The sequence below is a fragment of the Podarcis erhardii genome (assembly GCF_964252035.2).
Source record: "Podarcis erhardii genome assembly, chromosome: 12".
Taxonomy (NCBI): domain Eukaryota; kingdom Metazoa; phylum Chordata; class Lepidosauria; order Squamata; family Lacertidae; genus Podarcis; species Podarcis erhardii.
Window position 1 is genome coordinate 46883098 of NC_138513.1, and position 288358 is coordinate 47171455.

A 288358-nucleotide genomic window follows, 5' to 3' on the forward strand; every position below is an offset into this window, starting at 1 on the left:
GGCCTGGGAGAATGGGAATGATTTTGCATGGCCCCTAAATATATTTAATGAGGGTGCTAGACAAGCCTCCTTGGGAAGACCATTCCACAAGCAGGGGGCCACCACAGAAAAGGCCCTTTCTCATGTTGCCACCCTCTGGACTTCTTTGTGGAGGAGGAGGCACACAAAGAAGGCCCCCAGATTATGGTTGCAGGGTCTGGTTCAGTTCATCTGGGGAAAGGCTGTCCTGGAGGTATCTTGGTCCTGAGCCGTTTAAGGCGTTATAGGTCAAAACCAGCATTTAAACAGAGCCTGGAAAGTGCAGTTGGGGCACAATCAGTGTAATATGTTCAAACTGAGCAACCTGGTTGCTTCATTCAGCACCAGCTGAAGTTTCGAACCGTCTTCAGAAGCAGCTCCATGTATAAGAGTGGCTGGGGAAACCCAGCCAGATGGGCGGGGTACAAATAATAATTGTTGTTGTTGTTGTTGTTGTTGTAACGCGTTGCAGTAATCCAGCCTAGAGATTAATAGAGTACAGACCACAGAAATTGGGCAATCCCTAAGGGGCAGGTAGAGTCTGGGAATCCAAAGGGTATATAATTATAACTTGCTCTGTTTTTACTTTGTTCTGCTATCTGTATGGAAATTGGGAAAGTCGTGGAAGGGAAATTTTGGTCGACTTTAGGAAAAATGTTTAAGAATGAGTAATGATGTATAAGTATTGATGTTTAAGTTTGGATAAGTTAAAACTGGTTTTCAAAATGGTCTAAATTAAGTGAAAATAAGGTCTGCAAAAATAAATTGAGGAAATGGAAGAAGAGGAAAAGTAAAATAACAACATGTTAAAATAAATTATTAAGTTAAAGTTGAGAAATAAGTAATAAGGATTTCCTGAGTTAATAATTTAAATTGGAATACAAGAAGGGGAGGTGTGAGGAGGTCTGAGAAACAAGTTAAATGAAAATAAGTAACTGAAATTTTATGTGTTTTTAATTGTTTTTTAAGTTTTGTATTTTTGTATTTCTGTTATTTTTTGTCTATTTTTGTTTTTGTGTGGTTTTTGAAAATGCCAATAAATATTCATTAAAAAAAAAAAGAAGAAGTTGGGCAATCCCTGCCCAGATAGAAGCTACACTGGTAGCTCTAGCCATGCAGCACAAAAACAAAAAGAGGTGAGTCTTCTACTTTGGAAGCCGCGGGATTTGCGCCTTTGCCGCGCGCATTCCCAGCGCATGCCTTCGGGGTGATGCGCCCCAGTCACGCCGTGCGTAAAAATCGGGGAGGTGGCCCGAGGGGAGAGGATGAGGCGCTCCTTCCTGGCTTGGGGAACAAGTGGAAGGCAGAGGCTGGCTTCTCCCTCCCGCAGCTGGGCGTGAGGCGACTCTCCGCCCCCGAAGGTAGCAGCCCCAGCGGCTCCGGCTCCGCCTTGCCGAGAGGGCGGGCCGTGCGCCCGGTCCTTGGCCGCGGCGCTTTGCTGATCCCCGGCTCATAACCAGCCGGGCGCGCCGGCGGAGGGAGCAGCGCGCGGCTGGAGGATCGCAGCGGGGACCCCCATCTCGTAGGAGCCGGAGCGGAATAGGGCACTCCCGGGGGGAGTGGTGGGCCGAGCGGTACAAGCCCTCCGGAGGAGGACGGCGCTTCCCTTCCCAGCGCCCCATCTCTCCTCCTCCTTCCTGGCTTGGCCAAAAAGCAAGGCGGTGGGGAAATCGGCGGGCAGAGAGGAAGGAAAGGGAGCCGCACGTGAGGAGGGGACGCCGCGCAAGGCAAGGAAGCGCGCACGGCTTGCCGAGCCTCGGCTGCAGCCCGGCGCGATGCTCTGCTAAGCGCAGCTTCTTTTCTTGGCAAAGGGACGCCGGGATTGCGCGCCCCCTCCGCGCTGCAGCCGCCGATCCGGGGCAGAAACCGGAGCAAGAAGCGCGTTCTCCCAAATTTGCAGCCAATTTTGACCATCAGCTTTTGCGGCTGCCCTTCTCGGTTGCAGGCACGCACGCCTGCGCCTGTGTGTATTTGGAATATTTTTAACTTTGCCCTGCGCTTGGAGTGCCGTCCAGCAGCCCGCGAATATCCCAGCCGCTTGCCAAGTTTGATTTTGGAGCCCGGTGTTTACAGCCCGCCTCCGTCCCTCCCTCCCTCCCTCCCTCCCAGGAGGAATATTTTGTTGCCAGTTTCTTGAATGAGACGCTTAAGGTCCTCTGCCTCTGGTGTTGCCTGCCTGCTAAGGAGGGAATCCTGGACGGTGCAGAGTGCCACGCTACTGCTGTGCAGGCCAGCTGTCTCCTTAAGAGCCACCAAGCGCCTCCAGAGCGACCGTGGATTATTGCACCGCTGCTAAAGCAAGCCAGCCAGCATGGGGGGCAACCTTGGCTGCCACCGCTCCATCCCCAGAGACCCCTCGGACCTGTGCCACAGCCGCAAATTTAGCGCGGCGTGCAACTTCAGCAACATCCTCGTGAACCAGGAGAGGCTGAATATCAACACGGCCACCGAGGAGGAGCTCATGACTCTGCCCGGGGTCACCAGGACGGTTGCGCAGAGCATTGTGGAATACCGGGAGTATATTGGGGGCTTCAAGAAGGTGGAGGACTTGGCCCTGGTGAGCGGGGTTGGAGCTGCCAAGCTGGAGCAGGTGAAGTTTGAGATCTGCGTGAGCAGCAAAGGGAACTCGGCCCAGCACTCGCCCAGCTCCTTGCGGAAGGACCAGAACCTCGACCACCTTTCAGCTGCGAAGATCAATATCAACACGGCCACCCCTGCCCAGCTCATGAGCATCCGTGGCGTCACGGAAAAAATAGCCAATGGCATTGTCGAGTACCGCCGAGAGCACGGGCCCTTCAAGAACATTGAGGACATGGTCAAGATGGACTGCATCAACTCTTCGTTCTTGGACAAAATCCGGCACCAGATATTTGCCGAGCGCTCAAGGCCTCCTTCGACGAATACCAATGGCGGCCTCAACTTCATGGTCAAGCCTCACCCGAGCCCCACCTCGCTGAGCCTCCAGAGTGAGGACTTGGATTTCCCTCCTGGAGGACCCACGCAGATTATCTCCACGCGGCCCACCGTGGAGATGTTTGGTGGGGTGCGGGATGGGAAGCCTGTGCTGAGGCTGGCCACCTGGAATCTGCAGAGCTGCTCCGTCGAAAAAGCCAACAATCCTGGTGTGCGAGAGGTCGTGTGCATGACGCTGCTGGAGAACAGGTATGGGACCTCTTGTGCAGTACCTGCGGGGAGTTATCCTTCGCCTTTTTGTTTCATGCTTCCCTTGGCTTTGTGATGACCTCCTGGTTCAAGCCAGGAATGGGGGACCTTTTGGCCCTCGTGATGTTGCCAGACTGCAGCTCCCATCATTCCTGACAGTTAGCCATGCTGGCCTGGCCTGATGGGAGCTGGAGTCCAGCAATGTTGGGAGAGCCACAGGTTCCCCACCGCTGCTTTCAAACAAAATATGATGGGACAAACTGAACTCAACTGCTCCCTGTTTATCTGTAAGCCCATAGCTTATCCTGTTAACCTTTGCCTATAGGCCCAAAATAATGCCCATTGGATATATTCAGAGATGCTATGTATGCTTCATCCTGATGCCACAGCCTACCATTTGAACCTTTTTGGGTAACTAATGCTGTTGAGATATGTGGTATTTAGTTCGGAAACTGACTCATCTGGGCCAGTGTCCCATGAATGGCAACCGAGAACAGTATACATAAGTAGGAATATTTCCACGCTCCCCATTCTGTTACTTATCTCTTAGCAGATTTGTGCATTTAAGCCTGAATCTGCTGCAATTCCTTAACAATTTTTTAAAAGCAAAAGGTGGGTGGATGGAGCCAAAATCAGAGGGGGGCATAATTCTCATTCTCCTGTCCGCAATTTCCTCCTTGCTGTCTTGTCTCCTTGCTGTCTCTTTTCTGAAAGTGAGCTTGGTTGTGCGGCAAAAACACTTGAGGTGTGTAGGTTTTTTCTTCCCCTTCACCCGATTTCCCCCCTTTACTCTCATCTGGATCCCCTGCTGTCTGTTTTCTGTGTGGTTTGGGTAGATCCGGGATTAAACATGCAGATCTGCAGCCAGCTTCTCATGAAGTTTGAACCTGAGATTTTGGAGGAGGTCTTGGGCATATCTCATGGACTTGGGAGCCCCAAAATATGAGAGCTACCATGCAGAGGCCACTGAAAAGCATTTGCTCATGTAGGTGTTCACAAAGTGTGGATAACATCTTGCGTGCTGGCTCATCCATTTCACCTGTTAACATGCCAGCATTCTGCAGCCAGGTAGTGTCCACACTGATCTCAAATTGAATTTGTTTTCGTCGTTGTGTGTACAACACAGGTAAGTGCCCTCTCAGGACCTTTGCATGGAAACATTCGTGTTTAAAACAGTCTTAAGGCTAATGAATGAGGGAGGTGGGCCTCCGGAGAATGAGAATTTCCTGTCAAATTTAAATTGTCCTGGCAGTCTACTAGTCCATGTGTTTCAATCAAGGCAATCTCCAGGGCAAGGATTTGCTTGTCTGGTCAAGAGTTTTGAATGGTCATTAGGAACAAGAAGTGAGTACTTTATTGCTGCAACTTCTTGTGCTTAGCAGTTTCTTTAGAAAGAGGCACCGTGAGCAAGAATTTGTGTATATATGCGTTGCCATGGCAAGCATTGCTTGAAAACCGTGCTGTGTTCATCGGAGGTTCAGCGAGAAGTGACCTCATTATTTTGAAACTGAAGTAATGCTGCGTGTCAAACCCCATTTTCTCTTTCTGTTCTTTCGTGGAAAAATAGCCCCCCTCTCTCTTCAGAAAAGCTTGATTTGATAAAGTTGCCTTGGTTCCTAGATGGAGAAAGCACATATCAAAGACTTAAAGGGGTATTTTTCGTAGGAGTGATTTCAGACCTGTGATTTACTGTATTTTTTGCCAAAGAACTTTTTTCCATCCTGCACTGCAATCTGAACTTGAGTAACGGCCATTGTTCACATGTCCGCAGTGCAGAGATGAAACTCTGCATTTGGTATATACCATATTGCGGTACGTTTTGTTTTCCCACAAGCAGAAGCATGCTGGAGCGCTGAGAGGCTTCTGTGGGTTGGACCAAAAGGAAGGAATGAGCAATTCGTGTTTACAGTGGTGAAGCTTGTGCTGCAATCTTCCTCCCTTGCAACACAGGGCCGTGAGTGATCAAAAACATACACATAGCAGTCCTTGCCTGGATAACTTTCAGGGAAGCAGAGGAACACACCCCTTTTCAAAAGTTCCTGGTCTGGGTCGCAAGCAGGTTCGGACAGTCTCATGCACAGGATTCAGAAGTTTCAATTACATATCATCAACCAATAACAAAGGGATTTGCAGCTGCAAGAACATATTTTGTGATCTTCATGTTGCAATCAGGTGGCCCTGGGAGAGTGTCCCGGGGCCTATAATAGAAACATTATAGAAACATTAGATGCTACTTTAAAATGAGTTAGGCCATTGTTCCATATAGATCAGCATTGTCCACGTTAACTGTCAACAACTCTAGGATTTCAGATGGAAGTCCTGGCAAATTGTGTTTTGTTTTTTAAGCCACAAAACAGACAGAGGAGTGCAAGCACCTTTGACAGCCCTGCTGGGATTTGGATAAGCAGTTTCAACTGCTTGTGGGTTTTCTACACCTTAGGACAGCAGCCTAAATGGAGGGAAAGTTTAGACCAACTACCCTTGAATTTATGGTGCTCAAATAGCCTCATTGTCGGTTACAAATATGACTAGCCTTCTGCTGTTTGCCAGGTAGCAGAGTTCATACACTTTTTTTGGAAGTAGGTCCCACTGGGTTTAATGGAGTTGACTCCCAAGTAAATGTGCCTAGAACAGAAGTGTTGATCATGTTGCTCAACCGTCATGTTGTGCAGCCCTTCCCATACTGTACTGTGTCAAGTGAAAGGAAATTGCCCCACCCCATGAAAACCATCCAAATCTAGCATGTCAGGGAACAAGACAAGCCAGAACTGTTCTCCCTGACATGCTGGCTTTCTGTGAGCGGGGAAACATGACATGAGGGAAGCATCTGAAACATGCCCTTTCGCTTTTAGATGGAAGGGTCTGGGCACAACGGGGCACCTTGATCCATTTAATTAAGGACATCAACTTTCATGGGGGGAGAGAACCTGGCCTATAAGAAGTTTCAGCCTAGCCTCTGATCATTGTTACTGGCAGAGCCAGCCCACCTATGAGGCAAGGTGAAGCAAAATACCTCAGGCAGAAGGATCCACAGGGGCAGCAGATATTTATAATGTAGATATTTACTCCTCCCTTGTTCATTAGGTAGGTCTTCCCTCACCCCTTCTTTCCTGGCAAGGAGGGAGGTGCCATTTTGTGGATTACCTCAGATGCCAAAATGTCTTGGTTACTTGGGTTACAATTGTTCTTCACTCCGGTCTTGAGCGTTGAGAATCTCTTTACTCCCCCCCCCCCTTACTGGACCTGCTCCTTCGCCACCCACAACATCCTGATGTGCAGAAATTTCAGTAGGTGCAGCTTTTCTGGCCCTGAAGGAACACAAACACAAGGGATCTTTGATCCCCTCGGCCCAAACACACTTGCCTTTCCTGCAAACCCCAACGAAAGTGATGGTAATATTTAACCCACGGTTCTGCCTCGACGTCTCTCTTTATCGTTTTCTTGCAACAGCTGGCGCTTATTGCTAATGCATATTTGATACAGTTATTCTTAGGTTCAGGAAGCAAGATGCCCCTCAAGGCATTTGCTCTGTTTTACAATATGCTACCTTTAGATGAGTTTGCTTGAATCCTGCATCTCCCTGGGCTGGTTTGGTGCCTTGCTCCTGAGCAGGGAAAACAAAACATGCACCACCATTTACTCTCCTAGGGCTAAAAGGAATCATTCGCTTTTCTGAACAGCCCGCAGAAGGGTTTGGTGGTCTTCCCGTGATGCAGAGCAGCCTTCCCCAAGCCGGTGCCCTCCAAAGGCTTTGGACTGCAACTCCCATCAGCCAGCACAGCCGTTGCAATCCCAAACATCTGGAGGCGACCGGCTTGGCGAAGGCCGATAAATTGTTTAATCCTCTTACGCTCAATGTTCTCCGCCACATCAATTGTGTTAATCCTTCTCAAAAGCTTCTTCTATCCTATGAATGAATATGCCAGCTTCTCACAGACAGCACGGTCTTTTCCTCCCCTGTTTTTGGAAATGAATTATTTCCCTCTGTTTTAAATGGTGGGTTCCTAACTTTCCTCATCCTCCCTTTCATTTTTTGGTAGCTGCAGCATTTAACACTTAGTCCGTGGTGGGGTTATTGAGGCGGCAGTTGGCAAGGTTGTCACCTGTGCTATTGACCTCCAGTAAACCTTTGAATCTCTCTTCCTGAGCTTTCTGATTTTTCCGTTCAGAAGATGAGCGTGGCATTCGTCTTTGACTGTGAACAGCATCTTCTTTCTTCAAAAAAAGATTGTGGTGGATGTCTTTTGCATTTGTGGTTTGTTTGTTTGTTTGTTTGTTTGTTTGTTTGTTTGTTTGTTTGTTTGTTTTTTAAAAAGGAAAGCGCTTCAACCCTTCCCTTCTACCCCTACTTCTCTCATATTGGATTTGGAATGGAGACTGGCTTGTCGAAAAGTGATGGTGAGCCATTTGACTAGTGGCTCAGAAGCGTTCCCATAACTATGCGGTCGATTATTCTACAAGTGATATTCCTAAAGGCATATTTCAACACATATATAAAACTGCTTGGATGATTTTTGGCTTCCTCTAAAGAACAACAAGCACTGGCAGTTTTGTGCAAGGACCAAAAAGTCTTTGGCTACATACACACGCCTTACAGTTAAAGCACACAACTTCCCCCAAATAACCTTGGGAACTGTAGTTTTTAAAGGGGTGCTGGGAATTATAGCTCTGTAGTGGGAAGACTACAGGTCCCAAGGTTCTTTGGGGGAGATCACGTGCTTTATATGTATGGTGTGTATGCCGCCAGAGATTCAAGCCTGTTTATAAAACCACACACCCCAGTCCCGTGTTCCAAGCCATGACAACAAGGCAAATTTCAAACTGGTTTTAAAATGTGTATTGTAGGCATTGCCTTAAGCTGTGATAGGAAAAAGCTGCACCCTTTGTCCCTCCTTGGGGTTTAGTATTGACCCCCTCTCCCTTTTCAAAAAGGGCTCCCTCATTTGTGCAAATAAATGTATGTGTGGTTGGTAATGAGACTTTCGCTTTTTGCTTTTATTTTATTTTATTACTGGTGTTCCTTGTGTTGGGCATACAGTGGTACCTCGGGTTACAGACGCTTCAGGTGACAGACGCTTCAGGTTACAGACTCCGCTAACCCAGAAATAGTGCTTCAGGTTAAGAACTTTGCTTCAGGATGAGAACAGAAATCATTCTCCTGCGGCGCAGCAGCAGCAGGAGGCCCCATTAGCTAAAGTGGTGCTTCACGTTAAGAACAGTTTCAGGTTAAGTACAGACCTCTGGAACAAATTAAGTACGTAACCCGAGGTACCACTGTATTTCTAATGTGTGCTGTCTTCCCCTTGCTTATATCTTTTGGGCTTCAAAATGACACACCCAGTGGGTAGCATCTCATCGCGACACCAGATTGCAGTAGATTTCCTGGGGGAGATAAATGAACAAGTTGCTCCCTGCAAGGATTCCTGCCACAAAACGCACAGGGTGAGATCTAGGCAGGGCTGTGGGCAGCCTGAGATTAGGGAAAAAATGATGAAAACTAAAGAATAATTAAAACGCTGTTCCCAGAAAAGCTGAATTATGCAAAACTTTACGCTTTGTGAGTGGTAGTCATCTTACTCAGAAGGCCTGGGACTGCTAGTTTTATTTGAAGCTGAGAGGAAGCTGCGTACATAGTCTGCCCACACATCCCAAATTTCCCTTTGCAAATATCATGCCTAGAAACTTGTCTAGCCTCCAAGTCTTGGGCTAATGAACATTCTCAGCCAATCGAGAGCTGCTTTCAGAGCACCTCTTTTCTCCTGGCCCCGTATTGGAGTGATGTTCATGCATTAGGACCGATACCATTCTGCTGCTAATCCAACAATATATATGTTTGAAAGCACCAACAAAGACTGTGTGCTTCTGTTAGTTTATTTTTGTATGCTCAGCTCTTGGTGGCTTGGCAGAGTGGTAAGGTGTGTCTGTTTTGTTCCTTATCTCTTCCTTTATCTCCTTGTATATTTTCCTGTACCCATTCTAATAATACGCTGGAGTACATCCAAGACAAATTCTGCTGTAATAAAAGAGCAGGAAAAAGCACAGCCCTAATAACATGAGCACACACAGAAATCATTAGCTCCAAAAGCATGCAATAAAAAATAATAATACTCTTGTTTTAGCATTTTTCAAGTCTAAGCTCTGAAAATCTAAAATAATAATAATGTCATTATTTGTACCCCACACATCTGATTGGGTTGTCCCAGCCACTCTGGGAGGCTGACTGTGTTTAAACAACTTGAAGAGAGGAAATCTGAGGCCTGTATGCACTTAGAAGCTGCGTTGCAGGTGGGAACCCTGATAATCTGGAAACACAAACACTTAGAATAACCCTTCAGATTCCCCTGTGTCGAAACACAGAATCATGCTGTACTCGGAATACATTCTGCAAATGTAAGCTTGGAAGAGGAGAAGAACTGCCTGCAACCTTAGACTTGCTTTCCACAATCTTTAAGAATTCAGCTTGTCAAAGAATCCGAAAACTTTGGACAAGGAGTGTCAGAGGGCAAATAATTGTTGTTGTTTGTAGTGGCAAAGTAGTCATGGGAGCATAGGAGCCAACTCCTAGGGTCTGTGGGGGCTTTAGCCAACACAATAAAATATTTGAGGGGGCCAGGGCCCCCCAAGTTGATGGGCATTGCCATTCAAATGGTGTGTGTGCACCGTGTCATGTGATCGATTATGCTGGGCGGGGCTTACCTGGGGCCCCATAATATTTCGTTATAGTTGGCATCCCTGAATGGGAGACTGTGGGGGGGTGGATCTGTGCTGGGAAATATAAAACTTGGGTAACTAACCAGTGGAATATGCCTTGCAATTTAATAAAAGGTTCTCCACATTTCCAATTTTTTCTCTCACCCTTAGCACTAATGACTTGGTGTTTTAGCACAGAGTGTCTGAGATTCTTGGGATGCTGTATTGAAGAGGTCCATGCAGCTTGGAAAGCATAGAGTATGGCTTATTGTGACTGAGCAAGCAGAGAAGAGCCTGTAGCTTCTCTGTTCCTTCCTCTGGGCTTTTTTGCTCAGTGCAGGGCAACTTACGTCTTCGAAACTCAGGCTTGTGGTTAAGATCTCTCTGCTTTAACCATGAACTGGAACCAGGACAAACGATCCTAGGTTTGTCCCTCTACCCTGTGCAAAAAGGACCAGGGAGGAGGAATGCTGCTGCCATCTCCTCTGGAGCCAGCAGGGTTTGCCCTGTCGTGGTGGGAAAAGGCAGCCAGTTCCGTGCCAGATGCCGGCACCTAAGCTTGCATAGCAGAGCTTCTGTTCAACGTACTCTTGGGGCAAGGGCTGTGGCTCAGTGGTAGTGAAATATACTCGGAGTCGAGTGTGGATTTCATGCTCTTTATTCAGCTCATATTAGTGAGAAGGAATGGAAGTTCCCCCGAAATGTCTGCTTTATATACATTATTTACACAATGGGCCCCATGTGATTGGCAAATTCCGGGATTCTCCTGTAGGCCAATCAGGTTGCGGATTCACTTCCACCTGGAGTTGGAGTGGGTGGCTCCTGTGGACCAATCAGACTGCTGCATTCTGGATCCTATTGTTCTAGGACCAGTCAGACTGCTGCATTCTGAATCCTATTGTTCTAGGACCAATCAGACTGCTGCTTTCTGAATCCTATTGTTCTAGGACCAGTCAGACTGCTGCATTCTGAATCCTATTGTTCTAGGACCAATCAGACTGCTGCTTTCTGAATCCTATTGTTCTAGGACCAATCAGCTGCAATCTGGATCCAATTCAACTCAGTACATAACAGGTAGAATACCTGCTTGGCATGCAGAAGGCTCAACCCTTAACATCTTCCAGGAGGACTGGGAATGACCCCTGTGTCTCAAAACTCTGGAAGGCCACTACTAGTCAGGGTGTAAACAACGCAGATGGATCAGTGGTCTGACTTAATTGTAAGGCAACTTCCCATGTTCTTGTGGATTATTCAGGATACAGCACTAAACACCGTGATCTGGCACTAACTTTGGTTGAGCTCAGTTACATAAGAGTAGACATGAGCAGGATTGTGCTTCATGTGTTGTAGAAACTGGCGTTGTCAATCAGCATTACAGGGTTGCTTTCCCTTTTCCTAAGGCTTGTGGTTTGCTTTGCAAAAATTCAAGCATTTCTTTCTCCCCCCTTTCTCTTCTGCATTGCAGTCTTGGCATCTCCTGTTCATTGGGAGACTTTAAGAACAAAGCATCTTGTTGTCAAGCTGGTCTTGCTTTCTGCTAGGCTACTTCTCTGTGTTTAGAGGAATAATCTCTTTAGGAACACGGACGACAGGGGGAATTTAGCTCAGACATTGTGCTATGGGGAAATGCTTTGCAACATCAACCTGTTCCAGAGAATAGTCGTCTGACTCAGAACTAGCATGTCTTTAACAAAGGCTGCATGCATACGAACACATCTGTAGCACAAAAAGGAAAGAACGTCAAGGAGATAATGGCTTTTCGTCCCTTATTTTGTTCTGAGTCCTGGGAAGGAGCTCTGGTCCTGAGAGGAAAGGATGAAAAATCAACAAAATAAAGCAAACCAGTTTGAAGTGAGTTAACCAGTTTCAAAACGCTCCTTGTCGTTCTGAACCCATCAGAAGATCGGGTTGGGCACGGTCCACTGTGGGAACGGTCTGGCTTCTCAATGCCAGGGGTTTGGCTGCTGATAACTGACTATGGCTACACTGAAAGGAGCAGAAGATGCTCAGAAGCACACATTGCGTCCTCTAAGGCAGGGGTCAGCAACCTAAGGCCCATGGGCCACAAGCGCCCCATGGGGGTCGTTTAACCAGCCCACGAGCTGCCCCCAAACCGAGCCGCCCACTTGGCGATTCCCACGCACTGTGCTAAACCGGCACAGTGCAAGGACTCACTTCCGCAGCACCGGAAATCGTGTCTGCGCATGCGCTGATGCCGAAAATCACGTCTGTGCAGAAGCCGACGCCGGAAATCACAGGCGCACACACAGTCTGCTCCACGGAGGGATGAACTGGCCCAGGCGAGGTAAACCTTGCCGCCCCCTGCTCTAAGGCAGTGGTGTCTGTGGCTGGCAAATGGACAGCTCTTTTTCAAGACATGTGCAGTCCACATTAAACCAGTTGTCCGCAAAGTGCCTTTTTGCAGGTTGACAAAGGCACAACAGGAGGGACGCGGGTGGCGCTGTGGGTAAAACCTCAGTGCCTAGGACTTGCCGATCGTATGGTTGGCGGTTCAAATCCCCGCGGCGGGGTGAGCTCCCGTTGTTCGGTCCCAGCTCCTGCCCACCTAGCAGTTCGAAAGCACTCTCAAGTGCAAGTAGATCAATAGGGACCGCTTTATAGCGGGAAGGTAAACGGCGTTTCCATGTGCTGCGCTGGTGCTGGCTCATCAGCTGCAGCTTTGTCACACTGACCCGGAAGTGTCTTCGGACGGCGCCGGCTCATGGCCTCTAGAGCGAGATGAGCACGCAGCCCTTGAGTCAGACATGACTGGCCCATACGGGCAGGGGTACCTTTACCTTTTAAAGGCACAACAATCCACAGAGAATCTTCCATCGGCGGGAGAACCGCTGGTGCAAGGCTCGAAAGCATCATTTGTCACAGTTGAAGATGAAGACTGGGCTCAAAACGTAACCTTTTTTCTGTGAAGGATTTGAAGGAAGAGAGAGATGCTGCTGCCCTGGTGGCTTGGGAGGGAGAAATGACGAGAGAGAATGGGTGGAAACACTGACAAGAGCGGGACGCTTTGGTGTGGCAGGCCTGGAACACCTGGAAACAAGAGCAGAAGAGAAGACGTAACGATACAGAGCACTTTAGAAGTAAGGAATAGTCCCAAAGTGCAGGTTGTATCATCTAAACTTCAGTTGTTACACAGATCTGATTTCCCCCTGCTCTTTACTCACTTTTCTCTGTTCTGCAATGGGTAGTCACAGCACGCTTGCAGAACACCATGTAAGGATGTGAGGACAGCTTGAGGAGACTTTTAACAGAATGACCGTTGCTGGAAATGAAACACAGTTGTAGAGAAAAATAGATTTCTCACGCTTCGTGTTTCCCTAATGACTGTTTCTGTAAAATACAGTGTTTATTTTGCCTTAAAGCAGTCTGCCCTTTTGCAAGTATTCCGATTACTGTAAGAAGATTGCACATAGAGGTTTCTTAAAAATACTCTCTCTCCCTGCCCTTGGTTCTCCTTCTGACCTCTTCCTGTTTGATCTTAATAAAGCATTTAATTTGTGGTTCTCCTTCACTTGTATGAAGTGCAACTCCTCATGTGTTGTTTCATATGGCGGCACAATTTTTTAATTTTTTTTAAAAGAAACTGGGTAATTCTATTTGTAAGGTCACATAGATGAAGGATCTTCCTTTTCTCTTGGGCTCTGCTCTTCTCCTTCAAGATGCAGGACGTATTCTTTGTTGCCTTGAGGATAGAATTACCTGCTCTCTTAAGATCCAATGACTTTAGTGAAGGCAAACATCTCTGAATAGTTCCTTTGTAAAAGGAGAAGCTTGTAGGAAGCACCCTGTTCTCTGTTTACTATTAACAGGACTTAGGCATTCAAGTGTTCATTGTATCGCAGCCTGACAGCAGAATTGAGTGCAAGGTTTCTTCAGAGGTCTGTCCCAACTGAGGCTCCCTCCCAGGAACGGGTACCTAGGATTGCAGTTTACAGTGTAAAGTCAGTGCAGAAGTCAGTTCCATGGGGCCTTATTCACAGATCAATGTGAATAGGATTGCAGCCTTATACACTTTTTTTAAGAGAGCAAGAAGAATCCTGCTGGATCAGGCCTAAGTTTCCGGCCCTCATAGGAGCTAGCCAGATGCCCTCAAGCAAAACCAGAGAATAGCAGCGCTGAGTTGTTATCGATAGTATTTCTTAGCACAGGGGTCAGCAAACTTTTTCAGCAGGGGGCCGGTCCACTGTCCCTCAGACCTTGTGGGGGGCCGGACTATACTTTGAAGGGATAACGCAGAGATGCATTTTAAATCAAAGCACACATTCTACTCATGTAAAAACTCGCTGATTCCCAGACCGTCCATGGGCCAGATTTAGAAGGCGATTGGGCCGGATCCAGCCCCTGGGCCTTAGTTTGCCTACTCACAGTGGCGTAGCATGGGGGTGCAGGGGGGGCCGGCCGCACCGGGCACAACATCTGGGGGTTAGGGTTAGGGGGCGCAAATCCACGGGTTAGGGGGCGCAAATTACTTGCCTTGCCCCGGGTGCTGACAACCCACACTACGCCACTGCCTACCCATGATTTACTGGGAAGAAACTCCAATGAAAATCCCCATTACATATTTTACATGGCTGCTTATCTGTATATATTTTAAATTATATATATATGGGTGTTTTATGGTGGCCTATATTTGTAATGGTGGTGCTGTGGTCTAAACCACTGAGCCTAGGACTTGCCGATCAGAAGGTCAGCGGTTCGAATCCCCGCGATGGGGTAAGCTCCTGTTGTTCAGTCCCAGCTCCTGCCAACCTAGCAGTTTGAAAGCACGTCAAAGTGCAAGTAGATAAATAGGTACCACTCCGGCAGGAAGGTAAATGGTGTTTCCGTGCGCTGCTCTGGTTTCGCCAGAAGCGGCTCAGTCATGCTGGCCACATGACCCGGAGGCTGTACGCCGGCTCCCTCGGCCAATAAAGCGAGATGAGCACCGCAACCCCAGAGTCGTTTGTGACTGGACTTAACGGTCAGCGGTCCTTTACCTTTACTTATACAGTGGAACTTCGGGTTACAGCGGGGATCCGTTCCGGAGGCCCCGCCGCAACCCGAAAATGACACACAACAAAGCGTCATGTCTGCACATGCGCGAAGCGCAGTTTAGCTCTTCTGTGCATGCGCGAATGGCAAACCCAGAAATAACCCATTCCAGTACTTCCGGGTTTGCTGCTAACATTCACCCAAGCAGACGCAAGTGGACGCGGACGCAGAACGAGGTTTGACTGTATTTGTAATGCCTAATACAGTGGTACCTCAGGTTACATACGCTTCAGGTTACAGACTCCACTAACCCAGAAATAGTACCTCAGGTTAAGAACTTTGCTTCAGGATGAGAACAGAAATCGTGCTCCGGCGGCGCAGCGGCAGCAGGAGGCCCCATTAGCTAAAGTGGTGCTTCAGGTTAAGAACAATTTCAGGTTAAGAAAGGACCTCCGGAACGAATTAAGTACTTAACCTGAGGTACCACTGTAAAGGTTTGGCAAAGTAAGTAGCCGCCCTCGCAGCATTTACGATTCTCAGCTTCCAGAATACAGAGGCACAGTGCCTCCAACACTGTGCGGTAGAGCCTAGCTGCTGTGCCTTAGCTTGATAGCCTTCGTCTCCATGAATTTGTCTCCTTTAAAAGTTGGCAGCCTTTGCTATATCTAATTAGAGGGAGTTCCATCCTTTACCTATGTGCTGTGTGAGTGAGTCCTTTTCTTTTGCCTGTCCCGAATCTTCCAATGTCCATGTGTTGAGATTCCTGTGTTGCAGGGGATTGGACTAGAAGGCCTTTGGGGTCCCTTCCAGCTCTACAATTCTATGATCCTGTGATTCATTTGATGGTCTTGATTCTAATGTTGTGAAAGGGAGAATGTACCATATCCACCCTCTCCACACTATGCATATTTTATCCACCTCCAGCATTCTCCCTTTTTTTCTGCGCTAAAAAATCTCAAATGCAGTAACCTTCCCTCATACAGGAGTTGTTCCAGCTGCTTGGTCCTGTTGGTTGCCCTTTTCTGACCCTTTTCTAGCTTTTCAGTATCTCTTTTGAGGCGAGGCGACCAAAACGGTACAGTATTCCAAGTGCTGTCTGAGTCTCCCCATTTGCATAATGGCATTATGATATCGGCAGCTTTCTTTTCATTAAAGATCACGTTTAGTTTTACTGAGTGCAATTGATAAATAAAGTAAATGTATAAAATAAAATAAAAAAGTGTTTCCCTATTGCAGAATAATTCCAAGGCATCTCATCTGTTGATTCTTGAAAAGAGTTAAATGGATTGCTTGTGAACTGCCGCTGGCTAAAAATGATGATTTTGCTACAAAATGGTGTTCCAGGTGCTTCTGTGAGCTGCACTTTATATGTAAATGGAATTGGAAGCTTATAATGATTCACTCGTTGAAGAAGAAAAAACGAGTCTATTAAATCTGCAGCTGAGTAGATTGCTCTGAAATATTGTTGTAGTAAGGCTTCTTTCTCCCTTTTCATCACATGCCTGTGATTGCCAAATACACACTCGGTTTTGCGCTCTCCTCTCGCCTGGTTGGGTCTGTTCCAGGATTTCCCACAGTCATTCCTGGTCATTGACCTCGCCAGGGCTGGCTTAGTGTGCTCATTCTGAACTTGAAGAGGCTTGTCATCATACATGCAGCAATTGCTGATGTGGAAAAACTTCTATATCACGGGACTTTTTTTTTTTTTTTTACAGGAACAAACCCATCCCTGTTGTGATGGTGACTACTGTTCCTTTGCAACAGAGAAATCTGCCCCATCTTTAATGTGAAATAATTGTTGCATTAGACAGAAGCTATTGTTCCCTTCTGATCAAGGGAAGTAACAGTGCCACTCTATTCTGCCTTGTTCAGACCACACCTGGAATCCCGTGCCCAGTTCTGGGCGCCACAATTTAAGAAGGTTGTTGACAACCTGGTATGTGTGCAGAGGACGCCAACCAAGATGATCAAGGGTCTGGAAACCAGGTCCTTGTGAGGAATGATTGAGGGAGTTGGGTACGTTTAGCCTGGTAAAGAAGTGGCTGAGGGGAGATAGGATTGTTGTTGTTTAGTCATGTCCGACTCTTCGTGACACCACGGACCAGAGCACGCCAGGCACTCCTGTCTTCTACTGCCTCCCGCAGTTTGGTAAAACTCATGTTTGTAGCTTCGAGAACACTGTCCAGCCATCTTGTCCTCTGTCATCCCCTTCTCCTTGTGTCCTCCATCTTTCCCAGCATCAGGGTCTTTTCCAGGGAGTCTTCTCTTCTCATGAGGTGGCCAAAGTACTGGAGCTTGGGCTTCAGGATCTGTCCTTCCAGGGAGCACTCAGGGCTGATTTCCTAAAGAATGGATACGTTTGATCTTCTTGCAGTCCATGGGACTCTCAAGAGTCTCCTCCAGCACCATAATTCAAAAGCATCAATTCTTCGGCGATCAGCCTTCTTTATGGAGATAGGATAGTCATCTTCAAATATCTAAAGAGCTGTCACATGCAACACGGAGCAAGCTTGTTTTCTCCTGCTCTGGAGAGCAGGATTTGAAACAATGGCTTCAAGTTACAAGAAAGGAGATTTTGACTAAGCATCAGGAGGAACCTTCTGTTTGACAGGGGAACAGTCTCCCTCAGGTGTTTCGGGACTCACCCTCATTGGAGGTTTTTATGCAGAGGTTGGATGGCCTCTGTCATGTGTGCTTTAGTTTAGGGTTACCAGACGTCCCCGGTTCCTGGGGACAGTCCCTGGATTTGCAAATCTGCCCCCGGACAAATTCCGTCCCCGAAATGTTCCCAGATTTGTAAATCTGTCACCAGTAAACATGGCAGCGGCAGCTTCAGCAGCCCAGAGCCAGCCTGGTAGCACAGTTGGCTCTGGCTGGCTTCAGAAGCTGCTCACTGCCGCTGCCACTGCCACTGCCGAAGGTGACAGATTGGGGGAGGCTTGGGAGTTGCGGGCGGGCGGCCGTTGCCCGGGAGGGGCGCAAGGCATGTGGTTTCTCGGACGGGCAAGATGCAAAGCCCTTCTTTGCGCCCTGTGAAAAATAAATGTGCAGAGTTTTTTTTAAAAAAAGGGCAACGGCCGGCTGCCCGCAACTCCCGAGCCTCCCCCAATCTGTCAGAACAAAGGGGGAAGGGGGCAGGAGTTTGGGGGGTGCTCTGGAGTCATGGGCAGGTGGCACACAGTTGTCCAGTTTTTAAAAACTCTGCATATTTATGTTTCACAGGGCGCAAAGAAGGGCTTTGCACCTTTATACAATATGCATGTGTGCTTGGGCCCAAGGTCTTTTGCCTCACCATTCCCACTACTGACTCCCTGTTGCTACTCAGCTTCAAAAAAAAGGGGGGGTTCCCGGATTCATTGGAAAAACTCTGGTAACCATACTTTAGTTGAAATTCTCGCATTGCAGGGGGTTGGACTAGATGACCCCTGGGGGACCCTTCCAACACTATGATAATCTGTTTTGAACATTGGAAGAGCCTGTTCAGCTTCAATACTGTACTTTAAAAAATATTTTAGCCTCTTATGCTGAAACCCAAACATCTCACTGCTGTAATTTATCAGTAGTGACTATAACCACAAGCTGGAAAAAATGATCAACCCTTGGCAAGGCAACTGCATGAATTCTAAACAGGGAAGCGGCAGCAGTTGCATTCCACCTGGGCAGTTGTGGTGTCATCAGCCTGTAATGCAGGTGTGAAAATGTATGCTGGCTACATGCAGCAGGAGGATGCATTGAGAGATGACGAAGCATTATTTTCATAAGCAGCCTGTGGGTTGCTATGGAATAGACCTGCCAACCTTAGCAGTGAAAAGTAATGTTTAACATACTTAAGGTCTTGCGGTTCAAATGAGTGCAAGGCACCTAACCTGTTTCTCCAGATTCATCGACATGCCATTGCTATGATGAAGCCAGTCTAGCATGCTGTTGTCAACAACGATGTATTTTCCCTCTTTTTCTGCCCCACCCTTGTTGCTTGACTCTATTCTCTTATTTTCTGGTTCCAGGGCTGGCATCAACACATGGTGTACTTGGGCAGTGGTCAGGAGCCCAGCGGCCTTGCACGACCCACCGTCAGTGCCTGCCTTGGGGCCTCTGAAATTGCTCTGCCCAGCCACCAAAATTCTTTCTGGACTCAGCTGTTCCGGCAGCTGAAAGAGGAGTATTTGCGCCAGTCCAAAGTCAATACTGTTGTATAATGTAAGAAGAAACGACTGCAGATATGTAGTGACTTAATGGCATAGGATCTGCTGACAGTTAAGGAATGCATGTCATTGTCAAATCTGTCATTCAAACATATTTTGAGTGCTGTACTCATTTATTTTAAGATTTGTATCCCGCCTTTCTAATCCACAGCAAAGTGTTGAAGGTGGCTAATATAATAATATAATAAGATGTCCCCATTTCCTGGGAGAAATCAGTCCCCTGACAAAATCCATCTATTTAGTAGGAAGTTGAAAAGTGTCCCCGGATTCACTGAAAAAAATCTGGTAACCTTATAATGAACCTCTGGAGTGGGGAAAACCAACCAATACATCACGAAACAATACAGACAATTTGTGGGTTTCCTCCTCTAAAAAACCCCATTTGACTCAGGGCTCTGAGCTTCTCCTGGGTTTAGCTACTGTTTTGATTTCCCATGATGGCCTCGGATGATGCTCTGTACAGGGCATTGTGGGAAATTAAATTGTTGGCTAGCTCCAGCCACTCAGAGTTAGTCGTGGAATATGGCCAATGCCCTTGAGCTCAGAGGCAGAGCCCATACTCTGTGTGCATATAATTCAGCTCCTATAATCTCCAGTTAATCTTGGGTACCAGGCCTGGGGAGAGCTCTACCTGAAACCTTGCAATGTCCCTGCCAGGCAGAGGAGTTAGAGCTAAGCTAGCGTGACCAATGGTCTTGGTATGAGCCAACTCCATGCGCTCACGGGATGAGGGAAGCGCAAAGAACGGACTGTGATTTGGTTGAGTTCCTGCTCCGTAGTGTGCTTAGCCTAATGGACACTTCAGCTTTTAAAATTGGTCCATTTTCAGCATTTACAAATCAATTCTGTTTTTGAAAGCCGACTCTCCCTCTTCTACATTGAAACGCCTCCCTGGCTTGCAGGCAGCGTGGAATATTTCAGTTTTGGCTGCAAATAACCCGCATAGCACTGAAATATTTACTTAGCAACAAGCCGAAATAGTTCAGAGATTACAGTTTTGAACCTTTGGATCCATCAGCACAATCCTCACTGTGTTTAGAGACTTCTGTTTTTTTGCAGTATAGAAATGGGAGTGTAAATCCTTAAGAAAACACTTGTTCATATATGGATATTGCAACAGTTAAGCTTTGCTTATTTTCCTTGGGAACCAAGCCATAAGGAGATCCAAAACAGATTCTTGTCTGTTTGCAAATGGATGTTTCTCCCCCAGGTTCCATGAAGAGTGCTTTTCTGATTAACCCAAAGCCAGTTTCATGACTCATTACAAGGGCAGCAATTAATATGCATTTGAATTGTATCAAAACTTGTGGCCTTCTAGATTATGTTATTCAGAACATCACCAAGATAATTAAAAGCAAGCTGATGCCTTAAAGTCATGAAACATGGCTCCAGGTAAATGGATAAAAGGAAGTAAGTTCACAGATGATGTTCACGATTGAGAAGGCTTCTGTTGCTGGTAGCCAACCATCTTTCTTGAGAAGATGGATGTACTGATGGATCTCTGGTGATGATCTTAATAACTGGGGCATTTGCCAGATAGTTCTTCAGACAACCTAGTCCTAGACTGTTTTTAAAGCAAGGATGGGAAATCTATGGTCCTCCAGGTGTTGTTGGGTTGCAGTTCACATCATCCCTGACTATTGGGCATTCTGGCTGGGACTGATGGGATTTGGAGTCCAACAATGTCTGGTGGAGGTGGCCACAGTTTCTCCCCCACTGATCTAGGCTTTCAAGCTTTAAGCCAGTGTGAACCCAGGGCCTTGTTTCACTGTAGTCCGGCTATCTTCTCTGAAGGACACACACAGATCCTTCATCATTGTGATCTGTCAGTGAGCAAGATACTTTTCTCTCTTTATTTTACTTCTTCATCTTCAAAAATGGTATCAATACAGAAAGGTTTTTTGAATCAGCAATGCGTGAATGAGAACAAAGCGGAAGGACTTCTTGCTGTTTCTCCTCTTGCAAATCCATGCACCATGGAGTGAAATTTGATTGGTATTGACCGATGCTTTTGGAGAGATGATAGCATTTTTGTATTTATTTTGAACGAGTTTCCTTGGCCTAGAATAGTGTATAAACAAAATCACGAGCACTCTCCGTACAAATGAAAACACTTTTATCATTGTGACAATCCTGACGGCTTTCCAGCTTGGAAAAGGCCATGTAATTTCATACTTCCTCCAGGTATACATGCAAATTATGTATGCCAACAGAAGTATTCTGTTATGTAGTGAAGTTTCACCCCCAAGGAATGTCCCAGGAAACCAGGTCTTTGCCCGGAACTATGTGGGGAACATTCCTTGGGTGCCAGCCACAGTAGTGGGAGTCACGGGACCTCGCTCGTACCAGGTGGCACTCGAAGACGGACGCTTGTGGCGACGGCACATAGACCAGCTTAGGCGCAGGGTTGGGGACTTGGACACTACCGAGGTGCCCCCAACTGCGCTTGCGGCTCCAGAAGAGACACGTACAGATGGCGAGGCCCCACCTACACCTCCCTCGCAAACTGCCAGCGTGGAGCCGAACCAAGCCGCTTCAGAGGGTCTGCCAGACTTACCACAGACTCAGACCACTCCACTTGCGGAGGCTCCACCCACAGCAGCGGATCCAGGGGATTTGGTTCCAACGCCACCTAGGGTCGCACCACAGCCTCAGCAAGAACTGTGTGGCCCTCCGGACTTGGGTACCAGTCCCCGGCGGTCTGGCAGAGTTCCCAAGCGCCCAACTTATTTAAAGGACTATGTTGTTGGACATGTATCACTGTTGGTCTAAGTATGGGAAATGTAACCAATATGCTTTTGTGCCTAATTGAACCATTACGCGTAGTGCTGTATATAAGGAAACCATTACGATTGTAACTAACGCCTTATCTCGGTGGGGAGGGGTGTTATGTAGTGAAGTTTCACCCTGGGCCAGCAGGGGGATACTGTATATAGTTTTCACTCAGGTCTGTAGATAGTTTTCCCTCAGGTCCGCGTCAGTTATTTTAGGCGGGAACTCTGGGCTGTTGTTGTTACAATGTTGACAGCCGGCTGCCTATAAAAGCAGGCCGGCTGAGCTGTTTGCAGTCAGTTCTATTCCAGCTTACGAAATAAAGAGCTAGTTGGAGAAATCGCTGTGTCGTCGGCTATGTCAACCCACAACTTAACATATTCCTTATAATTGCTTTAAGCCTTCTCAATTATTGGGAAACAAGACTTAGCATCTCCTTAGGCCAAAGGAAATATACCTTTAATAACTTACTCAAGATTGTCTCGATGGCAGAGTCTACTCCAAGGTAAATTGATTTTAAGGACTGGCTTTTAAATTGTTTTCAGAACGCTTTCCTTTCTGCGGTTTCCCCCAAAGAATTGTGGGAGCTGTAATACTAAGAGATGTGTTTGTGGCGCTTGGGGTGGGCTGCCTTACAATATTGTTATTTTCCTTAGCAGACACTCTTGGCTTGAGCGGCATTTTTGTGCGCAGGACAGGGAAGTTATTTTCCACAGAAGCGGTCCCCTAATTCTCTTATTCTCAGCTGTTGGTTCCACCTCAGCCTTGATTATTTTCTTCCAACCTGGGGTCTGTTTCACAAGTATCGTCAAGGGACCTCAGTGGAACTTGTACATTGAGGCCTTTTACCAGTTCCACAAACGCATAAATATTGATCGCGTTCTAAAAGCTTGCTCCAGCGCCGTCCTTTTTGTCGAAACCTTCGCCCTGAACAGACACAACCCCCCCCCTCTTTTTCTAATAGCCCATAGTTATGCTGATAAAACTTTCATGAACATTGCTTCTTAAGCATTCTCTGAATCTCTTTCTTGGAGCAATGATTACCCACCCGCCTACATCTTCATGATATCCTAGAAGAGCAGCAAAAAGAGGCCAGAATTCAAGCATAATGGAATTTCTCCTCTTGAGGAGAATGCAGGAGCATTCATGCAAATAATGAAACACAGTAGAGGTCTGCTGTTGTAGCTGCTGACTGTCAATGTATGACTTGGGAGGAGAAAAATGTTAGCAGTGAGAAAGGGGAAAGGGGAGACAGCGGGGACTGCTGCTGCTGCTATTGTTGTTCGGTCAGTGATGGAGAATGGTGGGATGTACAGCAGACTTGCAAATAAATATTCAGATGCCCCTCAGAAACACAAGAGCCTGCCTTCTCCTCATCTCACCCTCCTATTTTGCTCATATGTGGCGCATGAATATCCCCTAAGGAAGAAACCTGCCAACTGTTTTCCATTCTGCAAAAAATTCCTGGCCTGATAAACTGCAACGAATTCTTACAATCCGCTGCAGCCAAATCAATAGATCTTTCCTGCACAGCAAAAAAAAGTTACCTTACAATGCGCTGGATATTTTAAAAAATCCAGATCTGCAGTACTTTACAGTCCACCAACATCAAAGACACGTGAGTAATAAATGTCACCTCCATACAATAGTCCCCGCCTCCCACAATCAAAGCAAATAAATGTATTGAATCCTGGTTGCAGCCACTGTGAGTGGCTTTAGGGATCACTGCCTTATTAAAGATAAAGGTAAAGGGACCCTTGACCATTAGGTCCAGTCGTGACCGACTCTGGGGTTGCAGCATTCATCTCGCTTTATTGGCCGAGGGAGCCGGCGTACAGCTTCCAGGTCATGTGGCCAGCATGACTAAGCTGCTTCTGGCGAACCAGCGCGGCGCACGGAAACGCCGTTTACCTTCCCGCCGGAGCGGTACCTATTTATCTACTTGCACTTTGACGTGCTTTTGAACTGCTAGGTTGGCAGGAGCAGGGACTGAGCAATGGGAGCTCACCCCGTCATGGGGATTCAAACTGCCGACCTTCTGATCGGCAAGTCCTAGGCTCTGTGGTTTAACCCACAGCGCCACCCGCATCCCTTTCACTGCCTTATTAGGTCCAACTAAAATGTCGTAAAATAGTGAGCAAGCCTTCCAGTTCTTATTCAGACTGGATGTTCAACAAAACAGTGAGATGAAGACGAAAGAAGACCCTGGGCATGATGCTCAAGTTCCTAAGTCTGCCGTTCATTCCTGCCTTACGATGGAGCGCTCATTGCATTGGACTCTGCTAGATGCAAAACAGATTTCAGGGTTGAACAGCGTTGCTTGGGTGAGGAAAAACTACAGCTTCTCCATATAAAATCTGGCAGTGAATGATCACTCAGCTGAACAGCTGGGTCTCTTGTGAGGCAGACAGCAGAAGTAGAAAGAAATGTGATCGTTTTCATACTGCCAAAGTTGGGGGTTAATTTTAGATGGTGTCCTGGGCCTATAGAAGATAAGTTGGGTGGTGGCTGGAGACTTGTGATCTTGACAGTTAAATCACATCTTTTGAGTGCTAGGAAATCATCTTCGTTCAATTTTTAAGATTCCTGCCCTTCGACAGCTGAGTTCGCTATTCTGCAAAGAAAAAATAAATTGTAGGTAGCCAGAGAATGCAACAATATTTCTCTGGTTTGCAGAGTTTCCAATAAGGTTGACAGGACATAGCCTCCTTTCCAGCCATGGCTTGTGAACATACTTGTGCTACAGGCTTTTCAGTCAGACTCTGTTTCCCTTGCTTGGGTGTTGAAACAAGGGGCGAGCACCCATGGCTACAGTCCTCAAAGATTTTGTGGCAGAAGGAGTGTTTCTCTTATAAAAGCTATGCTGTAATTTTATTCTGTATGAACATTCCCCCCTCCCAGTGCCATTTCCCTAAAATAGGAAATCCTGGTTTAAATGCCACAGGATATTTTAATCATTGTAGAAAAGGCCTTCCCTTTCTTTTGTTCTGTTTTAAAAAAACAATGCTTTTTTAATTTGCCTTCCCTGTTGCTTGATATCTAAAAACAGCTCTTCCTGCTGAGATTTTAACACCAACAGGCTGTGAGTTCACCCATCACCACCAAGCCCACGCATGTAAACATCTTATGTTATGGGCTGCAGCAAGCACCAGTTTTCCTGCCGCATTAAGTATCTGTAACATAACTTTTCTTTGTTTAATACTTTTACAAGTAGGAAGAAGGGGAAATTATTTCTATATCACGTCTCTGTTTAATAGCAGAGTAAAGACAATGGAGGACTTTGCTCTGCTTTGTTTCAAACAGTTTGCCTCAGTGCAGTTGAAATTGAAAAAACGTTTGAGGAAACACATTTCTCTTGTGTCGCAATTTTGACATGAATTGTGGGGTGGTCTGATTAGTGGCAGGCCTGAGCAGAAAGGGAACCAGTGTTCACACATGCACACACACACTATTTCCTAACTTTGCCAGGTCAATTTGGAAGTGGTTGGGGAGTGTGTCTGAGGTTGCCAACTTTTTTGGGCCCAGGGGCATATTTGCAAACTGGAAAAACTGTTGTGGGCACACACACGCACAACCACAACCAAACACACACCACAACTTCATTCTATTGCTGATTTATTTATTTCATAATGTTTCTAGACTGCTTGGTTGTACAAAAGAAACCTCAAAGCGGTTTACAGAATTGGCTGCAGCAATACTTTGAGCCTAATCTGGTCAGGATGAGGAGACCCTGTGGACATCAAGCGAGGTCTCTGGGCTGTGTGTGTGCTGGTATATGTGGTCTAGCTGGCTGCATTGTGAGGTCAAGCACTGCAAAAGAGCCATGTGTAACTATGGAAACTCTTGCTCCAAATAAAACAGAACCATTTTCTTGCTGCCCAAGGCAACAGAGGTGGTGTTTCCCCACCACAGTGAAAGAAGAACTGCTGGCCTGGTTGCTGAGGTGTTAGGCAGATGTTCTCAAAGCACCACCAGGCAGTTGTTGTTCTTTTGCTGAGGTGCTGAGCCCTTAATGGGGTAGGAGCAGTTGGTGGTCTCCCAGATCCCACTGTGTGATTGACTTCCAATGGGAATCCTTGTTTGCTTCACGTAGTTATATGCTGCATATTCCTAGAATAGTCACTTAAGTCGGAGGTACCCAATGTGGTGCCCTCCATATGTTGCCCCACCATCCACTGCCGGCATGGCCGCTGGTTCGGGGATGATAGGAATTGTAGTCTAACAAGATCTGGAGGTACCACACTGGCTTTGCATGCTGTAAGTGGTTTACACATCAGATAACAAATATTATACTTGTATCTCTCTTTCTATACAGAGCAATGGAACTAAATACCATTTTGTAGAATTAAATTCTAGAAAACAACATAGCAAGAGTCAGGGAAGGTTTGTTGGAACAGATGGACTTTCTGTTCCGATATGGGCAAATCCCTCAGTCTAAGGGCATCCAAAGAACTTTCTAGCTGGGCTTTGAACCTGTATTCCCTACATCCAGACTTAATATGCTGCTTAGAAGACTCTTAAATTCAATTTTTCAACGTCTTCCTTTAAGGGATTTGAGGGCGGTGCTAATAACATACTAGAGTTCTGGATTTGAGCATGTTGGCAGCATAGCAATGAACAGTATGGACCATCTTTCTGGGTAGGAAATAGGACTTTGTAGCCTAATGAAATGGACTGGCAGACTCGGGGGGTTATTTGATGTCAAAAAAAAAAAGGTTCATGCTTTTCCCCCTTTGGCTAAAAAACTTGGGGGAACATCCTGGCTCTATGGAGAAATCGTCCCTTTAGCGTTGTTCAGGTTATTAAAATAACTGAAGACTCTTGATTTATTTTTTGAAGACACTGTCTTATGCATGGCACAGACACAGAACTTCTCTTCTCAGAAATTATTGTTCTTTGTAGATTAAAAACAAAACAATCACGTTCCTCTTCTTCCACAAGGAATCCTAGTAACCTCTGAGACGTCTGTCTGGATTTCTGCCCATCTTAGAGTTACTTGAGTTCAACAAACTCACTCTTAGCAAAGTTCATACAGGCCTGAAAAGTGTCCTCAGGCAGTTTTTACAGTTCTGCCTGGTAAAGTAACAGCCGGGCAAAGGCAGAGAGAGAAAAACCACACAATTGCCACATTGCACCATTTTTTGTTTCCTTCGCGAGAAATTCGTAGTACTTCCTCCGACATAAAAAGAAATCATTAACAGGAAACCTCAGGTTAAAACTTAGGAATTTATAATGAATTCTCTGTTTGCAATAAATGGGTGGGTTGTGGTTTGACGACAGTGTCCTTGTCGTCTTGCTGAAAAAATGGTTGATGGGTTAACAAGTAGGTAAAATGATGTGGTGATTTAATTTGACTTATTTGGCTAGCCCTTCTGGCAAAACGTCAGTGTCATCAGGAAGTTCGGCTCTCTAAAGTTCCCAGCTGGTTCAAACCTCAAATAAGTGTTGTCACCCATCTTTGGGACATTTTAAGCAAGTAAATTGTGTTAAAAGGTAAGAGCCCTTAGGGTACATGGGAACCTTTCTAAAAACCTCCAGTTATAGTATTTGTGTGGGCATGTTTATATGTGGTTCATATATGTTGCATGAACTTTCAGTGGAGGTTCTAGAAAGGCAGGTATGCCTTCTTAAATTTAAAAAGTTCATCTCAAATGTTTTGTCCTAAAATGAGAGAGAAAAGAGAGAGAATTTTGTTTACATTCTGTCTTCTGAGCCTTTGATTACTATATTGCTTTCCAGGACTTGAAATTTAGGCCTGCTCTCTCACTCAGTGGGAGTTCCCTTGCTGTGTGTACAGATGTTTTTATTTTACATAACCTGTACAACAAGACAGACATAATATTCCTCTCATCCAGAGTATCTCCACTATTGCTGAAAAAGTGCTACCTCCTTTTTCAGGAATGTCTGGAAACAAACATCTGCCTGGCTGAAAACAGAGGAGCCAGATAACCCCAAAAGGAAAGCCTGAGATTTAGCTGCTGGGATTGAGCGCCATTATACCATAACTTGGGGAAATGAAAAATGATTCCAGGGTTGGGGGCACTGGCTGTTTTGTTTCCCAGAGTTTGAAGGCAGTGAAATTAGGTCCCATTCCCCCCAAATTAGTCATGATCAATGACATTGCGTAAGCACCATAAATATACCTGCAGTTGGCTAATTGATTTGAGCCATGCGGGTAGTCATTGCCACATGCCACCACATGATTTGTGTGGCATGCAAGTAATAAAAGGATGTGCAGAGAGCAGGAAATCTGTCACATCTGCATCTGACAGATGACAAGGATTCCCACTTGCATGAGTAAGCGCTACACAAGTGCAGCAGTTTGCCAATCTGCTCATGGGGCTGTGTGACATCGGCAAAATCAAGTGATAAGGCCCACATCGATTCCACCACTTCTCAAAAATAAATAAAATCTTGTAAATAGAGGAATTGCACACTAGACTTGGGGTTTGTGCTATTTCCCTATGTAAGTAAAGTGAGTAAAGTAAAGTAAAGCCGGTGTACAGCTTCTGGGTCATGTGGCCAGCATGACTAAGCCGCTTCTGGCGAACCAGAGCAGCGCACGGAAACACCATTTACCTTCCCGCCGGAGTGGTACCTATTTATCTACTTGCACTTTGACATGCTTTCGAACTGCTAGGTTGGCAGGAGATGGGACTGAGCAACGGGAGCTCACCCCATCACGGGGATTCAAACCACCGACCTTCTGATCGGCAAGTCCTAGGCTCTGTGGTTTAACCCACAGCGCCACCCACGTCCCCCTATGTATCTATACTGTAGACCTAAAACAGGGTACCTACCTACCTTCCTCCCTCCCTCCCTCCCTCCCTCCCTTCCTTCCTTCCTTCCTTCCTCTCTTTCTTTCTTTCTTTCTAGAGAATACTAGAAACAGTAGTTCAGTGAAATCGGATTGTGGTATAGGGTTCTTCCTTTGCACAGAAATTCCTTAGCATTGCCAATAAACTACAAATCCCACTATTCTTAGGAGGGAGCTCTGAAAGGTGATATGATATAAAACCAATATAAGTTTGTAGTGTAAACCTTTCTAGGGAAAGTCCGTCCACTGACCTATGCTCTCCATGTTGTCTTTCATGATTCATTCACCTCGCCCTTCGTTCAACTGCTGCATTTATCTCTGTAATAAAGAGATTGAGTCCCCTGTGGTGAGAGTCTCCCAACTGCCCAATCTGATAACCTATCAAAGTGGGAAAGGAATGACACACGCATATTGATGCTGGAGTATCACTACATGAACATAGCAATGATACTGTAAAAAGTTATAAAGGGAACTTTATTCAGCAAGGGCGAAAGCGTTTCAAGCCAAAGTGCCAGATCTTTGCTCCCACAGCTCAGCAAGATTCAGTTTTGCGCGGACAGGCGGAGACCCCCGACACCCACGTGGAATAATGCCTCAAGACAATGTGTTATGGGATTAAAATTTGGCCACAACTTTATTAAAAATTTCAGGTGTAGGGAGACCTTGGCTTAGGCATTGGGCATTTATCCCTCCCAGTCCCCAGCCGGGGATCTGGGGAACATAAGGATATGTGGGGATTGGGCTGGCTCTGGAGAACGTCTGCTCAAGCAGAGAGAGCCCGCCCGCCATTTTGCTACCGTCACAGGGGAGAGCAATGACAACCTAACGGCGTATGGCCAATGCCTCCCCTCAAAACAACCCCTTTAATGGGGGACCCTGGGATCGCTGCCGCAGGTGGGGGCGTGGGTCACCGCTTAAACCCCCCCCCCATTTAGGGAATATAGACTAAAGAATTCTGCCCAAGACCTGAAACTGCCAAAGTTGTGACGTTTTGCTACGGGGAAGGCAAAACCTGCCAATGCAGGAAAATTCCTTTCCGGCCCTTCAACAGCGACCATAACGTAGCAGCGTCCGCGTACCTGTGGAGAAGAGGTTAACCTGCAAAAGAAGGCTTAGCTAAGGGAGGGCAGGGAAGCCAGCCTAGCAACCCAAAGCAATCACTTTTGGACCGGCGTGGTCTGAGAGGCCCAGGGAGTTTCCCATGGCAGGCTTAGCACAAGACGTCTAACCACCAGTTTCTGAAGTGTATTCCTCTTTTATATATGCCTATCAGCAAAACATGAAGTATTCTCCTGGATTTTATGTTGCAGAGAGGGAAAGCATATTCAAATGTCTTCCCGCACCCCAAGAAAGATAGCCTCTCTGTACACAGGGAAATAGGGACACGGGTGGCGCTTCAAATCCCTGCGAAGGTCAGCGGTTCAAATCCCTGCGACGGGGTGAGCTCCGCTTGAATGGTCCCTGCTCCTGCCAACCTAGCAGTTCAAAAGCATGTCAAAGTGCAAGTAGATAAATAGGTACCGCTCCGGCGGGAAGGTAAATGGCGTTTCCGTGCGCTGCTCTGGTTCGCCAGAAGCGGCTTAGTCATGCTGGCCACATGACCTGGAAGCTGTACGCCGGCTCCCTCGGCCAGTAAAGCGAGATGAGCGCCGCAACCCCAGAGTCGGCTACAACTGGACCTAATGGTCAGGGGTCCCTTTACCTTTTTATAGCCATTTTGAACATTCCCAATTGCTAGTGGTTGTTCCCAAACTATTTTTGCAGAACCTCTGGCTTTCAAACGTAGCTATGTAACAAAAGATGTATTTATTCTGAATGTGGTTATCCATGGTGTACCTCAGAGAGAAACTCCCCATTCTTCAGAGTTTTCTTTGCATAGGAGAACTCTGCTGATCGCTGTTCTTTCCCTCTTCTTGCAACCTAAGTTGGAGCCACTGTGTTGTACATTAAAATTGGCAGGACCTGCTTTGTGTAACTCCACAAAGAAAAGGGATATCATTTGGCTAAGGCCATGTCGATTCAACCTATTTTCCTCCTTGCAGACCTGGGAGAAAATTATATGTTACTGTGGATTAGAATTACAGAGAAAGCCGAGAGACAGTCCTTGATGTTTAAATCAGAAGCACTTGACATTTGGTATTTAAAGCCGTGGCAATATTGGCCAGTAGTACACAGAGCAATGCCTGTGTGGGGCTCTGGCTGCTAACAGACCTGCAGCTTGAAGTTTCATATGGCACCATCTAGCTTCTCCTTGTGGGGAGGGGGACACCTGCCTCCTAATGGAGAAGTCCTATTGCTTATTTTGTGGTTTTTAAAAATTAGAATAGACCACTAAGTATAGGCCACAAGCTTCATTTTCTCTATTGCGGGTTTAACAGTCATGCAGCTTCCCACATGAAACTCGGGAGACATTTGCAAAATTGGAAAGTTCTAGCTAAAAGAGTTCATGGTCTCATTAAAAAGAAAAAGGCATATGCCATCGCAAATTGCGGCTTTGAAAGTGCCTGCAGTTACAAATTACAATGGAGAAATGGACTGGTGATAGAGTTAAATACATAATACACTGAAAACGTATATTTTGGGAAGTCGTCTGTTTGTTCTCTCTGCATTTGGACACCTCTCCAGATATTGTAACCAAATTTTTCCTGGTAGTTCCTGAGATCAGGGAACAGGTTTGGGCCCTTGGCTGGATCTATACTGATAAAAAAAACCACTATAGGGAAAAACACTATATAGAAACTCTCAATGCAAAATCCCATTGGCGATGGATCACTGCTCTGCAGCGCCATCTGGTGTCACATGTTCATAAGCTGAGTCTGGATACAGTTGGGTGCCATTTTGAATCAAGGTTGTAGACCAGGGGTCAGCAAGCTTTTTAAGCAGGGGGCCGGTCCACTGTCCCTCAGACTTTGTGGGGGGCTGGACTATTTTTTTGGGGGGGGGAATGAATGAATTCCTATGCCCCACAAATAACCCAGAGATGCATTTTAAATAAGAGGACACATTCTATGCATGTAAAAACATGCTGGTTCCCGACCCGTCTGCGAGCCGGGTTTTGAAGGCGATTGGGCCGGATCCGGCCCCTGGGCCTTAGTTTGCCTACCCATGTTGTAGACTGAGCCTTTCAAAACTATACCGGTTATTTTTGTTTGTTTGTTTCTTAGCTTTCCCAGCCAGTGCTAGGTATGAAACTACTAGTAACCAATAAAGCTGTAGTTGATTTTTATATTGTTTTGTTATCCACATGAAAATATGTGTGGAAGCACTGATTGATGGCGGCTCCACAGTGTGTATGGAAAACGTCACACTTGACATTGCATGAGATGAGCAGCAGTTTCGTGCCCTGTCCCTTTCAAGGCATGGTCCCCAGCACTCATGTCACAGAAAAGAAAATATAGTTGAAAGTCTGTAATGTGCAAGTGGGTCAAAAATATATCCTAAGGAGCGTAAAACTGTTGAAAATTAACAGAAGATGAAAGTTTTCTCACTGAAAGACTCCATAGGAATTAGGATTTAGCTGAGGCGCTCTGTAAAAGCAGGGAATTAGACAACCTTAAATTACATTTGATTGCTTCCCGGGTTTAAAGCCGTTTGGCAAGCACACAAAACTAAGCTCCTCAAATGGTAAATTCCTAAGAGAAACAATCCCTGCTATTCCTGAGTTCCTCATACAGCCCTTTAATTTTATTTTTAGCTTTGTTTTATATCAAGGAACGATGAGACGTCACTGGCCATGTTTCAAAATTTGCACATCCTCTAAAAATAATAAATCACACAATTTAATAAAGGGCTCTCCAGTCCTTCCATTGGGGCAGTGAGGGAGAATCGGAGGGAGGAAAAGATATTTCAGAAGCATCAAAGTGTAACCCGCAAGGGAAATTCAGAAGCCAAACAGAAAAGCTTATTTATTTGCAAAATAATCATGCTCAGTCTTCTGGAGGTTGTAAGCCAACTATTGTTTTCATGGCCTTCAGATCTTTGTTTTGAATGCTGGCCTTACCTCTTCTAGTAGAGAGGATTTTTTTTTATTTTAATCAGTTAAATGACACTTCCAAACCCAATGTAAATGCCTCTGTAAAAAGACACACAAAGACTCTTATCCCCCAATCTGTCTGGCAAAAATGGACAAACCCTGCTTTTAAAAAAACGATAGAGCGGTTATTTCATAATTGCAAGTAGACTATTTTAGAGCACAGTAAGATGGGATTAATCCCCCCCCCCCGTTCACGTAATAGCAAACAAATACGGGTTAGATTAGAAAGGAATTTAGAATTTTGTTTTTATGAAAGGATCCTCTATTGACAGATCAAGGCCCAGTTCCAATGTGATGCCGTCTGTCTGGAAACTATGGTTTGCAAATCAGGAGGCAGTCTTAGGAATGCCTGCCTGCACATCTACTAAACCGTAGCTGAGACCATCCGTGGAGGGGAAGGGGAGTTCATGCCGCTGAGCAGAGGACTGAAGGAGTCAAAACATGTCTCCCCAAGACTCTTCCCTGTTTTACTTGCCAGCATTGTATCTTCTCCGGTCTCACGGCTAGAATCCTAAGCTCACTCACAAGGTGGGGAGTCAGCTACGTTGAACTCGGGAAAAGCTGAAAGTGATTACTGTAGATGCGTCGTTTCAAAAGGACTTTAACAATATCATGTGTTTTTAAATGCCAGTTCTTTTCATCAGACTGCATGCTGGAAATAAGATTTAGAACAGGGGTAGGCAACCTAAATACGGCACACGGGTGGTGCTGTGGGTTAAACCACTGAGCCTAGGACTTGCCGATCAGAAGGTCAGCGGTTCGAATCCCCACGATGGGGTGAGCTCCCATTGCTCGATCCTTGCTCCTGCCAAACTAGCAGTTTGAAAGCACGTCAAAGTGCAAGTAGATAAATAGGTACCGCTCCGGCGGGAAGGTAAATGGCGTTTCTGTGCACTGCTCTGGTTCGCCAGAAGTGGCTTAGTCACGCTGGCCACATGACCCGGAAGCTGTACGCCGGCTCCCTCGGCCAGTAAACAAGATGAGCACCGCAACCCCAGAGTCAGCCACGACTGGACCTAATGGTCAGGGGTCCCTTTACCTTTACCGTTAGGCAACCTAAGGCCCATGGGCTGGATCCGACCCAATCGCCTTCTAAATCCAGCCCGCGGATGGTTTGGGAATCAGCGTGTTTTACATGAGTAGAATGTGTGCTTTTATTTAAAATGCACCTCTGGGTTATTTGTGGGGCCTGCCTGGTGTTTTTACATGAGTAGAATGTGTCCTTTTATTTTATAATGCATCTCTGGATTATTTGTGGGGCATAGGAATTTGTTCATTTTCCCCCGCCCCCAGAATATAGTCCGGCCCCCAACAAGGTCTGAGGGACAGTGGACCGGCCCACGGCTGAAAAAGGTTGCTGACCCCTGATTTAGAAGGTGTATACAACACGTGTAACTCCCGTAACAAGCAGCACATGCAGGAAATTAGTTTATTGTGCTCTTCTGGCACTCCTAATTAGCTTTTATGATCCCTCTTTTTCTTCTTTATTACTTGGGTGCTTCCACTTAAGAGCGCACCATTTCTTGCCCTGGGCACTGTGGTTCCCTGCATGTTGAGGTTGTGGCGGAGACACTGCCTTTGCTTTCGAGGAGGCGTAACGGCCATCTCTCAAGTTGGCCAGCGGTCTAGTTGCACCCAGTGGCAAGTCTGCTTATCTGCACTAAGGCTTACTGAAGCTGCTGCAGACTTTGTCCTATCCTGTAGAGTTTGGCATACCCAACCAAAGTAATGCCTGCAGCTAGTGTTTATAGCACAGGGGCTGCTGGAATGGTGCCTGTGGGTGCAAGGGTACCCGTGAGCTCTTCTCCTGGCACCCATGAAGTCTCTGGCGCACCTCTTCCATCACTGCCCCTTGGGCCATGAGGAGCCTCGGGTGGCTACCGTTTTCTCCCTTTAAAAGTACATAGAGCTACTAAGTTGGAAGAGGGATGCTTTCCCACTGCCTCTTTCCCATTGAGGTGCTTTTCAAGGTTCATATTAATTCTGGTGTGTTTGCTCATTCTTATTTTACCTTTGGAAGTGGGAGCTGGACCATAAAGAAGGCTGATCACCGAAGAATTTATGCTTTTGAATTATGGTGCTAGAGGAGACTCTTGAGAGTCCCATGGACTGCAAGAAGATCAAACCTCTCCATTCTGAAGGAGATCAGCCCTGAGTGCTCACTGGAAGGACAGATCCTGAAGCTGAGGCTTCAATACTTTGGCTACCTCATGAGAAGAGAAGACTCCCTGGAAAAGACCCTGATGCTGGGAAATATGGAGGGCACAAGGAGAAGGGGACGACAGAGGACGAGATGGTGGGACAGTGTTCTCGAAGCTACCAGCATGAGTTTGACCAAACTGCGGGAGGCAGTGGAAGACAGGAGTGCCTGGTGTGCTCAGGGCCATGGGGTCACGAAGAGTCAGACATGACTAAACGACAACATTTTACCTTTGGAAAAATGAAGTTTGTGTGCACATTCATTCAGTGTGTGTGTGGCATGCTGATGGGGCAAAGGGGTGGCACCCATGGCACTTGCTCAAAAATCAGAAAAACAAAATGTTCCCATGGGCCAATAATGGTTGGTGATCTTTGGTTTAGCTGCTTGGAAGAAGAGGAGGAAGGAGTCGTTTCTGTTTTCTGTATCCTTCAAGAGGGTTCGAGTTAGGGTAGCCGGTAGTTAGGTATAGTTACCAAATTTGGGTGCCACCCCCACTCTCTGCTGAGTGGTAGCAAGATTCCAGCGGGTTCTGGGCACTCACCAGGGGCTGTGCTCCTTTGGAGAATTGAAGGTGTGGCGGAGACTGTCGTAGCTTCAAGAAATGTGCTTTATTCGCTTATTTACACCTGAGTTTAGATGCAGAGAGTCCAGATCTTACAGCATGGTCATCTCAAGAGGGGCTTCTTCCGCATGGCAGTGCAGCACTGGAGTCAAAGGCATCTTTCCCAGCCAGCCTTCAGCCAGCCTGCCCAAGATGGATCTCTCCCTTTGTCCTCTCCCTCTTCTTCCCAGCATTCCTTTCTGTAAAGGCTTTCTTTTCCTGTCCCCTCAAACACACACCCCACCATCATGGCACCCTCTGTCTGCCCAGGCCCAAGACTCCTCTTAGATGGGCCATCAACACATTTTGTCACGTTCATGCCACTATCACAGGTGAGGCCCTTGGAAGGAAGCTTAGTGTGTACTTTTCCACTTGGCCTCCAACCTTCCATTCAGTGCGCCAATAATCAAAACCCTACCACTTATTAATTTCTAGGGTTTGAGCCCCGCCGCCAAAAAAACTATAACAGTATGAACATCAGAATAGTTGGTTTCTTATGTGCTGCTTTCCCTGTGGCAAAGTTAAATAAGGCACTGTTGTAATTCCAGAAGGAAGAGATTCTTGGGGGCTTTCTGGTATTGTTTAAGTACAAATGGCAACCATTTTAGGTGTGTCCAAATGGCATGCAATAGCCAATACGTGGGTCCTTTTGGACCTGGAAAAAGGCAAAACGAGGGCGTGGGGCAACGTAATGGGGGGGATCATGCTTATCCATGTTCTGCTGACACGCACTGGGGGCGGGAATGGAGCCCCTGTGCGAAATGGGCAGCGCCTGTATAATATGGGGAAAATACCTCGTTAGCTGACAGAGAAGCACATCACTATCAGCCCTAGGCAAAATGTGTTGGAAGAACTCAAGGACTGGTAATATTCATCTGCTGCAGACAGCCTTACAAAAAGCCACCCCATTTCATTTGAATTTCAGTGTATCCCCCCCAAAAAACTCCAACAACTTTCTTTTTCTCTTTATTATGTTAACTGCTTGAGTCATAGTTAACTCCTTTGCCTGTTTTTGCTATGAAGAAATTTATTAGTACTGGATTAAAAAGTCATACTTTCAGTTCTTTAACTGATGCAATCTGCATTACCGGGTGTGTGTAGGAGACAGTAGGTTTTTTAAACCTGCATTTCCATGGAAACAAAGATCCAAGAAGAATAAAAATGATGGGAATTGTGTGGCAGGGAGTGTAACTGCTTCTAGACTGTTGCTACTTTTTGAGAGGCTTAATTGCATCCAGGGAAAGTCATGTTGTTCAGTTAAAGATTCGGTGATTCTAAGTGGATTTGCTGTTGTTGCACAACAAACCTGCTTGCAACCCCCGCTTTTTGCGGGAAGGAAAGTGATGAGGAAATGTCCTTGAAAGTGTGGGATAAGAATTGTTTGATGTGACCTCATATAACCTCAGGCTCAATCGCCAGTTGAACAAGTTAGGGATGGGTGAAAAAAAACCCCAAATCCCACTTCATACATTATCAGGCTTAAGAACCCTCCTATCATTGTGACAAATGTGTGAGTAATTTTATGCTGCCATGTTGAAACATGACACAGACAATATATTATCTTTGTCAGAAAGCCTTTGTTTGTTTTCCCAGTGTCAAATGAGTGAGTTACTGTGTTGACCATTGTGAATTTCTTAGGCGCCTTCGCTAAACTTCCCACCATATTCAAAATATATTTCCAACCGATGGCTTTATTTCTATTCTTCCCTTACCCGTTGATGCAAAGCTCAGTGACATGATTTATCTCTTTCTCATCCATCACTCCTGCAACGTTTTCAGCTATGAATGGTTGCCCTTTCGTTGATGGGCAGATACAGTGGCTTCTTGTAAGAACAGCTTCTGTTCTGGACGATGGTGTGCCATTGGTACCACCAGATACGGGGCTACGAAATCTTACAAGCCTGGTCCCTGAAAGCTACAGAAGACAATAGGCTTGTGTTAGCCGATTGCAGTTATCCAGTAAGGAAGCCCAGTTGTTGCTTTTAAGTCTACACCTACTTTTTATGAATGAGTTTAAGATCTCTTCTGCGGTCGGTACAACATTGGCAGGTGGCTATGCCTGCCTCGCCCATTAGCTGGTTGGTAGTGGATGAAGGCAAATGACCATGTGCCACTGATGATATGAAGTATTTGCAGACTGGGAGATAATGTTTGCACCTGCCAGGTGTGTGAAGGCTGCTTGCCTTCACACATTGGGAAAAACACTGTTCTTCCCAGTTCAATGGGGATTCTTCTCTCCCTTGGCCCTTATTGACTCCTTCCCCTTGAACGCATTTGTACCAGGCCAGGACACAAGTATCTTCATTTTGTACCCAGAGAGAGCTGCTTTGATTTCCTTAATTTAGGGGTTCTCATTGTGTCAAAATTTCGGAACTGTCCGTCTGACCAGGATGAAACAAACAAGTGTATTGTGCCGAGAATGACTTTGGGTCTCTGTGGATTCTCTGGTACATTCCAGGTACACCTTGTTCCTTGGTGGGTTGAAGCCAGCTGGCCAAGTGTGAATGAACTTGTCTTTCTGCAACTTGGCAGACTGGGCTTACGGTTGAGTTTAGGAGGTGAGGCCAAGGCAATCTGAGGCAGCAGTGAGAGCTAGCTGCTCTGATTAGTGAGCAGCGTGGAGCAATCCTGACCCAGAAGCCTTTATAGGGGCCAAAAGGTTACCCACCTGATCTGTTCTGGCTTACTAGAATAAATATTAGGCTTCCTTGTTGGTGCAACTGGTCTCCCTGCATTTCTCACCATTTCACCCCAGTTGACTGGTGGCACACAGGTGGAATTTCTGATCCTCCTTAAGTTGCCAGTTGGAAACTCACTGTGGATTTGAGTTCTGGACTCTACACTGTGCCTGTTCTGTGGATGATTATTCTCTAAGGCTGTCGATATAATTGCAGAATTATTATTTTTTTAAAGTCAACCTTTGTAGCCCTTGGAGGAGTGTAATCTATTGGACAGCCAGCAATAACTGCCTCCTATTTTTAGATCAGTTGCACTGCATGTCCTGTAAAAACCACAGAGGATATCCAATCAGTTCTGCTTTCTACACCAGCCATGGATGGCAGGTTGCCTTGCGCCGTTTAGATAAACGATCTCTCCTTCCCTATGCAGTGCTATAAATCCTCGCTTGGTGCCTTGTGTTTTCATGAGTCAGCACAGGGGTTGGGCTAAAGTCAATGGCAAACTCTCATTTCTGTCTCTCTGCTTCTCTTTCTACAGCATTTTGGGGCATGTGGCTCTATCTGCGTGCACCCATTATAAGAAAAGATTGCCAGAATCAATCTGGTTTTTATTAGGCAACTTTGTAGACGGATTTAATTATACAGAGCAGCCTATTCGAGTAATGACAAATGGATGCAATAACAGCTGTTGTTGTCATTAATAATATTTTATAAATTCAGGAATCACCTTTCACGTGAGTCTTAGGGTGATTTACAAACCTAGCATAAAAACGACTAAAAATAGTTTTCTAAAACAGGAGAAAAACAACCAAAGTTGGGTTTACAAATTATACAAAAGGAACATCTATGGCAGAAACCTTTTCGCCCAACTGGAAAGGCTAATTGAATAAAAAAAAGTCTTTGGCTGTTTCCGGAAAGTACAGATTGTGAGCACCTGTCTTATCTAAGCAGAGATGCTGTTCCACGAAACGGGGGAAGCCCTTCTCCAAATTACTGCGGTGCGAGCTTTTGGTATGTTAGGAACTTGAAGGAGTAACTTCCTTTGCAGGTTGTCGTGCCCTTCTGAGTATTTAAGGCATAAGGCAGTCTCTCAAGCTACTCGATTCTGTAGCACCTCATATGCTAGCACCAAAATCTTGAACTGCAGATGGGGAGCCCATGCAGATCCCACAAACAAGGTGTTGTATGCTGGTGTCGGTCTGTCTCCATAAGCAGCCTAGGTGCTGTTCTGCCAGTGCACCTGTAGCCTCTGGACTAACCTCAAGAGTAGCCACATAAAGAGCCCATTGCAGTAATCCAGTGTTGAGGCTACCAGTAGTGCATGGACACCTGTGGTCAAACTATCAAGATCCAGGAATAGCCTAGCTGTCTTACCAGCCCAAGCTGGTAAAAAATACCCCAGCTGCTGAGGACACCTCTGTGTCTGTGGTGATGGATCTAGAAGCAGCCTCAGACTAAGTACCTTCTCCTCCAGGGTGTCCCGAGTCTATTGCAAATGTCATGGAAAGGAAGGAAAGTGAGAGGCTATCAGGAAGCTGGAAGTGGACGACCACAGGGAAGGTCACAGTAGGCTGGGGAATGAGAAGATGGGATCCCAAGAAAAATTCAGCCCAGAGAAGGGCCCCAGCAGGCTGAGAGGAGGCCCAGATCCCAGGGACATGCCTTGAGGGCTGCCACAAGAGTATTCAGCCCCACAATGCTGAATACTCCAAGCCCAGTGTCACCCACCAAGGAGCCGCCTCTGCTGCCCTGCTGCCCTCCCCTTAGCCAAGGGGGCTCCCCTCCTAGGGAGGCATCTGGGGCAAAGCTGGTCCAACTTCATCCCCCATCTCCAAATGTGTCTGGGTTCACCACCACTGTGCCAGAGATGGCCTTCAGCAGCATCCCCAGTCTGTCTCTTATTCCCAACACCAGGTCCAGGCCCTCAATACCAAGCCAGGTGGAGAGGTTTCCTGGTATGTAAGAGAAGATTTATGGACTCCAGTGGCTGTGCCTTGACCGCCATATCTATGATTTTGTGGACCATATGATGTGCTTTTGTGAACCATTATCCCTAGAAGTGGTGCTTAACAGTAGCCGGAGTGACTCTTCAAAAGACAAGGATCTTTTGCGAATACTTGGAATTAGCAAATTTGACTGATTTGATAAGACAAAAACCAAAAAAATATAATCCAGAAACAATGGAAATGTCTAAATGATTCTTTATGTAGACAAGGATTAAATGTAAGGTATTGGTTGTGTTTAGAATAGATTTATGAAAGATTTAGAAAATTTATTGATTAGAATATTTGTGTGAGATAGTATGGGGAAAATATGGAATAACAGATACAATCTTGCTTAAAATGTATATAGGAAGTGCAGTGTAAGCGATGGAAGTCAGTCAATGAAATTTTATTATTATTTTCATATCATGATATTTGTAGAATAAATTTGGAAGAAATTCTTCCAATTTTTCTTCTTCTTCCAATTTTTCTTCTTATTTTTTCTTTTTTCTTTTCTTTCTTTTTTCTTTTTTGTTCTTTTTTCATGTATATGTGCTTGTTTGAAGTGTATATGTGTGTACGTATTTGCAGTGTTTTGCTTATATTTTGTAACAATTATGTTAATTTTTTTAAAAAAAAAACAAATTGAAAAAAATTGAAAGACAAGGATCAGGCAAATTTGTAGGGGGTGAATATATTTTGATTAACCGTGAGAGCAAAACGCAGCTTCTAGGTTCAAAACGGTAGACCTATTAATACCTGAATTTCAGGATAAATCACAGGGCTTGTTTTGCCCTCTGCACGTCTTGCTTGTGAACTTCCCAGAAGCACCTGGTTAGCCAAGGTTGACAAAGAAACGCTTCACCACTTTGCTCCTCTGGCTGATCTAGCAAGGCAGCTCTTCAAACAAACATAGCAGTCAAGGAGCTGCCTTTCAGATGTAAACAGAGCAACTCCCACCTAATGCTGTTGGTTCTTGCATGCAGCATTCTGGTATGATAGCTGGGTTCTCAGCCAAGAACCTGCTTGCGCACACTGTATCAGAGCACTCAAAGTCAGCTGTGTCCAGGGAAGTAGCATAAGCTCTTGCAGATCATTCTTTTGCAAGATAGATGGGGATTTAATGACTGCGTGGGACTGCACCGTTGTAAATGGCTGACTAGCATGCCATATAAGGGTTTTCAGACTTTCAGGAGCTACTTTTACTTAGTTTTAAAATGACTTCTTTTGCTGTTTTTTTCTCTTCCAGCATCAAGCTTTTGGCTGTGCAAGAGCTGGTTGACAGAGATGCACTGGAAAAGGTATTTTCACCTGTTTGTGGAGCTTGCACACATCTTTTCAAGCACAACTCTTCTTTTAGCTATAGGATATAGCTGTTTACTGCGATTCATATAGTATGGATTCAGTTCACTTCATACTACATATTGCACCAGATATAATGCTAGTAAGGATGGACTGTAGCGATCTTTGGGCTCTTCTCTTTTGTGCAAGCGTGAGAAGGAGTTTGGTCATTTTCATTTCTGTTTTAGATTTGCAGCAACTTGCGACGTTGTCTGAACCTGAACAAACTGGTTCGTCTTAACTGTGGTTAGTGGAAACCGGCCAACTATGGTTTATGAAGCTGGCTTGTTTCAACAGACCATGGTTAAGATTAGCCACAGTTTAAGCTTCAGATAACATGTTACATTCATAGTATTGTAGAGTTGGAAGGGACCACAAGGGTTATCTAGTCCCACCCCCTCTAATACAGGAATCTTTTGCCCAACGTGGGGCTTGAATCCATGACCCTGAAATTAACAGTCTCAAGCTCTACCAGCTGAGCTACCCCAGCTGTTAAACTGTAGTTAATCTAAATTTCTAATCTCCTTCTGATAGCTGTGCCAGATGGGAGGAGACAGTGCACAACCTCAAGGCTTGTTGAGACTTATTGTTGTAGTGCTAAACCATAGTTTAGCATGACACCTGAAAGCAGTCAGTGCCAGAGGAAATTTGGTTCATTCTTATGCCCCATCCCAGTATACCTGAAGGAGCATCTCCGCCCCCATCGTTCTACCCAGACACTGAGGTCCAGCTCCTAGGGCCTTCTGGCGGTTCCCTCGTTGCGAGAAGCCAAGTTACAGGGAACCAGGCAGAGGGCCTTCTCGGTAGTGGCACCCGCCCTGTGGAACGCACTCCCACCAGACGTCAAAGAGAAAAACAACTACCAGACTTTTAGAAGACATATGAAGGCAGCCCTGTTTAGGGAAGCTTTTAATGTGTGATAGACTATTGTATTTTAATATTCTGTTGGAAGCCGCCCAGAGTGGCTGGGGAAACCCAGCCAGATGGGCTGGGTAAAGGTAAAGGTAAAGGGACCCCTGACCATTAGGTCCAGTCACAGAGGACTCTGGGGTTGCGGCGCTCCTCTCGCTTTATTGGCCGAGGGAGCCGGTGTATAATATAAATGTATATTTGTTTACATACGAACTGGGGTGTGCGCGCGCGTCTTTTGCAAAGTTTCGAAAACTTATTTTGTATCGTTTGGCTGGCTTTCTGTCCTTCGCCTAACAAAATATAGACATGTGAAAACAAGTTTAGGATGGATGGATTTTGCAGCTTCCACGCTCTGAGAGAACATTTCTTTCTCCCATGTCTGGCATGGAATATAACAGATTTGACAGATGCGCTCTCAGTGGCTTTCTTGTCCCCTCGGCACATCAACTTCCATACATTTCAGCCAGATCAGTGTTTCATCGTGATTAAACCCATTGTTATCTTTGTTAGTCCTAAATCACTTTCACAGCAAAGCAGACTGTTCATGCGATGACTGTTAAGCAGAAGAGAGAGCTATACCCTGCCCAAATAACACTCCTCCTTTCTACGGACTCAAAAAAGCCCTGGCAGTTCTTTGAGAGAACATGTAACTTTTTCTGCACACGCAGCATGCTTGTGTGTAACGTATATATTCATGCACAGATAAATAACTTTGGGAAAGGGAACTGGTGCATAGCAAGGCTTTATTGCGGCTTTTCTTTAAAACTTAAATGCACTGTATTTTTCTGTGTATAAGACGTCCCCCCATGAAATTTCAGAAAATGGGGGAGATGGCACAAAGTTGTTGAGCTTCTTTTGGGAAGGATTGCCCAGAGTTTTTGAGCTTTGGGGGGGGGGGTGCCCAAAATTTCTCACCTGCACGTGTCGACCAATCAACATCAACCATTGACGCAGCAACCAATGACACGCACAATAGCCACTGACAGCCGCAGCAGCAACCAATCAAACGTCCACCTTATGCACTACCCATGTATAAGACGATCCCCACTTTTTAGCATGATTTTAAAAGATAATAACATAGTTTTATACACAGAAAACTATGGTAGGTATGAGTTAGCATCTCCTAGCCACAGAAGCCTTTTCCATTCAACCCCACCTCTGCTTTTAAGTGCTTCCCCCCACCCCCCAAGTGATCACTGTCTTCTCTTTGGTCTTCCAACAACTCCTTTTTCTAAGAGTTCATCAAGGCTAAATGGAATCAGAGCCAGCTGGAGCTATCGACTCACATAATAGCCAAATCTGGACTTGGACTGCACACACTCCATACTTTTAAAGCAGACTCTTTCCCTCAAAGAATTCTGGGCACTGTAGTTTTCCCTTCACAGAGTTACAATGAACCAGCAACCCTCTGTAAAGTACAGTGCCCATAATTCGTTAAGGGAAGCAATGTGCTTCCAGTGTTATTTAAAGGTATAATGCATACACAGCCTTGGAAAGTATGTCCTCTCAGTTCATCGCCCCTGAGGTCAGTGGCTGGAACTGACAACGACATTTGCCGAAGCAAACAGGCAGAAGAAGCCAATAGTTGTAACTGCTTTGGAGAGCCGTTGCCTGTCTGTCAGCCAGTTGTCCCAGCAGCACCTTTTACAGGAGCCTGACAATTTTCCTCCTTTATTGTGGGTGTTTCTGACCAAGCGGGTTTCACCGAGTGAGGCTGAATCATGTGTCTCAGGCTTAAGAAACCGTTGAATGCCAAATACAAAAAAGCAAGAAAGATATGAAGCGGAATCACAGTTGGCCGGAGAGCTCAAGTTGACTCGTTGCGTTAGGTTTCACTCACCTCACTGTGAGGGAAATTATACTGAAACTTTCATTTGTCGGAAGCAATTCTCAGTGATACTTCCAGTCTAGGATTTTCCTTTTTCCAGCCTTGTTTTGTGACCATCTTTTACTCAGGAAGAACAAAATGACCGATTAGGCAGCTTCTCAGTCTTCTTCCTATATATATTATATTTATAATGCAGACAGGGTATGTCGTGAAGAGAGAGCTTAAGGACAAGCCCAGGTTTGGACCATATGCTAAGCAAAAGTGTGGCTTAGCTTGGTGCAGGGTGGAAGTAAAAAGGACCCAGGAAGAGCAAAGAGGAGCCTATACAGTTTCACCCTTCTGGTAAACAATGGTTTGGCTTACTGTGTCATGCCAACCAGAGGAGAAGTACTTTTTGCACGTAATCTTGCAGCGTTGTGTTGCATTGAATGACCTTAAGTTATAGTCTTATTGTTGCAAACAATAAAAACCTGCCCTTTCCCCCTTATTGGGTATCCAAGAGCCCGTATAGAGTCCTTACGTGGGTTCCCTATTGGTAGGAGAAAATAACTGAGGCCAACCAGGGAATACTGAGAAACAAAGCAGCTAGTAAGCCTGATCTTTACTGATCTGTTGCAACAGGGTGCTCCCCTCACATGCAGGAAAGGAGGAGGACCTCGAACCATGGCACACAAGGCCTTATATAGACATTTTAAATTCCCTGCCCTGGAGCTGAAGACCACCCCTCCATACATCATACATATATCACAGAAGGGGTGTAACCCAAGACCACCCCCCAGAAACATCATACCTACATCACAGAAAGGGTGGTCTACAACAGAAATCTGAGTGCATTGTTTATCTCCTGTCTGGCAGGTTATCTGATAGTGCCTTATCTGATTGCCTTTCCTGGTAGTCTTTTCCTGGTAGTCTGTTATCCTTTGAAATGGTGATTACTAAATTCCTGTAATAAGGAAGGTGTTTTTTTTACCTCCTCCCTCCTTGCAGAGAAACATTTGGTCAGCTTGGGAGTCAAAATGGTTTCAGGACTGTCTTCCTGTGCTGCTTCAGACATGTGGTTTATATATTTATGTACGTGTTTGCTTGGTACATTTGTGAACATTTAATATATATCTAAGACTTTAAAGTTCTTATTACATTATGAAGAAGGGAGAAAATTTTCTTTCCATCCACTTTCCCCATAACATGGAGGGGAAAATTGCACTTCTACAATTTCCTGACTTACTCACCGTTTTTCTAAACTAAAAGGCTCCCAGTATAGTAACCACACAACATAGCTTGTCCCTAGTTCAGCTGAGATCTTAAAGAGTTGGACTTCCGACTTGTTCTTCAGCAGATGACTGGCATTAGCTCTGGAATCCTTCCTCTTGTACCTATCTGAGAAAGAGAGTGAGTTTTCCTGCAGAAATTACAGAACAAATTTTTAAAAATTGCAGTACATGAGAAAAACTTCAAAGTTTGCAAACATTGCAAATGCTCTCATCAGCCTTGTGTAATTCACTTAGCTTGCATGTTCCATCTAGCCAAGATTAATTGTTTAGTCATCCAGCCAAAACTAACCGAATGAGTACACATTGTCTTTGATTTCTGCAATTTGCTGGTTTATCAAAGTTGAAGCGAATTGAAATTAATTAAACCCAGTTGACCCGAGGAAATTGCATCGTTGTAAATGCCTCCATAAATCTCTCACTTTTAATTTAAGGCTTAAACCTCAAGACGTGTACAAGCAAATAAAGAGTAAAGTCAGGTCATACTGACCTTCACTGCACCGGGCATGACAAATGCGAGGATATTATAAGAGGAGTGCCATTGTGTGATATCAAGAGAAAACATAGCCATCTCTAGGCTCTTGTGTATCTAGCAGTGAAAGATCTTTCTTTAATGACTTTCGATGGTTGATGGCTATAAAATAGCAAAGGCGTTGGGTAAGAACTGGCGAAGAACACTTTGGCATTTGGAATATAGCCAGCCAAGAAAACAAAAGTCTGTGCTTTCCAGCTGACTAGGAAAAAGCCATCTAGGGGTGGAGAAAGGACCGTCAGCTTTTTCTTTTCTGAGAACTGCTTTAATAGTCTAGATAGGACCAATCAATATTTTACTCTCCGGATCCAATGGGCTCCATCTCAGACTCAGGTAGCCTGGCTAATAATCAGGGAGGGTGAGATTTGCCATCCAACCAGGGAACCACTTTGGCTGCGTCTGGTCTAAGTGGTCAAAGTCTTGTCCATCTAGCCCCTTATTGTCTACCCTGCCTGGCAGTGACCTTCCAGGGTCTCGGGCAGAAAGGTGTTTGGCATCACCTGCAACCCAATTCTTTCAGCTGGAGTTGGCAGGAGTTGAACACGAGGCCTTTGGCATGCCAGCCAACCACACAGCTAAGGTTCCTTTTGTCGCGCTTTCTCTGTCCTGGCCTCTGACAATAAGAACATCCTATTAAAAATTTCCCTAACAGGGTATTTGAAAAGGAGTTTTCTTTGCTGCTAAGAAACAGCTATCAAAGTCTCTTTTGATATTGTCTGACAGAAATAGATGTTCTTTTCTGGATCCGTCGATTCATCTTTCGTTCTCCATGCAGTGTGAGCAAACCGGTCTCCTTTTTTTTTCCAAAATTGCCAGCCTGTTGTTCAGACCAGTGTCTTTGGATGTTTAGCCCATCAGTGCGCTTCATAGTAGTGACAGATGGTGAGAGAGAGAGAGAGAGAGAGAAACCAGTCAAATGTCTCTTGGTTTGTATTCTGGGTTGCTTTTTCAGGCACCTGCACCATAAAGATAAGGACATTCCCTTTTCCCGTTTACAATGGAGCTGCCTTATCTCAAATATGTTTCTTTTATTCTGTGCGCCATAAAACCATTTAATATTAGAGGAGTGACGAGTGGCATCCCTGGTGAATGCGTGTTACCTTGAGTGTGTGGCTGAAGGAGTTTGGGGGCGACAGAATCAAAGACTTGCTCTTAACTTTCAATCTTCTACCTCCTTGTCTCCTGGCATTCCACACTATTGAGTTCTTATGGGGCTCATCCGCAGCAAGAATACTAATTGCAAAAAAACTGGAAAAGTGAAAGAGTGCCAACGAAAAAAGAGTGGCAAGAAAGATTATTTGATTACCTTCAGTTGGCAAAAATGACGGATGCAGTTAGGGGAAAGTCTAAACAAAAAATTCAAAAACAGTGCGGAACATACAGAGATTATTTAAAGAAAACCAGTGCCCTCAAATTAAAACCTGGACTTGCTTTGAGTTATTTTTGCAAAACAAATTACGGTTTACAAATACAACATGCAGAGAAGGGTAGAAAAGACGAAATGTGAAAGAAACAGTTTATCGAGTTTAAAATCAGACCCGCGTTGAGGAGGGAGGAAGTCTTATTAGAATAGAATAAGAATTAAAGATTGGATAACGTAAGTCTGTGTGCAGATACTTGTGGATTTATGGATATATGTTTATCATTTGTTTTGTGTTTTCTTTTGTAGTTTGTTTTCTAAGTGTCGTGTGTGTGTATGTGCTGTAATAATAAGCTGTTAAAAAGCATAAATGAATGAATGAATGAGTTCTTATGGAGCTGTTTTTATTCCCTGCTCCCCGCAGCTTCCTTTGCCATGTTTTTTTGGGGGGGGGGGGCTATTTCTACAAACTTTGAGCTTCCCCTGAATCTGCCAATGCTTCTTGGGCAGGATTTCACTCTGTAACCGGCGACAGTCTCTCCTGAAGTTCAGAAATGTGTCAGCGATGCTGATCTAAACTGCTGCTGAGTGTAACTCCCAAGGATGGCTAGCATTGCCTCACAGCGTTCAGGATGTGCCAGTATGTGTGTCCCTGTATCAATTTTCCAAGATGTTTTATTTTATTTTATTTTTGGAGCCATCAACATTAGCACTGCACGTCAATTATGGGATAGGACAGAACAGACAACGCATCTTTGGGGCAGGAAAGCGTTTTCTCCTTCATGGAGAGCACGTGTTGCGGTGGGGGCCGCCAGGACACTCCAAAGTTGGGGGCGGGCTAACTGATCGTTGGCCACTGATGCGATTGGGGCTTCCCTTGTTGTTGGGAAGAAGTTAATGTTGCCATTTATTGATTGACAGCCAGAAATAGTAAAACTCCTTGCACGAGGCTAGGGCTTCCTCTTTTCGCCCATGCATCGGATTGCCCGTCCCCCCCCCCCCAGAATAGGGTTGTTCCCTTTTACCTTGCTATGCCTGTCATGGGGTCGTCTGCTTTGGAGCGGGGGCCTGGTAGGAATTTTGTCCATCTGGCTGATTGGCTGGGGCCATTTGGTTTTTGCCTACTGCGTAGCAAATCGTCACAACTTGTAAGGTTCGCGGTTAGGCATTGGTTTATGGTTTGGTTGGTTGAGGGGCATGGATTGGCTGTGCCTGCCCCTCTAATGCTGCTGCTGCTGCGAGGGATTCCGTTAAAGGAATTGGGGGCTAACTATTGCTTGTCCACTCTGTCAAGGGGGCTCGGGCCATAGCAATGAGCTCCTGGTTGCATTTGGGGTGAGGGCAGGTTCCCTGCTCCGCATAACCCCCAAGTGTATTCCCCTTTTCTGACTTTCGCATCATGCAGAATGTCAGTCTGTCCCCCATGGGGGGGGGGGGCAGATAGTCGCAACCAATGCCTACGCAACCACTCACAAATTTGTATTTTAATAAAGTTGTGGCCAAAATTATGCCAAAAATCTTAAACAAAAATTTCTGTGTGATGTGTGAGTTATTGGGGTGGACCTGGGGACCTCGACACGCAACATGTTTTCCTTTGTTGTGTCGTTGTGTGTAAAGCACACCGTACATTAATGACAATATTCCAGTAATCCTCACCTTGGCTTGCATCCTTGCTTTCCTCCCACCAACAAAACACAGTTCATGAAACTGCACTTTTCAGCCTTCCTTTCTCTTTGCTCTGTGGTCTCCTTGAAAATCGGCTTCTGAAAGTTGGGGGGCCCTTGGGAATGGGGTAGAATATGCTGTGGGAGGGGCTCCAGGTGAAGGCAGGAGTTGGTGGAAATCCCCCCCCCCCCCTTTACGTGAATAAAGGAGCAATTTAGGATCCAGGTCTATATTTTTTATTGGTAGCTTTTGGTTCAGCGTAAACCTGGTCCTGGTTATCAGACTTAAGAAGAGAGGTGACTTTGGTTTATGTTGCCAGAAATGGGTGCTAGAAATATAGCGGCTAACATTTAGCACTGACTCCTCCTGACTTAACTGAGAATCCCATTTTTGAGCCCAGTCAGCAATACGCAATATGCTAGCAGCAAAGAAGAATAGCTGAATAAATTATGTGAATACTTGGAATTAGCAAAGCTGACTGATTTGATAAGACAAAAACCAAAAAATATAACCCAGAAACAATACGGGGGGAAATACAGAATAACAGATACATATTTGCTTAAAATGTATATAGGAAGTGCAGTGTAAGCGATGGAAGTCAATCAGTGAAATTTTATTATTGAGATTTGTAGAATAAATTTGGAAGAAATTCTTCCAATTTTTCTTCTTATTTTTTCTTTTTCTTTTCTTTCTTTTTTCTTTCTTGTTCTTTTTTATATGTGTGTGCTTATCTGAAAAATATATGTATGTATGTATTTGTATGTATTTTGCTTGTATTTTGTAATAATTATGTTAAATAAAATTTAATTTAAAAAGAGAGAGCCTGGACTGAAACACTAGGGAGACTAGCCGGCTCCCCTTCCTATGGAGAGGGCATTCATTTTCATTTTCATTTTTATTTTAAATAACAGACGCTTTATTCTTCGGCTTGTTCTGACTGTGGAGGTCGCCTCACAATCCTCAGTCTGGCATTCTACCTGGCATAAAGCAGCGCCGCTTCACTGAAAAACTGTAGAGTTGCCTTTGCTGCTTTCTTCTTCTCCCCAGTGTTTTGAATTTTGTTGAATCGGGGGTTTTTTATTTTAAAAAAAACCCCGACGTTGATGCTCTTGCTGTGAAGCCTTTCTTCCTTCCCCGCTCCCCTGTAGCTTTTGTTACACCTATTTATTTTCCTTAAACGGTGTGGCCTCCTGTTAATTTGCAAATTGAGGCAATTTTAAAGGCTTTCCGTTTGCTTTCAACATGAAGGTCTGCAATGCCGAACGTAAGATAGCAATGCTGAAAAAAATGCGCACGGAGAAAAGGGATGTGAGCCAGCTAAAAAATTAAGCTTTTTGGAATATTCTTCACCAGGTAGCCTGGGCTAATCCTCTCCTCTCTCACAAGATAGGTATCCCCATATGTAATGGCTGTTATTTGTTTGCTTGGTCCCTTTATAGTTTTGCATGGAGTTGAACCAGCCAACCCTGCCAAACATCCGGAAATGGAAGGGCCCTCGAGGATGCTGGAAGACAGCAGTTTCTGAGAAGCCCTCAGGCCAGCCTCACAAGGTACCGTATTTTTCGCTCCATAAGGCACACCGGACCATAAGGCGAACATAGCTTTTAGAGGGGGAAATCAAGAAAAAAATTATTGCGCAGCCTGTCCACTTCTCCCAGAGCTTCTCGGGGCTGCCGGGGGAATCCTGGGTCCCCCCCCCCAGCCCCAAAGAGCAAAGAAACCAAGACAGCCAGCAGGATCCATCCCGCTGGCTGTCTTGACTTGTGTCTTGGTGGCTATCCCTGAAGCCTTCGGAGCGCAGCGTGAGTTCCCGCTGAGCTCTGCAGGCTTCGGGTTCCTTTCGCTGAAGCCGAGAGAGCAAGACTCTCCTGCCTTCAGCAAAAGGAACCCAAAGCCTGCGGAGCGCAGTGGGAACTCACGCTGCGCTCCGAAGGCTTAAGGCGGCTATCCCTGAAGCCTGGAGAACGAGCGGGGTAGGTGCGCACTGACCCCTCTCGCTCTCCAGGCTTCAGCGAAAGCAACGCTAAGCCTCCAGAGCACGGAGGGAGCGCTCTCTCTGCGCTTTGGAGTCTTCACGTTGCTATCGCTGAAGCCAAGGAGCCTGCATTCGCTCCATAGGACGCACACACATTTCCCCTTAATTTTTGGAGGGGAAAAAGTGCATCCTATAGGACGAAAAATACGGTACTCTAGTCTGCATGCCGTGACCTTTCCACAACATTGTGTTTTTGTTCAGCTGAGGACATAGCTACCCCTTGTTTTGAGCAAAAAGCTTCTATGGTTTTTGTTTTTGCCAAGGACTGCATTTCAGTTCTGCTTTGAGCTGACTACTCATAACTGGCTTTTCTCCTGGACCTTGTTATTGATTTTGGAAATGCTTATTTCTGTCCTACTGCAGCAAGTTTTGTGCCAGGAAAGCAAAGAGTTTTATTGTCAATGCATTTTAAATATAGAATGTATTTGTGCGTATAATGTCCCTGCTAGCCACAAACCCAGACAGTATATTTATTTGTTTATGGGTTTCGAAACGACTAATCTAGTGGCTCACTGACAATGTGAAAACAACTATTAAAAAGTACCTGCGCATAAGAGGATATCCTGTTGAATTGTAAATATAACGTTATAAATATGTGGTGTCCTTCTGGAGATGGTAATAAAAGCATACATTTACACACACAAAAACCCCCAACACCCTGATCACAGTTGTAAGCACTCTCCTACTCAGAGTTGACCCATTGAGGTTAATAGATCCAGCTAATGTAAGTCCATAAATTTAAATGGGTCTACTAAGAGTAGATGGGACGCGGGTGGCGCTGTGGGTTAAACCACAGAGCCTAGGACTTGCCAATCAGAAGGTCAGCAGTTCGAATCCCTGCAATGGGGTGAGCTCCCGTTGCTTGGTCCCAGCTCCTGCCAACCTAGCAGTTCGAAAGCACATCAAAGTACAAGTAGATAAATAGGTACCGCTCTGGCGGGAAGGTAAACGGCGTTTCTGTGCACTGCTCTGGTTTGCCAGAAGCAGCTTAGTCATGCTGACCACATGACCCGGAAGCTGTACGTCGGCTCCCTCGGCCAATAAAGTGAGATGAGCACCGCAACCCCAGAGTCGGTCACGACTGGACCTAATGGTCTGGGGTAACTTTACCTTTACCTTTACCTTACTAAGAGTAGATACCACCCACACTCATACAAATTCAGTACATGGATTCAGCTATGGATGCCCAACTAATCCTTGCTGTCAATTCAGTTCATTTTTGGAAACTCATTGTTAAGCGGGCTGAGGGGAAAGGAAAGGATCAGAGTGTGAGTGGATCTATATATTTTTGAATATCAGATTGTCTTTCTTTTGCCTCTCAGTGCGTAGAATATTCTGGCTTCCTGTGGGACACAACAGCAGGGGTAGAGTTGAAGGATGCCATCTCCCATGAGAACCCCCCCACCAATGGCAATGGGAGGCAGACGTATCCTCACCCTTACGTTGCACATTTCAAGGTAACGGTGCGCAAAAGTTCTTGAGTGAAAGAAATCGAGAGCATGGGCATATTCTCAGTTGTATTACATCCTTGAGGGAGGAATTCAAGCGCCATGCTTGGTCAAAGGTCTGTCAACGCAAGCCAAGGGCGGCACATCCTGTTTCACTGCTTGAGGCAAACCCATACCTGGGTTGCGCCATGGCGGCAGGTTCCATTGAGATCTCATGTGACTTCTGTGAGATCTCACAAGATCTCACCAGAAATCGGTGCCAATGCTGGAGAATGGAGATTGTTATTAGTATACAGTGGTACCTCGGTTTAAAAACAGTCCTGATTAAGAAAGATTTGGTTTACAAATTCTGCAAAACCGGAATTTTGAGAACTTTACCTCGGTCTAAGAACGGAATCCGAATGGTGGAAGGGCACCAGTGGCGGGAGGCCTCAGTAGGGAAAGTGCACCTCGGTTTAAGAACGGTTTCGGTTTAAGAATGGACTTCCGGAACGGATTAAGTTCATAAACCAAGGTACCACTGTATATCATTTCCATATATGTACAAACAGAACAACCATTTACTTTTGATTGCTTAATAATACACTTGTCTCTTTGTACATATGGGATGGTCATTTTGATAGTAACTGCTGATGGGTGAATGTGAATAAGGGAATGTTTTTTAAAGGTGCTGTGTTTGAAGTTTGGCATCGATGTCTGAGGGCGTCTTTCTTAAGGGAGCAAATCTGGGTTATTCAAATGTGTGTGCATGTCATAACTGGGCACAAAAAGCAGTTTTCTTGAAACTTAGATGACAGAGTTTTGTGGCTGCCGACACTCTTGCCGCATTTCCTTCAAGACATTTTATGCAGTAAGCAACAAATAAATGTAATTAATACTAACGCATTGTTTGCACCTGTCCAGGTCGGACTGAATGACCTAACTCTGGTTAACCTCCATCTGACTCCTTTACCCTCAGTGGGAGAAAATGCTGTGAAAAACCACGATAGTCATAAATTAGCAGCCTTTGCACAGACGCTGCAGGAAACACTGAAAGGTAAGGCCGTGTTTTTCTTCAGCGTCAACCAGTTTGCTTAAAAACAATAAAAACTAACAGATGGAACTCTTCATCTACTTAAGCTGCAATCTGCACACACTTACCTGTTAAGTGGGATTTATTTTTGAGTAGATATGCACAGAATTGCACTGTTTATTTTCAAAAGCTGTGTCAATTCTCAGCAGTTTCATATGCCACAATAGTTCCTTGGCAAGGGGTGCTTCTTTGACACAAGGCCCTTTAGAAGTTGCCCATTTGCAGGCTGGATCCAAACAGCCCCTACAATCAGCCATTTTACCTTTTGCAGGCTGGATTTGTAGGGAATACCTAAAGGTAAAGGTAAAGGGACCCCTGACAGTTAAGTCCAGTTGTGGACGACTCTGGGGTTGCGGCACTCATCTCGCTTTACTGGCCGAGGGAGCCGGCGTTTGTCCGCTTTCACAGACAGTTTTTCTGGGTCAGGTGGGCAGCATGGCTAAGCCGCTCCTGGTGAAACCAGAGCAGTGCATGGAGACACCATTTACCTTCCCACCAGAGTGGTACCTATTTATCTACTTGCACTTTGATGTGCTTTCGAACTGCTAGGTTGGCAGGAGCTGGAACTGAACAATGGGAGCTCACCCCTTCATGGGGACTTGAACCGCCGACCTTCCGATCAGCTAGCCCAAGCGGCACAGTGGTTTAAACCACAGCGCCACCCGCGTCCCTGGGAATACCTGGGAGATGACATTTTGGCATCATCAGAAGACCTACATCAAGTAGACTGGTATCTAGTTTAAAAAGCCAGTCAATGAATCACATACATTGCAGTCAGTTCATTGATTAAATGTGCATAAAATTTGAATATGTGAAGGAACAGTTGTTCAAAAAAAAAAGTTGTATTCCTTTTTAGATGGCAAACCCATGTGTCTTAGGAGGCATCATTTTAAAAATAGCATCCCCCCGGTGTTAGGGAAAAGATAGAATGGTATTTCAAAATGGTGCTTGTCAATGACACTTTTGATAAGCAATTGCATTTAAACTATTCCTTTTTTTTTTTACCTTAAATCTGCTAAGTTAGATGCATATAGATTCTGGAAAGCCATCCTGATTTCACCGTAGTTAATGTAGTCCTTGGGCCTCTGTTGGGGGACAGGAGTGACCAGCACTTTTGTTTACTGTTTAACAAAGGCCAAAAATGTTGGATGACTTAGCTCAATTTTCCAAGGTCAGCAGCTTAAAATATTCTGAATCAACACCCATCTCCAGTTTCAGAAGAGGTGTGTGAAGAGTACAGCTAACAAATACTCAACTTGTCATTTTTGTTTTTAATTACGAGGCATCAGTTGTGTTTTGCTGGATTTGATTACCCTGTTGTGAGATTTTTTTAGCGGGAAGTATAGAAAGTTCTGCAGATCTGATTTGGACTCAGCAATACTTTGAAAGACTGAAGCTGCTGGAGCTGAAGTCAAGTACGCTGTGTCACAATTTAATCAGTGCCTACCTCCTTTGGTGTTGTGTTTTGTTTTTTTTTTAACATTTATTTTAAAGTTGGAACACAGCTTCCAGAATTGTTTTTCTCTTCTCCATTAGGCAAATATTGATTTCTTTCTGGTTCAAATGGAGTTGAAAATAGTAATGTCCTTTCTGTTAAATGGAAGCACTCTCAGCAACATTCTGAGGTTTGTGAGGTTTTCAACGCTTTCCAAAGTGTATTTACTCAGAAGAAAGTTGCACTGACTTCAGTGGCGCTTAGTGCGATGGTGGTTGCAAAGTTGCATTTTCAAGTCGTCATCCCCCACCCCAGAGCCGGAGTCAAATTTATTTGTATTCCACAGACCTTCAGTTTCCAAAAGCAAAATGTTTGATTCCATACAGTGAGGGCAATTTATAAAAAGTGCACTGTAACACGCCTGGTACAATTTCTAACTCTTCACTATAACACGGACATACACGTTTCAGATCTGGAATGCGGTTAAATCTTGAAATTAAATAAAATTATTTAAATAGCTGAGGGGAGAACACTGAAACGAGTTAGCTTAAATGCTTTGCTGTTTTCACATTTCCGGGGCAGGGTGGTTGCTCCCAATTTCATGGCTGCTCCCCACCATGGACGTAGCCAGGATTTGGGGGGGGGGGCAAAGATGTTCAGCATTTTTTAGGCAATCAAAGTTGTTGAGCTTTTCTTGGGAAATCACAGGTAAAAGTACACCGTCAATAGGACATTGTGGGGAGCAGACTACTGCTGGGGGTGGTGAACCAGAACCTCTGATAATTTAGCACTTTCAATGCTTTTCAATAATATTTGTGGATCGGGGGAAGCTACCCCCTGCACCCCCCTTGGGCCCTTGCCCCCAACCCCCTGCTATTCTGGCTAATGTCTAAATATTCCACCCATCTGACTGGGTCACATAATATGTTTATGCACCACAAAACCACCTCTCCTTCTGTCAGCCAGGTGTATCAATTTGGCCACACTGGCTGTTACTAAGAGCCAGCCCAGATCTGATCAAATATGATGGAGCTGATCCCAATCAGTGACCAGAGAAGAGGAACCACATCTTTTTTTCTAATCTGATTAGTCTCCTACAATGTCGAAGAACTCTGTATTTCACCCACCTCCAATTCCAAGGAAGGCAAGCCTTACCTTGAGACCCCATTTGTAGGGGAGCATCAAGAACTTCAACGGTCTAATCCAGGCATAGGCAAACTCTGCCCTCCAGATGTTTTGGGACTACAATTCCCATCATCCCTGACCACTGGTCCTGTTAGGTAGGGATGATGGGAGTTGTAGTCCCCAAACATCTGGAGGCCCGAGTTTGCCTATGCCTGGTCTAATCTGACAGCCCAGAGAGATGGGATCTCTTTTTGGGGGGCCCAAGGATGACGTGGTACCTTGGAAAACAAATACTTTATGTTGCTTGATTATTTCCACACAGGTTACATGCCTCATGTTGGATGTGGAGTTGCTATTGTCAAATGGTGTGCATGGTTAGAGTTAGGAGGAGCAGAACTTTTAAAGGGGGTGGTAGTTAAGGGACGTGGGTGGCGCTGTGGGTTAAACCACAGAGCCTAGGACTTGCTGATCAGAAGGTTGGCGGTTCGAATCCCCGTGACGGGGTGAGCTCCCATTGCTTGGTCCCTGCTCCTGCCAACCTAGCAGTTCGAAAGCACGTCAAAGTGCAAGTAGATAAATAGGTACCGCTCCGGCAGGAAGGTAAACGGCGTTTCCGTGCGCTGCTCTGGTTTGCCAGAAGCGGCTTAGTCATGCTGGCCACATGACCTGGAAGCTGTACGCCTGCTCCCTCGGCCAATAAAGCGAGATGAGCGCCGCAACCCCATGGGACCTAATGGTCAGGGGTCCCTTTACCTTTACTTATGGCTACAATGTACCAGCAGCTCTCCCCCCCCCAAAAAAAAATGTTTAAAGTGTGACACTTACTGTAACAAATTAATGCTGAGTCCCAGCATTTTTTCCCCTTTAAAACAATTTTTAAAAAATGACTGAGGAGGAGCCAACCTAAGATGAAATGATGGGTGCCCTATAGACTGTGAGGGTGAAAAGGCAATGGGTGCCTTCGCTTTTCATTTAACATCTTTGTGATATTTACAAGACTCTGTGTTGTGACAATAGGATATTTACCAGACCATGTGATATTGACAAAACTCTTACCTGCTGGTCCTTAGTCAAATACTGATTTCTTTTTTCTTAGTTCCCCCCCTCCGCCCCCTGGCTTCCCCATTGGTCTTACTTTGTAGTAGAATAATTTTGGATGGATATTTACGTTGGAAGACTAGACTACAGAAGCCCAACCGTATTGGAAAGCACAGTTAAATCCCATGTGGCAATTGCATACCTGTCAGAAATAAAACGAGCGGCGTCATAATGCCTTTTGTAGCAAGTATAGCGTGAGCACACTTGGAATACAGTGGATGGTTCCAGCCACTGTGTCTCAGAAATGATATTTAGAGCTGGAAAAGGTCCAGGGAAGGATAACCAAAAGGAGTGCAGTGTAAGGCTATCCGTGGTTTGTAGTTATGACTGTGTACTCTCTGCACGAACAGAGGTGGGATGCAGAGAGGGGAGTTGTCCTACAGTTTCTGGACTTCTCATGGACATTTCATTGGTCGCTGTGAGCAGAGGGATGCAAGTCTGGGGCATAGCTGTCAACCGTCCCTTATTTGATGGGAAACTCCCTTATCCCAGCGACATGTCCCACTGCTGTCCCTTATTGATGATGTCCCTTACATTTCCCGGGTTTCATGATCGCCCGGCTCAGGAGGGAAGCAGCGGCTCGGGGTCCGCCACCGCGAGAGAGAGTGCGCGCACGAGCTGCCGCATCTCCGTCTCTCCCTTTTCCCCCTCAGGGGCACGTCATGAGGAGGAGACGGGTGGCGGCGGGTGGGCAGGCAGGCAGCCCCTCTCTTGCAAGACTTCCGCCGCGCTGCCAGGGGAAGCCGGAGACGGAAGCGGCGGCTGAGGAGGCGGCCTGAGGGAGGAAGAAGAGGACGGGATGGGGAGGGAGACAGAAGGGCAGTGCTTCAGCGGCCGCCGCGGTGCCACAACCGCCTCATACTGGGCTCGCGGGCGGCGTGGGTGAGAGTCTCTCTAACTCCCTCCCTCTCTCTCAGGCGGGGAAGGGCTGATGGAACTCCTCGCGCCAGGACCACGGCAGCGCTGACGTGCTGCTTAGCATACCCTCCAACCAGTGGAGCATCTTAATGTAGTGATTTCCCCCTCTGCATCCCTTTCATAACTCTATTTTTATAAATTATTTATCCATCCATAGTTCAAATTTTTACTACAGTGGTACCTCGCAAGACGAAAAATGCGCAAGACGAAAGAGTTTTCCGTTTTTTGAGTCGTTCCGCAAGACGAATTTCCCTATGGGCTTGCTTCTTGCGAGTTTGTTTCCTTTTTCTTAAAGCGGTTAAGCTGTTAATAACCGCTAAGCCGTTAATAGCCGCTAAGCCGCTAATAGCCGCTAAGCTGCTAATAGCTGTGCTTCGCAAGACGAAAAAACCGCAAGACAAGGAGACTCGCGGAACGGATTAATTTCGTCTTGCGAGGCACCACTGTACAGGTTTTCTGTCAATCCTACCAATGTATGTAACTCTTTACAATAGCTTTTCAACTAAATTATAACCTTTCCCCATTCTTTATTAAAGAGGTCCTCTTCCTGGTTTCTAATTCTGCCTGTAAGCTTTGCCATCTCGACGTCGTTCATCAGTTTTGTCTGCGCCTCTTCTTTGGTGGGAGTTGTAGACCCTTAGGATCATCTAGTCCAACCCCCTGCAAAACACAGTTAGTGGCAGCCAAAGCAGCATGGCTCCATCAGTGCCGGATTTCTGTATAAGGCAAGCAAAATCCCTTATTTTGGCTGCTGGTCCCTTATTTTCAAATCTGTAAGTTGACAGCTATGGCCTGGGTTTAGTTTTGGTTGCATTCAGCAGGGATTTTTGAACATTCTTCTTATTTCGCAGCGTGCACCCCATGCACACACAGAGGTGTGTTTTGCCACCTGTAGAAATCTGAATAGGGTTTGCATGCTTCCCGCCTGCACAGAAATGCAATCGGCGTAGGAAGTTTTTGCATTTGAAGCAGCTCTGCTAGGTTTGCGATGGCAAGGCTGTGCTCTTGGAATACTAGATAGTGCTGTTGAGTAGGAGCACCCTCTGCTGGCTGAAGGCCTGCATAGCAGCCGAAACGTAGGAAGCAGCCTTGAACTGAGCTCAGTACTGGCTTCTCTGACTGTACTGGCTTCTCTGACTGGCAGCAGGTGGCTGCAGAAACAGGCTGGCAGCCGTCTTTCCCCTGCCCTATGGGGAGATGCTAGAGCTTGAACCAGGCACCTTCTGTGTGCAAAGCAGCTGTCCTCAGCGCTGAGCTACAGCCCTTCATCCTAACTCCCCCTGTAGCCTTATGAATCAACAGGAGATATTCTAAAAATATATCCTGCTCAAAAAGCAATAAATTTCCTCTGAAATTTATAGTCTTTGCCACCTGGTATCATGTGAGCAGAAGTCAGTATTTGCATTGCGTGGATGCATTTCACAATGCACAGTATTACGGATTCTTAGCATGTTAATTACGGACGTTCATCGAATTTTGAGGCTCTGGTTTTTGTCAGCTCGGCATCCTTATTGAGCTTGTCGTTTGGAGTTGTCTGGGAGCTGAGCATGAGGCTCCGTCTTGCCAGGCAGAAGGCCAGCGCTGTCAACTCCCAGAACAAATGAAGAAACTCGGAGGGGGAAAAGATGGTTGGCAACAGATTATACGGAAAGATCAAGTTTAAACAAAGCAGGCTCACTTAGAATTCAGCCGCAGTGTTGCAGTTGGAGGAACGGAGTTATACACAGAAATTTAGCAAAGATATATCCTGTCGAAATCTAAAGGCAAAATAAGTATAAAATGATATACAGCGGTGCCCCGCAAGACCAACGCCTCGCAAGACGGAAAACCCGCTAGATGAAAGGGTTTTCCGTTTTGGAGGCGCTTCGCAAAACGAATTTCCCTATGGGCTTGCTTCGCAAGATGAAATGTCTTGCGAGTTCCTGCGGGTTTTTCCCCCCGTTCCCCCCCCCTTTTCCTAAGCCGCTAAGCCGCTTATCAGCTGATCCGTTGATAAGCCGCTTAACAGCTGATCGCTGAAAGCCGCTAAACCGCTAATAGCGCTAATCCGCTAAGCTGTCAATGGGCTTGCTTCGCAAGACGAAAAAACTGCTATACGAAGAGCCTCACGGAACGGATTAATTTCGTCTTGCGAGGCACCACTGTATATCAAAGGTATTTAGTTATAGGAAGCTTACAAATATTTATGACAACGTTGTTTTAAGCATTGAAGAAGTAGCTACTAGAAAGTTGACTCTTAAACGTCTTCAATGTGTGGTGCTCCTTTGGAGGGAATTTTTAAAAATATGTATTCTCTATATGGTCACATGGGACACCATAAATAGAAACAGGAGAGTTGAGCCACACAGGTTGCAATCCAATACCCACCTTCCAGGGAGGAAGCCCCATAAAGCTTAATGGGACTACTTTTGAGTAGATTGCACTGTTAGGATGACGTGTGTGTGTGTGTGTGTGTGTGTGTGTGTGTGTCTGGGCTTGTTGGGCAATTGATCAACTGATATATAGTATTTCAGCAGATCTTTGTCAAGAGCTATTTGGATACATGGCTTCAGCTGACTATGGTGTGTATACACCGTACATCCCAAAGAATCATGGGAGCTATAGTGCTGGGGATTGTAGCCCCATAAGGCAAACTGCAGTTCCCATGCTTTGGGGGGCTGGTCATGTATGGTGTGTCTGTGGCCTGTGTAACTTGGAACAAGAATGGAAGTCCCGCAGCTTTTCAATTCTTAGAGGTTTGGTTCTTAGACGTGTACAAAGCACACTTTAGTGATGAGACTTGTCAAACCAATCTAAAAGTTGGGAAAGGGAAGCTTATTGTTCTTTTATAGCATTGTAGATGATCAAAGGTCTACATAAAATTGGTTCTTGATCAAGTCTTGGAGCAACCACATACCCTCCCAACATTTTTCTGATGAAAATATTGATGTCCTATTCAATAATAATAATAATAATAATAATAATAATAATAATAATAATAATAATATTTATACCCCACCCAACAGACTAGATTGCCTCAGCCACACTGGGGTGCTTCCAACACATATAAAGACATAATAACACATTAAACTTTTTTTAAAAGCTTCCCTGTACCCTTTAGGTGGATCGGGGTCAGATAACTCCATACCCTCCATCATTTCTCCAATGAAAATAGGGACGTCCTAAGGAAAAGTGGGACATTCCAGGATCAAATCAGAAACCAGGACAGCTTCTGTAAATTTGGGACTGTCCCTGGAAAATAGGGACACTTGGGAGGTCTGCAACCACTGTAGATGTGAACGCCCCACCGAAGCGTAGCTGCCCCTGTTCTGTGGAGCAGAATTGCTGTCAGGTTGTGATAGGTGCCCAATATCTGTATTTTCCAGAAAGGACATTTTTGCTCCCACAGGCTTTCCCAGATGGACAAATAGGCCTCTGCCATAAGTGTCCACAGTGTCTTCGTTTTTAAATCCACCTTCTGTTACTTCTTGCACTCTCATTAACGGCTTCTTGGCTGTTTTTCATTATATTTGGTACATTGCCTTCAGACCTATGTGGAATATGATTAATACGTTACAACAGCAGGCTAGAAGCTGGAGGTCTTGCTGGGGGAAAGGTGGATTTTGTGGAGAGATCTGATGGATGAGTTGGTGGCCTCACACCCACAGTCCCAGAAGAAGTTTCATGCTCAGGGGAGCAACACGAAAAAATGGGCCGAGTTGGAGAGACCTTTGAGCAGTTGAGGGTAGAAGAATCAGAGAATGGGAGGGTATTTTGTGGGCCAGGCATGGGAAATCTGTCGGACTCCAGCAAACCCAACCAGCATTGCCCAGTGGTCAGGGTTGGTGGAAGTTGCAATGTAGCAGCACCCAGAAGGCCACAACCTCTCCACTCCTGTTGTAGGCCTAGTCTAACCCGCTTCTTGAGGAACCCAGAAGATCGAGCAACCCTTAAACAGAGTCTGAGGAATAAAGGTCCTGGACCAAGGATACAGCTGCTTTCTTGACATGCTCCACAATCCTATTACTTAACTCTTCCTGTATTTATTTTTGCTCTCCGCACTCCTAGGAGAAAAAGACATGATCATTTTAGGCGACTTCAGTCAAGCCCCCGACAGTAGCGACCACGACCTCTTGAGGAAGGAGAAGTTCCATCCCCTGGTCACCGCCAGCACATTTACAAACATCAGCACAAAGAACCCTCAGGGCTCCAAGTCCGTGGATAACATCTGGATCAGCCGTAGCTTGAAAAAGGTTTTCACTGGTAAGGTTTCATTTTGGGAGGAAGTTTCAAATATCAAGCTTTGATTATTATTTTTTAATACCTTAGTGTGTATGACAATGGTTGGATTGATAGCCAAAAAGGTTGTATGTGGCTTGTTAAGTGGCAAATTTCATGTCGACTTCTCCTAGCCTATTTTGCACTTTACAAGCGACATATACAATGTTCATTATTGGTGTATGTTTGCAGAGTTTGATCTGTTTTTGTTGGACTAAACATATGAAGCAGAGATTTGTCTCTTTATAAAAATAGCGTGCACACAACTGGGATCTGAAACTCATCCCAGCTCCTCTGGGTCTGTTTCTACATATTTGCCCATGTTTGCAGATCCCCATCTCTCCTTAATTTACACGTTTACCTATGTCAAGACTTCCTTCAGGGCCACAAAGATTAGAAACTTCGCTTTTAAGAGTGCCTAGAAATGTACTATTTCCTCTTGATTTTTAAAGAAATGCATTAGTTGCCTTTAGGAGATGCCTTTATAGGCAGAAGAAACAGTGATACACTCATTTTTTGGGGTTGGTTTTTTATTTTCTATCACTTTATGATCTTCTTCTGAATGCATGAGCAGTTTTCATGAGTCTCCTCGTGGTCCTCCGAGGAACTACAGTGGTGCCCCGCAAGACGAATGCCTCGCAAGACGGAAAACCCGCTAGACGAGTTTTGGAGGCGCTTCGCTAAACAAATTTCTCTATGGGGTTGCTTCGCAAGACGAAAAAATCTAGCGAGTTCCCGCGGGGTTTTCCCCCCCCCCTTTCCTAAGCCGCTTATCAGCTGTTCCGCTGATAAGCCGCTTAACAGCTGATCGCTAAAAGCCGCTAGACCGCTAATAGCGCTAATCCGCTAAGCTGTCAATGGGCTTGCTTCGCAAGACGAAAAAACCGCTAGACGAAGAGAATCGCGGAACGGATTCTTTTCGTCTTGCGAGGCACCACTGTAGTTAGGTGCAAAGCCATTAGATGCTCCTAAAAGATATTCACTGAAAGGTCAACATTCATATTCCAGACCCTTTGCTTTGTGCCATTGGTGGTTTCCCCCAAGTATTCACTCCTATCTTTCTCCTCTCTAAACTATTCTTTACACAGGTCATTGGGCAGTTGTGAGAGAAGGCCTTACAAACCCCTGGATCCCTGATAACTGGTCGTGGGGTGGAGTTGCTTCAAGCCACTGCCCTGTGTTAGCTGAATTTTACACCGAGAGGGACTGGAACAGAAAGGAGACAACACGGAACGGAAATGGCGTGATAGTGGAATGCAGCGACTCAAATGCGAAACATGAGCGATGATGAAAGAACAAGCAAACCACGCCCTTCCCTAGAAGGGATGGTCAGAAGATCCCTTTGCTCAAGGCCTGACAGTGAACCGGAACTGCCTTTTTTCTCATTTAAAAAGAATCAGCTTCTGCTTTTAACATCTCCCTTTTCCATTCCCACCTCTGTGTCCCTTAATGGATGTTTTAGGGTATCCCATCTTTTGTGTTTTGTGACTTTTTACGGGGACTTGGTGGACACGGATGGGCTTGGATACCTGACAACTCCAAATAAAATGCACTTTTTAATACTGTACAGTCATGATCTCCCTCTCTGATTTCTAATGAAATGTCACACAATAACAGACAAAGAGAAGCCCGTGAAAGGGCAGATTAATTTATAGCATATGTATAGCATATGTAGTATATTTCAGTGATAAACAGACTAGTGAATGCTGTCTGTTTGCTATCCTATCACTTACAGTAGGAATTGTGGCAGAATACTGAACATGTGGTGGGAGTATTCACAAAATAGGAAACACACAGGTCTGCAGCTTGGCTTAAGCGATTGCTCTAAAAACTTGTTCCATCTACATGCGAAACTGAAACCTGAATAACTATTATCTATCCAGTCAAGCCCTCTAGAACAGGCACCTCCAAACTCAGCCCTCCAGATGTTTTGGGACTACAATTCCCATCATCCCTGACCACTGGTCCTGTTAGCTAGGGATGATGGGAGTTGTAGTCCCAAAACATCTGGAGGGCCGAGTCTGGGAATGCCTGCTCCAGAGCGTGTATGGCATTGTAAGGAAAAGGATAAACTTTCACCAATGAACTTAGGCTTTCATAAGAGCTACCTCATATATTCCAATTCTCATCTGCAAGCTGTTATTTTATATAGCTGAAACCTTAATATTTGAAAAATACCTGCATGTTTCAAAAGTATTGATCTCTGTGTAAATATACTAGTCCAGAATTATTCCTGTAGTCTTCTTTGGTGATCACTCGTAGCCGAGTAAGATTGTCTTCCATAAAGACAGTTTATAAACACAAGATTAAAATGGTCTGAATGGAAAGGGCCCATTTGGAGGAAGCTTCACTTATTTGAACTCCGGAGTTTTCCTAAGTTTCACATTGGAAACTTTGGTCCTTGATTCTTCTACAGCATGTTTTACTGATCGGAAAAAAATGGTCCTGAGTGTTCTCTAGCATGATCTCAGCCCTCTGAAGTTTCTTTCCTAATCAAGCTCACCAGAGCCGTTCCTGATCTGTTTATTATAGGAAGCAAGTGAAGACTTGTTTGAAAATAAGTATTTGCCCTATGCTTTTTACTGTGTGTTACTGAAATATTCTTCTGACTTCATATTTCACTTCACGGAATATCACTGTTCTTCTAGAAACATAGCTGATAAATTTTAAAAGCAAAGTAGCAAAATATATTTTGGATACGCATGCACTTCAGATGTCCATCAGTGGCAGGTATGCAAAAATGGTCTGTAAGGAGTAGCTGTTAAAACTGTAATTTGAAGAAGTTTAAACCCTGAGCCTGCTGAGCAGAATACAGCCTTGTGTTTAGATCTGCAGATTAATAACTCCCTGTTAAACCTGTACACCAAAATAAGATTTTTCCATTTTGGTAAAACGGCTTTTCTAGCAAAGTAACTTGGAGACATATGAGAGACTTTCCTTCCTAAATTACTAAGGTAAAGGTAAAGGACCCCTTAGATGGTTAAGTCCAGTCAAAGGCGACTATGGGGTGCGGTGCTCATTTCGCTATTGTCCTTTGTTTTTTCTCTTTGCTGTCTGATGCTAGAGAGAGAGGGAGCCATGCTGCAGTGCTGTGTGTGTGTAAATAAAGTCGATTAGCAAAAATGCTAAGTTGCTGAGGTCCGTCAGGCAAGTTGCGAAGACTCTGTGGATCCCTAAGTGTGCCGATGTCTGTTGGCATTGGTCGCTGTGATGTTTGGGCTGAAGAAAGCTTTTGAAGCTCCCGAACGATCGACTAGGAGGGAGAGAACATGCCAGCTGGGCATGTGTCTCTGCCAGGGTCCTACTCGAGTGTAGGACAAGCTCCTGACAGTCTGGTGTGGTTGTCCCTCTGGTTTGGACGCATGTCAGGGGACCTGGAAGGCTATGAATCCTTCAGATCCACACCTTCCCCGTTCTTGCTCCCTCATACCGCCACACCTCCCTTGGCAAGGCTCCCACCAGCCTCTAGAGTTCTGAAAACTGCAGATATTTTCACAGTAACATGGAGGAGTGCTGTGTTGTCAGACCTCTGTGTCTGCCCCCAGAGGGGAAGATTTAAAACATCCTACAGCCCCTAGGACCAGCCACCTAGGAATCATAGGCTTGTGGGACTAGCTCCTGTCATTTCATTTGTATTCAACTGTCTTTCTAATCCATCCCATTTTTCATTTTTGAGCAACTACAACCAACTTTCTGTCGTAGGTGGTTTGAAAAATCGAATATGCTTTCTGATACACACCGGATGAGAATATTCATAGAAAAGGATTCATGTCTTGAAATGAAGCGAAAGCATGACAGATTAGCAGGCCAAAGGCTTTAGATAACCGGCAAGAGAATCCATTTCAGATTTCAGAGTGGGGCAGGATGTGAGGCTAAATTGTTTTGTTTTAAAGCATTTCAAACGCAGATATTATTTTTCCTCTTGAAATATTCTGTTAAAAGGCTTTAGAAACATGAAGCAACATCCTCTGTGAAGTAAGGGACTTGCGAATTTGGCATACATGGAGTTATAACCTAAATTATTCTGCAAGAAACTCAGGCCACGCTTCTCTCAAGCTAGGATATTTCAGCCCATGAGGTTTTACAGCCTCTGAATTTGCCGCGGCTGGAGTCTGAAATAAGGCTTTTTCCCAAAGTGCTACCAAGTGACAGCTCATCCCTTTTGGAATCGGAATTGGGCCACCATCCCACCCAAAACTTTATACTCTTTAAAGCAGGCCGGGGGAACCTCTGGTCCTCCACAGATGCTGTTGAACTACAACACCCATCAGGGATATAAAGACTCCGACTGTGTTGGATCAGCCTCAATCTTCATCAGCAACATCTCCAAATTCCACAGAGCCAACACCTGAACCTATTTCTTTTAGCTGAAACTTGTACTATTTTCTACTACTGCGTAACTTCTGCTGAAGATCAGTCTTAACCAGATCTGGTTTAGCATGTTTTGGGATGAGGGCTCATCCAGACGAGGGCATATAACTGGTACTTAAGACTCATTTAATTTTTTATCAATCAATAGTCACCCAGGGGACCGAAGCACTAAGCTGGCCTGAAATAAACTTGCTGCTGAGACATATTTGTATGTTTGAATGAAGCAGAGATGACAGGGCAGCTGTTGTTGGCAAAGAGTATGGAGAGTGGCTGGGGAAACCCAGACAGATGGGCAGGGTATAAATAATAAAATTATTATTATTATTATTATTATTATTATTATTATTATTATTATTATTATTATTAGAGACACTTGTCATTGAGTTAGCAGTATAAGGTTTCTCCACCAATAAAACGCAGGTATAACTGCTCTCTTTATTGAAACTCTGAAGTTTCCCCCCCATTAAATTTTAGAGGAGCTACAGATCTAATAGCAAAGATGTCTTGTCAGTTATAAATAAACAGCATCAGACTTTCTGGTGAGACCCGTACACATACAATACAACCCTTATTTATTTTGGAACTTAACAACAGGTTGTCACAATTTTTAAAAATCCCAAAAGGTTTACAAAAGCACTGTTACAAATCTACAACACTTTATATAACAACATTGGTGCTGGAAAAATCGCCTGAGGTGGGGGTTTTTTTGCTGGGCAAGTGATTTGCTGACTTCAAGAATTGTGACTTGCACTGAACTAATTGTAACACGTTAGGAATAATGTGACGTGAATAGTTAAGCATTTAAATGGCACTAGCAATTTTTGGTAAGGCTCGCTGTCGACTGCAAATAAGATGGCCGCATTGACAGAACACAGGGTTTGCACCTTTATGTACTATAGTTATTCTGTTTGTCTTATGGGGATGATTTCTGCCTGTGCCATAAACAGCAACACATTGCCACATGTGCAATTAATTGTTGTAAACAGCTCTTGATTTTTTAAAATGAGGGGCAGTATACAATTGTTTAGAAGTTAACAGCAACTATGCTACGGAAAAGACCAAAGATCAGGTACAGCACATGAATGTGTGAATCCACCTCGTGTAGCTAAGGTTTAGGTAGGTATAAATAGTATACAGGAACCATTGTGCTGGTTGAAATACAGATAATTACTGTTGCGGCTATTTACAGTATTCAGCAATCTTCTTGAGACAAGGGCTTTTGTATTAAAATTATACATCAACATATTTGGTAAATATCCAAGGAGGCAGGAGTGTACAAACCGCTAATGCGCTAAACATGTTATCATTCAAGTTGTTACCCCGGCATACTATGAAGTTACTAATGCTCTGCGCTGTAGTAACTTCTGGTACAATATCCTGCAACCTATTGCCCACATGGCTATAAAAACCCAGTAAATACTGATGTGGAGGCTCTGTTCCTTTGATTAATACATGTATAAGGCTGCTGATGTGTTAACTTGTGTTAATCGTATAGCCATGTGGCATCCACTAAGTTATGGAGCTGATTTACACAGACATGAAAGCTAACATCTGTGGGGAATAGGAATCTGTTCAAAACAGAACCGTCTGTATGAGAGTTAGATGCACTTACAGCAACAGGAATCTCTTGAATTCAATGAATGAAAGACAGAAACTGTATTAAGAATGGAAAATTGAGGCTGCCGAATGTGTTCTAGGCCCATGTTTTGTAAAATATTTTGGTTAAAAATTGTACTTCATCACCCCATTGCAGAATACTACGTCCAGGCATCTAGCTCAATGTATATTATTAAATCGGAAAATATTCATTTTTTTCCATTGCCCATGATAAATGAGATTTTCATGACAGGCTATAAGATTATAAGCCAATTTTTATAACTTTAAAACAGGAGTGGTCTTCACAGTGCTTGAATTCATGGTGGGTGGTTATGCCATTATTGCATCAATGAGTTCCAGTCTTTTTAAAAAATATATATATGCAAGCAACTCTGTAGAAGAATGGAAGGATTTGGAGATTCTACCCTACTGTATTCCTCTGAGGTTCCTCATATATTGAAAACCTTTTTTTTAGAAACCAAAACGGCATTGTGATACTTGAGCGATCTGGACATGCAGAAGAGAAATGTGTTCTGCCTTTATGGTGCTCGTAGATGGGTCCTGAGCACCAAAATGCTTTTGATGGATCCTGAGCACTTCTGTTGCTTCCCACCCCCGCCCCAGGCCACTCTACCTGTTGGTCCTGCATGAGGATATGCCTTCAATCAGCATCAGCAACATGAACAGAAGCTTCACAGAGGCAGATCTTACTAAAGGGCAATATAATGGTCAGGAAACAATGGAAAGGAGCCAGTTATTATTTTTTTTAAGGGTGAGGGACTGCTGGTGTAAAGGCAGAACAGGTGGAGTTGGAGGCTACACCTAGGAAGTGCTAAACTGATGAAACCAGCAGTTGTACCTGGCAGGTAGAAAACTAGTTGCTAAGGAAGGTTGTGCCACTGCCGATGAAGTTATATCTGTATTGAGAAAAGCATTATACATATAAGGGCCAGGAATTACATATCTTTATATATCTGCACGTTTCCTGTATGGATTAATGGCCAATGAAGCATTTTCACAATACAGTGGTGCCCCGCAAGACGAACGCCTCGCAAGACGGAAAACCCGTTAGACGAAAGGGTTTTCCGTTTTGGAGGCGCTTTGCAAAACGAATTTCCCTATGGGCTTGCTTTGCAAGACGAAAATGTCTTGCGAGTTCCTGCAGGGTTTTTCCCCTTTCCCCCCCCCTTTTCCTAAGCCCTAAGCCGCTTATCAGCTGATCCGCTGATAAGCCGCTTATCAGCTGATCCGCTAAAAGCCACTAAACCGCTAAACACACTAATCCACTAAGCTGTCAATGGGCTTGCTTCGCAAGACGAAAAAACCGCTATACAAAGAGCCTCACGGAACGAATTAATTTCATCTTGCGAGGCACCACTGTAGAGAAAATGGATATTTTGCTCCGCAGAATTGTAATGATCTGTGATACCTGCATCTTACTGTAAGAAAATCCAATTTCAAACACTCTCCTTCCCTATTTCCTCTTGATGCACGCTCAAAAAATGTGTTGAAATATGTGAGAAATCCTCTTACGGAGCTCTCTAATGGAGTATTATGAACAATGGGAGAAAGCACCTTTTACCATTTCACATATACTCCACCGTTATTGAAATGCATATGGGGGGAAAATCATTGACGTCAACAGGACCATACTATTGCAACTGTCCTGTGAACTTTCACACAACCTAATCTTTGCACCACCTACTATTGGAACGTTCCAACGGATCCCAACCAGACCTTTGAAGGGTATACATGAAGAATAAAGATTATAAACTATGGCCAGAGTTGCATCACATGGAGCCAGGCTGCCTGCAGTCTCCTGGTTTTCCAAGGCAGTCTTCCAATTGCCACAGCTAAGAAGCACAGATTTCCTTGAGCCTTGAAAGTCAGATCACATTGTAGATAGCCGGTCCTCAGAAACAACAACACACTGGGAGTCATGATGTGTCAGTTTTGACACAGAATCAGGGTGGAAAGAGGTCGACCCCACTACTAAAAGCCCCTTTATTAGGGGATCATTCATGAAGAATCTTAGCTAACACATGAATGGAGCCTAACTGGGAAATGTAATCAACTTTTCTCTATTAGAACTGAGAAATGCACACTGCACGTGTATTTCTCCAGAAGAAGATGCCGGAAACATGGAAGATGAGTTCAAAGAACAGTTGGCATAGTAAAGTGTATATGCAAATTACTTAACCCTTAGAAAACCACTTAGCTATAATATTGCGCGACCCGGAAAGCAACCAACAACTGAATGGGGTCAACAAATTAGAAAATGCTACATTCTAAAACATTTAAGTATTATGTTGCAAATAGCAATATGCTAGAAAGGAAATCATTCAAAAGCCTGTAGAATCGGCAAATGCCACAGTGAAAGAATCTACACAACGAATTCCATAAAGGATGTTTCCAACTATAATTTAATCCGCGAGTTCCAGCTATAATTTAATCTCAAAAATTTACAAAATCTTTCATATATCTTGAGAATGGGGTGGAAAGGAGCATTTTCTCCCCTGAAAACAACCTCTGGACTGCACCTGTGCATTTTACCCCTGAAAAAAACCTACCACCACCAGAGAAGCAGATTTAAAGAATATAGATTTTTGCCAGGCATCAAAAATAAGGTTAGTTATTCCACTTCTGTGAGTCAGGACTCACTGTGTTCCAGTCTGGTATAAATGACGCAGACGGCAAGCAAAAAAAAGAGTGGCGGTTTAGGGCAGAAGAAGCCTAAGCTCCATGTCAGACAGCTCGTTGACTTCCATGATCTTCTCCAGATGTTCCATGTACCTCGTGTGGTCTTGCAAGAAGTGTGGCACCCTCATGTTCTCAATCATTCCTAAATCCTTCAGGCGATCCACATCCTCATAGGAGACCTGGATATTAGAAAAAGAGGGTTCAATGCAGCGCAAGCATCTAGTTCTCCAAACATGGACTCAGTGCCACCTAGTTCGGCACATGCCCTAGTTCGGCACTTTAGCACTAAACCAAAAGCACAGGAAGAAAACCTTGGAAAGGCAGATACCATGCAAAGTGAGAGAACTTTAGGCCAACTTAGGTATGGCCGGGCCTACTATCATCCTGAGAGACCAAGATGCAGTGCTAGAAGCAGAGTCAGAATCCAACCCACTTCTTTCCAATGGACGTAAATCCGCCCCAGGTTTCTAAGCCGGCTTATACATCTCCCACTTGCACTTCCATGTTCTCAAATCTTCAAGAGTACACTGTTGGCAGGAAAATCTGTGATTCATGATTGATCTGTTATAGATCAGTGTTCCACCCAGCAATTTTACCCACCTTTCCGAGAGCAGTCAGCAAGCAGAAGTCGATGGTATGTCGGTATCTCAGAATCCGGAGGATCCCATCCAAGTAGACCTGATCTTTACTGAAGCAACCTAAAATAATTGGATTTATCGGTGGCGAGCCCAATTTTAGGAAAAGGCAAAAGATTTAGCAATGCACCAATGACAATTATCCTTGCATATTTACACAACAACACGCACATACATATATCAGGAACAACTCAGCAGGCTTTGCTTCTGACAAAGCACACACAAGCGTGTAAGACTGCAATCCTAAACATATTAAGTCTCACTGAACTTGATGGGAATCACTTCTGAGTAAATATGCTTAAGTTAGGCTGAGGAAATTAATAGATCAACCCATGACTCAGCTACGTAAAATGTTTAAGACAGAGTTTTCCGAACTGTGTGTCGCGACACGTGAAGTGTGTCGGCTTCAGTGTGTTGGTGTGTCACACAAACACTCCCCGCACTCCTCCCGGGGCTAGAAAGGGAGCGAGGAGCCTGCCGGTTTGCTAGTAAAACTGAATTACTGTGTCGCGAAATGATGCGTGTCTAAAAAGTGTGTCACCAACATGAGAAATTTGGAAAGCTCCGGTTTAAGATATAACCCACCTTAATCCTACTGAAGGAAATAAGGGGAGCATGCCAGATCTAAAATTTGCTGCTCCTCCTAGTATAAACATTTAAGATCACTAGCTATGACATGATGCAGGTATACACCTAGGCAGAAGTCTAATCCTCTTTATTTCATCATAAATGGTTCAAAGAGTGAGCCACCTCCTTCTGTGACCCGTGAGGCAGCAATTTGTGCATGACTATTGTGCATGGTCTTGAAGCTCAAACATCTCGACAGAATCATCTTCATACTGTACTTAACAAAGCTTTATTTTGAATATTTTGTATCGTTTTTGTACCTATATCTCATTCCCAACAGAGATTCCTTCTACTTTTACCTTTTTATGATTCCCATTTTTAAAGACTTGTAAGAACAATTTCTGCCCTCGCCTGAACTTTTGTTTCTTGAGCTTTCAGGGAGCCTTTTTAAAGAATCACAGCTTCAAAGAAAACATTCAAACCGAAGGGGAGGGGGGAAAAGGCTTACCTGGAAGAGAAGTATCGGTCCAGCCTCTCTTGGCTCGAACACAATAGTCCCACCTAGTATTGGGATCTGTGACAAACTTCCCAATGTCCTGAAAGAGCTCTTGGAAGGACATTTGACTCGCTTGGTAGACCGTGTAATACAGAAGTGCCGCCCTCCACAGGAAGGGATCTTTCCGAAAGAGAACACTGTGGATACTTGCCAGGCCTTCCTCTGTGGGGTTGATGGGTCTGAGGCCATGTTTCCTTCGCCCATTCCAGGTGCTCCACAGCTGGCTGTTGTTATTAATGCCTCTCAGATAATGAGTTCCTGTAAAGCATACAGACAACCGCGCAATCATGCAGGCATTGCCAGAATGTTAGCCACAAATGTGCAAACTGCTACCGTGGCAAAAAAACAACAACACCCCCAAAACCCAAGCATAACCAAATTTAGCCTCAAGTTCAGAACTTCTCAAGACAGTGACCCACTCTGGAAGATTGGCAGATGAAGATGATCGATTATATGGGACTGGCAGAAATGACCGGCAGAATCCGAGACCAGGGAAAAGAGGCGGCGGAAGAAGATTGGAAGAAGTTTAAAGACTATTTGCAGAAATATTGTAAAATTAAGGAATGTTAGAATGATATTGGATAGAAATTAAGCGGTTTTCAGCTGTAATGTATAAGAGATATGGAAAATAAGGTTTTGAAATAATTAAAAGAATTAGTGGTGAGGATTTGCTAAACAAACAAATTGAATTGGAATATAAGAAAGGGAGGTATGAGGAGGTCTGGAAAATTAGTTAAAAGAAAATAAGTAAATGGAAACTCTATGTGTTTTTAAATTGCTTTTATTTTTGCATTTTTGTATTTTTGTTTTTTTCTTTTCTTTTTGTTTTACAATGTATTATTTTTGAAAACTTTAATAAATATCTTATAAAAAAAAAAGAACTTCTCAAGACAGTGAGAGATGACAAATGCAAGTTATTTTGACTGTGGGCAAGCATTCTGCCTCTGGAACTCAAGTTCATTTCAGTAAGAATTGAGCTAGGTCATGGGTAGGCAAACTAAGGCCCAGGGGCCAGATCCAGCCCAATCGCCTTCTAAATCCAGCCTGCGGACAGTCCGGGTGTTTTTACATAAGTGGAATGTGCGCTTTTATTTAAAATGCATCTCTGGGTTATTTGTGGGGCATAGGAATTCGTCATTTCCCCCCACAAAAAAAAAATATAGCCCAGCCCCCCACAAGGTCTGAGGGACAGTGGACCGGCCCCCTGCTGAAAAAGTTTGCTGAACCCTGTGCTAGAGTTTCTCTTGGTGGGTTGCATGTATTGCTTAAGGACACATTTACATTGCCTTGGCAAACGGAGGATTCCAGCCCTATATTTACTGAGGTAATCCAAATATAGCTGAAGGAGAACCCATGTGGCCTTGTGTATATGTGTTTATGTCTTCCTGTGTCTAAAGACTTCCCCCTGCAAATCGTCCCAATATTTCTTTTAGGTCACTGATACTTTTAGGTCACTAACACTTACATCCCTCCTGGCTGAGGGAAGGGAGGTTAAAAAATTGACAGGGGGTGGGCAAAGGGTTAAGCGCTCTCTTCCTGTCCAATCACATCCTCAGTAAATGCTCTGTCGCCCAATGAGCTTTACAGAACAAGAATACCATTAGTAACAAGGAAAGAGAGACATCATTTAATGCGAAGCACTTTCCTGAAATCTTTTTTTCTCACCACCACTGGTAACAGTTGGATGGAGGCCAGGTGATTTTTTATATACTGTATTTTTCGCTCTATAACATGCACCCGACCATAACACGCACGTAGTTTTTAGAGGGGGAAAACAAGAAAAAAAATATTCTAAACGAAACAGTGGATGTATGATTTTTGTGGTTCATGCTGTGGCCACAGACATGTGATCTGACAGTGAGTTTGGAGTAGCCCAATGCAAAAATCCTGAGGATCCATGTGGATCCATGCTTTGTAACCATGTTTTTGCACCACTGCGGCCCCAGGCAACAGTGGGTGCGTGATTTTTTTGGTGCAAGATGTAGCCATGGACATGCTATGTGATCTGATGGTGAATTTGGGGTGACCCAGTGCAAAAATCCTGAGGATCCATGTGGATCCGTGCTTTGTAACCACGTTTTAAGTGGGGAGGGAAGGAAAAGCACTCAAGGGACAAGGAGCACATGTGGGGTGGGTGGAGAAGGATGCTGCTAATAATGCAGAAGAGGGGTTTAAGGGGAGAAGGAACATGCGTGGGGTGGGTGGAGAAGGATGCTGCTAATAATGGAGAAGAGGGGTATAAGGGGAGAAGGCTCCTCTCCTCTCCCACTTTGCTCCTTTAAAGCAAGCAGGCTCTGCTTTTCTCCCTCCTCCCCGCTCATCCCTGGCTTAGCGAGCTGAAAAACTTTGCTGCTATTTAGCGAGCTGAGTGGGGAGGAGAGAGGGACAGAGAGCCTGCTTGCATTAAAGGAACCAACCGGACAGGAGCCACTTACACTCGGGCAAGCGGCTCCTCTCCTCTCCCGCTTTGCTCCTATTAAAGAAGCAGGCTCTCTGTCCCTCTCTCCTCCCCACTCAGCGGCTCTTCTCCCACTTTGCTGTTTCAAAGCGAGCCACGGAAGAGGGAAGGAAGGGGAACCATGGATCCTCTGCTCACGACTGCAGCAGATCCCCCCCTCCCCGCCACCCATAGGCATTCCCTCCATAACACGCACAGACATTTCCCCTTACTTTCTAGGAGGAAAAAAGTGAATGTTATGGTGCAAAAAATACGGTATATACCATCTTCACCCAGACCCTTAAGAAACTTAATCTGCTGATCAGAAGATCCCTCAGTACTGATTGGCTCCTGGTCTAGTCTTATGATGGACTTCAAGTCCTTAGTCGGCAAGCTACTTCTCTGTTGACCTGACCTGCTTTCCACCATCCCTTTTCAGATCCTCATCTGCAGATGGAACGGCCTCCTTGGATGGCAACCACGGCTTCCAGTTTTCCAAACCAGAAGACCTCCCTCATCCTTTGTCAGGTGACTGGGATCTTAACCACTCAGCCATTCCTTCTTGGTGAAGAAAGGCCTTAGCTATCAGCACCCTTCTCAACAACATCCGGCTTAGCAAGTCGCATAACAAATGCCTAGAGATGGGCATACTTGCACAATGGCGTCCCTTATTTGCTTACCTATTTCGTGCCTCAGCATTCCTTCCAGCCAATGCTCACGTGCTGTGGCAATATTGATGGTAAGAGTTGGGCGGCCGTTCACCACCGTCATCGAGGCTCGAGAAAGCAAGTCTTCGGAGAGATGGACCACAATCTGAATAAAAAAAGAAGAGAACTGAGATATTAAACCTTTAAACAATCAAAGGTTTTGCATTCCTAGCTCCAGCAACACATTTCCAATTCTGTATAGAGTCATTGCGGGGGGTTTTAATTTATGATTTTCAATTTTATATATTTCAATTAATTTTACAATCATTTTAACATTTCAAAACTTGACTTCCTTCCCCCTCTTTCTGCGGTTCCTTAAATTTATTTTTAATATTTTATGCAAATTAACTTAATTTGCTCATTTATTCATCTACTTTAAATATATATTCTTATAAAACTGCAGGTTATTACAATAATCCTGCCCATATTCTTATCTGTTTACAGTTTGTTTGTAAATATTCAATAAACCTTTTCCATTCTTTAAAAAAAAATGTTATCTTGATTTCTTATTTTTCCGGCACGTTTCGCCATTTCTGCATATTCCATAAGTTTTTGCATCCATACTTCTTTTGCTGGGACTTCTTCTTCTTTCCATTTTTGGACAGGTAACATTCTTGCCACTGTAGTCGCATACATGAATAAATTTCTATACTGTTTTGGTAGTTCTGTCCTTATAATTCCCAAAAGGAAAGCTTCTGGGTTTTTTTACAAACATTATTTTAAACATCTTTTTCAATTCATTATATATCATTTCCCAGTGAGCTTTAACCTCACTACAAGACCACCATGTATATAGAGTCATTGTGAACCAAAAGTTCAAGATGTCGATTCACCCAATGCAATGCCAATGGACTGCAGATACAACAGGAAGTGACTGTTGCAAAGGGTGAGTGAAGATTCACTAGTCCAGCACCCAGTCACATCCGTGTCTAATACAGACTGCACAATGTAGGCCCCAGACAGAGCAATCCTGTGCTGGACTCATCCTGGGCTGTTTGGGCACCCGGCCTCTGAGAATCCAGCGAGAAATAACCAAGAATACAGAAAACACAGTGACAGAGGTGCTATTTCTGTTGGGAACAATGAATACTGGTGAATTCTTATGGATTATATTGTTTTTCCTGCTGGGTTTAGCCAAAGTAAAACAGTATGAATGAAAGCCTAGAAAGCCAATTTAGTTACTGGAAGGGTGAGATTTCTCTCCCTGCTGACATGACCTTTGCCACTGGGATGTCCAGGCGAAATGTGTCGTGACCTGGCCCTAGCGTTAGGCAAAGCGAGGCAGATGCCTCAGGTGACAGATGCTGCAGTGGAAGCTCCTCTCCTTAATTCTAAAAGTTCCCCAGATATCTTAACCTGATATCTTAAGTCTGGGGCATGCATGGGAGAGCCCTGACTCTATTGTGTTAGCAGTGGCGTAGCGTGGGTTGTCAGCACCCGGGGCAAGGCAAGTCATTTGCGCCCCCTAACCCGTGGATTTTAGCACTGATTTTAGCACTGCAAGTGCGAGCGAGCGCCCCCCAGATGTTGCGCCCAGTGCGGCTGGCCCCCCCTGCACCCCCACGCTACGCCACCGGGTGTTAGATTGATCAATAAATCGACAGATCGATCAATAGATAAATGCTGTTACAAGTGATCCAACCTCGCCTAGGCAGCCTTCTTTCATCATGTATTTCCTGACATGGTTCCAGATACGACTTCTGGGCAGGAGGCTGCCTCCAGTGGCTTGCTCAAAATTTTCGTAGCTTCCATATTTTTGCAAAGTCAGTTCCATGATTTTGATGGCCTGCACAAGAGACAAAAACAGAGCAAAAGCTGTTAATCTGGGGCTTAGTGAGCAGGTAGAGCTGGTGAGAGGGAGCAGTTCAGACTCCAAGGCTGAAGCAGAGGCAGGGGCTCAAGAGACTGCGGAAGAGTCCAGAGAATTTCCCTCTCCTGCTGTGATAAGCTACCCTCCCCCTCGGTCTCCAATAAGGTGCAGAATAATGAGGAGGACAAATAATAATAATAATAATTTATTATTTATACCCCGCCCATCTGGCTGAGCCTCCCCAGCCACTCTGGGCAGCGTCCATAAAAACCAAAAATACAGTAAAATATCACACGTTAAAAACTTCCCTAAACAGGGCTGCCTTAAGATGTCTTCTGAATGTCAGGTAGCTGTTTATTGCTTTGACATCTGCTGGAAGGGCGTTGCACAGGGCGGGCGCCACTACCGAGAAGGCCCTCTGCCTGGTTCCCTGTAGCTTTGCTTCTCGCAATGAGGGAACCGCCAGAAGGCCCTCGCCGCTGGACCTCAGCATCCGGGCAGAATGATGGGGGTGGAGACGCTCCTTCAGGTATACTGGACCGAGGCCATTTAGGGCTTTAAAGGTCAGCACCAACACTTTGAATTGTGCTCGGAAACGTACTGGGAGCCAATGTAGGTTTTTCAAGACCGGTGTTATGTGGTCTCGGCGGCCGCCCCCAGCCCCTCAAGATGGTCCAGAAGGATGTTATGGTCGATGGTATCAAACACCACTGAGAGATCCAGCAGAACTAGGAAACAACTCTCACCTTTGTCCCTAGCCCGCCGGAGATCATCAACCAGTGCGACCAAGGCAGTTTCAGTCCCATGATGAGGCCTGAATCCCGACTGGAAGGGATCCAAAACAAAACAAAAACCAGAGGTGTACAGATGCAGTTTGAGACTGCTTGGGATACATTTGGAAGAGGACAAGTCAGAGAGGGAAGAAGGCAAGGACCTTCTGCTCCACAGGGGCGAGACCTGCTGGGAAGTGTTGCTGAGTTGTATGCTATTTCCAAGAGTTAACTTCACTGGCAACGGAGCCCTGTGTCCGACTCCAGCCCTGACAACGGGTATTCCCTAAAACAGATCATCTTGAGGCCCTAGGCAGCTTCATAGAGCTGGGCAGAATCCCACTGGCCCTTCATGCCATGAGACTCCTGCTCAGCTGGCAGTTGCAGTGCCACCCTTGGCCACCTGCACTGAAGCAATACCAAAGCTCCCTTGCACTTCCTGTGCTGGACACTGATACACAGGCAATGTGCACAATATCAGAAGTTTGTATAGATATTTCACAACAAATACAAAAACGATAGAGTCTCCCATTATCCTAAAAACATCTCTGCCCCAAGTAGAGCCACCTGTGCACTCCAGAATGCACATGGAGGCTTTGCACATGGAGACTTTGCACAATTCACTTCGAAAGAATAGGCGGTCTGGCAATTGCAAAAGGACTTGCACAAAATACTGTCTCCTCCCACTGAGGGGAATAGGGCTTCCTTTACAGGCAGAGGAACACCAAACACACACCCAAACCTCCCATGCTTACATGCTAAATTTCTGGACATGAGCACAAGTAGATGTATACTATTTTGATTTCCATTTCATGAGTTTCCCACCCGTTTTCAGATTCCGACATGTATGTCTGTGATCTACCAGAGACTTACAGGAAAGTTTGTGCTCTGTTGTGACGCAGGAGGGCAGTGTACTTTGCAATGTGTCACCTAAATAATTCAGAGTGATGGTTCTCCAGTTTCCCTAACAAAGTCCTAGAACTTTGACAGACATTTGGAACACCCATCGCTCATTACACAGATCCAGTTTCTGTTGGGGAGAAAAATTAATTGCTTCATTTAAATAGACGGTTCCCTTTAATATTTCATCTTCCGGCACAATCCTTTTCTTCCTTGCATTGTCAAGCAGGGAGAAAAGGAAGGCCTATGGAAAAAGCGAAGATATAATCCCCTCACGCCCACACCCCACCTGTTGCTAAAAAAGACCTCTCCTCGCTCTGTTGTAAGTCACCCTTAGGTTTAGTTTGGCATAAGCAAAACTCTTAGAGCCAATGCGAATTTGAACCAGTAAACCACTGAGGGAACAGCATCAGGTTATGCAAACATCTGCCGAAACAGATATCTTCAATGGGTGGGCTCTTTTCCTTCTTGCTAAAATACTGAATTGCAGAGCAATCCTACCAATGTTTAATCAAAAGTAAATCCCTTTGGGCTCAATGGGATTTACTTGCAGGGAAGTGAATATAGGATTGCAGCCTTAACATACTGGAAGAATTAATCGGCAACCAACTCTGTTTTCAGTCAACTGGAAAATCCCTCTCTGTGGTGAAACTGAGATTTTCATAAGAACTGGGCTTCCTTTATGCAGCATGCAAGAAGTAGAAAGGAAAAGAAATACCATCATCCACTGTATTCTGTTGAAAACAAACAAGGAAGCAGCGAATCCAATATTCCTAAAGTAAAACTTTTAGGAAAGGTTTGCATGATTTAACTTTGGCTTGCTGAGCACTTAAGCTAACTGAGGAATCCAGGCTATGGAAGACTTGTTGAAGGGGGGATAGGAAAGGAAATTGGTCAGTGGGAACATGTGTTTGCTCCTGCAAAATCAGCTTAGTTGGATCGTTTATTTATTGCTGTCTATCATCCATTTGCCAACTTAACATGGCTTTTTGCATGCAACGCTAAACCATAGATTAATGCTACTCGGATGAGCCTCAACAGGTCTCCAGCAAAGCAGCAGATTCGTGCCCTGCCTCTCCCCCTTCGCCCCATTTAACACCAAGCTGAAAACTGGAAGCAAATTTGGGAGATGTCCTCCTCTCAGCTGCATGGGATGAGAAAGGCACTGTTCATGCCTGACATTGCTGAGATTTCTCCTCCTAACACTAAACCATGGCTTACCTTTACATGTGAACCACCCATTCAGTCAATCCTAACTTTTTTTCACATGCGAAAATGAAAACATCCATCGTTTTAACTTGATGCCTGTAGATGATGAGACATCAATATCAGCCTTAACTCTATGCACCTAGAGCCTTTGGTACTGGTGGGCTATGGGAAGCCAGATGTGCACTTAGAATAGGAGTGGGGAGTCTGTGGCCCTGCAGATCTTGTTGGACTCCAACTCCCATCTACCCCACCTGGCATGGCCAATGGTCAGGGATGATGGGAACTGGAGTCCAGCAACATTTCATTTCTTCATTGCATTTACATCCCATCCTTTTATCCTCCAAGGACCTCGAGGTGGTGTACATGGTTCTCCCCTTCCTCATTTAATTCCCACAATTACCTATTGAGGTTGGTTAGGATGAGGGACCGTGACTGGTCCAAGGTGACTCAGTGAGATTCGAACCTTGGTCCCCCAGGTCCCAGTCCCACACACTTAACCAATACGCCTTGCTGGCATTCTGGAGGGACACTGGTTCTCCAGCCCTTAGAAGACGTCTTGCAAGGTCTTCCTCACCCACCTCAGTGCAGAAGGCAGCTTGAAACCTGTGTCTCTGTGGCGCTATCCCCGCCACTGAAATGAGGAAGCCCACCTGTAATGGTTCTAGGGGTTGCTTGTTCGTAAATCGGCGCCACACCTGGCTGGGTTGCCTGAGTGAATCCTTTCTGTCCGGACAGCCACTCACTCGTGGCTGTCTCAATCGCTGGCAGAATCCGTCAGTGGGCGTTTCTTGAACTTCTTCCAGCAAAGAAGCTCTTTGACGCCTAGTCTCTGCCTACTCTCCCTGCGCGGAAGCCTTCTGCGCAGAGAGGGTGTGGGCAGCGGAGGACCCATGCTCTCCCCACTGGTCTCCGGCGAGGAGTCATGGAGCCCCCTCGCCGATTCCCCCATCTGCCCCCCTTCTCCACTGGTGCTATGCTGATTTCCTTCCCCAGAAGATGGGTTGCTTCTCTCCTTCCCGGGACGCTCTCCGGAATCCCTCTGGAGCCCTCCCTCTCCCTCTGGCTCTGATGGCAGTTCCCTGACATCACCTTTGCAGGAACAAGGTTCTTGTATGAAGGCTGCAATCCTAAGCCCAGCTGCTTCTAAGGAGATGTGGATGTCTTTGAGGGGATGCATCACAATGGAAATGAGGGGGAAACAGGGCTTATCGTCTGAAATGTTCTGGCTACACAATAACTGATCTGCACAGACCCAACCTTATTTACTAACCAGTCCCTGCCACATTTCAGCCAAAGTCAAGGGCAAGGAAGACTCTGTGCTGCCTAAATCAACAAAATGCATTATGTAAAACTCTCCAAAGTTAATTAAACAACAACAAAATCAATGCATGCTAACCCACTAACTCTGACTGCAGGCAGTCAGTCATCAACATACAATTTCCTTCTCTGATTTCTTGCATCATCACTATATTATTATTATTATTATTATTATTATTATTACAAAAAAAACCTGTTATGAAACTGCCTGTTTTTTCCTCTTTTTCTCCCCTCTAACCAATAACGTGAATAAATAAAATAAGATGCAATATAGGAATCAACCATTGCCCTCTCGGCCTGGGAGGTAAAAGAGGCCAAAACCTGGATTTGCTCCCTTTCCTCGTTTGGGAGGAAAGACAACCGCAGGGAACTGTTTCCTGAAAGCCAACTCAACATTTGAAGAACGAGTCACTTTCTTCTTGCCGTTTGGGTCATGGCATAGAGCAGCTTAGCACTCCAACTCCCCTCAGCTCCAGCCAGCATGGCCAGTGGGTAGGGATGATGGAAACTGGAAGGTGGTAATATTCTTTAGGTGATAAAGGTAAAGGTAAAGGGACCCCAGACCATTAGGTCCAGTCGTGACCGACTCTGGGGTTGCGGCGCTCATCTCGCTTTATTGGCCGAGGGAGCCGGCGTACAGCTTCTGGGTTATGCGGCCAGCATGACTAAGCCGCTTCTGGCGAACCAGAGCAGCGCACGGAAACGCCGTTTACCTTCCCGCCGGAGCGGTACCTATTTATCTACTTGCACTTTGATGTGCTTTCGAACTGCTAGGTTGGCAGGAGCGGGGACCGAGCAACGGGAGCTCACCCCGTCGCGGGGATTTGAACCACCGACCTTCTGATCGGCAAGTCCTAGGCTCTGTGGTTTAACCCGCAGCGCCACCTGTGTCCCATCTTTAGTTGGTGGTGGAGGGCAAAAGGCAGAGTGACTTTAAGAGTGCAAAGCAAGTTAAACGTTTAAGAAGCAGGAGACCTAAACCCAAGGGAAAAGCGGAGAAGCAGTATGGCACTGGGCGCTGTGCACCATTACCTGCTTGAGAAACGTGCTGGACGCCTGGCTATGCTTTGCTATCACGCTGGACAACGCAGAGCTTGCATATTCAAACTGCGGGTTGTAGCTGAAGTCCGACTTGAAGAACTTCATCTTTTCCTTCTCGACGTTGGAAGGCTTGATGGCAGTGAGGATACAGAACTTCCTCCCAGCGGCGTCTCCCTCTTTTAAATAGCTCTTGGATCTCTGCAGCGGCTTTGGCTTCGCGAGGCTGGAGAAGGAATGCCTTTTCGCCTTGGTCTTGGGCAAGCCAATGCTGCTCCCTGTTACGGAAATACTGCGTGCCAACTTGATGCCGCTGGGTATAGGGCTAGTGATGAAGAGGGAGGGCTGCCGGCTGAGGCCGCACCACCCGCTCCTGGGCAAAGGCGGCGGGACCTTGATCTTCTGGCGCTCGCTGCCCCGCGAAGCATTAGGGGGCTTGGCCGGCTTCCGGTGCCTCTTGTGGTGGGCCAAGGGGTGCTTTTGGAGAAGGTGCTTTTTTTCCTCTTTGCTCTGCAGAAGGACGTTGTAGCTGCTGGTCCCTGTGGTGAATGTGTCCTTGAGGATTCCTGACTGGGACAGGCGCCGAATGCTGCTGCTTTCATTCTTAGGAAAGAAACTGTACTCGTCCGGACTCAAGACTGTCTTTTTTGAGAGCTCTTGCTCTGGCCAGTGAAGCTTTTCTGCAGTAAATTAAGAAGAAAGAAAAAGAAAATCAATCCCATCCCTGAGACCTACTCCTCAATGAGAAAGGAAAGGAATTAAGAAAGAGATCAACAAGAGATAAGGTAAAGTGCAAGTACAAACAAGAAGAAGATCTGCAGAAGGGACATGGAAAAGACTTAAGAGCCTCGGACATAAGATTACCAGGTTGATGGACTAGATGGAACGGACAGTAAGGACTGACATAACCCGAGACCAGGAAGAAGAGACGCTGGAGGAACATTGGAAGATTTTTTTAAAAAAAACAAAACTTATTTTGGGAATTAGTGTAAAATTAATGAGCACAAGGAAAATGTTGGAATGAAAATATTTGGCTTTAGTAGAAATGATATAAGGAATTATGTACAAATAAATATTAGGTTTTAAGCTTTAAGGTATTTTATAGAAAGATAAGGTTAAAATAAAATGACAGAATATAGTGAAAGATGGAAAGGATTTGCTGAGTTAACTAATAGGTTAGACTCTTAAGACAAATTACTCAATAAATATTGAGAAAGATGGAAAGAATTTGCTGGAACAAATAACTAAACTAGAATACAAAAAGGGAGGTGTGAGGAGGTCGATGAAACAAGTAAATGAAGGATGGAGATATGGAATATTGGATGTGTGTGTTTTTTTATTGTTATTGGTGTATTGGTTTTTATGTGTTTTTTTCTTTTTTGATGTACTGTTATGTATGTATTGTTAATTTTTCGTTGTTCTCTCTTTTGCTTTTTTCTGTAATTTTTGAAACTTCTAATAAATATGATTTAAAAAAGAAAAAGAAAATCAATCCAATCCAACATGATGTTTTCAGATTCTGTGCAACTAGGAACATGCAGGCATAGAAACACACAAAGGCAACCTTTATATATACAGTGGTACCTCGGATTAAGTACTTAATTCGTCCCATAGGTCTGTTTTTAACCTGAAACTGTTCTTAACCTGAAGCACCACTTTAGCTAATGGGGCCTCCCGCTGCTGCCGTGCCGCCGCTGCACAATTTCTGTTCTCATCCTGAAGAAAAGTTTTTAACCCGAGGTCATATTTCTGGGTTAGCGGACTTTGTAACCTGAAGCATATGTAACCCGAGGTACCACTGTATACTTACTGATACAAACATATTTCCAAGAGCTTGGATTGTGGCACCTCAATGCACAATAAATAAGAATGCATTGCATACAAACAAAAGGCTGAATTCACCTGTTTTAAAACCCGTATTTTGAGACTGAATACAGTTCTTAAATATATCTATCTATCTATGTAACACCTTCAAGCTGGGAAATGTTTCCCTATTACATGGGGTGTCCTGAAAGTGCCACAAATATCTCTGCACAGCCGTATGTGAGAGAGATGGGGGATAAGAGAGAAAGCAAAGGAAAACTGTTCTACCCACTTTATTGGAACAGTCATAAAACTGTCACCTTATTTGCCTCTTGGTTCTACACAGAAAGAATGCTACGCGCTAAACATTTCCTCCCAGTGGGGACGAGAGAAGGACTTCCACCCCCGCCCTTTCTGGCACAAGTGTCATTTGGCAGTTTCTGCTTCTCCAAAGCTATTGTGCACAAGTAATTTCCCCTCTTGTGTTTGCTGGATAAAATAAACAGTGGAGCAAATTGTGGCTATTCTTGAAACTTCAAAAATAGAGCTGGCATCTCCCTCCTCCTGCTCAAAAATGGGAAAGACATTGCTTAACACTGTGGTTGTGTATGAGAGAAGCCCACAGCTCCCAAATTGGATCCAGGTAGTGGATTCTGGGAACAACTGGCCCACTCCAGTCCTAAAATTAGTGGATGAGAACTCCTGACCTGCTTATCTCTTAACCACAGGAAGAGCTCAGCTCCACAGGGAAATTCCATGCTTACAAGCCACAGAATCCAGCCCTAAAGGTAAAGGTAAAGGAACCCCTGACTATTAGGTCCAGTCGTGACCGAATCTGGGGTTGCGGCGCTCATCTTGCTTTATTGGCCGAGGGAGCTGGTGTACAGCTTCCGGGTCACATGGCCAGCATGACTAAGCCGCTTCTGGCGAACCAGAGCAGCACACGGAAACACCGTTTACCTTCCCGCCGGAGCGGTACCTATTTATCTACTTGCACTCTGACGTGCTTTCAAACTGCTAGGTGGGCAGGAGCAGGGACTGAGCAACGGGAGCTCACCTTGTCACGGGGATTCGAACCGCCGACCTTCTGATCAGCAAGTCCTAGGCTCTGTGGTTTAACCCACAGTGCCACCTGCGTCCCTAGCTCAGCCCTAGCTCAGCACTAAACTGTTATCCTTATTCACAATACTTCAGCTCCACATTAAAAATAATAATTAAACACATGAATACATTTATCCATCTGCTCGCCCATTACTAGATTTTTCAAAGGCAACTGCTCCAGATATTGGAGAGGAAAAGGAATTGGAGTGGGAAGCTAATCTGTGCTGTGAACAACTGTTTCTTGCTTTAAAACTTCCAGAACCATTTATTTGCCCTAAGCTGGACCCTGTAGAAGAAACCATGCTTGGGTTGATCAGATGGAGGGAACTTCTACAGCTGTGTATAATAGAACCACTGCCTCAATCCTCTTTTGGCGTGTGTGGCTGAAACGTAGGGTGTATCCAAAGAAGGGAGGAAGAGTTCAAAAAGACTGCGAAATGCTTCTTTAGATTAGGCCCACATTTAGTTATAGAAGAGGTCTAGTGAAAGTGGCTATTTTGTTCTCAGTGAACGAAATTATGGAATGCATTGCCCAAAAGCAAAACCCTCACAGAATGGGATAATGAAATTTCTGGTAGTAGATTCTGTTTTTCCAGCAAACACAAAACACTGTGAAAGCTTTCAATCCTGTGACTTCAGTGTAATTACTTTACCCTCATAAATTCTTGCATTTAAGCGCTGTCAAAGCTGCCAACACAAAGAGTATAAGATCAGTATACCAAGCTGTTGTATGCAATGCATAATATATAAAATACCTCAGAAGAGTCGGGGGCAGCAATATTTTACTTTCGTGTTTCCCGTAAACACTGCAAAGGTGGAGTAAGAAGTGCTAAATTCAATCATGTGCAAGATGACGTGTGATGTTAGTTTGGCTTGAAGGGTAATTTGAGAAACATTCCCTTTTATGCTTAGCAAAGCACCACAGGGCATAACAGTTCAAGTCTGATTTGGTCATTTTAGCCAGCGTCAGCCCAAAAGTGCTTACCCAGGGTGTTTTGCTTTGGCATGTACCAGAGGACTTGACAAACTGCCATTCTAGCAATCATCAGGAAAAATCTCCTGACAACCATGCAGTCAAAATACCCTTTGGGGAACTAATAGCACAATCCTGTGCACACTTACCTGAAAACAAGAATGTCCAATGGACTTACTTCTGAGTAAACATGCGTGGGATTGCACTGTAAGAGCCACTTCTCAACCTCCACTGGGGAAGATCTTGCATGAATGGAACTCTAAGCCATAAGTTAATGTGATGAGAACAAGTCACAGCTCGCATGCTGTCCCCTCATCCATCAAAGCCGAGATGTGTTTCAAAGTGTCTGCTTCCATTTGCCATTAACCACAGTTTAGCATTTCATCCAAGCCCTAAAACATGGTTAATATTGACTCTGTTTTTCTAAAACAAGCCAGCTTCATAACCCACATTCAAAGTTGTCTTGTTGAATAGTTAACAGTAGCCAGACTTTGTCAGGTCAAATGACTCAATGAACGGTGCTTAAACCGAAATGAAAGCTTCCCAAATCCTCCTGGTGCCTGTGCCTGAGTCAAAAAGAGGGAGACTAGGAGACAGAGCTTCATGGTGGCTCACCGACGTCACACTAAACTATGGCTATGCATGCTGTCCGAACTCTCCCACTGAGTCCTGCTATTCAAGGAACACCATGAGACATAAAATAAGTGGAAAGATATGTTCAAATGGAAATGTATGCTACAGAGCCATTTTAAACTATAATAGAAGGAAGTTAACACTGATGGGGAAAGACTGATGGCTCAAAATATAACTTAAATGAGGCCTACATTGGCTTTCTCCACAATCCTACAGCATGCAGAACATGTCTACTCAACTTGAAAGCCCCTCTCCCTAATGGTAAGGTAAAGGTAAAGGGACCCCTGACCATTAGGTCCAGTCATGGCCGGCTCTGGGGTTGTGGCGCTCATCTCGCTTTACTGGCCAAGGGAGCCGGTGTACAGCTTCCGAGTCATGTGGCCAGCATGACTGAGCCGCTTCTGGTGAACCAGAGCAGTGCACGGAAACACCGTTTACCTTCCCGCCGGAGCAGTACCTATTTATCTACTTGCACTTTGACGTGCTTTCGAACTGCTAGGTTGGCAGGAGCAGGGACCGAGCAACGGGAGCTCACCCCGTTGCGGGGATTCGAACCGCCGACCTTCCGATCGGCAAGTCCTAGGCTCTGTGGTTTAACCCACAGTGCCACCTGAGTCCCTAATACCTCCCTAATGGTAGGTATGTGATTATGGACTGTTGAGTAAAGTGTACTTTGCACATGCTAAAGGGCATTCTTGCCTCTCTCAATCCTCCTCATTATTATCCTTGCGTCTCTTGCTGTTGAAATTTAGAATGTGTCATGTCCTTGGGGCTAGAATCTACTTTGCTTAGCACTGCGCACTGATGGGACTGCATAAATGATTCTTAACAATGGTTTCACAAATACCTTCCCATCCCACAACAACCAGTTTAGCATTATGAAGACAAGCTGCAGTGAATCTGAAGTGTGTGGTCCCCTCTCCTCTCGTGTGGCTGCAAGGACTGCAAAGCACTTTTGCTTCTTTTTTAGGTCAACTGCAGCTTGCCATGCCGCTCAAACCCAGACAAACTATGCTAGCTCTTAACCATGTTTAGTGGAAACAAAGCAACCTCAAACCGGTTCATAAAGCTGGCTTGTTTCATTAACCATAGATAAGATTAATGAAAGCAGAAGGAAGCCGTCTCCTTAATGCATGGTTTCAATGTGGCACGTTTAAACAAACCATAAAAAAGTTAAAGCTAAAGGACCCCTGACCATTAAGTCCAGTCACGAACGACTCTGGGCTTGCAGCGCGCATCTCGCTTTACTGGCCGAGGGAGCTGACATTTGTCCGCAGACAGTTTTTCCAGGTCATGTGGCCAGCATGACTAAGCCACTTCTGGCAAAACCAGAGCAGCGCACGGAAATGCTGTTTACCTTCCCACCGGAGTGGTACCTATTTATCTACTTTGATGTGTTTTTTAACTGCTAGGTTGGCAGGAGCTGGGACTGAGCAATGGGAGCTCACCCCGTTGCAGGGATTCGAACCGCCGACCTTCAGATCAGCAAGCCCTAGGCTCAGTGGTTTAGACCCCAGCGCCACCCGTGTCGCTTAAAACAAACCATAGTTAAGATTAACCACAGTTTGTTGGCACAGGTGACACAACATGCTGTGGTTCAGCAAAAACAGAAGAAAAAAAGGGAGGGGGGAGAACACACGTCCCCCTCAAATAATTCTGGGTACTGTAGTTTACCACTCGCAGGGGTACAGTTCCCGCCAACCCTTAAACTGCAGTGCCCAAAATTATTTTAGGCAGCAAATGTGCTTCAAATGCACTTTAAAGGTTTAGCGTGTATGTTGCCTGTCAAGGAAGCTTGAATACTATGTTCAAACTAAATTATGTAAAAGTCAGTAAGGTTACAGTAAGGTTATTTTAATACACATTCTATTTGAATGTCTTACCTGAACTACATAATTGAATCTATTTCTTTCCACAAGAAGCGTTTATTGCGACAGGAGATAAGGTAAGCTAGGTTCAGGTACAGTTCCCCACACAGGGGAAGAGGGATGGAAGGCGTAAGGCCCCTTGAAAACTGGATTTTAAAATAAAAAATATCTCAAAGCTGTCAAAATTATGAGGGCTAGAAATCTGAGGGCTGCAGCAGATTAGGCTAAAATAAGTAATTATTTGTGACACAGACAAAATTAATTTTGAATTAAATATAGTCTAGAGTTATCTGTCACTTTGAATCTCTGGTATTTATCAGCCCCCTTTAAGTTCCCTGGCATCTCCAACACAGTAAGAGCTGTCTGACAGTGGAATTTGCTGCCAAGGAGTGTGGTGGAGTCTCCTTCTTTGGAGGTCTTTAAGCAGAGGCTTGACAACCATATGTCAGGAGTGCTCTGATGGTGTTTCCTGCTTGGCAGGGGGTTGGACTCGATGGCCCTTGTGGTCTCTTCCAACTCTAGGATTCTATGATTCTATGAACACTGTTATGCTTTTGTAACACTACCAACCCAAAGCCCTCCTGTTCATGTAATCACTTCAGGAATTATTGAAATTATCATAATGACATCCTGTCAAAGTGGGCTATTAACTTATTACATCTGTCCCTGTTCGAGCAGGCTTTTCCAACATGGCTTTGGGAAGCTATCTATCTATCTATCTATCTATCTATCTATCTATCTATCTAAGCAACAACACTAGAAGTGTATAATTTACATGTTATCATAAATAAATACAAATTATTGTAGCTATATTATTAGCTTGTAGTTTCTATGCCGCTGTGGTTTATACAATTACTGCTCTATAATAATTACTCTAGCAACCATCTTTTCTGTAGAAGAGCATTACGGCTTGCATTTTTAAAAATTAACTAGCAGTCTCTGTCTGTGCTGTGTTTTTTCATCCTTTACATTTTGAGTAGTCTCCTGATAATCAGTGGTGAAGACAAAAGCATGATTCTGAGGCAAAATATCTGCAATATTACTGAACTTTTCATTTCATTTATCAATTTTCCTTTCAGTATTGCAAATGAGGGACAGACATAGCATGCCAAAGTGAATGGTAAGGACCATCAGCATTCAAGAAACTCCATAAAATGTAGTTTCGCCCACCACAGAGTTCTGTATGATTCTATGAGAGTACTACTATTGATTTTAATGGTCAGAAAATAAAGTCATTTTACACTTCATTTGATACTTACACACATACACACACAAAACTTACTTTGGGAGACCCAAGCTAGAAAAATGGTGAAATGAATGTACATAAATATTTATAGGAAAACTGAAATCCTTATTGCAGTCTTGAAAAACATGAGTAGCAATTTTTCATCATGGCATGTCCTTCCAGAAGGGCAGGCCATGCTCAAAACCGAAAGATCAGTTGCCCAAAAAGTCATCTTACTCCATAGCCTGTGTATTTGGTTCTTTGTTCAAGGGGGGGGGGGCGGTATATTTATTCTGTTCTAAACAGAAACTCTATTTTAACCACGGCCAAGTGTGCCTGCTACATCACATTAAAGCGACAATCCTCACGTTCTAAGTACTCTCGTGCAGAATGCTATCTCTGATTGGATGCAAGTCCCATTTTCCGTGGCTGCAAATCCTGAGCGCGCACAGACCCTGCCTTGCTGCGGTGGAAGAATGTCAGCAGCTGCAAGGGCTGGATGGGTTAAAGGAGCAGGGAAAGAAATGAGCGTGATTACTCACCAGTGACACGGATGGATTCGAGCATCCTTCGCCTCGAGCACGTCGGGTCTCCCCAGCCACCCAAAACGAGCCCCTTTGCACCCAAAAGTCCTTCCTGCCTCTTCCTGCATGCACAGCCAGACACACACGAGCCCTGCTGCTTAGCTGCACTGGCTTAATGCAAATCCTGAAGCCGCGGGATAAAGCGCAAACCGAAAAAAGGGTGCCCGCGCCTTTTGCGCACCGTGCGTCCCCGCTGCCTTCACCATGGCGCACCACCAGCACCGACCGCCATCCGGCTCCCTCTTGCCCCTGCTGCTTTATAACGAGACTTTGCAGACTCCAGCTGGAGAGAGGCACTGTCTGTTGCTAGGACACCCGCTCCCATTTCCGCCTAAACATATAGCGCACAACCTTATAAAGCGGGGGGAAGAAGCGACGGGAGTTTGCAGATGCGCAATGGATGCGCAGTGCAGGCATCTCCACGGAGACGGCACTTCCCAAAGATGCAACGCGCCGAGGCGCGCCTGGGAGCATCTTGGGGCTTGTAGTCTGGGAAGGTGGGAGCCTGTAGGAGCGAGCCTAGGCTGTGCAAAAGATGGGGAAGCAAAAGGGAGTTTGATCTGGCTTGTATCCCGCTTCTCCAACGACAAAGTTCAAAGCGGCTCACAATAATCACGATTGCCATAAAATATAAAAAACACCAGTGCCTTGCGAACACAGTAGCATATAAATAAAGCAGACAGCAGCAAGGAAATAATCAAGATTGCTACAATTCAATAACTGGAATTCCAGGGGTGTGGCGCAGTATCTGTAGTTGTCTCAAAATCCAAAATGCTCCTTTTCCAGTCTTTATTATTATTATTATTCCTGCACTGTGCTGATCTAAGTCAATGCCTGGCTTAGCATGTCATCTGAAGCCAAACTTGTGGTTCAGCTCCCTCCTCACTAACCATGAGCTGTTGGCAAGGTATGTCCTCTAGTTCGAAAAAGACTGGGGAGCACCAAGCAACTGGGAGCTCTTTTCCGGGAGCCAGAAGTTTGGCATGGTCTCAGTATGCCAAAGTTTAGCTTACCATTCTGCAAAAATCACGATTCAAAATGACTCAAGGCATCCTCTCCCTAGACGCTATATCTGTATACCCAGTGCAATACAGTGGTACTTCAGGTTAAGTACTTAATTTGTTATGGAGGTCTGTTCTTAACCTGAAACTGTTCTTATCCTGAAGCACCACTTTAGCTAATGGGGCCTCCTGCTGCTGCGCCACCGCCGGAGCACGATTTCTGTTTGCATCCTGAAGCAAAGTTCTTAACCTGAAGCACTATTTCTGGGTTAGCCAAGTCTGTAACCCAAGGTACCACTGTAAAATTAGATGCCGAAACTCACCATGAAGTTGTTGCAGTAAGTCGCCGGGTGACTTGGGGCAGCCCTGAACAGATGGTGCTGCCCCCTGGTTCTGGTGCAGGTCAAATAAATGTGCCCCTGCCTCCCTTGTTCTCTTAGATTCAGGGCAGCTTGGAAGGGCCCTCGTGCAAACACACACGTGCAAAGGTAGAGGCCTGCCTGGAAAGCTTAAAGCCTGCCGCTGCTACATGGAAAATGGATTGAATAAAAGGAAATATGAAATGGCCCTGCCCCATAGCTTGACCTATTGTGGCTAGGAGCTAGGTGCAATCATAGATCTAAAAAATATAGACACACACATGGGCGTAGCCAGGATTTATGGGGGGGCAAGCATTATGTTAGGGGGGACAGAACCAAGTTATCTGTGGCACAATTGGTCAGTTAGTTAAGCTTTTTTTTTAATTTGCTTGATTTAGCACCCACCTGGCTATGCCTATGCTCGTACATGCTAAGCAGCTTCCGTTTTTCAACACTGAACTCAAAGTTGAAATGGATCGTAGCCTTCAGAGTAGCATTTCTTTACACTGGAAGAAACCTTCTCCATGCATGTCTGGTAAATATGTATGTAAACCTAATGTCAGTTGCGAGATTAGCAGCTCTTCGGAGCGCTACCAATATGCATCTTATCTTGGTTTCCTTAAGGTGAAAAATAAAGTTTGAATTTTCATTTTGGGCTTCTCCAAAGTACGTACGTAAAGGCAAGAAGCGGATGGGGGGAGCACCAGCCCTCAAAGGCACCCATCTGAAAGGTGCCAGAACAGCACTCTGGCTGGGGGGAAAAGCACTGTGTATACCTGACCCTATTTTAAGTGAGATCCATGAGTCTTCTGAACCAATTGTTTTAAATATATACTGGCAGACTCGTTCCACGTAATGATGGTCTTATGAACATTATATTCCTTTGCAATCCTGGTCCTAGATGAAGCAAGTGTGCTATGTCATCACTCTATGGTAGGTACCTTGTTTCTTTCTAGAAGTAGCTTTGCACTTTGGAAATCTCCAAGACATGGATAAAGCACCTAAACAGAATGAGAAGACCAGGTGTCATTTGGCTGTGTTTGGAAAATGGTTCAGGTTGCAATTCTATACACATGTTCCAAGGGGAAGTCTCACTGAACTCAGCAAGATATTTCCCCCTCTGAGTAGACAGACATGCATAGGGTTGTGCTATTGGTGTAATATGAGAACCCATAGATGATTAATTAGCACATGCTTTATTTATCACCTCTGGTTTCATGTGTACTTCTAAAAGAATTTCTGTTATCTCTTCAGGCAATCATAAGAACAAAAAGAAGCAATACAACCTGTGGCCTTGTTCAGATGTTGAGAGCTGAGCCAGAATGTTACAATGGATGCAATTAATGGCCTAAGAAAGGAACAGAGCCCTTCATTTTTAGAAGCGGGAGACGTATGTTGATGTGTCCAGCTGTATCACAAAATTTGCTCTCATTGTACGTAGTTAAAATAGTTCAGCCACTTGTTAACAAATGTTTCATCAAATAAATATATAAAATTCATTTCACTGTGAAGCTGCCTCCCAGTAGTCTACCCTCGCAACCCCTTGTTATTACTGGGTGAGATCCAGTAGTGTTTATTTGGCTCATGTAAGTTTCTGGAGGGTGTCTTGATCTTAAAATAGTTTGAAAATTTATCACCTCTATTCGGCAGTTAGCTTTGCTGCTACAAACCTTATAAGGAAATGTTCATTTGTGCTAAATTTCATTCTGATAAATATGAGGAAACCTGCATCCTTTCTCTACCCAAATGTACATTTTAAATAGTCTTGTAATAGTTATTGTTAACATCTAAATAAAATAGCATTCCTGATTTTCTGAGCCTAAAGCTAGCTTTCCATTCCTCCTAATAATTATTGTTCCTAATTTTCATTTTCCTTTCTTTTGATGGCATTGCATGTCCTCCCTTTGCTTTAGCAATCTGTTAAGAGAGTAAGCCCCATTGAATTCAGTGGAGCTTACTTCTTGGTAGACAAACATAGAAATGCAGTGATAAAACCTCATCCCCATCTTACAACTGAGTCTTTGTCTCTAGGAACAATATTTGCTACAGATGCCTATGACGAAATTTTACTTACCTGAGCACAATAAGGCTAGTTCACCAAATTAATACAACACTCTTGCAGGAGTAGTATTTTCTGGAATACATGAAGTCCAGAATTGCAGAGATGCATTCTATTCCTCTCTGCTTTTTTACCTGTTAAATTAGCAAACCTTGTATTTAAAACTATTATTTTGAATACAAGTTCTTTTTCTTCTTCTCGAGTTCCTCCTTTGTGTTTATTTTGCATTTACTGAAATATTAAACCAGACCTAGGATAGCCATATTTGGGAACAGGCTCAAAGTCCTCATTATTTCTCTACCGGTTGACTTGAAGGTCTTCTAAACTGTGACCGGCTGGCTAGTTTCTGACCATGTATCTTAACTGACACTCTCTCTACCTGCCTTTCTAGAACACTGCATTGAAGCTTCTATGATGTCATATTGTGACTTCATCCTACCACATCCTATCACTTGAGTCACAATAATTCTCCTTTTTTAAAAAAACTGCCAAATAGCCTTACTAAACCAACACTACTGAAAACACTGGAATGTGTTTGGCAAATAGATTCTAAGAGAAACAAACTAACACAGAAGAAATTAACCAAGCATGTCTTTGAATTCTCTCCCGTCTTCGTGAATTCTAAAACTGGCCAACGAAAACCCAGGCTATATTTAAAGTTTGAGATGTGAACCACTGTATTTAAAAAGGCCGTTGAAGAATGTAAGTAAAGAGAAGGATTGCAATATCTTTTCTCCCCTGCCTTTTGCAGCAACACACAAGACAAACTTCTGATATAATTGCCACTTTCCCTACTCTCTTACAGGGGCTCAGTAACTTTTGTAGAAGAAGAACATGCAAAAGTTGAAAAGGATAGCTTTCGCCACCATATATTAATGGGCAAAGCTATGCCAACTTAAGTTTTCATACAACTGTTATGTTATCATTAGTGCATAATTAGTACAGTGCTTGTTTACAGATTTCTTTATGTATATGTGTACAAATATGAAAATTTCAGAAACAGGTGAAACAAAGATGGAGTTTACCTTCCATGTTCATAAAGAATATTTATATCTGAATTGAATGGAGGAAGAAACAAAGGTGGGCAGAACTATGAATGTAAATACTGCATTACCTTTGTATAGCAGGGTAGTTTATACATACACTCACAAATTCTCAGACCTTTCTTTTTGAAAGCTGGATACACTTTGAAAGCTAGGATTTTCTAAATGCCAGAGAGACTGTGTCATGCGACTTATAATATATCATGACCTGCATTTTACTCACCCTGGTTGCTGGGAGAATAGAGCCACGTCACGGGGCTTTTATGTAAACCTAGACTGCGTGCAGCTGATCGCTTTCCTCAGACTTGAAAGCGACATTGTAGAGCTTTCCTTGCCAATTGTACATACATTAATTATTTCTGTCCTGATGGTCTCTTCGATCAGAATGCCTTTGCAAGCTTTCGTAGAGCTTCAAGCAGAACCCTGCAAACTAAGTATGACCATCACTTCCAAAAGAGACATGTGCATACTGCATATATACACTGAGGTGATTGTCTTTCCATCTGCGGAGGCACTCCCACAATGATCAACACTTCCCCATGCCTTTGCTAGTTTATGGAACTTTATGTAAGCATTAAAATAATAGCACACCTGTTTTTTAGTGGGAGCGAATGGCTCATGTTTACATAGCAATATGAGTGTTCACACAGCCCATTAAAAAGTGTGTAAAGAATTAATTTTGTTGTTGTTTAGTCATTTAGTCGTGTCCGACTCTTCGTGACCCCATGGACCAGAGCACGCCAGGCACTCCTGTCTTCCACTGCCTCCCGCAGCTTGGTCAAACTCATGCTGGTAGCTTCGAGAACACTGTCCATCCATCTCGTCCTCTGTCGTCCCCTTCTCCTTGTGCCCTCCAACTTTCCTAACATCAGGGTCTTTTCCAGGGAGTCTTCTCTTCTCATGATGTGGCCAAAGTATTGGAGTCTCAGCTTCAGGATCTGTCCTTCCAGTGAGCACTCAGGGCTGATTTCCTTAAGAATGGATAGGTTTGATCTTCTTGCAGTCCATGGGACTCTCAAGAGTCTCTATTTGGAATCTTTTGCTAGACATTTTGAGAACCTCTTGGGGTCATAAAATAGCACACAGGCATTCTAAATAAGTAATAAATCGGTTTATCCCTCTCCAAAAAGTGCTGCATTCAAGAACACTTTTAAAAAATCTCTTTCCCACTTTCTATATGCATGTGTGAGTCTGCGCACGAAACTGACAGCTTGAAATCCAGCCTTGCTGATTTTTTTCCTCTACTCTGACTTGAATGGGATGTGAGGAAATGTCCGTCATGAAGCAGACAATCAAGTGCACACTGCTCTCCCCCGGCTCTTGTTCTGTTATTTTATTTGCAGGGAGATGCCCCAGTAGTGGGAAGAGGGGGGACCTTGCTCCTGTCGCTTCACAGAAACAATTGTCCGCATTGTTTGCACATAGCTGCTCTTCTTATGTTTCTTCCATGTTAATATGCACAACATGAAACATGACCTCTTCCAAAATGTATGCACTCCGGATCAAGTGATTGCATTGATGCCTCCCACCTCCACCATCCCCAAGATTATATAAAGAATGCTTTCTGGCAACTTCATATCCCTGAATGACTCCACTGCATTGGAAAGCCAAGGTCAAGTGGAGCCATTCAGACACTGAACTGATTGTGAGAGTAGACCGTTATAGAACTGAAAGGCCCATTCCCATGATTAATCTGTGTGACCTACGCTGCCAAAGCTCTATGAATGCATATTTAAATATATAAATCATCATAATTTGATTAAAGGGGAGGAAAACAGATGTGCAATGCTGTCTTAGAAATGGCACTATATTGTTTCTGGTTGAAGCATGAATGCAAGTCAGCAAAATACATTTTGTTGAATGACAAAGAATGGAAAGCAAAACTGTATACCTCAGCAAGTAGTTTTTTGTTTCCCGCTGCACTAGCCTTTTATCTAATGAATGGTAAATCAGTAGAGAGTCAATACAGTCGTAGCTTGGTTTTCGAACAGCCTAGTTCTCGAATGTTTTGGCTCCCGAACGATCGAAACCCGGAAGTGACTGTTCCAGTTTTCGAAAGTTATTTTGGAAGCCGAATGTCTGACAGGGCTTTTGCAGCTTCCGATTGGCTACAGCAGCTTCCTGCAGCCAATCTGAAGCTACAATTTGGTTTTTGAACATTTTGGAAGTCGAAAGGACTTCTGGAACGGATTCTGTTTGACTTCCAAGGTACGGCTGTACAGAGATCTTTGTAAAATGGCTATGGATCTTTGTAAAATGGCTATGGAGTCCAGCAGAAGTAAGCCTCTTTCAGACCTCTTTAAAAGGACCGCAGTGACCCCACGAGTTAGGGCACCGAGGGCTCATTTTATCACCTACTGTGAAAGTCAGGGTTTCTACGGCCAAACGTTGCAGGGAGCAATTTGCTGGTGTTTGACGTCGATGTCGGGTTTTGGGCAAAACATTATTTCCAAGGGAAACAGCTGAGTAACATTGAACATAATACCTGGTCCCGCAGCTAGCTATTCCTAGCAGAATACATTCCTTTTCTTGTGCTTGTGTTATATTTTTGTACCTGAAGAAAAAACAGAAAATGATGGACATTGTTCATTTTTAAAAAATAATGCAAGAGATGGGAGGCAGGAATCTTTACCGCTTACCTTAGGAATCTGTGATAAGCAACTGTTTAATGTATTTTCATAAGGTTGATTGAGCCTGGCATTTTTCTCTCCTTTCTTTTTTCTTTTTTGTTCTTTGTCCTATATTCAGATTTCTCTAATGGCTTCAAGAACAGGGTTGCACTGTCAGAGAAACCATGGAGGTTTCTGCAGTTACAATCTGTCTTGAAGGCCATAATTTGGACTGTGGTTTCAGGATCCTGGGAACTGCAGTTTGTTAAGGGTGCTGAGAGTCGTTAGGTGGCGACTATTTCCCCTCCCAGCGCTAGAGTTCCCAACAGGCAAAAATGGCCCTCTTTTAAACAGGCCTTTCACTGACTGACATGCAATGCCCTTTTAAAATGTGTCAGGGGGAATTATGGGGTTGTTCGTTTTATTTTGATGACATATCTTGTGTTTTTATATTGTGATTTTATGTTGTGGGTTTTTAAAAAAAAAAATATTAAAGATTTATTAGTTTACAAAAACACGTGCCCTGTCTCTTTCCAAGCTATGTTTTCTACAGATCAGTTTCATTTGTTGTGAGACATCAGTGTGGCATATGATTTTATGTTGTGAACCGTCGTGAGGCCTGTAGGTGCAGGGCGGTAGACAAATTTAAATAATGTGGGATTTAGTCCCAGGTAATCTGTCTCCTGAGAAACCTCTATGTGGGAGAAGAAGCTACAGTTAGAACTGGATATGGAACAACTGACTGGTTCAAAATTGGGAAAGGAGTACGGCAAGGCTGTATATTGTCCCCCTGCTTATTTAACTTATATGCAGAATTCATCATGCGAAAGGCTGGGCTGGATGAATCCCAAGCCGGAATTAAGATCACCGGAAGAAATATCAACAACCTCAGATATGCAGATGATACAGCCTTGATGGCAGAAAGTGAGGAGGAATTAAAGAACCTTTTAATGAGGGTGAAAGAGAAGAGCGCAAAATATGGTCTGAAGCTCAACATCAAAAAAACGAAGATCATGGCCACTGGGCCCATCACCTCCTGGCAAATAGAAGGGGAAGAAATGGAGGCAGTGAGAGATTTTACTTTCTTGGGCTCCATGATCACTGCAGATGGTGACAGCAGTCACGAAATTAAAAGACACCTGCTCCTTGGGAGAAAGGCGATGGCAAACCTAGACACCATCTTAAAAAGCAGAGACATCACCTTGCCAACAAAGGTCCGTATTGTTAAAGCCATGGTTTTCCCAGTAGGGATGTATGGAAGTGAGAGCTGGACCATAAAGAAGGCTGATCGCCGAAGAATTGATGCTTTTGAATTATGGTGCTGGAGGAGACTCTTGAGAGCTGGACCATAAAGAAGGCTGATCGCCGAAGAATTGATGCTTTTGAATTATGGTGCTGGAGGAGACTCTTGAGAGTCCCATGGATTGCAAGAAGATCAAACCGATCCATTCTGAAGGAAATCAGCCCTGAGTGCTCACTGGAAGGACAGATCGTGAAGCTGAGTCTCCAATACTTTAGCCACCTCATGAGAAGAGAAGACTCCCTGGAAAAGACCCTGATGTTGGGAAAGATGGAGGACACAAGGAGAAGGGGACGACAGAGGATGAGATGGTTGGACAGTATTCTCGAAGCTACCAGCATGAGTTTGACCAAACTGCGGGAGGCAGCGGAAGACAGGAGTGCCTGGCGTGCTCTGGTCCAGGGGGTCGGACACGACTAAACGACTAAACAACAACAACAACAACAACAACAACAACAACAAGCAGGTTTATTTTTATTTTTTTTATAAATATTTTATTAAGTTTCAGAAAAAACAACAAACATAAGGAACAAAACCAAGAACAGATACACAAAAATACAAAATACATCAGAAAAAAGAAAAAAATAGTTTCAAAAATGAAAAGAAAAAACACATTTTAAGAAAAAAGAAGAAAAAACACAAAAATCCCTCTTTTACTTCTCATCTTTGATTCACTTATTTTCTTGACTTCCTCACACATCTCCCTTTTTTGTATCCCTGTTGAAAGTTAATTCAGCAAATTCATATCCAATTAATTTGTCTAATTATCCATCCAATCTTATTTTTAACCTCGTTGCTAGTACCCCTTCAGTTCATTTCAATGCCATTAACTTTCAAAAATTTTACAATATTTCTGTAAATAAGTTTTAAATTTCTTCCAATCTTCTTCCACCGAAACAACAAGCAGGTTTAGGCTTGGACTGTGCCGCTGGCTCTTGGAAGGAAACGCGCTTCGTTAGAAAAACAACAACCTTAAAAAGGTCAGTTTCTAAACGTAGACTGGGGGGGGGGGACACTATGTAGCTTTCAAGGTCTTTTGAACTACGGCTCCCATCACGCCTGACCATTGGCCACGCTCACTGGGGCTGATGGGAGTTGGAGTCCAACAGCGCCAGGCCTGCAAAGCCGTCGTAAAAACAGCTTCGCCTGAATGGCTAACGCTCCCGTCCGTCATCCTCTTCACCCACCCACCCGCTCCCTTCAGGCGGCGCGAGCTGTTTTATTCGGAATTAGCGGGGAGGCGGAAATGCGCATGCGTTCTCGGGGAAGTGCCCGCCCCCCCCCGTCCCTCGAGAGTTTTAAGCTTTGGCGTATTCCGGGCAGGGAGGAGCTTGGGCGGAGCCGGGCGCATGCGCGGCGCGCGCCCCTCCCCCTTGGCTGTGGCAGGCGCTGAAATTCAAACTTGGACGGCGGTTTGCCGCCGCGGAGGCTCAAAAGGGAGAGGCTGTTTCGGGAGCCGGACGCGGCGAGGGAGCTCACTGGTGGCGGAGATGGACCCCTTCACTGAGGTGAGCGGCGCCCGCGGAGCGGGAGGGAAGCGGGGCGCCGAGGGGTCTTTTAACTCCCTTGGAGAAGAGGGCAGGAGGCGGGCAAGGCCTTCCTCTCCCTCCCGCTTGGCTTTAAGCAGTGGCGTAGCCTGGGTTGTCAGCACCCGGGGCAAGGCAAGTAATTTGCGCCCCCTAACCCCTGGATTTGCGCCCCCCAACCTGTGGATTTGCGCCCCCCAACCTGTGGATTTGCGCCCCCTAACCCGTGGACTTGCGCCCCCTAACCCCTGGATTTGCGCCCCCTAACCCGTGGATTTGCGCCCCCCAACCCCTGGATTTGCGCCCCCTAACCCGTGGATTTGCGCCCCCTAACCCCTGGATTTGCGCCCCCCTAACCCGTGGATTTGCGCCCCCCAACCCCTGGATTTGCGCCCCCTAACCCATGGATTTGCGCCCCCCAACCCCTGGATTTGCGCCCCCTAACCCGTGGATTTGCGCCCCCAACCCCTGGATTTGCACCCCCAACCCCTGGATTTGCACCCCCTAACCCCTGGATTTGCGCCCCCTAACCCGTGGATTTGCGCCCCCCTAACCCGTGGATTTGCGCCCCCCAACCCGTGGATTTGCGCCCCCTAACCCCTGGATTTGCGCCCCCTAACCCCTGGATTTGCACCCCCTAACCCGTGGATTTGCGCCCCCTAACCCCTGGATTTGCGCCCCCTAACCCCTGGATTTGCACCCCCTAACCCGTGGATTTGCGCCCCCAACCCCTGGATTTGCGCCCCCCTAACCCGTGGATTTGAGCCCCCTAACCCGTGGATTTGAGCCCCCTAACCCGTGGATTTGCGCCCCCTAACCCCTGGATTTGCGCCCCCTAACCCCTGGATTTGAGCCCCCTAACCCGTGGATTTGCGCCCCCAACCCCTGGATGTGCGCCCCCTAACCCCTGGATTTGCGCCCCCTAACCCCTGGATTTGCGCCCCCTAACCCCTGGATTTGCGCCCCCTAACCCCTGGATTTGCGCCCCCTAACCCCTGGATTTGCGCCCCCCAACCCGTGGATTTGCGCCCCCCAACCCGTGGATTTGCGCCCCCCAACCCGTGGATTTGCGCCCCCCAACCCGTGGATTTGCGCCCCCCAACCCCTGGATTTGCGCCCCCTAACCCCTGGATTTGCGCCCCCTAACCCCTGGATTTGCGCCCCCTAACCCATGGATTTGCGCCCCCTAACCCATGGATTTGCGCCCCCCAACCCCTGGATTTGCGCCCCCTAACCCGTGGATTTGCGCCCCCAACCCGTGGATTTGCACCCCCCAACCCGTGGATTTGCGCCCCCCAACCCGTGGATTTGCGCCCCCTAACCCCTGGATTTGCGCCCCCAACCCCTGGATTTGTGCCCCCAACCCCTGGATTTGCGCCCCCCTAACCCGTGGATTTGCGCCCCCTAACCCGTGGATTTGCGCCCCCTAACCCGTGGATTTGCGCCCCCTAACCCTAACCCCCAGATGTTGCGGCTGGCCCCCCTGCACCCCCCCACGCTACGCCACTGGCTTTAATTGGGCCCAGGTGGGGGTCCTTTTTGGGGGGGAGGTTGCCTTTAAGTCGCTTCGGGTTGCCCTGCGATCCTCGGGTGGAGGGCGGAATAGAAAGTCCCTCATCATCATCATCATCATCAGGTGATTAACAGATTTAATAAACCAAATTAAACGTTGGAAAGCGGATTTGATCCTGAGAGGTGGTATAGAAATTATAATAACATATTGTTGGGTTGAAATAAACGACAGGCGAATGACAAGTGTCATATGTTCCCATCAACATATAATATATACAGCGAACTAAGTTAGTTCTAGGTATGAGCTTTCGTGTGCATGCACACTTCTTCAGATACACGTGTATCTGAAGAAGTGTGCATGCACACGAAAGCTCATACCAAGAACTGACTTAGTTGGTCTTGCTACTGGAAGGAATTTTTTGTTTTGACTATGGCAGACCAACACGGCTACCTATCTGTAACTATATACAGCGAGTAACGAATGTAGTAAATAATAATGAATTTAAGTGGACTTCGTCCTGGCGGCCCTTCCTCGGGCTGCGATGCGTCCCTACTCGAGAGTAATAGCATTGGAATAAACCTAGCCAACGAGGCTGCCTTTCTGGGCTTGCAAGCTCCCTTGCGCTCAGTTGGGTTTCTCTCTCCGCCCCCGGAATGTTTTATTTGTTTTAATGCCAAATCTGTGTGCCTTTTAGCGCTCTCTGCCTGGCTTTGGGCGCGGGGGGGGGGGCGTTTGGGGTCTCCCTCGGTTAAAGACAAAGTAATGCTTTTGAAACGAATCCCAGTTGGAAAGCTGAAAGTCGACCCGCAGAAAGTGGCGCTTAGTCAGGGATCGCCCTTGCGGCTTAGAGGGTTTGAGGATCTGGTTACTCCTGGGGACCTGGAGCTCTTGGTTTGTTTTAATGCTTTGCTCCGGGTCCTAATACAAAAGCTAGCAAAGGAAAAGGGCAAAGCAACGTAATTCAAATAGCTAACTCCAAGCACGTTGATTTTCCACTTTCCTTCTTTCCAAGCTGCCTCTTTTCTCTTGCCGTGACTCAGAGGAGGGAAATGAGACTAATGGGTGTGGCATTTCCAAATAGCTGTTCTTTTGCGCTGGTCAGAATGACTGCAGGAATACAGAAGCAAACGATGTCACTCTCACTTTTTCCTGAATTATTCCAAGAATTATTCCTGAATTATTCCAAGAGGTCACTTAAATGCTTCTAAAAGTAACTTAAACATTAGGGAAGCCGATGAGATTCTGGAACTATATAATAAAGCACAGCACTGCCTATTTTTTTAATGCTTATTTTTTAAAAACAGTAATCTACTAGGTGTCATGTAAAAATACATTTCTGTATTTTTATGGTGGTATATATATATAAAAAACACCTGTTGACCTTTAAACGTGTCACATTCAAATGTGGAATGAAATATTAGTGTCTGCATGCAGAGCATGAAAATTACTATTTACCACTTAAAAATGCCCAAAGTATATGAAGTGCTGAACAAATGCTTAAAGATAAGACTGTCTCTGTCCACATGCTCTTAAACAGAAAGGAAGGTACTGATGCATTATGTTGTCTTTAATTTGAAACGGATCTTTACAATGCAATAGTGTGTTTACTCTAAAATATGTCCCATGGAGCTTTGTGGGATTTACTTCAAGGAAGTTGTGCATAGGATTGACAGATCTCTAAAATGTCAAAACCTCTGAAATAAAATCTGTTATTGTAAGAAAACCACTTAAGAAATTTGAAACTTGCACAAATTCCTTGTGTTCTTTACTACTTCAAAGCTGCAGTCATTCTGAAAGTAAGGCCAACAGAACACAGCACAACTTAACTCTGAGTAAATATGTGGAGCGCTCTCAAGGTGCCCTCGGCAGCTCGGTGCTAACTCAATTTAAATTATATTTAAGCGGTCTTTCAGCTTACACAATGAGGGGTGTGTCAGAATCGACGGTTATCTTCTTGCTTCTGATGCTGCATTCAAACATTCAGTTTTTCTCCTTAATTGGAAGTGAATGACTTGATGAGACTAGTTCTGAAGAGATCCCGTTTTCAAGTTCTGTTTATTAAACAACTTCAGGGTGCTATGTGCTGGAAATCTTCCAGCTGATCCACACCCTTCTTAGAGATGCAGTTGTACTTCTTTTTGAGTTCAGAGCAATCAAACCTGATTTGAATTGTTGATTTAAAATCGTTTGCAGTATTGAATGCTGTGCTAATCTTTAAAGCATCTGGAACTTGAAAAGGATATTTCACTAGTTTTACAACTTCATCTTTTTTTTTTTTTAATAACCATGCCAGTCTTCTGCCAAAAGTCCTCCTTCCAGTACAATGGAAAAGGCAGATTGCTTTGACAGGCAAGCTTTTATTAAAACTTATTGCCTCAAGGAAACCTTATGCTTTTCCCTGTGGAGCTCTCTGATGTGAAGGAAAACAACTCCAAACACATGGAAAAAGTATATTGATTTCTGCATGCACCATGTCTTTCTTTACACTTTTTTATTAATGTAGAGAAGTAAAGCGGAACACTTTATACATTTGTAAGCGCTACATTCTTGAACACATTTTGGAATAAGAACTAAATATTGTTTTTAATTAGCAAGAAACTATTAAAGTCAAATTCAAGAACATGCTTATGGAGATGGGACTACTGCATTAGAAGATAGAAAAGTGCATTTTTAATTTATAATAGTTGGGTTTCATATTCTTCTTGCTTCCTTTGTCTTGGGCACCATCATAATCTACACTGAAGTCCAGTATTGCTTCTATCTACTTGGACCTGAATTCTCATTGCTTGGTTTGCATATTGTATTTAACTCTTAATATTGCAGTGTCAGCAGTTTTCAAATGAAAGCTTTTGAGCTTAAAAATTTTCAAGCTCTGCTTCGAATGCCCAGTAACTCATAACATATGTTCCTCCTTGAAATATGGCAATGCAGTGGTATCTCGGGTTACATACGCTTCAGGTTAAGTGGTGCTTCAGGTTAAGAACGGACCTCCAGAACGAATTAAGTACTTAACCCGAGGTACCACTGTAATGGCCTTTTTTTATATGGATTTGGTAAGGCTTGTAAACAGTCTGCACACTGTGACTTTAATTCATGCTAGAATATCTAGTACAGTTGATGCATTCCACTTGTTTATAGGTCTCAATTAGTTTGTTAATAATGCACATTTGTGGATAGTTCCCATGATGGCTATTCTCCACAGCTGGAGGCAGCAATGCTTCAGAATACGAGCTGCAGGAAACTACAGGAGGGGAGAACGTTCTTATATTTGAATCCTGCTTGCAAGTTTCACACAGGCGTCTCGCACTGTGAGAACAGGATGCTGGGCAAGATGGGCCGTTGGCCTGATCCAGCAGGCTCCTATGTTCTTGTATATCCCTACAGTTCTCCAGATTAGCTGAGAATCGGTATGGGTACGTGCAAAGATATACCCTCTATGCCGCTTCTCTTCTGCCCTGTGTCCCAATTCAGCAGCAGGATGAGTTTGTTCAGGGGTGGAGGTGCTGGTGATAGAAAAGAGTTGGAGAAAGCTGTGCCCTTGCACGTATCACCATGGACAAACTTTGAAAGGAAGGGAAGCAAAAAGGGAGAATTTCTGCATCATATTCTGTCTTCAGTTCTACGCAGTGGCGAAGCTGCATGCTCTGGCACCGGGGACGGAGAGCAGACGGGGGCGTGGCACGCTGCTTGCGGGGCATGGCGCCCGGTGCGGTGGGGGGCATGGCACGTGTCTGGAGGGTAGCTGCAATGGTACCCCCCTCCCCGATGGTGCCAGGGGTGTGGCGCTCCCCCCAGCCTCCTGTTCCTCTGCCAGTGGTTCTACGCTCAACATGTTGGCCTACTTCTACATGAAGTGTAGAAGTGACTACATGGCTAGTCACTTAGACCAAATAATGCCACTGCTTCTAGGGTTCTAGCCTGCTGATTTTAGATATTCAGATCCCAGCAGTTTGGGCTCCACAAGCCACAGAGACCTGTGTTTTGTTATGATCATTAGTCAGCCAGGGGCACATATTAATGCACCCAGTATACCCCAAATAGGAAAATGGGGGCTCTTTGAATAACTGCACCTAGCTTCTGGGACTTCTGAGGAAATAAATGAGCATTTTTGAGATGCAGTGCTACTTTTATTTATGTAGGTTTCAAGTGATTCTGATTGATAATTGAATTGTATTGACAACTTTCCCGAGGATAGGGTTGCTGAAGGTCTAGAAAGCTGCAATTTTGTTCTAAAGATTTATACCACGTATTTCAATCAAATCATCTTCAAAACAGCTTACAAGCAACAGCTTACATTAATACAAGCCCTCCCCCTCCCCCAAAATGCATACTGTAGCAGCCCTTAGCTGATGGATAGGTCCAGATCATGCTTCCCTGCAGCTCTGCAGTCCCAGGGGAACCAGCAGTTGGAACTGAGTGTCTTTTCTTGCAAGAAAGCAGATGCTTCTTAATTGGTTGGTGTGTGGGCCAGGTTGGTTTTCTCCTTGCTGTGATGTTCTTCCTGGGACACTAGTCCCCTAGTTGGTGGCAGAGGCCAGAGTGTCCCTTTGCTTCAGCTCTGCAGTTCCGGGCCAGTTTTATAGAGCTGAAAATTCCTAATAAATGACATTTGATGTGTAATGACTAAAATACTTGGAAGTAATAGGCTGATGGAACCAAATGGAATGTGACTGGCAGGCTTCCCAGCTTTAAATTGCTATTGTTTAGCTATTGCATTGCTACATATTTGCTATTTAATCTCACATCTGGATAGTCTTGAACATGCAAGTAGAGCAGCATTAAATAGTTAGAGCCACTATTTTTACATTCCTAGTAATTTGAGAAAAAACCCTTGCCTACAAGCAAGGGTTTTTTGTCTTGCTTTCCTGAACTAGAAAATTCCTTCATTTTGCAAATACTTCCCCCTGCTGGTTGTACTTGTTCTGTATTTAAATCTTTCTGATCCAATCTTCTACCAAATTTTGGATAACGTGCAGGACACGCTCATTAAAAACAATAATACAGTAATAGCTCGGGATAAAAATGCTTCAGGATAAGTATTTTCGGGTTGCGCTCCGCTGCAACCCGGAAGTAACGGAGCACGTTATTTCCGGGTTTCGCCACTCGTGCATGTCCAGACTGTCAAAATGACGTCACACGCATGCGTGGAAGCAGCAACTCGCGCAGTCACATCCTACGTTCTATTCAGGATGTGAACGGGGCTCCGGAACAGATCCCGTTCGCATCCCAAGGTACCACTGTATTCTAAAATTATATACAACATAAAATAATAAGCTGGGTTTAAGAGCATGTGATTTGCCTTCGTCCATTCATCCACACAGATTTTTGTGTGAATAAGAGCCACCTGCAACAATGTCACTCAAAAAACTAGGTGTCACAGTTCCAGCTAGTTGCACTCCTTAAGACTTGCAATTCAAGTACAGACAAACATTTTTATATCTCTTGTGTAGTTTGAGCATTTGTGGCAAGCACTAGACATTACTTTATTGCAGTTCTCCAAAACGTTCTGTAGTCTCTGTCCTGCTAGTGAACACAACTATGACATTGCAGTTGATTTATGCACTGAGACTGCCTATCTCCTACTTGGACAAAAAACATAGCTTTTGTTGGTAGGAAGCTGCAGAAATTAAAATGCTACTTGTTGACATCCCACTTTCATCAAGGAACTGCTTGTATTAACAACCTGAAAGCAGTGCAGTCCCATTATCAACTTACCCATAATAATCTTTGTGTAATATTTAGAAACTTCTAGAGCGAACCCGTGCAAGGAGGGAAAATTTGCAGAAGAAGATGGCTGGGCGGCCCACAGCAGGAGTGCGGCCTACAACACAAACAAAAAGGAGCAGAGAACCTTTATCAGAAGCTGGTAACCAACCGCTTCAGCCTAGCGAAGAAGGTATTTTTCACTTGCATGAGATCGTGTGTGATTATACTCAGGCGTACAGGGTTTTGTGTGGGCAAACTTGTAAAGTTACTTAGTTGTCTTGCTTCTCACTTAGTAGCTAAATGACATTGATATTTAGTAATGATAAACATTATGAAGTAATATCAAAGTGCATTTTAGTTAATTATGGGGCTGCATTCTGGAACTAAAGTGTAACAAATACCATGTAAATAAAAATACTATGTAGATTAATGCTGAACTATATCAGGCATTTTATAAACAAAACTGTCACATGTTTATTTCATTTGTATCATAGTATTTATATATTACTTAATACAGTATTCAGAATTTCTAAGCAGTGTTCAGACAGTTTCACTCATTAAATCATTTTTAAAGCAAGGTAAAGGAGGAGGACACAGTAATAACTGGAAATTGTCTAAGGAGGGGAATCAAAGGAGGGTGAACTTTTGTTCTTGTCTGATAGTTTAAAATTTATTCTTAACTGACTGTTGTATTTACTGCCATTGTAGCTTTAGCCTAAAAGCCAACCCAACTGATCCGCTTTCTCCCCCACAACAGCTACAGCAAAGGCGAGTACAAAGCCATCACCATCCAAAAGACGTTGTTCGGACAATGTGGATGTTCCACTTTCTAATTCAGAGAATAGGTATCCAATTAACTCTTCTTCAATGGACCATGCTGCTTCTGAAGTGGCTCCAACCTCTCAGATTATTGCCCCGTCCATTGAGATTGAAGAACAGGATGCGAAATCTGAGCAAACTCCTGTTGCTTCAGTTAAAACACGCATGCAAAAGCTGGCTGAACAACGACGCTGCTGGGACAACGGTATGTCTGTATTGTGCATGATATGTAAAGCTTAAAAAAAATCTGCAAAGACGTAAGCAAGGGAAAGTTCAGTATGTCTTCATGCCATTATGGTGTTTAAAAAGAGATACCTGATTGCAGGCATCCATACATCTAAATTTCATATGTGTAAAATGTTTTCCTTGGGTGGAGGAAGAAGTTGTTTTCTGGTTCAAGCTAGTTTGGCTTACCTGCCCATAAGTAGCTATACTAGTCACATACCATGAATCAGTGACTTGAAAGGAAAAGGAGCTGTCATTCCCAACTCATAAAAAAAAAATTCTGATCGCCTCAAGGCGATTCTTACTTGATGCAGACAACTGTGAAAGTTTATCCCATACTTTTAGCACCGGTTAATCCTTGGTCGTTACACAAACTTGCACTATGTCTATTGTATTCAGTTTCATGGGATCCTCTGGTACATAGGTCAACTATGAAGTGTGAGTTTTCTCATGGTTCAACATTTTTGTCTTCCTTTTTGGGAGGGCAAGAAAAACAAAGTAGCCTTTCTCCCCTGTGGGTTCTTGTAATATTCCACAAGTGATGGCTATAGATATGTTTAGAAGTAGTTGGGCAAGCTGGCTTGCTTCAGAACATTTTTTATCTCATTTGGTATTTTTTTTAGTAAGAATTGCTTTAATAGTCGTGTGTCATATAGTTCCATAACTCTGCTTTTCTGTATTCTTAATTTTCAGATGTGTCTGAAAGTTCTTGTATTTCTCCTATTGAATCAAACAAATGCGTCATTTCCCCACCCAAACAACTTCCCCTTACAACTGATACCCCAATAGGTCGAAGAGGCCGTTTAGCTAACCTTGCTGCTACAATTGGCTCCTGGGAAAATGACCTAAGTCATCCATCTGCAAGGCAAAACAATACACAAGAACAGCCTGGTACGGCTTGTTTATCCAAATTGTCCACTACTAGTGGAGCATCTGCTAGAATCAATAGCGACAGTGTGAAGCAGGATGCTGCATCCTGTTTGCAAAGGGCTGTTGAGCCATCTGTGAATAAGTCGGCAAACTCTGAGATATTGGTAAGTGATCATATTTAATCTGATGTTTATTTCTATCAGACAGTGGAGAGGCTGACAATATGAAGATGTAGCCTTGCAACCCTTCCTAGAGAACTGGCCCCATTGAAAGCAGTTTACTTTAGGAGTTGGCATATTTAAGATGGTGCTATAGAAGTGGCAGTTTCAGGAAAGGAAATACGAGTTTGTAGAGTGCAATCCTTAACAGACATCAAAATGTAGCAAAATCCTAATCTGAGTCAGGCTTTGGGGAATTTGCGAACAATTGTAACATGTTTAAAAGATAAACTAGGCTGAAAAGTCTAGTGTCAATTATAAAATCATATCTAAGCATACTTCACCAGGTAGTTACTTATTGAGATCCTCTTGTAAATGGCAAGTATTAAGGAATGCACATAAAGATAGTACAGAGACGATGTAAAGTTCTGATCCCTGTTGCAAATGGCTGTTTTAGCTGTGACAGTGAAAACAGCAGTGGAGGAGATGGAAGCATTTGTTTAGCTATCCTAGTAGAATAATTCAGAGCAGCTACTCCACAATTGCTAGTGCTGCATCTGGGAAATCCATTGGCAACATTAAAAAATTAGGTGGATAATAATCTTTGCTGTCTTTCTGAGCTGAGAGTGACAACTAACTGTTCTCTCTAATCCCCTTTCAGGGAACTAATAATTCCATAGCAAAATCTTCAGGAACAACTAGCAACCATTCTAAGGAGACTGAGGTACCAAAACAACTGCTGCAGGAAAAGGCCAACCTTAAACCATCATTGAAATCTGCATTATCTCAGCCACTTTCTGCCAAAGAGGAGCGACTCAAGGGAACACATGTACAATTTGATTCTAAGGATAAACCAGCCACACCAGGTGAAGGGTTGCACCATTATTTAAAGCAACATATGCTGTAGAGATTTTAACCAGAATTTTGTATAGAAAATGATTTCTGCAATTAGCTGACGTAAGTGATATGGCCATGTCGGAGTGAAATTTGAATGGTTTAAGCATAGCTGGAATATACTGTGTGCAAAGTTTTAGCTAAGTCATGAGAAAAAATATATCTTAAGGTTTTTTGTAATTTCATGCTTAAAATGTTTATAAGTTGTATTAAGGAACTGCAAAAATGAGCTTTAAATAAACAGATTCTCTGTCTGCATATATGGTATTTGGTAGTGAGTAACGTTTCGTGTAGTTCTACACATGAATTGATGTCAACTTAAGAGATGACTTGTTGAAATCCACTCAAATGTATTGGTACCATGTAGCCTCCATGCTACTGTGTCAGACCCCTTAATTTTTCTCCCTCCACCTATTCTGATCTAGTGCATGTTTATTTAGAAGCAATTCCTGGTGTGTTGATTTGAACATACTTTGGGGTAATGCCTTTTGATTTGGGATTGCTTAAATTCTTTTATTTTACTGTGATGGAAGACCTCTTTTTCATAAGAATTAAGACTTATTTAAAAGGTTCCATTTTTTTATTGGAGACAAAGAATAATCTGAGCATTATTCAAAACTAGTTTCACACAGTTACATCAGCCTGTGCAATTAGGTTTCTGCCAAGATAAAAGAGTGTCTAGATTCTGCATGGTGGTATTTGATATTGGGCTGCAGCTTTTAAGAAAATTTTGTGCATTTCCAGATGATAAAAGTTTTTAAAATGTTAAGCAGCTTAGTATTTTCTACAATAAATCTGCTTTCTCACTTGGCCTTCTGATCTAAATTGGATGAAACTAACTCTTGTTGAACCATGGGTGACAGCTTGAAAGCACTTCTGTTAACGTTTTGGAAAGCTCATCTGTTAGGGATTCAAGAGACCTAGATTGAGAAGTTGTGTACCTTACCTCAGTTGCAAAATTAGGGTCTTTTGTATTAAAAGTTTTCGGAATGGATAGAAAGGGCTGTAGACAACCCTAGTCCCACTCAGAGTAGACCCATTAAAAATAATGGACATGATTAACTTCAGACCATTAATTTCAGTGGGGTTATGAGTGCAACTTAGTTGGATACCTCTGCAGAATGATGCTTATATGAATAATTATAGCTTTTTGAGAAGTACTAATGCTTAACTGCCCCAATTCTCATCAGAACATGTTCAGATGCGGAATCTAGTATAGTTGTATAACTATGTGTATGAAGAAGAAAAGAATAATGCACTTCAGTGTTACTTCTAAATAATGAAGAACCTAACTTGTTGATGAAAAAAAAATCCATTGTTCTTCTAGGAGGATCAGGGATTAAGCCTTTTCTGGAACGTTTTGGAGAGCATTGCCAGGAGCGTAGTACACAAAGTCCTGTTATCACTGGAGGACACAGGACTCCCATTATCACTCCAAATACAAAGACAATCCAAGAAAGACTCTTCAGACAGAATGAAGTATCCTCTACGGCTAGTTTAGCACAGCAGCTCAAACAGGTATGAATTTCTACTTGTCTGTAAGAACATGGAATGATTAGACTTGAATATTAGACATCTGTCGGAGATATAGTGCATAAGCTGAGACTGCATCCACTTTTGTCTTGAATGTTTTCAGGAACGTGAAAAAGAACTTGCATGCATCAGAGGCCGCTTTGACAGGGGCAACTTGTGGAGCGCTGAAAGAAAAGAGAACTCCAAGAAAAAACCCCTAGAAACAAAATCGGTAACATATTGAAATTTGTTGTATGGGAACCTGTAAGAATGCTTTAGGTTATTTATTATTAAATTTCTTTCTAAATCACTATTCATCGAAAGATCAAAAATATACAGTAAAAATCCCCCGAAATATTGAACATAATAACGGGTAATATTGAATACAACTAAACTAACTGGACACCAGTTGAATATACCCTGATGACTTGACTTAAAGGCCTGAATTATCTTACTTTTCTAGGAGAGTTTGGTTCAGGTTAACTCAAAGCACCTTCCCAGTTCTGATGACAACTCACAGTTAGCCGAAGAAAAGGCTGTAGAGATAGCCGTAGAAGGCATAACTTCTGGTAAGAATGCTCCATGATAAAACTACTCCATGGTAAAATTATCTAAACGTGAAAGAATAAGTCTAAAAAATGACTAGTAAATTGTTTGATAGAAGACTAATTTATGTTTCAAGGTGCCAATAACTTCCCTTATGGCGGGTGGGAGCGTATGGCACGCCATATGTTGTTGGACTCCATTTGCCTCTGTCAGATTACAGGAGTCATTGTTCAGCATTACCTGGACAGCTGCAACTTTTCCACTACTTCTGTAAATGCCATGTGAGTCGTACATTTGCCCCCATCCATCCTCTCCCCGGGTAGAAAATAACGCCTGGCCTGGGTGATTGGATAATTGTGATTTCAATCCCTCGGACTTGGCACTTTCCAAATTAAGTATGAAAATGACATATGGGCAGGTTGGGAAGGGCGTGTGTGTTCACTATATTGTCTATTATCTCCAATATTTATATGAATTACTAAGAATCGTAAGGCGTGCCACTTAGAACTTTAGATAGAAATGTCAGATTAATAGGACTACTACATATTGCTGCCTGAGAAGCGAGATTTCTCATCAGCAAGTAGATGCTGGGTGTCTCAAAGTCTAGCCTAGTACAAGTCCATTGTAAAATGGCCTAACATAGATTAGTTATGAACTTTATTTAATAAGTGCTTGCTCTACTTAAGTAACTTATTCCTTGGAACTTACAGGCGCTTCAGAACATGAAAAGACAAAAGAGCTCAGTCCCTTGAAAATCTTTTCACCACAGACTCCTGTAAAAACACTTTCCAACTCAAACCTTGAGCAACTTCCGGAGGAACAGAAAGGTTTGTATTTCCTAATTCTTTCTACTAAATTGGTCTAGTTATCTAGGCTTTGTGCCTCAAAGGTTGTCTGGCTTAGCCCTAAACCACTGGTGGTCTTTAACATGCAGCTTGGCTCCTTGATAGTGATTGGAAAATATTACATGGTGACAATGCATGTCTGGAAAACTGCCTTGGTCAGACCACACCTGGAGTTCTGCATCCAGTTCTGGGTACTGCAATTTAAGAATGAGTTTGAGCTGGAAGGTGTGCAGAGAAGGGACAAGGATGATCAAGGGTCTGGAAACCAAGCCTTATGAGGAGCAGTTGAGGGAGTTATGTGTAGCCTGGAAAAGAGACTGAGAGGAGATATAAGGGCTTTAAGGGCTGTCTTATGCAACAGAGCAAGCTTGTTTTTTCCTTCCCTGAAGGGTAGACTCAAACCAATGGATTCAAGTTATAAGAAAGGAGATTCTGACTAAACATCAGCAATAAACTTCTGACAGTAAGCACTGTTTGACAGTGGAACAGACTCCCAGGAGAGGTGGTGGACCTTCCTTTTTAGGCAGAGGATGGATGATCATCTGTTCTGAATTCTTGAGCTGCAGTTCCTGCATTGCAGAGGCTTGGACTAGATGACCCTTGGGGTCCCTAATATCTCTACAATTCTATAAGTTTATATCATACCCTTCTTGAGTCACTAGACCTGTTTTTAGTATTTGTATGAAGAAAGGCACTAACACCTTATCAAAGAAGGAAAGTTGGGGGAAAGACTGTTGGCATTCAGCGTCAGTAGAGGTCCTCCATAATTTTGGAGTGCATTGTCAACAATATGCTGATGACACACACCTCTGCTCCTTTACAAGCCAATAAACTGAAACTTAATCCAGACAAGACAGAGACACAGTTAATGGGTTGTTCTCTTGAACAAACAGATGGGATTTGGCCTGGTCTGAATGGAGTTACAGTTCGTCTTTGGCTATAACTGTTGCTTGAGGGTCAAGTTGCCTCGGTGGCATGGAGTACTGTCCATCAGCTTAGAGTTAGAGGACCAGCTGTGCCTTTTATCTGGACGGGTACAGCCTAACTTCTGTTGTATATACACTGGCAAACTCTAGATTTGATTACTGCAATATGTTACATGTGGGACAATCTCTAAAGATGCTATGGAAAGTTCCTCTGGTGCAGAATTTGACAGTCAAATTGTTGACCTGTGCAGCATGGTCTGAATATATAATGCCAATTCTGGAACAACTGCACTGGTTGCTATTTGAGGCTCAATTCAAAATGCCTGTTTGACGTATAAAGGCTTGTGTAGCTTAGGTATTCCCCAAGGACTCTCTCTCCCCACATGAACACTGACCTGGACCCCGCAGTTGTCATCTGAGGCCCTTCTTTGGTCTGGAGGATGGTGATACAAGAACAATGGTGCCTCGCCATCCTGCTCATGCAATGCTCTCCCCCAGGGAGGCATGCCTGGTGCCACATTTATTTGTAGGAACCTGGCTGAACCTTTCCTCTTTACCCAGGCTTTTGGCCCTTAAGTTGACTTTGTGTGTTTTACTTTCCAGACAAAGAGCTCGAGCCTGAAGCGAATGACGAAATGAATAGTTCACAGGTGATAAGTGACATCTTTGATGAAGTTCTTCAAGAGGATGGGCCTGACATAGAGAAACTTAAAAAAGAGATGAGTATGACCTTGGAAGCTGATTGTGAGGATGAACAGGAGCCGCTGAATATTTCCTCAATGTCCCTCCTAACACCTTTAACAGAGTCTGTTGCTGTTGCAAGTCCAGAGGTAAGAACAGATGCTTAATTTAATGCTGCTATTTGTGTATGTCCAGGTTGTCATAGACTCAAATTCTAGAAAATGAGGAAAACACGCCTTCAAACTTGTAATTCTCAGTTTGCTATTAAAATCCAATTCTCAGCATTATAACGTTGTATTTCTTTGAATTTTAATTACACATAGAATGATCAAAGATCTATGTCTCTTCCAGGTTTTTGCATCCCCGTGTAAATTGGTTGATGAGGCGAGCAATGCAAGTGATGATAGTCCAAAGTCCAACAAGTTTCAAAGAACATCTGTCTGCAGAACTGAATCTGGAAGCAGCATTGGGTCCTTGTCAGAGGAGCGTAATCTGTATAGGTAACCACTTGGCTAAGCATTCTATTCGGCCTCTTAAATTTTAGTACAATGCAGAGAGAGGACTAAAACAGCTAAGCCAAGTGTGGGGAACCTTTTTCAGCCTGAGGGCTACATACGCTTCTGGGAAACCTTATGCAGAGGGCTGGATTCAGATGTCAGTGGTGGGAGATGAAAGAGCCAGCAATTGTACTTGTGGCTTATGGAGAGTCTTGGGAACCGGATAGAGAAGCCCCTGGGCCTGATATTCCCCACGCTTGATTTAAGGCTAATCTAGATTTCTTTCTGGAAAATGGCCTCATGGGAAAAGTAGAAGGGGCAGCACTTTTGCACTTCCTGAAACATTGACTTAGCCATCATTGTGTCTTTGAATAAATCCACATTGCTATAATCTTCCTAAGGGTGGTCCTAAAAGCTGGTTGTGCCTCTATCTCAATTTGGTCAAGATGAGTCAATCTCTGTTGTAAACCCTTTCTTGCCTCTGCACTTTCTTAACTTTATTTGGTCAAATACTTTGCTCTGTATCTTTCTAAAACTGAACTTTTCTTTTGAAGTATTGATGCCTATCGATCACAGCGATTTAAAGAAATAGATCGTCCTTCAATAAAGCAAGTGATCGTTCGTAAAGAAGATGTTTCTTCCAGGCTTGAGGAGAAAAGGAATGGAACGTCTGATCAAATCAACATCAAACGCAAATTACAGGTGCTTAGAATGCTGCCTTCCAATCCTAGAAAACTGATTATTCATTCTATCCATTTAATTTTTCCTACAAGGATTATAAACTGCCAACATACACATTTTAGGAGTAAAAATGAAGTTACCTGGGGCCACTAGCAGTTTCGATTTCAGCATTGTTTTTGAATGCCAGGTTAGAATTAACTATGGCTAATAGTCCATGGTTGAGAGAATTTACTCATAAGGAGGAGCTGTATAATCCTGCAGTCCAATCCTGTAACTGGATAACATGAGCAGAGCTATGTCTGCACCAGCCTAAATTGCTGATGAGAAACTTCAGGGTGGATGTATTTCCAAAGAAACTGAAGGAAGTGTGACAAAATAATGGTTTGAGGTTTTACTAAGTCTACTTATCTGACTACATGTTTAGGAGCTGAATAATGAAATCAATCTGCAACAAACAGTAATACATCAAGCCAGCCAAGCTCTAAACTGTTGTATTGATGAGGAACATGGGAAGGGATCACAAGAAGAAGCAGAAGCTGAGAGACTACTTCTCATTGCAAGTATGGTGGTTGTTTAAAGATGGCTTTCTATGTAAATAACATAACAGGCTTTATTGCCCAAAAGATCACACTAGAGTGTATTAAGCATACTGTATTCTTTTTTTACTCAAAGTGATTCTTCAGCAATAAGCTACCTCATCTAAATTTTCCATAAATAAAAGATTTGAAGAAAGTGTTAAAGCAGTGTCCAATTGAGCTATGAAATTTTCTGCCATCCTGTGGTGATGGCTTTAAGAACATCCTAAAACTTTATGAAGGCTGGTTCTGTGAATGAATGTTGGCTTGCCAAAGCCTCCTTTTACCTCTGAATGGCATCTGCTAAAAGCAAACCCTTAAGGCCATCATTTTTCTTATATCTAGCTGACTTCTGTTCGAAATGAGTTCATTAGGTGGAGGTTGGTTTTGATCCAACATTGGGATTCAGTTTTAAACATTTTGTGGGATGTGCCTGTGACTTGAAAACAACCTGTAATTGTTTATGAAACATATACATAACTACTTTATTTTTTTTGTTTGTACAGCTGAAAAAAGAACAGCATTATTGGAAGAGCTAAACAAACTAAAAAATGAAGGATCTCAAAGCAAGAAGATTAAAGCTGATTCAATGCCTAGTGGAGTTTCTCCATCCAGGGGCTCTGTCACTCTGTCAGAAATGCGCCTACCTCTAAAAGCAGACTTTGTATGCAGCACTGTCCAGAAATCAGGTAATTCCATTTGCTGTGCTTGTGTGGTTGGAATTATGGTTTAGTGTAGCAGCTGATACAGAGACTGACCTATAAGTCAGGAAGTCTCTGGCTTGCAGGTCACATCTTCCATGAGTTCACTAATTGCTCTTGGGAAAGTCTCTCAAGTCCATCTTAATTTGAACTGGAATTTTAGAGCAGAGTTACCTTTCCTTACAGCATTCTGTGTTTGCAGTACTCCTTTTTCTTAAGGTGTAGCAACATTTCTTTCATCCACCCCAAATCTCCTAGCTGAATGTTCTCCAAATTAATTCTGTTGCATTCCATTCTCCGGTGATCGGCAGTTTACGTCCCAATAATCAACTTCATACCTCCTCTTTTTCCGCCACCATTTTCCTCTTGCTTTCCTTCTCCTTCCATATTTAGATCGCTTTCCCCACATTCCTGAAGCCATCGTACACTTTAACCACTGTCTTTAAGCAACTTAAGCTACTGTTTTTAATGCTCAAGATACCAGCTACTACTGTGGCCTTATATCTGATGCCTTCATCCTTTGCTGCTGCTGCTGCTGCTGCTGCTAGATTGGTCATGTGAAGGCAGTTGAAGGCAGCAGCAGCAGCAATAGTAGTGAAGACAGGCAGTAGCAGAAGAAGCCAATTGTTGCTGCAGAAGTGCTTTAATGAGTTAGAAGTACTAATAATTGAAACAACAGTTTTTGAAGAAGAAGAAGAGTTTGGATTTGATATCCCACTTTATCACTACCCTAAGGAGTCTCAAAGCGGCTCACATTCTCCTTTCCCTTCCTCCCCCACAACAAACACTCTGTGAGGTGAGTAGGGCTGAGAGACTTCAAAGAAGTGTGACTGGCCCAAGGTCACCCAGCAGCTGCATGTGGAGGAGCGGGGAATCGAACCCGGTTCACCAGATTGCAAGACTACCACTCTTAACCACTACACCACGCTGGTTGACTACTTCCCAACACTGTGAATATAGTGAAATTAAGGAGCACCTGGAAAATGCTAGGAAAATAATAATGGTTTTAAAAACAAAAAAACCTACCACTTTGTATATTTGAGTTGGTGTAGGCTGACATACAGTGCAGTCATATATATGTCTCCTTAGAGGTCAGTCCCATTGTGTTCCGTGGACTTACTATGAGTTAATTGGTATAGGATAATTGCAACTTTTGTGATTTTGCCTTGTGTGCAGTTTTGACTAAAATACTTCCAGCTTCTCCCTGAGTTCCATCATTTCACTTGAATAACACACTACATTCCATTTGGAAAATTTGTACAAAATCTTTAAATCACTGTGAAACTTGATCCTCCCATCTTAAATCAACTGTCTTACAAACCATAAAAAATAAACATAGGTGCATTAAACTGTGCAATAAGTTGATTGGAGGCAAAAATGCTGAACCACTTTGTTCTTTAATCCTTTGTGTTAGCTGCTTTTGTAAAACAGATTAAGAGAGACTGCTTAAACTATTCACAGAAACAGCAAACTACTACTACGTAATAATGTTAAAAGCAGGAGCAGAAAACATGGTTGCTACACCGTTAGCAAGTACTGCAAGTTCCCTGAATGGTGGAGATGCTCTTACTTTCACTACTACTTTTACGCTGTAAGTACTTGTTTAGCTACTTAATTTTATTCTTCTTTATAACAATGTTATATGCTAACCATTTGTGCCCTCCAAAGCTGTTGACAATCACAACGAAGCGTTAAGAACAAAGCTTAGGTTAAAAACACACCAGCAGCTTCAAAAAATAAAGTTCTGGAGATCCAAAAGCACATTTAAGGAAAACTTTATTTCTCCAAAAAGAATGGATGTTGCTCTCTCTCACTCCCACCTCAACCCAGTCTTCCTCTTTTCAGATACTGGGAAAAGGTAGATTAGTTGCAGTCATTTTAATTAGGATGGCACATAAGAAAATAGTGAGTGCTTGCCTGTCTTTCCCACACCTCAACCTGCAGGACTGCTGTCTCTGGTGCCCTTGCACTCCAAAATACACTGCTTTGTTCTAGCTGGAGAAAAATAGCTCGATATTTGTGCACCTGCTTACTTGTCTGCTATACAGCTGTCTTTGATATCTGGCTGCTAGTTTGGGAGTGGTTCCTACTTGCCTAAAGTAAAATGGCAGGGGTCTCAAGCCCACTTTTGACAAACACTATTGATTTTGAACACTTATTAAGTTTTCCGCAGGAGTTTGAGAGAAAAGAATTAATCCCATATGCTTCAGAAGTCTGAAGTTAACCTTGGTTGGGGAATGCTTGAGAGCAAGAGAGCAGCAGAGCTGTGAATACAGCAGTAAAAGCTACCCTAAGATGGCCTTCCAAAATCTTACAGGCTTACACAAGGTCCTGATGTTCCATAAGACAATCAGGAAAAGACATACTTGTCAAGCTGTTTGCCTGGGAGCCCTGGACTGCCACAGGTTGCCCTCTGCTTTTTGCAGCCCTTAGACAGGCATAGATACAGTAGGAGCTACCACAGCTTCTGTTGCGATTTATTTGATTTGTAAAACGTGACTTGGAAAACTGTATTAGACTTAGGAATTGAATTTAACCCTTTCTTCCATTTTTTTTAAAGGCAAGATGTGGCCAGTGACTTTGAGATAAAGGTTGAAGTTTATAGCTTGGTATGTATCTCTCACCTTTTGATGGGCATCTATTTTGAGAGAACACTTGGGGGTGCAATAGACTCTTAACATCTCTCTTTCATTTATTAGGTACAGAAGAAAGAATCCACAGGTGTTGATAAAAGGAAAAAATCAGCTAAGTCAAAGGTAAAGGGAATAATTGAATAAATTGGTGATGCTAATCTGTGCTAAAGTACTTTAATACAGAGGGAAGAACACTTTCCCAAATCAATATGACACAATATCCTTTTAAAACAAAAATGTTGTTCTTTAAGCATATTAAGATTATAGTCAAATTTACTACTCTCTGCCTTTGTGAACTGATGGCAGAATAAATCTTGAAGTGCTTCAGCTGAATAACTTAAGTTCAGTCATCTTGCACTGCATAATGTCGGTTCTAAAATTTTACTGCCTGTGAATATTTTCCATAATTGCATCTAGTACATGGTTTTTTCCTCTCTTTTTTTTGCTTCTTTGATGCCCTGTTGTCACTTGTCTGGGGAAGTCATTCAGATTGTAATTCAGTGCCGTATACTGCAGCCATGTTGGCTGGTGACAGGGTTGTTTAAAAATGGAAAGAATGTGGCCTGTTCATAATCATGTGACAGGAACACGACAAATTTTGTGAATGATTGAAGTAGTATAGAGTGCTTTAAGCAAATTGGAACATCTTTCTTGTTCCTTTTGTGGAGTTGCTCTCAGAATCCTTATGATAGCAACTCCACCCCGCAGTTGGTAGTAGAAAGACCCTGTGGTGGGAGGGACAATCCAGCAGACTCTGAGGTGGTTTTCGCCTGCCCGCCTCTCCTGTAATCTTTCCCGCGTAACAGAATGGTAGTTCACTCTGTTGGAGTGGGGAAGAAAAGTTCACCCAGAGCTGGACCTGATTTCTTCAATATGCGCTGCTTGCACTTCTAAAAATGTATTCCCTGAGAAATTAATAACCTGAAGGTTCCAAACAAATGCCGGCCCCAGTTGTGATGTGTATGCAGATGGACTCTATGAAGTATGTATTTCTATACAGCACTGTCGTGTGTGTGTTTGGAAATACATCTGTTTTGGATGCTAACTGCTGACAAACCTAGCTAATTTGTTAATTTGTTAACCTCACTTTAAAACCTAGATGCTCTGCTGTTGTGAGGTCTTTAACAGCCCTGTACAGAATATAACATTTAGAGTGCATTTGTCTCTTCTCTAATCTCTTAGGCTATTACTCCAAAGAGATTACTGACATCTATTACTGCCGTAAGTATTAATATTTGAATGATTTAAAACTCACACACAAACATACTTACCTGTGACCAAGGCTTTAATTTCTAGCAAGATAATATCATGCTAAAGATCATAGTTACTTGCTTTTACCATACCTGTTCCATAAACGATCAGTAACTTTCAGCCTTTCAGGTGCAACCCCCCATCAAGTGCACTGTCTAAAATGTTCTTTTAACAACCTGTTTCCATGTGTTTCTTTCTCTTTTTTGACAGAAGAGCAACCTTACGCCAGGTAAAATTCATTGTTTTTATTGCTTTATTGTCCCATTTGCCGTGAATTGTTTTATGTACACTACTAAAAGCAAACAATTAAGCAAGTGTATATAAATGTACTAAATAAGTAAAAGTAAGCAAAATATATTTATAATAAGTAAATAAAAGTTTTGTCTGTAGATGGCGCTTTTGTATGTTGCCACAGATGCCAACTTAAAGGCTGCTGCTCCTGTTAGAGAGGAGAGGAAATACCTCTTCTAAGAGGGTGCTGGCCATCTACAGCTTTTATTGCTTACAAATATTTGGCAACATTTAAAAAATAAAATATAAGGGATTCCTTCTTAGTTGAGAGAGAGGTTTTTAATTGGTTAGAATCTTTCTTTTCTTTACAGGTATGTTTAAATTTGGGACGCGGGTGGCGCTGTGGGTAAAACCTCAGCGCCTAGGACTTGCCGATCGCATGGTCGGCGGTTCGAATCCCCGCGGCGGGGTGCGCTCCCATTGCTCAGTCCCAGCGCCTGCCAACCTAGCAGTTTGAAAGCACCCCCGGGTGCAAGTAGATAAATAGGTACCGCTGTATAGCGGGAAGGTAAACGGCGTTTCCGTGTGCTGCTCTGGTGCCGGTTCGCCGGAGCAGCTTCGTCACGCTGGCCACGTGTCTGCGGACAGCGCTGGCTCCCGGCCTCTAGAGTGAGATGAGTGCACAACCCTAGAGTCTGTCAAGACTGGCCCGTACGGTCAGGGGTACCTTTACCTTTTTTATGTTTAAATTTAAGGTATACTTATTTTTTTCTTTACAGTCATGGCAAGTCCAGGTGGACCCAATGCTGTGCGCACAAGTAACTTTGTTCTTGTTGGTTCACACACAATTTCCCTATCTTCAGTTGGGAGTACCAGATTCTTGCTGGACAAGGTAATCAACATTGATTCGTTTCTTCAATATATTTTAGTATGTAGGTTTAGCTTAGTGCCTCCCTGCTTTGCCACCCGACTTTCTTGCCCTTGTAGGCAACTGACTGTAAATCTCTATGCTTGTATCCATGCATGAAAATACTCAACATGTACATGATTGCTTTATTACTTAAATGGCTGTGCTGTAAAGTAAGTAATAGTCTTTGCTGGGACCTAAAATGGCTCCAAAATAGTTGTCCATTTAGGAGACAGTATCCTGAGGATGGGAGGGGTGGAATTCTTTATCATTGATTCCTAATGGTATTTAAAACAGAGGCTTCTGGAAAAGGCAAGTCAATGCTTATATAGTTGCCATTCCTCTGCCTGAGGAGATTAAAATGTTAATAGCTTAAGAATGTTGATCTATTGCTGCTTTTCTTAAAATTGGAGGGGGGGGCGGTCTTGAAGCCTAATGCAGGGATTACTGGGCTTTCTAAAGATTAACTGTAGGTCTTAGAAATTATTTAAGATTTCTTGGCCATTCCTGAGCAGTTTGTTTTTGTAATAATGGAGGTGCTTAGTAGTTGGAAATGCAAATGCACAACTTAACCACACTAGCTGTCCTGATGGTTCTCATTCACACTAATATTAGTACAGGGGTACCTCAGTTTACGAACTTAATCTGTTCCGGAAGTCCGTTCTGAAACCGAAACCGTTCTTAAACCGAGGTGCGCTTTTCCTAATGAGGCCTCCCGCCGCCGGTGCCCTTCCACCGTTCAGCCTCTGTTCTTAGACCGAGGTAAAGTTCGCAAACCGGGACAGTACTTCCGGTTTTGTGGAGTTCATAAACCGAATAATTTGTAAAAAGGGCTGTTCTTAAACCGATGTACCACTGTACTAGGAGCTTGAACTGGGAAACTAAATTTCACATTTGATATATATGCTATGAAGGAGGAGCTTCACTTGTAAGCATGTGTGTGTTTCAGCTCTTCCTTGGCTGTCCAGTACATTGAACCATTTCTGCAACTTGCTTTATTTCTTTTAGTAGGAAACTGACCAGCAGTTTAGGTTGGGTATGTCACTCTGAAGTTCAGCTTAAAAACTGAAACAGAATCTTGCAAAGCACATAAATGGTGTTATGCTGCTGTTTTTATCTTTTCCATTTTGTTTTGCTTTTAGTTGCATTCAGCGTTGCTCATTTCCTTTTTCCTAGATAAATTATGGAATTAAAGAAAAAGAGCTGTTGGGTTCTTTGTTCCAGGATAAGGTTGCTATGTTTTCTTCCAAAACAGTTCCCAGTGCATGCTGCTTATGTCATCACTAAACTTTGCTCATTTCTATACTGACACGCTGCTTTAAGGACCACGTTAAGATTCTCAGAACTGGAGATTTGGTGAATGAAAGTTACTTTTAGGAAGAATGTCAGGTGGGGTTTTGTGTGTCAAGCAAATCTCTGGGACCCTGACTTTTGAACACACTATCCTGTGTGTATAAATTTCCTTGGCTATGTAAATAGCGGCCAGTTTCATGAAAAACTTGTTTTGCTGAGAGATGTTCTCATTTTTCAGCATTGTATGTATCCCTTCTGGCTTGAAGCTCTGGTTTGGCTTTCCCTCTCCCTTAATCAGAAGCTAAAAACGGGACACTGTAAAATTTGCGAAATTTAGCTTACTCGTCTTGTTAACTCACCTTTCTGAAATTTGGGCAGTACAATGCTAACCTTTCTAGTTTCTACTAAGGTAAGAGTAAATTGCAGTATTACCAGGTTCTGTTCATTTTACTTTAAAGAGCTGGTGTTAGAAGTATGGCTGGTAGCTTGGGAGGCATTAAAAATATATCTAAGTTGTCAAAACGAGAATGTCCTAGATAGCAGGTGCAGAATCTCCCAATAAATTACTTTTGTATGTATCACTTTGGCACAAGCTTTTTTGGCTTTTGCTACAAATGATGGCTGCAGTCCATTATTACCTTCAGTGCACTTGTGCAGGTACTACTTGTTCATTGTCCTTGTACCAAGGGGATCTTATATATATGCACTCTAACTCATCATGGAAAAGCAAGGAAAACCTGTGTGATACAGGGTTTGAGACGGCATGCTCAGCTGTAGCATTATATTCCAGTTAATTTCTTAATGATAACTGTTGAAATTCTGTGTAGTTCTTATTTTACCAAGATTTATTGGCTGAATTCTGCACTTCGTTTTGGGGAAAATGTAAGTGTAAAAAAAAAAAATCTACTCATGTTAAACTACTGAAGCTGAAATAAAAGGAAAATATTGATATGCAAGCCTGTAAGGATTTGGCCCACCCTTTATACAGTGGTACTCTGGATGTGAATGGGATCCATTCTGGAGCCCCGTTCGCATCCTGAAGCGAACGCAATCCACATCTGCGTGATACGCTGCTTCCACGCATGCGTGTGACATCATTTTGAGCGTCTGCTCATGCACGAGTGGCGAAACCCAGAAGCAACGTGCTCTGTTGCTTCCGGGTTGCCGCGGAGGGCAACCCGAAAAAGCTCAACCTGAAGCTACTTCAACCCGAGGTATGACTGTACTAGAAGAACTTTCTTTGTTGGTGTTGGTGACATCACAATTAAAAAGAGGAACATTTAAGTAGGTGTGCAAACCATATTGCATTTTAGTTGCGTATAGAACAATTTGTCACTTACTTGCTTTCTGAAGCGATTAGCCTCTTGACCACTCTGCGACAATCATTTACCTTTGGTTATATCTACATTTCCTGTTACTACTGCAGAATAATATAGACTGAGGTTACCTACCAGTGGTGGGACGTGGGTGGCGCTGTGGGTTAAACCACAGAGCCTAGGACTTGCCAATCAGAAGGTTGGTGGTTCGAATCCCCGCGACGGGGTGAGCTCCTGTTGCTCGGTCCCTGCTCCTGCCAACCTAGCATGTCAAAGTGGGAAGGTAAACAGTGGGAAGGTAAACGGCGTTTCCGTGCGCTGCTCTGGTTCGCCAGAAGCAGCTTAGTCATGCTGACCACATGACCCAGAAGCTGTACGCCGGCTCCCTCGGCCAGTAAAGCGAGATGAGCGCTGCAAGCCCAGAGTCGGCCACGACTGGACCTAATGGTCAGGGGTCCCTTTACCTTTACCTTTACCTTTACCTTACCTACCAGTACCTACGAAAGTCTGCCAGCTTTTGTTATAAGCAGAAATGAAATTGACATCCGATGCAAATTCCACTGGATATAAACCATCAGTGACTTGTATGATATATAGACTGTGTAAAACATGCCTGGCATGTTATTACAGACTGAAAAAGAGATTCTTCAGTGCTTCATATAAAAGGAAAGAAAAGATGGGGGAAACGGCGTAAATTATTCTGTGCATGAATGCAGATTATTCTAAATGTGTGCTTAAAAGCACACCCATTGGTGTCTTGAATGGCCTGTGCAATAGATTTGGGACTGAAGTAAATTCACTACTGTATTTGTAAAATGTATATAGGAATGCCATATCTGCATCTGGAATTGTAGTGTTCCGAGTACACAGCTACCAAATTGAAGCTCTTGGATCAATTTTAAACCTGGAACTTGTCTTGCTTATCTTTGCTTATACCATACAGTATTTACAGAAGAGTTAAAGTATACTATTAAATTCACTTCTGAAAATGTGCTGATTTATGAGAGCTGAATTTGGAGTTGTCATGTTGCTTCATAAAAGCAACTAACGGGTGCATTGTACTGTTTTGCTATTCATTTGGTTTTTGAATATGTACAAAGTACAGTGGTACCTCTGGATGCGAATGGGATCCGTTCCGGAGCCCTGTTCGCATCCAGAAGCGAACGCACCCCGCCTCCATGCATCTGCGCGGGTCGCGATTCGCCGCTACTGCGCATGCGCGTGACGTCATTTTGACCATCTGCGCATGCACGAGGGGTGAAACCCGGAGGTAACGCGCGCCGTTACTTCTGGGTCGCCACAGCGCACAACCCAAAAATACTTATCCCAAAGCTACTTCAACCAGAGGTATGACTGTATCTACCGAAATTGGCTGTAGTGACATGACCAAACTTTGGAAAGCCTGTTTGGGTCCTTCAAGTGTGCCGTCAGTATTCCTGGGAGAAGTGGACTTCCTGCTTTGTGCTGTCTTTTAAGTCTTGCTGGAGGTGATGGCCTCTGCTTTTGGATGTTACTCGGCTGTACTGGCTATCCAATAATAAGAATACAAAATACCACAACTAACATGAGTGAGGAGGTTTTCTTAAAATAAAAAACAAAAACCCACAGTATGAGTGGGTTTTGTGTTTGGAAAAAACCAGGCTGTAAGCCTTCAAGCTCGCTGGTTGAAGGTCTTTTGCATCTGTGATAAATCATGTATCTATCTTACTTAGAGGCTGGGGAAGAATCCTATATCTGGTGGTACTAGCGTACCTCTGATGAAGCAATGGGCTTCCTGATGTAAGGACCTGGTCTTGGTGAATATTGGGTTATTTCGTCTCAATTTTCTTCCCCTCCCCAATGGCTCTTAGGTGGGATGCCTTAATCCTAACCAGAGTGCATATTGTAGCACACTTTGGATGATCCCAGGAGCATAACTGAATGCAATGTTGCTAAGTCAATCATGCATGTATAAATGGTACAATTGCCTCTGCTGAGGACTACGGTGAAAAATCATGTGTGTGAAATATTCTGCTTACTTTAAAGAAAGCCAAAAACAGTACTGCTAAACTTGGTAGAATAAATCAACATTCTACTTACTGAACCATGTGTATTTTAACAACCATGTCAAGCCTTGTGCTGGCAATGTTTTCCCATCTTACCCCCTGACTTTCTCTAGCTTGGTGGCAATTCTAGGGAGCCTTGCTTCTGGTTTTCTTCAGCCTCTGACCATTACCAGTAAATGGCCAGAGACAACTTCCTCTTCTCAAAAGCTTCTGGAATCTAAGCATTCAAACTTTCAGCTGAAATATTTGTGAAGAAGGTTGTGCTATATCTGAGATTAATGATGCTCACAAGTGAATGTGTTTTTTGTCTTCATGTAGATATGGCTTGTTAAAGAGAAATACAATTCTGAGAATCTTCCATCTATTTATTTTCCAGGTTCCTTTTTTGTCTCCCCTGGAAGGTCATATTCATCTGAAAATTAAATGTCAAATAGATTCTTGTGTGGAAGAGAGAGGTTTTTTGGTAAGTTATCAGTGAATGCAAGTATAGATCTATATCACATGCACACACTGTTGGTGGCAAGATGAAAAAAATAGGTATATAAAATGAGAATTCCTGCATGCCAAGGTTAAGGTTTGGGGCAAGTACTCTTTGGCGAGAGAACCCCAGCAGAGATAGAAAATTATAAAATATGCAGCAAAGAAAGGGTGGAAATATAGGTTGTTAGACCTGTAAAATATATACCCTTGTGAATTCCAAAACTTCCCTCTTCACCCAGCATAGAAAAAGACCACGTTTGGTTTACTTACAAACTCTTTAAAGGTCAGGTTCATGAGCTCTTTCCCCATACATCAGTCAGAAAAGCTGCACAGGCAGTAAAACATGACTTACTTGCAAAGTGGTGAACGTTCCTAAACTATTGGTATAGAAACTCGAGAGGCTTGTGAGAGCTATTCACATGCTAAATCCATCAGGTAAACTGAAGGGGAATAAAAGCTTGATTACCTAGTCTATCCCAAGGTGAGCTAAACATGGCAGGATAACTTACTGTATGTAGACTTAAGCATGCTGGTTAGATGAGGCTCATTATCCCAGACACACACAAACTCTTGTCAAGCTGATCCTTATCTGGAGTGAAATTCTAGAATTGTCCTTAGAAGTTTATCCTGATATACAGGGTTTATCAAAGCTTATGTACATGGCAAACCATTCTGTAAGCCTTGTGTGGCTCTTTAGGTTCTGGCTTAACACAGCAGGGCTAGACTTATTTCAAAGGTCCTTTAAAAGCAGTTATTAATATGATCATGACTGTTAATCCACAATTATTAGTTTAGCTGACCTGTTATTGCTGGATCCAGCAGATGGCACCATGAGCTATATAAAACCACTGACGATCCCAAGATAGGAATATCTGTGTATGTTAGAATTGTGCTGCATTGATTACATCTTAAGAAAGACACTATCTGAAGGATGCAGTAAAGTCTTTAGACGTGCCACAGGAAAATAACATAAATTTTAGAAGTGTGTATTGTGATTTTATGGTACCTTTTATCAGTTTATGGGACGCGGATAGCGCTGTGGGTTAAACCACAGAGCCTAGGACTTGCTGATCAGAAGGTTGGCGGTTTGAATCCTTGTGACGGGGTGAGCTCCCGTTGCTTGGTCCCTGCTCCTGCCAACCTAGCAGTTCGAAAGCATGTCCAAGTGCAAGTAGATAAATAGGTACCGCTCCAGCGGGAAGGTAAACGGTGTTTCCGTGCACTGCTCTGGTTCGCCAGAAGCGGCTTAGTCCTGCTGGGCACATGACCAGGAAGCTGTACGCCGGCTCCCTCGGCCATTAAAGCGAGATGAGCGCTGCAACCCCAGAGTCGGCCACGACTGGACCTAATGGTCAGGGGTCCCTTTACCTTTACCTTTTTATCAGTTTATTTAAAAAAGCAGGATGGAGACTCCAGATATTCGCAGGCGTGGAGTGCTGGCTGCTTCAAGGCCCATTTATGAGAGTTGGGAGAGTGGGAGTGGGCATACTTGCTGAGATATATATGGGTGAGCAGAGAAAACTGGCAACAGGAGCTGCAGTGTTTTCAGTTGCTAAAAATTCAAGGAAACCTGTTGGACTTGTGAAGAAATGTGTCAGAATAGCCTTGGTGTTCAAGGATCTTTCTCTCTCCAGACTATGTTCGAAGATGTTAGTGGTTTTGGAGCCTGGCATCGGCGCTGGTGCGCTCTTTCTGGAAACTGCATCTCCTACTGGACTTACCCGGATGACGAAAAACGAAAGGTAATTATTGTGCTAAAAAGTACTTAAGCTAGAGGCTGTCTAGATTTTGTTCTAGCCTGAAGTTCTGCAACACTGAGACCTTTTTGTCAGGCTTTACTTCAGCTGCTGTAATTCAGGGTGCATCTATGTGTTGCTGTAGCAGTATTGCTTTGTGGCTAGACCTACTGCTCTATAACATTTGTTAAAAAGACTAAGTGGTGTGAATGACATCACATCTTCCTGTGCAGCTTTCGGAGGCAGCTATGGGCACCCTGTCAGGAATTAAATCCTCCACATTGAGGCGGAGACTGAAATGCTATATTTAAATTCCTTATTTCTCTGTGTTGTGAACACTTGGGTTTTGTTTTTTTCTTTTCCTTTCAGCATCCAATGGGTTCAATAAACCTGGCGAACTGCACTAATCGTCAGATCGAACCAGCTAACAGAGAGTTCTGTGCTCGGCCGAACACTTTTGAGCTCATTACGGTTAGGCCTCAGAGAGAGGATGACAAGGAAACACTAGTCAGTCAATGCAAAGACACGCTCTGTGTTACCAAGTAAGTTATGTTGCTTGATTTTAATCTTTTCTGGATGGGTAGTAATGTTAGTCAGTTGGTGCAAATCCAAGTCTTGAAACACCTTGAATATTAAACCAATTTATTTTAGTGCAACCATATCCCATAACATGAGTGTCTTGGTCTTGCAGAAGATGTTGGGCCCCTGCTACTATGCTTTGTGCAGCACTGATTCTGGCAGGCTAACGATCAACAATGCCTTAGGGCAGCCTTCCCAAACCCAGTGCCGCCCTGCCATCCTTGACCATTGGGCCATGCTTCCTAGGGCCGATGGGCATTGGAAGGCACCAGCTTAGCGGAGGCTGGCCTAAGTTTACTATTTTCCTAAGATCAGGGCGTATTACTTCTTCATTTCCAATTAAATTTGGATTCCTTTACTTGGACAGCAGGTATAATATCTGCATTCTTCATCCAGTCATGAGGCTGATTTGGGAATTCTGCTATTACAGTGGTACCTCGGGTTACATATGCTTCAGGTTACATACTTTTCAGGTTACAGACTCCGCTAACCCAGAAATATTACCTCGGCTTAAGAACTTTGCTTCAGGATGAGAACAGAAATTGTGCAGTGGCAGCAGGAGGCCCCATTAGCTAAAGTGGTGCTTCAGGTTAAGAACAGTTTCAGGTTAAGGACAGACATCAGGAACAAATTAAGTTCTTAACCCGAGGTACCACTGTACTATTGGTTTGGATCTTATTGCAGGGTTATAAGGTACTTCTAGAGAATAATGTATATAGTAATGAAACTGTCCCACTTTATCCTTGTATGAGAAAGGCCTATAGGTCAATATTAATGCTTACTATTTCATTTCATTTTTTTAAAGGAACTGGTTATCGGCTGATACTAAAGAAGAACGTAATCTGTGGATGCAAAAACTCAACCAAGTTCTTGTTGACCTTCGCATGTGGCAGCCTGATGCTTGCTATGTGCCTATTGGGAAACCTTGAGCTGCAGGGAAGATTTCTCATGGGAGCTTGCTTCAAGCCACATGCTGTGCTCTTAATGTAGACTTTTTTTATGAGGTCCCTTGGGATTATTCATTACACTTCATGCTTTAAAATCTGGAAGGAGAGGTGGTGTTATATTAGGCTCCTTGCTGCACTCAGAGTTCTAACTCTTCTAGGATTGGAGTATGGTAGTAGCTATGTTTTTAAGCTCTATTTGGCTGTGCTAAATACTTTTTATATATAATATTTCTTGAAATATGTAGTGCAGTACACAATTAAAGTACCAGTTTATTTTAATTGATCAGAGCTCAGTTTATTTCAAGAACTGAAAAAAATCAGCACAGGAGGAAAAAAACTTTGAGCTTTATCAGTGTGCATGTTTCTCCTAAGAAGGATGCCTCAAAAGTTGTTTAGCTTTAGTGGGAAGCTGAAGCAGGAACTTCAATGATTTATTTATAAAGGTGTTTTTCACCTAATTAGGAAGTTAAAAAGTAAAACACCCCGTTGTGTTTAATGTTCTGAATACTTGGCACTTGCAAAAAGTGTCTGTCTCAAGAACACCATAGAATAGTCATAGAACCCAATAGAAATAATGAGGTTAAAAAGAAAAAAATGGTGTATGGTTTACAGCTATGATCAATTATGAAGTACATTGCACATTTTCTTATAAAACATGTATGTAGTTTTCTTGAAGCTGCTTTAAAAAACAAACCTTTATTTACTCTTATATATCTAGCCATTTTCATGCATTTCCTAGTTTGAATGAATTAAAAACTTTCACTGATCTGAGCACTAGGAGAGTAAGATGAATTTCATTTAGCTGCTGTAGAGTTGCAATATGCAAAGTAATATTTCTGAGAATCCAACTTCAGCTGATGAGCACAATGTTAAGGCTGCTCACTTAAACAGCAAATGCGCAGGGGTCACAAATGCTTTCCACTGGGTGTCACAATGCTATATTACTGCTGCATGCATTTTTAGATAGCAGCAATGGGGTACTTCCTCTAAATTGCTATGGCTTTAAGTTGAACACTAACATTTCCCCCCCTACAGCATATTTTGTATTATCACTTTAAATACCTACTTTTTCTGATGTTTTTGAACTCTTCCCCATAAAAACCCCTTAAATGTATCCAAAGGGAGTGCCTGTCAATGAGGGTTGTCTTACAATGCTGAAAAAATGTGGGTTTGGTTCCAGAGCATGGAAAATCTAGACTAATAAGCCTTTCCCAAAATGATGCCCAATATGATTCTATTCTGGCTGCAGTGTTGCACTCAGATGGGTTTTGTGAATGCACTTCATAGGAACCCAGTGCTGATTTATGCTGGTGAAACTTGTAGAACAAGTTAGTAAGCAATTTGTTTATGTAAGGAAGAACAGTTATAGATTTGTGAGAGTACACGAAAAAGTAGAGTAAGTAGAATGTGTTGCAAATAAACTGTGTGAAAGAAGAAACGGAAGTAAATAGCTACAAGAGTAAAATAAAAAATATATCAGCAAGGAAGTGGTGTTTGCTAACTGAGATCTGCTTAGTTTACAGCATGGTCATAGGTATATGTGACACATTTGCAGCAAGCCTCACCTCACTAAATATACTGACCTGACCTTGGGAAGAAGAGGGGGCCAAATATTCTGAAGATGAGAGCTGGGTCCTCCCCAATAATGTTGCAGCCTTGGAAAAGCAGCAAGACTAGTCAAGAACATTATTGGAAAACAGGATGATGAAGTGGCAAATCACTTCCTGGTCAATTCAGAAGAAAGCAAATTAATTCAGCAAACAATTCCAGCTATAATAAATAGCAGAGCATTCATTTTTTTAAAAACAAAAACCAGCCAGCTGCATGTGAGGCAAATAGCATTTGATTAAGACCTCTAACACGACAATAATGGAACTTGCGTCCTACTGATTTAACTTTATATATGTATACAAGCTCAGACAGATGCTGATGAGCCTTAGAAGCAATTCAAAGGGGAAAGTGACAACATGTTTGATTAACTCCAATTTGAATATGCACAAAATCCTGAGTATGATGGATTTACTTTTTAAAAATTGACTGTTATTTCAATAAGGAATTGATTAGGAAATTTATCCACAAGTCTTTCATAAATAATCCCTATTCCAAAACTTCATAAAATAGCACTAAACTGTAAAACCTTTGCAGGCATGTGCTGTGCCATATAATATACGTGATAATCTTTATCCCCATGAATTTTAAGGATATTTTGTTAGTTATGCATTTATACTTTATTTCTAAAATAAAGCTAACTGCTCATTATTCCTTCTGCCTGTTATTCAATGTATTTCTACTTACATACTTTACTTAATCTGTTGTACTAATCTTATGAACAAAGTTTAAGGTCTCATGGATTCACACAAAAAGGAAAGGAAGAAATTAAGTTTCCCAGTTGGATGGACATAACCCAGCATATTGGGAGTTTTTAATCAGCCCTGCATAAAAGAAACACGTAATAGACTTTTCACCAGCCCTGTGGCCCATGGCTTATCCAGTTCTTTCCCTGTCTCACCCAAGACAGCTTTTTGTTCCTAGTAACTCCTTTGGGCATTTTATATAAGATTAGATTTTTCTTGCTTGTAAATTAAAAAGATAAGGCTAAAGCAGGCGTCCTTATCTGCTACTTTTCTAAATGAAATTCAGGGGATACTTTTCATTCACTAAAAAATGCATAGTTGAATTATATATTAACTAGATCAAATCTATACATTTACCTCCAAACCCAAATCTCTATAAAACATGAAGGAAGTAAAACCATTCCATTTTGTTAAAAGCTTTCCAAATCTATATAAATAATGGTTGAAACCAGCCTTTTCCGATTTACATAATCTTTAGCATTTACCATTCTCCAAATATTACACACTGTTCTTTTAAGAAATCCTTATTTAACCATATTTGCACCACATGATCAAAGCTTAAACCTAATATGATTACAAAAAACATAGTTGCAGTTCAGTAATGATACAGGAACATAAAATATGAGTAAATATAGCTCTTTGCCTGGTTCTGGAAGTATTAATATTGTTGCTTCATTCTGTGACTGGGATTTTACCTTCAGTTAATGTACAATTAATTAAGGATGAAGTTGAAGATCAGGATGGGAAATTAGAGGGGTAGCTGGAGAATACAGACCAGAAATTGGATATGAAACTTAATAGTATACTTTAGGATCTCTTAAATGAAAATTAGGGGAATATGGAAATCACATATATTCACTGTGAATATGGAAAGACTGTAAATTAAACAGTAAGCAAAGGAAGGAGTTTATACAAAGAAGCAGTTCAGCAAGCAAATAAAGATAAAACTAAAAGTACCCAAAGCAATTACAAATTCAGAGGTATTCTCAAATGGAGGGGAAAAAAGCCAGCAAATTATCTTAAAATATTATGTGAACTTTGACAATGGTTCAGCAGTAGTATTAAAAAAACAACCCAAACAGTTGACATCAAAGGAAATTTAGCCAAATAAACTCAAATGAGCACAGCTTTACATTGAGGGTCCTTTAAGAAGCAGTTCTATGTGATATGAGCTTGTAGAAAATAAAAGAAGGGCAAATATTCATTTTAGTGACCCATCCAGATGCTTTATTCAAATGAAGAAGAAAAAATATCTAGCAGAATTTTTGAATATAAAATACACTATAAACAGAGAACTCCAATTAGATTTAATGTGTATCGGAAACAAATTGACCTGAAGAGGCTTGGTAGATTGATGGGACAAACGGGTGAAAAACCTTGCCTAAAAGCAAGCAGTCTCCAATGAGATTCCACATCTATACATAAGTAAAATTTTACCACTGGTGCATTCAGCTGCCAGATAGTTGATAAAGAACTATTTGCACCCATCAGCCTTTTATGTTCCAATTCCCCAAAGGTTAGCTTGCATTGTTGGGAAAGGTGTTCTTCATTCTGAATGGTGAAAAGCCACTGTATTTAGCATGCTGAAATCAGTGCCCTCCTTGATCTTTGAACACTGCTACAATCTCATCGTTGGATGGATTTTCTTTTCCAAGAACATGAGGCCATTCATGAAGTATCTTCTTCCAGATGATTCTTGCTCCAAGGGCAGAAACAACCTGGAAGCAGTCAAAACAAAGGGGCAAGTTAGTACATCACTTTTGTCCCTTGCAAGGAAGAGCTTCATGTGCTATATTTGGGCACATTTACTGTATTTTTCGCTCTATAGTACGCACTTTTCCCCCTCCAAAAATTAAGGGGAAATGTGTGAGCATCCTATGGAGCGAAAGCAAGCTCCTTGGCTTCAGCGATAGCAACGCAAAGCCTCCGAAGTGCAGAGGGAGCACTTCCTCCGCGCTCCGGAGGCTTCACATTGCGCACCGACCCCTCTCGCTCTCCAGGCTTCAGGGATAGCCCCCTGAAGCCTTCGGAGCGCAGCATGAGTTCCCGCTGCGTTCTGGAGCCTTCAGGTTCCTTTTGCTGAAGCCGGGAGAGTCTTGCTCTCCCGGCTTCAGCAAAAGGAAACCTGAAGCCTGAGGCAGGGAGAGGTTGTGCGTAGCTAAAGAGGAAGCCAAAACAGCGAGCGGGATCCATCCCGCTTGCTGTCTTGGCTTGTGCCATAGCCGCGCGCAACCCCGCCGGCAGGGAGAGGTTGAGCCTAGCCTGTACGCTGCTCTTTGGGGCTGGGGGGGGAAATAAGATTTTTTTTCTTGATTTCCCCCTCTAAAAACTAGGTGCACCCTATGGAGCGAAAAAGACGGTAAGCAGCTAGTTGCGGCACAAAAATGTGGCCAGTAAAAACAAAACATGGCACCACTAACATGGCCATGAAATTTAATACTTAACAGTCCCTGGTTCATGGAGATTTCTGTAACTATAACATTATGGGCTGCACATTGCTCAGTGAATCTTATGTTTACCAAATGCCTGTTTCCTTAGATTTGTTTGGCTAATACAGGAACAACGCAAACCAAGTTTTTAGTGCATTCGGAGTGCAAAATTGGTTTGAAAGGAAAATTAGTCCCTGCCTAGCATGCCTTTTACAACAGACTCTCCTATCTAGCTAATATATGTTTTTACCTGATGTGTTTGACCCACAATTTTAACCTTTCATTTTTGCTATATTAAGGTTGATCTACTTTCATCTCAGAATTTCGCTGGGATTTCAATGGCTATGTGACTAAAATTAATAAGAAAGCCAGCCTACATCAATGATACACAGAACCTGTACAATGCACCTTTAACACATAGTTTTTAGTGATCCTAAACAGTTTTCATGTCTTAAACCCCTGGAGATTTTTGTGGCAGGAGGCAAAAACCAACACATGTGCACCTTTTCTTTATGAGGAGTGCTAATTTTGTTGCAGGTGCATTTCTTTGGGAACTATAAGTAACCACTAAACAGGTATAATTCTAGCAAAATCAATTATTGTGTAATAGGAAAATATAATTTTCTCTCACGGATGCATTGTCCCCTGTGTAGGTGGAAAAGTCACATTAAATGGACTACATGGTATTTCAATCTCTTTTCCACCATTGGTAAATAAACATCTCCCTTTCCTGTACTTGAAAAATATACATCACAGCTATTTTTGCCTTAACAGGTTTAGCCTCACCTCTTAAGACTGCAATTACAAACATGTTTACCTGAGAGTAAGTCCAAAGGAACTTACCTATTAGTAAACACATATAGGATTCTACTCTATGAATAGGGAAAGAGACCAATTCCCGTTAATTTGGTTAATCTTGGCTTCCAGCTACTCAACAAATGTAGCAATTTGGGTGGCTCAAAGTATAAAGAAGATGCTTTCATGAAGGTGATTTCCCTCAAGCAACCTCCCATCAGATGTCAAAGAGATAAACAATTACCTGACATTCAGAAGACATCTTAAAGCAGCCCTGTTCAGGGAAGTTTTTAATATGTAACGCTGTACTGTTTTTAACACTTGATTGGGAGCCGCCCAGAGTGGCTGGGGAAACTCAGACGGGCAGGGTATAAATAATAAATTATTATTATTATTATTATTATTATTATTATTATTATTATTAACCAGGGGTCAGCAAACTTTCAGCAGGGGGCTGGTCCACTGTCCCTCAGACCTTGTGGGAGGCTGGACTATATTTTTTTTTGGGGGGGGGATGAACGAATTCCTATGCCCCACAAATAGCCCAGAGATGCATTTTAAATAAAAGGACACATTCTATTTGTGTAAAAACACGCTGATTCCTGGACCGTCCGCGGGCCAGATTTAGAAGGCAATTGGGCCGGATCCGGCCCCCGGGCCTTAGGTTGCCTACCCATGGTATAAACTCTGGTGTGGCAACCTGAGGTGCTCAGTTAACAAACAGTTAACAACAAAAGGACCACTGAAATTCACAGCACAATTTTCTTCAAAAATGTGCTAACATGTCAACAGAAACTTCACCCTCTACTTTCCCTTACTTACTCTTACTTTCCCTTACTTACTCTTACTTTCCCTTCCCAAATTAAACTGAAATGCTGCTAGCTCCATTTCCGCCCTACCATAGAGCTGCCTATATGACTAATTAAATGCTTTTCCAGGTTCACAGAGTTAGATAAGTGCTTCTTTTCAGCTCAGTCTTTTAAAATATGTAAATCACCGCATGAATTTTTCCAGCGTCGGGGTTTTCTGACAAATACATTTTGTCATTTGGAAGGAAAGGGTCCAGCAGCCCTCCAGCTGTGTTCTCCTATCCTTATAAAGTGATTATAATTCTCAGAATAAACTCAGACTGGTCCGCTTGAGCCGGGTATATTGCCTTAGAGCTTTCTGAAGCATTTTGCTTTATTCGGTTGCGCTGAAATGCATGGCTATGTCAGCAATCAAGCCCTCAAAGCCAGCACTGCCCTTGAAGCTGCTCAGTTACTCAGCCTCCCCGCAGCTTACATTTGAGGGTTAAGGAAGAAAAGGATGAGGCTATTAAAAAAAGGAAATATTTATTTTGTAAAAAAAACAACCCCTCCAACCCAACAGGTGGGCTGGGGGGAGAAGGCTGTACAATCTTTCAAATAAGTCCCATATCTAAAAGCAATCCATCAAAGGACAGTATTAAGAATGGGATTTCTAGGCATAATTTACTGAACAGTAGGTTTATTTTGTCCTAGATGCCATGTGGTTCTGAAAATTTCACTCAACTTTAAATGGCATCAATGCACTGGCCATTTATTTATTCTGACGCAGACGACCCTTTCACACTTACTGTGAGCCGAGATGGAGCTCCTTGTACAAAGTGGAATCTCATGTCAGGTATCGGAATACAGGAACCACTTATGCAGGCCCAGATTTGTGAGTCTTGCTTTCTCCCTCCCAATAGCAATAATAACCAATCATAAAAAGGTAAAGGGACCCCTGACCATTAGGTCCAGTCGTGGCCGACTCTGGGGTTGCGGCGCTCATCTCGCTTTATTGGCTGAGGGAGCTGGTGTACAGCTTCTGGGTCATGTGGCCAGCATGACTAAGCTGCTTCTGGCAAACCGGAGCAGCGCACGGAAACGCCGTTTACCTTCCCGCCGGAGTGGTACCTATTTATCTACTTGCACTTTGATGTGCTTTCGAACTGCTAGGTTGGCAGGAGCAGGGACCGAGCAACGGGAGCTCACCCCGTTGCGGGGATTCAAACTGCCAACCTTCTAATCGGCAAGTCCTAGGCTCTGTGGTTTAACCCACAGCACCACCTGTGTCCCATCTGATAACCAATCGTACATTGTTCGAATTGCATATACATTGTGTGCAGGTGCTAATTTCATGGGGGTTACATTCTGGGCCCCTGCATGCACATGTGAAATCGCGTAAAGCGGGGAGCACTCTCTATTTTTTTTTTTAATATATATTGAGGTTTTTAAACATAGATTCAAAGATAAAGAACAATGTAACATCTATCATAACATACTTTCTTAACTTCATAGGACTCCCTCACATCTCCCGCTCCCATTTGCATCATTGTCAATTCTTGCCCACAATTTATCATCATTTGCAATCTTGTATCACACTCCTTTAACTATAGTCTATTAATTCTCCAATAGGTTTATAATTTATCCTCAGCTTACTTATCATCTTAGTTCCATCTAACTTAGTGGTGCACAATTATTTATGATCTAGCATCCTTTCTTAACATTCAACCAAATTACAATGTTTATTTAAATAAATCTTAAATTTTTTCCAGTCTTCTTCAACCCTCTCCTCTCCCAGGTCTCGGATTCTGCCAGTCATCTTGGCCAGTTCCATATAGTCCATCAGTTGCATCTGCCACTCTTCCAGGGTGGGTAGATCTTGAGTTTTCCAGTTCTTGGCGATTAATATCCTTGCTGCCGTTGTTGCATATAAAAAAAATGTTCTGTCCTTCTTTAACACCTTCTGGCCGACAATACCCAGAAGGAAGGCCTCTGGTTTCTTAGTAAAGGTATACTTAAATACCTTTTTCAGTTCATTATATATCATTTCCCAGAAGGCCTTCACCTTAGGGCAGGTCCGCGGGGAGCACTCTCTAAACGCCCTCTCTGCCACTCTCCCTTCAATCCATACCAAAAATACAGCATCCAAAAATATCCACAACTAGAACTGAAGCACTGGAGGAACATGCTGCTGCTGCGCCACCCCACACATTAGCTGTTAGAAGAGGAGGCTGAGCAGCGTAAACAAAGCCCCGCTGCATCTCCGACCATTTTGGGGGCTTTCTCCCCCCTCACTGATGTCCTCTTTGGGCTCCAGGGAGGGTCTCTTCACAAGCCATGAGGATTCTCCAGCTCTCTCCTGCCACTGGCAGGTTTGAATCGAATTACTTATTTCCTAGGGCCATCGATTGGGCATAACTGGGGTGTGTATAGTCATACGCAAAATGAAATAATGGGTTCCTTCATACCAAAGGAAAAGCAGAGATGGAAAAGGAGAGAGACAGAGAAATGGTTGCAGCCAAGATAAAGGAGATAGATGACTGAATATTTTGCTGATATTTACTTATTCTTTATCCAACTGTTGGTTGGCGAAGAACACAGGCCTCAATTAAGTGGCTAAGGAACTCCATCTGCACGGTGTTCTTGAATTTGAACACTTGTGGGAAGATCTCACAGGGAAATGGCTGCCACACCACTAGGTAAATATGGGAGAAATGCTGGAAGAAAGTTTGTTTCCAAATTGTAGCCCAAGTCTTTCCACATAACTTTTAAAATATAATCTTATTAAAGGAATTGGATGACTACTTAATTGCCTGAATCCCCAGCAGAGCACGCTTGTAACAGGCTTACGATATATATTTATTAAACGGACTTCTATTAGTTTAATAGTTATTACTAAGAATTTTTTTTTTTAAAAAAATTCAGCATTCTTTCAGTATTCTTTTGAGGGGCATGACAATTAAAGTGGTATTAACTGTCTATATTGAATAGGAACACATATGCAAATGAGACAAAACCCACCAAGGAAAGGTATCTGTGTTCAGTGTATTTACAAGTATGCTGAGGCTTCAATAGGGACTGAGGACTAACGTGCCAAATGTTAGGGGGTTTTGAGGAGGGGTTTGAACAATGTGAAGGTGTTCTAGGAGAGAGCACCAGGTTTAAGCAGCAGCAAGAGAGAAAAGGGTGGAAGTGACTGAGGGAGCAGGAAAACTTAGGTATGAACTTGCAGAGCTTTCAGTCAGCGGAATGAAAATAGAGATCACCCATTTCCCATACTATTCCAGAAGCCTGCTAACCTTCTGGAGCAGATTTTGGTGGGGTGAAGGAGAAAAGAATATCCTCAAATATTGCCTTGATTTCTGTCCCTCTATTGTTAAGATTCCACTGGATAAAAGAGAAAAGGGACACTGCGAGAAGCCAAGTTACAGGGAACCAGGCAGAGGGCCTTCTCGGTAGTGGCACCCGCCCTGTGGAATGCCCTCCCACCAGCTGTCAAAGAGAAAAACAACTACCAGACTTTTAGAAGACATTTGAAGGCAGCCCTGTTTAGGGAAGCTTTTACTGTTTAATAGGTTATTGTATTTTAATATGGATACTTATTTTAATTGGAAACTGCCCAGAGTGGCTGGAGAAACCCAGCCAGATGGGCGGGGTATAAATAATAAATTAAATTATTATTATCATTACTACTACTACTACTACTAACTGGATATAATCCCTCCAGATCACTGGGGGTGGCAGAGCTAGAGGAGCAACAGTCTTGGGCAAGGATCTACTGGAGTACAAGAACAGAGAAATGAATGAGGGCAAGGTCAGGGAGGGCTTAGCAGGTAACAATGCAGGTTTTGTGCTGAATCTGGCAGAGGCAAGGAGCCAATGCAGGAAGTTAAGGAAGAGTGCGGCGTAGTCAGAGCAAATGACTTTGGCAGCAAAGTTCCGGGGAGAGATGAGGGGGCTGGGATGCAGCAAAGGAAGGCCAGAGAGGAGAAGTCATTAAGGCAGGCGGTGGTCAGAACGTTGACTAAAATTTTGCGTCAAGAGAGGGAGGGTTATGTCTTTGCAATCCTGGAAGAGGGGAAGAAACCTGACTTGGGAACAGATTGAATATAGGAAGCAAATGAGAAAGGGGGTCAAATATAAAGCCAAGGTTGTGCGCTTGTTTAATATGATGAATGGCGATGTTATAAATGAATATCGAAGAGCCTTGCTGGGAAAGAGAAGAGCACCAGCCTTGGAAACAGTGAGCTTGAGGCAGTGTGAAACATCTAAGCAGAAATATCAGACAGGAAATTTAAAATGCAAAAATGGATGTGGGGAAGATTATGGGGCACAGAAGTGTCAGGGCTAGTTCAGATGCAGGTCAGCACTCTAATGCAGAGGCGATCAGGAAATTTAATTCTTTATTCAAGAAAACAGCAAACAGTGCAGAGAAACCTCAAGGCCGGACCAGCTTCCATATGACCACCTGCCAGGAAGTTCCTGCTTCCCACTTTCTGCTCAGTCCTCCAGAGGTTGCCCACATAGGCATCAACTATGGTGGGAGGGGAGCCCTTGCTCATTGTTCTGCCACATGCATGGTTCTTCGTGTCCTTGGAGATAAGGGAGGGCGGGAGCCTAACAGTAGAACAGGCAAGTTGTGCGGAGTCTAAACTGCTTTCTGCTCTTGGCTTTTCCCTTTTACTCACACCTGTTGCTTTTTCATCAGACAACCATCCTATGCCATATAGGAACCCCCCAAAGTTGATGAGCGTTGCCATTCAAATGTTGTCCATGTGCCATGTCATGTGATCATGCAGGGCGGGGCTTACCTGCCTCCCCAATATTTTATTCAAGTTGGCACCCCTGCTCTGTCTCCAGTGTCCACCCCCCAGGCTCTTAACCCTCCTCATCTGAGGCTTCCCGAGGAGGTACACCGGCTGGTGCTCTCCCCGCCTCCAGTCATCCAGCCAGTCCCTGACAAGAGGTTACCGTATTTTTTGCCCCATAAGACACACCTGACCATAAGACGCACCTAGTTTTTAGAGGAGGATAGCCCTGTTTTGGGGGAATCTGCTCGCAGTTGTGCAGCTTCTTTTGCAAAGGGGGAAAGCCCTGTTTTTTGGAGGATCAGCTCAATGTTGTTGAGCTTACTTTGCAAAGGGAGAAAATCCTGTTTTTATGGGGTTCAACTCACAGTTCTGCAGCTTCTTTAGGAAAGGAAAGGGAGCCGTTTCTACAGTTTCCAGACAGATAATCTAACCAGCCAGTCACATGTTGCTGGGGAAATAAACAGCCTCCGTCTGCAGAACATTCAACAATGGAGGCCTGGGCAAGGGGCCGGGGCCAGAAAGGGAGCCAGCAATTGACCACACATTCACTCCATAAGGCGGACAGACATTTCCCCTTACTTTTTAGGAGGAAAAAAGTGTGTCTTATGCAGAGAAAAAAACGTATGTTATTGTCATCATAATCACCTAGGATTCTCACCCATCCATAAGGTCTGGGCAGGGTTATGACAATTAAAAAAATACAGTATAAAAATTGTCAGGGACTGGGCAGAGGAGGAGGAGTAGAGACCGCCTCCAGTGTGGTGCAGTGGTTAAGAGCAATGGACTCGTAATCTGGTGAACTGGGTTCGCTTCCCCGCTCCTCCACATGGAGCTGCTGGGTGACCTTGGGCCAGTCACACTTCTCTGAAGTCTCTCAGCCCCACTCACCTCACAGAGTGTTTGTTGTGGGGGAGGAAGGGAAAGGAGATTGTTAGCCGCTTTGAGACTCCTGAAGGGGAGTGAAAGGCGGGATATCAAATCCAAACTCTTCTTCTTCTTCTTCATCCTGACCCTTCCAGGGAGGAGAAAGAGGAAGAGGAAGACAGTATGGATGTACAACAGGGGTTTGATGGAGGTCACAGCTCAGAGGCAGATGAGGGGGAAAGTTGGGAAATCATGGGAAAGCCAGATCAGCTGACTGACACATCATTAGAAAGCATTCCAGACCCTCCATCTCCCAGAACCCGGTGAGCCTTAAAAGTAGGAGACCAAAGAGCTCAAAGACAGAGGACACTTAGTGGCACCCATAGAGGAGGTGATGATGATGACGAATGTGGAAGTGGGAGAGACACAGGGAGGTGCTGAAGATTCACTCGGGACAAAGCCATTATCCAAGAGGCTGGGTTCTATAGCCTCTCTCTGTAAAAATTGAAATAAAATAGGACTGTAAGAAACTTTTCCTTGTCTTTATACTTTCCTGGGCAACCAACTGGGAGCCGCTGACAGCATCCTGACAGAAATCCATCTAAAAAATAGTCAAATGGGTTCTAATGTAGAATGTCAAATGCTGGGGTAGAGAGGCGTTATCTTCAATGTAAAGGTGATGTTCAAAGATGGGCTAGATGAAGACAACCCAGGAATTCGGGACAGAATGTGGGAGAAGCAAAATAAGAGTTCCTTCATCTGAAGACAGAAAGAGGTTGTGGTACATCCAGACTGCCCTTGGGGACCCCCCTATTCCCTTGAGAACCCACATTTCTCATTATTGTGCCTTTTGCCTCCTATTCCTACCCACTGCCCTTCTCGGCTACTTACCTGGTTAGGATGAAATCCATCCACAGGTTCTATTAGCTGCCAGGCCTCTCCTCCAAACTTCTGCCACATCTCAGCAACTGTAAATGAGATAATCACAGCAGATTATGCACGGCACGTATAAGCGCCACATCCACTTCACCCAGCATCACAGGCAGTATTTTTAGCAGATGAGTTGTGCACATGAAGATTATGATGATTTATGAAACATTGTCAGAGCCAATACTGAATCCAAACCCCTTTCCTTCCAGGCGGCATTTAAGCCTTTCCAAGATATTTATGCAAGGTAAACTCTTGGAGCATAAATGCTGGCAGAAGAAGACACATTCAGTTCCAAGTAAGAATGAGGCCCACATGAGGCAAAGGTACAAAATACGTAAACTAAATTCTGATTGAACACATTCCGTCTCCTATTCTTCACTCACCTCTTCCACAAAATCAAAATTCAAGGTCATTGCTTTCTGGAAACAAAATGGACAGTCGTGGTTATATATGCACTTGGATCTGAACCGTTTTCATTACTGCATACGACTGGTCCAAATGGTCAGATGTTGCTATGAGGTTCAGATATGTCAAGCCTCGTGCCAAAGGTCCCAAACTCTTCTTGGGACATCATGCCTTACCCCGGGTAACCTTCCAAATCCCCCGTCTCTGTTCACACTTCAGAGCAGGGGGGAAGGCCAGTTTTCTTGCATTGCCAATGTCCCTATAATGTTTCTTCCTGGCCATAGCAGGTTGTTTTGCATGGGCTAGCCCAGGAATTCCTCTGCAGCCTGTATAAAAGGTAAAGGTAAAGGACCCCTGACAATTAAGTCCACTCGCAAACGACTGGGGTTGCGGCGCTCATCTCGCTTTACTGGCCGAGGGAGCCAACGTTTGTCCGAAGACAGTTTTTCCGGGTCATGTGGTCAGCATGACTAAGCTGCTTCTGGAGAACCAGAGGAGCGCACGGAAACACCGTTTACCTTCCTGCCGGAGTGGTACCTATTTATCTACTTGCATTTGGACGTGCTTTCAAACTGCTAGGTTGGCAGGAGCAGGGACCGAGCAAAAGGAGCTCACCCCGTCATGGGGATTCGAACCGCCAAGCTTCTGATCAGCAAGCCCTAGGCTCTGTGGTTTAGAGCACAGTGCCACCCGCGTCCCTTCAAATCCCAAATAATGAAAACCCTACCATTTATTAATTTCCAGGGGATTTTTTTTTTGGGGGGGGGGAGACCTATAGCAATACTAATCTCTCACAAACTGACAGCTACCATCATTTTCAGTCTATTATGCCCCTACCTGAATACATCAGATTTCTTGCATGTGAACAAACACGTATGACACCCAGCTCTGTGATCTAGATTTAAAAAAACCACTTTAAATGTTGGGAGTTTAAGAGGGTTAAAGGAACTATGACAGAAGCTCACTGTGTGCTCACACATTCTATTTTCCTCACTTTCCACTTTTTCAGGTTTTTAAGTGCTACAAGAATCTGTGAGCAGCAATGTTAAGAGGAAGGAATTTCCATAGCAGGAATGAGCTTCATGGGGGACTTAAGAAACAGTCTAAAATTCTGGGTGAGGCCTAATCCACAATGAAACCAGTGCCAGGGCTCTCAAACTCCAAAAATTAGGACGTCACCCAAAGCCAGAGGGGTGGAGGGAGAGATTGCAATAGCTGCTGAATATTTAATAATACTTTGAGATTCCAAAAAGGGGGTTGCACTAACTTTAGCAAAAAGAAAATGAAAAATAGGTCAGTGAAGAGAGCAGAGGCAGGTGAGAAGGGGAACTGACAAGTGATGCTTCTACTAAGCCGAAGCCTTTAATTGTAAACACGATTATGGGCCTGTGACAAACATTCCCTAAGGTTGTGTTGCATTTTCTTTTGTTTGCCAACGTGAAAAGGTAAACCCCATTGATTCCCCCACCCAACCCAGACTCAATATATTTAGCACTTCGAAGTAATTTGGCTCATCAGCAATCAGATAATGACTCTCATGAAACATTAAGAGGGTATTCAGAATGGTTTTGATTTAAGCGACGGATCCCTTAATAATTTATTGTAAGCGAAGAATAAATGATTGCATAGCTAAGTAAAAGGAATGTTTAGGAAGCAAAGTCTGTAAGCCTCTTATGCCTGGATCCTGCAAGAAAAGAAACTACTGCTTAAACGTACTGTTTCCTTGCTGGGTTGGCACCCACATGAGTCGAGTGAGAGCCAGATGCACATTCATGTAGCCAGTGGTCTACAGATTTTGGCTGGACTAGCCGACCATCCAAAATCTGTATTCTCCACCAACACTGTCCCTTCCTCAATGGAGGGATAGATTCTTGTTTTGGGCATCACAATGAGCTCAGGGCCAGCCCACTCATGAGACAAGGTGCGGTGACTGCTTCAGGTGGCAGGATCCACAGGGGCAGCAGATGTCAGTCTTTCTCTCCTCCCCCCTTCTTCCCTGGTGGGGAGGGGGGTGCCAAAATATCTTGGGCTGGCCCTGGGAGAACACAAGGTCAGATCAGAATTCAGCCTCTGGACCAGCGGGGCTTCTGCTAGCAGAAAAAGTCACCCAGGTCCCCTCAATGGTTCTAGTGGAAGCCTTCTCACCATTACTGCTGCTGATGGGGGTGACTGCTGGAACTAGCAAGGGGAGAGGGGGAGTAAGTTGTATGGAAGAACCTTCTAACCTCTGGATCCAGCAAATGTTAAAATATAAGCCAGGCTATCTTCCTGTGTTGAGGAGATAGCCTGGGTTATGTGCCATTAAGGGAAACAAAGGAAAGAGGAGGTGGCAAATGGGTGGGTGGGTTAGAAGGATGAAGCCAAAAAGTTGAAAGTTGCAGTGATGTGAGCTAGTAGCAAAGCAACAAGCTCGAGAGTGATTGATTTCTGTGGCTGTGGAAGAAGCATGATCCTCCTGGGGTGTGGATGCCGCGATGCCCTCCATCGCAGGCTCAGGTTCTCTATATATGTAAATAAAGACACCACCATCTCTGCTGTCCCTCATTCCCGAAGGAAACACAAACCCGGGGTAAGCGCCTGGAATCCCTGGAATCTCGCACCGCTCTGAGATTGGGGTGGTGTGTTGTTGCTGGGTCCACCCCACAACTGTCACCTCCTAGAGCCCTGTGGCCCTGGTTGCCTCCCTTTTCTGTCACTGCTTGCACATCGGTGCTCTCTGAGCTTGCAGGAGAGAGGAGGCAGGGCCACATCCTCCAGCTACCTTGTTTCTGGGAAACCCAGCAGGTGGGTGGGGTACAAATATTTTATTTTATTTTATTTTATTTTATTTTATTTTATTTTATTTTATTTTATTTTATTTTATTATTATATTATATTATATTATATTATATTATATTATATTATATTATATTATATTATATTATATTATATTATATTATATTTTAATTATTGGTAGTTATCAATCCTGGGCAAGTGAATGGAGTGCAGCAACAGCAGGTTGCCCCATTCAGGGATTGGGGGCCCACTGACTGCACCTTTCCCAACCCCCCCCCCGTACCCAAACCCAGGGGCATCCTTAGGGAAATAAACAATTGGAATTTGTCTTTTGGACTGGTAGGCATCACTCCTCCCATCTAGTGATATGTATCAAGTGGGTTTTTATTCAGCTCCTCTATAAAAGCTTACCTTCCTTCAGTGGGTAATCCATGTAGAAAAGGTCAAAATTGGCATATTTCTCGGATTTTGCCAGCTCCTTCAGGACACTGGAAAGCTGTAAGGCTCTCTGTGGGGTGTCGGGAATCCACAAGAAATATATGTGTGAATTGTTTTATTGTTATGAGAACTCTTGCCCATCTCTGCCTGCCAGGAGTCCAGAGCACCTTACAGTAATATGCACAATAAAACAACATGCAAGCTTTGTGTGGCCACACTGCTTTCAGTTTCTGCGCACAAAAACAAGTGTGAAATTAAATCTGCCATTTAACGTCCAAGTCACAGAGCTGCCCGCCCCCCTTTGCTTGGACAAACAGCTGACTTTGCTTACAACCTTGACCAATACAGTATTAAGATATTGGCACAGTTTATAGAGCAACATTTCCCTGCAAGGTTCAGAGCTTCACAACCAAGGTATGCATTCAATGCCAGCCTAAGCCATTTCCAGTCGGTAGAAAGACAATTCCCTCCTGGATCTGCTGTAGGCAAAACTGCTTGAGCGAAAGGTCCCTCAAGTGCCACTATTTGTCAAATTCATTTATAACTGATTCAGATGTCCAAGACAGGACGAACTACAGTTCTTCCTTGTGACTGAGCTGCTTTAGACATCATGAAGAGGGGGAGTGCCTGCTTGCAAGCCCCTCCACGCCAAGACCCCCTTGCATGTAGAAAGCTAGCACAACAGGGAAAATATTACGCTAGAAGCACTTGATACCTATGCAGGCTGCTTTCAAAAATGTTCATTCTTAGGCAAGGCAGTCCCATAAAAGGTCTATTAGCTTGTGCCCAACCTTGAAGATTTAAGTGAGATATTACTCTGGGGAAGAACAAGAACTGGCAGGCTATTTTGCTGGCATTTGAACCCCATGTACATTAAGCAGATTGTTTAAATATATAAGAAACTGAATCCGATCTGAGCATCTTGAACTGAAGCAGAACAATACAAGCCCTTGGTGATATTAGGAGTCTTCACTAAAACAGTGATATAAAATATCCTGTCCTTTTAAACCTTATTTCCTTCTTACAGTAGAAGTCCAAATACCGTCTTTAAAAATAGAATATCTGAATATATTTTAAAATTACTTTTATATTAAACATACCTCTGAGGTCAGGTTCCTAAGAGTGGCATTTGCAGACATCCAGCCAACGCATGGAGAAGACTGTGTGAATGCAGAAAGATTTAAATATTTGTGTGTGTAAAATATAATAATAATAATAATAATAATAATAATAATAATAATAATATGTCTATTCACCTTTCCTCTGAAGATGACAAGGTGGTTTATTATTATTATTATTATTACTACACACACACACACACACACACACACACACACACACACACAAAATACATAGTAACAAACAAAAAGAATAGCCCCACACAAACAGTTTAAAAGACCATAGTTTAATTAGCCAAAGGGAGAAGAGGAATGTTTTTGCCTCACACCTAAAGATATGTAATGAAGGCACCAGGAGACAGAGAAAAACCTCCATTAACTGGAAGGCTGGAGATGTTATCAAAAACATTGCATGTATTTTTTAAAACAAAGTGTTACCGTTTCAGACCTAGGCAGGAAACATAGAGTGAAGGAGATAATTCAGATTAACAACTGAAATTCAGAAAACAGATGTTCTTAATAGATGCGGACTCAATCGTCTGTAATCTCTGCTGTGTTTAAGAACTTTACATCTGTTTGGAGCACTAAAACTCAGGGGTGGCCTATAAGAACTTAGGTGCCCTAAACAAAATATTGAAATGAGATCCCCCTTCTTCTCCCCCCAGTTAAGTTTGGATCCTGTCATCACTCCAGGATTTCACCTATTCAATTTGTCCTTGGGGCTTTTTGATCTCAACAGACTTGCTTTTGCCCCGGGCAACACTTTGGTACGAAAAAGCAAGGTATGGGGACTAGCAGGGGAATCCAACACTCATCTCCTTCCATTTGCTTCTTCTTCAAAGTTCCACCTTGTGATAAGACCAGCCCTGTCTAAAAGCCAAGAGATTAGCTCATAGTCTATACTTGCTACATACAGTTACATGCCTAATTATTTTACGCCAGGGGTCAGGAACCATTTTCAGCTGTGGGCCGGTCCACCATCCCTCAGACCATGTGGTGGACCGGACTATGTTTTGGAAAAAAATAATGAACAAATTCCTATGCCCCACAAATAACCCAGAGATGCATTTTAAATAAAAGCATACATTCTACTCATGTAAAAACACCAGGCAGGCCCCACAAATAACCCAGAGATGCATTTTAAATAAAAGCACACATTCTACTCATGTAAAATCACACTGATTCCCGGACCATCCATAGGCTGGATTGAGAAGGCAACTGGGCCACATCCGGCCCCCGGTCCTTAGGTTGCCTACCCCTGCTTTACGCTCTTCCTAAAGGAAGGTTTGTTTACGAACCTCATGAACTTACACCACAACTAGATGTCAAACCAACAGAATGCATCACCTCTCACACTCAGCTTTTTTCAGCCCAAGATGTAATTTCATTGGACATTCAGGCAACTTACCTGTAGACAGGTGAGAAACGAGAAAAAATGTTTGTATGTGACATCTTTGTTCAACTGGCCTGGAAAACAGAAATATTTTCAAAACTGACCACGTGAAAACATATCACGTCCCTTGCTGGAAACACATTAGAAATCTGCCTGGCGAGAGCATTTGAGTGAACGTGTTTGGGCTTAACTCCGGGAAAGGAAGCTCACTTCTGACCTTCACATGCTGAGCGTGAAAATCTCAAGAGATTCTCATTGTGTTCAGTGCTTAGAAGCATCTCTACAGTTGGGAGACTTCCATTATCAACCCACAAAGGTCAGAAGTGGAGCTGTGGGAGAAGAGGACATTGTGGGTTGGTATGCAACCCGAGTCTACATGCAACCACCTAAAAGCAGGAAAAAGACTAAGAATTTCACTGTTTGTGCTCAGGCACCCCAGTACATAGAATAGGCAGGCAGCCCTCGGACGCTCTCCCTCCTTTGATATTTCCTGCCACTATCACTATATTCATTAGTGTACAGTGGCTATTTTGATAGCTAGCATATGTACACGACAATCCTCATGAAGATTTGGCATAGGCAATGGTGCCAAAATTAGGTATAAGGCAATTAATAGCAGTTTGTCTTATTATTGGATCTGCAACAACTCTATTCAGGCTTCTTCGGATTTAGCTAAAAGCTATCCAGTGGCATAGCGTGGGGGGTGCAGGGGGGGCCGGCCGCACTGGGTGCAACATCTGGGGTTAGGGTTAGGGGGCGCAAATCCACGGGTTAGGGGGCCCAAATCCACGGGTTAGGGGGCGCAAATTACTTGCCTTGCCCCAGGTGCTGACAACCCACGCTACGCCACTGAAGCTATCCACAAAGCCTAGTGCTTGTTTGGTTTACCTTCCAGTTTTTCTCCAATGTTTTGGGATGAGCTAAGGTTCATAAGGCCTTTTATGCTCTCCACAACTTTGTGAAGCAAAGCTGAGCAGTATGATTTGCCCAAGTTCGCTCAGACACTTGCACAGCTATGTAAGGATTCAAAATGAGCTCTCTTTGGCCCCATTCATATATATCCTTTGTAACTGCTGCTGCAAATAAACTCCCTCAGGCTGATTCACACAATGTATTTGCAATCACTATATAGCCGGCATAGGCAAACTCGGCCCTCCAGGTGTTTTTGGACTACAACTCCCATGATCCCTAGCTAGCAGAACCAGTGGTCAGGGATGATGGGAACTGTAGTCTCAAAACACCTGGAGGGCCGAGTTTGCCTATGCCTGCTATATAACCTACCATAGGCTTTATTGTTGCCCCTACACATCTGTGTCTCAAGTCACATTACACTCACTCACTCACTCACTCACTCACTCACTCTTCTTTACTTCTGCATATACACCTTTTCCACCTCTATTCTCAGCCAATTAAGCTAACAAGAGATCAGAGTCACATAACATTCAGTTCGAATCCCAGGGTTGAGTGACTGATACCCATTAACAAACCTTTCACTCTCCAAAACCAATCTAGCTTTTTCACATCAAGGAGGAAGATTAAAGACAACTGTGTGCATCCATGGCTTTTTTATACCACACATAAGGTTGGCTTTAAAAAGGTGGAAATAATGCATTCTGTCACAGAGAGAAACATATACTTCTTCTGTTCAGGTGACCTAAATTCAAGTATTGTTAAACTCACATCAGGCTTCCCATAACATGCTCTATATTAAGAAATGTTCATATCTGATTATTTGTCTCGTAGTTTTTTCTCCTTCTTGGATCAAGATAATGAATTACAGTATCTTAAGCTGAACTCCTACATGCCCTTACCAGGGGATAAGTCCCACTGAATTCACGGCACCTAGTTGGAAGCGCTGAAACCTATCAGGCAGGCAGTCTGCCTTTGACACAATTGGGAAGAGAGACATTTGTAAAACTTTTAAAGTTTAGAAAGAAATAATACAAAAGAGCGGGGAGATTTGTTTATTTTTTTTGCCAAAGAAGGCACTGGTGGAATTTTCAGCCATGACCACAAAAAATGTAATCACCAAAGCCCAAACCAAGTTGTCCTTTATATATCTTAAGTACAGTATACCCACTATCTAGTATAAAGCTGGACAATGTGCTTTCACTGAAAGGAGGAGCTCAAATTTTGCAACTTGCACAAATCTGAGGGCCATGTGGTGAATGAACTGGCACCTCCGCAGCGCCATCACATCTAAGAAAGAAAGTTGGCGTATTTACCCAGAGGATAGAATCGATCGTGCAAGTTATCCCACAGAAAGTGACCGTCTACCAAACCGGTTAAAACCACATGGCTCCCTTTGGGAAGGAGGCCGTTGAGATATTGCAGAGCCTGCATAACACTGGCGCGCATCTGCTCAGGCCGTGTCATGTGTTCAACAGTGTCAGGATACCTAAGAAAGAAAAAGACCACATGGTGCTTAGCAAGGAACAGCAAAAGCAAAACGGCTAATTGGTCTCCTGTTTGGCTACGCTTTGGGTGATCTGTTTGGATGCATTTGTCAAGACTAGGAGGGTTACTGAACCCCAGCGGCTGCCATAAGCGACTGGCAGGCTACGAGAAATGATGGATCATCAAGCTGTGCAGGCTGGGACTAGATGGTTAATTGTGGCCATTCTGACCCCGTTATTCCATGCAGAATTTCAAGAGTTTAGTGCCGGATGTGCCTCATGTGTCCCAACAAAGCTGGGATGTATCCTTGTTAAGAAGCAGTGGTTCTGAAAGATTAAAAGTTAAATATTGACATGTGTCTCCATCTATAGATGCACACTGTCTCACAGCAGTTAACAGAAACCCTTAGAAGATCAAGCATTTTCAGAACTGGGGAACTTGGGCAGAGAAGCCTTTATCATGGCTGATTTACCATTAAGGGAGTTTAATCTTTTTTCTGTTATTTCTTTCAGTTGTCCCTCATTTCAAAGCACAGATTGCCTCTGGCCCCAATCAGTCAGCTCTTGTTTCCTTCTTGTTATCATGCCTTTATGTCACAGATAAAATACAGCAATGGGAAAAGAAAGCTGCAGAGATGATCAGTTAGTGGAAAAACAGCAAATCTAACAATTTTGCTTGCTTCCCTTCTCTCTCAAAAAAAATCCCAGAACCCCACTGTGAATTCATTTTTTTTCATGTTTCTTTTTTATTATTATTTCGCTGTCCTACATTCGTGCCTTGGTAGGCTGTGAGATACGTACCATCTGTCTATATTTTTGTACATCCTCCTCATTTGGACATTGCAATTTGGGTTCTGCTGGGAAAGCACATGATTCGCCAATTTCATTATCTCTGTCACTTACAAATGCCTGTATTTCTCAATCTCTCACTTGCCACCTTGGCATGAAATATTGGCAGTTAACTGGGCTTTGGCTGAGGTGTGATTCTGCAGTACAGAAGCTACAGCACTTACTTCAGCTAGAAACAGAGACCTGAATTAAACCAGGAGAGGGATGCATTGTTCCAATCAACATGGCTCTAAATACCAGTTTAATAGGATAGTGAAATACTGTCACTTGTTAATTAAAACAACCGCCATTTTTAAAGAAAAAAACCCAGCAACCGGTATCTGTTATGAATGCTTATGTTTCACTATATCTGCATATTAATTCCTGGACGATGAATGTATAGTTTGATATCCAAAAAAACACATCTCTGTTTTGTGAGTTGGCAAAGATTTTGATGGTGCTAAAGCCAAGGGTGGGTTTAGGGAAAAGTACTGTACACATTCTAGTGGACTTTTATAGATCAGTTATTTCATTGCATGCCCCTCCCCTCTCTTTTCCCAGTACTATTTTCCCAACAGATTTATCCCAGTGCCTTTTTAAAGGAAGTTATCATCGTGAAAAGTAACAGGAACTAGCCAACAGCTTCCCTTGAGATCACAGCTAGACTTGAACAAGGGCAAGCATTAATGTTTCATTCTTTTGCAGAATATGATGCATTCTCTTTCTGATACAAAGGTCTGGGATTCTTGTGGAACCCTTGCAGTTTCAAAAACCTAGCCACTAACAGCATACCAAAACCATCCAAATGGAAGTAAGAATAATAAAAAACAAACAAACAGAAAGACAAAGCAAGAATGAATTAATGGCACAACTTGCTGGAGTAACATTTGTGAGATACTGCAGGGAGAGAGTAAGGTGAGCACTTGTGTCTGAAAAGAAACAAAACAAAAACTCCTCTTGTCACATTAATGGTGCAAATGGACAATATGGCATCAACACAGGCCATTTATTTAAATGTCAATATTCCCAAGTGAGGGTGAAAGAAAAGCAACAGAATTAGATACTCCATTCTAAGTTTTGTATAGAGAACTCGAGAGCTTGATATTTCGTATTATTTTTCCTTCATTTATTTCCATTCACGATACCACGGAAGTATACTGCAGCTCAGCCAATGCCAAGCATTACTGATTAGTTACTGTATTTTTCACTCCATAAGACGCACTTTCCCCCCCTCTTAAAATCTAAGGGGAAATGTCTGTGCGTCTTATGGAGCGAATGTGTGGTCCCTGGGGCTGCCGGGGGGGGGGGGACCCGGGTTTCCCTCACCAGCCCCGACAAGCTCTGGGAGCAGCGGGAAGGCTGCGCCCCACCTGCTCTTTGGGGCTGGCAGTGGCTTTCCCGGGGCTGGCAGTGAGGGAAGCTCGGCTTTCCCCACAAGCTGCGGGGAGCCACGGAAAGACTGTGAGCAGCCTTTGCGCAGCCTTCCTGCTGCTCCCCGGGGCTGGCGGTGAGGGAAGCTCGGCTTTCCCCACCGCCAGCCCCACAAGCGAAAGGAACCCGAGGCTATCTGAAGAGCGAGAGGAGTCGGTGCGCACTGACCTCTCTCGCTCTCCAGATAGCCGCCTGAAGTCTCCAGAGCGCGACGGGAGGTCCCGCCGCACTCTGGAGGCTTCGGGATACCTTCTGCTGAAGCCTGGAGAGCGAGAGGGGTCGGTGCGCACCGATCCCTCTCGCTCTCCAGGCTTCAAAGATAGCCGCCTTCGGGTTCCTTTCGCTGAAGGGTAGGTGCCCCTTGAGCTAAGGCGCAGCGCCCCTTCAGCTAAGTGGGAGGAGAAATGCAAGGGGTTCTGTTTCTCCTGCCACTTCGCTGAAGGGGTGCTGCGCAGAGAGGGGGAGATTTTTTTTTTCTTGTTCTCCCCCTCTAAAACAAGGTGCGTCCTATGGTTAGGTGTGTCCTATAGAGGGAAAAATATGTTATTTAGACTCACAATATTGAACTTTTGACATAGTATCAAACCACTGCATAATGTAAATCTTCTATTATGGTAATTAATACCTCAGTACTATGATGATGATGATGATGATGATGGCCTGGGAATCCGATTCAGAGGCTGAACCGGAGGAATCCCAGCCTGCACAAGAGTCCCTGCCTCCAGGGCCGGCTGAACTGGGGCAGGGCCTTGATTCTGAAGCGCCTGCACCTGTGCCGGATCCTCAGGAGCAGGCACCAGGTGATTCCACTCTGGCTCCAGAGGTGGTTGAGGATTCAGTGCCTACAGGTGAGTCTCCCTCTGGGTCCAGTAACCCTTCAGCCTCTCCTGAACTGCAGAGGCTCAGGGCAGAGAGGCGGAGGGAACTGGTTTCTCCTAGGAGGAGTACTCGCCTTAAGGCCAGGAGAGGCGGGTCTCCTGGGGGCCGGGACCGCCCCTGGCCTCAGAGAAGATAAAGGCCAGTCAGCCCGGTCCCAGGTTGCGGGAGCAACTTCGTTGAAGAGTTGTTTCGGCCAGCACCCAGTCCGGTTCCCCCAGAGTTCCTGTCCTTGCCCAACTCCTCGCTTTGGACCCCGCTTCGCTTGTGGAGGACTGTCTGCCGACCCTCGACTCAGGTCCTGGACCTCGCCCCACGGTAACCCTCCCCCTGGACCAGCACAATTATTAAACTGCTTCCACTTGTGGGCTGCCTGTCATTTATATAACCAAACAATCTCATGGTTGGCACATTCCCACTAAATATGAGTTTATTTGGGAACATTCATGAATATTTGGTGTATCTGGATACCAGAATGTGCACATAAATATACCAGAATGTGCACATGAGCACTTGTGTCCCCCCACACCAACAAGATCAGATAATTCTATCAAGGATGTTACACAAATGATAATTAAAATGTGCCCTGCATATATTGGTTTTTACACCTGTTTAACTATCATGCTTTTTACGTGCAGTGGTACCTTGGTTTATGAACTTACCGTATTTTTCACTCCATAAGACGCACTTTCTCCCTCCTAAAAACTAAGGGGAAATGTGTGTGCGTCTTATGGAGCGAATGCAGCTGGGAGGCTCTGCTCAGTGCTCCCTTTAAAGAATTTTTTTTCCTGGCATTCCCCCTCTAAAAACTAGGTGCGTCTTATGGTCAGGTGCGTCTTATAGAGCAAAAATACAATAATCTGTTCCAGAAGTCCATTCTTAAACCAAGGCGTTCTTAAAGCAAGGCGTGCTTTCCCATAGCAGCCGGGGACTCAATTTACAATTTACAAATGGAACACACTCAACAGGAAGCGAAACATGTTCTTATTCCAAGGCAAAGTTCACAAACCAAAACACGTTCTTAATCCGAGGTGTTCATAAACTAAGCTGTTCTTAAACCAAGGTACCACTGTACATTCCCCCCTCCCCCAAGAAACCTCAGCATTCTTGTTTAGAGAACTATAATTTCCCAAGTTCTCTGCAAACGGGATATGACTATTAAATTAGTTTAAGATATACCCAATGTTATATTTTCTTAAAACCTTACCCATTGCAGACGTCATTTCCAATCATTGAAAAGATAACTATTGCAGGCTTGTCAAACTGTTGACTCCTTGCCAAGCTGGAAATAAAAGATAAACGAAAACTCAGTCTTAAAATTCTACTCACAGCATGAACAATTCTCTCTGGGTTGTATCTAACTCAGAGCAGATCCAATGAAATCCATGGACATGTCTAACTGAGGTCCACTGATTTAAGTAGGTCTACTCTGAGTATGACTTAGATATAACCCTCTCTTTCCCTCTGTAACAACATACAGTATGTTCCTATTACACAGAACTTACTAATGCAATATAATTTTATAAGGGTTTATAGCAAATAGATGAGGCTTTAAGATCACGCTGCTCATCAATATAATCAATGACAACTGGTGATGACAACGATAATAATAGAATCAAAGAATTATAGAGTTGGAAGGGATCCTGACAGTTTTCTACTCCAACCACCTGCAAGGCAGTTATTCTGCCCACAGCCATCCCTGGGTGGCCTTGAACCACCAACCTTCTGGTTAACAGCCAGACGCACTCACCCATTGTGCCATGGGAGGGACACTTAATTTTTCTTTAACATAGCTGCTTCTCATAGTAAGCATGTACTTACTATGTGCACTATGACATATACTATGACATATACACAGCTTTCCCAATAGGGACCTGGTAGGGTCACACCACCAGTTATAGGAGCCAACTCCTAGGGGCCAAGGGGTCTTTGTCCCCCAATAAAGTATTTGTGGGGCCTGGGAGGGCCTCCAAAGTTGATGGGCATTATCATTGTCATACCCCATTGTTCTGCTTGGACACTGAGGTCCAGCTCCGAGGGCCTTCTGGCGGTTCCCTCCCTGCGAGAAGGCAAGTTACAGGGAACCAGGCAGAGGGCCATCTCGGTAGTGGCACCCACCCTGTGGAACACCCTCCCACCAGATGTCAAACAGAACAACAACTACCAGACTTTTAGAAGACATCTGAAGGCAGCCCTGTTTAGGGAAACCCAGCCAGATGGGTGAGGTATGTATATATATATATATATATATATATATATATATATATATATATATATATATATAAATGTGCACCATGTCATGTGATTGATTATGTGGGGTGGGGCTTACCTGCCCCCCCCATATTTTATTCAAGTTGGCACTGCTGCCATCTAATTCAGTATTGTCAACTGTGTGGTACTCCAGGGATTCAAGCTGCAGCTTTTCTCGGACTAACCTGGAGATTCCAGCGGTTGAACCTTGTTCCTTCTTCAGGCAAAGCAGTTGCTCAACCACTGAGCTGTAGCCCTTCCCCAAACAGATTTAGGCAAAGGAACTCTCAAGCTACTTCAGAGATGAAAACCACTGGTTTGGATGGCTTTAACATATTAGACATTAAAACATTAACTATGAAAAGGATTGGACAAATTCATGGAGGATACATCAAGCAACAACCATTCTCATGTTAGCCAAATGGAATCTCAGCCTCCATTTGGCTAACATGAGAATAGTTTGCCTAGTGCATTTGGACTTTCAAGTAGCAAAGTGATAGTGGTGTAGCTGGGGCCTTGCATTGTCCTGCAGCTCGCTATTTAAACTATGGATCAAATGGTTCAAATCCCCCATTAACTATTTACCTCTTTACAAGCTCTAGGACGTTTAGCGAAGAGCCACCTAGATGATCAAAGGCAATGAATAAAAGAGAGTTTTGCACAGCTTAAGTAACAAGACTTGTAAAAGGCATGAAACATCCAATGAAATAAGGTCCCCTTGAAATTGGTGACATTTGAGTGAATTGTGATTAACTTTGCGGGATCATGTCTAGCTGGAAAGCTGGACCTACTATTTCCCAACTGAAGCAAGTCAACTTTTCATAACCTACTAGGCTTCTCAGGCAGCAACCCAGATATCCCTCCCAGCAACTTCACATCAACCAGGCAAGCAAGCGGTCAGGCTGCACTCCTTTCCTTACCCCTTCCCCAGGTCACGTGACCCATCTCTCCCCAGCGGTTATTCAGAAAACTCAAAGTACTGCTGACTATGGCAGACAGGGAAGGCAGATGAAAGGGAGGGAATCAGTTGAGAGAAACTATGGTGCCTCCGTTCACAGTAAACCGAAGATACAGGGTAGAATCTACCCCTTTCCATTACAATCTATCAGCCTGTATCGCATTGTTCGTAATAAGCAGTCTCTGATTATCAGCTTTTGGAAACAAAAGCCCCAAGTTGTCCATCACCTATTCTCAAGGCACATTTTTGCATCTGCAAATGTATTTTGCTACCTGCATCCCATTATTTTGCTGAAAAGCCATGCCATGGCAAACATGATTAATACCAATTGCCCTAGAAGGCCTTGAACGTTTGCAAGTCAGTCATGGATGAACAGATGGGGAGGTAGCCAGCCAGCCAGAAGCTTGGCAGGGAATGAGAAAAGATACTGTTAGACTTGTATGCTAGAACAGTCTGGCTGTGAACTGGCCTTATCTTCTTGTTGAATGAACCTTTTGCTCCTCCAAACCATAAAGAAAAAAGGACTCCTGACAGTTAAGTTCAGTCGTGAACGACTTTGGGGTTGCGGCGCTCATCTCACTTTACTGGCTGAGGGAGCCGATGTACAGCTTCCGGGTCATGTGGCCAGCATGACTAAGCTGCTTCTGGCGAACCAGAGCAGTGCACAGAAATGCCGTTTACCTTCCCGCCAGAGTGGTACCTATTTATCTACTTGCACTTGGACGTGCTTTTGAATTGCTAGGGACGTGGGTGGCGCTGTGGTCTAAACCACTGTGCCTTGGGCTTGCTGATCAGAAGGTCAGCGGTTCAAATCCCCGCAACGGGGTGAGCTCCCGTTGTTCAGTCCCAGCTCCTGCCAAACCATAAAGAAGGTATAACAATTTAAAGTTGCAAACAAACTCCAGGTGAACTAGGATTCCCCAAGGCAGCCGAGATTAAGATAACGTTTTCCTGCTTCCAATGGTACTCAATGGCTGCCGTGAAATATCTGCCTTCCTAAAGTTCAATGGGCCAGAACATTCATTAACAGTTACATTATTCGGATCCAAGACAAAACACATCATCACAGAATATGATAAAAGTACAGGTGAGAAAGCCTATCCTGAGACATGGGGAAATGAGTTCAGGAAGCAGCTCCCCATCAATCACACATGCTAGGAATACATGAACAGCTGAAGGCACCCTGTCCCCGACTACCCTGGAATGAGCTGAAAATAATCAGGCGGAGGACAGGCTTCTATCAGTGAAGACTAGCTGATCATTCTTGGAGCTTATATGTGGTTATTTGCAGCTCAAGCCATATGTATCCAGGGTACAGCGTTTTCAATAAGCAGAAGGCTGCCTGTCTGAGGCGTTATACCTTGTTTCCTGAACTATCAAGCGGCATGAATTAATTACAAGAAAAATCTGTCCCAGCCAGTGCATCTATATTTGGAAGAATGAGAAGAAAACGCACCCACTTTATGTTGCTGAAGAAGATGCTGGTGTGTCCAGCAAACTTCAATGGGAATGTTTTAGTATGAGTACCAGTGTCTGTTAGGACGCGGGTGGTGCTGTGGGTTAAACCATAGAGCCTAGGGCTTGCCAATCAGAAGGTCGGCGGTTCAAATCCCCGCGACGGGGTGAGCTCCTGTTGCTCGGTCCCCGCTCCTGCCAACCTAGCAGTTCGAAAGCACATCAAAGTGCAAGTAGATAAAAAGGTACCACTCCAGCGGGAAGGTAAACAGTGTTTCCATGTGCTGCTCTGGTTCGCCAGAAGCAGCTTAGTCATGCTGGCCACATGACCTGGAAGCTGCATGCCGGCTCCCTTGACCAGTAAAGCGAGATGAGTGCCGCAAACCCAGAGTTGGCCACGACTGGACCTAATGGTCAGGGGTCCCTTTACCTTTACCTTTTACCAGTGTCTGTTACCACTATGTCCAGTGACATATTTGAATGATGATTCTAGGCAATGTGTTGTTGTTGTTTTTAATCCTGACTCCTACGTATTTGTGTGTTTGCTAATAGTTAGCCAGCCAGCCAGCCATAGGAATATAGGATACCTTCTTAGATTGAGCCAGTGATTCAGTCTAGCACAGTATTGTCTTTACTGAGTTGCAGTGACTCTTCAAGGTTTCAGGCAGAGGTCTTTCCCAGCCCTACCTAAAGATGACAAGAATTAAACCTGGGCCTTAGCCTTCTGCATGCAGTGCTCTATGTGCCTCCCCTAGAAACAAGAATGATGAGGTTTCTATACTGCTCAATCTGCATCCCCTTCCCCCAGCCTTGCTGTTCAACAGCTTCTACTCATGGTGAATGAATGTGCACCAGTGTGGGTAAAGAGCAAACAAGGTACCATTTTTGGAAATGTTCTGGTAATCTCGATGGTTGCAGCGGTTTCTTTTTCGTAAATATAGGTACAGCGACTCTGTCCAGCCTCTGAAACAAAGTTAACAGAACTCTGGTTTAGTGAAGGCATGGCATGCAAATAAAATATCAGATCAAGAATTGCAAAGATACAGTGCAGAGGACATTTAGGTCACTTATTTGGGGAGAGGAGCTTTTATGACTAAATGGTCTTGATAGAACACCCCCATTTTAGCCTCATGGCAACACTGTGAGATGGGTTAGATGGCATGATAATGACTTGTCCAGTGGCCAATTCATGAGTTTCAGAGCTGAGCTGAAATATCTGAATTGATCACATGTTCATGTCCCTTTAAGAGGGGGAGTTACGTTTTCTTACCAAATCGGGGTGGGGATCAAGTTTTGGGAGACAGCTCTGATCAGTCTACACTGGGAAGCAAGGCAACCAAAGATGATTATTCAGTGTTGCAGTACTTTTGTAACATCTCCTGAAGAGGACAAATTCCTCAGTCAGCGCTGTTAGCAAACAAAAAAGGCACAAGGCCTGTGACCTGGGTGTTATTTACTGGAGTGATTGTTCATTCATTCCAAATGTGTGTTTGGCTCCAAAGCAAAAAAGCTAGATGGGATCTCCCTGAAAAGATCTGTTGTTGATTATATCGGGGGGCTCCTAGCCCAAAGGCCTTTAACACTGCTGAGCTGCTGCACTTGCGCAATGAACTGAAAGCCAAGTTTCAGTTGTGGTTCATAAAGTTCAGTTGTGCTTTATCTTTGTTGCAATCTCACCTGCACACCATCTGCGTGGCAAAGGGCCTAGTGACGCACCGTATTTATAAATGTTAGAACCACAAGTTATTTACATCTACAACTTACAATCAAGGGTGCAATGTTTGTACATTTGTTGTTTCTGGAAACTTCTTGGAGCACCTTCACGATTCCATTGTTATCCAAGGCTTACAAAGGGATGTTTGGAGGAAAAGGATGCTATTAGTGGAAGGATATAAACCATTGGAAGAGCTGTACAATGGTGTGTCCAGCACAGCCAGGGTTTGGGCACAGTACACAAAACAATCTAGCTTCTGCATCACTCTGGTTCTCAACACATCACCTGAAATGAACCATGAGCAGGGACAAGACAGGCACTACTGTCGCAGGCTGGACCTTCACTTATCCTTATTGGGGAGGGTCAATAAGTGCAATAGGCTTGTTTGCTTATATCTCCCTTTGGGCATTATTATTAATTGTGAGATAAGGCAATAAGGATCCAGAAAGAACAGATGGCTTGTTCCCATTGAGGGAGGAGAAGCCTGAATATCTTCCAGAAATTGTATATAAGCATTTAGTGGGCACAAGTGAGCAGGGAATTACTAGGGGGTTATTTTACAGTTACTGTTGTGTAATGAGTCAAAGGATTTTATATCTGTATTATTATTGTCTGTATTTGCATTAGGGTAAAGTAACTGCCTTTTGGTTCCAGAGGGTACAGCTACTATTGGTTCATTTAAGCTGCTGTATTTGGATCCTCTGTCTTATTGGTTGCCTCCAAAAGGCAGGACTGTGATTGCCTGATATTGTTCCCTCCAAAATGTATCCTTTCTAGCTAGTTCCCTGTCCCTATAAATGTAGCTCTCCCCTCCTCAAGTCTCAGTCTTGTTGCTTTAATAAAGAAGTGTTACTAGAGAACTGTCTCCAGCATATTATGTCAAGAGAGCTGAAATCACAAACCCCACGTCACAACAGTTACTAATATTTTAAAGGTGATAAATTCATTGATTTTTAGATGCTGTGGGCAGTCTTTTACTAATGAGCCTCATCAGCAAAAGGATCTCTGCTTGCACAACAGGAATTTCCTCCCTCTGCTTCCTGTGTGCACACTCACTCTCCCCAAATCTGCTCCAGAGGGTTGGGAGAACCCCAGAACATATTTAGGGGGTGCATGAGAGATGAGAGGGAGATAACATTCCCTTGTGCAAGTAGAAATCCTTATGCTGAGAGAATGATTACTTCAGTGCTACACTGGATTCTACTTCAGTGTTGTTTTCTACCCTGAACCGTTAGGAGTATGGAGGCTTAAAAAAAAAATCTAGATAAAGAATCAAGAGAGACAGAAAGGAAATAATTTTCAGGATGCATTTTTCAAGAAACAGAAACGCTTAAAAGCACTGGTTTACTCCACTGATGGTTTTCTCCAAGAAGTCAGGCGAACCCAGACTAAGCAATGTCACTGCGATTTCACATTGAGGCCAAAATGAGGGTGAAATTGTGAAGTCCAAACTGTAAAAGCTTTGCGTCACTAAGACGTCTGGATCATCTTATAAATAGTTTCTTATATCTGACAGCCCCACTTCTTAGAAAGTATAAATAACTACTCTCGGTAAAGGTAAAGGTAAAGGTAAAGGTAAAGGGACCCCTGACCATTAGGTCCAGTCGTGGCTGACTCTGGGGTTGTGGCGCTCATCTCGCTTTATTGGCCGAGGGAGCCGGCGTACAGCTTCCGGGTCATGTGGCCAGCATGATTAAGTCACTTTTGGCAAACCAGAGCAGCACACGGAAACACCGTTTACCTTCCCGCTGGAGCGGTACCTATTTATCTACTTGCCCTTTGACGTGCTTTCAAACTGCTAGGTTGGCAGGAGCTGGGACCGAGCAACGGGAGCTCACCCCATCGCGGGGATTCAAACCGCCAACCTTCTGATCAGCAAGTCCTAGGCTCTGTGGTTTAACCCACAGCGCCACCCGCGTCCCTAGACAACCACAATTCCTAAACAAACAATAGAACATCTACAGTATTGGCCCAAATATAAGCCGTGCCCGCAAATAAGCCACACCTTTAAAATTCATGGGGGGAGGGAAGAAAAAAAGACAATACCCGAATATAAGCCACTCCCTTAAAATTCTGCAGGCACTCACACCTGTAGCACCGTAAATCCAAATAAAAAATCAATACTGCACTGTAAAATACGGGGAAAGTGATGAATGACTTTAGAATTACGGTAATTGCACAACAGTCTCAAGCTCGCAAATCGACAATAAAATTGTTTTTGTTCATTTTTATCGTATGTCTGTTTTAGCAGCGATATTGTAAAAACCGATTTTTGTAAGGTCACAAATTGAAGCTGCACTTTAACTTTTCATGATCTGAATTTTCTTTTTGAGGGGGGGAGTGTGGATTATATTCAGGCCAATACAGTATATATGATCCTGTTTGTTCCCAATAAATCCTTCTTCACACAAAGAATGAAAAACCTAGCTTTTTATATGATTGAAAAGAAGATGGGGGCAAACAGTCTTATGAACTAAGAAAGATAAATTGCCCAGGAATCAGGAGTTTATGGAACATTAACAAAACTGCCTTAGCAATTGCAAAGAAGTAATTAGGAGACAGTTGAACCAAGGAAACCTTGTCTCTAAACATTGCTTTGTCATCTTAGACAAGTGGACAGATTTGGGAACAGAAGGAATAATAGATCCCACAGATTAAAAATAGAGGGTATTTCAGAACAGTGACATTGGGAAAGAACATCAGGATGAAACAAATGGAAAGTAATTAAGTTGGAGCTGAATTTCGAAGGTAATTACTCTTGGGAGCAAAAACTACCATTTGGATGAAAACCACTAATTTAAGCTGCCATACTTTGTTTAAGCAGGGTCAGAATTGACATGTGGAAAAAAGAATGGACAAATCTGGCAATTTCAGCTTTGCTCAGCTTCTCATTTCCCCAATCTTAAGTCTTAATCACATTTCCACAACACTTTGTGATTTTTCTTTAAGCCCTCATGAAAATTCGGATGTGTATTATTATTATTATTATTATTATTATTATTATTATTATTACAACCCTACCCACCGTTCACCAGCGGATTCCAGAGTGGATTACAGTGGTGCCCTGCAAGACGAACGCCTCGCAAGACGGAAAACCCGCTAGACGAAAGGGTTTTCCATTTTGGAGGCGCTTCGCAAAACGAATTTCCCTATCGGCTTGCTTCGCAAGATGAAATGTCTTGCGAGTTCCTGCGGGTTTTTTCCCCTCCCCCCCTTTTCCTAAGCCGCTAAGCCGCTTATCAGCTGATCCGCTGATAAGCTGCTTATCAGCTGATCCGCTAAAAGCCGCTAAACCGCTAATAGCGCTAATCCGCTAAGCTGTCAATGGGCTTGCTTCGCAAGACGAAAAAACCGCTATACGAAGAGCCTCGCGGAACGGATTAATTTCGTCTTGCGAGGCACCACTGTACAAGAATCCGAAATGAGTAATTGACCTTTTGTGACACACCACTCCAAAGTGATTGTTTTTAGAGGCTTACAGAAGGACCATGATTTGACTAAAAATGTGGAGTCAAGGGGCTGAAGCTTTTGGATTTCATTAAGAATTCCCCTCTACTATCTCTCCAATAATTAAGAGGAGGGAGCTCATATTGAAAGAAACTGCCTGGGGGAAGGGAGCTGCAGCGACAAAGACAGTGAGTTGGGGAAGAGAAAGCACACACACACACACAAACGACTGCGGTCCAGCTGTGCATCCCTTTAAAACATAGATTCCCACCCTTGCTTTCGCTGGGACATGGATCTATGTGCTACAGTTGTGTTGTATGGGCTTGAAGGTAACTATGTAGGAAAAAGAAGAAGAAAGTTTGGTCTGGAAACCATGAAACAATGTGTTATCGTGGAATCGGAGGATCATAATTTTTAGGAAACATCAGAAGCAGAGGGCACGGCAACACTCCAGAACTTCCATCTGAACACAAAACATTTTCTCCACAACCATTCATTCCTGAGATTCTGGTGACTTTGCTTACACACCCGATTGTTGAGTTGAGGAATCCGGTTGCTCCAGAAAACTGTGGCCAGTCGAGCTCATCGGCAAAAGCCTCAGGAAGGTTGGAAAATGCCTTCTATAAAAGAGATTAAGGAATCAGGATGGGTTTTATTTTCTGTACTTGCCCTTCACCGAATCGTCTCATGGTGGGTTGCAATAATGGGCTTCCATGCCCAGAACATTGGCAATAAACTTGATTATTCTTTTCATACTACCTTTTAATGTAGTATGAAGTTCAAGCAGTTTAAATACAGTTAATAGGACACAGCTATAGGTCATAAACAAATTAGTTTTCAAGAATTATAGATCAGACATGTAAAATATATGTATTTCTTTTTGGGAGGAGGACTTAATCACAAACCCCTTCCCTTGAGATTTTATTCCTAGAGATCAGCTACGTCTTGAGTATAGTAAGGCTGCCCTCCTGGCTTGGTGCCATCTTGAGCACTATCCAATGGGTGGGTAACCGTTATTGTTTTTTTGGGCCAGATCCTTATCTGGCTCCACCCCTATAGGGCTCTGGGGGGAGCGGTGTTTGCTACACAGCACGGCTATGGCCCTTCCCAGAGGGCTACCATTTTCCTGTGGAACTATGTTGGACCCTCCATTTTGAGCAAGCCTGGGTTGCATGGCCAATCAGGTCAGGGACACAGGGATTGTGCCCTGCCTGCCCCAGCCATATTCAAGATGGCAGCCAGATGCAGACCACCCTCTTTGCTGACTGTTGCAGGATTTTCTACCCACCCACCCAGTCTGTTAGGGGCCCACCCTGACAGGGGCGAGTTGGCGAAAGGACCTTGATATGGTTTACTTGGTTGCCGCATTTGGGGCCAGGGGTGGATTTTCCCCTGCAAGCAAATTAGCCAGCCTGCAGCTTTCTGTCTACCTCATAGAAACTTTCACAACTCTGGTCGAAAAGGCATTGGGCTGGATCCTTAGTTATGTGGGTACCCCGTTAAAGGGGTGACTCTGTCCGGGAGTCCACAAAGGGACTGATGGGCTAACACACCTCTCCCAATGGCAGCCTGTGTGGGGAGATGGCACCTGACTCCACAGTTGACCTCACTGGGTTACTATCAGGCAGCACATGGGCCTTACGCAAACCTACTCTTACCTGTAATCAATAAAGTTGTGGCCTAATTCAACCCAATACCAATCTCCTGTGTTCATTTTATTGGTCCTCCCCACACCAGCCGCGGACATCATTCGCCTGTGGCGGCAAATAGCACAGTGCTTTATGTTTTCCAGTACAGTCGTACTTCGGGTTACATACGCTTCGGTTTACAGACTCCACTAACCCAGAAATAGTACCTCAGGTTAAGAACTTTGCATCAGGATGAGAACAGAAATCGTGCTCCGGCGGCGGCAGCAGCGGAAGGCCCATTAGCTAAAGTGATGCTTCAGGTTAAGAACAGTTTCAGGTTAAGAACAGACCTCCGGAATGAATTAAGTACTTAACCTGTGGTACTACTGTACTGAATCTTGGCATTTAAGCTAGATTTCAGGGCTCAGCTTAGACCCTAGCAACCAAATCTGGTTCCTGGACCTGAGGTTCCCCACCTCGGCCACAGCTTCCTGAGTCCCACAGATTAATAAGGATCAGGGGAAAGGAGGACTGGGAAGGATGAGATCAGAGCATGGAGGTAGGTCTAAGCCTCGAGGACTCAGCATCGCTTCAAAATACTGTACAAGGCATTTGCAACACAGAGAAAAATACTTGTGGAGAAGTTGAAAAACGTGAACATCCAAGATTTACAAAAGAAATGCTGACACAATCTAAAACGCTAGCTTGAGTACATCACTTTCATGCTTCATTGTCATTACTGTCATTATCCTGAGTATTGTTACCACATTTATTAGGCATGATCATCTCAATTATCACTGCCTCTGATTTATTATGCTCATCCCCTGCTCTGTCATCAGTGTGATTCCTATAATCATTTTTTTTTCATAAAGCATTAACGAAGAAAAACAACAGCCAATCTCGAATATTTAAATCAGTTAAGGCTCTCCAAAGAGAAAATTAAAACTGCAAACAATGTGGCTTTTAATTTGAATGCTGCCCACAATGCAGCAATAATTATTGGTGCTGAATATTTACTTTTGGCATTGCAGTTTCCCCTCCCAATTTCCCTTCGAAGTTTTCAATAAGCCACTTGGGTAGTTCCTTTCTCTCTCTCTCTCTCTCTCTCTCTCTCTCTCTCTCTCTCTCTCTCTTTCTCTCTCGGAAGAAAATAAATAGCACTTCTTAAGCCATCATGTGGTGGTCGTGGGCAGAAAGCTGCTTTACCTAGATGATTAGCAGTAGATTGGCAACCATTTCTGACTCCCAACTGTATAACAAAAAGTAAAATTACAAGTAAACAAAAACACTCTGCCTTGGCTTGCCTTAGGCTAATCCCTTAGTGTCTCTCACCCGTAAAATATGAACATTAATTGCTTGTCGTCAACCAGGGCTTTGCATAGTTCTGCTGTCTGATTTTTTATTTTTACTTTAGACAAATGGAATTTCACAGAAAGAACACTTGCTGTGCCCTTTCCCCCCTGAAACCCCTCAAAAGGCTTTCTGGAGGGCTGAGTGGTGTCTCTTGAACATGTTATTCAGATGGTTAATAATGGTGGTTATGGGACAGTCTGATTTCTCCAGGCACAAGGTGGCTATGAGTTTATTGCTTGTTATTGACCTGGTTCAAACTGAATAGGGCGCCCCAAGAAAACACAGCTTGCACATAAACAATTTGAGAGCACCTTCCTGCATCTTTTCCTTGTCTCATATGTTTGGCTGCAGAGGAAACATCATGGCCTCTTGAATGACAGACACTTTTGTTTTCCAAACCAGAGGGGCGTAAGGGTTCTCTTAATGTTGGCTGAAGGGATTCCCACAAATCTGTCTTCTGCCTACGGCACTGTTGTCAACAGCTCCTGCAAATATTTATTACTGACCCTAATGATGAACATTTCACTAGCGATAAGTAGTAATTCAACTGTAGTCAGCACAGCAGAAGACAAGAACACCTGAGGTGAGAACAGAGGTGTGATTACTTGTGGGGGAAGCTATAATGGCCAAAAGACCCAGATACCTGAAAGACCACCTGCTTCCTTATACACCTGCCCAGACTTTGTAGTCATTGAAGGATGCCCCTTCTCTGAGATGCAGTATGTTCTGATTTGTGAGAGGACATTCTCAATAATGGCACCCCAATTCTGGAATGCCCTCCTCTCTGAAGCACCAACACTGATGGAGCTTTGGCACCAGGTAAAACCATAGATATTTCAACCAAGCATTTGGTTAAATTGGTGCCCCCCACCTCTTGGCTGCTGTAGTTACAGTGTTAGTATATTGTCTGCTTTCACATTGTTGTTGTTTAGTCGTTTAGTCGTGTCTGACTCTTCGTGACCCCATGGACCAGAGCACACCAGGCACTCCTGTCTTCTACTGCCTCCCGCAGTTTGGTCAAACTCATGTTTGTAGCTTCAAGAACACTGTCCAACCATCTCATCCTCTGTCGTCCCCTTCTCCTTGTGCCCTCCATCTTTCCCAACATCAGGGTCTTTTCCAGGGAGTCTTCTCTTCTCATGAGGTGGCCAAAGTATTGGAGCCTCACCTTCAGGATCTGTCCTTCCAGTGAGCACTCAGGGCTGATTTCCTTAAGAATGGATAGGTTTGATCTTCTTGCAGTCCATGGGACTCTCAAGAGTCTCCTCCAGCACCATAATTCAAAAGCATCAATTCTTTGGCGATTGGCCTTCTTTATGGTCCAGCTCTCACTTCATACATCACTACTGGGAAAACCATGGCTTTAACTATAGGGACCTTTGTTGGCAAGGTGATGTCTCTGCTTTTTAAGATGCTGTCTAGGTTTGCCATTGCCTTTCTCCCAAGAAACAGACGTCTTTTAATTTCATGGCTGCTGTCACCATCTGCAGTGATCATGGAGCCCAAGAAAGTAAAATCTCTCACTGCCTCCATTTCTTCCCCTTCTATTTGACAGGAGGTGATGGGACCAGTGGCCATGATCTTCGTTTTTTTGATGTTGAGCTTTCACATTAAGTTGCATTTAAATGAAATATGGCTTTATTGTATTTTAATGTTGTTTCTTGCTCTGGGATTGTGTGATGAAAGAAGAGCAGGTTATAAATAATTTTAACCAACCAGCCAACATGGGAGGAACAAGACACATCCATGGTACTAATAAACTGAACAGATGTTTTCCTTTCTAAAGAAGAGTTTCTGGTTTCTTAATATATATTGAAAACCTCCCATGATTATTACAGCAGTGGCTGAAAGTGATCATCCCCAGAAATATATAGACACTCAATGGGCACCCTTTATAATAGAGGGCAGTTATAATGGGCACCCTTAGTAATAGAGAAGAAAGTGAATTATAGGACGGCCAATTGAGATCAGTACAATGACCAGCTGAAACGACATACCACTGACATTTGCGATGCTGTCACCCATTCAGGAGGGATGTGAAAATGAGCCCCAGCTGAATCTCCCAACAAAATGATTCCCTTGGACTCTGTGCCTGCGGAAGACAATTAATAATTTTAAAAGCTTAATTATTTTTTTCTCACATTGCAAATCCGTATGCTGCACAAAGCACAACCGCATTAAGAAAACCCACACGGCAGTTCCAGCACACAAAGAGCAATCAAAACAACGATTTGGCCATTTGTGCTCATTTCCAAACCTAAAATAAGATTTTTAACTTCCTCTGCACTATAAATAACCGAAAATAAATGGACACATCAATCAAGTTTACAAAAAGTGCATGCTAAATTAGACCAATTTCTATTAGGCTGCTTTTAAAGCTTGAATTGGTACTTTAAAGTGGACCCTGCTGGGAGCAACATAAATTTTTACTATCTGCAGTACGTTCAATAAAAGTGGAACATTTAGTGAAATCAGGGCATTGAGAGCATTGCTCTCAATTTGGTCTATTAGGGCAAAATTACAAGCTTCTCATAAACACTGACTGCTTCACTGCACCCAGCCTTTAAAGATGGATGGTGCCTGATAACATCTCTTGCAATTTCAGGGCGCATAAAAAGCAAGGCAGTCGTCCTAGTCCACAAGAGAGAGAAAATGCGTCCCCAAATCCACAATTGGGCTACATCTTTATTAGCATGCTTTGAGTAACATAAAGAGTTCTGGAGACCTAGAAAACTTGCTCACTAAGCTGGAGTTCGGCCTACTGTGTCTTGAGAACCAGTTCAAAGAAACTGGCTTTTTAAAAATCAGGAAATAGTCTAACTTCTGCTCCCTCCTTAATGACTAACTGGCTTTGTGTTTGCCAAGCAGCTACTAAACATTAGTGGCGGCACAAGAATAGACCTTGTGGAAGGTCCATGTTAGTTCTATTCAGGGGTGATTTCCATCATGTACAGACACATCATTAGATCAATTTGTGTTTGATCGGGAAGTACAGAGTTTTGAGCTCTGCTGTGGGCTAATTTAGATACTGACTATGTGGCACTGTTGCCTCTGTAAAAGAACTCCACGACTGCCAGCAACAACATTACATTACAGTGGTACCTCGCAAGACGAATGCCTCGAAAGACGAAAAACTCGCAAAACGAAAGAGTTTTTCGTTTTTTGAGTTGCTTCGCAAGACGGATTTCCCTATGGGCTTGCTTCGCAAGACGGAAACGTCTTGCAAGTTTGTTTCCTTTGTCTTGCAAGTTTGTTTCCTTTTTCTTAAAACCGTGCATTCACTTCGAGCAGCAACTCATAGCACACGGTGTGGTAGCCTTTTTTGAGATTTTTGAAGACTTTTCCAAAGTCCGTGCTTCGCAAGACGAAAAAACCGCAAGACGAAAAAACTCGCGGAACGAATTAATTTCGTCTTGCGAGGCACCACTGTAATAACGTATTGTTATGTGCAATAGGAAGCGGAATTCAGAAGAACAAGGCTGTTTATATGAATTCAGAAGCATGAGATCTATGAGTTCTGGCGGTTCCCTCACTGCGAGAAGCCAAGTTACAGGGAACCAGGCAGAGGGCCTTCTCGGTAGTGGCACCCGCCTTGTGGAACGCCCTCCCACCAGATGACTAAGAGAACAACAACTACCAGACTTTTAGAAGACATCTGAAGGCAGCCCTGTTTAGGGAATCTTTTAATGTTTGGTGCAATACTGTATTTTAATATTTTGTTGGAAGCTGCCCAGAGTGGCTTGGGAAGCCCAGCCAGTATTATTATTATTATTATTATTATTATTATTATTATTATTTCCAACTCTTTCTATTCTCTTTCAGCAGGCAAGATGGGGAGTGGGAGCTGAGGGGGTCTTCAGTCCCTCCCAAAATTTTCAAGGAGGGGGATGGGCCCCCCCAAATCCTGTGGCTCCGCTCCGCCTCCTCCTCCCTACCCAGTGCACAAATGCTGGCATCACAGCAGCAGGACACCCTCGCATCCCAGCCCAGCGCTTGAGTGTCACGTAATGCACCCCCCATGTGTGTGTGTGTGTGTGTGTGTGTGTGTGTGTATGGGGGTGAAGTCGGCACCCCTGCTTTTAGCTCAACCCGCCCAACCAACTATGTCTGCCTCAGCCAGTTTCCACCCGGTCTAAGTTCTGCGATGGGTTCTTGTCAATTTCTTCCCTCCAGCAGGACAGAACGGCATATCCTAATCTCCAGAAATCAAGTTCACAATTTCACCGACTCCTTCACAGCTTCCTTCTAAAAATGCATGAGATTATGATGACATTATAGAACCCAGGAACACTGGCTCTTGCAGAATTACTGGTAACTAATTCTGCAATAAGAAAATGAATAAATTTGGATGCTCAAAGGCATTTTTTTTTTTTTAAGGGAGACTGGCCTGTTGTTTTTTCCTGGTAAAGTGAGCCTCCATTTAAATGCTGGCTGACTGACAGCTCTGATTCTCTCCCACACTTGAAGTGCTCTTCCTGCCTATTATCCTGTGAAACAAGGTTTATATAGTGCCTTTAAACAGAAACTGTTCTTTTTTTAATTAAAACTGCCCTGCGTTAGGGAGTGGGAGGCATTGTGACACCAGTAAAGGTAAAGGGACCCCTGACCATTAGGTCCAGTCATGACTGACTCTGGGGTTGTGGCGCTCATCTTGCTTTATTGGCCAAGGGAGCTGGCATACAGCTTCCGGGTCATGTGGCCAGCATGAATAAGCCGCTTCTGGCAAACCAGAGCAGCACATGGAAATGCCGTTTACCTTCCCGCTGGAGCGGTACCTATTTATCTACTTGCACTTTGACGTGCTTTAGAACTGCTAGGTGGGCAGGAACAGGGACCGAGCAATGGGAGCTCACCCCGTGGCGGGGATTCGAACCGCCGACCTTCTGATCAGCAAATCCTAGGCTCTGTGGTTTAACCCATAGCGCCACCCATGTCCTGTGACACCAGTACCACAGGCCAATTAACTTCCCACCTGCAGAGCTTGGTTTCCCTGAGCTTGGCTTTCAAAAGGAATCAGCACATCTGATGACAACACAAGGATTGTACCGATGACCCTTATTTGTAGTATGTTCATACATTCCCTTTGTTTTGTTTTGCATCATATATTTCAGAATTATTATTATTTTTAATGAATCGGGCAATTTGCAATCAATATTCTCAGCTATATTTTAAAATTAGAGAAATTACCTTTACAAAATTTCTGCTCATAGGCGATGCCATCTTTTGGATCAACACCCTAATGGATGAGAAAGGAGAAGCATCAATTAAGTTATGCACATTCACCTTTTCTTTCAGGAATTGTTCCAGCAACACAATGAAATGCAGGCAACCCAGTCTGTTAGAAAACATTGAGCAGTAACAACATGAATACTTGGGGGACCCAAATAGCTGAGGATCACTTTTCTATGATGGCAGGAATGGGCAAAGAGGCTTCCCTTTATCATACACAAAGGGATAGCATGAGCCAGACATGTTATATGTAGGTGGAAAAAATAGGTAAAGGACCCCTGGACAGTCAAAGGTGACTACGGGGTTGCAGTGCTCATCTCGCTTCAGGCCAAGAGAGCTGGCATTTCTCCACAGACAGCTTTCCGGGTCATCTGGCTCAACGGCACACTGTGACGGAAACCAGAGCGCAGGGAAACCTTCCCGCCTCAGTGGTACCTATTTATCTACTTGCACTGGTGTGCTTCTGAACTGCTAGGTTGGCAGGAGCTGGGACAAAGCAACAGGAGTTCACTCCATCGCGGGGATTCGAACTGCCAGCTTTATGAACGGCAGGTCCAAGAGGCTCAGTGCTTTAGACCACAGTGCTACCCACGTCCCCGATTCCTAATGTAATACGATAAATAAAACTAATCTAAATTAAAACAAACATTATTCAGTGTGGCTTCCATATAAGCATGTAAGTAACCAAAAATATAAACGACCAAATCAAAATCCTGATAATGAAATAATTGTATCACAAATAGTGGCTCCCCATTTGTGGAACGCTCTCCTCAGGGAGGCTCACCTGGTGCCTTCGTCACATATTTTGGGGGGCCAGGCGAAAACATTTCCCTTCAACCCGGCATTCAGCTGATTAGCATTCGATGGCTTTTTTTTAAAAAATAATATTTATTCAAATTTTAAAGGTTACAAAAAGAATCAAAAAAGAAAACAAAACAGTACATAAAAGCAAATCACATCCAGGAAAAAGTAAAAGAGCGAAAACAAAAACAAAAACAAAAAGAAATTAAAAATACATACAGTTAAAAAGTCAAAAAGAAAAAAGAACAAGTCAAACCTTTACATATTTTCCTTTCTTTAACTTATTTCCTTGACTTCCTCACACCTCCCCTCTTTATATTCTAGTTCAGATAGATATTTCAGCAAATCCTTCATCTTGTTTTTATCCTAATAATTTATCTTGATATCCTGTAATTTTGGAGCCAAGTGAGGATTACCAGGTAAGATCCACCCTCTATTGTGTGGGCAGGTAATCCCTCCCCCTACCTGGCTTGGTTTCCCTGGCAACGCTTCCCCCAGGTGGGATTGGACAACTGACTGAGGTAGGCGGGGACCTCCAGGTATCCCACCTGAGGGAAGGCAAAGCCAAGCCTATGCTGATGGGGCCACTCCAGATCCAGGGCTGCACGCGTCCACGCAAAGGGCGCCCCCCGTTTTAAGTGGGGAGCGGTCATTCATTCTCTCTTTCACCAATTATCCGTCCATTTTTACTTTATTTAATCTTATTTCTCATTAAAACTGATATATTTGAACTTATTCTCTTAAGAAGTTTCCCCTAGGGTTATAAAAATTTCATTCCACGTACAACAGCAGCAAGAATGCTCATTGCAAAGTATTGGAAGACAGAAGATCTACCCACCGTTGAAGAATGGCAGATGAAAGTTATAGATTACATGGGACTGGCAGAAATGACTGGCAGAATCCGAGACCAGGGAAAAGAGACAGCGGAAGAAGAATGGAAGAAATTTAAGGACTATCTTAAGAAAAATTGTAAAAATATTGAATGGTAGAACGATGTTGATTTAGAAATTAAGGGGTTCTCAGCTGTAATGATTAGGTATTAAGATAAGAAAGTTAAAAAATTAAACAGAAATTAGGGGAAGGATTTGTTGAATTGAATTAATCAGAGCTTGGAATACAGGAAGGGGAGGTATGAGGAGGTCGGGAAAGTAAGTTTTATGAATATAAGGGACTGAAATTATACTTGTTATTGTATGTGGTCTGTATGTTTTGTATGTATTCTTTTTTTTTCTTGTCTCTCTTTTTTTCTTGTTTGTTTTATCTCAGATAATTCTTTGAAAACTTTAATAAATATTTATTAAAAAAAATCATTCCACGATTTTTCCATTTTTCATTAAAAAATTTTTTTTAAAAAAAATCTCAATATATAAGCATTCGATGGCTTTTGAAATGTGTTCGTGGGAGGGGGGGTTACTGGTTTGTTTTCGTCTGTGTTTTATTATGTCTTTTGTATTCTCATTTTGTATTCTTCTGTTGTGAACCATTCTGTGATCTTGGATGAAGGGCGGTATACAAATTTAATAAATCAATAGTAGTAGTAGTTGTTGTTGTAGTAGTAGTCGTAGTAATAGTAATAGTAATAGCAATAGTAGGAGCAGTAGTAGTGAACACATTTTCTAGCATCCAATGAGATGCACTCAAGGACCCAGTAATTCTCTGAGGTTTTCTTTCTTTGAACAGCAAATCCCCAGGCCATTTCACAAACCCTTTTGAAATCCTCTTCATTTTCATAAGTGCTTTGCCATGTGTCAAGGATTCCTAGACCTATCACTGAAATAAAATAAACCAGGTTTTTACCCTCACCTTGTTGCTTTTTGGTATCCCATGAATGCACGAGTTTTGAAATAAGGATTACATAGAATCATAGAATCCTAGAGTTGGAAGAGACCACAGGGGCCATGGAGTCCAACCCCCTGCCAAGCAGGAAACACCATCAGAGCACTCCTGACATATGGTTGTCAAGCCTCTGCTTAAAGACCTCCAAAGAAGGAGACTCCACCACACTCCTTGGCAGCAAATTCCACTGTCGAACAGCTCTTACTGTCAGGAAGTTCTTCCTAATGTTTAGGCGGAATCTTCTTTCTTGTAGTTTGGAACCATTGCTCCGTGTCCGCTTCTCTGGAGCAGCAGAAAACAACCTTTCTCCCTCCTCTATGTGACATCCTTTTATATATTTGAACATGGCTATCATATCACCCCTTAACCTCCTCTTCTCCAGGCTAAACATGCCCAGCTCCCTTAGCCGTTCCTCATAAGGCATCGTTTCCAGGCCTTTGACCATTTTGGTTGCCCTCCTCTGGACCCGTTCCAGTTTGTCAGTGTCCTTCTGACAAATGTAAGACATATGTAAGACAGTTTCACTATCCAAAAGAGTCAGAAGCAGCGGGGGCAACTTTCATAACAGTTTTTTAAAGGTAAGATTGTCCCCAAGGTAATACCTGCGGAGGCATTACAGATGTATTCTTAACCTGGGGAAGTCTATTCTTTTGAAAACACGTGAAGTAAAAACTCACATAGGCAGCTTTCAAAATCGGAATTGAACATCTGTGGGAAATGTCAAAATATAACCTCCAACAACTCACCCATATTCCATTACAGTTGGAGTCCTTATCTGCATCCCAGTTATCAGGGCTACAATAGAAAGGAAATTAATACATTTCAGAAATGGGTTAAGGTAGCATTTCTCTCTCTCTCTCTCTCTCTCTCTCTCTCTCTCACACACACACACACACACACACAGCTTCCACCAGAATACAGTGGTACCTTGCAAGACGAATGCCTCGCAAGACGAAAAACGCGCAAGACGAAAGAGTTTTCCGTTTTTTGAGTCGTTCCGCAAGACAAATTTCCCTATGGGCTTGCTTCGCAAGACAAAACGTCTTGCGAGTTCTTGAGAGTTTGTTTCCTTTTTCTTAAAGCCGCTAAGCCGTTAATAGCCGCTAAGCCGTTAAGCCATTAATAGCCGCTAAGCCGCTAATAGCCGCTAAGCCGCTAAAAGCCGTGCTTCGCAAGATGAAAAAACCGCAAGACGAAGAGACTTGCGGAACGGATTAATTTCGTCTTGCGAGGCACCACTGTACTGACTTTCACTTTGGTGTGAAGTCATGTAACTTCACACCATGTTTTGCAGATGCTTTTTCCCAGCCCCTGCCCCAGCATCAAGACTATCAATGTAAAGTACTGATGCTAATGGATGAAGCCCTGAACAAATGTTCAAATTTTTTTAGAAAAAAAGTTTTAAAACATAACTGTATGGGAAAACAGCAACGTCTAAAAAGAGATACAGGTTTGTTCTTTATGATGCATGATGTTGTGCGTTTTTGTGAATGTTTTGTGCCGAAATGTAGCATTAAAATATTTTATAATAAATAAAATACTTTATGAAAATAAATAGATAGCAATTCAGGATATGCATAAGCTATGTTTCTGCTATGTGGCTATCCTGACTATCTAAATCCACTCTACACCAGTTCCCACATATATCATGCAGACCTTCTCATGGGCAAACCATTTGGAGTCCCACAAAGCTACCCACAAAGCTATTGGAAACCTGAAGCTATAATATAATATCTAAAGAAGTGATTTGTCCTAATAAGAGAGAATAATTTAAACCACCCAAATTACCGTCTGCCAGGATACACAGAGGCCTTGATATCGTCACAGTCTCTACCTCTCCAGTGATATCCTCTTAAGGTCTAACCAGGAAGAGAAATGAAGAAGATTGTAGCGTTGTAATTCCGCCCCCTTCCAGTCAACCATTAAACATCTAAAATAAAAATCTAACTACAGAAGGGGGCAAGAGATTCATAAACCAACACTCCCAGCTGCCTTTAAAAAATATATATATATATGACACACTGCTTATTTTCATGCAGAAATAAGACACCCTGACAATTTTAATACTTTTTCATATAAGTTTGCTTCATGTTTTATTAATAATTCAATAAACATGACACTCTTTGCTTCTCTGGGCAATGTATTTCCATGGCCAAGCCTCCAGAAAGAATATAAAAGGAATAATTATTTTTCTTCACCATGAAGGAAACAATATTTCAAAACAATAGAGAGTACCCCACGGTCTAGGACTACTACTTTACAAAGTGATGGGTTTTATAGATACTAGAAGGGACTCTTGTGAGAATCTTGTTGCTGGCATATGACTTTACTTACCGGATAAAGACTAAATTTATCTCCATCAAGGTCTTCGAAAGGTAACTTACTACGGATAAGTCTGGAAGGATAAACACAACGCTCACAAACATTTTTCTTTTCTTTTTTTGCAAACAGTGCTATAAAGAGTTCTGCTTATCACTTCTGTACCATTAACAGCTCTAACATACACACATCTATTCTGCGAGCAATTGTTATTATATATAGAAAAGAGCTTTAGAAAAAACTGTTTTCATTCTTTGGCCTAGGAGTTGATATTAAACTAAGCACATTGGTCATTGTGAGCACCAGGACAACATTTACATGTATCTGGAGCAAGTTGGTTGGTGATCATTGTGCACATCAGCCTCTGTTGATCAACATTTGCACACGTGAATTTCACATAGCTTATCCAAGCAGAGTGGCGGTCAGAGCTACCTTACATGTATGGAATACAGATAGTTTGTTCTTGCTTTCCTTCATCCTTGGCACTGTAACTGTGGCGTTCCATATAAGTATAGGACCTAGCTCATGAGAACATCACTTTCTGAATGGAGAACAGCTCGTAGGTATGGACTAGGGCCGGGCGATATCTGGTTTTCAACCTCTTGATATACCACCAGCTAAACCTTGTGATATACTGATATACAGTGGAACCTCTACCTGCGACCAGAATCCGTTCCGGAGCTGCGTCCAGAGGTCGAAACGGGTTGCTGGGAGAGGCGCCGTTGTGCACAGGTGTCGATTGCCCACTTCTGCGCATGCGCCAACTGCGGCAAACCCATCGGTTACTTCCGGGTTTGCCGTGGACGTTGGGTGAAATAGACGCAAGCAGAGGCGGACGTAAGAAGAGGTTTGACTGTATCACAGTCTGAAATAAGGATGGAGCTATGTAGAGGCACTGGTTGGCTTCAAGGTTTTCCCCATATGGCGATTTTTCCATAGTGCGTGTTCACACGTACACTATGATTTGTGATATATTGCCAGGTCAAAAATTATCAAACCAGTATCACAATATGGACTTTGAACCGGTTTTGGACGATACATCGGCCCAGCCCTAGTATGGACATATGGTCCAAATTAAAATCTGCCTGGACACCATTTTGTCAGTCCAATAAACCCGGACTGCATATTGTCAGTCCGATTAGCCCTGCCTGCCATCCCTGACCAATGGCCATGCTTGCTAGCAATGATGGGAGTTATATTTCAGCAACATCTGAAGGGCCAAAGGTCCTCCAGTCCTGCTCTAGAGTATGAAATTAGCCCAACTCCTGGAGGTTTTTTTTTGGGGGGGGGAATGGTTTTCAGAAAGGTATCCAAGTCTTGGCTTAAAATATGCTTTTAAGAAAAAACTACAGGTTTCTGTTTCAAGGCTATATCCTTTTATTATCACAAGTGGGAGCTTCTTCTACATTCTACTTGGATGATTTTCACTCTCAAGCCCTGGGATTTAGTATCACAGATTTTATGCAGTAAATCTGTATCTGACACTAAAACGCTTGTTTAAAATTGTTTGGGGTTTTTCTTTGGTCCGTTAGCTTTCCTCCTTACTCTGCTAAAATCAAGAGCAAGAGTCATAAACAATGTAGTAAGGAGATGACACAAACCGCATGGTGTTAGTTAAAAGATAAAAAATATCTGTGCTGCCAGGTGCTCTGAGTTATTCGAATCAATAATTTCCTTTAGTCCTGTTCCCCCTTTTCTTTCTACAAGGCACAGGTGGGCGACTTGAGGCCCAGGAACCACATACAGCCCCTGACTTCATTTTATGTAGCCTCTGATATTGAAGCGGCCCCAATTCTAGCATACCATCAGTGTGTCTTCCTCTCTGTTCACCCCCCCTTTTTTTTTTACATTTGAAACCATTTTCCCCCTCCTGTTGCAGTTTTGGAACAACTGGAATGAACAGTATGTTACTGTATAAAAATAAATGGATGATTTTTGAATAAACATCTTTCCAGTTTATATGTCTTGGGGGAAAGAACGCCACCCAGTTGTCTGATCATTAATTGGCTGGTTCCTGCCATATAGTGTGTGTCTAGCCCATAGCTGTCAACTTACAGATTTGAAAATAAGGGACCAGCAGCCTTGAATATAAGGGACCAGCGGCCAAAATAAGGGATTTCCTTTCCCCCCACCATGTGCCCCCGCTCCAGACAGACCTTTCCCCCGGCAAGGGTGAGTGGGCCATCAATGATGTATCCATCCGATTCCGAGCACAGGTATGTTCAACTTCTGAGCCCCTCTGAGCCAAAGGCGGAAAGCCCAGCCAGCAGCCAAACGAAGCCTCAAGCGGTGGTTCCCACAGCACAGCAACCCGGCAAAGGGGATGCAGCAAGGAAAACCACCGTCACCTCTCTGCTGGGAAGAGCTGAGCAAAGGAGAGTCCCCAGGCAATGTGGCTGATCTGATTAGCACAAGGCATGCAAGCTCCACCCCCAAGTCATTCTTAGACTTACCGGGTGAGCAATGTAGCCAAGCAACACAGATGGAGCCTCCCTCCTCCCTGGCTGGCAGGGAGGGAGGGAGAGGAGCTGCTTCCTTTGAACCCCGGGAAATTTAAGGGATATCATCAATCCGGGACAGCAGCAGGAAACGGCGCTGGGATAAGGGAGTTTCCCGCCAAATAAGGGGCGTTTGACAGCTATGGTCTAGCACACTAAAGTCAGAAAAGAATTAATTTCATTTGCTTTCCAGAACAGTATCTATATTGGACTGCTCTTATAATTCACCCCCTATAATACTTATTTGAGAGCAGTGGCAAAGCTGCATGCTCCGGTACTGGGGGTGGAGAGCAGGCGGGGGCATGGCTGACACATGTCCCGGGGGTGTGGCACGCGGTGGTGGGTGCGTGTTGTGTGTCGGAGGGCAGCTGTGATAGTACCTCCCTCCCTGATGGTGCCGGAGGTGGTGCGTTCCCCCCACCCCCTTCCTCCGCCAGTGTTTGAGAGTAACCCCATCAAACGCAGTGGGACTTACTTCTGAATAGACCGACACAAGATTGGAAATTCTAATCCAATTTCCAATAGTGAAAACTGAAGCAGGGTGGAAATGATTCTGGATAGTACTTTTGCCTCTCTTTGACTTTGGCTCCACCTACAATTGGCAAGTGGCCCCTGAGAGACTACCCCCAAAAGAATGTGGCCCTCGATGTAAAAAGGGCTGTTGGTCCCCACTGTATAGTACCCAGACATTACCTCTAACTCACACTATATTTATTGCATCCGTCCTTGATAATATCAGTTACTCTTTCGTAGTGCTGGCATTAGAATCTTTGATATACAGGGAGTCAGTGACGTTTTCATGAAATGTAACATTACACAAATTTTGCACAACTCTTACCCTACAGTGACATTTTCAAGAAGCACCAGCACACGTGTTTTTTATAACCTGTGTAAAAGGTAAAGGTAAAGGGACCCCCCGACCATTAGGTCCAGTTGTGACCGACTCTGGGGTTGTGGTGCTCATCTCGCTTTACTGGCCGAGGGAGCCGGCGCACAGCTTCCGGGTCATGTGACCAGCATGACTAAGCTGCTTCTGGCGAACCAGAGCAGCGCACGGAAATGCCGTTTACCTTCCCGCCTATTTATCTACTTGCACGTTTACCTTTCCTCCGGAGTGGTACCTATTTATCTACTTGCACTTTGACATGCTTTCGAACTGCTAGGTTGGCAGGAGCAGGGACTGAGCAACGGGACCTCACCCCGTCGTGGGGTTTCGAACCGCCGACCTTCTGATCGGCAAGACCTAGGCTCTGTGGTTTAACCCACAGTGCCACCCGCGTCCCTAACCTGTGTACTAATAACCTGTGTACTAAGTGGTTATTAACAGATTTCCAGCATCTAGGCCTTCTATATAGTGGAACTGAGTCACAAAGCCAACATGGGCAGCAAGATTTAAAAATGCATTTAACATCAGCACATGGAGAACAAATGACAATATAGCTATGAATACAGCATTTTGATCTGTAAGTGTTCAAAGGGCTCTTGTGGCACCAACAATGTCCGGCAGATTATATCTCCTTTTTCAGAGAATATAATGGGGAGGAGTTATGCTGTTTGAGACGTGGTGTGTGTGTGTGTATGTGTGTGTGTGTGTCCTGGGCTGCTGAGCAATATGTACCTTCTGCAGTAAACTAAAAATATATTTTAATCAATGGGTAGCATAAAGATTTATTTATTTTTTAAAAAAAGAAAATAATACATACGATTGGATTTTCTCACACAGCTGCTTTAGAAAAGGAATTGAACACACGCCTGATAACCGATGAATGTTTTCCTAGGGGGAGAAAAGCAAACATTGGTACTTAGCATGATTAGTTCCTTCTCTGTAGGCTAGAACGAGGATCCAGGATGTGGGTTTGTCTCTGCCCATCTCACCACTGGCAGGAAGTCTCTAAAAAAACCTTTGAGGATACTTTGGGGGAGAGAGAAGCCCCTTGCTCCACTTCAACCTGTTCTTGAGCAAGTAACTGTATAGTCACATAAGAACAACTTAAGGAACAGGAGAGGAACACAGTGATTTCAAAGGAACATGCCCCTCTTGTTCACTGCATGAAAGAAAAGGTCCCTACTGGCTCCTTTAACTAGTCCAGGTGAAGGGAAGAAGGGAAATAATCCTGATATGGGCTGAGAAGGGAAGAAAAAAAAGGAGGCCCCTGGACCAAAAGTCTCCTAGACCTCTGGGCAACCCTCCCAGATTCAGCATCCGATAGCCTCCCCTCCATGCAGCACCTGGGAGGGCCAGATCCCAATTCTGCCTAGAGAGAAGGAACTTATCACGCCAAGTACCAGCGTAGGGGAAAACTGGAATCCATGGTGTTATGCACTGGGTTGAATAGGATCCAAAAGGCAGCAGTCTGATTGGTCCTAGAACAACAGGATCCAGAATGCAGCAGTCTGATTGGTCCTAGAACAATAGGATCCAGAATGCAGCAGTCTGATTGGTCCTAGAACAACAGGATCCAGAATGCAGAAGTCTGATTGGTCCTAGAACAACAGGATCCAGAATGCAGCAGTCTGACTGGTCCCAGAACAACAGGATCCAGAATGCAGAAGTCTGATTGGTCCTAGAACAACAGGATCCAGAATGCAGCAGTCTGATTGGTCCTAGAACAATAGGATCCAGAATGCACCAGTCTGATTGGTCCACAGGAACAACCCAATCCAGCTCCAGGTAGAAGGAAATCCACAACCTGATTGGCCTACAGGAGAATCCCGGAATTAGCCAATCATGGGGGGCCCATTGTGTAAATAATGTATATAAGGCAGACATTCTGGGGGAACTTCCATTCCTCCTCACCACTATGAGCTGAATAAAGAGCATGAAATCCACTCTCGACTCCGAGTATATTTCACATGATGTCGGATGTATCTCAGCAATGGCCAGGTCAACCACCTATTCTTCCAAAGGAGGAATTGAAGGTGTCTCATGAAGGTGGAAGGAGAGGACCGAGTGGCTGCCCGACACGGGTCACCCAGGGGCACTTGCGTCCCAAATGCTGCCGAAGTGGGAGGGGCAGTGATTCCCAAGGGAGCCCACCCCCTTGGGACCGCCTGTCTGAGAGGGTGGATGTGGGCCTGAAGAAAGGGGTTGAGACCTTGAGGCACCCTCTGACCCGCCTGCCCTAGGGGAAAGGGAAGGCTCTCTGGGGGCCCTTCTACCAGGGCCCCTTCTTACCCTGCTTAGCACCCGGCCTCATCCTCGCCTGGCCCCTGTGAGGGGATCAGGGGTTGCTCCAAGATGAGCAGTCTTCTGAAGGGGAAGGAGAGGGAACCAGGGGGGCTTTCCTGAAGCTCCAGTCGGAAACCACGAAAGCCACGTCGGACATTCGACTTCCAAAACTAGTTCGCAAACCGGAACAGTCATTTCTGGGTTTGCGACCTTCGGGAACTAACATGGCTGTATTTCTAAATTCCTGGGCTAAACAGAATTCAAACAAATTCACAGCTGTGCAGAAAGTCAGCAATGGAAACATTCTTCTCAAACTTTAACACGCCTAAATTCTTAATTTTATGCTGGTGTTTGATGTACGTTACTTACAATACAAAAAACTCCTCCTCATAGTTACTTATGATACGTTAATTTCTGGCCCAATGCTTCCCAGTAATGGAAGAGCCTGAATGCAATGGTCAAAATAATAATAATAATAATAAATAATAATAATAAAAATTATTTATACCCCGCCCTCCCCAGCCAAGACCAGGCTCAGGGCAGCTAACACCAGAAATAACAGGTGTCCAACATTTTGCCTTCACATGCAGCCCTACTTTCCCACTTCAAAATATTTTTAAAGCCCCTTAAGAGCTATGCTGAAAATAAGCAATACCGTACATTAACCCATATGTGACAAACACAGCAGACCTACAGAGGATGGACTGAGGATGTTACCAACAAGAGGGACATGAAATGTTGCAGTAAAAAAAATAAAGCCTGGTTTTTATTTCTAGACAAAGACTTTTTTTAAAAAAAGATGCCATATAGTAATCCCTCATTTTATGGGGGGTTGGTTCCAAGGGTTATGTGTATACAATAAAATCATGTTTAGCACTCCCAGAGCCAGCAAGCCAAACCAGCACCCTGGTCTTTTTGAACTGTATCTACTTGGGTTAAAGGTAAAGGGACCCCTCTCGCTTTGTTGGCCGAGGGAGCTGGCGTACAGCTTCCGGGTCGTGGCCAGCATGACTAAGCCGCTTCTGGCGAACCAGAGGAGCACAGAAGCGCTGTTTACCTTTCCGCCAGAGTGGTACCTATTTATCTACTTGCACTTTGACGTGCTTTTGAACTGCTAGGTTAGCAGGAGCTGGGACTGAGCAACGGGAGTTCACCCCGTCACGGGGATTCGAACCACCGACCATCTGATCGGGAAGTCCTAGGCTCTGTGGTTTAACCCACAGCGCCTCCCGCATCCCTAAAGGTAAAGGGACCCTTGACCATTAGGTCCAGTCGTGGCCGACTCTGGGGTTGCGGCGCTCATCTCGCTTTACTGGCCGACGGAGCCGGCGTGCAGCTTCCGGGTCATGTGGCCAACATGACTAAACCGCTTCTAGCAAACCAGAGCAGCGCACGGAAACACCGTTTACCTTCCCGCCAGAGCGGTACCTATTTATCTACTTGCACTTTGACGTGCTTTCGAACTGCTAGGTTGGCAGGAGCAGAGACCGAGCAACGGGAGCTCACCCCGTTACGGGGATTCGAACCGCTGACCTTCTGATCGGCAAGTCCTAGGCTCTGTGGTTTAAGAAAAGAGCTTTTGTGCTCTCAGCCTTCCTTGTGATGCTTGCACAAGATCTTGCAGGGACTCGTATGATCTCAGGAGAGCGTCCCAGAGCCTTCCAGAGTTGGCGAGCTTAGCAGGCCTTAGATCCAAGAGGAGGGAGGGAACGAAAACCTTCTCAGCACAAATGTTTAAAACCACCTTGGTGGTTGGGGCTATGCGTGACTGAAATTTCAGCTTGACTACCGTCAACATTCACATTCAAAAGCACAACAACTCTACCTTTAAAATATTAAGAGAGGAGAAAAATATTTCTTTCCCTCGATGGGAAATGCTGTCATTGAAATAAGAGGCTTTCCTATTTAAAATGTGATTTGATAAACGGTGAATTTCATCTTGTATATGAAAACAATAAATTCATCTGTTGAAATTCATCACTAGGATATAAAAGGCATGAACTGCCCTCAAGTTATGAGGTTTTCATTGCTGGTGGGGTTGTATGCATGCAGGTACGCATGCCATAAATCTTTATGAATGTCCATCATTTGGGCACCCATCCTCAAATAAATCCATGGTACATGTATTCAATCATCTGAAGAGCCGATCATTTCAAAATCTGGGACCACTGTGATAAGCTCCAGGCTAGAACCATATAATTTGTCATGTTAAAAGAATAATGGCCCTTTGTCCATTTGCTGCATTTCATGATGTTGAAGCATATAAGGAGCGTGGAAGAACTGTGAACTATTCACTTTGCATTAGGTTTGCTGTGGAAAAATGAAACAGGCACATTTGCCCTGATAACCTGACAGAGGAACCAGCATTTTTGGGTGGAAGTTCCAGACAATACACTCAGATAACCATGCATACAAAGGAAAGAGAAAAATCCCATATGGCTTATATATTCCCTTTCTACGGGATGCAACACAAAAGGCACAAAAAATTACTCCTATACTCAGTTACCATAGCAAAACACAATGTAACTTTTTTTTTTTGGTCATTCATCGGCTGTCTTCATATAACCCTTCCACTATAACAGCACAGTACATTCTGAGACATGTGCTACAACCAGAATATGGTTGCATTTTCTAAATCATGTAGGCATGATTTTTCATTATAGTAATTTGTATTTATGTATATGTGTGTTTGTATGGAACACATAGGTGTAGCCAGGATTTATGTTGGGGGGGGGGCAGCACCAAGTTATCTTACACAACTGATCCATTAAGTATTTTTATTTATTTACTTGATTTAGGGGGCGCATCCCCCCACCCCCCTGGCTATACCCACTATTTCCCCCTGCTCATGTGAACATAACCTCCAGGATATATTCTTAAAGCCCTCTGGGCGGGTGTGGATTTTTGGAAAACTTACTCCCTTTTCAGCTTCAGACTGAGTCGTGACATTTTGCATTTGTGCTATGAATCCTTTGAAATTAAAGGCAGCTCAGATAGGAAGACAAGCCAATCTGGAAACTGTGCGGGAGGAGAAACTCCCACTTTGAATAAATATAAAGCACTGCATCCCCCCCCCCCCCCGCACCACATTCACTGACATACTTATGTCTAAACCTATCTGTAAGTAGCATTAAAAAAGTTTCCCTTTTTCGGCTTCAAATTTTTAAGTAGATTAAAAATCTACTTCTCAAAGTTGCATTAACATCAAACACTTCATATTTTTGACAGGCACCGCTGCTAGTCTACTCCTTCCTACACATTCCAAAATGCCACCAGCATTGCTGGGAAAATGTCTACTGAAATCTTGGTTCACTTCGACTACTCCTTGACCTGCGCTTTGCAGGAGCCCTGGTTGCCTGAAACCGGGCCTTGAACTGTTCTGGATGTTGCTACTGTCTGTGCCCCTGATCTCTTCTCTGTGTGGCTGTTTCAGACCTGAGCAAGGATTCAAATCCAGCTCCTGCTAGTTCAGCTCTCTGTCCAACCACTATATTTAAGTGGCCCCACAGCCAGAGCTTCTTCTGCATGGGCTGAAAAAATGGAAAAAAAGCTTTATCTTCATTTGCTCAAAAGGCAAAGTGTCTGCCATGAGAGAAGATGAGCCATGTTGCAAAAGAGCATCCGCGGTTCTGGTGCTTCAAAAGACGACATGTTGGAAAGTCACATAGCAGCTTCCATATGAAGCTTTGGAAGCAACAGTTCTGGTCCTTAGTCACACAACCTCACCATTGATGTAACATAAACTTGTCTTATGAGGCCACTGTTCCATTGACCTCAGTATTGTCTACACTGACTGCCAGTAGCTCCCCTGGTCTTGGACAGGGTCCTTCTGAGCTGAATCTGCAGATGGCAAGTCCTGCAGTATAAAGGTATCATCTGGAAAGAGACTAAGGCCCCATCTGCATTATACAGCCAAAACAGCGTCATACCACTTTCCCCAAAGGAAATTGTGGTTTCTAAGGGTGCAGAGAGTTGTTAGGAAACCCCTATTCCCCTCACACAGCTACAATTCTCAGAGTAGTTTTAATAGTCAATAACTTTCCCTGGGGAATTCTGGGAATTGTAGCTCCTTGGGGGAATAGGGGTCTCCCAAGACTTCTACGCACAAGCATTCCCAGGACGCGGGTGGCGCTGTGGGTTAAACCACAGAGCCTAGGATTTGCCGATCAGAAGGTCAGCGGGTCGAATCCCTGCGACGGGGTGAGCTCCCATCCTCAGTCTCTGCTCCTGCCAACCTAGTAGTTTGAAAGCACGTCAAAGTGCAAGTAGATAAATAGGTACCACTCTGGCGGGAAGGTAAACGGCGTTTCCGTGCGCTGCTCTGGTTTGCCCGAAGTGGCTTAGTCATGCTGGTCACATGACCCAGAAGCTGTACGGCCAATAAAGCGAGATGAGCGCCACAACCCCAGAGTTGGCCATGACTGGACCTAATGGTCAGGGGTCCCTTTACCTTTACCTAACCTTCCCTGGGGAATTTTGGGAATTGTAGCTCCTTGGGGGAATAGAGGTCTCCCAAGACTTCTGAGCACAAGCATTCCCAGGATTCTCTGGGGGATACCGTGACTTTTTAAGGTGGTATGAAACTGCTTTCAATTTATGGTGCAGATGGGGCTGAAGCTTTGGATGTGCAACTTCTGCTGAGTTCATGTTTCATCCCTCTCCCTCCAGGCAATTTGTGGCAGCAGAGCAGGTAATAATTATCTGAAGATAATAATAATAATAATAATAATAATTTATTATTTGTACCCCGCCCATCTGGCTGGGTTTCCCCAGCCACTCTGGGCGGCTTCCATAAAAACCAGAAATACACTAAAATATCACAGATTAAAAACTTCCCTGAACAGGGCTGCCTTAAGATGTCTTCTGAATGTCAGGTAGTTATTTATCGCTTTGACATCTGATGGGAGGGCGTTCCACAAGGCGGGTGCCACTACCGAGAAGGCCCTCTGCCTGGTTCCCTGTAGCTTTGCTTCTCGTAATGAGGGAACCGCCAGAAGGGCCTCGGCGCTGGACCTCAGCGTCCGGGCAGAACGATGGGGGTGGAGACGCTCCTTCAGGTATACTGGGCCGAGGCCGTTTAGGGCTTTAAAGGTCAACACCAGCACTTTGAATTGTGCTCGGAAACGTACTGGGAGCCAATGTAGGTCTTTCAAGACCGGTGTTATGTGGTCTCGGCGGCCGCTCCCAGTCACCAGTCTGGCTGCCGCATTCTGGATTAGTTGTAGTTTCCGAGTCACCTTCAAAGGTAGCCCCACGTAGAGCGCATTGCAGTAGTCCAAGCGGGAGATAACTAGAGCATGCACCACTCTGGCGAGACAGTCCGCGGGCAGGTAGGGTCTCAGCCTGCGTACCAGATGGAGCTGGTAAACAGCTGCCCTGGATACAGAATTGACCTGTGCCTCCATGGACAGCTGTGAGTCCAAAATGACTCCCAGGCTGCGCACCTGGTCCTTCAGGGGCACAGTTACCCCATTCAGGACCAGGGAGTCCTCCACACCAGCCCGCCCCCTGTCCCCCCAAAACAGTACTTCTGTCTTGTCAGGATTCAACCTCAATCCATTAGCCGCCATCCATCCTCCAACCGCCTCCAGACACTCACACAGGATGCTCACATGCCTCCAGCTGCTTCTAAACTTGAGATGAAAATGCTTATTTACAGGGTGTTGTTTATTGCCCTGGCATCACTGTTCAGCATTAACCTAGGGATTAATTAGAAATCTACATTTTTACTTCCGCGACCAGCTTCACAGCAATAACCTGGGAAGAAGCAATATCACAATTCCTTTGCAAACAGCAGAAAAAGAAAGAAAAGAAAACCATTTGCACTGCAATCAAATACCCACAGAAAACAGGGAGCAAACCATACAGCTCAGCTGAAACATAAAAGTGAAAATATATCTAGCCCGAAGGCAAACAGATTTGCTTTCCTCCTATGCTACTAGGTAACATGAGATCAGCATACCTGGAGTTCAAACAGCATCTTCCCATGCAATGTTTTACACCCTCATCTCAATTTTAAAGGCAGCAGTGAATGCCTAAGCATGGGAAAGTAATGTAGGAATTTAGCAGCACAGGAAAATGTTCCCATGGTGGAGAAACTGGGAAGGGGAAGGAAAGGTCTCAGGTGAGAGCTGGGAGGGTCAGACATTTTCTGTGTTGGTGCCATGATTTAGAGCTACTTTTGGTTAGAGTGAAGATTCTGTGTTTGCACTTTCTTTCTTTTTTGTATTTTACATACCCTGCTGCTGATCTTTCCCTCCCTTATTTTTTAAAGGTAAAGGTACCCCTGACCATTAGGTCCAGTTACAGACGACTCTGGGGTTGCGCGCTAATCTTGCTCTATAGGCCAAGGGAGCCGGCGTTTGTCCACAGACAGCTTCCGGGTCATGTGCCCAGCATGACTAAGCCGCTTCTGGCGAACCAGAACAGCGAACAGAAACACCGTTTACCTTCCCACCGGAGCGGTACCTATTTATCTACTTGCACTTTGACTTGCTTTCGAACTGCTAGGTTGGCAGGAGATGGGACCGAGCAACGGGAGCTCACCCCGTCGTGGGGATTCAAACCACCGACCTTCTGATCGGCAAGTCCTAGGCTCTGTGGTTTAGACCACAGTGCCACTCGCGTCCCCCCTTATTTTTTATGCTGCTGCTATTATGAGAATTTGCATTTATTTATGATGCCCCTGATGAGCCACAAACAGGAGCCACCACAGAAAAGTCCCAGTCATTTTTTTCCCACCTTCTGGGTCTCTGGTAGAGGAGGCACACAAAGAAGGTCCTCAGATTATGATTGTAGGGTCCCGGTTGGTTCATACAGGGAAGAGGCGATCCTTGAAGAACTGCAGTCCTGTGGTGTTTAAGGCTTTATAGGTCAAAAGCAGCACTCTGAATTGGGCACGAAAATTAATTGGCAACCAGTGCAGTCATGCCAGGATTGATATCATACTGTATTATACCACTGCTGTTATGTATTTCCTCCTCTCATAATTGCATTTATATAGCTGTTTTGATTCTTATATTGGACAGGTATCATGTTATGTATTGACTTTGTAGTCTATGTCATAAACTTCCTCCTTTTCTCTGACAATGGGAGATATGGAAGTTAGTTAAATAAATAAATAAAATAAAATAAAATAAAATAAAATAAAATAAAATAAAATAAAATAATACCACTGGTCCATCTAGCTCAGCAGTGTTGACACATGCGTCAGAATTGGTCAGATCCGAAAAGGTGAAGGCAATTTTTCTCCACTGAGCTAAAACTTAGGCCATAGCAAAATAAATAAATAAACATATATAAATTGGAAGGAAGAGCGCGTGGTGTTAAACTGGAAAACCACTATTCTTTACATACTGTCAAAACCGGAGTAAGGAGAAAAGGAGGAGGATAGCAAGCGCAGAGCAATGGATCCTTACCAGGGATAAATGTCTGTAACTGACAATTTCTACCTGAGAATCTTTTAGTAGAACATTTGAAGTTCCTATAATTAACTCCCCCGACACCTAGACATCTCTTTTGTGTTTAATATATATTTTTATCTTGGGTCCCCATTTCAATATCTTTTTTTGTTGTTATTCCTTTATCCTTAATGGTTACATTTTTCTTCACACAGCAGTAAAAGCAAGGCTTTCCACAATGCTTAATGTTTATTCAGGAACATTTCATATTCATCTGGCTTCAGACTTAACCAGTTCTGATTAGGCACAATCATGGTGAAAATAGCCTTTCTTACCTTGAACTGATTTGCAGACATTCTTTCTGATTCCTTTATAGCCACATTGAAGCCCATCTAAAACAGAAAAGGAAAGCAGCATATTATTCCTATTGACACACTGAAAATTCCTACCTTTTGAGGCTTAGCAAGGGCACAATCAATTATCTCTTTCTGGATCCATCATCAATTATTTGATTACCTTCCATCACATTCCATTTGTAAATGTTCATTTACTTCGCTGCAAGCTCCTTTTTTTGGTCCATGCTAGGGAATATAAATCTGCTTAAGGCTGACAGTTCATATCCGAAGTAAGCTTTGCTAGCCACAGAAAACAAACTTCTGTTGGGTGGTATTCAGAGATTAGATTTTGGAGTGCGCTTACGGGAGTTTGTGGAAGTATGCTCAGTGAAACAGAATCCCTTATACCAGAGAGGTGGGGAACCTCTGGTCTGCTAAATGTTTTTGGACACTTCCCATCAGTAAAGTTTTTCAGCAGGGGGCCGGTCCACTGTCCCTCAGACCTTGTGGGGGGCCGGACTATATTTTGAAAAATAAATAAATGAATGGATTCCTATGCCCCACAAACAACCCAGAGATGCATTTTAAATAAAAGGACACATTCTACTCATGTAAAAACACGCTGATTCCTGGACCATCCACAGGCTGGACTAAGAAGGTGATTGGGCTGGATCCGGCCCCCTTAGTTTGCCTACCCATGAGGGTCACAAGCTCCCCAACCATCCCACGGTGAAGTATCACAGGCTACAGCTGCAGTAAAAAGCTTGTCCATTTCCCCATGGGGGTAAGGAACTACAAATTAAATTCACTTTCACCTCCTCTTTTCCTACGCAGGGACAATATCTCCATGCGTTAAAATGAAAGAACCTATGGAGTGTTCAATGTAGGAATCAGAATCTTCGTCAACGCTCACTGGATCTGCTCCAAACTGGAAAAATAAGAATATTAAAGCACAGCTTACACAGCAGGCCACCTGGATTTAACTGGAGTGGGCAAGGGGACTCATTTTTAATCTGCAGACATCTCTAGGTACTTGTCAACAGCTCCACTGATCTGTAAGAACTGCCCTGAACGGAGTCCACAGAGATCTTGAAACCACATTCTGATTTCATCCAGCAACTCGCTCATGCATGGCCTGGTCCTGTGCAACAGCAAGTATCTGTCAATACTCTTTTCTTTATTCTTTTACGTGCTTCCAAAAAGTCTCAGCCAAAATTTGGTTTTAATTATGGAAAGGTAGATTCTAATCTTTTGGCCCCATATGTTTAAAGCAGTATCATACCACTTAAACAGTCATGGCTTCCCCCAAAGAACCCTGGGAAATGTAGTTTCTTAATGTAGTTTATGGGTGCTGAGAGTTCTATTCCTCAAAGCTACAATTCCTTTTATTCGCCCTCCCAAAGTGCTGGCTCCACCCCCTTCTGGTAGCCAATCAGAGAGACGCTTCAGCCCTCTGGTGGAATTCAGGGGTACTGCAGCACCAGACTCTGCTGTCCGTCACACCGTCCTACTAATTAAGGTGGCACTGGTAATGGGCCACTTACAATAAAGTATTAAGGTAAGGATAATGATTTGGTTTTAGTTCTGCATCACCCTAATCACATTAGACTGGAAAAATGTAATAAGGAGCCAACTGGAGTTGCTTTTTAGTTGTGGCCATTTTGGTTGTTGGGAAGTGCAATGGACTTCATGACATTTTTGTGGAGCTTCTCCAAGAAATGGCTTTATGGAGAATAAGAGAGCTATTAATAGTGGGGGGGGGGAATCATACTATTATTATATAACATATAACACAGCATCATACGATGCTGATGGTGTTTTAAAGTTATATTTGTTTCACACAACTTATATTTTATTATGCATTAGCTTTATTATATCATACCCTGCTCTGAGATTATTTTTTAATGAAGAGTGGGTTAGAAATCTAAATAAATGAATAATCATAAACATTTCTGCGCACTCTGCCTAATGGAAATAATTAAAAAAGGACCATCTGTTTGTTTACTATGGCCTTCTATAATACAGAAGAAGAATGTAATTGCTAGCTTTCAATCCAAAGAGCTGAAAGGCTGAAACCACTTTTTGAATGAAACTATTGGAATACAGGGGGGGGGGCACACCTTTCTAACTGGTTGCCATTACAAGTTACTGGTTTGGTTCTGGTTCACACCTGACCTGGCTCACTTTCTCCTCCTTGTTTTTATTTGGCATGGCCAGCTGGGTGAGTGGCTAGGGGCCCGCCAGACCGGAGAGTTGCAGCCTCCCGTGGCAGCCTGTTGCTACTCTCCCAGTGGGCTGGCTGGCCTGGCTCCATCCCTCGGACCCGGCACAAGACTCTTCCCTCTGACTCCCAGGAATGGCGGCAAAGGAGGTGTCAGAGGAGGAGGAGAAGGTGGCCTCAGTTGGCGCTCTCTATTCCCACCTCTTCTCCCAACGTGAAGCCATTTCCAGTTCACGTACCTCAACAAAGATGGGGATTTGGGACTCAGCATGACAAAGCAAGAAGCCGCAACAGCTTTAGGGATTTTATGACAGTCTTGGCATTTCCGGGGCAGTTGGAGACTAGCATGTCAAGCTATTTCAGAGAAGAGACCAGGCCAAAAAGAATGCGTAATGGAACAAGAACAAGAACAGTTTAGAACAGTAGCAGAGCTGACTGCCTCAGTCAGGACATATGGCTACCTATACAGTGGTACCTCTGGTTGCGAACAGGATCTGTTCCGGAGCCCAGTTCGCAACATGAGCAGAACGCAACCTGCATCTACGCGTGGGCGGGTTGTGATTCACCGCTTCTGCGCATGCACATGTCATTTTGAGCATCTGCGCATGCGTGAGCGGCAAAACCCGGAAGTAACCCATTCCGTTACTTCCGGGTCGCCGTGGAGCGTAACCTGAAAAGATTTAACCTGAAGCGTCTTTAACCCAAGGTATGACTGTAGTTGGAATAGCAACATAATTTCCCACAGTTTTTCTTTCTTTCTTTTTTAAAAAAATAATATTTATTACTTTTTAAAAAGCAAAAAAAAAAGACAAGAGGGGGGAAAAAAGGACAAGAAGATCAAGAAAAAATAAAACAATACAATACAATATGTAAACCATACAAAACACAACCTTAAGACATTATCTAACACAATGAACTAAACAAAACAAAACAAAAACAATTTAAAAACATACATCATACCTTTTCCATATTCTAACTTTCATGCCCTTATATCATTGACCTCCTCTCACCTCCCTCTTTGTATTCCACTTCCATTAATTGTTTCAGCAAATCTTTTCCATCTTTCTCCATTTTCTATCATATAAACATCTTAACCTATTTTTAAACTTAATTCCATTAAAATTAGTATACTTATTTAAGCTTAACTCCTTATGGCATTTCTACTAAGGCCATAAAAATTCATTCCAACATTTTCCTGTTACTCATTAATTTTACAATATTTCTATATATAAACTTTAAATCTTCCAATCTTCTTCCACCATCTCCTCTCCCCGGTCTTGGGCTCTGCCAGACACTTCTGTCCACTCCATACAGTCCATCAACCTGGAGATCTTATGTCCGAGGCTCTTAACTCTCTTCCACGTCCCTTCTGCAGTTCTTCTTCATATTCTTTTATGCTAAAGAGCAGATCTCGAGGAAACTCCAATCCAACAACACCTCCACTCCCTCTCAACAGGTCAGCCAAATTTCCACAATTAAAGCTAGAATCCATAAAGTATTTCAGGGCATATTTCAAAATTCCTCCAACTCCAAAGGCCCCCCGAGCTCCAATCTCCTCCTGACCCAAGTCCATATTCCAAAAGTCAGTTAATCCCTGCATAGAGGGATCTTTCCAACTTTCCTTTTCCAGTCCATAATTTCCTACAGTTTTTCAAGGGGAAAGAAGCCATACGTGTACAGCTACGAATGCAAAGTCCCTAGTTCACACATTTCAGGTCTTGTGTGGAGGAAGGAAGGGGCACAAGACCACTCCTGAACCACAGGAATGAGTCAACAGAGCAGGAAGAAATAATGTGTGAATTAAGCCATAGTCCTGGGTATCAAAGAGTGTTTGATGCCATGATCTCAGTAGGTGCATGATAAGGTTTTGCCTTCTAGGCCATGACATGGGCAGCTGGTTACAAGCAAAGCAGATTTGTATAGAAAATTATCTGCCTTTTGGGGGGGAAGCTGCTATATGTTATTCTGTTCAACGTTTGCTGCCACTGTGTAACGTCCGATTCTGTCAAATGTCACACTGCAGCCTGAGAACAAACCATGAAGCAAGTGAAGTATCTCTCGCCAGAAGGGAAGGCAGGGAAACAAAAGTTCTCTTTCTGCTTGAGTGCTCAGTATGCCTAGGCATTTGGACGGCCGGAATGGCAGGCCCTAAGAAATGCCGAGCTTCCCAGCGGCTGCAAAGAGACTGCACAAAAGCCTGGAGCTGTCCCCATGAACCAGACACTGCAACTCTTGTGGTATGATCGTTATTTCAATGGTACCTACATCCAGTGGCGTAGCGTGGGGGGTACAGGGGGGGCCGGCCGCACCGGGCGCAACATCTGGGGGGGGGCGCTCGCACTCGCAGCTCTCTGCCCCTACCTGGCTCACGGGTTAGGGGGCGCAAATTACTTGCTTTGCCCCGGGTGCTGACAACCCATGCTACGCCACTGCCTACATCCATTCTGAATGTTTTATTAACATGCCCATGAGCCACGGAGGTTTAATTCCACTACAAAGAGCAAATCAAGATATTTTAAAGAATATTAAAAATTGCCTTGTTGCCTTGGATCAAAGATCATGCTTTTGCATTTTTAAACATCTAGCCAGTTGCCTCTGGGAGTCTCACAAAAGGGACACAGCTGTACCCTATAGCATTCCACAACAGCTCTGAAATGGAAGCATATTGCCTTGGAACAAGGAGGTTGCACTTAGCAGTCATGACTAGCAGTTATAGATTGACCTCCCCTCAGTGGACTGAGTTCCTCTTTCTCTTTTTTCTTTTTTAAGGCATCCAATATAGTTACTACCAGGGCTTTTTTCAGCCGGAACTCCCCAGAACTCAGTTCTGGCACCTTTTGGGTGGGTGCTATTACCATTCTAAGGGAACGAGGAAGGTGTTCTATCTCTTCTCCAGTAGAAATGCCATTAAATAGAACTGATATGTGATTTGCTATAAATTTAACAGTTACACTGTTCTAGAAATAAAATGGTATTTGCTAGTCTAACCATTGCAAAGATGCTGGGAGTGACTTTGAACCAATCACTATCTCCTAGCCTAATCTAAATCACAGGGTGTTGTGAAGATTAAATGGAGGGAGGCATGGGACCTTGCTGAGCTTCTTGGAAGAAAAGTAAGGGGGAAAATGGAATGAATGAATGAACAAAAGGGGATGCAAGAAAGGTAAAATACAAGCATGAAGAAAGCTACCAAGTGACAGGTGCAATCTTTAACGCACTTGACCATTGGCTTGACCAACCAATGCTTCATTCAGATTAAAAGTTGTTCACTGATGTATCAGTGGTTCTGAGACTGAAAAAGTGATGCCCTCTTTCTTGGATAGACTCTTACGAACAAGAAATTTAAATACAGATAGGTAGCCGTGTTGGTCTGCCATAGTCAAAACAAAACAAATTCCTTCCAGTAGCACCTTAAAGACCAACTAAGTCAGTTCTTGGTATGAGCTTTCGTGTGCATGCACACTTCTTCGATGGACTTCCATTTCATGTGGCTCAATGTGGTGCCTTCCATAGTTCCAGTTACAGATAGGTAGCCGTGTTGGTCTGCCATAGTCAAAACATGCATGCACACGAAATGCATGCACACGAAATTTGCCATAGTCAAAACATGCATGCACACGAAAGCTCATACCAAGAACTGACTTAGTTGGTCTTTAAGGTGCTACTGGAAGGAAGAAATTTAAAGATGGCTTTTCATTTCCCAGCAGAACTCACCTTAGGAGGGGGGTACAGGTGACAAAATGGTTGGCCTGCCTTTCGTTTGCACAAGCCAATGGAATGGCACACCACATCTGGATTCATTTTGTGCTCCATCCTGAAAGGAAATGATGCCAAAAAGCAAAGACTCAGTTAGGTTCTTTTGACTAAATACCAGCTCCTTCAGTGGAAATGTAAATCTTAAAAAAACAAAAACAATTCAAGATCCATATAGGATCTTAATATAGGCCCGTTTGACCATAGCTCGGTGATTTTGACTGGGTTGTGATTATTTTCAGCCCTAGATTCTAAACCTTTTTGCAGCAGTGGATAATGCTGTGCTTGAATGAAACATCAGAATGGCTGCCCCTATTTTAGCAAATTACAGGAAAGACAAAGACTAAAAGTGTACCACTGAGTTTCATATTGGTGGATCTCAGTGATCCTCTTGACTTTTACCAAATCTTGGTCAGACTCGCTGTTGAATGTGTTCTATATTAATCAATATGATATTACTGAATTACTTGATTATAGAAGAACTGCTTCATTTTTAGGTTATGTACTCAAAAGATATATAATTATATAATCACCAAGCTTTCACTTCACCAACACTAACCTGAAAGGAGGTTACATTAGCTTACAAGGCTCTGAAATGCTGGGATTAAGGTCAGAAATTGGAAACAAGAAGAAAATTACATTAACTGCAAGCTAGTTTAGCTAGAACAGTTCAACTTACGTTCACCAGCACACCAATAATTGCTAAGCAACTCCACTGTCAAACGAGAGAGCACAGAGCTGTGTTATACAAACATCCTCTTATATTTTGGTGCAACACAGAGGATCCTCAAATATGTGTTAGGTATTGCACACATGCACATATCTGAGGAAGGGCGTAGTTCAGCAGCAGAACAGTTGCTTTTTCATGCAGAAGGTTCCAGATTCGATCCCTGGCATCTCCAGGCAGAGCTAGGAGAGACTCTTGTCGGAAACCCTTGAGAGCCCAACAGCCGCTGCAGATAATACTGAGCTAGATGGTCCAAAGTTCTGAATCGGTAAAAGGCCGCTTCCTATGTTCCTATGGTCCTATTTCTAAGGTCCTGCCCCCTACAACAGTGGTTTTCAACCAGTGTGCTGTGGTGCCCTGGGGTGCCTTGAATGATGGCCAAGGGTGCTGCGAGCAACACTGGCCTCTGTCCCTCTTTGCTTCTCTCCTCTGATGCCCTCTCATGTCTTTGCCTCCCAAAGGCTTGCACAGCTGTTTGTTGCAGCAGCCCTGGCTGCAAGCTCTGCAGGCGAATGGTGCCTCCAGAGCTCACCCAGGGGTGCTTGGGCAGGTTGAAGAGGCACCTCTATTTGGGGCCGAGGGAGGGGCAACTCAGAGGCCAGGAGTGGCATCTGCGGCCGCCCAGAGGACTCCCAAGGAGAGGGGAGCAGAGACAAGGTTGAGGACACACTCCACAAGCGAGGGTTTTTGAAAAGGGATGAGAGGCTGCCAGCTCTGCAGGCAACTGGGCTCCTGAGCCCCATAGGGGTGCCATAGGGGCTCAAAAGGTTGAAAACCTCTGTCCTACATCATTGGCTTTCTTGGTGTGATGAAACTTCATTTAAGCTTGGTTATGTCACACGGGTGGCGCTGTGGGTTAAACCACAGAGCCTGGGGCTTGTTGATCAGAAGGTCAGTGGTTTGAATCCCCGCAACGGGGTGAGCTCCTGTTGCTCAGTCCCTGCTCCTGCCAACCTAGCAGTTCGAAAGCACGTCAAAGTGCAAGTAGATAAATAGGTACCGCTCCAGCGGGGAGGTAAACGGTGTTTCCATGCGCTGCTCTGGTTCGCCAGAAGCAGCTTAGTCATGCCAGCCACATGACCCGGAAGCTGTACGCCAGCGCCCTCGGCCAGTAAAGCGAGATGAGCGCCGCAACCCCAGAGTCGGCCACGACTGGACCTAATGGTCAGGGGTCCCTTTACCCTTTACCTATGTCATTATTATGGTTCCCTTTAAAAAAGTGAAGGAGAACGACTAACCCAGAAAGATTTTGATAGGTATAATAAGGGTAAACAACAAGCAACTTCACAACGTAAATAAAATGATGGATGAGATGAATCTGGACACCTGTCAGGCACCAACTGGAAATGAATATTTTAGCCTCTGTATAAAATGGCTACTTAGCATACATATTTACTTACTTATATGACGCGCTAATACTCACAACTTAATTATATGTGGTCCAAATATTTCAGCGGTCAAAATGCATGCCCCTTGTAAGTGAAACTTTTCTGGAAAACACCACATTTAAAAAGTGAGTGCACATACTTAAAATACTATTTGAACACACCAAAATGCCATTAAGAAGCCAAGAGGTTCCCTGCAGGAACAGAGCAAGTCTTTCTAGTTCAGCATCCTGTTTCATAGAATTGTAGAGTTGGGAGAGATCCTGAGTGTCATCTAGTCCAACTCCCTGCAATGAAGGAATCTCAACCAGATCATATATGACATATGGCCACCCAACGTCTGCATAAAAACCACCAAGGTGGGAGAGTCTGCCATCTCTCATGGGAGCCAATTCCACTGTCAAACAGAAAGCTCTTCCTGTTTAGTTAAAAACTTGAATCCATTGGTCTGGGTCCTAGCCTCCGGAGCAGGAGAAAACAGGCTTGCTCCATCTTCCATCTTGAAGATGGCTACCATATCTCCTCTTTGCCAGGCTAAACATACCAAATTCCCTCAACTGTCCCTCATACGGCTTGGCTTCCAGACCCATTATTATCTTGGTCACCCTCCTCTGCACACATTCTACCTTGTCAAATGCCTTCTTAAATTGTGGCTTCCAGAACTGGACACAGGACTCCAGGTGTGGTCTGACAAAGGCAGAATAGAGCAGGACTATGACTTCCCTCAATCAGAAGACACTATACTTCCGTTGATACAACTTTCAGCATTGGCCTGTTGCACATAGCTGTCAACTAGATTTGAAAATATGGGATCAGCAGCCTCGAAAATAAGGGATCAGCAGCCTCACCTGTCCTGGGGACAGTCTACGGGATATCTAACAATCCGGGATAGTAGCGGGAAGCAGCAGGAAATGGCGCTGGAATAAGGGAATTTCCCACCAAAAAGGGCAAGGTTGACAGCTATGCTGTTACAGGAAGCTTCCGGGATGGCTTCTGTCAATCCAGAATGTCCTACTCAAAGCAGGATATTTGCGTGGTATGTCTTCAGTGCTCATTTAGAGCAAATGGCAATTCGTATTTTCTCCAGATTGATGTTTGCTTTGATTTAGAGCTAAGGACCAGGATTTCCCTGGGGAAGGAGCAGAGCAAGTGGAAAACGACTCATACCTATGTTTTCTTGAAACGGGACAAGCGCAAATGTGGATGAGCCCTGGTCAGCCTTGAGCAAGGAATCTTGCAGCCTAAACTACCCAACAGATTTTTGTGAGGATAAATGGACTAAAGCTGTCCACTGGCTGACGATTTATTAGTTGACTATTTAGCTACCTTTAAACCGAGTGATCATGTAAACAATTGCATTTAAACAGATTTGCAGATTAGTAAGGCCTTAACGTAGCTGCCTTTTCTGTTGAGATGATTTCGTTGCTATCACTCATGTGAAAGACAGAAAGGTTATCTTTAATATATTCTTTTCCCCCTGAGATCACACAGCGCAAAGACACAATAATAATTAAAAACAAACGAAAGTGGGCTTCAATCTCATTCTTGGCCTCACTAATTAAAATTTGCCCCCACATTAAAAGCAGCACACTGAAACCAGGATATATATCCACAAATGTATATATTTAAGTGCCCTTCAAACTCATTCATGGCCTCACCCATTAAAATTTGCCCCCACCATAAATCTTTAGTTGATTAACCTACTGATTACCAACTAAACTTTGCAGTTCCAATTGTAATACACTCTAAAAACCACTGTTAATTAGTTAATGAATATCACAGGTTATTTTAAAGGAAGCAAGGAAAGATAGGTACAAATGGGTTTAAACAGTCAGATGTACACCTCTCAGAGACTGGGGTAGCATGCAACAAGTATTTTGGATCAGTAAATATGCAGATACAGAAACAAGTACAAAAGTACAAGTACAGCTGCTAAAAAAGCCTACATTCTCAGTAGCTTTAAAAGAGCATGGTGAATGTTCTAGGTGCAAGGTGGCAAGATGTAAAAGAAGAAAATTAAGAAGAAAAACATCTTTTAAAGAAAGAAAAGAATCATGTCATACAATTTCTTTATGAAACTTCAAAGCACACAGTTGTTCCTTCTGATCTGAGATGAGTCATCTGTATTTCAACTGAGCTTTTAGCCTATCTCATTGTCCTTCTTTATAAAGAGAATTCCTCTCTGTCCATTTTTCACATTATGGTTAATCTGCATAAGTTTAATTTGGCCAATTAAAATTGTGCCCTTGACTAACACTAGATTCCTTGTTCTTATCATGCTGCTAGTATAAAGCTAAGGAGAAGGCTGGGAGAAAATGGGTTCCTTAAAGCACTGCTAGAAATGTTTGCCAAAAAGGCAAGTTATTGGAGATGTTCAATTCCCTAACATGCCCTCCTACAAAGAACAACAGACGGAGAGCTGTGCATTTATAATACACACACATCCCTTAGCCATGCTCCTTCTCTTGCCACAACATTGAGAAAGGAGACATAAAATATCATCTGGCTACAATAATTTTTAATGCGCAGAATTCTTATGGGCATAACAAATCCTGTTCATAAATATTCAAAAGGACTAACTGCCACTCCTCAAAAACTATGACTGGCTTAGGAGACGTAGCAGTAGGAGAAGATTAGCATAAGAACGGAAGAATCACCCGTGAGATTCCTCTGGGAAGCTCATAAGCAGAACGTGATGGATCCGTCCCCTGAAGCTCTCCCCCAGCATCTGTCAAGGAGGTGTCATGACATTTTCCCGTAACAGCAAATTGTCAGTGATGGAGCACTTCCTCCATTCATTTGTCCAGTTCTTCTAAAAATCTAGGTAGGGTCCGTCCCCAAAGCGAGTACTTTGTAAGACATTGCTGCCTCTGATTATTCTTCTACTGGTGCTTTTTGTTACTCTACTTTGGTGTGGGATATGTAAAGTGCAATCAAACCAACAATTCCTGTATTGCTAGATAGGCACATGGTTGGAGCAGAAGCTCAAAGAGTTTTCATGTAAGTTGGCTAGAGAGGACTCTGCGAGACACACTCCCACTGTGACCTGGGCGCATCCTCTCTTTTTTATCTCTCCCTCATCTCTTCATCTCCAAGCCAGAAAATAATAATAATAATAATAATAATAATAATAATAATAATAATAAATCAAAAAAGTTAATAATAACTGTCAGGGGCTCAGGAGCAGAGGCACAGGGAAGATGGGAAATGGAGAGCGAGGGCGAGGAATCAGAGGGCAGTGTAGGAGGAGACAGTGGTCCGAGGGATTCCATGAGCCTCTCCAGCGAATCGGAAGATTCACAGAAGGGAGCGCCAGTGGCCAGGGGTAGGGGGGTCCCAAGGGGAACGCCCCAGGAGCAAGGGGGGAGCAGGGACTCCCAGAGTAGTAGTTGGAGATCAGGACCAGCTTCCCCACCAGAGCAGAGTGGGGGGGAAGGGTCCCAGGCATCGGGACCAGTACTTCCCCCACCAGGGAGAGAAGACGAGGCAGAGCTGACCACGCCTTCCTCGGAGAGTCGTACAACGGAGGGGAGGTCAGATCCGGCCAGTGTCACGGAAGAGGGAAGCAGTGATAGAAGCAGTGTAACGGTTAGGAGAAAGGTCACTGGGTTGGCGCGAGAAGCAAGTTCAAATGTACAGGAGCGCGGGACAGCAGAGAGTGAGGATTGGGAACCGGGTCCTAAAGCACGCCGGAGGCAAGGGGAGGAGCTAAGCGACTCAGCGTCGGAAGAGTCCAGGAAGGGCAATGCCCCAGAGGGCAGGAGGACCCAGAGGAGGAGAGAGCAGCGCAGAAGGTGGAGCAGGGCTAGGATCTTAAACTGGTGCGGAAGGGGAAGTGATTCAGATAGGACTTCGCCGATCTAGAGTCTAGACGTAGGGTTGCATGCTCTGGCTTTAAAATGGAAACTATACTTCAATAAAGACTTTTGTACATAATATCAGCCTGGCGTTGGTCCTCTGTGAGCTGGGACCTAGAGGCAGCCCTGACAATAACTCACTAAATACACACAATCTCAGCATGCACCAGTGTAGAATAGTTCGTTTTCTCTGTGTTGTACCACTGCAGACAGTTCATGTTTTAGAAACGCATATTGGAATGGACTGGGGCAACCAAAACCCCCCTGCATATATAAACTTTTAATGTCAGGGATGTGTGCTCTAGCTTAGTCTTCTCCCTTGCACGATACTTTTCTATGTGCGCAATACACATTTCCCCAACAGGAACCACTCAAATAATCCTCTCCATCTACATCCGAAATCAGTGGTTCTCAAAGGGTGTGGCAAGAGAAGGTGGCAAGTGTGGCAGGAAGATTCAAAGACTCTTCAAAGAAACATTTAAACATTTTAGTACAGAACAGTACAGTATAGTATAGTATAGTATCAAAATATGTTTTCATTTGCAGAAGATGGGGAGATATATTTTCAAATTGGGAGCGAAAGCATCAAGTGATGCTGAGGACAATCTTAGTTGTGATCCAGAATCACTGTTTGAACAGAGAAACGAAAGAAATCAGTGCGGCACGAGCAAATATTTACAGTGGTGCCTTGCAAGACAAAATTAATCCGTTCCGCGAGTCTCTTCGTCTTGAGGTTTTTTCGTCTTGCGAAGCATGGCTATTAGCGGCTTAGCGGCTATTAACGGCTTAGCGGCTTAACGGCTATTAGCGGCTTAGCGGCTATTAGCGGCTTAGCGGCTATTAACGGCTTAGCGGCTTTAAGAAAAAGGAAACAAACTCACAAGAACTCGCAAGACATTTCGTCTTGCGAAGCAAGCCCATAGGGAAATTCATCTTGCGGAACGACTCAAAAAACGGAAAACTCTTACGTCTTGCACGTTTTTCGTCTTGCGAGGCATTCGTACCACTGTATTTTGAAAGTGTGGCCCAGAGAAAAAAAATGAGAACTGCTAGCCTAAAGGAATACAGAGAAAGAACCACATTTCTACTGGTTACATACAATGGCCCTCTTTCTGAATCACTAGTGCTATTCTTGCACCCTTAAACAAGATAAACACTGAATTGCTGTCAAATTAAGGAAGTAAAAATAGGTCCCATGTATAACGCTTTGATAGCCTTCAGTTGCATTAAGCCAAGTTGCGACTAATAATAGCAGTGCAACATTTGCAGTCATAAGTGTGAATTCATAATAATCACTGAACAGACCAACATATGGTACATTGCTTTTTTACCAGGTAAGTAGTGACAGAGCCTCTCCAGAGCTTCTTTTGCTGTAGAATTGTGGACTTGAGCAAGCTGTTCTATTATGGACACCACAAGGACACATCCTGCAAAGGCAAGGAGAAAGAAAGATTCTTGTTGCCCATATTGATATTAAAATTAAAAAGTTCTCTTTTTTTGCTGAGGGAGAAAATTCAGGTCATCTGAACATTATTTATTAAAGTGTGTTTTGTAAACTTTCCTTTGCTGGAGGAAGAAGAGTATTCTCTAGCAAACCCCAATGTCCTAGTCAGGTGTCAGCCATTCATGTGAAGTCCATTCCTTTCAGCAGCACCATTTTCCTGTTTTAGTTCCTGATACAAACCATTGCTCATTCTAACTGTGCTTATTGCTAAGTTGTGGGTGAACATATCAGACGACACAGCAATTCTTCAAACAGCTCTTGTTTATTCACAGGCCAGAACTGAACTGAACTGAAGGGTTCAGCCAGCCTGCTTATATAGAGCTCCACTACAACGCAACTGTAACAACTTTCTGTAACTATCCAATCACTGAACGTCACTTTCAATCCCTTATTTGCATATGTGGACCTGAGTGAAAACTATCTACAGTATCCCCCTGCTGGCCCAGGGTGAGCTTATCTTATCTCCACAAACCAGTTAACGTAACCATGATTTGAAGTGCATTTGTAACCTAGATTATCAGGAGTCTTGTATTATGAGATTATTATTCATACTATGGGTATGAGAAGTAGAGAAGCAAGGAGCTACATAAAACAGTAATCTGTTGTGGATTCTTTACTATTCCGAGAAATCCAAAGTAGGAAGTGAGAAGAGTAAGTGCCCTCTGTACAGTAGGGATAGCAAACCTGAGGAACCAGGCACAGTCTTCAAACTTGGGTCTCCAGCTGTTGTTGGACTACAACTTCCATGATCCCTGGCCACTGGCCCTGCTAGCTAGGGATGATGGGAACTGTAGTCCAACAACAGCTGGAGACCCAAGTTTGAGAAACACTGGACCAGAAGTTCTTCATTCCTGATGAACAGTCAAAGAAGCAAAGCAGAGGAACCCAACACACCCAATGGCAGGAAAATACCAAGAAGTTAAGCTTCCTAGATGAAAGGAAGGAATTATAAAATCAAAACCTTCTCCAATCCATTTGCAACATAATGAGGTTACCTTGTAAAACATAATGCTAGATAGCAGAAGCTTGCAAAACCCTAGATCTGAGCCAACTAGCTGGTAAGGTGTATAGTAGATTTATCAATTAGGACTAGGTCAGCAGTTCTCAACCTGTGGGTCCCCAGATGTTGTTGGACTACAATTCCCACCATCCCTGAGCTCTGGCCTTGCTAGCTATGAATGATGGGAGTTGTAGTCCAACAACATCTGTGGACCCACAGGTTGAGAACCGCTGGACTAGGTGACCAGGGATTGGCTTGTGGAGTCAAAAGACAACTAGAGTGGTCAGATGAAAAAGAGGTCAGGACTGCTGTAACAGTTGCACAAAAGGGGGAATTTTAGCAGGGGTTTAGCAGTTTATTAGGTGTAGCTGCATCCCTTTTGCACAACTGATAAGAGTACAGAAAGCCCTGAATTCTTTTGCATCTGCTCCTCCTGTTCTTAATCAGTTAGGTTTCTAGGGAAGACAGAGTGCCCGGTAGCACAGGAGCAAAAGCACCGAGTCCTGACTGCTAGATGACCCTGTGCAATGCCACCGTATTACACTAACTCGGGAGCACAGTTAATCCCATCATGAACCAATCAGGAACTACGCCTAGTGGCTTCCAAGAAAGCCAGGGTTTGAAAGACAAATTTGCATCATGTTTCTGGACATGCTGATATCTCGTAAGATATATCAATGCTTTCATGAATGGTGCAAGTCCAACGGTCTCCTGTGTCGCAACACCTCTGCTTGCAGTCTTCAGTGCAGCGTCCTGAATGCAAGCCTCTGTCTCATCCTTCCTGGATTTCAAATTCAGTAGTCAGTTAACAAGGGCACTCTGAACCCTCTGCAAAATGCATGCCTAGACTCCAATATGTGATAGACCAGGCATAGGCAAACTTGGCCCTCCAGATGTTTTGAGACTACAATTCCCATCATCCCCGACCACTCGTCCTGTTAGCTAGGGATGATGGGAGTTGTAGTCCCAAAACATCTGGGGGGCGAGTTTGCCTATTCCTGTGATAGACTAATCAAGGGCTAATTCACACGGGCACGTTCAGCACTTGATGACTGCCAACACAGATCCAAATACAGTGGTACCTCGCAAGACGAATGCCTCGCAAGACGAATGCCTCGCAAGACGAAAGAGTTTTCCGTTTTTTGAGTCGTTCCGCAAGACGAATTTCCCTATGGGCTTGCTTTGCAAGACGAAACGTCTTGCGAGTTCTTACAAAATAAAAAAAATCCTTCCAGTTGCGAGTTCTTGTGAGTTTGTTTCCTTTTTCTTAAAGCCGCTAAGCTGTTAATAGCCGCTAAGCCGCTAAGCCGTTAATAGCCGCTAAGCCACTAATAGCCGCTAAGCCGCTAAGCCAAGCCACTAATAGCCGCTAAGCCGCTAATAGCCGTGCTTCCCAAGACGAAAAAACCGCAAGACGAAGAGACTCGTGGAACGGATTAATTTCGTCTTGCGAGGCACCACTGTATCACATTCCCTCACATCGCCTCTCATGTAATGTTTTCCGAAGGAGTCAGGTGCACATTCAGCTGCAACGGGTACCAGAATAATGCACAGAGATCATAGCAGTGCACTGGATTTTTGATTATTTAGGAGCAGGGATTTTTTTCAAAGGAAATCCATGTCACTGTACCCATTAGTTATGAAGGCAGAGCACCATTATAAGGTGAAATATAAACGGCTGTTTAGAAATTGTAGCTGCTCGGTGTACACTTCCATACTAATATTAATTGGTTAACCAGGTAGGAGCATCCTGATTTTAATAGGAGTATTAATACTTTTAATAGGACACATATTGTAGTTATACTACCTATACACACAAATATTAACAATCACAGGATTTCATAGGAATTTGACTTGCTGGACTAAATATTAACATTGTTCTTTAGATTTTAAGGAAAATACCACCTGTTTTTTAAGACCTAAGGAAAATCTCTTCTGCTGATGTCACATTGTCAAGATGTTTTATTCTTGCGCTTTAAATATTGATTTCAAATATGAAAGTCCAAGTTGACCAAGTTTGCAATCTAAGAGTAAGTCCCACTGAACACAATAGTATTTGCTTTTGAATTGTCACATCTCGGATTGTATTGTAAATGTATTAGCTGCACCAAATTGTTAAGGTCAGATCACTTTCCCACTGTATGTAAGACATACCTTGCCTTGAGAAAAATTAGCCGAGTGCTATTCTCTGGTCCATGGGGTCACAAAGGGTCAGACACGACTAAACGACTAAATGACTAAACAACAACAACAACAACAACAACAACAACAACAACAACAACAACAACAACAACAACATTCTTCTCCAGGAAGTAGGACATGATTCAACCAGAGGTAAAGGTAAGGTAAAGGACCCCTGGATGGTTAAGCCCAGTGACTATAGGGTTGCGGCGCTCATCTTGCTTTCAGGCTGAGGGAGCCAGTGTTTGTCCACAGACAGCTTTCCGGGTCATGTGGCCAGCATGACTAAACTGCTTCTGGCACAACGGGACACTGTGACGTACTCCAGAGCGCACAGAAACACCGTTTACCTTCCCGCTCCAGCAGTACCTATTTATCTACTTGCACTGGCGTGCTTTTGAACTGCTAGGTTGGCAGGAGCTGGGACAGAGCAACGGGAGCTCTGTCGCACGGATTCGAACTGCCGATCTTCTGATCAGCAAGCCCAAGAGGCTCAGTGGTTTAGACCACAGCGCCATCCACAACCAGAGTAAGAACTTCTAAGTCCCATTGGTTTAAATGAGACAGTGAAGCACAGATATCTTTCTCTTTCCAATGATCCTTGTGGAATCCAGTAGTGACCAGGACTGTGATTCAGAAGCTAAAGTGTTCCCATCTAAGGAGCTGGACCAAGTTCCTAGCTCTGAGTTGGATGTTGGTGAACAGGGTCCCCCTAATCCTAGGACTGGCTGAATGAGATGCCACAGCGCTGTGACCATCATAGGTGTCTTCTCATGTCCTGAAAAACCCAAAGCACAGGAAACATACCAGGTGGAAGGTCTTAGAAAGAGGTCTCTAAAAAGGTGCAGAGCATAGAAGGCACAGGCACAAAAGGCCTCTATTCACTTCCAACTTCACAGAGCCAGTTACTCACTAGGAGTTCATCACAGCGCTGTGACAAAGACTCTCCTCCCTGGAAGAGAGGGGAGTGGTTGTGGGCGGGAGCCCGAGCTCCGCCCCTAGCAGGGGGCATTAGCCCCCTGCCTCCCCCACTCACCTGGCTGGCGCCCACGCCCATCGGCAGGCACCCAGCCAGGTGCCTCCGAGGGGGCGTTTACAGCAGCCTAGATGCTGCGGCGCCAGCCCCTCCTCAGCCTCACTCTCCGTCGTCCCGTCGTGAGTCACCCACCCTCCACTCCCTTTGAGCTCAGGGTCTTAGTTTTTTCCTTGGCCTTGCTATGGACCTTAGGTTGGTTGCCCTGGTTGTCCAGGGGGCCTGGTAGGAATTTTTCCATTTGGCATTAGGCTTTTTGGTTTTTTCGCCTACCTCGTAGCAATCGTCTCAACTTTCGTGGTATTGGTGGGTAGGTTAGGCATTGGAAAATGTGTTGTGGTGTCGAAGAGCTAGGTATGGCCATCGCCTATGCCTTCAAATTTTGGGTATTCCATTAAAGGAATCTGGCGGTCGTGTATTCTGTCCGATGCCTGCTTGGCAGGAGGCCATGGCACGACCCTCGGTGACATCAGGGGAGAGCCTATAGTTGGATTAGCATCAACAGGCTCCACCTACTGGTGAATAAACCCTCCTTGTTTTAGACATCCAATGCCTAAGCCAATACCTTTTCACTGCTGTAATCAATAAAGTTGTGGCCTTTTCTTGCCCATTAACTTTACCTCACGTGTCCTTGTGTATTCATTCCACATTGCGGGGGTCGGGTCCTCGAACCACAACCCACCTGCTTGCCCTAACCAAGGTCTCTTCTGCTGGGCAAGAACAGGGCACTCTCATCCCTTCAAATGAATGGGATACCAAACTATTCCATCATGGACGGACTCTGCCTCATAATCTCAAAACTTTGGAGTTGTACATAACTTTTTTTAAAAAGCAACGTTTAAGAGATTGGCTTCTTGGTAGCACTTGACAATGACTTTCACTCCTTGACAGGATGAAGGAGCATTTTTATTTCAAGAAGTGTCTCGGTATTACAACGTCTATCATCCCTTCGCTGCCAGACCTGAGCATTAATAAACCTGCCTGTCTCTTTTCAGATATAGTTTGTTCCACCTGCATTTAATTTACGAGGGGGATCAGAACATACGACGCTCATACTGTTCAACAGCAATAATCTAAAAATTCACATTTCAAGAGACTGCTTTCCTATCATACTAAAAAAGAGAGAATGTGTTTAATAATAAAATGACATTTCTAATGGACTAGAGGGAGTTTAGATGGGAGGAAATCACATCTCAGCTAATAAAGTCGGAGCGAGAGTTTGCTGGCCATGAACCCCCTGGCAAGCTGAACAGACTGTTGAAATTAATCTACTCCTGCAGCAAACATACAAAGGAAATTCTAATTAGAATGGTATCAATGGCTGCAGATAAAAGCCAGCACAAAAGAGTTCCTTTTTTTAGAATACAGATTTTAAATGCAGGGAAAAGCGGCCAACTTTGTTATTATAGTTACGTGGGTTTAGTTGCATTGTGCATGATCCTGCTCACATTAATTTAACCAGATGGGAATATGACTTAACATTCTTTTTTATTGTTAAAATAGAAAATACGGATTTAAGACAATAGCATATGCCTGCATGGCACTTTCCTCTTTACGATTCAGGTTGCAGTACTATGTGCCCTTGAAGCCAGTGAAATGTGTACGTTTCTGTCTGACAAAGAATGAATTTTCCTGGTATATCAGGCTAAGGGCTGATGGGAGATTCTTCTCTTGGCACACTGCAACACACAGCAGAAAGCCTGCCCAGTTGGTCTCTAAGTAGTGCTGGCTTCATTCAGAATTACAGTTCTGGTTGGTTCCAATCTACATATACAAACACGTTGAGTCAGCTGTGCAGACCTGGCTCAGGGTTTATTGGCCTCATCCATGACAGAAGTGACTATTCTTAAGTAAAAAAATAAAATAAAATAAATCCAACTTTTAACTGAAGATTAGAATCCAGTCCGGAAAGAAAAGGTGGCTCCAGAATTCAGTTACAGATTCTGAAGTTTTAAATCTCCCAGAAGTTTGAAAGATGTTGTGAGAATAATGTCCTGAAAGGTGGCAGATTCACTGACCTGATCCAGACATCTCTTATTGATGTGGGTGTGGGTGATTATGGGCAACAGAACACAGGGACAAACCCTTCTTCTTACGTTTTTCACAGAGCAATTTGAAAATTAGGAAACTGCCTATTGCGAGCCCTGTGCTCAATTGCCAGGAAGCTGGGCACTTGGAGAGCACTGCGCAAGGGACTTTGCTAAGTGTTGACTGTTAAGTTGTGGGTGAACATATCAGACGACACAGCGATTCTTCAAACAGCTCTTGTTTATTCACAGGCCAGGAGAGAACTGAACTGAAGGGTTCAGTCAGCCTGCTTATATAGAGCTCCAGCACAACGTAACTGTAACAATTTTCTAAAACTATCCAATCACTGAGCATTACTTTCAATCCCTTATTTGCATAACTATCTACAGTATCCCCCTGCTGGCCCAGGGTGAGAACTTCAGTACATAACATCGACATTATGATATCAGGTTACGGAGAGGTGGGTTGTTGGGCCCACCTGGCAGAATTGGCCCCGGGGCCATGGGGGAAAATAAGGTCCTGACCCATTGGTCCAAAAAGGTCCCCCACCCCCAGATCTATACTGACCGGCAGGGGCTCTTCAGGGATCCTGCTCAACCTGGTGATGACTGAACCTGGGATCTTCTGCATTCATCGCCAGTGAGCCATGACCCTTTCCGCAAGGGGACTGTTATGTACTAAGCTTGGATCCTAGAACAATAGGCAAGTAGGATCATAGAATGCAACAACAGATTGGCTTGCAGGAGAAGACCAATCAGGCTCCAGGAAGAAGTTAATCAGCCTATTAGGCTGTTAGGATTGTAGAATACAACAACTGATTGGCCTGCAGGAAAAGACCAATCAGGCTCTAGGAGGGAAGCAGAATCAGCCAATCAGATGGGACTCATTGTGTAAATAATGTATATAAAAGCCTGAGGTTTGGGGGGCAATTGAATCACTGTTTTACAAGCTGCAATAAAGAGCATGAAATCACTACAGGACTCCAAGTACAGTGGTACCTTGGGTTACATACGCTTCAGGTTACAGACGCTTCAGGTTACAGACTCCGCTAACCCAGAAATAGTACCTCGGGTTAAGAACTTTGCTTCAGGATGGGAACAGAAATTGTGCTCCGGCGGCAGTGGAAGGCCCCGTTAGCTAAAGTGGTGCTTCAGGTTAAGAACAGTTTCAGGTTAAGAACAGGCATCCAGAACGAATTAAGTTCTTAACCTGAGGTACCACTGTATATTTCAGGAACGCTACGTACAGGTTTGATGTGCAGGCTTGTTCCTCTGCACCTCCATCACGGAGACTTCCACAAAAGCAAGGGAGGGTTTCAAATGCCTCCCTCAACTCTCAACATGGCTTCCTGAGCTTCTCTGCATTGCAGGGTCCCAGCTGTAGGGCAGTCTAGTAACTACGTTGATTTCCCCAATGTAGCAGTCGGTGTGACAGTTACTGCTGACGGGTTTGCTTCCAAAGCCCCACATGCAAAACAAGCGTGCTGTAGCCCACGCGTCTCCCAGGAGCACCCCCACATATAAACATGCCGTAAAGGTCTGCTTTGTAATATGATAGCTTGCATCTCCTATCTGCCTTCCAGGGAAATGAGCTATCCTAGATATTTAAACACTGACAGAGCTCCATGCAATCAAACGTGGTTCAAAATTCAATGGAAAATAAGGGCAGATGTAACAAAGCCCATTGCCTCCTGACTGTGGGGAAAATTATGGTTTTTATACAAACGAATTATCTGTTTTCAAAAGCTCTGTATCGTTATGGAAACAGAACAAATAGTTTATTTTGCTTGTCTTCTTTGGATATGAAATCCCAGATCTGCCGTTAGCCTCTGTGGAACTAAATCTGTAGGAAATACAAATTTGAATGAAGCAGCTGATTTTGTGAAACAGAACCTCTAGATTCAAAATAGTTTGAGAAGCACAGCAAGAACCAACTCCTACTAGTCTAACACAGCCCTGTGGAAATCCTGGAAGGAAAGCAGCCATCTGTAGAAAATAAGATTCACTATCACTTGTAATACTCAACACATTTCTGGATTGTTCCTCATTAGGAGATAAATTATCCCCAAATGGCAGTGGAGACAAGTGCCCAAATTACTGTAGGCAAAATTATCCCCTCAAGTCAGGCATAGGCAAACTCTGGCCCTCCAGATGTTTGGGACTACAATCCCCATCATCCCTGGCTAACAGGACCAGTGGTCAGGGATGATGGGAATTGTAGTCCCAAACATCTGGAGGGCCAGAGTTTGCCTATGCTTGCCTCAAGTACTGAGGACTTGGGGGACATTTTAAGGCTTCAACTTCCATAAATGCAAATGACAAATGCATATGACTGAAATGCAAGTCATCTGTTGCAATACCTACAAAAAAAGCCCACTGCCACTATGACCAATATTACTTGTTGAAAAACAACGTATCCAAACGGTATACATGTTGGTCCATAGTGGCAGTGGGCTATTTCTGGAGGTATTGCAACAGATGAGTTGCATTTCAGTTACCATTAAATGGGAAATGGCACCTCAAATGTCAACATTTAGAAAGCTAGTACTGTAGGTTTGGGAAACTTCCTGCAGTTAGAGAACACTTTTTCACTGCTTTTTTTTGCTAAGCAGACCCTGCACTGTACTGCAACCCTCGTTCATGTGTTCTTCAAGCCAGTTGTATTCGCATACATAGGGCTGTAACTGTGTTCTGCAATACACCCAATGCATGCAGGGGAAGATCAGTTGTGGTCATGCTGTGAACAAAAATCTGCCCCTTTCCCCCCTTATGGGGTATCCAAGAGCCCATATAGAGGCCTTACATAGGTTCCCTATTGGTAGGAGAAAATAACAGAGGCCAATCAGAAAATACAGGGGTACCTCAGGTTACATACACTTCAGGTTACTGACGCTTCAGGTTACAGACTCCGCTAACCCAGAAATAGTACCTCAGGTTAAGAACTTTGCTTCAGGATGAGAACAGAAATCGTGCTCCGGTAGCGGCGCAGCGGCAGCAGGAGGCCCCATTAGCTAAAGTGGTGCTTCAGGTTAAGAACAGTTTCAGGTTAAGAACAGACCTCCTGAATGAATTAAGTACTTAACCTGAGGTACCACTGTATTGAGAAGCAAAGCAGCTAGTAAGCCTGATCTTTATTGATCTGTTGCAACAGGGTCCTCACTCACCACACGCAGGAGGGATGAGGAACCCAGAACAAAGGTGTGCCTGCCCTAATATAGACATTTTAAATTCCCTGCTCAAGACCAGCCCTCCATACATCATACATACATCACAGAAAGGGTGTAACCTAAGACCACCCCTGTAGTAAAGTTAGTATTATTTAGAAATCATTCTTTGGTCAAGCAAAAGGAGTGAAGCCTTGTGGGAGTTTCATCGGCCACAAGGACCCTGGGAAAGAGGTTGTGTATCTTTAAAACCCAGACTAGCTGGCTCCGTGGCATGAAAGGTTTATTGGAACCAAGGAAGCCTTGATTTAATGAAAGACCTAACACCTGAGTTTGAGGGTGTAAACATCCCCCCCCTCCCAGTGATGCTATCTGTCCTTGAATTGCTTGGGAATGTGTATCTGGCTAATTTCCACGGAAGGGAGGAAACCCTTTGATTTAAAGTTTGAATTCCAAATTGGCCCAGCTGTCAAGGGGTAAATTGATTGACCAGCAAGCCGGTCATTGGCGAATTTAAAAATAATTTGAGTCTTATGATTGGCTTGAAAGTTACGACGCCAAGTGCGAATTGTGAATAAAAGATCAGGGAATTGTTTGAGAAATTGCTCTCTGCCATTGCTCTGCAATCCGCATAGATGCCCGGCTCTGATGTTCCATACTAACAGCCGTCGTTTCGTCTTTTGAAATGGAGATCTTCAAAAGCCTTCAACTTGCAGATTCTTAAGGACCTCAACTATCCTATTTGTGTTAGACCTTGTGAGTATGTAAAGCTAGCTAGACTATGCAATGTCTTTATTTTCTTATCTGTAACGTTCAAAAGAGTGCCTGCTGTTTTAGCATGTTCCTTATGTTATTTTAAAATAAACTTTTAAGAATGAAACTGTTTTAGTTTGTGTGCCTTTCCGGAGGGAATAGCTAAGTCCTAGCCTTACGCTTGGTTACGCTATACCGTAGAACTTCTGTCTGCAAGTCTGTGGATGCAGCTTGTGGAGGGGGGGGACAGCCAGGATAACGGGTCGCAGCCTTCTCCCTGGGTTGTGATTCTGGGTCCCCTGGAACATAGGGAGTGGTGGCAGCCCTATCGGGTCGTGTTTGTTCTGTTTTTGCAAAAAGTAATTTGCCTGCCAACCCTGCCCTGGGCGTCCTAGTCTGGCCGGAGAGCAGAGACAGGAGAAAGGAGGGGCAAGTGGTTGGGGGCAACATTACTACAACCCCCGAGATACATCATGCCTACATCACAGAAAAGGCGGTCTACAGCAGAAATCTGAGTGCGTTGTTTATCTCGTCTGACAGGTTACCTGTTTAATGGTCACTTGATTGGATTGCCTGGGAGCTTGGCCAGTCTTTTGTAATGATAAATTCTTAGTTCCTGAGCCAGGTCACAGGCTCACACCCTATTCATCTCTTAAATGTGCCCTTCAGAAAGGATTTGTGAAGGAAAAGACAATGGGGAGGCTTTTCCATTTTCCTTTGACCTTGCAGAGAAAACATTTGGTCAGTTTTGGGAATCAAAAATGGTTTCAGGTCAGTCTTCCTGTGCTGATCTATGTACATGCTTGGTTGGTACACTTATGAGCATTTAACATATATCTAAGACCTCAAATTACTCTTAATTTGAAATTAAAATTGAAATTGAAATTAAAAGGAAATTAGCCCTGAGCGCTCACTGGAAGGACAGATCCTGAAGCTGAGGCTCCAAGACTTTGGCCACCTCAGGAGAAGAGAAGACTCCCTGGAAAAGACCCTGTTGCTGGGAAAGATGGAGGGCACAAGGAGAAGGGGACGACAGAGGACGAGATGGTTGGATGGTGTTCTCGAAGGTACCAGCATGAGTTTGACCAAACTGAGGGAGGCAGTGGAAGACAGGCGTGCCTGGCGTGCTCTGGTCCATGGGGTCACGAAGAGTCGGACACGACTAAACGACTAAACAACAACAAGACCTCAAAATTCCTATCATAGTCATCAAATTGAAGAGCCCCAGGATTTACAAAACCTGCCTTTGGGCATCTCTGCAAATCAGAAAGCACAAATAATTGGTGGGGGGCGGGAATAACCTTCTTAATACAAAACAAATTCCTTCCAGTAGCACCTTAAAGACCAACTAAGGCAGTTCTTGGTATGAGCTTTTCGTGTGCATGCACACTTCTTCAGATACACACGAAAGCTCATACCAAGAACTGACTTAGTTGGTCTTTAAGGTGCTACTGGAAGGAATTTGTTTTGTTTTGACTATGGCAGACCAACACGGCTACCTATCTGTAACTTCTTAATACAGTGACAGTGTAATGCACAACACACAAGAAGTGCTGATTGGCCCAGTTTAAATGTAACCTTCGGGAAGAAATGGCAAACTGACTGTGAATGGCAAAGGAACCCCATCTGAACAATGCAGGAACTCGGGTTTTGAACTGCAGCAACCTTTGGGATGGCACCACATTCCTTTCTGCTCCTCTTACTCCTCCCTGCCTTTGCGGCCTCCATTATATGATTGTGGAAAAGGCACACGATAGGAAAGGAAGGAGGGGATATAACAATATACTGCCCCATTTCCTCCTTCCTTTTCCGAGCACTTCTTCAGCTTCCTTTTCCTATAAATTTGGAGTTCCCATACAAAGCGCATGCTGTTTTGTGAATTTCCTCTGAGCATGCATTACTCTGCCCAAGATACACTGCATGCCTGTGATATTGCTTCTTGCCACCCAAACGCCACAGCACTGCGAGATTCCGGGAATTTCAGGTGTGCTTAACCCACCAAGGTCTGTGTCTCCTTTGGGAAAATGAGGCACAGTGATGCCTTTAAGATACATGATTCATTATGCATATATACAACCTAAGTCTACAATGGAGGGGACCCCAGCATGACACTCCAGGAGGGTCTTCCCTTCTCCATAAGCACAGCATTTGATTCAAACAGGCACAAGGCCTTTTTATTGGCCTCCTGCACTTTGCTTGTCACATAGCCTCCTCTCTCTCAGCTTCTGGTCCACATTACTTCCACCCCTTCCCTAAGCTCTTGGCTTTATCTCTGGAGTCAGAAGGGAACCCACCCCTTTGATCCTGCCTAACAACCCATAGGGATGCGGGTGGAGCTGTGGGTTAAACCACAGAGCCTAGGACTTGCCGATCAGAAGGTTGGCAGTTCGAATCCCTGCGACGGGGTGAGCTCCTGTTGCTCAGTCCCTGCTCCTGCCAACCTAGCAGTTCGAAAGCACATCAAAGTGCAAGTAGATAAATAGGTACCGCTCCGGCGGGGAGGTAAACGGCATTTCCGTGCGCTGCTCTGGTTCGCCAGAAGCGGCTTAGTCCTGCTGGCCACATGACCCGGAAGCTGTACGCCGGCTCCCTTGGCCAATAAAGCGAGATGAGTGCCAAAACCTTGGCCTGAGAACATATTATACAACACATCATTTGGAGCTTTTTGAGTATAAAGTACAAAAGGCTAGTGTAATATGCAATTTTTCCAAGGACAATAACTGAGAATCTATTTCTCATTCCATTTGTAGTTTTAACAACAATGTAAATGTGACTTGACTTGACTGATATTAACTTCAGGACCCTAAGACCTGTACGAACCCTTGTTCCCGTTCTGCTATTTCTTCATTGTTTAGCATCCATTATCTCTTCAGCTGATTCCCTGTTTCCTCAATTTCCTCTCCACGTCCCTTCCTTTCTTTTCATTGCCCTTCACCCTTGAAAACGGACTCTATGGGTACACTCTGCAGTCTTAACTGTTCATACTGATATGGTGACATGGACCTAGGAATAAGAAGAGGCAGAAGGACAGAATTTTCTGATATTTCTTCTTATCCTTAAATCAAATCAAGCACTGATTTGCGCTCGCATAAATTGCTCAGAAACCAGTAAACTCACTCTGGACGGGCACTAGCTGAAGCTCAGAGTTTAGATTGATTTTCAGCATAAAATGAATTGTGGTTTTGATGGGCATGCTAACTATAGGACCCCACAGGGTGTAAGCAATGATTTCTAGCATGCCAATGTCCTCAGTTGAGTGCAACTGTTTTGGCTGAGTTTTTGCAGTGCTTCCAGTCATTAAACATTTCTGAGTATTGGGGAAACCATGATTCTTTCAATATGACTGCATGTATATTTTTCAATGTTAAAAATGAGACATGAAATGTATTATCAACCCTGTATTTTTCCCAAAATACATATCACATAATGGAACCAATGTTGAAATTCATTGAAAGACCAACGTAGTTAAGCAGGGACAGCTGGCTTAACAACCATCAGAACAAAGGAAATGTGATTTTTAAAAAAAGTTGCATGTCATTTATTCAGATAAAATCCATGCAACTGGGAGATAAAGTAATGGTCTTATTTTAAAAATGACTGTAACTATTTGTGGATCTTACTTGTTGCATCCAATTAATGAACTACATAAGAGATGGTGACATGCAATCCATTGCTTTTGCTACTGTTCATTTCCTTAGTTTTGACATGTAAACGATTCCAAAAAATTGTAGTTAATGCGAGTGGTCCCCCGCCCCTGCTGAAGGCACTGGTTTTAAAATGTGGCTAAGCGAACACATTTTTCTTTTCTTTTTTTCAAACTGGTATATACTCTGTTGTGGAAAGGCACACAGAAAGCAGGGGGCCTGTAAAATTACTCGCGTACATGCTCAATTTTTCTTGCAGATCTACCACGCCTCATTTACATGTGCTTCTTTCCATGATTGAATACAGAGGCTGCGGCGCTGAAAGAGCTAACTTTATAAATAGCCCCCTTTCCTTCAGAGGGGGTTACTAATGAATAATTAGTTCCACAATTGCGACTATAATCAGGTAAATTATCTGCAGACGTAGCAGTTACTATACGGCTTATTTCCCTGTGCAATTAGCAAACACGCTGCAAGTCGGGGCTTGTTCCCATGATCTCTTTTGTTGGGAGACTGTTAATCCTTATTGATTACCTCTGATTAGCAACTCTCCTGGGGTGGAGGAAACTAGAACTGTGTGTACCCTACCCCTCTGTTGTTTCTACTAGCAGCCAGCATCAGAATTAAACCCATCGCAAGGAAGCGATTACTGCTGTACAACAAACCCTATTGAAGTTCTCATGGGCTGGCTGGCTGGGTGAATGCTATTCCTTAATCTGAATGTGCCTTGTTCCTCAGGGTAAGAACAGTAGCAACAATAACCTGAGCTAGACCATGATTGGGAACCAGATGACCTGCAGTTCTGAAGTGACTAGCAATAGCCTTAACAGTGGTACCTCGGGTTAAGAACTTAATTCGTTCTGGAGGCCCATTCTTAACCTGAAACTGTTCTTAACCTGAGATACCACTTTAGCTAATGCGGCCTCCCGCTGCGCCACCGCCACACGATTTCTGTTCACATCCTGAAGCAAAGTTCTTAACCCGAGGTACTATTTCTGGGTTAGCAGAGTCTGTAACCTGAAGCGTCTGTAACCTGAAGCGTCTGTAACTCGAGGTACCACTGTATGTGTTTTGCAAGCACTTGATATACTAAATCCACTTTCACTTTGATAAGCAAGGGTTGCTACCGTACTAGAGACCCCGAGCATTGCTATTCTGCAATTAGCCAGAAGTGAAATTAAAATTCCACACAGCACTGAATATAAGGCTTCATTAACTTTCAGTGCTCTCCCCTACGGCCAACAATCATCTATAATGTTTACTCAGAAGATCACCCCTGTTCAGCAGTGACCCCTTCCAATGTCAGTTTAAAAATTTCTCCATCCAGGGTCAGCCTTTTACTTTTTCCTGGTAATGACAGTTAGTCATTATTGGTTTTCTTTCATTTCCCCACTTATTTGTGTGTTGTTGTTTTTAGCAGAACAGTGCTGTAATTTTGCCCTCAAAATTTAAAAAAAAAAAAATGCTGAAAGGAAATCAGTAATTAAAATCCTCTGAAGAGCGAACACAAACTAAGAAGCAACCCGTAACTAATATCCCAGTTTTGATGAGGAAGGGACAATTAAAAAAAACAAACTGAACATCCAAACAGGAAGTAGTTCATTGAAGGCACAGTAGCCCTTAGAAATTTCAACAGGGCTTTGTCTGTCTACATAGAACAGACTGGATTTACAACAGCATTTTATAGTTGGAAGGAAAATGTCTGAACAAACTCCAAAAGGCAAGTGAACACAGGGTGGCAATTCTGAAAAAATGCAGAAGTAAACTACATTTGTGGCCATCATGATGGTATAAAAGCACATTATTATAATCATCAACATCATCATTAACATTTCTATACCATCCTTCATCCAAGGATCACAGGGAGGTTCTCAATATAAAAGCACAAAAATGCATAACATAATAACGAACAAAAACAATTACCCCCCCCCCCAGTATTATTTTAGCTGAGATGGCTGCTAAAAAGTTATACAGATTGAAAATGGACAAAAACTATATTCTATGTTTGCTTGGACATAAAACTGGGACATTTACATGCTTGAAAAGAATATCTCACTACTGTGTGCCGGTGAAAGGATTATTTCTTCACCGCCATTACATCAGCACATTTCTGAGTGGTGAGGGGTTTATTCGCAATTGCCCAAATCAAAAGGCTGCCGGAAGCCTTGGAGATGGGCTATGGAACATGTTTGCTAGGCACCTGTCCATTTAGGGATGGCAAAGAAAATTAATTTTGTTTGTGTTTTAATGAGAAGTAACTAAGTCACACTTTATGAACAAGTATAAGATGTGAAACGCAATTAAACTTTGAAAATTGCACTGCTCTGAATTTATGTATGTGTCGGGGAAAAGTGAACATATAGATTGCTTGCAAAGATGTGTATACAGAAAAGTGTCTATTGGGAGAAATTGCACTTAAATCCCAATGAATTATTATGGGGGTTGTTTTCAAGGGGGTGTTAATCGCAAATTGCTGTGGAAATGTGGAGCAGTGAATTTAAGAGTGGAAAAATGAGAAACAGAGAGAAACAGAAATTAACAGATATTTTGTCTAGCCTCAATGCCATTGAATCTGAAGCATTATTACAGTCGTCAAACTGAATCCGTTCTGGAAGTCTGTTCAACTTCCAAAGCATTCAGCGTCCAAAGCGTGGCTTCTGATTGGCTGCAGGAGCTTCTGAAAATCATCTGAAAACTGGAACAATCACTTCTGGGTTTTGATAGTTTGGTAGCCGAAACATTCGAGTTCAAAGGCGTTCAAAGGCTACTGAGGTTCCACTGTATAGTCTGATTCTACGGCAGGGATCACCAACCTAAGGCCCATGGGCCAGAAGTGGCCTGTGGAGGTCGTTTGATCAGCCCACAAGCCACCCCCAAACTCAGCTGCCCACTTGCGCGCTGTGCTAAATTGGCGCAGCACGGCGCAGGGACTTGCTTCTGCTTTGTTGAAAACTGTGTCTGCGCAGACACCAAAAATCACAGGCCTGCGCGCTCACACAAACGCACAATCCGGTCCACGGAGTGGTCTCCTCGGGACCGATCTGGCCCAGACAAGATAAACCTTGCTGGCCCCTGTTCTATGGGATCAATTTCAGTTCTTGAGGCCTGAAAATTTGGACAAGATGCTGGAAGCTGTGCGGCTAACTATAGGGTCCTGCAACCCTTGTACATCATGATGAATCATAGAATCATAGAATCATAGAGTTGGAAGAGACCGCAAGGGCCATCGAGTCCAACCCCCTGCCAAGCAGGAAACACCATCAGAGCACTCCTGACATATGGTTGTCAAGCCTCTGCTTAAAGACCTCCAAAGAAGGAGACTCCACCACACTCCTTGGCAGCAAATTCCACTGTCAAACAGCTCTTACTGTCAGGAAGTTCTTCCTAATGTTTAGGTGGAATCTTCTTTCTTGTAGTTTGGAGCCATTGCTCCGTGTCCGCTTCTCTGGAGCAGCAGAAAACAACCTTTCTCCCTCCTCTATGTGACATCCTTTTATATATTTGAACATGGCTATCATATCAACCCTTAACCTCCTCTTCTCCAGGCTAAACATGCCCAGCTCCCTTAGTCGTTCCTCATAAGGCATCGTTTCCAGGCCTTTGACCATTTTGGTTGCCCTCCTCTGGACACGTTCCAGTTTGTCAGTGTCCTTCTTGAACACTTTGAACAATTTGAGAGATTGGGTGCATCTCCTTGCATAACGGGAGAGGTGACTTGAAAGAAGCCATAGTTGCTCCTGGAAAATATCTATCATGGGCTGGAGGCTTATGAGAGCTACCCCTCAGTCCCAAATGTCCACTTTGTGGGGAAGGTGCTCAAGATGCAACTGAATTTGGTGTGGCTGCACAAGTCCTTGTTGCAGGCGTGTGCCGGATGAAACAGAGATGTTGCAAGGGGGTGGTTCTTAGGTCTGGGAATTAGATGGCTTATCTATTCTGGATGTGGCTGCACTCTCCCTTAAGGTACAAGTGCATCGTCTGGGATATTTTTATGAATAGCTGTTTTAAATAAATACAACAAATAAGAAATCAGCACATACCTATACAGCTATGCTGCTTGTTTTGGACATCGGGAACGAGGGAGGCGCCTTTCAGCAAAAGCACGAAGAGGAGCACAAAGTTGAAGGAAGGAGCCATCTTCCAACGCATTCTCATTCTGGAAGTAAAAACATAGAGAAAGGGTGGGGAAAAACTTCTCAAAATCAGCATTGACAGAAGTGAAATTCTTAAGGACTGATGTCATTAAATCTCATGGAGGGAGACCCGAGTGCAGGAGCAATGCATGCGGTTCTTGCACCTGAGGAGCTGAGGTAACCGAGTGCTTTGCCAATAAAGAACCAAACTTCCAGTCGCATGTTCTCACTGGGTTTGTGTGCATGCGTGCACACGTTCGGGACAGAGAATCTATCCATTTCGGTTTCTCTCGGTTTCTCGGTTTCCCAATCTTACAGTCATCTCCCCACATTTCCACATCAATATGCAATTTTTCAAAAGCCATCATGAAATTCATTAGCATATAAACATCTTTGTATGTTATTTTGCCTAATATGCACAATATTGCAAAGCAATTTTCCCCAATACAATGCATTTTTGTATCCACTTATATGCCCACTACCCTGGTATATGCATTTGTGTAAAGGTAAAGGACCCCTGGACTGTTAAGTCCAGTCAGAGGCGACTACGGGGTTGCAGCGCTCATCTCGCTTTCAGGCCAAGGGAGCCGGTGTTTGTCCACAGACAGCTTTCCAGGTCATGCAGCAGCATGACTAAACCACTTCTGGCACAATGGAACACTGTGAAGGAAACCAGAGCGCATGGAAACACTGTTTACCTTTCTGCCGCAGTGGTACCTATTTATCTACTTGCACTGGTGTGCTTTTGAACTGCTAGCAGGAGCTGGGACAGAGCAACGGAAGCTCATCCCGTTGTGGGGATTCAAACCATCAATCTTCTGATTGGCAAGCCCAAGAGGCTCAGTGGTTTAGACCACAGTGCCATCCCTATGCATTTTTGTACACACTACTTGGCTGAAGAACTGTGTTACAAAATCAGGATAACTGCAAATTTCAAAGGATGACTGTTGTTTTGGTTCTCATCTTGTTTGTGAAAAGTATGAATTTGGCAAGTTCACATTTAACTGTGAACTCAGTTGAATTTCTCCTGCATCCCTCTCTTTGTGCACTACTTTTAATTTCCCACCCCTAAAACTTGGATATGGTTGCATGCTGAACTTCAGTCATGGGATCTAGAACTACACACAGCAGCTGTTATCATGTTTGTATTCTAAGTTTGTATTCTAAGTTCGACTTGGCAAATCCTCCCTGGAAAGCCTAATTTATGATGCAACCTGTCTGGGAAAATTAATGAGCAAACGCCTAGATTTTATTTCATCGGAACTGAGAATGATGGCGTCTGCCGCTTGAGGAGGACTTTTGGATCAGCGTGTGAGAATTTATTGCAAAGAAAAGACTTACCAGCTTTTTTTAAAAAGGGAGAGCCTTACAAAGTTCACACAGAAGCATAATATTGCTTACTTTAACTCGCCTGTGGAAACAACTCAGAGGCTATTAAGAAGAAAAAGGATAACAACAAGAAGACTGAAAGATGGGACTGGTGAACACTAAAAGCAGCAGAAATATGAGATGACTGGACCCTTACTGAACTCGAAGCATGTGAACCCCCAACAAAAATATATAATTTGGAAAAATATTTGGACTTTATGATATGTATTGGTATAATTTAGAATAATTAATGTGATATGATTGGATTGTTAAATGGAAAACTTAATAAAAATTACTTTTTTAAAAGAACTACATACAGCAGCAGTTGTCTTTAGCAAAGCGAATCACAAAACGGTTACTAGATTCTGATGCAAAGAGATGCAATGACAGGCAAAAAACCAGCAGGCAGTGCTTCTCCAAACACAGCATCTTTTTGTCAGGGACAACTGTGGATGGTGAATTTTGCCCTCAGAAGCCCCTCTTAGAATCAAGAGAAGTGCCACCCTAAAGACAGAAGCAGTTAATGCTATTGCCAGGACATGGGAATCATTACAATTATTAATGGTGGACCCATGGTATAATGCAATTTGGCCAACAGCATTTTGGAAAAACTGACACAGAAAGTAGCAAGAGCCAAAAAGAAACATGGCAATTTTTATGCGGTCTTTTTTGATTACAGAAATGAGGTATATGGTAGAATACTAACCATAGTTTACAGCACAGTTTGGCTTGCATGCCGTACATATTTAATTATTTCCCCATCCCCCATCCTATAAATTCCTCCAAATTCTAATTCTAATTGATATGAAATACCTTTTGCTTATGGTCACCCGTCTAAGCAATGCATGTTACTACACATAATTTCGTAACTGTGATAATTTTGGCATACACGCTTCAACACCAACCTTGTGAATATATTCAGAAACGTTTGTTGTTGCGCTATTTTTAATTTTCTGCAATTGTTGCATGTCATATGCCCTAATGTAAACAAAGCTATATCGCAGTGCAGCCACGTTAAGCAGTTTGAAGGTGGAAATGAATACAAACTACGCCACCAAAAAACAACCCAGCAGCAAAAGCCGCATGCCTTACCAGTAGTTTCTGCAGCAGTCTCTCCTAATAAAATAGCAACAGTGAAGAAAAAACGCCTCCTGAGAAGAGGAGTCTCTCACAGAACTGGCTCAGTCTTCGTTTTCCTCTTCCTCTTTTCTTGACAAGTGTGGTTGGGTTAGCAGGGTGTGGAACCCGGCAGCAAAGTTCGCTGTTTGGGGTTTTCTCATAAACCTCATTCATCTGAAACCAAAGCATGAGGCAGAGATACGTTTACTGACCAATTCAAAATTTGCCTAACCCCTTGATCCTATGAGTCTCTAGTGACATCAGCAATGTGTCTTGCAAATACAGTGGTACCTTGGGTTACATACGCTTCAGGTTACAGACGCTTCAGGTTACAGACTCCGCTAACCCAGAAATAGTACCTTGGGTTAAGAACTTTGCTTCAGGATGAGAACAGAAATCGTGCTCTGGCAGCGCAGCGGCCCCATTAGCTAAAGTGGTGCTTCAGGTTAAGAACAGTTTCAGGTTAAGAACGGAGCACCGGAACAAATTAAGTACTTACTTAACCCAAGGTACCACTGTATACAGAATACAAATAAAGAGGGAGCATTGCATGACATACTTGCATGGCAAGGTTTTCCCAGCCTGCAGCCAAGATATTTATATTCCCGGTGAGCAATTTGGAGAGCCAACACTGAGGCTCCAGTATTCTCCCGCCTGAGACCCTGTTTCTAAGCCCTGTTCCTGCAGGCGCCAACTTGGGAGAAAGGTGAGATATAAATGCATTTAATAATATTAATAATAAATCCAGGTTCATACATGTAAACCAGGCTTCCTCAACCTTGGCCCTCCAGATGTTTTTAGCCTACAACTCCCATGATCCCCAGCTAGCAGGACCAGTGGTCAGGGATGATGGGAATTGTAGTCTCAAAATATCTGGAGGGCTGAGGTTGAGGAAGCCTGAGGTAAACTATATAACTCAAGGTACGGAGACATGGTGATGAATAAGGTTGAACAGTTAATAGCTTTTGTCCTGTAGACCTTTCCCAATGGACACCGGAAAATGCCAAAGTTCAAATAAACTGAAAACATTTAATGCATTTCCCGTTCTTTAGTCATGCAGATATATTTTTCTTGGCAGCTGTGAACTTTTAGAGATAGTGCTGCTGTCAGATTTTGTATATGGATTATTCAAACTATTCCCTTAAAAAGGAAGAGAGAGAATGTACAGGCAACCATGAAAAAGGGATGCCTCGTTGGTGCATAGCACTCAGCCAGGTATTCTAAATGCAATATGACATTTCTGTACCAGGTCCACTGATCCCTTTTTCTTCTTCCTCTCAGCTGAAATTCTTGCTAAGGTAGCAGCACATTATAGGGCCTACACATCCTTTAATCCTCTGAAGAACCTTTTAAACACCCATCAGATTATGACCCACAACACCTTGAAGTCTGTTAAAGCTGTAGACCCTAAATTGAAAGGCATTACTCAGAAAAACAATGCTTTCAGAATATGAAGCTTTCAAGGTACATTTTTCATCTCCGAGGCCATTTTTTCTGAACACAGCATATCCTAATGCCACCACTTAAACAGTGATCCTTCTCTGACCCTTTCAAGGAAGGAGAGAGAGATGTTCATTTCCATTTCATTTTTAATTTGTCCGCTGCCTGTCAACACTGCTGCACGCGATGGAGTTTGCAAGCCATAAAAATGACAAAACATGCAACAAAGATCACACATCCCATAACAACACCATCCCATACAAATATGCCATAATGGAAAAAAAAATATGACTGTTAAAAAAACACACACAACTTAAATTGGCCAATATTCAATAATCCATTTAACTGCTGTTATTGCTGCATTGTGGCTGTGTGTGCCCCTGGCCCAGCTTTTCACTCTATAGGTGGCCTTAGGTAAGCTGATACTCTCTCAGCCTCAGCATTTGAAGATGATGACCTACAACAAAGCGCTGCATTGTGGATTGCTACTGCTCAGGAGACAAACTTCCATTCCACTTCCAGCAGGTTTCACTTCCCTTCGCTCCCAACTGCCAGCCAACTTTCTGTAGTCATTGAATGCACTTGGTTCTCATTAGGCTTCTTTAATGCGGGGGATGTCCTCCCAATTTAGGTTTCCCCCATACAGTGGTACCTCGGGTTACAGACGCTTCAGGTTACAGACTCCGCTAACTCAGAAATAGTAGAATCATAGAATCATAGAATCATAGAGTTGGAAGAGACCACAAGGGCCATCGAGTCCAACCCCCTGCCAAGCAGGAAACACCATCAGAGCACTCCTGACATATGGTACCTCGGGTTGAGAACTTTGCTTCAGGATGATAACAGAAATTGTGCTCCAGCTTGAGAACTTTGCTTCAGGATGAGAACAGAAATTGTGCTCCGGCGGCGTGGCGGCAGTGTGAGGCCCCATTAGCTAAAGTGCCGCTTCAGGTTGAGAACAGTTTCAGGTTAAGAACAGACCTCCGGAATGAATTAAGTACTTAACCCGAGGTACCACTGTAAATGTTTTTAATAGTTCTGCAAACCATTTGGTTCCCTCAACCTGCTGCTATTTCCCTCTTGGGCGTTGCTAGAGCTGTTTTGTCCAGCAGCTCTCATGGACTGAACATCACAAACAGAGACACTCAAATTTTGTTGGGTTTTGTGTGTGTGTGTGTGTGTGTGTGTGTGAGAGAGAGAGAGAGAGAGAGAGAGAGAGAGAGAGAGAAAGGAAACTTCAAAGCTCTTCCTTCTAAGACAACAAATTACCCACAGAAAGAGTGAATGAATGGGATGGCAGCTTTATATTTAGCTACCCCAACCCACTCTAAATCCCCCTTCTCTAAAGGTTTTTGCACTTCCACAAGCCTCAGGCTAAACCCGAGCCTACTGAGAGCTCTATCCTATGCTGCTAAGTGACAGCAGAGTGAGAACTGTATTGGAAAGAGAATATATTCCAGGGCTGTTGGAGGAAAATAAGTGAAGCACCCTATCAGTGCTGCTGCTATTGTCATCTACCAATGCATTATTGGATGTGCCGGACCATTGTCTTTCCTCGGTAATGGGCTGGATGAGAGCCAATAAACTGAAGCTCAATCCGGATAAGACCAAGGCACTACTAGAAGGTGGCTCCCTGGTTTGCAATAACTCGCTACGTCTAAGAGATGATGGCGAAATGTTTCAAGTTATCTGAACTGAGATATAGTAGAAAGTGTAAGTGAGCATACAGAATATATTATTTAAGGACATCCAAAGGTCATCTATGGAAACATACATGGAAAAAACACCCAGAGAAGGAAACAGTGTGAATTGTTCATGTACTAATGGCAGAAGTTTCAAATCAATGGAGGAAATGACGTTTGTGGTGCTGAGTGAATAGAGAGAGCAAGGGAGCAGAAGTAGCAGAACATAGAAGAATGACTCAATGGGATCTTTTTATCTATATATATATATCCACAGATAACAATATATACTGTGTATGTACACACACAGACACGCGCACACACACACACACATATTTGTTGGAGGAAAGGTTGCTCTGTATGTCACGAGACCCTACAGCTCCTTCCCCCAAATAAAAACTTAAACCAGCCCACAAATTCACTATGTATAGAAATGCCAGCCCAAACTGGGAACTTAAGTATGGAGGAATACTATCGCCCTGATCAAACTCTGATGGTGATCTTGAGATGGAGGGGATAGGAAGGTAGTCAAAGAAGAAGTGGCCATTTGAAACTGGCAATTTCAGCTATTCTTGTATTGATTGGTTGAGTAAATGTACGTTTTGGTCTTGTCAAAGGAACATTTAACCCCCCTTGATGCAACATATGATTGTGACTTGAGGAGAGAAGCATTAGGCGACTCCGTTTACTTCCCTTCCCAACACATCCCTGTACGGTGTAGGGAGCAAAATGTTTTTTGTTTGTTTCTTAAACTCACCTATTTATTTAACAAGATTTATATACCACTTATCTGTAGATGAAACCTCCAAGTCATTCACAAAGAATATAAGCCAAGTGACCCTCCGCTCCAGTTGTTTCCTTCTGCGATTTCTGTCCTTTTTCACGTCTATTATAACTGCATTTAGGTCACATCCTGACACCAACTCCCCATGTTTGAAAGCCTCAGGTCCTCGAACACCATTAGGGAAATGGACAAAACCTGGTCCTTGCCAATGTTCCCTTTATGGTGACATAACCGCCTCATGGGACCCAGGAAAATTGCTTCAAGAACAAATAAGCATTTATGAGCAATCATGACTGAGCCTACCCAAGAGTGAGATGTTCTTGCGGCCAGATACTGTTCTTTCAATCAAGAAGCTTTCAAGGTGGCATTCAAGCCCCTTTTATTGTGTGTTTCTTTGCCATCTTGCAGTTTTTAAAAGCACCATTTCTATTTCATTTTACAAAGACATGTATGTACATGTTTGCTAATTGCACAGGGAAATAAGCCGTATGGTATCCTAAGTATGTAGAAATCACTGCCTTACTTCTCTGTTTATAGTGGTGCCTCGGGTTACAGATGCTTCAGGTTACAGACTCCGCTAACCCAGAAATAGTACCCCGGGTTAAGAACTTTGCTTCAGGGCAAGAACAGAAATCGCCATGGCAGCAGCAGGAGGCCCCATTAGCTAAAGTGGTACCTCAGGTTAAGAACAGTTTCAGGTTAAGAACGGACCTCCAGAACGCATTAAGTTCTTAACCCGAGGTACCACTGTATTTCCAAACTGATAGACACTCAACCACTGTTCACTATTAGAGGGAATGATGATACTGGGGATTTACATAATCCGGCATCTAATTCTACACACAATATCTTGATGGAAAATACCTTATCTTGATGGAAAATACCCACATGAGGAAGTGGTGCTGGGGACAGAAATATCCAGGCTCAGTTCCCATCTAGAGTCGTCAAGTGACTGTAAAACTTGACACATCCTGTCCATGTACCTTTAACAATAGCTTGATCCACAGAAACCAGCTTACCATGGCACGGAGATAAGCAACATTGCCCGCTCATGTTTGAACAAGCAGAAGAGCAAGGCAACTAAAACATTTGACAATCCTATTCGCCTCTGATCTGAAGCAGCACACAGCTTTGGACTCTGGAACCCCAACTAAGTATACAAACAGCTCACACGAAGCAACCCTCAGAGATAGCAAACTCAATTTTTCTCTCATTTACCCTGCAGAAGTCAATGCAGGGAAATCGATGGAAGATGGTGTAAACAAGGAAGGGGAGATTGGAAAGGTATTAATCTTTGCAGCTTTCTTGCTTTAATGTAAAAAGTTTCCACAAAGTCTCTGGCTTTACAAGCTCCTGCTAGTATCATTAAACCGCGCCTCGCAAGGCTGAAGCGTTTGTGCTCCGTGGGACGGCTGCCTGGTTGACTGAGTAGCGTTCTCATTACTGACCTTCCTGCGGTCCTTTTCAGGGGATTTAACTAGCCAATTCAATTAAACAGCATTTCCGACAAATGTACACATCTTGTTATAATACCTGTTGAGACACAATTCTATCAATTTGGGCACACTTTAAAACACTTCTAACAGTGTCCAGTGAATAATTACATTCTGTCGCACACATCTTGATATGTATTCTTGGCACAGTTCATTAAAGCGTGTGTGCCGGCAGGAGAGAAGGATATAGGAACTTGCATTAGCCGATTTTAGATTCTCACATCTCCCTCTGCTTTAAATCAATTGATCTATCCCCATTTACGTGCTCTGCGCTTTTAACAAGCCCTCCTTTTAGCACAGAAACAACTCTTTGTACGTGAAAGCCATAATGAAAAGGTTCTTTTTAACAGTAGTAGTGAAATAACAGCAGCAACAGTAAACGAAAGCTCAAAAAACTCACTCAGTGTTATTACTCTGATTCTCTCTCTGGACTCAGCTACACAGATGTAAATATGGGCAAGAAAAGGCCACAACTTTATTGATTACAGCAAGTGAAAAGGTATTGGTTTAGGCATTGGATCACATCAGTTGACACCACCCACTCGGAGAGGGGTGAGTCTAAAAAGGGGGTTTATTCACCAGTAGGTGAAGCCTGTCGATGCTAATCCAACTATAAGCTCTCCCCTGATGCCACCGAGGGTCGTGCCATGGCCCCCCGCCACACAGGCATCGGACAGGATCCACGACCGCCGGATTCCTTTAACGGAATACCCCAAAATTGAAGGCGTAGGCGATGCCCCAACTACAATGTGCTCCGCCAGGTAGCCGCTAGCAAGAAGAAGCTAAGGAATTTTGCACAGTGATTATCAAGCCCAACAGGAGGCTAATTCCAGTTGGTTTTGAGGCAAAGTATAATCGTGGGGGTGAGGGAAAGGTTTGGAAGGAGAAAGAAAGACCAGTTTATTATAATGTTTTAAGTGTTTTAAGTACATTATACAAATGTGACACTAGGTGGCAATGGCAAGCTAATGGCAAATTCAATGTATTTTTCAAAACACTTTTAAAAAAAGCATTTCCACAGTTTTTTTATATGTGTCTAGATTCCAGCTCTATCTGCCTAGGAACCATACCTAGATTTTGCAGTGACTGGCACGTTCAAAACAGAGTGGGACTTATTCCTGCTGTGGGCAGGAACAGGCCCAGGAGTATGTGAGGCAGGATCTAAAAGTGGGCGAGCCACCCTTTCTATTTCGTTCCCACGCACTTACCTCTCTCGCTTGCTCCCCACACACCTGCTGCCAGTGCCAGATTTATGTATAAGCTAAACAAGCTATAGCTTAGGGCCCCCCTCTCTTGGGCTCCCCCCCCCCAAAAGGAAACAAACCTGGATGCACATTTCCAAAATGTAAGATAAAAAACAAATAAAATAAAACCTACATACAGCAACAGCGTTTTGTGTTGTGTAGGCTCCTATGATGCAAGTAATGGCCTGCTTGCCTGCTCCCTAAAATGCCACTGGTTTGCTCATTTCTATATATAGGGTGCCTACATTCTGCATGGACTGGCTGTAATAATTACAGTGGTACCTCTGGATGCAAACGGGATCCGTTCCGGAGCCCCGTTCGCATCCTGAAGCAAACACAACTTATTTCTGTGCGTGCGCGGGTTGTGATTCGCCGCTTCCGTGCATGTGCGTGACGTCATTTTGAGTGTCTGCGCATGCACGAGCGGCGAAACCTGGAAGTAACGCACTACGTTACTTCCGGGTCGCCGCGGAGCGCAACCCGAAAATATTCATCCCGAAGCATATTTAACACGAGGTATGACTGTACTTTGATAAAGGACATATTTTGTTATGTGCAAATGGCTTTAGATACCTATTAGGTCCATAAATTACTACATAGCAGATATTCAACACAAAAACCAGCGGAAATTTGTTGTTGACAAAGGACAGCTGGACATATAAAGGGCCCCATTACCTTCAGTATCTTAGGGCCTCATCAAACCTAAATCCGGCCCTGCCTGCTGCCAGGGAAAGGACGGATTCTTCTTGCCAGAGGTCCAAACTGGCCTCTTGCAAAGGACTTTCTCCCGGCCGCCTTCCTTTAAAAAATATATATATATATATATATATATATATATATATATATATATAAAGTTTTCAACAAGAAAAAGGTTACAAAACAGTAAAAGGAAAACACAAAAAATACAAAAACCAAAAGTAGACATAAAAAGAAAAAAGAAAAAAAATCCCTCTTTCTGACATCTTACCACTCATTTACTTATTTTCATGACTTCCTCACACCTCCCTTTTTTGTATTCCATTTAAAAATTTGTTCAGCAAATCCGTACCCTCTTAGTTTACCCTTAATTGTTTATCCTCACATATTATAACTTTAAATTTTCATCTAATATCAATCCATTCTTACATATTCTTATTTTGCCTTATTACTAGAACCACTTCGTTTCATTCCAACGTCATTAACATTCAATAATTTTACAGTATTTCTGTAGATAGATTTTAAATTTCTTCCAATCTTCTTCCACCAACTCTTCTCCCTGGTCTCGGATTCTGTCAGTCATTTCCCGGCCGCCTTCCTTCCATTGCGTCATCTGTTTCACCTCCCTCTGCGATCCTTCTTCCTCCTTGGAAGCGAGTCCAGGATCTGCAGCTTACTCACCTGAGATAATATATTGAAAATGAAACTATTGTATAAATGGCCCATAGAGAATTAGGGTCTCTGCATACTAGCAATCTGAGGGTTGAGGCTTGTATTTATTATTAATTATTATTAATAATAATAATACCCTGCACATCTGGCTAGGTTGCCCCAGCCACTCTGGGCAGCTTCCAACACAAATGACAATAATGATAATAATAATAAAACATCAAACATTAATAGTAACAATCTGACCCAATATAAAAACAAATGATAACTTTTAAATAAACAACTTCTATCAAATGAAGCAATATTTAATAATCCATTAGAATCCAATAGTTAAACAGTAAAATTAAACATCAGCAAATAATAATTCAACAGTTTACACTTATCAATTACGAAGAATTACTAATCTGTAAACAATAAAAAATAACAGCAAATCACAATGCATAAAATACCACAAAACATAGAAAACCATGTCAAGGGATCAAACTGAGAAACAAGCTTATAAAATTTTTAAAAATATCCCTGCACTCCTCTCTTCCCCGCTGATTCTGCTGTTTTCAAAGGCTCCCAGGGCTGGGGGCCGGGGCAAGGCAGAAAGTCTCTCTCCCCTCCCAACACTGAAGATTGTAGGAAGCTAAGAAACACCTGGAAGCAAGATAAGCCAAGCAAGCCTTAGTTTAAATAAAAGGTTATTTCCTTGTGTTTGTAAGCAGGAAACATTTGCCATAAATGCACAGACAGAGATATATCATAATAGCACAGGAAAACATTTCAAGCTTACCACTGTGATGAAAAATTCATTATTCATGCACTGACACCAGTCTGTTTCTTTAATCCTAGACACAGCAGTTACTTCTGATGACTGGAGGATATAAATACAAAGTCCCTGGCGATTAAAGAAATCTGTAACTTTTATCCAAAATTCATCATCTCTTGTTTACAGAATACGGCTTTATTTTTGGCTCTAGTGTTCCAAAACACTCCACAATCCATCTCTACTCACAGCACATTTATGAGGCCCAGAACTCTGCCAATGCCTTTCTTCTGTCTAAGGAACCAAATGGATTGCAGATTCCCTGGTCTACGGCTTATCAGTGGGGGGCGAAGAGGTTTAATTGCCATGGAAGAACCAAGAGAGAGAGGAAACATTGAATCAGCAGCTATTTTTTAAGACAATATATTCAACACTTTCATCGCAGAAGCCAATTCCCTGACAAAGAGTTAGATAGCTGAGAAAGAGCTTCAGAGAGAAAATGAGATCACCATCACTGGAGGGGATTGGAGGGTCACAGACACCCCTATTCTATATCCAGATCTAGATAGCAAGTCTGGCCACTGGGGATGGCAAAAAGCCAATCAAAGGAAGACTTGTGATTCTTCTGAGCATCTGCAGTGACTTTCTTGCACCACTATAATCATGTGGTAAGAGGAGCAATGGCACACCCACATTTAATGTACATCTAAAGCACACTCTTTGCCCCCAAAGAATCTTGGGAACTGTAGTTTGTTAATGGGGCAAAAAACCCTGGCTAGATCCCCTGTAGCTACGGCTCTGCCTTATGATATTTGAAGATGCCTTACATGTCTCCTCTCAGTCTCCTCTTTTAATAATAATAAATAATATTTTTTTATTTATACCCCGCCCTTCCCGGTTCAGAAAACCGGGCTCAGGGTGGCTAACAACAAATTTAAAACATTTAATTGATGCAACAAAAAACAGCATGAAATACAGTATAAAACGTGAATGACAATAAATTCAGAATTCAAAAATCAATTTAGGGGGAAATCCATCCAATAAACATTAGGTGATCACCAGGGCTAGCTGGCTAAATTAGTCCTATTTGGGCCAGTGAGAAGACCAGGGGAGAATTAGCTGTGGGATCCCAGAGCGGGTAATCTTCATAAAAAGGGGAGGGGGAGGGAAGGAAGGGGAATAAAAGATCAGGCTAAGTTCAAATTGAAAGCCAGGCAGGCAGAATAGTTCTGTCTCACAGGCCCTGCGGAAGGAAGTTAAATACTGCAGGGCCCTGGTCTCATGGGACACAGCATTCCCCCAGGTCGGAGCCATCACTGAGAAGGCCCTGGCGGAGGATAGTCTGACTTCCTTAGGGCCCGGGACCTCTAAAGTATGGTTATTCATGGACCTTACAGTCTAAACATCCCCAACTCCCTTGATCTAATCTACTGAGGAAAGCCCACAGGTTTATTTACAATAGGTTTATAATATGCCATACAGATTATGGCCTTCATGCATCTTTATCATTTTGATATACTCTGGCCACAATACAAATAACACAAAACAGACCCATTATTTCAGACAAGGTCCTCAGTTCTTCCTCTCGCCTTCCCAATCAGCATTCACGCAGAGCTACTAAATTAGCAGTTAAATGCATTTTAGATTTCTTTCCTGTGTAAGAAGACAAGGGAGTCCAAAGAAATGATGAAACTACGTTGTGTTAGAAGTAAGATTGTTTATTATTTGTGTATTTGTATTCAAAAATCTTAATAAAAATTTTTATATATATAAAAAAAGAAGACAAGGATTCTTATCCTTTTTAAGCTGCTCACAACTTCAGTTTAAGGCACTTGTGACATACTGCAGAACCACATCTGCACAACATAAATCTTCCCCGCTGAGTTGTTGTTTTTTTAGCAGAGTGCACCATGACACGTCTGCTTTGGGGGGAAAGGAATCTGAAGGCACAACTCAGATTCAGAGTGACACGTTCTTATATTAGGAGATAAAAACAGCACAGGATTTTTAATAAAAAAAAGATTCCTCATGTTATTTAACTCTAATCTAGTTAATAGTTATTTCTTCCTCCTGGGTTTGGCATTAGAGCATTTAATTAAAAGGACGGAGTGCTCTTCCTCCCTCCCCCCCTTTGTGGATTTTTACCAGAGTGGAGCTACAACAAGATTGATATAAATGACAGGTGAGCCAACATGTTCGCTGACACACAAAAACACAAAAGGACTGTAGAGGATCTTGAACAAGGGAAGGTTCAGCAATGGAGCTTGTATGCTGTAGCTTCCATGTTCAGTCCTTGGCAACGCAGGCGCCAAGGATTTCATATAGGAGGGCCAGGCCTTCTGAGGGCTACTCACAGCCCAATAGTCCTCCACAGATTTCTCCAGCTTGGTGCCTGCTAGATGCTGGTGAAGGAAACCCAGTTACACAGCATGAGGACAGTGTCCCTCCTGGCCAGCCCAAGAAGACAATTGGTTGAAAGGGAACATCACGGGTCCCCAAACCCAACCGCTCATCCTGGAAATTATTGGCAGAAATCAGCAGCCTGCCTCTTACATTCTGATCTTCAGTGAACCACACACAGCTCATCCGTCACCCACATCTTATGCTCCACCCTAAGAAGAGGCTAAAGGGAAAGAGGAGAAGGAGGAAGTCTTGACCCATTGGTGCTTCAATATCTGTAAGCTGCAGCAGGAATCTTCTGAAGTTGGTTGCTCCAAGCTGGTGGAATATTCCCACACTGGAAGGCAAGGCAAGGCAAGGCAAAAAGCCAGGTAGAACAACTTCCAAAGAGATATTCCAGAGAGGGCAGATCTCCAAAAGCTGCAGACCTAACCCAAGGACAGATGTTAGTGGCCATTTTGGCCAAGGCCCCCAAAGACTCCAGTTTTTGTTTAAAGGATGTTCCACTTGGTATTTTGTTGTTTAGTCGTTTAGTCGTGTCCGACTCTTCGTGACCCCCTGGACCAGAGCACACCAGGCACTCCTGTCTTCCACTGCCTCCCGCAGTTTGGTCCAACTCATGCTGGTAGCTCTGCGAACACTATCCAACCATTTCGTCCTCTGTCGTCCCCTTCTCCTTGTGCCCTCCATCTTTCCCAACATCAGGGTCTTTTCCAGGGAGTCTTCTCTTCTCATGAGGTGGCCAGAGTATTGGAGCCTCAGCTTCAGGATCTGTCCTTCCAGTGAGCACTCAGGGCTGATTTCCTTGAGAATGGAGAGGTTTGGATACCACTTGGTATTACATTTTCCTTTATGTTATGGACAGACAATCATTAACAGCAACAAAAACACCTGACTGGTTGAGACCTTACCTCTTGAATTCACCACAGTCAAGACAGATTGTGTGTAAAAAATGTGAAATTCAGCCTTAGGGTGTTGTTGTTGTTGTTGTTGCTTTTTAAAGCCCTAAACGGCCTCGGTCCAGTATAACTGAAGGAGCGTCTCCACCCCCATCATTCTGCCCGGACACTGAGGTCCAGCGCCGAGGGCCTTCTGGTGGTTCCCTCATTGCGAGAAGCAAAGCTACAGGGAACCAGGCAGAGGGCCTTCTCGGTAGTGGCACCCACCTCGTGGAGCGCCCTTCCAGCAGATGTCAAAGCGATAAACAACTACCTGACATTCAGAAGACATCTGGGAAGTTTTTAATGTGTGATATTTTACTGTATTTTTGGTTTTTATGGAAGCCGCCCAGAGTGGCTGGGGAGGCCCAGCCAGATGGGCGGGGTATAAATAATAAATTATTATTATTATTTAAAAAACTTGGTTTAGAGTCTTACGGTATTGCTGTTCCAATGGACAAATGGAAGCTGTGTGTCTTCCTACTGCCTTGTTCTGTTATTGTCACAAGGATAAATGAAGCAATTTGTTCCAAGTCGGTTCTGAAAGGTATCACCCCCTGCTGTACAGTGAATCACCAACAGCTGCACAGTTTGCTTTCTCTTCAGCACTGTGTGGTGGTGCAGGGGGTTCAGCTGTGCGAAGACTGCAGACAGTCAAGTCAACAACCTGTAGCTGCAAGTCACAGGCCTCCCTGCGCCAAATTACTTTTGCGGACACCTATGCGCACGATGTGCTCGGAAATATGCATCTTGCGCTGAAGAGAAAAGGCTAAGCGGAGGTTGGATGGTCACCTCTCATGGGTGCTTTAGCTGAGATTCCCGGGTTGGACTAGATGGCTCTAGGGGTCCCTTCCAACTCCACAATTCTATGATTCAAAATGTAGACATGAGACTCCACTACAAGAGTAGTTTGGAAATCCGCTCGGACAACTTACCTCAGGATGAAGCTCCTGAGTACAGTACCGTATTTTTCGCTCCATAAGACGTACCAGACCATAAGACGCACCTAGTTTTTAGAGGAGGAAAACAAGAAAAAATATATATTCTGAATTCCAGAAGCCAGAACAGCAAGAGGGATTGCCGCTTTTGCTGCAATCCCTCTTGCTCTTCTGGCTTCTGGGATAGCTGCACAGCCTGCATTCACTCCATAAGACGCACACACATTTCCCCTTACATTTTAGGAGGGAGAAAGTGCGTCTTATAGAGCGAAAAATACAGTAATTCCCCCTCAAATGTGGAGTCTATTGGGATTGGAGATGAATATTTAGAGTTTATTGCGTCTCCTGCTGTCCTGCACACGTTATTCACCACTTCTGTTTCCCAACAAGGTCCCCTCCACAGGCACCAGCCACAGAACGAGCATTTCTTGCGGTGTCAGAAATGAATTGAGGAAGGGAGCTTTGTGCCCCGTAAATGTGAGGCTTCATTTCTGCGATGGAGCAAAACAACCTGGGCAGGGACGACTTCAAGGTGTTTCCTGACTCATTCCTTCCAGTGGACTTCAGAAAAGCACAGCGCTTTCCTTTTCTCCAGCAGAAGTAGGTCAGGAAAGAAGATTTCTCTCTCACTGCCTTTCAGAGAGCTCAGCACCTGCCTGGGCAGAACCAGGCAGAGACTCCGAGGGCGACTTAATTGCCTCAGGCAGGAAAAACACTTTGGAGAAAAGCCAGCCGAGCATGAAGGGAGGCCGGCCGGGGGGAGGCCTTGTTCCCGGGGTGCCAGGGGGCCTGGACAGGTCCCTATGGGGGGAGATAAGGCAGGTCAAGGGTGGGGAACAAGAGCCACATGGGCCACAAGCTCGGTCAATTTCCTTGTAAGTGAATGCCACCCACCCCCTCGCTGCTGCTGTCCTGATTTAAAACATATTTACTTGCAATTTCCACATAATATCCTTTTCTTTATAAGCCCGTATGGTGGGGTGGGCAGGAGAAGCCGCCTGGCCTCATTGCCTTTTGTAAGGGCGTGTCAAAAAGTGGATTTTACAGATGATATTATTATTATTATTATTATTATTATTATTATTATTATTATTATTATTATTATTATTATTTTATTGTAGGGCTCTTCACCTGAGGAGCTCAGGGGGCTTCATAATATGGAAACACAAAAATACACACAACACACCAGCCCCAGTTTAAAAGGCTATAGCCAAAGGATTTATTGAAGGCAGTTGCTAATTACTAAGGACCCCCTCTTTTTCAAAACCAAGCCATGGACCCCCTACTTCTGAAAATTTGGATAACTCTCTGGTAGTTACCTCTGCAAAGCAATATTTTTTGGGGGGAAAGTGGGGTAGTCCCTAATAAGCAAAGGATTTTAGTTACAGTGGTACCTCGGTATCATGCAGAAATGGCAAAAATTTAGTTGGAGGGGAGGCAAGGGATGGGGCCGCGGAGCCTCAGGGATACGCAGGACCCCTAAATGGGAACCGCTGCTTTAAAGGATCCCCTAATTCTTGCACTGATGTACCAACTTGCCTGCACATGAAGATCAATTGTGAAGGCTTTTCTCACTTGCCCACACCAAGTTTACTTAAATTGGAGAGCATGAAGAAAAGGGCTTTCTCAGTGGTGACTCCATGAAATCAAAAGTCACTACAAGGTGGGCCTCCATCAAGGTGGTATACTTCACGTCTTCAAAAAAGGTCTTGAAGACTCAGTTAACCCTGAATGAATCCTTTTGTGCTGCTGTTGAGGGAAGGAACGTCGTGAATCCCTAGGGTGCTCTGGAGAAGGGTCAAAGCTCGGCAGTGGAGAACCTGCTTTCATCCGGCAGGAAGTGCCAGGAATGAGGGAATGGTAGGGCAGTGTTGGAGAATAGCACTGTATGGGCTTTGAGCGCTGCCCTATGTCCCACAGAGGTTTAAAGACTCTCTCAAGGCAAATCTAAAAAAAAAAGTAGCATAAACACCGACAACTGGGAAACACAGGCCTGCAAGTGCTCCAGTTGGAGAACAAAGGTGTCATGAGTTTTGAAGATGCTCAAATTGAGGATGAAAGGGAGAAACGTGCTAAGAGGAAGGCATGCTTGGCAAACCCTCACCGTGATCAACTCCCGCCTGGAAACCTACCTTATGTCCCCACTGTGGAAGGATGTGTGGATCCAGAATTGGCCTCCACAGTCACCTACGGACTCACTGTTAAAACCATGTTCATGGAAGACAAAATTACTCGGCTACGATTGATCACCAAAGAAGATGTCCCAAAGAGAGCTTGCTGTCTGCTCACCAGCGTTGAAGAGTGAGTCAAGGGCCAGTCTGGTTAGATTAGGCATGTGGGATTGTGGGCGTCCTCTCTTCTGCCTCCGGCAGCAAAATGCTCTGGACTGGTCCCCGGATTTTTAAATAGATTTTTTAAATTGTTAAATTATTCGACTGAAAATGGTGAAAGAAGAATACTTGTGTGCAATCTCTACACATGTCTGGATTTAATGAGAAGAGGGATCTTATGCATTTATTCCATGGGTGAGGGGAAAACACAAGCAGCTCTTGCTTGAATCTTGCACATGTGTGTGCCCCTCCCATGCTTTGCATAAAGCCCCAATTACATACAAGGAACCTGAAAATTAATTGTGGAACTGCGATATGGGGTTCCGGGTACCATGAAAAAGCATCTGGGTGGCTTCCCTACCAATCCTTTCTCCTTTTTGTCCGGATCCTGACAGCGCTGTGGCTTTCCAGCAACGAGGCACATACAGAACTTCTGGCATTTTCAGGGCTTTTTAGCACGTCGTAATCTCATGAAAGGTTTTTCTAGTTTCCCCAACAGCCTGTGCTAACCCAGCCAGGTTGAAGACCTGTGGGGTGCTAAGCGTAGCCTGAAGGAGACTGAATTTCAATTAGAATCATACAGAAGCAGGTAGCTAGACTACTATCTGCCCTGCCTTAGACAGACTCATGTGGTTTGGTTTTCAGTCCAGCCTCTTTCTTACCTGCATCCAGGTATTTGTAGCTTATTGGTCTCCGACTGACTTTATGGCCTTATTGGTACTGCTTCTAGGATGGCATGCAGAAATAGAGCCTCGTGACCAACTCAGTTGTGAGAGTGACTGCTGGGCTTGCTTGTGAAATGTTCCCTTTTTTTGCGGAGAGCTTTGGGCATGTGCATGGCGTCACCTACCTGGAATTGTTTACTGCCATGGTGAAGATAAACGCATCACCGAGGGTTTAAAGCAGTAGAGTATTCTATTGTTTAGTTCCTGGTATTCCCTAGAGATAATATAACCACGAACAATAAGCTGTAGTGCCAATTCTATATATAAATCTTTGTTCCTAGTGCAATATCACACATAACACAACCTGATTGCTCATCAGGTAAAGTACGGGAACAGAGAAGCCTTCAGTCCCCTCTCTCAGTAGGCAGGCGACACAGAAAACATTCAATTTCGTGATGTGGTAGTCACTTAATATCCAGAAATCTGCCATGAATCATTCATTTCCATTCATTGTGCTCTTCCACATCTGTTTGATCATTCTGTAGGGCGTACCAGTCACCTCCAAGGGAGAGAAAAAATGTATTAGCTGCATTAAAATTTCAGAATGCAATTCTGTATTCGTTTGCTAGAACAATTCCTTTTCATCTCAGTAACTGAATCCGGCCCATTGGAGGGATGTACACAGAGGCTTTGGGAAGCAAAAATGCATCTTAGCTGTAATGGTTCTAGGGGTTGCTCGTTCGTAAATCGGCGCCACGCTTGGCTGGGTTGCCTGAGTGAACCTTTTCTGTCCGGACAGCCACTCACCCGTGGATGTCTCAATCACTGGCAGAATCCGTCAGTGGGCGTTTCTTGAACTTCTTCCAGCAAAGAAGCTCTTTGACGCCTAGTCTCCGCCTACTCTCCCTGCGCGGAAGCCTTCTGCGTAGGGAGGGTGTGGGCAGTGGAGGACCCGTGCTCTCCCCGCTGGTCTCCGGCGAGGAGTCATGGAGCCACCTTGCCGATTCCCCCATCTGCCCCCCTTCTCCACTGGTGCTACGCTGATTTCCTTCCCCAGAAGATGGGCTGCTTCTCTCCCTCCCGGGACGCTCTCCGGAATCCCTCTGGAGCCCTCCCTCTCCTTCTGGCTCCGATGGCAGTTCCCTGACATTAGCTCACCTCACCCCATGTATGCTAAAAGAAGTCCGTATGTCAAAAGATTAAATCTGGTACAATCTGACACTGTGGCAAAACCAAAGCCCAGCTCTCTGTCCTCTTAAAACACAAGGCAACACACATAGCCTGACCACATGCAAGGAGCCCTTGTCAGGACAGAAGAGAATCTCTGTACACTGACATTTGCTAGACAAAGGTTGGTGATAAGTGTTGTCATCCAGCACACATGCTGAACCTGGCACACTAACACCTAAGAACTGCTAAAGCTAGTCCCAGATTACTTACACCAGCCTTTGATGCTCATTTTTATCAGATGTGCCTATTCAAGTATGAATAAAATATAATGCTTTGAAAGTTAAAAATGGACTGTACACCAGGGATGTGTTACTGCTTTCTAGTTTTCTGAACATACAGGTGCATGCATTTACACAGCAATCTATTTCCTTTTTAAAAAAGATATTGAGGTTCGGGAATGTGTGGATTTTAGTCAACAAATTTTCTCCTGTTTTTCTTAACACACACACTCACCTCACAACAGCTTACAATACAATCAGTAGAATCATTGAGCAACAGTACAGAACAAAACTGATAAAACAAAAAGCAGCAACATAATGTATACCCGGCAATAATACTAAAGTAATACATTGGCTCAAAAAAGGGGAAACCAAAGTAACACAGAACAGACCCAACAGGGAGGTGTTGGATGCCATGGAAATGAAATTATATTCAGCAAAATCCCCTTTAGGATATTCCCAGGCTATTTCTCAACTCACCTTTATGCTTGGGCATAGCTGAATGATTCCTTTTCTTAGGTGACAAGGAGAGCCTTTTCCCAAGTCTTATTGCTGTGTGTGCATGCTTCATCCTCCCTTCCTAGCATGCTGCAATTTCAGTGAAACTCCCCAACCCTGCGCAGCAATTGGGCTTTTAAGAAAGCCTCCTACTGGTGACAATGGGAGCTTCGTCCCAAAGCCTAATTGTGCCAACGGGGGAAGACAGAAGGTAGTGGCAGAGACAGAAATTGAGTGACTCAGGGGTAGCCCCCCCCCCCCCCGGAGAAATCACTATTGAGGGAATGCTGCCTTTTCACATTAAAAAATGGTTCCTCAGCCTTGGTTTACTTTCATACATTGTCCATAACTATAGACCTGCTAGCACCACGTGGGGCATCTGGATTGCTTGGCTAGATTGCGTAGGTTCCTCTGTGTGGGGCTGGCAGATACATGGTCCAGTTTTGAGGTCTGGATGTCCTGACGGTCCCTTTCCAGCTCAATTATTCTACAGCTAACAGTCATGGAGACTAGAGCTATTTCTTTCAAGCCAGTTGTAACAGCAGGATGCTTTTCTACCAACTCACACTTGTCCTGCCTTCCATCCATAAGGAGCAGAATAGTCAGAAATGAGAATGTACAAGAATCTTAGAATAAAGACAGAATTCCAAGAATCAGCACAAGTCCAATTTTATTCAACAGCAATTCTGATGGGAATGTTGGTGTATATTTCATCTCCAAGGGCAAATGTTCCAGGTACCAAACGGAAATTAACACACAGGTAATTTTTGAAAAAGTACACACAATACTATTTTGTTCTTAATTAAATATATATTTGGAAAAAAAATTGTTTTGTACAAAACCAAATCCCTTGGAAATCACATGTCTATATGGATACCTGAATACATAGCACTTTTCGGTATCTATGGTGTCTGCCGCATTTGCACACAAAATAACCACAATCCCGCTCAGGACAAAAGACCCCCACCTTTTTTGTGATATATAAGTACACAATAGGGACACAGAACAGCAAGTGGCTTCATTGAAAGTGTGGAAATCACGTGAGGGAGATATTAGATTAGAATTGTTTCCAGCAAAGACCTGTAGACTCATCGTCTTAAGAAACAGTTACGTGATGTAGCACAAATGGGGAGGGTGCTGGTGTTAAGGGACATGACAAATGGTGTAGAAGCTGAAAGCAGTGAATTATCTTCGTTTTCATTTTTGGTCAGCTCTTTAGCTGACTCCATGAAAAGAGACCTCTTGCCGTCCTCCACTTGCAGAAGACTTTCCTCTTCTCTGCTTCCAGTTAAAGCACCTGCAATGCTGGCTGTAGTCTGGGGGGGTTCTGCGTTTTGTCCTTTTGTTTGGAATGTGTATCCCAGCATTTCAGAAAACAAGGAAGTTCCTCTTGGTTTGCCTTTCAGGTCGGAATGTTCATCAGATCTTGCCCAGTGGTGGTGAGAAGTTAATGCAAAGCAGTGTTTTTCATTAGCAGCGGGGAGGACGGTGCCAAAGGGAAGGGTAGAAAGCAAGAGGAAATAAATGTTTTGCATCCCCCCCCAAAAAAAATTGAAGTCCAATGTGCATATGTTGTTCTCTTCTTTAGAAAAACCAAGTAACTCTCCAGTTGTAGCACTTCCAGTTTAAATTGCAAGTCTCAGCAGTGTGAGTAGCTTTAGTTACAGTCGTATACAAAGTCATAGTTGCTTGGTTCCTTTGGAATGGGAGGGGGAGCATCTGGGATCTGTATGTTTTCCAGATCTAGGAGGCGCAGCTTTATCTCCATACTGAGCAGAGTGTCCAAGTCATTACGTGTCAGTTCACTCATCATATCCTTTCCAAGAAGGGCATTTAGGCCATCTGTCCACACACAGTACTAGAAGGGAAGGAGGGGAGAAAGGGAAGGAAGAGCTGCGTTATTCTGCCTTGCATAAGTGCATCAGTCTGCAAAAGCATGCCATATTCACTGCAGTCGGAATGTACAGTGGTGCCCCTCAAGACGAATGCCTCGCAAGACGGAAAACCCGCTAGACGAAAGGGTTTTCCGTTTTGGAGGCACTTCGCAAAACAAATTTCCCTATGGGTTTGCTTCGCAAGACGAAAATGTCTTGCGAGTTCCTGCGGGGTTTTTTTTTCTCTTTCCCCCCCCCTTTTACTAAGCCCTAAGCCGCTTATCAGCTGATCCGCTGATAAGCCGCTTATCAGCTGATCCGCTAAAAGCCGCTAAACCGCTAATAGCGCTAATCCGCTAAGCTGTCAATGGGATGGGCTTGCTTCGCACCCCATTTCGTCTTGCGAGGCACCACTGTATAAATAAATAGCAGAAGCTCTGTGTTGCAAACATTTCGGCAGTCTGGGACTATAAGAGAAAGGACGATGACGACAACGATAATTATTATTAATTACTTATACCATAGCCATCTGACTGGGTTGCCCCAAGAAGTGAAGTTACAGGAAACCAGGCAGAGGGCCTTCTCAGTAGTAGGGCCTGCCTTGTGGAATGCCCTCCCATCATATGTCAAGGAGGTAAACAACTACACAACTTTCTTTATTATTAATTGCCATCTGCCACACTGGGTAGCTTCCAACATAATAAAAACACAGCAAAACATAAAAAACTTCCCAATACAAGGCTGCCTTCAGGTGTCTTCAGAAAGTTGTGTAGTTGTTTACCTCCTTGACATATGATGGGAGGGGATTCCACAAGGTAGGCACTACTACTGAGAAGGCCCTCTGCCTGGTTTCCTGTAACTTCACTTCTTGCAGTGAGGGAACTGCCAGAAGGCCCTCGGAGCTGGACCTCAGTGTCTGAGACATTCAAGTATAAAGGGCCACAACTGTTTCGGGTTTAAAAGTTCCTGACCAACAAACTGAATTGTGCTCGGAAACATACTGGGAGCCAATGTAGATCTTTTAGGACCAGTGTTATAGGGTCCTGGCAGCCACTCCCAGGCATCAGTCTGGCAGCTACATTCTGGATTGGTTGTAGTTTCTGAGTTGCCTTCAAAGGTAGTGCCACATAGTGCGCATTGCAGTAGTCCAAGCATGTCCCACTCTGTCAAAACAGTGCGCAGGCAAGGTCTTGGCTGGGGTACCAAATACAGCTCGAAGACAGCTGCCCTGGACATAGAATTGACCTGTGCCTCCATGGACAGCAGTGAGTCCAAAATGACTCCCAGGCTGCACACCTGGTCCTTCAGGGGCACAGTTATCTCATTCAGGACCAGGGAGTCCCTCACCACCCCCTGCACCCCAAACAGTACTTCTGTCGTGTCAGGATTCAGCCTCAATCCATTAGGCACAATCCATCCTCCAACCATCTCCAGACACTAACACAAGGACATTCACCTCCCTCACTGGTTCCAATTTAAGCAAGAGCTGGGTATCATTGGCAATGGATGAACACCCAGCCCAAACCCCCTGATGATCTCTCCCAGTGGCTTCATTTAGATGTTAAAAAGCATGGGGGAGAGGACAGAACCATGAGGCACCCCACAAGTGAGTGTCCAGGGGTCTAAACACTCATCCCCCAACACCACCTAAGATAAAAATACTATCTTAGGTTATTATACAGCCAAGTTACTTTTCTTCAATGCAGCTTCTGATGTTACATGAAAATAGGGAAGAAGGGAGAGGTGACTTGTGTTTCTAGGGTAAATGCCTAAGACAGCACCTCACACATTTCAGCTGTGGCATAGATGCATGTGAACTGTATTTCTATCTGGAGCTCATACATCATTCTCAATACAGTGGTACCTCAGGTTAAGTACTTAATTCGTTCCGGAGGTCTGTTCTTAACCTGAAACTGTTCTCAACCTGAAGCAAAGTTCTTAACCCGAGGTAATATTTCTGGGTTAGCAGAGTCTGTAACCTGAAGTGTCTGTAACCTGAAGCATCTGTAACCCGAGGTACCACTGTATGGGGAAAATGCGTCACTTCCCATCAAAGTCATGACAGTGGAAGATCCACAACTGGGAAACATCCAAAGTTCTCAATGAATCAGAATGGCAGTGAAATAATTCTGGGGATGTTAAGTCACCTCCTGGGACTAACTTCTTGTAGGGAAGATGCAAAAAACCCTCTGCCTCCAACCTCTTGCAGGGAAGACATGCTGTGGTCTAACCATCCCATGCTGGCCACTTCACTTCCTTTCTTTTGTGGAAGAATTGATTTGACATATATTATTATTAGTATTAGTATTAGTTTTATCATCATCCAAAGCCTCTTTTCTGATTGCAGAACTAACTTTAATTTTGGATTCACTCGTTCATCAAAGTAAATCTGCGGCAACTAACCTGGGAGGGTTCATCATATTTAAGCGGAAGCCTGATATGCTACTTCATTAAAAAAAAAGCGGGGGGGGGGGAGGTAAAGGACCTCTTACTGTTAAGTCATGGCCGACTCTGGGGTTGCGGCGCTCATCCGGTTCTATAGGCCGAGGGAGCCAACATTTGTCCACAGACTGTTTTTCTGGGTCATGTGGCCAGCATGACTAAGCTGCTTCTGGCAAACCAGAGCAGCGCACGGAAACGCTGTTTACCTTCCCGCCAGAGTGGTACCTATTTATCTACTTTCACTTTGACGTGCTTTCAAACTGCTAGGTTGGCAGGAGCAGGGACCGAGCAACGGGAGCTCACCCTGTCGTGGGCATTCAAATCGTGACATTCCGAGAGTGAAAACCGGATCAAAACCGGTGCACTATTTCTTCATTTGGGGTGTGTGTGTGTATTTATCCACCCATATTATGAAAAATGATGAAAAATGCTGAACGCAAATGGAAAGTAGATGCAAAACTGTATAATTAGTAATGCATGATACCAATATAAAGTCTGTAGATTATGTCATTGGCTCTATTTTGGGAATTGTGAGGTCTTGCATTGCCCTGAGTGTTTTAAGAATCAGAGTTACGTCAGTGTCGCTGGACCTTTAAAAGCTACACTCTGGATGCTGGGTTCAGCTGTGAATACGAAACAAACGTTTCTCCTCCTTTAAAAATAATAATGGAAAACTGCAGCATCACCCTGAAGCTGACAGTTCCAGATAAACACGGGCTAAACAACTGTTTTAAATCAGCAGCAGTCCTAGGGGATTTCATGAACAACCATCAAATCCTATTCCATCAGCCACTCAAATTTCTTACTAAAAACCGTTTATGCAGTGTGAACAAAAGTGCTTGAATGGAACTGTCTAAAAATAAAGATTTCAATCATACTGGCCTGTGTCCTAGTTTACAAGTGGAAAATTAAATGAGCCATAGCAGTGTTTTTATCATATAAAGGATTCTCTTAGATTCCATGCCGAAAGATGAATTTTAAATTTAGCTGACCGTGTGTTACAAAATAAGGCTGAGCTTAAAAATAGCTAGAGCTCACTGTGTGCAGCACCAGGCTGGGTGGGGGATGAAAAAAATCGTTATATGAACATGACAAGGGAGGAAAGAGGACAAAGCCAAACAGAATGTGCTCTATACACATTATTTTAGAAGAATCATCCACACTGTAGTTAAAGAAGAGTTCTTGAAAGTCTTTGGCTGGAATTCACTGTAAATAGCACGGGTGGTGGGGAGTCAAATTAAAGAGGTGCTTTGGGTGAAGGATTGTGGAATCCACCTCAACAAAGAACAGCCCAATAAAGGAGGAAGTCCTCTTTGATTTTGCCCCTGCGCTTCCCTGATATGTATATTTACATTTTCTAAGAAGAGGATCTCAAAAAGTGCTATATCAAACAAAACAGCAGTTCAAACTTGACCAGGTTCTACACTGTTTCTTCTCTTTCTTCAAGTCTGGGACCAAACTGAGGAATGGAAGTAATAAATCAGGACACTCGGTGGCAGCCAAGATGGTAAGTGAGGCTGGACAGGAGCAGAGCATCTTGGGGAGAGAAGGTGAGCCCTCAATCTCTTCGCCACCTGCCTTTAGGAAGGTAGACCGTGGCTGGTTTGCGCAAATCACGGTTTAGTGTGAATGTGCAGGCTGCCAGGGAGAAGCTCACAGCTGCTTTGTGGACCTTTCTGGAACATTTTTGCTGGGAACATGTTTGTCTTAGCACATACAAGGATTAGCTATAACCAAAGTACCCATGATCAGCTAAAGAACATCTTGGAGATCTGTGGAAAAACCACAACATACTGTGGTGCCTCGCAAGACGAAATTAATCCGTTCCGTGAGGCTCTTCGTATAGCGGTTTTTTCGTCTTGCGAAGCAAGCCCATTGACAGCGGATTAGCGCTATTAGCGGTTTAGCGGCTTTTAGCGGATCAGCTGATAAGCAGCTTATCAGCGGATCAGCTGATAAGCGGCTTAGCGGCTTAGGAAAAAGAGGGAAAAAACCCGCAGGAACTCGCAAGACATTTCATCTTGCAAAGCAAGCCCATAGGGAAATTCGTTTTGCGAAGAGCCTCCAAAACGGAAAACCCTTTCGTCTAGCGGATTTTCCGTCTTGCAGGGCACCACTGTAGTCTTAGGTGGTTCTTCAGGAATTCCTGAAACTGTTCAGTGCTGACCAAAGTAATTCAACAAGGTAATCCCTCTTTTTCTTTTTAATACACAAATAGAATCACACACGATTTACCTCATGCTTGTCAGGAGCAATGAAATTTAGCTGTCCATTGGAATCGTACAAGATGGAGAATGCGAGCTCAAGCACCTCCTGAAAAGAGACAATGAAATATTTACCTGAAAAGGGGCCTGATATGAGTTTAACAAGTTTCCTAGCCTTGGTTCACACACTGTGATAATTCATAGTGTAACCAGTAATGGTTCTTTTAGGTGGACAGAGCAGCCTGCCTGGACAAGGCTGGGGTGGCACAGGGTGTCAGCAAGGTTCAACGCACCGGCAGAACCCATCAGGCGCTCCCCCCAGTGCACCCATTAACCACTGACCTCACCACCCTCCTTAAGCTGCCCTTCCCCAGTAAGCTGAAGCAACACTGGTGTAAAGGCGTCTGTCCCACCACATGGCAAATTATTGAGCACAGCACCATGTGAACGAGAAGCAGGAAGCCTTGGGCTTGGGAGAACCTCACCCCCACCTGGCTGTACGGAGGCAACTGGACGTACAGGTAACTCACAAATTACAACAGGTAACTGTCGTATCAAGCACTTGGTCCCTTACCTTTCTTGCCCCGATCTGGCCACAGTGATCCATGTGATGGTTACTTCCAGGCTTGATTACTGTACAGTGGTACCTCTGGATACGAATGGGATCCATTCTGGAGCCCTGTTCGCATCCTGAAGTAAACGTATGTGCGTGTCGCGTTTTGCCGCTTCCGTGCATGCGTGTGACGTCATTTTGAGCATCTGCGCATGTGGCAAAACCGGGAAGTAACGCATTCCGTTACTTTCAGATCGCCACAGAGCACAACCCAAAAATACTTAACTTGAACCTACTTCAACCCAAGGTATGACTGTAATTCGCTCTATGCAGGGCTGCCCTTAAAGCTGACTCAGAAACTCCACCGGGTGCAGAATGTCGCGGCGAGGCTCCTTACGGGGTCCTCATCACAGGATCACATTAATCCAGTGCTTTACCAGCTGCACTGGCTCCCGGTGGAGTACAGGGTCAGATTGAAGGTGCTGGTTTTGACCTTTAAAGCCCCACCTATGTTTTCTGTTGCTTCTATTTTATATATAATATGCCTTGAATCCCAGGCAGGGAAAAAGGCAGGATAGAATTATTATTATTATTATTATTATTATTATTATTATTATTATTATTATTATTAGAACCTGTAGTCAAGATTCCCTTGGACATCTTTGATTTAAAGGCTTTTTAAAGCAATACCAGGGTTGCTTATTGTTCTGTGGGTTGTTTCGTTTTGTTTTTTTGCACACAACGTATTCAGATAATACAAGAAAATAACGAAAATGACATTTACAGTGGGACCACTTAGAATTAAAGCCAATTTCGAAGACTGGCAGACAGAAAAACGAGTGAATTAGATTGTGTCCCATCAAGCTATTCCAGATAGCCTTGACATTGAGTACCCAAACAACATTGTGCTTATTTATTGCTAAGCGATCCCTCTGGAAGGATGGAAGCTGTATGCTGGCAAAGGGAGAGATGATGAAACCACCGGTAAGGACATTCTGCCAAATCTATTCTTTGCTTGCGGCAGTAGCATTCTGTCACTTCTGCTCTGCCAATGCATAAACACCAGAGCAGTTGCTATGCATAATGAAGGGCAGAAGGATGAAAATATCCTTTGGAAGTTCTAATCCGCTGTGAAACTTGGGGGAATGTGAACCCAAGTACTTTGCACATAGAAAGAAGAGCCTGTCACTCCATCCAGACACCTCTTTCCAGGGCAAGCTCCTCCATTCACACCCGTGGAGGGAACCAGCTTCCCTACATACCCAAGGTCCTTCTAGACATGGGTTTATTGTGCAATCTCAGAAGCTTGTGCACACAGCTTTTATGCAGGGCTCACACTATGTCGTCATCATCAAAATGCCAGCCCTTATTTTTGTTACATCTGGGTTTTCCTTCTCCCCATCACCTAGAAGGGAAACCCTCCCATTTGCCCATTGGGTAAGCTGCTCTTGAAAGCGTGCTTCCAGCGTACAGTGGTACCTCGGGTTAAGTACTTAATTCGTTCTGGAGGTCCGTTCTTAACCTGAAACTGTTCTTAACCTGAAGCACCACTTTAGTTAATGGGGCCTCCTGCTGCTGCCACGCCGCCGGAGCACAATTTCTGTTCTCATCCTGAAGCAAAATTCTTAACCAGGAACTGTCTCACAGCTATGGAACTGCTTTCCTTCTGGGGGCTTGTTAAAAGCTGAGCTTCAGGGACTGCTATATGGCTCTTCCATTTCACTTGCCTTAAATTGGGCATTCATAGAATGGTTTTAATAATACTGTGTTTTCTACTTATGTAAAGATGTTATTCTGTTGGATTCATTGGGTGTTTCTTTAAGTATAGCTACCTGCTTCAAACCTCTGTCATGGAACAAGTTAAAAATAAAAACCTCAAAACGAATTTCACAAATTCTCTGAAGTAGAATTAACAAATGTGCTATTCTGTCAAATGCAGAGTTTTCTAACGAAGAAGTCGTTGCATTTTATTCAAAATGATACCTTGTTTTGTTTTGCTCCTTTCTCCTTCATGTGAGGGCAGTCCTTCCCTGTCACAACTGCTTTTATGTCTGCCACGGGCACTGGAGCAAAAGAAAAAGAGGGGGTGAGAGAGATATTCCAAGGTGTGAAAAAACTGTGGCATGAAACAAGAGGCAAGACAAAAGCGCTATGTCAGAAGTGACATCCCTTGTACCATCTTCCAGCATCCGAAGTGAGAAAGAAGCCAGAAAGATGAGATTGTATTTATTCAATTTATGTATCATTTCACAAGGATAACATATGATATACAACTTTTTAAAAAACATACACATTAAAATGAAGTTATTTTTGAAGGGCAAGCTTTTTCCAGACAACGAAATGGTGATTTCTGAGGTCAAGTCGTGGCTTCTGACGCAACCTGCCCACTTCTACAGACGAGGTCTCCACAGTTACATAAAGCACTGGAAGAAGTGTTTGACTCTGGCTGGTAGCTATGTAGAGAAGGACTAATAACTGTGCCCCATTTCGTTTGTCTCAGTCCGCAGAAAGTACGTCAGGGGAAATCTTTCATGAACGCCCCTTGTATTATTATTATTATTATTATTATTATTAGTTATTCGCTTTATCTTGCCCAGGGCTCTTGCTCCCAACTCAGAAAGCTGCTCTTGAAAGATACAACGACTGATGGCATCAAAAGCTGTTGAGAGAACAAGGAATGTCAACAGGAGACACTCTCCTCCTGACACAGGCCGCCACACAGGGGAACTAAGGTGCTCTCAGTACCCAAACCAGACCAAATACCTGCTTGAAATGGATCCAAAAGAATCAGTCTGGGTCCTACTCCCAATAAGTGAGGATAGGAATCCTGTCTAAATGTTACATGTCTACACGCGTGTGTAGTTATGTTGCTTGTCAGAGGTAGCATCCATTTGGTATTTATGAAACACAACCAACTTGGTCTCTAAGGTGCTACTGGAAGGATTTTTTTATTTTTTTTAATTTTAATTTTGTTTCAACCAACCCTCCATCACTGAATCCACTACTGCAGGGCAAAGAGCTGCGTCTCCCACTAAAGTAACTTTCAGACCTCACCAGAATCATCCTAGCCAATTCTCACACCCAGAGGCTCCCCCCACTCCCAATCCACATGCAAGATGGTTGTGTGTGGGCTGCATGAGTTCAGAGGACGGTGGTTTAATACACTTTGCAAAGGCTTGCAGTGGCACAACTCCCATGTCTAGGCTTGTACTGAAGCCCTCACACAAGCAGGCAGCAATCGAGGCTGGGGAAAAATAAGCATGCTCAAATGAATTAAGTCAGAGAAACAACATTCATAGCTTCAAATGCAAGCCAATTTGAGGCAAAATATTACAACAACAACAACAACAACAACAACAACAACCTGCCTATGTGGAACTGATGTGGAAAGGCTGTGACAAACTCCCTTGCAATCTATAAATTTTATTTGGAAAGGCTTCCTATGGCGCAAGGTGAGGATCTATCCCCTCTTCTGTTTGAGCAAGACTCAGCAGACACATATTTTATTTTGTCAGTTCTCTATCCAGGCAACAAGCTGTTATATCTTGCTTGAAATGACAAAGGTTAAAGGTATTATTAATGGCATTTCTTTGTATAGTAGCCTTCAGCACACAAAACTTATTCATGGGGCCTTAAAGTCAAGACTTGTCTTTTCAAATCTCCCGTCTTCTCTGTTTTCCTTTCTGCAAACTTTCCCCCCTTTCTGCATTCTTTCATGACAGAAGGCGCTCTCCTAATAAAGAGTACCCACACCTAAGGCCAGACACATCGCTGTTTGTCCAGAAAAGTGGCCTGTGAAAACACCAGGGGCACAACTCACTGAACAGCTCCACCATACAAAGCTTCCGGAAGAACAAAGACTAGAGAATTGCCTTCTAAGCTATGGAACGGAGTTCTGTATGCATTAAATAAAGAACGATTCTAATTAAAGGAACAAATCCCTCTTGACCACTAGGGCCAAAGCTGTTTCTGCGTGGGACATCTAGCAAACTGAATGCCCTTAAAAATACATAAAGCCTGGGAGTCATTTTGGACTCACAGCTGTCCATGGAGGCGCAGGTCAATTCTGTATCCAGGGCAGCTGTCTACCAACTCCACCTGGTACGCAGGCTGAGACCCTATCTGCCTGCGGACTGTCTCGCCAGAGTGGTGCATGCTCTGGTGATCTCCCGCTTGGACTACTGCAATGTGCTCTACGTGGGGCTACCTTTGAGGGTGACTCGGAAACTACAACTAATCCAGAATGCGGCAGCTAGACTGGTGACTGGGGGCGGCCGCCGAGACCACATAACACCGCTCTTGAAAGACCTACATTGGCTCCCAGTACGTTTCCGAGCACAATTCAAAGTGCTGGTGTTGACCTTTAAAGCCCTAAACGGCCTCGGCTGAAGGAGCGTCTCCACCCCCATCGTTCTGCTCGGACGCTGAGGTCCAGCGCCGAGGGCCTTCTGCCGGTTCCCTCATTCCGAGAAGCAAAGCTACAGGGAACCAGGCAGAGGGCCTTCTCGGTAGTGGCGCCTGCCCTGTGGAACGCCCTTCCAGCAGATGTCAAAGCGATAAACAACTACCTGACATTCAGAAGACATCTTAAGGCAGCCCTGTTCAGGGAAGTTTTTAATCTGTGATATTTTAGTGTATTTTTGGTTTTTATGGAAGCCGCCCAGAGTGGCTGGGGAAACCCAGCCAGATGGGCGGGGTACAAATAATAAATTATTATTATTATTATTATTATTATTATTATTATTATTATTATTATTATTATTATGAACAACCCAGAAAAGATTCTGCTACTATGGGCTGGGTCCCTGCTCATCCCACTCACCAACCCTCCTGCCAGTCCCCCCACACCAGCCCCACAGAGCTCCCCTTCCCACCCCCTGCTACTACTAAGCTTGTGATTCATCTTCCCAGCCCCATTTCTGAAGCCACGTCTCTTCTGTTGCTGCTTTATATTCACTTTCACCATCACCTTGATGTCCAAACCTCACCCCCTCCTTTTGTGCGTCCCCCTGCCCACAAATCACCTATGGGAGCCTCCACCATCTTCCTCCTCCTTGCAACTACCAAGCATCCTTGTCACGTTTCCCCATCCACTTTTCTCCTTGCTTCCTTAAACTTTCCCTTGCACACAGATCCCCTCCATTCCCATGCCTCCTCCTCTGTCCTATTCTGCAGCCCCCTTGGCACGCACACTTCACACTGAGCTATGCTTACTGTCTTTTTAAGATGAAGAGAAGCCGGTCAGTTAGCTTGCTCAGCTAGTGAATGCTAAGTTCAGTTGATGTGTGCTGCACATACCCGTATTTTTCGCTCTATAACACACACCCGACCATAACACGCACATAGTTTTTAGAGGAAAACAAGGAAAAAAATATTCTAAACGAAACAGCGGATGTATGATTTTTGTGGTTCATGCTGTGGCCACAGACATGTGATCTGATGGTGAGTTTGGGGTAGCCCAATGCAAAAATCCTGAGGATCCATGTGGATCCATGCTTTGTAACCATGTTTTTGCACCACTGCGGCCCCAGGCAACAGTGGGTGCGTGATTTTTTTGGTGCAAGATGTAGCCATGGACATGCTATGTGATCTGATGGTGAATTTGGGGTGACTCAGTGCAAAAATCCTGAGGATCCATGTGGATCCGTGCTTTGTAACCACGTTTTAAGTGGGGAGGGAAGGAAAAGCACTCAAGGGACAAGGAACACGCGTGGGGTGGGTGGAGAAGGATGCTGTTAATAATGCAGAAGAGGGGTATAAGGGGAGAAGGCTCCTCTCCTGCTTTGCTCCTTTAAAGCAAGCAGGCTCTCTGTCCCTCTCTCCTCCCCACTCAGCTGCTCTTCTCCCGCTTTGCTGTTTCAAAGCAAGTCACGGAGGAGGGAAGGAAGGGGAACCATGGATCCTCTGCTCACGACTGCAGCAGTTCCTCCCGCCATCCGTAGGCATTCGCTCCATAACACACACAGACATTTCCCCTTACTTTCTAGGAGGAAAAAAGTGAGTGTTATGGTGCAAAAAATACGGTATATGCTAATCTCTTCTAAATTGCAGCACTGAATCTGGAACGTCAGTCACGCTGAAGACAATGCAGGATACCGAGAGTGAAACACAAGATTGTAGGAAGGTAACCATGGAGCTGGGACGCGGGTGGTGCTGTGGGTTAAACCACAGAGCCTAGGACTTGCTGATCAGAAGGTCAGCGGTTTGAATCCCGCGACGGGGTGAGCTCCCGTTGCTCGGTCCCTGCTCCTGCCAACCTAGCAGTTCGAAAGCACATCAAAGTGCAAGTAGATAAATAGATACCGCTCCGGCGGGAAGGTAAACCGCGTTTCTGTGCGCTGCTCTGGTTTGCCAGAAGCGGCTTAGTCATGCTGGCCACATGACCCGGAAGCTGTACGCCGGCTCCCTCGGCCAATAAAGCGAGATGAGTGCCGCAACCCCAGAGTCGGTCACGACTGGACCTAATGGTCAGGGGTCCCTTTACCTTTACCCATGGAAGATTTGAGGGCTTTGCATCTTTTATCTCTCACACACAAGGCAGCTGAGAGGTTTAAAGCTGGCAACTGCTTTCCTTTTAGTGTGTTTCCCTTCTCATTGTACTCAAACAACGCCATATATATGAACAACTCCTGCAGTCAAGCTAGTACCAACTATTATTCTAGCTTTTCTTTGGTTTGGACCACATTAGTGAGGCCAAGAGGGGGGTCTTGTCGCCTGGGCAGCCCAGGACCTCCATACACACTGCCCAGGCTTGCACCCCAAGGAGGTCACTTTGCTGCTGCTAATGTAGCAGCTTGTCTTCTCCCCCAAAGGCACACTCCATTGTCTCTTGAGACAGACAGGTGCCAACAATAAGAGAGGTGGCTTCTATGGAGCCTCACCCTTTATGGGCAGAAGTCTTATTTTGGATTGACAATAGCTCTACCTAGAAGGGGAATGTCAGTAGCAATCTGGCTAGGCATTTCAAATTTTTTCAGCATGGACTTACATTAGCACAGCATGCTTTCACAGTTAATAGAAGTCTGGGCTGGATGAGTGAGTTCAGCTATCAAAGACACATTTCAAAGTTATTCAAGACTGACTGCCTCATCATCATCTTTCATTCCACTCTAGCATTCGGTATCATTTCTCTGAGCACAAGGAGAAGTAAGCAGCTCCTCTCGGCGCCAGAGCCTTAGTGAAGTGATAAGAAACCTTGTCCTAGATTCTGATGAAGGATTGCAATAAAAAGCCTGGAACAGCCGTGAGGCCAATCTGTGAAGCAATGAAAATAAGCGAGTCTGACTATAAACTGGTGCTGTTAAGACACTCTGCTGAGGTCCTTATCTCTGTATCTTTCAGCCAACTGGTGTGAAGGAAACCCCAGGCATTTTCCTCAGGGGACAAACACATTTCAAGCTTATTACCTCTGACATTTGTACAGTCACTGAATGCTCTGTTTGAGTGTTTTTTAAATAACCCCTCCCCAACAAGTAGTGCTTAAAATTGGATGTTAGGGTTTAGCTATCAGAGAACAATCAAATTCTATTTTAAAAAATACTAATTATGGGAGATGCCACCAAGATGAACGACATGGTCACCATCCGAACAATGAAGTTCATGACCAACAGGCTGCTTCAGCGTAAGCAAATGGGGATAGGTGTTCTTCATCCTGGAAAGGCCACTGTTCCCAAAACTGAAATCCGTGAAAAGTTGGCCAAAATGTACAAGACAACCCCAGATGTCCTTTTCGTCTTTGGCTTAAGGACTCGTTTTGGAGGTGGGAAGACAACAGGCTTTGGCATAATCTATGATCCCCTTGACTATGCAAAGAAAAATGAATCAAAGCACAGACTTGCCAGGCATGGTTTGTATGAAAAGAAAAAGACTTCTAGGAAGCAGCATAAAGAACATAAGAACAGAATGAAGAAAGTCAGAGGAAAAGCTAAAGCAAACATTGGGGATGGCAAGAAGTGAGCCAGCAGTGGATTTTAAGAGAAATTAAGTTAACCTGGCAGAAAATATATGGAGATTGTACTGTTGTGTTGCATTCTGGTCAAAGATATTCTGTGAAAACTCATAAAATAAAATACTAATTAGTGAAGAAAAATCCCTGCTTGTGGAAGAGAAAAATATAAAGTACAGCACAACTTTATAATAGCATTTATACGCTGCTTTCAGCGTTCAATACAGGGATTGCAAATAAATTGTTTTGTCTTCATTTTAAAGAGGACCACCCCTAATATTTAACGCAGAAGAACAGGAAGTGTGGCTTTCTTCATCCTTTTCTCGTTTGGTGCTTCCTCCTATTGTTCAAAGCTGCCATGAGACAACTTCTTGGCTAATGAAGCTAATGAAACAGGCCCAGCCTGTAGTAAGCGGGCTGAGAGAAGTCCCTAAAGGAAGGATTCTAATTAGAAGCTAGCAGAGGAGAAGGAATTAAGTGCTGTAACATTCAACAACGTGGAGCTGAAAAACGGTTTGGGGTTTTAGGGGAGAAAGCAAAAAGGATCTAAGGATCCAATCACCTGCCAAACCCAGTGGCGTAGCGTGGGTTATCAGCACCCGGGGCAAGGCAAGTAATTTGCGCCCCCTAACCCATGGATTTGCACCCCCTAACCCGTGGATTTGCGCCCCCTAACCCGTGGATTTCCCTAACCCCCAGATGTTGCGGCCGGTGCGGCCGGGCCCCCCTGCACCCCCCACGCTACGCCACTGGCCAAACCCTTGTTTGCCCTTTCCCCCTCTCCATTTGCCCTTCTTACATCTTCTCATTTTACACCACAAAGCAATGAAAAAGGAAACAAACACAGGAGTTGCGACATTTCAACTACTTACACTTATCCTGCAGTGAATCATGTGGAACTTCTCCCTGGGGACTCTCCTCCAAATCTCCATAATGTAGGACTTTGTGGTTTGGCGAAAGGCGACAATACCAAAATTTATCTGATGAAATAAAATGCCGGTAAGGATCGTTAATCTGTATCGCAGCAAACCAGAGAATGTAATCCAGAAATAAAACACATGACTGCAGCATTGCCAGCCAACATCTACAGGGACCTTCTCCACCCCCAACTGTGACTCTTAGGTCCCTATTTTGCACTGCAAGCTTTTATTAAGATGCCACATGAATTTGCATCTCTTCCCAGCTTCATCTTCTCCCTCTATAATTGTTCTTAAAAGGGTTTGTCAAGAGTTGCTTCTGGTAATAGTATTTGCTTGGCAGGTTCAGGCCGCCACAGTCATGAGTTTACGAGGTCAGTGCCAGACAATTCCCTCCTAACAGGGCTCTTTACCCAAAGCACCACCATTTAATAAACATATAAATGTTCATTTAATGTTTATTATAGAAGAATGTTCCTACATTGCAGGCGGTTGGACTAGACGACCCTTAGGATCTCTTCCGACTCTACAATTCTATGATTCTAAGTGGATTTTTTTTTAGGCAGTTTGCTCTTAGCCAGCTAAAACAGGATCAGACAACAGGGATTCCAACTGCACAGGTTTCCTGATGGTTTGAATGAAGCAAACCTATTCTCCAGAGAAAAAGGTTGGATATTTTTGGGTGTTTTCCTTTGGTTCTGATAACTAGAGTGAAGCAAATAAGATATCCAGTAACAAAACTAATCTGCCACAAAATTTACCTCTTATTTATCTTAAGAGTATTTTTAGATTGTTTGATTCCCACTGCTTGTGGCAACTACCAGCTTCACATATTGATTTGCTAAGACTTTTTTTACTATGCTACATATTTTGTCAAGCATCCATAACACTTGAAATATATGATGCGTGATAAAACCCCCAGAATATGGCTATGTTAAAGCCTTCACATGAAATGGCCCTCATGTGATTAGCACAAGAAAGAGGAAACACTTATTCATAAGTGGGCAGATGTGCCAGAAATCTAAGGAGGCCTTTTATGTCAGGCAGACTGAGTGGCAGATTCCTTGGTTTCAGAATAAGCAGAAAATGTGCACATGATCTTAATGGATTGTGACACTGAAGGCAGACAGTGAGAAAGGGTGAAATAATTCTAGGCAGAATGACAGAAGGATCTAAACCGGGACTTAATACCTGCCCCAAATTCCTGTCAAGAAACACACCAGACCATCTCAACAGAAATACTTGCTTTAAGTAATCATGCCTTATGTAGTTTTAAGCTAAGACACTTTTAACAGTATGGGCTTGGGCTTTTTTTTAAAATTACTTGTCTGATAGGGAAACGGGGGGGGGGGGGAATTGGGCACCTCACATTGGTCTTTAGAAACTGAAAATGGATGCTCAGGATCTGAATCCAAGAAAAATTCCCTGGGGTAGCCCATCCTGACCACATCTTTATCTCACACATGACAATAGCTGTGGGGAGGTGTTTGGGAAAGCAGCCTTGTGGGCCGAATTGGAAGCCCTGCCAGGCCTCAGAAAATCCCCACCAATTTAGAGATATTAAAAAATGTGTTATGATTTCATCATATCGCAGGATTTCCTATTCAATCACGCCATCTTACGGGCTGCCACTTGATGACACAAACAAATATGGCGCTGCTGTTTCTTAAAGGCCTCCCTTTGCATCTGCCATAATATCTAGGTCCACCCTCAGTGTATCAACAGCTCTCCCCCAATTTTATGCTGCATTGAACACACACAGAACTGACGTTTTAAAGGCTAAGAGGCACTCTTTCCATCCTGTCTGAAAGCTCCCTAACAAAACAATAAAGGTTATTTTTATAGTGGTCAATAAAAACAAAGGAGCAAAGGAGAAGGAGGCAGGAAAAAGAAATCTGGTTAGTACCTTGCCGCCGCCGACTGTTGAGTTTCCTAAAGCAGGTTCCCTCAACAAGACGATTAAGACGCTGCTGCTTGATCAACTCTAAAATTTCGGGCTGAATCTTCTCTTTTAGCTCCCTGGGAAAGAGTGGGTTGGGGGGAGAACACAAGCAAACAGACATAGACTTAGTCACACCTAACTAGAAAAAGTAACACTATACACACACATATTTTCTGTGCAGGTTTTGAGTCTTAACTGGAGTTTTCACTCTGCAATACATTTCCACTTTGGGCAATCCTTTCTCCTGCCCATGCTTTAGCTTAAGCCGCCTCTGCAATGCTACCAGTTGTTTGCAAGATGAGGAGGCTGTTTCAACTTAGCAATCAATTGGCAAACCAGGTACAACGTGCACTTCTTTATTTGTTACAGTCAAATGCATCAAACTACTATGGACCCCTGGTCCTTGAGAAGCTGTATATATTCTGTTTCACTTGTGGCGTTGGAGCTTTGCTCCAAACATAGCATATTTAAGGATGGACTGGGTTGTGCCATGTGCCCAGCAATGAGGGGGACTGGGCCTTTGGTGTGAACACTAGGACTTCTTCCAGCAGTACTGCACCAGACAGACAGACACACACACACACACACACACACACACACACACACACACACACAAATGGAGGTATAGCTCCCTGCTCCCCACCCCCAAATCTCCAAGGGGGATGAATCCGTCTTTTACCATTTGAGAAACCAGCTCTCTTTACACTCCGGAAACCACACAAGCAGTGAAGTTGCTCATTTGTTCTGTTACGGAAACGGTGGAGAAAACACACCTGCTGCCTATATCCAGTCATATAATGACTGAAGAACGTCTATGTTCAAAATGCCTTGGGGAACTTGGATATTATCCTTTCAATAAATCTGCCTCACACCGTTCGTTCTGCCCCCTTTGTGTCTCCTCTCCTGGCAGGGATACCAGTAACTTCACCCTCCCTTGTATCTCCCTGAGCAGAGAAGGGATTACTGCCTCAAAAGCAAGCAGGGCTGCATGCCTGGAAGTTGGGCTGTCCAGGCTGAGAGCTTGTTGCTTTCAATGGGGAGAGTGAAGAAACAGTGTTAGCATGAAATGTCTGCTGCTGGCTTGGAACTTCTAGTTCTGGATTCCAAGCAAGGGAGGTTGATGGTTTCCTGGCTTTGCTTTCCCCACAATGGGGACAGATAAGCAGCACATGCAGTCTTGGCCACAAGCAGTGCCAGAACTCCGGCAGATGCCTGCTTCCCTGTGCAAGCATCTCAATGGGGATTCTGCACGGACTACGATCTGCCTGCTTTTGAATAAGCTCTGGGGTGCTAGGCTCTACCATAATATCGTGCTGAATAACTATTATCTTTGGATCAAACTCATTCAGCCAATAAGCTGAAGTAAGTAATCTTACAGTGCATTGAGAATTCACATTATACATCCTCAAAAACTGTGTCAATGTCTCCCGAGTCTTTAAAAATCAGCTGGGTATGAAGACCTGCAGGCAGAAAATGCAAGCATTTTTCAAGCATTTAAAGCTGATTTTACATTCTGTCACAGGATGCATCGTTGGGATGGCGTGACTGGTTAGTTTACAGTCGTGCTTAGCTCCCCTCAAGAAGAAAAATGAAGATTAAGTTTCAAAATAAACTTGACTGTAAGTCAAAAAATGCTGTTGCATAATGGATAAGGCCCACCAGCTCCATTTTGTTTCACTGCTAAAAATGGGCTGAGATCTGCCATGATGAAGTGGCAAGCGTGTCGCTCTGGTGGAAATGGGCCCAAGAGAGGCTTAAAAACAAGTTGACAATCTGCCTTCAGGTCCAAGAGCACAAAGTGATGCAAAAGGAATACCAATTAATATCCATTAACATAGGCATACAGGAGCTCCTTTGGATAACAGCCTCCCCCCCCCCCCCCAGCACCAGGCAGTAAGGAAATTCAGTTTGCTTTTGTGGGGTCCTTGTGACTTTGTGCTTTTGCTCCAGGCTTCATTTTGCCTGGTTCACTGATGGTGACATTTTCTTTTCGGCGAGGAACTGGGCAAGAAAGGAAAATTCATAGAGGAGGGGAAAAGCACACACGCACATAAAGGGTGAAAATGTCAAAGCATCATTTGCTGCAAATAAACTACTCTGAGCCCTAGAGGGATTAGAAGAATCCACTTTAGGTGAATACAAAGAGGCATGTTTTTATTTCTGCAGATGGAAGCGAGCGCATTCCACGCTGATGTGACTGCCCTGCTTTGAAATACTGCCCCTGAACAGTTTTATTACAGAGCAATTCCTGAAGGGTTCATAAATGTCATTCACATTTGTTAGACCTCCCAAACAGGAGGGGGGGGAGGGGGAAGCAAGACATCTACAGGAGAACACCTACAAAATTGGGCGAGATTGGAAATCTTCTTGGTTCATCCTCTCAGACTGGCGAATTTTCAGTATTTCTGCGTAGCTTAGGTTTTGAAGTTTACTTTTGAATTGATCCAGAGAACTAGGCTTCGTGGTCAGTGCTCTCATTATTTGCTCCTTCACCACTTGCATTACCTGTGGGTGAAAACAAAAGGGTCTCTGTGAGTAGCCTCCTCGGGTATTCATAGCACTTACCTCTGCTCCTCAAAACGCTGACATGCCACAATTCTGCTGTACAGTGGTGCCCCGCAAGACGAACGCCTCGCAAGACAGAAAACCCGCTAGACGAAAGGGTTTTCCGTTTTGGAGGCGCTTCGCAAAACAAATTTCCCTATGGGCTTGCTTCGCAAGACGAAAATGCCTTACGAGTTCCTGCGGGGGTTTTTCCCCCCTTTCCCCCCCTTTTCCTAAGCCCTAAGCCGCTTATCAGTGGATCCGCTAAAAGCTGCTAAACCGCTAATAGCGCTAATCCGCTAAGCTGTCAATGGGCTTGCTTCGCAAGACGAAAAAACCGCTATACGAAGAGTCTCACGGAACGGATTAATTTCGTCTTGTGAGGCACCATTGTATTAGATCAGTTCACCCCCAGTCTTACCTCCCTGCAGCAGGAGGTAAAAGACACTGATAATCTACAATAGGAGCCAATTACTCGGGTAGGTGCCTTTCCTGTTGTTCGTTAGTATGCACTTTTAAACCAGAAAATAGAATGGAGGAAAGAGTTAAATCAAACCTCCTCTCTTGGTCCTAAGTCAAATGTGGACCTCCCAGCACCACACTGACATGCAAAACACTTGATGGAGATTCTACACATGGAGTTACCACTTTAAATCTGGGTTAGCTCTGAATCTGACAAGGGAAGTGAATCGATGAATTTCAACTTATTTTCTGTCTGGTACTGACGATACCAATTTAACTTCCCCTTGTTTTGCTCCCCGAAATGAGAAGGATAAAGCTCCCTTTCTACTGCAGGAAATGAGGAAGAAACGGCTTTCTAATGTTTTTATACCTCCAGTCTTATTCTCCAGTCTTATTCTCTTTCTTATAAGGGCTATAACAGCAGCACAAGCTATTTCCCACCCCAAGCAAATCGGTCTTCTCTCATTTCTAGCTCTATTCCACACGAACTGGATTTAAGTACAGTAGAAGTTTTCCCATTATTTTGCTCAGCTCTGTTGGTCTTATCAGCAGTCACCATGGATGAACATATGCCTTCTCTAGCACCCTCAGCCCCACTGAAATTAAACTGGAAAGCCGCATTCAATTGCAGTCAACATTTCAGCACATGCTTGGCTGCAGGGTGCCCACAACTGTTCCACCACTTTTCAAACATGCCATGGGCCAAAAAGGTTTGGCAAACCCTACTCTTACTGATTTAAGCATCACCAAAAAGTTGCTCTTTTTCTCAACTGAGATCTAAGCTGCTTTGCAGGAAAACACATGGAAATACAGCATTGCATAGGGAGCGGCAGGATGGATACAAGACAAAGATGGATTGTGGCCAATGCCACGTGCATGCACAGTAAATTGGAGGGTATACACAGCCTAAGAGTGCCCTGGCACACCTGACCATTTCAGAAACCCACTCCACTATAAAAATAATTTGTAGTAATTTATTGTTTCTACCCCGCCCATCTGCCTGGGCTTCCCCAGCCACTCTGGGGCTTTCAACAGAACATTAAAAACAGAATAAAACTTCAAGCATTAAAAACTTCCCTAAACAGGGCTGCCTTCAGATGTCTATTGATGGCATGCATGGCAGATACTCCCAATGAAAGCCATCCCTTGGCTCATTGCATAAGATACTTGCAGCATTACCGTATTTTTTGCACCATAACACTCACTTTTTTCCTCCTAGAAAGGAAGGGGAAATGTCTGTGCATGTTATGGAGGGAATGCCTACGGGTGGCATGCCTACGGATTTTCCTCCTCTAAAAACTACGTGCGTGTTATGGTCGGGTGTGTGTTATAGAGCGAAAAATACGGTACCTCCCATGCAACAGGGAACTGGTAATGTTATGGGAAGGGAAAAGGCAGGCCTTCCTCCGCCAGTGTGGAGTGCAAGTCCTCACACAGCAGAGATCTAAAGAGCTGTCACGGCTCATTTCATTGCACTTTGCTCATTACACCCCAGGCCCCAGCAGTGCAAGGTGTGCAGGAAATTTGTTAACCAAATGGTGCTTATAGCTGTACCATGAACACTAGCCTTGTCTGTCGTTTAGTCTTTTGCTCCCTTGCGTCAGTGCAGAAGAGAAGGGCTGGAGCAAAGTCAGATTCAGGTTGCTTGGCTTAGCACAGAAAAGGAAAACCTGATGTTACTCTTCAGTGAGACCCAAGGGCCGACTGCACCATTTGAGGCTTCATTCTTCCCTTGTCTTCAGCTGCCCCCTGCCCAATAGTCTTAATTTGGCTGTGTCCTCTTATGCATGCTGGGGTTAATTCGCCTCTAATCAATCATGGTTTGGGTCTGGAGCTGAACAAAAGCAGGCATGCAAAACCCGTTTATTAACTGTTGCATATTTGAAGTGTAGAGCTTTCAAAAACAAGAGCAAAATCAAGAGAGATTCTGAAAGAGAACCATGAACAATGCAAACTAGAGAAGGGGAATGACAAACAGCAAAGCAAGAGCCAGGCATCTGCATATTAATTATTTAACCAGAAGAAAACTCCAGAGAGATGCAGCTCATTAACATGAAGGGGGGCAGGGGAGAGAGAGAGAGTCAAAATAACATTATTTTGGCTAGCTCTCAGGCTTGATGAAATTGCATGCCTCAAAGTATTTATCTGCCTGTAACCTCAAACTATTATGTGAGATAAGAATGTATTTTCAAGCACACAAATTTATCACTAAAAAAAATTAAGAAAAAAACACGGAAGCTCAAGATCAAAGCTAGTTTTTGCCATGGCAGGCGAAGGAAGGACTAGCAACTTTGCATCTCACAAATGACTCAAGAGAACGCAGCTTTACGCATAATTTTTGGAGATTTTCTGCACAAAGATAACCCAAGCTGTGAGGAGATGGAGGGTGCAAAACAAACCGGCTGCTCTTTTTAGAGGGGCTTGCTTGTGTAGGATTAAATCCCCAGTGAACTGGGTCCATGCTAGGAAGTGTGCAAAGTCAGCCGTGACCAGTGTGGAAGTGGAGAACCTCAACAACCCTTCTCTTGGGTGACCACTTGTCTTGAGCCACTCCACAACTCATAAGCCACGAGAAGAAGAAGAAGAGAAGAGTTTGGATTTGATATCCTGCTTTATCACTACCCGAAAGAGTCTCAAAGCGGCTAACATTCTCCTTTCCATTCCTCCCCCACAACAAACACTCTGTGAGGTGAGTGGGGCAGAGAGACTTCAAAAATTGTGACTAGCCCAAGGTCACCCAGCAGCTGCATGTGGAGGAGCGGAGACGCGAACCCAGTTCACCAGATTACGAGTCTACCGCTCTTAACCACTACACCACACTGAGACAAACCTAGAAGTGCCAGTCGCAGTTCAGGCCCACCCATGGTGAAGCTCCCATTCATTTATGAGACAGAACCACTTTCCTTACAATCCACGGTTTCTTTACAGTGTGCCAAACAATTCATTCTGCTAACTGAAAATGGGAAACTGCTGGGTGCAAGTGGGGCAGCATCCTGGAACATTTATTTATTGGCACATTTATATCCTGCCCTTCTAGTGTCGGTGCACCCATTCAAGGCAGGCTCATCGTTTGTCTCCCCCATGGCTTTTGGCTTGCGGTTTGCCCGGAGCAAGGAAAACTTTGAGCCTAGACTCAGACATGATGTTGCGTGAAAACAAGGGCTTAGCTCCAGGTAGAGAAGCAGCAGAACGACCAGGAGAAGAGAGAAGCGGCCACATGTTTTCCTGCGAATATTTGTGTGTTCTCAGGCATGGTTTACCTTAGTGGTGTGCATGAACCAGGCTGATTACAAGCTATTTGTGGTGAGCAGGCAAAGATTCTTATTCGTTTAGAAAATAAGTGAGCTGAGATCCATGCTTCTTATTCTAGATTTCTTATTCTTATTTGTATACTACTACGGTGTCCTCAGTAAAGGGCACACATTACATTATGTGGGCTCATGAATGTCTAGAGTAGGATCTATCCTTTAAAGAAGAGAAACCCTTTAAAACAACCGTAAAGCTATCTGCCTGGCAGAAGACTACATTAAGAGCCCATTTCGAGAATGAATTCTGCAATCCCGATTGCTAATTTAGAAGGAAGAGTGCTTCTTATTAACATCCTTGTCAAAGAACTAAAAGCACTGTGATTTCACTCCTTTTTTGCCATTCCTGTCTTACTCTAAATAAAACAAAAATTGCAGCATCATTCCAACACTAATGGCCGGAAACAATACTGGACGGAAAGGAATTGAAAAGTGTCCACTGGATTTATTACTGCTTTGGATGTGATACTAAAAACATTTAAAATATAAACCCCCAAAGACTCCTGAGAATCCTGGAATAAAATTGTGTTGCCTATTACTTATTTAGGAGCCAAGGCTAGCCAGACCAGATTTTTTTTAGAACTCCCCAGCTGCCACCTTTCTGTTTCTGCTTTTTGGGGGTGACCAGTTGCTTTCCTCCTCTGGAAAATAAGTCTACAGTATTACTGATGAAAGGGATTCGAGTCAAGCCCCGCTTTTCCAGTTAAGACTGATTTGTTCCCGACAACCACTTGGATTAATCTAGATGCTGACAACCTCTCATAATTGTGATTCATTTCCACACCTGAGCGGGTGGTGAAATCAATAATTTAAAAAGAACAGTATATAGCTCAGTTGTTGTTTTTACATATGAAGTAGCTCTCAGTCCATTTAACACACCGGATGAAATTGGTTCTTGCCAACGAAAACTCACGCCACAATAAATTAGCCTTTGAAGTTCCCGAGAAACAGATTAACACATTTAATGGAATCTGCACCCTGCAATTGTGTTCAGGGAAGTGAAAGCAGCTAAGACTATTTGACTCACGCCACAAACACAGCACAGAACTTTACATCAAGAACGTTTGACAAAACGGTTATGCACAGTGCACTGTGGGTCTCTTCAAATCAACAAAATGTGCACATGTGCATGTACATAGCAGAACAAATGTCGCAAATGTGCAGATAAAGTAAGCTGAGGCCAGGTGACTAGGCAGGGGGCTTCTGCCATTTGTCTATCCTAACCTCCAACCAACAGTGTTTTCAAGCCACATGCCCCTATGCCAAATTAACTGTGTATCATTTTAATCGCTTTGACCTCATCTCTGCCTTGTCACCTTTTGAAAGCTTCCTCCACCAGCACCCTTTATCACATCCCATTTCTGTTCTCTCCTCATTCTCACTCTCTTATCTCACCCTGCAAGGATTTACTTCTATGCAAAAATAATGAATGCTGTTTCCTAGAAGGAAGATAAGACTTCTTGATATGCTTCTGGTGTGCCTAGTAGGCAAATTAAGTGACAGTCAAACGAGTCGCTCATGAGAGAAAAGTTTTAGCAGGTGATAGAACTAAAAACTATGCTAGAATAGTATTTCTAGACACTTCACTAATATTTGAGCACTGGACTGATAATCAGAATAATTTATTGTTTTACATTGGCAATTGGGGCTAATCATATTAACTGCACAGATTAATTGCAAAGTTCATCCCTACCTGAAGTCCATTCCTACCTGTCTTGATCTAACAGACCACACCTGTACCACAAAAGCTTGGTTTGCAGTCAAAGGGGAAGGTTTATGTGAAGTTGAGGGAGTTTCGCCTATGAAATAGTCTTTCTCTGGATTTTTTCCCTGCTAGAACATATGCTACTAATTAGGCTGCTCCATTTTAAACATGTACAATATTTTATACTGCTATTAAAATCACTTAAGCTTCACCGCTCGCCCTCAAAAAGCCCTGGGAATCGCAGTTCTAATCACAAATTACAAGCTAAGGGATCAATCAATACAACCAGTGACTTTGATTCAAAGTAATTAAAAGTTTGAAACACTGAAGCACTCTAAATGTGAGTTTAAATATTGCATTATAAAATAGTATTTTTATATTAAATATTCAAAAGAGGAAGACATGTTTATTTCATGCTAAGTCTTATATATTGTTCTTTGAACGTGTCTTAGGTAAAGCTGAAAATTTTCATATGCTGGAGAGAAAGTGTGCACACCATTCAACCATGTGGAAAGAGATCTCATTCAAAGAATGCTATTTAACAACCAGGTCTTGAAGGAGGGGATCTTGGGAAGTGGGCTTCCAGCTAAAAGTTAAGATTATGAGTGTTGTATGTTGTTTGCATAAAGCTGCACGCAAATGGCCCCTCATTCTCCAGCCTATTTGTGGGCAGAGAAATTGGGAGGACCATCTCCCTGAATTTCTCCAGAGGGAGGAGAGATTTTCCAACAGGATGGACACACCATCAGCAGCAACAGTAGCGCAACGTCTGCCTTTTCCACCTACAATAGGGTGTGCTTTCCCCCAGCCACTGCAACTGACAGCTGCAGGACCACAGGACGCTGTCTGCTTCTGAGCCAGACCATTGGTCTATCTATCTCAGTATAGCCTACACAGGCTGGCAGTAGCTCTTCGGGGCTTCAGGCTGTTCTCTCCAGATGTGCACTAGATGCTCTACCACTGAGACCCAACACTTCCACCCTCCCCTGCCCCTGACAAAAAGAGAGAGAAAGGAACTACAATTGGCAGCCTAGCTACCATTCTGCATCATCCACAATGGTCAAGACCTAGTGCCATTCCGAGACAGTGTATCTGAGATAATTGTGCAAAGTGGCCCTTTTCTAACGGGATGAGGGGGGAAAAGAGAAACATCTCAGAAAAATTCCTAGAAAAAATTATTTGTAGAAGCCTTTGGCTCGATTCTAGTTCTTAAGGCTAGCAGGGGAGCCATTGTGGTTGTTGGGCAGCTGATAAGTGACCGAGCCCAAAAGGAGTAAAGCTTTCCTCAGCTTTCAGGGCAGAAGTAGAATGATCCCACTGAGATTCTGAAAACTGTTTTGCCATCACCAATGAGTGCATGTTTTCTGTAAATAATGTTCAGAGGAAATGGATCATTAATTACTGCAATAAGCACATTAGCTTCTTGAATTACTATAGATCTACAGGCAAGGAAATTGGGTCTTCTGGGAACAGAACATGAGCACATGACTCGGTTTAATGGCTCTCAGAGGCAGTAAGAGAAGAACGAACCAGATAGGCGCACAGGCAAGCATCACCAGGCATGATACATCTTGTCTACCCTGACACTTAGATTTCTGTAGGCATTTTGTCCTTTGGCTCTTACAGAAATTCTGAGGGGGCAGACATACAATTCAAAAGGCTCTGATACTTTTGGTTCATTCCCTGGATACTCTGCAGAAGTATCAAAGAGAAGCAGGTTGTAGATATTAATGGACTGCTAGTCACTGTAAGTCATGTAGTGACCACATCAACACCCTACATATTGAGGCAGTGAAATAAATAACAGGATTGTGAAAAATCTGATACACTAAATCTGAGCTCCAGTTCCAGATAGGTAGCCGTGTTGGTCTGCCATAGTCAAAACAAAATAAAAAAATTCCTTCCAGTAGCACCTTAAAGACCAACTAAGTTAGTTCTTGGTATGAGCTTTCGTGTGCATGCACACTTCTTCAGATACACTGAAACAGAAGTCACCAGACCCTTCTATATAGTGAGAAGGGTCACTATATAGAAGGGTCTGGTGACTTCTGTTTCAGTGTATCTGAAGAAGTGTGCATGCACACGAAAGCTCATACCAAGAACTAACTTAGTTGGTCTTTAAGGTGCTACTGGAAGGAATTTTTTTATTTTGTTTTAAATCTGAGCTGTGTGGATATGCCTCCAATGTCAAGGGATGGTCACATGGGTCAAAGAGGGAAGATGAAGAAGCAGAGACCTCATCAGAAAAGGGTGAGAAAGGAGAAGTGGAAAATGTATGAGTTCATAATAACATGAACTCAATAGGTTTTGAAATTCGTATCTGAAACACTGAAGGGCAAATGCATCAGAAAGAAGAGCCTTTTACAAGCACCATAATCAAGTGTATCATGAATAACAAGTTATGTGAATTCTAATCCTATGGTGGAGATAAATGGTGTTTCTGGTACTCATATGGCTTTAGAAAATAGCTAGGTTTGCTTGCTCACCTGTGTTTGACCTCAATCACAAGATGTGCATTATCTGAGCAGCACCTTACAGTGGGAATTAGGAAGGGGACACACACACACACAAAACAAATGTCTTTAACAACTATTTCTATGCCGTTGCATATCCTTGGGGCAGGGTAGGCATGTACTGACTGCAGCATGCAATGGTTTATCTGACCAAGTAAAAGGAGGTGACAGCTGGAAATCACAGCTTTTGTGAAACTGTTCTTTACTTAATTGAAGTCTAGATCAGTTGGTTGGAGACGTTATCCCTTCCCCCACTCCATGTCTGTTCCAACTATGATCAAAATAAGGCATCAGCGATGCCGGCTGGGCGGTGTATTACTCAGGAATCTTTCCAGTAACGTTTCATCTGTCCCCCATAGTCAGCATAGCTCCGGGGCAAAATTCTAAAGTAAAAAAGTTGACAGAGGCTTGCAACCACCCCGTCCTTGTTGCTTAGATGTCAAGGTAGGCAGGGAAACAAAGGTTTGCTTCTAAGTTCTGCAGACAAAGGAGGAGCCACCATGTAAGGGCCTTCACAAGACCACTGCTACCATGCCATTTCCTGTTGGCTCAGCCGATAAAAGTAAAACGTTTCATCCAATAACCCAGATTACTCTATTCCATTGCAGCATAAACAAAATGGGCATAATCTTCTGTCTTGATGCTTCTGTTGTTTTGTTCACAAGCAGTTATTCGCAGAGTTTAATTGGACTAACAAGCTCGTGGGACTAACTACCGTATTTTTCGCCCTATAGGAAGCACCTTTTCCCCTCCAAAAATGAAGGGGAAATGTGTGTGCGTCCTATGGGGCGAATGCAGGCTTTTGCTGAAGCCTGGAGAGCAAGAGGCATCGGTGCGCACCGACCCCTCTCACTCTCCAGGCTTCAGGAAGCTATCCGCAAGCCTTGCGAGCCTGGGGGAGTTCCCGCGGGCTCTCCAGGCTTGCGGGCAGCAGCCTGCAGCCCGGAGCACGGGGCGCCCTCCGGAGGACGCCCCGTGCTTCGGGCAGATGTCCGCAAGCCTTGCGCACCTGGCAGGAGGTCCCGCTGGGCTTGTAAGGCTTGCAGGCAGCAGCCTGTTCTGGGGGCTGGGGTCGGGGGAAGCTCGGGCGCCTGGGGGGAAAATAATTTTTTTTCTTTATTTCCCTCCCCAAAAAACTAGGTGCGTCCTATGGGGCGGTGCGTCCTATGGGGCGAAAAATACAGTACCTCTGAAAACTATCCCAGTTTCTTCATCTCAGCCCTGCAATGTGGGAAAAGAATGAAGCAAGTATAGCACATCTCTGCCTAGCAACAGGAAGCAAATGCTGAAGGGAACATACAAAGTACATCCCCTTCACCAAAGAATAACCCTAACCAGGCCGCAAATTAACTAGAACTGGAAATAAGAGGTTCTATGCAGATTTAAGTCTTGGGTCCACTTGTGTTAGGAACTGGTTATTATAATTAATAACACCATAGCCAGCATTTAAACAGTTTAAATTTAATGTTTTTAGGTAGAAGAGAATAAGGGCTTAAAGGTAATCTGTTCATTCTTGCTATTGCACCTGATGCTTGAATGTGCTTGCAGTATCAGTCTTGCAGTTCCTTTACGAACCCTTGGGTTGGCTGTTACTCTTAAAACTCTTAATGGGTACGGATGCTTAAGGAGCCGCCTTCCCCATATGAATCCAGCTGCCATTTCATGTTATCTAATGGAACCCCTCTGTGTGTCCCTGCACTTTCTGATATTTGGACTTGTTCTATTATGGCACCCAGAATGCAGAACTCCTTCCCTGAGAGTCCACCTGGCCATGTCCAACTGCCCTTCCAGAAGTTCTAATTTCCAGAAGCTTTTAGCTTAAATGCTATGTAATAATTTTTTTAGCTTCACTTTGATTTTTCTCAATTTTATATTAAACTGAAGCTTTGCGGTTTTTTGTACAGATTTTAAAACTTTAAAATTGCCGTTTGCTGTTAATTTTCTAAACATTTTTCTGAAAACCAAGTTGTGCATCTCCATTTTAGAAGGCACAAATACCTTGATAAATACTGATGCAACCCCCATCACTGTGCAATAAGCTTGCAGAATGCATATGAGACAGCACATGGAATGTGAAACAGATATCGAGCATCTGGACACATAATCTTTGCGCAATCCTGTTCATGACAACTTAATGTGATAACTTAACAAGTCTAGGACTCTCTTCTCATAGCGGCCATCCAGATGCCCACAGAAAACCTGCAAACAGGATCTGAGTTCAACAGCACATCCTCACCTGTGATTTCCAGTAACTGGTCCTCGCAGGTATACTTCCTTCAGCAATGGAGGAAGAGCACAACCCCCATGGCTAACAGGTATTGATAGCTTTAAAAGGTAAAGGGACCCTTGACCATTAGGTCCAGTCATGGCCGACTCTGGGGTTGCGGCGCTCATCTCGCTTTACTGGCCGAGGGAGCCGGCATACAGCTTCCGGGTCATGTGGCCAGCATGACTAAGCCGCTTCTGGCGAACCAGAGCAGCGCACGGAAACACGTTTACCTTCCCGCTGGAGCGGTACCTATTTATCTACTTGCACTTTGTCGTGCTTTAGAACTGCTAGGTTGGCAGGAGCAGGGACTGAGCAACGGGAGCTCACCCCGTCATGGGGATTCGGACCGCTGACCTTCTGATTGGCAAGTCCTAGGCTCTGTGGTTTAACCCACAGCGCCACCCAATTCCCTTATTGATAGCTTTACCTTCCATTAAACTTATTTCGCCTTTAAAGCCATCTAAGTTGGTGGCAATCACTACTTCTTGCGGAAATGAATTCCATACCTTAGCAGAGCACTGTGTGAATAAGTCATTTTCTTGTCTGTTTAGAATTTTCCGACTTTCAGTTTCATTGAATGGCCCCAGGTTCTAGTATTATGCAAGTGGGGCGGGGGGAGCTTCTCTCAATCTACTTTCTCTACCCCATGCCTAATCTTATACACCTCTTGGCATGTCTCCTCTACTCACATTTTACAATCCTATTCAGGGAATATGCTGTTATTAATAAGGACAGCTTGCATCCTGTATGTGGCAGTTCCAAACACGGCCCTTCTGGGTCTAGATTTGTATATTTTATTGGCTGTCGCTGCCACAGTTTCGTAGTACTGCCTTCCTTTCTCCTTCCCCCCTGAAAATATGAAGAGCATATCAAATCTCACAATGCTATAGACACACTTTAGATTGAATTTCAAGAGATAGATAGACAGCAGCAACCCCTTTAAGTGCAGGAATATATTGCCTGGAGTAAAAGAGGATGAATAACCGGCAGCTAGAATCTGTGAATTGGCAGCGAAGTCCAAACGAGACAACCAAGGTAGGAGGATTCAAATAAGAACTGACTTCTCCCTTATAGGAGCAAGCCAAGAAGACTGGGCAGAGGAGGGAATAGAGGAACGCAGATCCCTGAGTGACAGCAGGCATCTCTAATGGTCACAGCTGCTCTGCTTTGGATAAATTGACTGCAGCCTCTGGTAGCAGTAGAAAATATCGCTCAAGGGCTACAGCCATCAGCACATCAATCACAGGGTCTCGCAAGATTGCCTCCAATAAGTCTATCAACCTTCCAGAAATCCAAGGTGGTTTATCCTTGGAGAACAGGAGAAAACTCAAAATGGGAGCATGTGCCTTGAGTAGAGTAGACTAGAAGGATGGGGTGGAGATTGTTATATAAATAAAATAAAGTAAAAGCTTCAAAGGCTTCAGAACCTTGTAAGAGAAGATGGGTGCTTTAATGTTTTAAGCGTGGAATAAACAGTACACCACACACACACACAAAATCCATCCACAGCTGATTCATGGTTTTTCATTTATTAATCTTGCAAGAAGGAGTGACAACATTTCTGCCTCACTCAGCACATTAATCATTCTCTTAAAAAAAAAGCCCGGCACAATATCTTAGTCCAGTTGGTGGCAATTACAAGGAAGAAGAATGACAATCGAGGGGAGGGGGAAGGAGAGAGGTGGGTGGGTGGGTGGAGAGTTAAAGTCTGTGAATCCAACCTCATTTCTGTCTTGCATGTCTGCTAAAGTCCCAATATCCTAATCCTGAAAAACTGCAAGGGACTTGACTACAGTGGAACCCCGACTTACGTACGGCTCTACTTACAACCTTCAGTAGGTGCTTCGACTTATGAACAACTTTCCTCTAGATATGAACAGAGGCCTTGCCAGCAGCCTGGAGCTCGCCCGGCCGGCTGCAGAGCAGCGCTGGGGCCTCTGCCGTCGGGGAGAGGGCCCCCATCCCACCGTCAAACCTGTGGAAGAGGTGCCGCCTGCAAGAGGCACAGCAGGGCGCACTGCAGCCCCAAACCCCGCCGAGGAACTAACCTGAGGAAGTCCAGAGAAGAACCTGGCCTGGCAAGAAAAAAAAGTGACCCTGGACGAAGTGAACCAGCTCTTTACTGACCCTTGCCCCACCCCCAGATTGTAGCCAGGTAAGCCCACCCACCCCCAGTAAACGTAAGAAGAAATAAAAAATGTTTTTCCCCCCATCTACAGTACTGTCTTATTTATTTTATAGAATAGTGAGGGCTAACCCATAAAATAGATGTCAACAGAACTGTTATTACAGTGGTACCTCGGGTTAAGTACTTAATTTGTTCCGGAGTTCCGTACTTAACCTGAAACTGTTCTTAACCTGAAGCACCACTTTAGCTAATGTTCCTCCCGCTGCTGCCGCGCCACCGGAGCTCAATTTCTGTTCTCATCCTGAAGCAAAGTTCTTAAACCGAGGTACTATTTCTGGGTTAGCGGAGTCTGTAACCTGAAGCATATGTAACCTGAAGCGTATGTAACCTGAGGTACCACTGTACAGTCCATTGATTATTGTCTTCATTTTATGGATCTATGGTCTCAGACAGTAAAATCTGTGTTAAATTACTGTGTTGTTGTTGATGATTTTTTTTTTGGGGGGGTGTTTCATCATCTAGAATGGATCAATTCACTTTTCCATTACTTTCTATGGAAAAGTGCACCTCTACTTATGTATGTTTCTAGTTATGACCGGACCTTTGGAATGGATTATGGTTGTAAAGTAGAGGTTCCACTGTATTTTGTTCTTCTTTGGGGGAAGAGCATTCTGCTTAATTAGGGTAACAGTTCGTTCACAGGAACCATATGCATATTGTCATGCAATGAAAGCACATCTGTGTGTGGAGAAATAAACACATGTGCACTTGTCCAATTTATACATGGGTGCTTTTTCACTCTCACACATAGTGCTGATAGACAAAAGTGTTAGAGAATCATATTAACTCATCAATGCATGAGTGTATGCAACAGAATTGTATTGTGGTTCGATGGAACCCAGGAGATGAGCGTTCTAATACTGCCTCTCTGGATAAAGCCAGTATTTTCAGAGATGCAATTCCCATTGGCTGGTGGTAATTGTTCTTAGGGATGGGAATAATCTCTTTATTTCAGAGCACTGCAAGTCATAGAAGTGTACAACACGGAGTCCTCAAGGAAACAAACAAACAGAAAAAGGAAGGGAGGAAAGAGCTGAGTTTTTAAATGATTTCTGAAGATGGTGATTGATGGGGTGACCCTGATGTCCAGAGGGCAGAGAGTGCATTCCTAATGTTAAGGAGCAGCTAAGTAGTATGCATGCAGACTTTCTGAAGGAGAGAGCGGAGGTGCTGCAACAGAGGACCTGAGAGCCTAGTTGCATGTTCAAGGAAGTACAGAAGCAGAGGTCCTGGAGAGTCACCATCTTTCACCAGGAGGACTAAAAGAGAAATCCAAACCCCTGATCTGGTGCAGGGGATGAAGTCTGGCTGCAGCAGAGGTGTCAGTCTCCGCCACTGAGGGTGGGATGGGGGCCTCTGCCATTGTCAGGGAAGCCTTGGAGAGTAGTGTTGGGAATTCCACTCCACCCTCGCTGCAGATATGTGGGATTGTTACATGTCACATGTCTGTTTACATTCTAGCACAGATTGCTGGAGTCCCGTGAGCGGAACATCTGCTCTGTATTGCTTTTGTTTTCTCTCTCTGAGAACGACAAGGAGAGAGGCCATGCTTTTCTTTGTCCTGATTTATGTATAATAAATGCATAGTTTAGTATAGTATCCATGCCTCGAGCCTGATCTGTTGTGTGTTTACTCGGCTGAGTAATGTGTGCTCTTACATGCACAGCAGCATGAGTCGTGGACGCATGTCAGAGGACGATGACTGATGAATCTCCGCAGCGGCAAGGCTGAGAAGGGAGATGCTCCGGCTGGGGCCAAGCCAGCTGGCTTTCCATCCCTCGGTTCCGACAAGCAGTGCCCAAAACTGCCTGCCCAAACTATAGGCAGCAACATCCCTACCAGCAATAGGCAGCAGAAACCCTTGACCTGCGGCACTTCAGGAGGGGTGGGGGCAGCGAAGGTTCTGCTGAATCCTGAGCAAGGATTTTCATGTGATAGAAAAAGGCCTAATTTGGGCCTCTTCACTGTATCAGTCTGGCAGCTGGCACAATGAAAGGGCATTTCCCCCCTCCGTCTCACCTTCTGCCCTTGCTAAACACAGGCAGTAAGCTGTGAATACAGTTTAATGTCGACAGGCCTTCCAGGGGCTAGGATTGCAGCCTAAGAACTACCATGTGAGCTTCTTGGTGTCATGAAACCACCACGGTGATCAGAGCATACATTCCCTTTAAAAGATGGATCTCTTGGGCCTTCTATACCGAATTAACTACATTCAAAACTGACACACTGGGATAATAAAAGGCATTTGTAACCTGTGCCCGTTGCACCAACGCAGATTGTTACTACAATGGACTAATCTCAGCCCATCCAAACGATCTCTAGGACAGCTGCTGAATTTATACCCTTAAATAAATTATCTCAGGTACAATCATGGAAACGGAGTCCCTCAAAAGTAGTAAACTGTTTAAGCTACCATGGCCACAGCAACTGCCAATGCTAAAGACCAGGGGTAGGCAACCTAAGGCCCACGGACGGTCCGGGAATCAGCGTGTTTTTACATGAGTAGAATGTGTGCTTTTATTGAAAATGCATCTCTGGGTTATTTGTGGTGCACAGGAATTCGTTCATTTCCCCCAAAAAAATATAGTCCGGCCCCCCACAAGATCTGAGGGACAATGGACTGGCCCCCTGCTGAAAAAGTTTGCTGACCCCTGCTAAAGACGAACTGGCCCACAAATATTGACACCCCAAGACGTGACAGGAATCGGCTTTCTTACTATACAAGTGGGCTACAATTGGGCAACAAGCTTGGTCTCATGTAAACCTGCCTTTACTTATCATCAGCACATTTCAAAATTCCTCTAGCAACAGGACTCCTTTTCAATCTCATGATATTTCCTTCAGACACCCTACTGTAGGCTGACGGCAGGTGCTTCATGTGTAAATTGCTTTGGCAATGCCTGCTTTACAAATACTTTTTTTTGCAGTTAATTTCTCATTATTTTGATCCGCCCCTCTCCCTTTCATTGCTATCTCTTTGTGGGTCTGACTGACACACACACACACACACACACACACACACAAACTATGGGTGAACGAATGAGATAAAAGCATAAATCTGAACAATGTACATGTTTAAGTCCTTCCAACATTGATATGAATTGAAACTCTTTCTATACACAATTATGCACAGGTAGGTGTCAGCTTATCATTTAAGTATAATGGGGAAGAAATGGTTGTTGTTTAGTCATTTAGTCGTGTCCGACTCTTTGTGACCCCATGGACCATAGCACGCTAGGCACTCCTGTCTTCCACTGCCTCCCGCAGTTTGGTCTTCTCATGCGGTGGCCAAAGTATTGGAGCCTCAGCTTCAGGGTCTGTCCTTCCAGTGAGCACTCAGGGCTGATTTCCTTAAGAATGGAGAGGTTTGATCTTCTTGCAGTCCATGGGACTCTCAAGAGTCTCCTCCAGCACCACAATTCAAAAGCATCAATTCTTCGGCAATCAGCCTTCTTTATGGTCCAGCTCTCACTTCCATACATCACTACTGGGTAGATTCATCTAATTGTAAAGTTGGAAAGGACGACAAGGGTCATCTAGGTGCTTTCTACAATGTCTGAACAAAGACACTGGGGAAAACCTAGTATATCTTTAAGAAGGTCCCAACTTCACCTGAAGAAAGCCTGGAAATGGAGCCCTGCTCAGCTACATCATCCGGGATGAGATGCAGATGGCACCAGCTGAGCCATATCCCAAGCTGGTATAGACAGAACATGGTTTAGACAAACTTCTTGCTACTCAGCAATGTTGTGAATGGCAGCCCAGACTTTGAAGGACTCCAAACACCGGATTGCCAGATAGCACTAGATACATTTCATACAACTACAGCAGCATTTTTGCCATGGGATTATCAGTGATTTAAGGTGACACTGAACACGCACAGGGATGTCTGAAGGAATATGCTTCTAAGCATGAATGCAAATGCTTGTCCCAATTTCATGGTCCCCTTTGAATGAAGAAAGTGGGGTCCAGTTCACAAATTTTTCAGTAGGGATACAGCATTATTATTTTTTAAATAAAAAACCCGTTTATTTTGCTTTTCAATAACCTTTTTTTTCGGGGTTCTGATAAGTGGGGATGCCCACTGTTATGGATAAGTGATGGCGCAAGCAAGGGGGAGATCAGTAGCTCTGGGGTTCCAGGAAGGCAAGGCAAAGCAGGATCAGCACCTTGGAACGGGTCCTAGGTATGTGTTTTAGGGCCACATTTAGCAATCCTGCAGGTGAGGCAGAATATGCAAGGTATCTCAGCAGTTGTTCTGGAGCAACTGGAAGACCTATATAGCCTGGACTAAGTATTCACAGGCTCCACTTCCTGATTGTGGCAACTGACCTTCCTTACAGCTGTTGGTTTTTCTAGGCTCAGGAGTTTCAAAGCAGTGGGAGTATGTTGACATTCCCACCAACAAACTTCTCAGGGATCTGAGGGGGATGAGATCCACTTCCTTGGAAATGCATTTGCTATCAGGCAACAGACAGAGCTGGGAAAAACCAATGCTATGAATATGCATCGCCGGGCCATCCTATGCGTGCCTATTACTGCAGACAAATTGCCTCCTCTAATTTTGTCCCCACAAGTGTCTGCAAAGGCTTCCAGGCAGCAGAAACATTTGTTTAATCATAGTCTTTGGAAAATTAAATGCTCTTGTTGCCTCTGATAGATATTATCCTCCCCTCCCCTCCTCCCTTTGCTATTCCAGAATGTCAGGAGTGGCTATTTCTCTGCAGCACAGCAGAGAATGGAATACAAATGAACACTTTAGTCCCGACCAATCAATCTTGTTTTAATCATTTTCTCTTCCTACAGAGTTTCCTTCTGCAGCTTCCACTCCTTACCTCCTGCAGTATTGCCTTAGTGCAACTAGATTTCTCTCTCTCTTTCTCAAGCAAAATAAATTAGCATAATTACTATCAAGGCTTGCACAGCTGCTTTATGCAATTACTGGGTACTAATGTGGACATTCTGATGTAAACACCCGCTTGAATATCAAAGTTTGCTATTCATTTTATAACATATTACTCTTAATCCATAATACATATTGTGTGCATGTGTACACACACACACACACACACACACACACACACACACACAATCAAATCAGGGAGACACGATTAAGAAATTAAATATTTTTTGTATTGGGCAATATTGCACTGAGATATCAACTGGTGACTATCCTAATGAAAACAGCTGCTTTGGTGGTCATACACAAGGATAAATGCCTCCAGGCATGATATGCTAGATTACTGCAAAAGCATTGGATATATGATTTACACCAGGGGTCAGCAAACCTTTCAGCAGGGGGCCGGTCCACTGTCCCTCAGAGCTTGTGGGGGGCCAGACTATATTTTGAAAAAACACACGAACAAATTCCTATGGCCCACAAATAACCCAGAGATGCATTTTAAATAAAAGCACATATTCTACTCATGTAAAAACACGCTGATTCCCAGACTGTCTATGGGGCTGGATTTAGAATGCGATTGGGCAGGATCTGGCCCCCGGGCCTTAGTTTGCCCATCCATGATTTACACCACTAATTTTCTTTAAGTCTTGATTCTAGGCTATATTTTGAGTTTGGAGAGACCTGCCCACGTGCTCATCAGACATATTTGTTTTCCTCTGGCATGCTAACTCTGTGCAATTGTGGTTCTCTCTCACATTCACCTAGGAAATTGCTGGATAAATCAAACACAGATTTAAGGGCAGATGCAGAAACTCACACCGGAAGATGGCCAGAAACATCTCCATGGCAAATGAGCGGAATGCATTGAAACACAGAACAGTTGCAAAAGGAGAAGGCAAACTAACCCCCCCCCCCAAGACAGGGAGATGAGACCGAGGAAGAACACTGTCATTATCTGATGAGATGGAAATCTAATCCTGTGGATCATCCCAGCAATCACATTTTATACTATGCATATAGCTTCTGAGGGTAAAGAAGCGGAATACAAGGGTTAAAACCAAAAACAATTTAACTTACAAGCAAGCCCTTCGGTTTCATTGCTAAATACTATTACGTAGCTTAAAATTCAATTTTTATGCACTGAAATTATCAGTGAGCTTTCCTCCAATTGCCTGAGTAGTATATAAGCATTTTGAAGCTGGCCTTCTCCTCTCTTCTCTTACCTAAAAACAATGAAGAGTCTTGTGACAACTTTCACACTTTTTTTTTTTATGGCTGCAACAGCTACCACTCTGGAAATTGATTTTACCCAGTTGCTTTAGAGATCTACGCATACAGGGTGGTATACTTGCTTACTTACTTACTTACTTACTTACTTACTTACTTACTTACGGTACTTACTTACTTACTTACTTACTAAATAAATAAATAAATAAATGCCGCTAAGGAGATGCTACCTTTGCAAAACGAAGAACTGCAGTAATTGTGCAGTTAGGACGTTTATATTTGAATATAGCAACGGCTAAAAAAGATGACTTCTTTAGAGGAACATCCAAGACTGTTGAGAGAACAAGCTTTGAAAAATACCATATTGGCCTGCATATAAGCCTCACTTCCCCCCCCAAATTCCGACCGTGAAAAGTTAATTCGCGACCTTAGAAAAATTGGCTTTTACAATCTTGCTGCTGAAACAGACATACAGTAAAACAGAACAGGTGTGAGTGCCTGTGGAATTTTAAGGGAGTGGCTTATTGTCTTTTCTTCTCCCCCCCACCCGAATTTTAAAGGTGCCGCTTATATTCAGGTGCGGCTTATATTCTGGCCAATATGATAGCTGTTCTTGGTGTGCTGGAAAGAGAGATGAACGGAAAATGTCGGAGCAAATATGCCAACAACCTTCCCTGGACTCATCTATCAAACACTTTTATCTTTAGAAAATATCTTTCTTTTTTAAAAAAGTAAAATGTTTTCCATCATATACCTGACTTTTTCAACGAGAATGAAATATTACAATTAGTCAAAGGTATTCTTCCTACAAGTAGAAAAGGCTAGAGAGTGTTTCAGAAACTTGCTTCAACAATGATGGCAGCCTAAGCCAAACTATCTAAACCAGTCTGATACTGTCTTACACAACAAACATACTGGTCTACTGGTACATTATGAACATTAGATGTTAGAACTAAGGATAGGAAAAACCTTCACATTGCTATTGGGCTGAATGATGAGAATAATAATAATAATAATAATTTATTATTTGTACCCCGCCCATCTGGCTGGGTTTCCCCAGCCACTCTGGGCGGCTTCCAACAGAGATGAAAAATACACTAAAATGTCACATATTAAAAACTTCCCTGAACAGGGCTGCCTTCAGATGTCTTCTGAATGTCAGGTAGTTGTTTATCGCTTTGACATCTGATGGGAGGGCATTCCACAGGGCGGGTGCCACTACCGAGAAGGCCCTCTGCCTGGTTCCCTGTAACTTGGCCTCTCGCAGTGAGGGAACCGCCAGAAGGCCCTCGGAGCTGGACCTCAGTGTCCGGGCAGAACGATGGGGGAGGAGACGCTCCTTCAGATATACTGGACCGAGGCCATTTAGGGCTTTAAAGATCAGCACCAACACTTTGAATTGTGCTCGGAAACGTACTGGGAGCCAATGTAGGTCTTTCAAGACCGGTGTTATATGGTCTCGGCGGCCGCCCCCAGTCACCAGTCTAGCTGCCGCATTCTGGATTAGTTGTAGTTTCCGGGTCACCTTCAAAGGTAGCCCCACGTAGAGCGCATTGCAGTAGTCCAAGCGGGAGATGACCAGAGCATGTACCACTCTGGCGAGACAGTCTGCAGGCAGATAGGGTCTCAGCCTACGTACCAGATGGAGCTGGTAAACAGCTGCCCTGGATACAGATTTGACCTGTGCCTCCATGGACAGACATACAGTAAAAGAACTACTGTAATTAGTAAAATCTGCCTTTTGGAAATCTTTATCAATAACTTTTATGTCACTGAATTTACACACACACTGAAGTATACGTGGACACCTTTGACTTCTTCTCAATTATCAGCTTTTCATATTAGTGCTATGAGTATCAAACCAATCAGACACAAATACAGCTTTGGATTTGGTGCTGTAAATGTGCACCAAACTACAAGTTGGATGCATGAAGGAATCACACAACTGTGGTCCACATGCTGCCTCAATCAGACGAATCCATATGTACAACATGCCCATTTAGACTGGCAAATTCACCTTAGGAAACTGGAGTTCAGCCTGAAAGAGCAGAGAGTACCATATTTTTCGCTCTATAAGACGCACCAGACCACAAGACGCACCTAGTTTTTGGAGGAGGAAAACAAGAAAAAAAAAAAAAATCTGAATCCCAGAAGCCAGAACAGCAAGAGGGATCGCTGCGCAGTGAAAGCAGCAATCCCTCTTGCTGTTTTGGCTTCTGGGATAGCTGCGCAGCCTGCATTCGCTCCATAAGACACACACACATTTCCCCTTACTTTTTAGGAGGGAAAAAGTGAGTCTCATAGAGCAAAAAATACGGTATATTTGAATAGAAGCCCAAATGAATACGGACCCATTTCTTCCAAAACAATGTGCATCAGAGGAAGCAAACACACAGTCAAGAACTCCCACTGCGATTAACAATTCATTGAGTGCCTAAAAAATGTCATTGACAAAGTATATGTTCTGCCACTACTTTTAGCATGCCTGCATTCAGAGGTTACGCTAGCAGATCAATCCTGTTATTACTACTTCTGTGACATGTTATGTTAAAATCTCAGTCATCTTGAAATCTCAAACTCTTTTCCATTTTAATTTCCAGGGTCATTTCTGAACCAAAGCCAAATAAAAGAAAAGGTTGTATTACTTGTCGTGCACCTTATTTTATCCAGACTTTCCCTGTCTTGCCAAATTTCCATAAGGAGCATTTTGAAATCTCATAACGTATCACCATGATCCCCCTTACTCAACAGATTAAAAAAGGTAAAATTGTTAAGTGATAAAAATATAACTTTCATTTACAAGGTTTTGAAATATGCCCCCAACAGTCCAAAAGTAATGCCACATACCTCTGGAATTTCCTGTAGCTCAAGATAGCATATTTTCACACTTAAAAAAAAAAGGAAAAAGGAACCCTAACCATTAGGTCCAGTCGTGGCCGACTCTGAGGTTGCGGCGCTCATCTCGCTTTATTGGCCGAGGGAGCCGGCGTACAGCTTCTGGGTCATGTGGCCAGCATGACTAAGCCACTTCTGGCGAACCAGAGCAGCACACGGAAACGCCGTTTACCTTCCTGCCGGAGCGGTACCTATTTATCTACTTGCACTTTGACGTGCTTTCAAACTGCTAGGTTGGCAGGAGCAGGGACCGAGCAACGGGAGCTCACCCCGTCGCGGGGATTCGAACCACCGACCTTCTGATCGGCAAGTCCTAGGCTCTGTGGTTTAACCCACAGTGCCACCCACATTCCTATTTTCACACTTAGATCTCACATATTTTTCCTCCAATACAAAATATGATCCTTCCCACTATTTATCCAATATTTCCCTTTCCTCCAGTAAATATGCAACACTTGATATAATCTACCAGACAGTAACTCACCTTGGTTACTATCGCCACTTCATAGGGAGACAGGCTGTGCCCAGCACCTGCCAACATGATGAGTTTTTGCACACCTCAATACTAAGTTAGAAATTTTGGGCAGCAGGACAGCCACAGAATTGTTACCACATGCTCCCCACACACCTCACCTCTAAAGTCAAAGAAACACTGGAAACATTTCCTTAGATTCTCAACTAACCACTGGGAGATGTAATTACTTTTGACTATAGTTTATCCGAACAAGCCAGAATTATAAACAATGGTTTGAAGTTAACTTGTGTGGACAAACCATAGTTAAAGCTGGCCACAGTTTGTCTGTGTTTCACCAAGGTGGAGGAGGAAAAGGGGAGGAGTGCAGAGTCCATGGAATGGTCACAGAGTACTAAACTAAATGCATGCTTACTACTATGTCCACAGTGGGGACATAGGATTCTGAGCGGGAGTTGATCACAGTGAGGGTTTGCCACGCATGCCTTCCTCTTAGCACGTTTCTCCCTTTCATCCTGAGTTTGAGCGTCTTCAAAGTCCATGACACCTTTGGTCAAGGCTGTTCTCCAACTGGAGCGCTCTCAGGCCAGTGTTCCCCAGTTGTCAGTGCTTATACTACATTTTTTTTTTAGCTTTGCCTTGAGAGAGTCTTTAAACCTCTTTTGTTGACCACCAGCATTACGCTTTCCATTTTTAAGTTTGGAACAGAGTAGTTGCTTTGGAAGACGATAATCAGGCATCTGCACAACATGACCATGACCATATGCATGCACTTCCCACAGGTGTGGTTTATAAATGGATTGATGAATATGTGAAACAGCACCAGATCTACCATAACAAGACTGCTTGTGCATTAGGTGGGCATGATCCACCTATTATGAAGGTGTAACTAAGGCGCAGTACTACAATGTACTCTGAGTAAGTGGCACTATACCACTTGTGAGAAAACTAAGGCCAGCACATGATGATGATGATAATAATAATAATAATAATAATAATAATAATAATTTATTTGTACCCTGCCCTCCCCAGCCAGATCTAGGCTCAGAGTGGCTAACATCATATAAATAATACAAAATTCATAAAACAAGCAATCAATCAATTGATTAAAATGCACCCCAAAATTAATTCAAATAAATTAAAATTAATCAGGTTAAAATTGAAAGTGGTTGATACTTGCCAGGACCACTGATATTATAAGGACCTGTGAGTGGGCTGGGAAACCTCCTTCGTGCTTGTTCTTATACAAAGAGAAAATGAGTCAGACCGAACCCTGACCAAAGGCCTGGTGGAACAGCTCCGTCTTGCAGGCCCTGCGGAAATATGTCAAGTCCCGCAGGGCTCTGGTCTCTTGTGAGAGAGCGTACCACCAGGCTGGGGCCACGGCCGAAAAGGCCCTGGCTCTGGTCGAGGCCAGTCTAATCTCCC

The 288358-nt window shown here is 43.9% G+C and overlaps 5 protein-coding genes, 2 long non-coding RNA genes and 1 pseudogene across 18 annotated transcripts in view; 3 read left to right on the forward strand and 5 right to left on the reverse strand.

The window, feature by feature from the left end:
- The first annotated feature begins 1424 nt into the window (after positions 1-1424).
- On the forward strand, positions 1425-64005 carry EEPD1 (endonuclease/exonuclease/phosphatase family domain containing 1). Its single transcript, XM_081834807.1, has 7 exons — positions 1425-3180; positions 41394-41445; positions 50490-50600; positions 52408-52542; positions 53437-53569; positions 62229-62423; positions 63527-64005. Exons 1-7 carry the CDS (start codon positions 2330-2332, stop codon positions 63724-63726), a joined length of 1677 nt encoding a protein of 558 aa, XP_081690933.1. The 5' UTR covers positions 1425-2329; the 3' UTR covers positions 63727-64005.
- A 6805-nt stretch (positions 64006-70810) lies between these two features.
- MATCAP2 (microtubule associated tyrosine carboxypeptidase 2) lies at positions 70811-95042 on the reverse strand. Of its 2 annotated transcripts, XM_081834810.1 has the most exons (8): positions 94673-95042; positions 93540-93599; positions 83046-83731; positions 77650-77793; positions 75981-76113; positions 72816-73121; positions 71706-71803; positions 70811-71284 (listed from the first exon to the last, which is right to left on the reverse strand). In XM_081834810.1, the coding sequence occupies exons 2-8, from the start codon at positions 93586-93588 to the stop codon at positions 71123-71125; spliced, it is 1578 nt and encodes a 525-aa protein (XP_081690936.1). In that variant the 5' UTR covers positions 93589-93599; positions 94673-95042; the 3' UTR covers positions 70811-71122. The 2 variants fall into 2 exon arrangements, with proteins under 2 accessions (XP_081690936.1, XP_081690937.1); XM_081834811.1 differs by lacking the exons at positions 93540-93599; positions 94673-95042 and adding an exon at positions 91197-91588.
- Positions 78796-82116, reverse strand: LOC309326191. Its single transcript, XR_014150221.1, has 3 exons — positions 81786-82116; positions 81275-81346; positions 78796-80221 (listed from the first exon to the last, which is right to left on the reverse strand). It is a non-coding gene; the product is annotated as an uncharacterized lncRNA (long non-coding RNA).
- Positions 95043-100966: 5924 nt separating the features above from the next.
- On the forward strand, positions 100967-133189 carry ANLN (anillin, actin binding protein). Its single transcript, XM_081834881.1, has 25 exons — positions 100967-101117; positions 108391-108544; positions 109112-109378; positions 110092-110432; positions 111088-111292; positions 112648-112838; positions 112957-113064; positions 113296-113401; positions 114089-114205; positions 115753-115979; positions 116182-116330; positions 116882-117029; positions 117433-117568; positions 118090-118272; positions 119746-119875; positions 120845-120893; positions 120984-121040; positions 122100-122138; positions 122379-122397; positions 123179-123291; positions 124483-124536; positions 128337-128423; positions 130075-130182; positions 130546-130718; positions 131561-133189. Exons 1-25 carry the CDS (start codon positions 101100-101102, stop codon positions 131682-131684), a joined length of 3303 nt encoding a protein of 1100 aa, XP_081691007.1. The 5' UTR covers positions 100967-101099; the 3' UTR covers positions 131685-133189.
- Positions 115981-117398, reverse strand: LOC309326298. Its single transcript, XR_014150277.1, has 2 exons — positions 117149-117398; positions 115981-116044 (listed from the first exon to the last, which is right to left on the reverse strand). It is a non-coding gene; the product is annotated as an uncharacterized lncRNA (long non-coding RNA).
- Positions 133190-135346: 2157 nt separating the features above from the next.
- Positions 135347-233932, reverse strand: AOAH (acyloxyacyl hydrolase). Of its 7 annotated transcripts, none has more exons than XM_081834801.1 (23): positions 232394-232421; positions 226568-226768; positions 224015-224130; positions 206000-206095; positions 200850-200916; positions 198661-198760; positions 192726-192782; positions 183525-183595; positions 179339-179399; positions 178793-178863; positions 177751-177799; positions 174326-174374; positions 171136-171230; positions 166686-166777; positions 161877-161959; positions 159169-159205; positions 157541-157615; positions 153028-153200; positions 150818-150876; positions 149392-149451; positions 148265-148361; positions 144635-144711; positions 135347-135774 (listed from the first exon to the last, which is right to left on the reverse strand). In XM_081834801.1, the coding sequence occupies exons 3-23, from the start codon at positions 224127-224129 to the stop codon at positions 135646-135648; spliced, it is 1713 nt and encodes a 570-aa protein (XP_081690927.1). In that variant the 5' UTR covers position 224130; positions 226568-226768; positions 232394-232421; the 3' UTR covers positions 135347-135645. The 7 variants fall into 7 exon arrangements, with proteins under 7 accessions (XP_081690927.1, XP_081690926.1, XP_081690928.1 ...); XM_081834800.1 differs by lacking the exon at positions 232394-232421 and adding an exon at positions 227154-227262; XM_081834802.1 differs by lacking the exons at positions 226568-226768; positions 232394-232421 and adding an exon at positions 233913-233932.
- Positions 233933-245223: 11291 nt separating this feature from the next.
- The window catches only part of ELMO1 (engulfment and cell motility 1), a 101974-nt gene continuing 58839 nt past the window's right edge, over positions 245224-288358 (reverse strand). For all 4 annotated transcript variants that reach the window (XM_081834858.1, XM_081834859.1, XM_081834860.1 and 1 more), the window contains 6 exons: positions 264789-264952; positions 262412-262524; positions 260461-260568; positions 253627-253706; positions 251122-251199; positions 245224-246428 (listed from right to left, as the gene is read on the reverse strand). In XM_081834858.1, the coding sequence (XP_081690984.1) occupies positions 246228-246428; positions 251122-251199; positions 253627-253706; positions 260461-260568; positions 262412-262524; positions 264789-264952 (744 nt within the window). In that variant the 3' untranslated portion in view covers positions 245224-246227. The remainder of the gene's footprint in view (positions 246429-251121; positions 251200-253626; positions 253707-260460; positions 260569-262411; positions 262525-264788; positions 264953-288358) is intronic.
- LOC309326272 (small ribosomal subunit protein eS24 pseudogene) lies at positions 259173-259712 on the forward strand (annotated as a pseudogene). The gene has a single exon. The product of its transcript is annotated as a small ribosomal subunit protein eS24 pseudogene (transcript).

What these genes read in the sequence shown, in the direction of transcription:
- EEPD1 (XM_081834807.1), top strand. Translation starts at nt 2,330, where the DNA reads ATGGGGGGCAACCTTGGCTGCCACCGCTCCATCCCCAGAGACCCCTCG. An exon ending in GCTGCAGGAAACACTGAAAG is followed by an intron (nt 53,570 to 62,228) that starts GTAAGGCCGTGT and finishes CCGCACTCCTAG; the next exon opens with GAGAAAAAGACATGATCATT. An exon ending in CTTGAAAAAGGTTTTCACTG is followed by an intron (nt 62,424 to 63,526) that starts GTAAGGTTTCAT and finishes TTCTTTACACAG; the next exon opens with GTCATTGGGCAGTTGTGAGA.
- MATCAP2 (XM_081834810.1), bottom strand. Translation starts at nt 93,588, where the DNA reads ATGTCTTGGAGATTTCCAAAGTGCAAAGCTACTTCTAGAAAGAAACAA. An exon ending in CCAGCACGTTTCTCAAGCAG is followed by an intron (nt 77,794 to 83,045) that starts GTAATGGTGCAC and finishes TCTCTTGTGCAG; the next exon opens with GCCATCAAAATCATGGAACT. An exon ending in AAGAAGGCTGCCTAGGCGAG is followed by an intron (nt 76,114 to 77,649) that starts GTTGGATCACTT and finishes TTTTTTATTCAG; the next exon opens with ATTGTGGTCCATCTCTCCGA.
- AOAH (XM_081834802.1), bottom strand. Translation starts at nt 224,129, where the DNA reads ATGAGAATGCGTTGGAAGATGGCTCCTTCCTTCAACTTTGTGCTCCTC. An exon ending in ATAAATTTAGTCTTTATCCG is followed by an intron (nt 178,864 to 179,338) that starts GTAAGTAAAGTC and finishes CTTCCTGGTTAG; the next exon opens with ACCTTAAGAGGATATCACTG. An exon ending in TGAGCAGAAATTTTGTAAAG is followed by an intron (nt 171,231 to 174,325) that starts GTAATTTCTCTA and finishes TGTCTTCCGCAG; the next exon opens with GCACAGAGTCCAAGGGAATC.
- ANLN (XM_081834881.1), top strand. An exon ending in ACGACGCTGCTGGGACAACG is followed by an intron (nt 109,379 to 110,091) that starts GTATGTCTGTAT and finishes CTTAATTTTCAG; the next exon opens with ATGTGTCTGAAAGTTCTTGT. An exon ending in GAGACTACTTCTCATTGCAA is followed by an intron (nt 117,569 to 118,089) that starts GTATGGTGGTTG and finishes TTGTTTGTACAG; the next exon opens with CTGAAAAAAGAACAGCATTA.